The following is a 288,358-nucleotide window of genomic DNA, read 5'->3' on the forward strand; positions in this document are numbered from 1 at the left end:
TATTTCATTCAGAGATATCTAGGATGTGGTATTTTAGTGTTCCATTTATTTTTTTGAGCAGTGTATAAGCCCATATATATCGGGAACTAGAGTATATCAGGTTCTGGGATTTAATTATATTTTTAATAACAACTTCATTCACGATTATTTACTTCATTCATTGTTCATTACATTTTCTTAATAAATTATCATATCTCTTTGTTACACATCCTAATACTGATTTACTTACCGTATTTATATTTCTATATTTTAATGAAAACCTTTTTTATGAGTGTATACACTTCACAACAAACACTTTTCCATATATTTTATTATCCATCACTGTTTTTTAAGCTGCTTTTATCTTTATATTTATGACAAAGTCAGCTTACTCTGAGTCGTTTTCTTTAGAGTGGACCCTCTGGGTCGTGGCACCTAGGGCGAGCTGACCTTGTGAGGAACCACCCCCTATACAGGGAGTGTCAGGGGCAAGACCAAGGGGGTGAGCCACCATGACTGCTGGAACCAGACGGCCGGCTCAAGTAGACACTAAGTGAGAGTGTCTGATGACAAAGGATGTGCAGGAAACAAGGCAAGACATGAATTCAAGGTATCTTAAGGCGAACTCAGGGTAACATCAGGTGCAAAACGTGATAACAGGAAAAACACAGCAAGGTGCGTGCATGGGCACGCCAAGGTCCATGGCATGGTACGTGCCAGGTGGCACGCCTGGGTACAGGCAAGGGCTCGATGGCATCGGACTCCAGACAGCTGGCAACGATCAACAGGATCAGGGCATCAGGCTGCGGACATCATCTCTGGACATCAGGCTGCTGTCGTCAGGCTTACGCTCTCTGGCAGGTACCGGGCATCCGGCAGGCAAAGCAGGGTTCAGGCAAGGAGGCACGACAGAGGTCGAGACAGGGTGCGTGTTAGGGAACACACCAAGGTCCAAGGCAAGGTTCCAGGCAAGGTGTGTGCTAGGGGCACACCAGGGGCAAGGTGCAAGTGTAGGGGACACACCAAGGTACAAAGTTCAAAGTACAAGACACGGTGCGTGTGTAGGGAACACGCCAGGGTTCAAAGTCTGAGATCCTGCATGTGCAGAAGGGCACGCCAGGGTTCAGGCTAAGGCAAGGGACTGCGCGTGCTAGGAGACATGCCAGGGTTCGGGCTAGGGCCTGTGCGTGCAAGAGGGCATGACAGGGTTCACGCTAGGGCCTATACCTGCAAGAGGGCACGACATGGTTCAGGCTAGAGCCTGTACGTGCAAGAGGGCACGATAGGGTACATGTCAAGACCTGTGCGTACTTTTAGAGTAGCACGGGGAGGTATGCCAAGGAGCAGGCTATGGCCTGCGCGTGCTAAGAAGGCACGCAATGCCCAGTGCAGAGACAGCGTGGGTGCAAGGAAGCACAGAGAGCATAGCTGAGGCACTGGCTAGCTGATCGGACTGAGGCACAGACAGCTGGGCAAGACTGAGGCGAACCCGGCAGAGGCATAACAGGCGACACAGCTGTCACTGGCTGACGAGCACGGCTGATGCACAAGCAGGCGGGCACGGCTGAGGCACAGACAGGAGGCTAGAAAGGCCAGGCATGTGCAAAGGGCACTCGAAGAAACAAAGCAAAGCAAGAAGCAAGGCAAGGCACAGAACAAGGAGCGGAACATAGGCAGAAGCACAGAGCCGGTCAGAGAGAGTATAGGACTAGCAGCGGAGCGTAGGCCGAAGCCCAGAGCGGGTCAAGGCAGAGCCTTGAGACTAGCCTGGAAATGTGCAAGAGAGCACCATAGGGCAGAGTAAGGAAAACCAGGCAGAGACAGAGAACGTGGAGGTACTACAAGGCTCAGAATAGCAAAGGCCAGACATGGCGAAACAGGCAAAGGCAGAGAACATACGAAGTACTACATGTCCAAGAATAGCAAGGACAAGACATGGCAAAAAACAGGCAAAAGCAGAGAACATAGGAAGGACTATAAGGCAAAGCATAGCAAGAACAAAACATGACGCAAAAGACAACACTAGACAAGGCATGGGACAAGAGGCAGAGAACAAGCAGAGCGTGTGCAGAGACACACAACAGGGCAGAGTGCAGGGGCACAGAATACAGGGAGCGACCGAGCAGACCATGCAGCCATGTAGGGAAGCAACATGATACTCAGGCCCCGACCATAGGAAGGGGCGGTCTGATATAGCACTTCCGGGTCAGGACCGGGGAGGACTTCCGGTTCAGATCCTCCAGGATCATAAAGAGGATCACATGGTCGAGTCCTCCAAGACCATAGAGAGGACCACATGGTAGAGTCCTCCAGGACCATAGAGAGGATAGCTGGGTCAGACTGTGCTGGACCATAGAGAAGGTCACATGGTCAGAGTCTCCAGGAACAGAGAGGATTGCTGGATCAGACTGTGCTGGACCATAGGAAAGGTCACATGGTCAGGGTCTCCAGGATCACAGAGGACAGCTGCAGGCAGAGCAGAGACTGATGGCCACACAGCAACGACGTGCAGCCACGAGGTAAAGCACACATGCGCACTGGCAATGGCAGGCAGCCATGAGATGAGGCGCGCGTGCACACTGCTCCAGGAATCTTGCAGCACAACAGTCATGAGGTGCGTGTGCACGCTGCTCCAGGGATCTTGCAGCATAAGACATAACGGGCATGATAGTTTGGTGCACGTGCACACTGCTCCAGGAGTCATGCGGCATACCAGACATGGCGGGCATGACAGTTCGGTGCGCGTGCACGACAGTTCGGTGCGTGTGCACACTGCTCCAGGGGTCATGCGGCATAACAGCCATGGCGGGCATGACAATATCTTTACCATATCTTTTTATTCTCTTTTCTTATCTGTTGCACAGTTGCACTTTCACTGGTCACTTGGTGATGTCACATTTGGCACTTTTCACCTGCATTGTTTTGTTTCCGGACTCACCTCACTATCACTTTACCTGATTGATCGCTACCAGATGGCTCTATGCAGCATTATTCATCTTGGACTTACCAACAGGCATTCATCCTGAACCTCCTGCTTCACTGGGGATGCTAAATGCTCTCCATGGCAACGAGTCCATCCAGCATCATTCCGGTCACTCTCCCTCGGTGACTCCATCCAATCGGAGGTGCCTGGAGGCGGAGTTACCCGGGATAGCGTGTAACGCTGTTTCCTGGATCCTGCACATGACACACCACCCGGGGGCGTCACAGATACAATTACCCACGTGGGGTATACTCGCTCCCTGTGACCTCTGATTGGCATTTGCCCCAGGTCGTTCGGTTTACACCAATAAGCCATCAGGGGTATGTCCCCACCACTATTAGGTGTCACGCCAATAACATGAACCTGGACAGGAAATGGCTGGTATAAGCAATAACCACCGATGTGATTGGCTTACACTCACGCCAACGCTCACATGCTGACACACGCTCACACTCACAAGCTGACACTCACTCTCACATACTATCTATTCCTAACACTGGAGTGGCTTCTAAACTTATGAAGTATATAGTTTGAGGTCTGGGATCTGCCAATATGTGGCTAGTTTTCTGTTTCGGATAACATGACACATAATTTTAGTTTTTTTTTGTCTAGTTTCTCTTGAATGTAGATCAATATTAAAGTCTCCTGATGAGTCGCCTTTGGTGAGGACAATGAAACCCTTAAAAATGAGAGGCTTGAAGAGTGGGTGTGTATACATCACCTCACCCTATATACTGAACTGTGGGGTTCATGTTTTTTCTATTAGTCACCTACTGACTAACCTTCAGGGGGAGAATTATAGGTATAGTTTTACATTTGGAATTAATAAAGTTTAGTTTTATCCTTTTGTCAGCAAATGATAAGAGAAAACCCATTTAAGAAAATTCAAATTTGGTTAAAACTATTCCAACATTATGAACATAAAAAAGGCTTCTCCACTATGTGACGTCTCTGATGTTTATTAACAGCTGATTTCCAAGTAAAATATTTCCCATATTAAGAAAATGAAAAAGGCTTCTCCTCTTTGTGACTGCTCTGATGTTTAACAAGAAGCGCTTTCTGGTTAAAACATTTCCCACATTCTGAACATGAAAAAGGCTTCTCCCCTGTGTGAGTTCTTTGGTGTTCATCAAGATTCCATTTCTGGCTGAAACATTTCGCACATTCTGAACAGGAAAATGGCTTCTCCCGTGTGGGTTCTTTGATGGCTATCAAGATCTATTTTCCGTTTAAAACATTTCCCACATTCTGAACATGAATGAATGCAGGGATTGAAGCTTGAGGAAGATAATTTGCATATTCCAGGTGTCTTCTAGGAAAAGCAAAGTCTCCATAAGCAAGAAGATCGATGGGTACAGTCGGGACCAGCTGCTTGGAAAGCATCGCCAAACCAGGGATTGAAGCTTGAGGAAGATAATTTGCATATTCCAGGTGCCTTCTGGGAAAAGTGAAGAGTCTCCCTAAGCAAGAAGATCGTTGGGTACAGTCGGGACCAGCTGCTTGGACAGCATCGCCAAACCAAGGATGGAAGCTTGAGGAAGATAATTTGCATATTCCAGGTGCCTTCTGGGAAAAGCGAAGAGTCTTCCTAAGCAAGAAGATTGTTGGGTACAGTCGGGACCAGCTGCTTGGAAAGCATCGCCAAACCAGGGATTGAAGCTTGAGGAAGATAATTTGCATATTCCAGGTGCCTTCTGGGAAAAGCGAAGAGTCTCCCTAAGCAAGAAGATCGTTGGGTACAGTCGGGACCAGTTGCTTGGAAAGAATCGCCAATTTTTGCCTCTAGGACATTATTGCAAGACAGCTTGGCTGATTGAGTAGATTACACAAGAAGGTTACACACAATAGATTGCACAAGAAGGAAGGCACACAGCAAGTCAGCAGGATCTAGGAGCAACATGGCAGATGTGAAAACCTACATGGTGAACTGCAACATGTGCTACATGTTCACAGATCAACCAGAAGAAGAATCCAACTTCACCTGCCAGAAGTGTAGACTAGTGGCCCTTTTAGAAGAAAAGGTGCGCAGTCTGGAAAAAAGAATTGCAACTTTGAAACTCAAAGAAAATGAAGACTTCCTAGACAGAACAGAAGCATCTCTACGGGTCACAGAAGGTGAAGAAAGTGTCAGAGAACCTCCAAAAGCAGACGAATGGGAGGATGTGATGAAAAGAAGCAAGAAGACCATAGAGACATCACCAACCACTCAACTGACAATCCGATACCAAGGCCTTGTGGAGGACGAAGATGGCACACCTAAGGATGAGGCACCACCAGCAAGCAAAGAAAAGGGCACACAGCAACACCCAGAAGTGACAACAAAAAGTACAGCGAAGAAGAGTGGTAGTGGTGGGAGACTCATTACTGAGAGGCACAGAGGCAGCCATCTGCAGACCGAACATAACTGCAAGAGAAGTATGCTGGCTCCCAGGTGCGAAGATCAAGGATGTGACTGATAGGATACCAAAGCTCATGAGTTCCAGGGGCGTCCACCCATTTCTTCTGATACATGTTGGCACCAATAAATTCATGGACTTCTGTGCGCTGCCAGATAAATTCACCAATCCAGTTTGTGAGAAAGATTAACCGTTTATTTCCCAACGCGTTTCAAAGTGTATAACACTTCTTCTTCAGGGGATGACATATATGATCAGATAGAACTGTCACAGATTATATACAACCAGGATTCAAAAATTGGCGCCAATGATCACGTCATCTAGTACAAATGTCAAAGATGACATGTGATCATTGGCGCCAATTTTTGAATCCTGGTTGTATATAATCTGTGACAGTTCTATCTGATCATATATGTCATCCCCTGAAGAAGTGGTATACACTTTGAAACGCATTGGGAAATAAACGGTTAATCTTTCTCACAAACTGGATTAGTGAATTTATCTGGCAGCGCACAGAAGTCCATGAATTTATTCCATAATCTGAAGCTTTAAGCGGTCGCAGAGCTGACCTTTGGACGTGCAGCAAGCAGACTACTGATCCTACATGCCTGAACCTCTCCTGAAAAGGGTGAGTAAATTCTAATTTTTTCTTCTGGATATAACTCGGATAAGACCCTATTGCGCTATTTTGTTCCTTTAGTTTGATCACAATGTTGGCACCATTGACACGGCAAGGAAGGACCTACCGACAATCTGCAGGGACTTTGAAAAGTTGGGGAAGTAAGTAAAGGAACTGGATGCACAGGTAGTTTTTTCTTCTATCCTTCCAGTAGACTGGCATGGCACCAGATGGAACAGGATCCTTGATGCGAACTGGCTAAGACGATGGTGCAGACAACAAGGATTCGGATTCCTGGACCACGGAGTGAATTACCTGTACGACGGACTCCTCACCAGAGACGGACTACACCTCAACAAACTTGGGAAACACACATTCGCCAGAAGACTCACTACACTCACGTTAAACTAGAAGAAGAGGGGACGGGAAGAAAAACGTTAGACACAAACATGAAGCCAGAAATGATACTGATGAATGATGTGAGGTGCGGCAAAGAAGATCCAAGACAACATACTTGGAAGGAAGGTAAGAAAATTTCTAAAACAATCCACAGGGAGGAGATGGAAGAACTAGAAGTAGAAATATCTACAAGTAACTATGACATAGTGGGAATAACCGAGACATGGTTAGATGAAAGCTATGACCGGGCAGGTACCTTACAGGGTTACAGTCTGTTTAGAAAGGTTCATAAAAATCGGAGAGGAGGAGGAAGGGTTTGTCTTTATGTAAAGTCTAAAGTCGACTTTGAGGGAGGATATTCGCGAAGGGAATGAGGATGTCGAGTCCATATGGGTCGAAATACATGGAGGGAAAAATAGTAACAAAATTCTCATTGGGGTCTGTTACAAACCCCCAAATATAACAGAAATCATGGAAAGTTTACTACTAAGGCAGATAGATGAAGCTGCAACCCATAAAGAGGTCCTTGTTATGGGGGACTTTACCCGGATATTAACTGGGAAACTGAGACCTGCGAAACCCATAAAGGCGACAGGTTTCTGCTAATAGCCAAGAATAATTATCTTTCACAATTGGTTCAGAATCCAACCAGAGGAGCAGCACTTTACACCGAATACTATCTAACAGACCGGACAGAATAATAAATCTGCAGGAAATAGCGACCACAATATTGTACAGTGTCACTTGTCTTTCGCTAGGGGGACATGTCAGGGAGTCACAAAAACACTGAACTTTAGGAAGGCAAAGTCTGACCAGCTTAGAGATGCCCTTAATCTGGTGACTGGGACAATGTCCTCAGAAATAAGAATACACAAAATAAATGGGAAATGTTTAAGAATATCCTAAATAGGCACTGTAAGGCCTTTCACACTTCAGTTATTTGCATCAGTTACAATCCGCCAAAAAGGCGGAAAAGCGGATCCGTTCTCAACTGATGTGAACGGATGGCACAGGATCCGTTTTGAGACGGATCCTGAAAAACGCTGGCTGGGGAGAGAGAGAGAGAGAGAGAATTTTTTTTTTTGTCCGGCACCTAGACAGAATTTCGGGTTAAATAAGTGTCTGGAGGATCCGCTGGGAAAAAAAACGTTACAAGCCCCATTTCGAAATCTTTGAGAATGGAAACGGACAGCAACATTATGGCGGATCCTCACAAAAACGGATGCAACGGACAGCAATCCGTCAGGATCCGCCACTAATGATATTCAATGGGGAAAAAAACGGATCCTCAAAAGAAAATTGCGGATCCGTTTTTTTCAAAACCTGGCGGATTGTGACTGATTGTAAAAAACTGAAGTGTGAAACAGGCCTAAGCGGTTTATACCTTGTGGGAATAAAAGGACAAGAAATAGGAAAAACCCAGTGTGGCTAAACAAAGAAGTAAGAGGGGCAATTACCAGTAAAAAGAAATCATTTAAACTACTAAAGCAGGATGGCACAGTTGAAGCTCTAAAACACTATAGGGAGAAAAATACTTTATCTAAAAAACTAATTAAAGCTGCCAAAAAGGAAACAGAGAAGCACATTGCTAAGGAGAGTAAAACTAATCCCAATCTGTATCAACTACATCAATAGTAAAAAAATCAAAAGTGAAAGTGTAGGCCCATTAAAAAATTGTGAGGAAAGAATGGTTGTAGATGACGAGGAAAAAGGTAATATATTAAACACCTTCTTCTCCACGGTATTCAAGGTGGAAAATGAAATGCTAGGTAAAATGCCAAGAGACAAAGAAAACCCTATATTAAGGGTCACTAATCTAACCCAAGAAGAGGTGCGAAACCGGCTAAATAAGATTAAAATAGGGTCCGGATGGCATACACCCACGAGTACTAAGAGAACTAAGTAATATAATAGATAAACCATTATTTCTTATATTTAAGGACTCTATAGCGACGGGGTTTTTCCACAGGACTGGCGGATAGCAAATGTGGTACCAATATTCAAAAAGGGCTCTAAAAGTGAACCTGGAAATTAAAGGCCAGTGAGTCTAACCTCTATTGTTGGTAAAATATTTGAAGGGTTTCTGAGGGATGTTATTCTGGATTATCTCAATGAGAATAACTGTTTAACTCCATATCAACATGGGTTTATGAGGAATCGCTAATGTCAAACCAATCTAATCAGTTTTTATGAAGAGGTAAGCTATAGGCTGGACGTGGTATATCTTGATTTTCCAAAGCATTTGATACCGTGCCACACAAGAGGTTGGTACACAGAATGAGAATGCCTTAGTGATAGAAAGCAGAGGGGGGTTATAAATGGTATATTCTCTAACTGGGTTGCTGTGACCAGTGGGGTACCGCAGGGGTCGGTTTTGGGACCTATTCCAATCAACATATTTAGCAACGATCTGGTAGGTTTACACAGTAAAATATCGATATTTGCAGATGATACAAAACTATGTAAAGCCGTCAATACAAGAGAAGATAGTATTCTGCTACAGATGGATCTGGATAAGTTGGAAACTTGGGCCGAAAGGTGGCAGATGCGGTTTAACAATGATAAATGTAAGGTTATACACATGGGAAGAAGGAATCAATATCACCATTACACACTGAACGGTAAACCACTGGGTAAATCTGACATGGAGAAGGACTTGGGGATCCTAGTTAACGATAAACTTACCTGGAGCAGCCAGTGCCAGGCAGCGGCTGCCAAGGCAAACAGGATCATGGGGTGCATTAAAAGAGGTCTGGATACACATGATGAGAGCATTATACTGCCTCTGTACAAATCCCTGGTTAGACCGCACATGGAGTACTGTGTACAGTTTTGGGCACCGGTGCTCAGGAAGGATATAATGGAACTAGAGCGAGTACAAAGGAGGGCATCAAAATTAATAAATGGGATGGGGGAACTACAATACCCAGAGAGATTAGCAAAATTAGGATTATTTAGTCTAGAAAAAAGACGACTCAGGGGTGATCTAATAACAATGTATAAATATATAAGGGGACAATACAAATATCTCGCCAAGGATCTGTTTATACCAAGGAAGGTGACAGTCACAAGGGGGCATTCTCTGCGTCTGGAGGAGAGAAGGTTTTTCCACCAACATAGAAGAGGATTCTTTACTGTTAGGGCAGTGAGAATCTGGAATTCCCTGCCTGAGGAGGTAGTGATGGTGAACTCAGTCGAGGGGTTCAAGAGAGGCTTGGATGTCTTCCTGGAGCGTAACAATATTGTATCTTACAGTTATTAGGTTCTTTAGAAGGACGTAGATCTGGGGATTTATTATGACAGAATTCTATAGACTGAACTGGATGGACTAATGTCTTTTTTCGGCCTTACTAACTATGTTACTACGTAATATGGTTTCTCTCCTATGTGAGTTCGCTGGTGGCCAACAAAATGTGATTTACGTGCAAAACATTTCCCACATTCTGAACATGAAAAAGGTTTCTCCCCTGTGTGAGTTCTCTGGTGACTAATAAGATTCCCTTTGTGGTTAAAACATTTCCCACATTCTGAACAGGAAAACGGCTTCTCCCCTGTGTGAGTTCTCTGGTGGTTAACAAAATGTGATTTATATGCAAAATATCTCCCACATTCTGAACAGGAAAATGGCTTCTTTGATTCAGGAGCAGCTTGTTTTTCATTGCCTCTTTTGTGACTTTGATTTTTCTTAGTAGTCGGTAATGAATCAGAAGATGGGACCTGTTTCATAGGATCAGATGAGAGATCTTTGCTGTGAATGGATGATGATATATCTGGAGTAACAGCATTCACTTCAGTTTTATCTTGTAGGATCTTAATATCATCAGATTTAAAAGTTGAAGATGTCAGCTGTCCCTCTGATCTCCTGGTGCAGTCATCTGTTAAGATGAAAAACATTTTTTTTTAATAAAATATCCTTGAGTTTTATATTTTTGAACATTTCTACTTAAACTGTACATAAAAATGGCAAGCTATGTAAAAAAGTCTTTATTTATTTACCAAGACAATAACAGTTCACAGTCTAATAGAAAACCTTGTTGGATGAACCAGTAGTGTGCGGTGTTCAACTGTTGGTTCATTCTGCCTCCCAAATATCGAATAAAAAGAAACCAATCAATGTTATGTAGGCGAAAATAATACCAATTCTCCTCTCACAAAAACCAAGTCCCCACTCAGGTCCATCATCTGTCAATGGAAAAACAGAGGTTCCCACACTATTAGTGGCTCAAAGGCGGCTGAAAAGCAACAGAGTTTCTATACACCAATCCAGCAAAATCCGCTCTCACTTCGGAGTCTTGCAGTGTGCGCAAACAACATTTAGGATCCCTGTATTTAGCAATATTATAGTGAGAAGAATCCACTTAATTTGCGGTGTCTCCTGGAGAACAATCTGGGCACTATGTGCTGGGTAATAAAATGGCAAATGTGTAATTTTCACTCTCCAACATCCACTGCGTGTTAATTTCCGGAAAATGGCTGTGGAGTCAAAATATTCACTCCTCCTACACACATGGTCAATGTTGTTGGTACCCTTCATTTGATGACAGAAAAACCCACAATGGTCACAGAAATAACTTGAATCAGACAAAGTAACAATAAATAAAAAATCTATGAAAATTAACAAATGAAAGTCAGACATTGCTTTTCAGCCAGGCTTCCACAGAATTAAAAAAAAAAAATAAATAAAACTCATGAAATTGCCTTTACAGAAATTATGGTGCCCTTAACTTAACCACTTCATGACTGCCAACGATAGATAAATGTTGGCGCTTGCGCCGTTTGTCTACTGTTGGCAGTTTTATGCTCATCAGGACCCCCACGTATCTTATAACGATTCCGGCTCACATCGCTTCCTGTGACCCCCGCCCTCATCGACATCTGATTGGTTCAGGTCCTTATGACGTCAGCGTCACACCAGCCAATGAGACAAATCACTAGGAAAGTTTGTTGTAGCAGTGAACTTTCCCGGGTGATCTGCCTCATAAAAACGCTGTTTCTCCTCAGATCTCTGGTCAGTGAGAGATTAGAGGAGAAACAGTGTTACAAGTGCTGCTGGGAACAGCTGTGTCAGTCAGCGATTGTGCTATAAAGTAACAATACAGATAAGGCAGGTTAGGGTTAGTGCTATAGTTAGGGTTAGTGTTAGGCTAAAGTTAGGGGTAGGGTAAAGAATTAGGCTTTTCTCAATTGTCTCCCCAATAATTTGGTCACATCAGTCATGTCAGAGTTTTCTATTTCCGGGAAAAAAAATGAAAATGAATAAAATGGCCGGTCACTATTATAGTGCAGAGGAGGCTTATGCACTTTCCTGTTCTGACAGTGAAGAAAGTGCAGTGACAGATGGCGATGTGGATTTCGAGGGATTTAGCAGCAGCGACAGTGATAGCTCAGAAATGAGCAGTGATTCTGGTCCATCCTCACACACAAGGACCAGTACAACAAGAAGGACAAATAGCGCTTCTGGAGAAATGTCTCCAACTCAGGGAACAATGCCCAGTACTAGCGCTGTCCCTAGTGCTCGTGAATTGGCGCACACCAATGTCCAAGGGGCTTTGCCTCTTGATGTAGCATTTCCCAGATGGGAGGCTTCGGATTCGGCTACTCCATTCATCCCTAATTTTAATGCCATTCCTGATATAAATGTGGAGGTGGAAAATTTTGGACTAATTATATTTATTAGTTGTGACAGATACAGTTGTGGCCAAAAGTATTGACACCCCTGCAATTCTGTCAGATAATACTCAGTTTCTTCCTGAAAATGATTGCAAACACAAATTCTTTGGTATTATCATCTTCATTTAATTTGTCTTAAATGAAAAAACACAAAAAGAATTGTCCTAAAGCCAAATTGGATATACTTCCACACCTAACATAAAAAAGAGGGTGGACAAAAGTATTGGCACTGTTCAAAAAATCATGTGATGCTTCTCTAATTTGTGTAATTAACAGCACCTGTAACTTACCTGTGGCACCTAACAGGTGTTGGCAATAACTAAATCACACTTGCAGCCAGTTGACATGGATTAAAGTTGACTCAACCTCTGTCCTGTGTCCTTGTGTGTACCACATTGAGCATGGAGAAAAGAAAGAAGACCAAAGAACTGTCTGAGGACTTGAGAAACCAAATTGTGAGGAAGCATGAGCAATCTCACGGCTACAAGTCCATCTCCATAGACCTGAATGTTCCTGTGTCTACCGTGCGCAGTGTCATCAAGAAGTTTAAAGCCCATGGCACTGTGGCTAACCTCCCTAGATGTGGACGGAAAAGAAAAATTGACAAGAGATTTCAACGCAAGATTGTGCGGATGTTGGATAAAGAACCTCGACTAACATCCAAACAAGTTCAAGCTGCCCTGCAGTCCAAGGGTACAACAGTGTCAACCTGTACTATCCGTCGGCGTCTGAATGAAAAGGGACTGTGTTGTGAGTTCATTTTCCCCTTCACTACTGAGGCCCGATGAACTCCCTCTTCTGGTAAGGAAAGGTAGTGAGCCTGATTATCAGCCACCTGAGCCTAATGATGATGACTGGCTGAGTGGAGTTACGGACTGGATATAAGGCTGCCGACGCCCTTCTGCCCTGCGGGTGATTTCTCTGTGGGATCCTTGGAGACCAGTCTGAATTCCTGCTCTTCTAAAGCTAAGTTTTTCTGCTCTGCTTTTTGCATTTGTGCTTTGACTTTGTTTGCTTTGTTTTTCTGGACTTCTGCCATTCCCTGCTGGGGTGAGCTGAATTCCTTTAGCTCTGTCTTCTGAAAATACCTGAGTGCTCATATAGTTTTTGAAGCCTAGCTGCTTCAGGGTCTTTTTCCATATCAGCTGTTGGCTTATGTCTTTGATAGGATTTTGGCAGATTGCAGACAGCAACCTTCCTTTCCTGTCCTGTTTACTTCAGCTTGGGCCCCATCGTTTGCTCAGCCTATCTTTCTATCTGTGTGAGTGTTTTTTCATCTTGCTTCACCATCATTATATGTTGGGGGCTGCCTTTTACTTTGGGGTCTGCTCTGGGGCAGTTTAGATTTCCTTTTCTGTCTTTAGGCTATTTAGCTCTCCGGCTGTGATAAAGGGGTCTAGGGCACTGTAGGAACCCCCCACGGCTACTGCTAGTTGTGTTGATAGGTTCAGGGGTCTGCAATCTGATAGTTGCCAACTTCTCTGGTTTTCTGGACGTAGCTTCTATTTTTGTGTCTGCTTCCTACGGTGACTCATTCATAACAGGACTGTATGGTAGGAGACCCAGGAAGACCCCACTTCTTACCCCGAGACATAAAAAAGCCAGGCTGGAGTTTGCCAAAACTTACCTGAAAAAGGCTAAAACATTTTGGAAGAATGTTCTCTGGTCAGATGAGACAAAAGTAGAGCTTTTTGGGCAAAGGTATCAACATAGAGTTTACAGGAGAAAAAAGAGGCATTCAAAGAAAAAACACGGTCCCTACAGTCAAACATGACGGAGGTTCCCTGATGTTTTGGGGTTGCTTTGCTGCCTCTGGCACTGGGCTGCTTGACTGTGTGCATGGCATTATGAAGTCTGAAGACTACCAACAAATTTTGCAGCATAATGTAGGGCCCAGTGTGAGAAAGCTGGGTCTCCCTCAGAGGTCATGGGTCTGCCAGCAGGACAATGACCCAAAACACACTTCAAAAAGCACTAGAAAATGGTTTGAGAGAAAGCACTGGAGACTTCTAAGGTGGCCAGCAATGAGTCCAGACCTGAATCCCATAGAACACCCGTGGAGAGATCTAAACATGGCAGTTTGGAGAAGGCACCCTTCAAATATCAGGGACCTGGAGCAGTTTGCCAAAGAAGAATGGTCTAAAATTCCAGCAGAGCATTGTAAGAAACTCATTGATGGTTACCGGAAGCGGTTGGTCGCAGTTATTTGGCTAAAGGTTGTGCAACCAAGTATAATGCTGAGGGTGCCAATACTTTTGTCTGGCCCATTTTTGGAATTGTGTGTGAAATGATCAAAGTTTTGCTTTTTGCTTCATTCTCTTTTGTGTTTTTTCATTTAAGACAAATTAAATGAAGATAATAATACCAAAGAATTTGTGTTTGCAATCATTTTCAGGAAGAAACTGAGTATTATCTGGCAGAATTGCAGGGGTGTCAATACTTTTGGCCACAACTGTAGCTTGCTAGAGCATATTGTCCTACAAACAATTTTATATGCGTCCCAATTCATCAGCCAGAATCCACGATCCTATTATGCTAGGTCAAATTTATGGACACAAACTAATGTCCTAGAAAAGAAACAGCTTTTCACATTTATGAGGGGAAACACAGCCAACTAAACCCACCAGGATGCCCTACTTATCTGGGGACATCGGGAAAAATGGTTTTGAGCCTTTTTTTTTTTTTTTTTTATAAAAAGGCTACAATCTATATGTTGACAACTACTACACCAGCATACCTCTATTTAAAAGTCTGGTTGAACATAACATAGGGGCTTGTGGGACCATTCGCAAAAACCGTCAGGGGTTTCCACAATCATTGGTCAGCAAAAAGTTCCGAAAGGGGCAGTCAGGGGCTTTACACAATGGAGAGCTGCTTGCCCTTAATATTAAGGATAAATAAAATATTTTTATCCTGAGCTCGATCCACACAGATGCCACAAGGGCCACTGCAGACCAACAGGGATCCACTACTCCAAAACCTGTGTCTGTCATTGACTACAACAAATATATGGGGGTGTGGACCTTGCAGATCAGGTTCTACAGTCATACCAGGTGTCAAGAAAATCATATATCTGGTATAAAAAGTTAGTCATGTATTTGTTTCAGGTGGCTACATATAATTCTTTTGTGTTATACAAAAAAGCCAGAAATGCAGATACTTTCCTTGATTATCAGGAAAAGGTCACAGAAAATCTTGTTTTTGACAATGTTGTCTGCCTCCTACGGTGACTCATTCATAACAGAATCACCCGCCACACCGCTGATCCTAGGGTACTCAATAGCAGGAAAGAATTGCAGAAAAAAAAAAAAAAAGTGTGTATATTTTTTCCTCTATATCTCTGAGGCCGTAGGGGGAATTTTCTTTTTCTCTCAATGGAGATAAAGCAATTGTCTGATCGTGTGGAGCAGCTCGCTGCGGAAGTGCGGGGAATTTCCGCCTACCTTGCTCATTCACATGCTGCTGAACCAAAGATTCCTACACCTGATGTATTTTTTGGGGATCGGTCTAAATTTTTGAATTTCAAAAATAATTGTAAATTATTTTTTGCCTTGAAGCCTAACTCGTCAGGGAGCTCCGCGCAGCAGGTTAAAATTGTCATCTCTTTGCTGCGTGGCGATCCCCAGGATTGGGCGTTTTCTTTGAAACCAGATGATCCTATTCTGACTAATGTGAATGCATTTTTTCAAGCCTTGGGGTTGTCGGTGTGCCTTTAGTGAGGCTCCGGTGTTTTCCACCTCTCCTCAGTCGCATGATGTTCCTGATTATTTGGCGGACTTTTATGATGTATTTAGTGACAATGAGTCTGCGTCTCTGCCTCCACATAGGAGTTATGACTGTGCAATTGAACTGAGCCCGGGGGTGTAAATTTCCCAAGGGTCGGCTCTTCAATTTATCTGTACCCGAGCACGAGGCTATGCGATCCTATATTAAGGAGGCATTGGAGAAGGGTCATATTAGACCATCCTCGTCACCCTTAGGTGCCGGGTTTTTTTTTGTAGCCAAAAAGGATGGATCATTAAGACCTTGTATTAATTATCGTGCCCTCAACAAAATTACTGTTAAATATCAGTATCCGTTACCCCTGATTTCGGATCTATTCTCTAGAGTTAAAGGTGATGGTGGTTTACCAAGCTTGACCTCAGGGGGGCATATAATCTTATTCGCATTAAGCATGGGGATGAATGGAAGACGGCGTTTAATACTCCGGAGGGACATTTTGAGTACCTGGTGATGCCTTTTGGGCTCACTAATGCCCCTTCTGTCTTCCAGTGCTTCATGAACGATATTTTCCGAGATTTTGTCGATAAATTTTTGATTATCTATCTGGATGATATTTTGATCTTCTCCAAGGATTGGGATTCTCATGTGGAACATATTCGGACTGTGTTCCGGATCTTGAGGGAGAATTCCCTGTATGTCAAAGGATCTAAATGCCTTTTTGGAGTACAGAGGATTTCTTTTTTGGGATTTATTTTGTCCCCGTCAACTATTGAAATGGACCCGGCCAAGGTACAGGCCATTTACAATTGGGTTCAGCCCACTTCTTTGAAGGCCCTCCAGAAGTTTTTGGGTTTTGCTAATTTTTATCGGAAATTTATAGCAAAATTTTCTAGTATTGCCAAGCCATTGACTGATTTGACTAAGAAGGGTGCTGATGTGTTAAATTGGTCTCCGGAGGCTGTTTCTTCCTTTCAGGAGCTTAAGCGAATATTCACCTCAGCCCCGGTTTTGCGGCAACCTGATGTCTCACTTCCGTTCCAGGTAGAGGTGGATGCTTCTGAGATTGGTGCAGGAGCTGTTTTGTCCCAAAAGGATCCTGTAACATCTAAAATGAATCCCTGTGCTTTCTTTTCCCGAAAGTTCTCTCCATCTGAACGTAACTATGATGTGGAGAATCGGGAACTGTTGGCCATGAAATGGGCATTTGAGGAGTGGAGACATTGGTTGGAGGGAGCTAAGCATCAAGTCGTGGTCCTCACTGACCACAAGAATTTAATTTACCTAGAGTCGGCTAAGCGCTTGAACCCTAGACAGGCTAGGTGGGCCTTGTTTTTTACACGTTTTGATTTTGTGGTTTCTTTTCTTCCTGGAACTAAGAATGTCAAGGCTGACGCCCTCTCTAGGAGCTTCTTTGCTGATTCTCCTGTGGTGACCAAGCCTGCTACCATCTTAGGCGAAGGGGTAGTTCTTTCTGCCATCTCGCCCGATTTGAGACATGCTCTGGAAGAGTTCCAGGAGGACAAACCTGAGCATTGTCCCAGTGGAAAGTTGTATGTTCCTGACCAGTGGAAGAAGAGAGTGATGTCTGAAGTTCATTGCTCTGCTTTGGCTGGTCATCCAGGTATTTTTGGTACTAGAGATCTGGTGAGTCGGTCCTTTTGGTGGCCCTCCTTGTCTCGTGATGTCAGGAATTTTGTGCAGTCCTGTGGGACGTGCTCCCGGTCTAAATCGTGTTCTCGCTCTAGTGGGTTGTTGATGCCTTTGCCTGTCCCCAAGAGGCCATGGACCCATATTTCAGTGGATTTCATCTCTGATATGCCTGTCTCTCAAAGGATGACTGTTATTTGGGTGATTTGTGATAGGTTCTCTAAGATGGTTCATCTTGTACCACTCCCTAAGTTGCCGTCTTCCTCTGAGTTGGTGCCCCTGTTTTTTCAACAGGTGGTTCGCTTGCACGGGATTCCTGAGAACATTGTATCTGACAGAGGAGTTCAGTTTGTGTCTAGATTTTGGAGAACTTTCTGTTCCAAGCTGGGAATTCAGTTGTCCTTCTCCTCTGCTTTTCACCCTCAGACCAATGGGCAGACAGAGAGAACAAACCAGACCTTGGAGTCATATTTGAGATGCTTTATTTCCGCTGATCAGGATGATTGGGTTTCATTTTTGCCCTTGGCCGAATTTGCTTTAAATAATAGAGCTAGTTCTGCCACTTTGATGTCACCTTTTTTTTGTAACTTTGGGTTTCATCCTCGATTCTCTTCAGGGCAGGTGGAGCCCTCTGCCTGCCCAGGTGTTGACACTGTGGTGGAGAGAATGCACCAGATCTGGGACCAAGTGGTAGATAAGTTATCTCTCTCCCAGGAAAAGGCCCAGCGGTTTTCCAACCGACATAGGACCATTGGTCCCCAGTTTAAGGTTGGTGATATGGTGTGGTTATCATCAAAAAATATTGCTATGAAGGTGGCTTCTCCTAAGTTTAAGCCTAGATTTATTGGACCTTACAAGATTTTGGAGATTATTAATCCGGTCTCTTTTTGTTTGGCTCTTCCTGTCACATTTAAAATCCATAATGTGTTTCATAAGTCCTTGTTGAAGAGGTTTGTTCAACCTGTTGTTCCGGGGGTGGCACCTCCAGACCCTGTATTGGTTGAAGGTAACATGGAATATGAGGTAGAGAAAATACTGGATTCCCGTCTGGCTAGACGGAGACTCCAGTATTTGGTTAAGTGGAAGGGTTATGGTCAGGAGGATAATTCCTGGGTCTCTGCCTCTGATATTCATGCCAAAAGATTGGTGCGTGCCTTTCATCGGGCTCACCCTGATCGCCCTGGTGGCGTGGTTGAGGGTTCGGTGACCCCTCCTCAAGGGGGAGGTACTGTTGTGAGTTCATTTTCCCCTTCACTACTGAGGCCCGATGAACTCCCTCTTCTGGTAAGGAAAGGTAGTGAGCCTGATTATCAGCCACCTGAGCCTAATGATGATGACTGGCTGAGTGGAGTTACGGACTGGATATAAGGCTGCCGACGCCCTTCTGCCCTGCGGGTGATTTCTCTGTGGGATCCTTGGAGACCAGTCTGAATTCCTGCTCTTCTAAAGCTAAATTTTTCTGCTCTGCTTTTTGCATTTGTGCTTTGACTTTGTTTGCTTTGTTTTTCTGGACTTCTGCCATTCCCTGCTGGGGTGAGCTGAATTCCTTTAGCTCTGTCTTCTGAAAATACCTGAGTGCTCATATAGTTTTTGAAGCCTAGCTGCTTCAGGGTCTTTTTCCATATCAGCTGTTGGCTTATGTCTTTGATAGGGTTTTGGCAGATTGCAGACAGCAACCTTCCTTTCCTGTCCTGTTTAGTTTAGCTTGGGCCCCATCGTTTGCTCAGCCTATCTTTCTATCTGTGTGAGTGTTTTTTCATCTTGCTTCACCGTAATTATATGTTGGGGGCTGCCTTTTACTTTGGGGTCTGCTCTGGGGCAGTTTAGATTTCCTTTTCTGTCTTTAGGCTATTTAGCTCTCCGGCTGTGATCAAGGGGTCTAGGGCACCGTAGGAACCCCCCACGGCTACTGCTAGTTGTGTTGATAGGTTCAGAGGTCTGCAATCTGATAGTTGCCAACTTCTCTGGTTTTCTGGACGTAGCTTCTATTTTTGTGTCTGCCTCCTACGGTGACTCATTCATAACAGGACTGTATGGTAGGAGACCAAGGAAGACCCCACTTCTTACCCCGAGACATAAAAAAGCCAGGCTGGAGTTTGCCAAAACTTACCCGAAAAAGGCTAAAACATTTTGGAAGAATGTTCTCTGGTCAGATGAGACAAAAGTAGAGCTTTTTGGGCAAAGGTATCAACATAGAGTTTACAGGAGAAAAAAGAGGCATTCAAAGAAAAAAACACGGTCCCTACAGTCAAACATGGCAGAGGTTCCCTGATGTTTTGGGGGTTGCTTTGCTGCCTCTGGCACTGGGCTGCTTGACTGTGTGCATGGCATTATGAAGTCTGAAGACTACCAACAAATTTTGCAGCATAATGTAGGGCCCAGTGTGAGAAAGCTGGGTCTCCCTCAGAAGTCATGGGTCTGCCAGCAGGACAATGACCCAAAACACACTTCAAAAAGCACTAGAAAATGGTTTGAGAGAAAGCACTGGAGACTTCTAAGGTGGCCAGCAATGAGTCCAGACCTGAATCCCATAGAACACCTGTGGAGAGATCTAAAAATGGCAGTTTGGAGAAGGCACCCTTCAAATATCAGGGACCTGGAGCAGTTTGCCAAAGAAGAATGGTCTAAAATTCCAGCAGAGTATTGTAAGAAACTCATTGATGGTTACCGGAAGCGGTTGGTCGCAGTTATTTTGGCTAAAGGTTGTGCAACCAAGTATAATGCTGAGGGTGCCAATACTTTTGTCTGGCCCATTTTTGGAGTTGTGTGTGAAATGATCAAAGTTTTGCTTTTTGCTTCATTCTCTTTTGTGTTTTTTCATTTAAGACAAATTAAATGAAGATAATAATACCAAAGAATTTGTGTTTGCAATCATTTTCAGGAAGAAACTGAGTATTATCTGACAGAATTGCAGGGGTGTCAATACTTTTGGCCACAACTGTAGCTTGCTAGAGCATATTGTCCTACAAACAATTTTATATGCGTCCCAATTTATCAGCCAGAATCCACGATCCTATTATGCTAGGTCAAATTTATGGACACAAACTAATGTCCTAGAAAAGAAACAGCTTTTCACATTTATGAGGGGAAACACAGTCAACTAAACCCACCAGGATGCCCTACTTATCTGGGGACATCGGGAAAAATGGTTTTGAGCCTTTTTTTTTTTTTTACAAAAAGGCAACAATCTGTATGTTGACAACTACTACACCAGCATACCTCTATTTAAAAGTCTGGTTGAACATAACATAGGGGCTTGTGGGACCATTCGCAAAAACCGTCAGGGGTTTCCACAATCATTGGTCAAAGAACATTTCCGAATGGGGCAGTCAGAGGCTTTACACAATGGAGAGCTGCTTGCCCTTAATATTAAGGATAAATAAAATATTTTTATCCTGAGCTCGATCCACACAGATGCCACAAGGGCCACTGCAGACCAACAGGGATCCACTACTCCAAAACCTGTGTCTGTCATTGACTACAACAAATATATGGGGTGTGGACCTTGCAGATCAGGTTCTACAGCCATACCAGGTATCAAGAAAATCATATACCTGGTATAAAAAGTTAGTCATGTATTTGTTTCAGGTGGCCACATATAATTCTTTTGTGTTATACAGAAAAGCCGGAAATGCAGATACTTTCCTTGATTATCAGGAAAAGGTCACTGAAAATCTTGTTTTTGATAATTTTGTCCCCGCCAATCCTTTAGAATGTGAAGATGTGAGAAGACTCACTGAGCGACATTTTATTGCACTCATCCCAGTAACTGAAACAAGAAAGAACCCCCAGAGAAGATGTCGTGTATGTTCCTAGAGAGGAATGAGGCATGATACCGCTATTATTACCCACAATGCCCATCACTGCCAGCCTTATGCCTCCATGACGGCTTTACAATCTTCCACACAGAACCACGTTTTTGAACTGTTTTGACATTCAAGCATTTGGATTATTTAGTGACAGACACATTTGAGTAGAGCTGACGTAACAATTTCCGGGGGTAGGTGGGGGGAGGTCTCCAGAGACACAAGCTGGGCACAATATATTGGGCACTACAATGACATTTTTGCAATTTTTGCTCTGAAACTACAAGTTTCTGGAAATCATCCATGTAGTGAAACTGGTCACTATATCCATAGATGAATTCCCAGAGGGGTGTCACTTCCAAAATGGGGTCACTTCAGGGGGGATTCTGTTGTTCTGGCACTTAGCAGCTCTCCAAAGTGCCACAACAGCAGAATTCCCCCTGAAGTGACCCATTTTGGAAATGACACCCCTCTGCGAATTCATCTATGGGTGTAGTGACCATTTACCTATCTACCTACTTTCCAATGTAAAATCTGGGGTTAAAACAACATTTTAGTCGTAAAAATAAACCATATTTTTCGGACTATAAGACGCACTTTTTCCCAAGAAATTTTGGGGGGAAATGGGGGTGCGTCTTATAGTCGGAATATACTTACAAATGCTGCTGCGGCGGTGGTGCTATGTGGAGGGCTCCGCCAGCATTTTGTCAAAGCCCGGAGACCCCCGCAGTTCCATTGCTGTGATGCAGTGGTCTCCACAAAAATGGCCGCTGTGGGCGGCGCATGCTCAGATTCAGATCTTGGCCACGTGGTGGTGTATAGGAATGCAATATAGCGAATTATAGGGAGAGAATAGCTAATTTCTGGATATAAAGTACTGTACCATTAAATGGCCTTGGCACCCCGAAGTGCGTTTCATGTTTAGCTTTTTCCAAGGGGCTCTCCAAATGTGACATGGCAACCGCTAATTATTCCAGTATATTTTACATTCAAAAAGTCAAATGGCACGCCTTCCTTCCGAACCCTGCCGTGTGCCTAAACAGTATATTTCCCCGACATACGGGGTATCGGCATGCTCAGGAGAAATTGGAAAACAAAATGTATCATCCATTTTCTCCTGTTACGCTTGCAAAAGTAAAAAAAAAAATAGGTGTAAAGGAAAATTTTTATTATAGAAAAGAAAATGTTTATTTTTTCCTTCCACATTCCATTCATTCCTGTGAAGCAACTGAAGGGTTAATAAACTTCTTGAATGTGGTTTTGAGCTCCTTGAGGGGTGCAGTTTTTACAATGGTGTCACTTTTGGGTATTTTCGGTCATATTGACCCCCAAACTCACTTCAAATGTGAGGTGGTCCCTAAAAAAATGGTTTTGTAAATTTCGTTGTAAAAATGAGAAATCGCTGTTTAACTTTTAACCCTTATAACTTCCTAACAAAAAAAATTGATACAGATGCTACTGTGCAGGCGCCGCCATCGCCGATGATATTTTGCTGGATGTAATTTCTTTCTAAGCCTCACAATAGCCACAATATTATAGGCATTATCACCAATAATATCAATGCTATTATATGCATTATGTAATAATGGGGGCAGGTCAGTGAGGGGTCAGCGACCTGTCATAAGCCAATACAGATGAATATGTAATCAGAGCACCACATAAAGCCCCGCCCACAACCCCACCCACAGCCCCGCCCCAGAGCACGAGAATCTCATTAACTGAAAACTACTAATACAGATTACACAACAGTAAACCAGAGTTGCCCTCATTTATGGTGGACCATTGGAGCTACTATGGATCCTGAGCAGAAGATTAGAGAAAATAATATTGCTCCCCATTTCAGGAGAGATTGTGCAGTAATCTGAATTCCTTAGGATCGAAAACAATGTAATTGGTTGTAAGTTCTATAGAAAAGGGCTTTCAATGCCCAAAGTCATTTGAACAGTTTTGGGTGGAGGAGAATGTTGTGGTCTAGAGGCAAAATGGTGATCATGGTAATACGGCCGGACTACACCACCGATAAAGCAGCCACAGCCGGTGTCTGAGAAGAATCTGTGACTTCTCTGCATTCAGTGGTTACTACTCACCTGGGTAGTCATATGTGGGAATCTCCTCTTTACACCAGTCATCACCCCTCACATATGTCTCTGTAGTATTAATATGGGTCAGATCTTCACCCTGAAACAAATATTGTAAAAGTCACCGACAGATGGAGAAGTCCCATCTATGATCAGCTCTAATCCTGCCATATCCACCGTTCTCATTACACAAGTATAAAACATATAATACAGGTGGATAAAACAAGACTGAGCACAAGACCTTCACAGCCGTCTACACATCATAGGGGAGATCTCCTGACACCTTCTCTCCATCTACCTGATGATCCTGAGGAGCACTGGGATCTTCTTGGTTACAGTCCTGTGGAAGAAGAGGACGGGGACATCTCTCTGGTGTTGTCCTCTTACTGGATAGATCTGGAGGAAACACATACAGGGACTGAATTCATTCTCTACATACAGATAATTATAGGCCGTGTGTATTTAGTCCTGTCTATTACCTGGTGATGTGAGGGGCTGGGAAACCTCCATTATGACGTTCTTGTACAGATCTCTGTGTCCTGCTAAATACTCCCACTCCTCCATGGAGAAATAGACAGCGACATCCTGACACCTTATAGGAACCTGACACATACAATGATACCGTCATCCCCCGATCCCTTCATAGTGTTACTGTATAATGTCCCAGCATTCCCAGCAGTGTCACCTCTCCAGTCAGCAGCTCAATCATCTTGTAGATGAGTTCTAGGATCTTCTGGTCATTGATGTCCTCATGGATCAGGGGGTGAGGTGGAGGCCCTGTGATTGGGCTCAGGGGTCTTCCCCATCCCTCAGACACAGGGTCCTGACAGCGATCACTAGAGGTCTTCTTCACCACTGTGTAATCCTGGTTATGGAGAGACACATTAATAAATCTCACTACAGACATTCCCAGAGTCCTCACCTCTCCAGTTCTGTCCATCTGTTATTCCCATAGATAAGAATGATGTAATGTGACGTCATCAGAATCTCTCACCTCTCCAGTGAGACGGAAGAGGATCTCTAGGGTGAGGTGTAACATCCTCTGCGCCATCTTGTCTCTGTCCATATCCATCCTTGATGGGTAAATCAGGAAAATTCTCTGTTGTAGAAGATCTTCACTGAGAGGATCCGATATTGTAGAGACCTGAATGAGAAGATGATGATCCGATGTAACATCATAAGAATCCTGTGTAATAATACAATTACTGGAGACAATAAGGGAAACATATGAGGAGATTTATTATTTTACATATATGTCTCTGTAGTATTAATATGGGTCAGATCGTCACCCTGAAACAAATATTGTAAAAGTCACAGACAGATGGAGAAGTCCCATCTATGATCAGCTCTAATCCTGCCATCTCCACCGTTCTCATTACACAAGTATAAAACACTAGCTGAAGAGCCCGGCGCTGCCCGGACATAGTAACTAAGTACAGTTAGTTATAACAAATTATAACGACTATATCTATCTCTACATATAAAGCTGAGTGTATAGCCCCGCCCACTCCGCATAGCCACATTCACGTTAATATCCCACATCATCCCATAATCCAGAGCCACCGGACTACTATCCCTAATATCCCACATCATCCCATCAGCCAGAGCCACCGGACTACTATCCCTAATATCCCACATCATCCCATCAGCCAGAGCCACCGGACTACTACCCCTAATATCCCACATCATCCTGTCAGCCAGAGCCACCGGACTACTACCCCTAATATCCCACATCATCCCGTCAGCCAGAGCCACCGGACTACTACCCCTAATATCCCACATCATCCCATCAGCCAGAGCCACCGGACTACTACCCCTAATATCCCACATCATCCCGTCAGCCAGAGCCACCGGACTACTACCCCTAATATCCCACATCGTCCCATCAGCCAGAGCCACCGGACTACTACCCCTAATATCCCACATCGTCCCATCAGCCAGAGCCACCGGACTACTACCCCTAATATCCCACATCATCCCGTCAGCCAGAGCCACCGGACTACTACCCCTAATATCCCACATCGTCCCATCAGCCAGAGCCACCGGACTACTACCCCTAATATCCCACATCATCCCGTCAGCCAGAGCCACCGGACTACTACCACTAATATCCCACATCATCCCGTCAGCCATAGCCACCGGACTACTACCCCTAATATCCCACATCATCCCGTCAGCCATAGCCACCGGACTACTACCCCTAATATCCCACATCATCCCATCAGCCAGAGCCACCGGACTACTACCACTAATATCCCACATCATCCCGTCAGCCAGAGCCACCGGACTACTACCCCTAATATCCCACATCATCGCATCACCCAGAGCCACCGGACTACTACCCCTAATATCCCACATCATCCCGTCAGCCAGAGCCACCGGACTACTACCCCTAATATCCCACATCGTCTCATCAGCCAGAGCCACCGGACTACTACCCCTAATATCCCACATCATCCCGTCAGCCAGAGCCACCGGACTACTACCCCAATATCCCACATCATCCCGTCAGCCAGAGCCACCGGACTACTACCCCTAATATCCCACATCGTCTCATCAGCCAGAGCCACCGGACTACTACCCCTAATATCCCACATCGTCCCATCAGCCAGAGCCACCGGACTACTACCCCTAATATCCCACATCATCCCGTCAGCCAGAGCCACCGGACTACTACCCCTAATATCCCACATCATCCCATCAGCCAGAGCCACCGGACTACTACCCCTAATATCGCACATCATACCGTCAGCCAGAGCCACCGGACTACTACCCCTAATATCCCACATCATCCCGTCAGCCAGAGCCACCGGACTACTACCCCTAATATCCCACATCATCCCGTCAGCCAGAGCCACCGGACTACTACCCCTAATATCCCACATCATCCCATCAGCCAGAGCCACCGGACTACTACCCCTAATATCCCACATCATCCCGTCAGCCAGAGCCACCGGACTACTACCCCTAATATCCCACATCATCCCGTCAGCCAGAGCCACCGGACTACTACCCCTAATATCCCACATCATCCCATCAGCCAGAGCCACCGGACTACTACCCCTAATATCCCACATCATCCCGTCAGCCAGAGCCACCGGACTACTACCCCTAATATCCCACATCATCCCATCAGCCAGAGCCACCGGACTACTACCCCTAATATCCCACATCGTCTCATCAGCCAGAGCCACCGGACTACTACCCCTAATATCCCACATCGTCCCATCAGCCAGAGCCACCGGACTACTACCCCTTATATCCCACACCATCCCGTCAGCCAGAGCCACCGGACTACTACCCCTAATATCCCACATCATCCCATCAGCCAGAGCCACCGGACTACTACCCCTAATATCCCACATCATCCCATCAGCCAGAGCCACCGGACTACTACCCCTAATATCCCACATCATCCCATCAGCCAGAGCCACCGGACTACTACCCCTAATATCCCACATCATCCCATCAGCCAGAGCCACCGGACTACTACCCCTTATATCCCACACCATCCCGTCAGCCAGAGCCACCGGACTACTACCCCTAATATCCCACATCGTCCCATCAGCCAGAGCCACCGGACTACTACCCCTAATATCCCACATCATCCCATCAGCCAGAGCCACCGGACTACTACCCCTAATATCCCACATCATCTCGTCAGCCAGAGCCACCGGACTACTCCCCCTAATATCCCACATCATCCCATCAGCCAGAGCCACCGGACTACTACCACTAATATCCCACATCATCCCGTCAGCCAGAGCCACCGGACTACTACCCCTAATATCCCACATCATCCAGTCAGCCAGAGCCACCGGACTACTACCCCTAATATCCCACATCATCCCATCAGCCAGAGCCACCGGACTACTACCACTAATATCCCACATCATCCCGTCAGCCAGAGCCACCGGACTACTACCCCTAATATCCCACATCATCCAGTCAGCCAGAGCCACCGGACTACTACCACTAATATCCCACATCATCCAGTCAGCCAGAGCCACCGGACTACTACCACTAATATCCCACATCATCCCGTCAGCCAGAGCCACCGGACTGCTACCCCTAATATCCCACATCATCCCATCAGCCAGAGCCACCGGACTACTACCACTAATATCCCACATCATCCCGTCAGCCAGAGCCACCGGACTACTACCCCTAATATCCCACATCATCCAGTCAGCCAGAGCCACCGGACTACTACCCTAATATCCCACATCATCCCATCATCCTGGCGTCAGAACCAAAGCGCAGAGTGGATTTTCCCTGACTTCCATACCAATGATCCCTTTAATAGAACCCTGTGTCAGAATGAGAGCGCTGAGGGATTTGCCCTAACTCCCATACAGGAGATCCCTTTAAGAGAAGACTGGGGTCAGAACCAAAGCGCTGCATGGATTTGCCTTGACTTCCATACCGGGGATCCCTTTAAGAGAGGCCTGGGGTCAGTATCAAAGCGCAGAGTGGATTTTCCCTGACTTCCATACCGGGGATCCCTTTAATAGAACCCTGAGGTCACAATCAGAGTGCTGAGGGATTTGCCCTGACTTCCATACAGGAGATCTCTTTAAGAGAGCCTGGGGTCAGTACCAGAGCATTTGAAGGCAATTGCCCTGACGTCCATACCGGAGATCCCTTTAAGAGAGGCCTGGGTTCAAAACTGAAGCGCTGGATGGATTTGCCCTAACTTCCATACCAATGATCCCTTTAAGAGGCAAGGTGTGCCTATGGGACGGAGGATGTGTGATGGGTATATGGGCAGGGAGGGGGGGATTCATTTCTGTCATGCTCTCTGCTCCTTTCTGGGGGGGGCAGACAATGGCTGGGAGCTTATGTTCCCGGGGATGCTAGATTTCTCCCACCATGTCAGTGTCTGCTGAGGTGTTGTCAAGTGGGAAAACTTGCTCATAGCAACCAATCACAGCTCAGCTGCTTTTAACCAGCTCTGGTGAAATGAGAGATGCTTAGTGATTGGTTGCAAGGAAAACTGCTGCTGCTCATAGCAGCCAATCACAGCTCAAATTCTTTTGAACAGCTCTGGTGAAATGAGAGATGCTTAGTGATTGGTTGGTGACACACACACACACATTCAATTTTATATATAGAGATATAATACTGGTGGATAAAACAAGACTGAGCACAAGACCTTCACAGCTGTCTACACATCATAGGGGAGATCTCCTGACACCTTCTCTCCATCTACCTGATGATCCTGAGGAGCACTGGGATCTTCTTGGTTACAGTCCTGTGGAAGAAGAGGACGGGGACATCTCTCTGGTGTTGTCCTCTTACTGGATAGATCTGGAGGAAACACATACAGGGGCTGAATTCATTCTCTACATACAGATAATTATAGGCCGTGTGTATTTAGTCCTGTCTATTACCTGGTGATGTGAGGGGCTGGGGAACCTCCATTATGACGTTCTTGTACAGATCTCTGTGTCCTTCTAAATACTCCCACTCCTCCATGGAGAAATAGACAGCGACATCCTGACACCTTATAGGAACCTGACACATACAATGATACCGTCATCCCCCCGATCCCTTCATAGTGTTACTGTATAATGTCCCAGGATTCCCAGCAGTGTCACCTCTCCAGTCAGCAGCTCAATCATCTTGTAGATGAGTTCTAGGATCTTCTGGTCATTGATGTCCTCATGGATCAGGGGGTGAGGTGGAGGCCCTGTGATTGGGCTCAGGGGTCTTCCCCATCCCTCAGACACAGGGTCCTGACAGCGATCACTAGAGGTCTTCTTCACCACTGTGTAATCCTGGTTATGGAGAGACACAGTAATAAATCTCACTCCAGACATTTCCAGAGTCCTCACCTCTCCAGTTCTGTCCATCTGTTATTCCCATAGATAAGAATGATGTAATGTGACGTCATCAGAATCTCTCACCTCTCCAGTGAGACGGAAGAGGATCTCTAGGGTGAGGTGTAACATCCTCTCCGCCATCTTGTCTCTGTCCATATCCATCCTTGATGGGTAAATCAGGAAAATTCTCTTCTGTAGAAGATCTTCACTGAGAGGATCCGATATTGTAGAGACCTGAATGAGAAGAAGATGATCCGATGTAACATCATAAGAATCCTGTGTAATAATACAATTACTGGAGACAATAAGGGAAACATATGAGGAGATTTATTATCTTACAGGGTTTAGTTTTCTTCCCTGACATCTACTAATAAAACCTATATATTTAGGCCACAGACAACAAGCAGTTTCCTCCTCGGAGTCGGCAGCTGAACACGTTCCTCATAGACTCATCTTCCATAACGCTAATTCTCGTCTCATTACCGACACTGGAATCGGCATTAGCAATACTGCAGGAGATATTCATTACACGCGACATGAGAAATAACTCCTTCATGATGAGGACGACATCTTCATCTTCTACTGCGGCTCTAGAGACAGATCTGGCCAGAGTCGGTCACTGCCTCCATCCCCACCGGCCGTCTATATGAAGGTTTCCCGTCTTCCCCGCACTGGAATCTTCTCTCCCGTTAGATCTCAGCTCTGAGTCACACACAGAAGTTTGAGGCTTTTCTGGAAGAACAGGACAGGAGAGATCTGAGGCCGATGTCTCCATGTACAGGGTTTCCCCTCGGGATAAGAGGCTTCTCTATCCCTTTCCCCCAATTAGAGGGGACACCTGTGGATATCAGGGTCTTTACCGGCTGCAGTCCTGGGGGGATTTACTCGGTAACGTGGACGTTGGACAAACGTCACCATCAATTCCCATCAGAGAGAAGGAACATCGCTCCTCTATTCAGCTCTATGGGTCCAGGATGAAATCCACTGCGGCCCCTGCAAGAAAAGAGCGAAGTCTGGTGAGACCCCCGAGGCCGGAGATTTCTACAGCTGCTCTGTGTAAAGTATGAAAAACCAGAGAGTTTTTTTAATCCTATTACAAGAAAAAAGTCCAAATGACTCTAATCCAAGACAATTTACAGGTGGACATCCATTGTCTTTATTACAGACGGACATAGATGTGAATACACATAGAAGATTAGAGCTTATAATAATAGATATCCACAGGAGCAGGCGGCAGCGGATCACCTGGAGAGCACCGGAGGGGATCAAACATGAGACAAACGAGATCATCTCAATCACTACATAGTAAAGTGCAGATGCTAAAAATGAGGAAAAAGGAGGGGCAGAATGATGGGTTAAATACCCATATTATATGGAATAAATAGCACTAAAAGGGCCACACATCAAGTATAAAATCATGTGACCAGCAAAAATAATAATGGCAGCAATCATGAGCCAAGAGGCCCTGTACTCAAATGACACTTCATAACCTACCCATATCCAGAGCACAGAAGCCCCGAACCTGCAGAGCCGCACTCCACATATATGACTGCTCTGTGCACAGGACCTGTGATGAGGTCACAGGAGGGGAGGAGTCAGGGGTCACATGATCAGGGGCCTCAGTGTGTGCAGGACTCCGCTGTGCAGGTTCAAATAAGGATGAGGAACAGCATCTGGTCTGGGTGAAAAATTGTATCAAAAATGTATTCTGCCAGTACAAAATACAACGTTTCGGCCATATTGTGGCCTTTTTCAAGTATAACATAACAGCACAAATGGTGGCCTTTTATAGTGTGGCACAGCCAATCACCATTTAGGTAACACCCATCATGCGCGGTGCTATGCAAGGGATCAGCCACACGAACCGCCCACCGGGGAGGACCGCGCACGCGCAGAGGCCTAGAGCACGCGATCACATACCGCACTCCCTCACAAACCCGCGCATGCGCTGATTAACAAAAACAAGTGTAATACCACACTTGAATAAATGAGTCCACACAGATAGTCCAAAATGCTCCCAAACAACGCAGCATATAAGAGACATGTGGCTGATCCCTTGCATAGCACCGCGCATGCGCGGTGCTCTGTGACGGAGACGTCACGTGACCGGACCTGCGGGGATGGGCGGCGCGCACCGTGACCTGGTGGTGCGCGTCATTAGACTGCGCTCCTGATACAACCTGGCTCTGGCTGATGTTGTCATATGGGGAGAGGGAACTCTGCCGATATAGGGATTTGTGAGTCCTCATATGATTGGTCCATTGGGGTTGGCGCCACTATTATGTGATTAGGGATTGGCGGTTTATATATGGATATGTATTACTGCAAGTGATTGGTGCGTTATTTCTATGGATACCTTTGATGCATCACGATCATTGGTGGCTGATTTGGGGATCGTTGTTTATATATGAAATGCTTTTGCAATATTTCTAATATGAATATGACCATTATTGTTAACGACTAGATAAACTGTGCTATTGTATATGTATGTGATGGATGTATTTATATGTATTTTATGTATGGATTTTCTGTGGTGGGTGTTACCTAAATGGTGATTGGCTGTGCCACACTATAAAAGGCCACCATTTGTGCTGTTATGTTATACTTGAAAAAGGCCACAATATGGCCGAAACGTTGTATTTTGTACTGGCAGAATAAATTTTTGATACAATTTTTCACCCAGACCGGATGCTGTTCCTCTTCCTTATTTGGACTATTGTTCATTTGGGTCCATGAACCTTTGAACTGGCATCCAATCCTCCGCTGTGCTGTCAGCTGCTCTTTGCTGTCCGCTGTGCTGGTTGTCATGGTGGTGGATGAGGGGAAGTTTATGTGTGGGGTCAGGAGGGGTTTACAGGGTGGATGTAGCAGAGCCGTGTGTGTACAAGGTGTACGGAGCGGAGCCGTGTGTGTACGAGGTGTACGGAGCGGAGCCGTGTGTGTACGAGGTGTACGGAGCGGAGCCCTGTGTGTACGAGGTGTACGGAGCGGAGCCGTGTGTGTACGTGGTGTACGGAGCGGAGCCGCGTGTGTACGTGGTGTACGGAGCGGAGCCGTGTGTGTACGAGGTGTACGGAGCGGAGCCGTGTGTGTACGAGGTGTACGGAGCGGAGCAGTGTGTGTACGAGGTGTACGGAGCGGAGCCGTGTGTATAAGGTGTACAGAGCGGAGCCGTGTGTGTACGAGGTGTACGGAGCGGAGGTGTGTGTACAAGGTGTACAGAGTGGAGCTGTGTGTGTACGAGGCGTGCGGAGCCGTGTGTGTACGAGGTGTACGGAGCAGAGCCATGTGTGTACGAGGTGTACGGAGCGGAGGTGTGTGTACGAGGCGTACGGAGCGGAGCAGTGTGTACGCGGTGTACTGAGCGGAGTCGCATGTGTACAAGGTGTACGGAGCGGAGCCATGTGTGTACGAGGTGTACGGAGCGGAGCAGCGTGTGTACGAGGTGTACAGAGTGGAGCCATGTGTGTGCGAGGTGTACGGAGCGGAGCCGAGTGTGTACGATGTGTATGGTGCGGAGCCGCGTGTGAACAAGGTGTACGGAGCGGAGCCACATTTCTGCCGACCTATCTGTGTACTCTGTATACCCCATCTTCAGTCACAGACCCCTCTGTGTACGCTGTATACACCCGTATACCCCCAGCTTCAGTTGGAGACCCCTCTGGGTATGCTGTATACATCTGTATTACCCCAGCTTCAGTTGCAGACCCCTCTGTGTACACTGTATACATCTGTATTCCCCCAGCTTCAGTTGTAGACCCCTCTGTGTACTCTGTATACACCCGTATACCCCCAGGTTCAGTTGCAGACCCCTCTGTGTATGCTGTATACACCTGTATACCCCCAGGTTCGGTTGCAGACCCCCCTGTGTATGCTGTATACACCCGTATACCCCCAGCTTCGGTCGCAGACCCCTGTGTATGCTGTATACACCTGTATACCCCCAGGTTCGGTTGCAGACCCCTGTGTGTATGCTGTATACCCCCGTACAACCCCAGCTTCAGTCGCAGACCCCTGTGTAGACTGTATACACCCGTATACCCCCAGCTTCGGTTGCAGACCCCTGTGTGTAGGCTATAAACACCCGTATATCCCTAGCTTCAGTCTCAGACTCCTGTGTACACTGTATACACATGTATACCCCCAGCTTTGGTCGCAGAACCCTGTTTACACTCTATACACCCATAACTCCCCAGCTTCGGTCACAGACCCCTCTGTGTACACTGTATACACCTGTATACCCCCAGCTTCGGTCGCAGACCCCTGTTCACACTGTATACACCCGTATACCCCCAACTTCAGTCGCAGACCCTGTGTACGCTATATACACCTGTATACCCCCAGGTTCGGTGTTATAATAATTGTAATAAAGTCCTTTTTTTTATGTGCGTGTATATATATATCCATACGTGAATGTGTGCGAGTATATATATATATATATATATATATACACACACACGATTGTATAAGCCATTTATTTTGCCTAGACTTTGAAACTCTTTTTAGTTTACGTATTGTGAAACATATGGGTGTTACCTTTGGGTGTTACTTTTTGTGAACGTTAGCTGGCTTTCCTTATCTTGCGTGACTTCTCTGGTAATGTAGATAAGGATTGTTAACAGCTACGCTTATTCTAATTGCATGTACTATTTTTCTTGCAAATTTAGTGTTTTCAACGCCTTCTTTTCCTGCTATTTAAACTCTAAGAATATGTATTGAAGTTAGACAGAGGACTGCCCACACCTGGTGTGGCCATCATTCTCTCTCCATGCCCGCATGTCCAAATAAAGAAGCATCTTACTTATTCAGGTCTGGACGATTTCTAATTGGAACATAAAAAAATCCCTGACATTTGGTGCGTTGGCCGGGAATCCAACACCTTTCCCTCACCGGTGAGTACTGTAAACCGTGCACGGGGGAGTCTGGAACTCCTTAAGTAAGTCCTCCGCCTTGCCATTAGGCGTCAACAGGGGCATTATCAGTTATCCCGGACTGAGGGAAAGTGATGGATTTCGTATAATCTAAGGATCTCTGGGAATCGTCTGTATCTGAATACAGGTAAGAACATTTAATAATTTTCATTATATTCGGTAACCTTGTTAATCCAGTATGAATGTTATTCTAGGAATTGAATGGGAACTGTGATTGTAGACTTTTCCAATTGGGGTTTATGAGAGGCTCCTGTAAGTTGGTAGTTTGCATGCAATTGGAGTTATAATAACTCCTGTTGCTCAGCTCCATAGGAATGGGGTTTGGTTGTTCTTGTAAAATATTCCGAAGAATAATAATAATCTTTTTTTTATTTTTGAATGGGATGAATGTTATTTTAGGAATTGAATAGGGAACTTGTGGACTTTTCCAATTGGGGTTTGTGAGAGGCTCCTGTAAGTTGGAGGTTTACATGCAATTGGAGTTATTAAACCTCCTGTAAGTTGCGAAGCTCCATAGTGATTGGGGTTTGTTTGTTCTTTTAAAATATTCCACTGAATAGCAATAATCTTTTTTTTTTATTATTTATTTTTATTTTTGAATGGGTACAAAGCCAGTGTGAGAAGGCTACTGTGCAATAAAAAACTCCGTGTGCACGTTAAATTGATCTAGATGGGAGAATCGAGGGAGATTCTTGTTAGATTAACCCCTTAATGACAGCCAATATGTCTTTTTACTGACCTGAGATTTAAGAGAATATCATCCCCGTGCAGGTGATGATCCAGCAGCTGTCGGCTATCCACTATAGCTGACAACTTGCTGTATCCGGCTATACCACTTTGCAATAATTCCTGAAAATCACCTGAAGGGTTAATAAACTACCTGACAGAAGTTTTCAATATGTCAGGGGGTGCTGTTTTTTAAAAAATGGGCTACTAAGGGGTTAAGGAACCCGGTATAAGATGAATTTTTGCCGGTATTCTGTTTTGTCTTCTGTACTTTGTTGAATGTTGTTTTCTGGTAAGTGTGCTGTTTTGTCTGTCTTTTAAAATTATAGAACTAAAACGCCATAAATATATGTTTTATGTTACTCATGAGACTCCTTGAATGTTATCTTGAGTGAATGTATGAGGATTTAAATATAAAATCCTGAGTGTATAAGGGAGTCCAGTAGGCGTGGTTAACAGTCATCTGTGGACTGGAGACAAATCATAGGTTATTATAGTGATATAAATCACCTAGGTACACGCGACCTGATCCCCATAGAGAATATTCTATGTTGTTATGTTATATGTTTTTCTTTTAATAAGACAGAGTGACTGAACCCTCCTCGTTTAAAAAGTGGACACAAAGTCAGATTAAGATCTTATAATGATCACTGAGGAGAGTCCGCGCCTGTGGTGCTTTGAATACCTGATATTAAGAACGGGAACATCTCTGGATAAAAAGAGACAGTGTCATTAGACTTTATCTCAGCACTTCAGGAATAGGAGTACGAGGGAACTTTACTCTCTTGTCTTATATGTCTCTGTGTATGTGTGTATGTCCAGTCCCTAACTGTGGAAGCTGTTGTACCTTGTGTGTTTGCACTGTGACGTTAGTTAAAAGTCCATGAGAGTGACCATAGCCCTTGGGGACCTTTCTTGTTTGTTACACTGTGTTGTCACACTCACCCCTTACAGGCTTTCCTTGGACGGAGGTGGCAAGATATAGAGATACAAGCTGGTAAATACCTAGGACATAGTGTAATCAGTGAGGATTATTTAGATCCTGGATATTAGTAACAGTAATTGTATTGTTGCTATTTTATCTTCTTGTTGACTTATGAATTTCACTGATATTTGTCAATCTTCTTGCAAGTGGGTAGAAATCCATTGTGCTCCAGGGTTTATATTGTGTATTGTCCTTATTTTGTTTTTTGTCTTTTTGTGTTTAAGAATTTTACGTAACATCCTTATGGGGCTTTATCCCATAGACATATAGATATATATTTTAAGACCTTGTCCTCATTGTAGGGCAGGATTGTTATTGACCATTTCATCTGATGGCTGGAAAGTTATTAAGATTGTACCAAGAAGGTATCCCTGGAATGAAGCAGGATATGGTCCTTTTTCATCGAGTACCCAGAGAGAACAGCCTTCAGATCAAATGTGCAATGTGTCCTTATTGGTAACTTATAGGCCGAACTCTTATATATTATAACAAATAGAGAGTAAAAATTCTATATCGCTGACATTGTCTTTTTAGTCTTGACAATCTAGGAGTAGGCACCACCCAGAGCAAACAGTCCTGAAGTGGGGAGATAAGCTGTTAGCATGAGAATTGTTGTGGAATGTGGTTGTGGTTTTGAGATAAGAAGGGGCCACTAGGAGATCCTGAATGTGTCCCCGGATGGATGGGTTGTATTTTATGATAAACTTAGTTTCATAAAATGTGAAAATTTGGTACAGGAAATGGAAAAGTGTAATGAGAGGAAATATTTAATTTGGCTAAAGTAGAAATACATTTATAAAACACTGTATTTCCAGAAGTAACTGTCCTTGTGGGAAGCCATGAGGTCACTTTTCTTGTTGATTTCTTGTTGATTCAGGAGCACTAGAACCTTAGTACTTCCAGAAGAGATACCGACTATTGGACTGTCTGCTGTCTGCATAGTGGTAAAAGGAGCAAGTGGTAAGACACAGAGAACCATTGTCTACGCCTGTGGAAACACCGGGCCCTCAGCACAGGTAAAAGTGCAATTACACAAATTATAATATCAACTCTGTGGGAGGGATATGATGCAAGCCCTGAGCCTGGGAATAATTCCTACTGCTGCCGGACTATAGGTGAAATCCATGGCTGAGACAATGGTGCTCCAGGGGTATGGGGAATCTAGATACTATTACAGTCTAGATATAATAACTGAAGGACCATCCTCAGTTACTGAGTCCTTAATCAAGGAAGCAATAGATAAAGGTACACAAATGTAGATGTTCACACACCTGAAGAACTACACAGCACCATGTACTACAGGTATTTCAGGGGTCCTGATGTAAAATATGAGAATTTCCATGCTCTAGATTGTTTATTGCACACCATATACTGGAATTATAAAGGGAACTGTGCCGTCAGTTGTAAACTGTCAGAACAAATTAAATTGTTGTTTTTGCTTTTTAGAGGCACCGAGCCACATGTTTCCCTCTCCAGATGTAAAGGTAGATCATGGAAATTCCTTGGTGATTTTGTTGAAGAGTGTAAGGAAAGTAACAATGGGAGGATTTGGGTGATGGCTTATTTTGCAGTGCCAGACTGCAGGCATGTTCACAAGTACAAAAAGTGGAACACCATTTCTAAACCCAGTGTCCACCTGCAGCGAGGCAGGGGAACGAGTGAGAAATGCTGATCCTTTCCTAGAATTAGAAGAATTGACCACATACCCAGAATCTTTGTGGTCCTCATGACCTGCAGATGTGGGATTGATAAAAGGGGTGATTATACCCTGTCCAGCTCACCTTGTAACACAACCTTGTTTCCAGTAGGGAGGGCGCCCCCATCTGTAAACGAGGCTGTGATTCCAAGAGCCCACACAGGGCCAGACCTCCATACTCTGCTGAATGACTGGAGGCCGGAACATAAGGTCTTTACAGTGATGTCTTCAGCATCCTGGTACATCCAGATAGCCAGGTTTGGTTTGTACTCACATATAAGGGGAGCAGGTATACAGTCACCAGAATCCCACAAGGGTACTGTGAATCACCTACTATTGTTTTCCAGGTAAAATCGGCTAACCTAGCTCAATGTGAGTCACCAGAAGGCAGCCAGATGCTCTTATATGTGGATGACATGCTATTGGCATTAAAAAAGAATAAAAACAAATTGGTAACCAAAGGGGTTATCTTTAAAGATGACCTATATGTATAAACTGCCCAGTGACCTCCTAAGATATGTCACAGTATTGAGCCATGGTATAAGCTATGTCTCAACAGGAGGGGTGGTAGAGGTCATATCTTACGTATTTATGATGTATGGCTTTACTAACTATTAAAAATTTTTGTTTAATCTGCATTACTTGTGCAAAAAATAATTCCTAAGGGAATCTGAGACCAAAGAGAGGACAATGTTCTCACCCTGAATACTTATTCCAACACATTTGTATGGATTTTATTGAACAAGTGTGAGGGAAAAAGTCCAGCCTTGTTATTATGGATGCTTTCAGCAGGTGGATTGAAGCTGTCCACCCTGATGCATTAATGGTACCGAAGGCCCTTCTAAAGGAAGTCATACCCAGATTTGGGGTTCCAGAAAATATATAGTAAACTAAGTAATGTTATTATTACCTAAAACATTGTCAATTGAGTTGGGAAACCACTGTGCCTGTCATCCTCAGTCAGCCGGACTGGTTGAAGGACACAGTGGGATCTTGAAAAATAGGTTGACAAAGACCATGCAGGAAACAGGAAAGATTGGTTGCACTGTCTCCTATTGGTTGTACTAAATATGTATGTCACACGGACATCTGTAGTGCTGACAGCCTTTTGAAGTCATATACGGGAGATCTTTTCTGTCACCTCAGCTAAAATCCTTTAAAAGGATAGATGAGGAAGTTGATTGTACATTAGCAGAATATATGGCTAAGATATTAACTCACAAAGAAGTTTCTACTCGTAGTTTTTTTCCAGGAAACTCACTAACAAAACCTGAGATTGTGAAACTTGCAGACTGGGTCCTTGTGAAGGTGATAAAGAAGAAACACCAGCACCATCCTAAGTGGGAAGGTCCTTACCAAGTCCTGTGGACTTCTCCTACTGTGGTCAAGATTCCTGGATCCATCTCTCATACTGTAAACTTGTCAGACAGGTAGGGACAGAGTAAGATCTGACTTGCTTGTCAAAGTCCAGCTACAAAGGGAGGTTTTTCCAGAAGGGAAAGCTTGTCTCAAACTGGTGGTCTCCCATTCATCCCCTTACCCGGACAAGACGGTCAGATCTAGGATGTGTACATCAGGGTTAGTCACATGTATATTCTTCGTGACCATAGTGATGGGAGATTGGAGGGTAATAGACCCAGCAGGAGAGGAAAGTCCAGGGTGGTAGAATGGTTTCAGATTTAAGACTTTAAATCCTACTTTTGAAATCGGGCAGGAGGCCGCCATGTTAGTGGATTTCTGTCTGTTGTATATATGATGTAGAGACAGGGAACAAGCTGTGAAACTAGCAGTCTGATAAGTATGTTTGTGTTATGAGCTCTAATAGCAGAGGTAATGGATGTGTGACTGGAGTAAAGCAGCATGGACAATTGTAGCCCGAGACTATAGGTATAAGCCTTATGGCTACATAGATTTTAAAGCCTGATTCTCCATTAGGAGAAAGGAGATCCCCTTACACAAATAAGAATAATTGTAATCAGCTACTGAGAACTTTTAAAAAACCCTAAGATGAGGGATCGAAGGTTATAGGAGCTGATATGTCAGGAGCAGACCCAATAGGACATTTCTACATAGAAGTTCAGAATAATAGCATTATTAATAGCATTATTAATAATAATACATAGACCCAAGGAAGGTATGCCAGAGAGAACCATAACAGAGTCCATAGGGTTCATAGTTAGATTGTCTAACCTAACTTATGAAGATAAACTAGCTCTAGAGAGAGGCTGTGAGGAGAAGAATGAATGGTTAGAATGGCTTAAATACATTGCAAACAGGTTTAAAAAATTAAGTTATATAGTAAAACTTATGTCTGCTCAGAAAGGGAAGGAAAATGTATATCCCCCACTTGAGAAACCGGATATCCCACCACAGGTGATTGCTAATCCTGGTAACTATACTTGTTCTAGTCTTCCAGGGCATGGACACGACTTCGGAGAGCTCCAAGGCGACTCTTGTAGAGAATGGATCATTGTCTCCCACAGGGCCAAGTACTCAGCCATATGGTCAGACCACACTACCCTGAGAGCGGATATATGGTCGTTATGCGGTGATAAAAGCATAAGAGCCAGACTACCACATGGTTCCCGAGGGGATTGTGTGGTGGTCCAGCTAATAATTCCGTTCCACCTGTTGTCAACAGGGATATGGCCAAAGGTACGTAGAGGAAGAGACAGAAGCGTGAAACTCTGCAAGGATCCTTCCATTCTAGTATCTACAGAGATGACATTGGAGTTCCCACGGGAGTGACCAACGAGTACAAGGCTAGGATCCAGGTAGCAGCCTGGTGGGAATCCATAATTTGGTGGGTGATTATAAATAAAAATGTAGATTGGATAAACTACTTATACTATAACCAGCAGAGATTTGCTAATTATACCCGAGATGCAGTTAAAGGGATAGCTGAGCAATTAGGACCAACTTCTCTCATGGCTTGGTAGAATAGGATGGCATTAGACAAGTTCTTAGCAGAAAAGGGAGGTGAATATAAAATGTTTGGAGGATTTTGTTGCACCCTTTATCCCTAATACAGATCCTGATGGGAGTATCTCCAAAGCTCTTGATGGACTGACTGCCCTGTCTAATGAATTAGCTGAGAACTCTGGATATGACGACATATTCCTAGACTGAAGGATGGTTTGGGAAATGGTCAGGAGTATTCACTTCTGCGTTGACATCTCTTACCATCGTGGCCGGAGTGCTGATTGTTTGTGGATGCTGTGCTATTCTATGCACTAGAGGACTTGTTCAAAGACTGATTGACTCTGCCATAACAAAAACTATGCATCAAGGAATGGAGACCTTGGAAGAATGAAAATGTTGGGACTTAATGATAAATATACTGAACATATTACTCTCCATCTATATTATATGAAGATGTTCTGTGAAACCTGACAAAAAGAAATCTGTCCCCAATGTGTACAGATAGATGATTTTACTACAAGATGAGGGAATGTTATAATAATTGTAATAAAGTTCTTTCTTTTATGTGCATGTGTATGTATGTGTATATATATATATATATATATATATACACACACACAGTATATATATATATATATATACACACACACACACACACGTGTGTATGTGTGAGTATATATATATATATGTGTGTGTGCATCCACAGTATATATGCACACATGATTGCATAAGCCATTTATTTTGCCTAGACTTTGAAACTCTTTTTAGCTTACGTATTGTGAACATATGGGTGTTACCTTTGGGTGTTACTTTTTGTGAACGTTAGCTGGTTTTCCTTATCTTGCATGACTTCTCTGGTAACGTAGATAAGGATTAACAGCTACGCTTATTCTAATTGCATGTACTATTTTTCTTGCAAATGTAGTGTTTTCAACGCCTTCTTTTCCTATTTAAACTCTTAAGAATATGTATTGAGTTAGACAGAGGACGGCCCACACCTAGTGTGGCTGTCATTCTCTCTCTCCGTGCCGGCATGACCAAATAAAGAAACATCTTACTTATTCAGGTCTAGACGATTTCTAATTGGAACATAAAAAATCCCTGACAAAAGGGTCTTGTGGCTCTGGGGGTCTCTGCCAGTCTTTGCACTGGCCTGCAGTGTTCTTGTGGCTCCGGGCTTCTCTGCCAGTCTCAGCACTAAGCTGCAGGGGTCTTGTGGCTCCGGGAGGTCTCTGCCTGTCTCAGCACTGGGCTGCAGTGGTCTTGTGGCTCCGGGGTTCTCCGTCAGTCTCAGCACTGGGCTGCAGTTGTCTTGTGGCTCCAGGGGTCTCTGTCAGTCTCAGCACTGGGCTGCAGTGGTCTTGTGGCTCCGGGGTTCTCCGTCAGTCTCAGCACTGGGCTGCAGTCATCTTGTGGCTCCAGGGGTCTCCGTCAGTCTCAGCACTGGGCTGCAGTGGTCTTGTGGCTCCGGGGTTCTCCGTCAGTCTCAGAACTGGGCTGTAGTGGTCTTGTGGCTCTGTCAGTCAGTGGTTTCAGTCAGTCAGTCTCAGCACTGGGCTGCAGGTGTCTGGTGGCTCTGGGGGTCTCCGTCAGTCTCAGCACTGGGCTGCAGAGGTCTTGTGGCTTCACCTTATATTATAGCTGCAAAGTGAATAATAACCATCAGGGAGCCTGAACCATCGGCAACGGAGCCAGAGGGAATTTAGCAGAGTAGTTTGGGGGACATGTAGGACTTGTTTTTATTCTGCTGTTTGCGAGGTGGGATGTAGAAAAAGATGGCAATTCTGCTGTTTTCTATTTTGTGACTGTACGGCCCCTTCACATGACTTATCATGTTTTTCACAGATGCCACGTGTCCCCTATTTGACCTACGGTGCTCCTCTCATGTCCATGTTTCCCCATCAGCACAGATAGGGGGTGTATACAGCGTACACTGAGGGGTCTGCAACCAAACCTGGAGGTATACAGGTGTATACAGTGTACACAGGGGGTTGTTACCGAAGCTGGGGGTATACGGGTGTATACAGCGCACACTGAGGGGTCTGCGACCGAAGCTGGGGTATACGGGTGTATACAGTGTACACTGAGGGGTCTGCGACCAAAGCTGGGGGTATACAGGTGTATACAGCGTACACAGGGGGTTGTTACCGAAGCTGGGGGTATACGAGTGTATACAGAGTACAGAGGTGTCTGTGACCGAAGCTGGGGGTGTACTGGTGTATACAGTGTACACAGAGGAGTCTGTGACCGAAACTGGGGGTATACGGGTGTATACAGCGTACACAGGGGGCTGTTACCGAAGCTGGGGGTATATGGGTGTAAACAGCATACACAGGGGGCTGCGACCGAAGCTGGGGGGTATACGGGTGTATACAGCTTACACAGGAGTCTGCGACCAAAGCTGGGGATATACGAGTGTGTACAGCCTACACACAGGGGTCTGTGACCAAAGCTGGTGTGATTACAGGTGTATACAGCGTACAGCGAGGTGTCTGACTGAAGCTGGGGGTATACTGGTTCATACAGTGCACACTGAGGGGCCTGTGACCGAAGCTGGGGGCATACGGGTGTATACAGGGGTCTGCGAACGAAGCTGGGGGTAAACATGTGTATACATTGTACACAGGGGTCTGTGACTGAAGCTGGGGGTATACGAGTGTATACAGTGTACACAGAGGTCTGCGACTGAAGCTGGGGGAATACAGGTGTATATAGTGTATACAGGTTTCTGTTCCGTACACCTCGTACACACACGGCTCCGCTCCGTACACCTAGCCAGGGCTGTGGAGTCGGTAAGCCAAACCTGCAACTCCGACTCCTCAATTTCCCTTACACCGGCTCCGACTCCACGACTCCCACACATATTGCTTATATTTAAGTGAAAAATTTATTGTAGTACAATGTGAACATCAGACATTTAATCATTTCTATGATCCAATAATCAAGATATTTAGATAGAACATATCGATTTATAGGAATACAACTTTAGAACACAAAAAACTGTAATAAATTGTAAATATGTAATACGCTGTATAATATCAATTACATGTATACAGTACAGTCATGGCCAAAAGTTTTGAGAATGACACAAATATATTTTCACATGATCTGCTGGCCTCTGGTTTTTATGTGTGTTTGTCAGATGTTTTTATCACATACAGAAATATAATTGCAATCATATTATGAGTAACAAAAGGTTATATTGACAGTTAGAATGAGTTAATGCAGCAAGTCAATATTTGCAGTGTTGACCCTTCTTCAGGACCTCAGCAATTCTCCCTGGCATGCTCTCAATCACCTTCTGGATCAAATCCTGACTGATAGCAGTCCATTCTTGCAAAATCAATGCTTTTATTTTGTCTGAATTTGAAGGTTTTTGTTTGTCCACCCGTCTCTTGATGATTGACCACAAGTTCTCAATGGGATTAAGATCTGGGGAGTTTCCAGGCCATGGTCCCAAAATCTCTATGTTTTGTTCCCTGAGCCATTTAGTTATCACCTTTGCTTTATGGCAAGGTGCTCCATCATGCTGAAAAAGGCATTGTTGATCACCAAACTGCTCTTGGACGGTTGGGAGAAGTTGCTCTTGGAGGACATTCTGGTACCATTCTTTATTCATGGCTGTGTTTTTAGGCAAGACTGAGAGAGAGAGCCCATTCCCTTGGCTGAGAAGCAACCCCACACATGAATGGTTTCAGGATGCTTGACAGTTGGCATGAGACAAGACTGGTGGTAGCGCTCACCTGGTCTTCTCCGAATAAGCCGTTTTCCAGATGTCCCAAACAATCGAAAAGGGGATTCATCAGAGAAAATGACTTTACCCCAGTCCTCAGCAGTCCACTCCCTGTACCTCTTGCAGAATATAAGTCTGTCCGTGATGTTTTTTCTGGAGAGAAGTGGCTTCTTTGCTGCCCTCCTTGAGACCAGGCCTTGCTCCAAGAGTCTCCGCCTCACAGTGCGTGCAGATGCACTCACACCTGCCTGCTGCCATTCCTGAGCAAGCTCTGCACTGCTGGTAGTCCGATCCCACAGCTGAAGCACTTTTAAGAGACGGTCCTGGCGCTTGCTGGTCTTTCTTGGGCGCCCTGGAGCCTTTTTGGCAACAAGGGAACCTCTCTCCTTCAAGTTCTTGATGATGCGATAGATTGTTGACTGAGGTGCATTCTTTCTAGCTGCGATACTCTTCCCTGTTAGGCCATTTTTGTGCAGTGCAATGATGACTGCACGTGTTTCTTTAGAGATAACCATGGTTAACAGAAGAGAAACAATGATGCCAAGCACCAGCCTCCTTTTAAAGTGTCCAGTGGTGTCATTCTTACTTAACCATGACAGATTGATCTCCAGCCCTGTCCTCATCAACACCCACACCTGTGTTAATGGAGCAATCACTGAAATGATGTTAGCTGGTCCTTTTAAGGCAGGGCTGCAATGATGTTGAAATGTGTTTTGGGGGATAAAGTTCATTTTCTTGGCAAATATCGACTTTGCAAGTAATTGCTGTTAAGCTGATCACTCTTTATAACATTCTGGAGTATATGCAAATTGCCATTAGAAAAAATGAAGCAGTAGACTTTGTAAAAATTAATATTTGTGTCATTCTCAAAATTTTTAGCCATGGCTGTACAGACCAAAGTTTGGACACACCTTCTCATTCAAAGAGTTTGCTTTATTTTCATGACTATGAAAATTGTAGATTCACTCTGAAGGCATCAAAGCTATGAATTAACACATGTGGAATTATATAATTAACAAAAAAGTGTGAAACAACTGAAAATGTGTCTTATATTCTAGGTTCTTCAAAGTAGCCACCTTTTGCTTTGATTACTGCTTTGCACACTCTTGGCATTCTATTGATGAGCTTCAAGAGGTAGTCACTGGAAATGGACTTCCAACAGTCTTGAAGGAGTTCCCAGAGATGCTTAGCACTTGTTGGCCCTTTGGCCTTCACTCTGCGGTCCAGCTCACCCCAAACCATCTCGATTGGGTTCAGGTCTGGTGACTGTGGAGGCCAGGTCATCTGGCGTAGCACCCGATCACTCTCCTTCTTGGTCAAATAGCCCTTACACAGCCTGGAGGTGTGTTTGAGGTCATTGTCCTGTTGAAAAATAAATGATGGTCCAGCTAAACACAAACCGGATGGAATAGCATGCCACTGCAACATGCTGTGGTGGCCATGCTGGTTCAGTATGCCTTCAATTTTGAATAAATCCCCAACAGTGTCACCAGCAAAGCACCCCCACACCATCACACCTCCTCATCCATGCTTCACGGTGGGAACCAGGCATGTAGAGTCCTTCCATTCACCTTTTCTGCGTCGCACAAAGACACGGTGGTTGGAACCAAAGATCTCAAATTTGGACTCATCAGACCAAAGCACAGATTTCCACTGGTCTAATGTCCATTCCTTGAGTTCTTTAGCCCAAACAAGTCTCTTTTGCTTGTTGCCTGTCCTTAGCAGTGGTTTCCTAGCAGCTATTTTACCATGAAGGCCTGCTGCACAAAGTCTCCTCTTAACAGTTGTTGTAGAGATGTGTCTGCTGCTAGAACTCTGTGTGGCATTGACCTGGTCTCTAATCTGAGCTGCTGTTAACCTGCGATTTATTTCTGAGGCTGGTGACTCGGATGAACTTATCCTCCGCAGCAGAGGTGACTCTTGGTGTTCCTTTCCTGGGGCGGTCCTCATGTGAGCCAGTTTCTTTGTAGCACTTGATGGTTTTTGCCACTGCACGTGGGGACACTTTCAAAGTTTTCCCAATTTTTCGGACTGACTGACCTTCATTTCTTAAAGTAATGATGGCCACTCATTTTTCTTTACTCAGCTGCTCTTTTCTTGCCATAATACAAATTCTAACAGTCTATTCAGTAGGACTATCAGCTGTGTATCCACCAGACTTATGCACAACTGATGGTCCCAACCCCATTTATAAGGCAAGAAATCTCACTTATTAAACCATAGTCATGAAAATAAAGAAAACGCTTTGATTGAGGCGTGTCCAAACCTTTGGTCTGTACTGTGTGTGTGTGTGTATATATATATATATACACACACACACACACACACACACACACACATACTGTGACTTATCTCGGCTAAGACAAAGCCTAGATCCTCAGGCTACATCCACATCATGGGCGTAGCCAGGATCAAACCTGGGGGGGGCAGAACCTCATACTGCACACCCCTACACTTGAAAATAAAGCCTGCACCTTAAGAAGATGTGGTGGTGAATGCAGTCTATTTATTCCAACTATCAGTTGATGTTACTGAAGACGAGCAATGCCTGTCCTGGGCGTCCTTTTGGGCAGCTATGAGGTGGACCTGACTGGTGCTAAAAAAAAAGGAGTGTTAGTCTGTGTGCTATCCGGCTTTCATTCTTTTTGGTACAGATATGATATGGATAGACAGATATATAAATAAAAGCAGATTAGAAATCTGCTCTGATATTGAAAACATTATCTATGAGCTCAAAAACCTTTCAGGTGATGCAGTTTTTAAAAAGCTGATCTGCTTTTGCAACTGAAAAACGTATCCTCAAAAAACGCAGCAAAAACGCTGTGTGTGAATGTAGCCTTAGATCAGGAATAGAACAGCCATTTATAGGACATTTCATAACTTTCCCAAATTCCTATGAAAAAATATTCAGCACATTCTGCATTGAACTACTGTACCCAATTTATTATATATTTTAGGAGTCGGAATCGGTCCATTTTATACCAACTCCGACTCCACAGCCCTACATACTAAGGTTATGTTTTATCTCCCGTCCACCACACTCCAGCTCCGGCTCCGCCCCCCCAAGCACCAGCCTCTGCTCCCTCCCATGCTCAGCCTCTGCTCCCCCCCCATGCCCAGCCTCTGCTCCCCCCCCCATGCTCAGCCTCTGCTCCCCCCCCCCATGCTCAGCCTCTGCTCCCCCCCCCCCATGCTCAGCCTCTGCTCCCCCCCATGCTCAGCCTCTGCTCCCCCCCATGCTCAGCCTCTGCTCCCCCCCATGCTCAGCCTCTGCTCCCCCCCCCATGCTCAGCCTCTGCTCCCCCCCCCATGCTCAGCCTCTGCTCCCCCCCCATGCTCAGCCTCTGCTCCCCCCCCCCATGCTCAGCCTCTGCTCCCCCCCCCATGCTCAGCCTCTGCTCCCCCCCCCATGCTCAGCCTCTGCTCCCCCCCCCATGCTCAGCCTCTGCTCCCCCCCCCATGCTCAGCCTCTGCTCCCCCCCCCCATGCTCAGCCTCTGCTCCCCCCCCCCCATGCTCAGCCTCTGCTCCCCCCCCCCCCCCATGCTCAGCCTCTGCTCCCCCCCCCCATGCTCAGCCTCTGCTCCCCCCCCCCCCATGCTCAGCCTCTGCTCCCCCCCCATGCTCAGCCTCTGCTCCCCCCCCATGCTCAGCCTCTGCTCCCCCCCATGCTCAGCCTCTGCTCCCCACCATGCCCAGCCTCTGCCCCCCCACACACCGTCTCCCTTCTGTCCTCTGCTCCCCCCATGCTCAGCCTCTGCCCCCCCACACACCGTCTCCCTTCTGTCCTCTGCTCCCCCCCCATGCTCAGCCTCTGCTCCCCCCCCATGCTCAGCCTCTGCTCCCCCCCCATGCTCAGCCTCTGCTCCCCCCCCATGCTCAGCCTCTGCTCCCCCCCCATGCTCAGCCTCTGCTCCCCCCCCATGCTCAGCCTCTGCTCCCCCCCCATGCTCAGCCTCTGCTCCCCCCCCCATGCTCAGCCTCTGCTCCCCCCCCATGCTCAGCCTCTGCTCCCCCCCATGCTCAGCCTCTGCTCCCTCCCATGCTCAGCCTCTGCTCCCCCCCCCATGCTCAGCCTCTGCTCCCCCCCCCATGCTCAGCCTCTGCTCCCCCCCCCATGCTCAGCCTCTGCTCCCCCCCCATGCTCAGCCTCTGCCCCCCCCCCATGCTCAGCCTCTGCCCCCCCCCCCCATGCTCAGCCTCTGCCCCCCCCCCATGCTCAGCCTCTGCCCCCCCCCCCATGCTCAGCCTCTGCTCCCCCCCCCATGCTCAGCCTCTGCTCCCCCCCCCCATGCTCAGCCTCTGCTCCCCCCCCCCCATGCTCAGCCTCTGCTCCCCCCCATGCTCAGCCTCTGCTCCCCCCCATGCTCAGCCTCTGCTCCCCCCCCCATGCTCAGCCTCTGCTCCCCCCCCATGCTCAGCCTCTGCTCCCCCCCCCCATGCTCAGCCTCTGCTCCCCCCCCCATGCTCAGCCTCTGCTCCCCCCCCCATGCTCAGCCTCTGCTCCCCCCCCCATGCTCAGCCTCTGCTCCCCCCCCCATGCTCAGCCTCTGCTCCCCCCCCCCATGCTCAGCCTCTGCTCCCCCCCCCCCCATGCTCAGCCTCTGCTCCCCCCCCCCCCATGCTCAGCCTCTGCTCCCCCCCCCCCATGCTCAGCCTCTGCTCCCCCCCCCCCCATGCTCAGCCTCTGCTCCCCCCCCATGCTCAGCCTCTGCTCCCCCCCCATGCTCAGCCTCTGCTCCCCCCCATGCTCAGCCTCTGCTCCCCACCATGCCCAGCCTCTGCCCCCCCACACACCGTCTCCCTTCTGTCCTCTGCTCCCCCCATGCTCAGCCTCTGCCCCCCCACACACCGTCTCCCTTCTGTCCTCTGCTCCCCCCCCATGCTCAGCCTCTGCTCCCCCCCCATGCTCAGCCTCTGCTCCCCCCCCATGCTCAGCCTCTGCTCCCCCCCCATGCTCAGCCTCTGCTCCCCCCCCATGCTCAGCCTCTGCTCCCCCCCCCATGCTCAGCCTCTGCTCCCCCCCCATGCTCAGCCTCTGCTCCCCCCCATGCTCAGCCTCTGCTCCCTCCCATGCTCAGCCTCTGCTCCCCCCCCCATGCTCAGCCTCTGCTCCCCCCCCCATGCTCAGCCTCTGCTCCCCCCCCATGCTCAGCCTCTGCTCCCCCCCCATGCTCAGCCTCTGCCCCCCCCCCATGCTCAGCCTCTGCCCCCCCCCCCCCCATGCTCAGCCTCTGCCCCCCCCCCCATGCTCAGCCTCTGCCCCCCCCCCCATGCTCAGCCTCTGCCCCCCCCCCCATGCTCAGCCTCTGCTCCCCCCCCATGCTCAGCCTCTGCTCCCCCCCCATGCTCAGCCTCTGCTCCTCCCCATGCTCAGCCTCTGCTCCCCCCCCCTGCTCAGCCTCTGCTCCCCCCCCTGCTCAGCCTCTGCTCCCCCCCCATGCTCAGCCTCTGCTCCCCCCCCATGCTCAGCCTCTGCTCCCCCCCCCATGCTCAGCCTCTGCTCCCCCCCCATGCTCAGCCTCTGCTCCCCCCCATGCTCAGCCTCTGCTCCCTCCCATGCTCAGCCTCTGCTCCCCCCCCCATGCTCAGCCTCTGCTCCCCCCCCCATGCTCAGCCTCTGCTCCCCCCCCATGCTCAGCCTCTGCTCCCCCCCATGCTCAGCCTCTGCCCCCCCCCATGCTCAGCCTCTGCCCCCCCCCCCCATGCTCAGCCTCTGCCCCCCCCCCCCATGCTCAGCCTCTGCCCCCCCCCCATGCTCAGCCTCTGCCCCCCCCCCCATGCTCAGCCTCTGCTCCCCCCCCATGCTCAGCCTCTGCTCCCCCCCCATGCTCAGCCTCTGCTTCTCCCCATGCTCAGCCTCTGCTCCCCCCCCCCTGCTCAGCCTCTGCTCCCCCCCCCTGCTCAGCCTCTGCTCCCCCCCCCTGCTCAGCCTCTGCTCCCCCCCCTGCTCAGCCTCTGCTCCCCCCCCCTGCTCAGCCTCTGCTCCCCCCCCCTGCTCAGCCTCTGCTCCCCCCCCCTGCTCAGCCTCTGCTCCCCCCCCCTGCTCAGCCTCTGCTCCCCCCCCATGCTCAGCCTCTGCCCCCCCACACACCGTCTCCCTTCTGTCCTCTGCGGGGTGTCGCCGCTCCCTCCTCCGGGTTTCTCGGTGTGTTGTGTCGCGCTCTTCCCCGCTGACAGCTCCGCTCCTCTGCTGCGCGCTCTGCACACTGCTCTCCTATGGTGAATGCTGGACAGTGTGGGCGGGGCCACAGCTTCCTCCCGTCTGTTCTATGGAGGAGGCGCCGCCCCTTCTGGTCACATGGCCATGACCTCCCCACAGATCCTGTGTGCACAGAGCAGTCATATATGTGGCAGACAGTGAGGCCCCTGATCATGTGACCCCCTGACTCCTCCCCTCCTGTGACCTCATCACAGGTCCTGTGTGCACAGAGCAGCCATATATGTGGCAGACACTGAGGCCCCTGATCATGTGACCCCTGACTCCTCCCCTCCTGTGACCTCATCACAGGTCCTGTGTGCACAGAGCAGTCATATATGTGGTGGACGCTCCTGGATCTTCTGCTTTCTGGGCCGGTTCCTCCTGTGAGTCCTATTAACCCTTTCGCTCCCTGTGTTCTCCTTTCTGACAGGACAATCTCTGAATTCGGACAGTGTGACAGGAATTTCAGCAATGTGGAAGGAAAAAATGACAATTTTCCTGTTTTCCTCACAGAAATGTGACTTTCCCCCAATGTATCATTGTCCTACAGGTGACAGGAGCGCTGAGGCCGCACAGTGCGCCGTGTCTCCTGAGTGCCGATACCCCACAGGCTCGGGAGGGAAGGGGCGCCATTGTGGCTGGGATAGACGGCGGACGCCGTGTGACGTGTGAAGAGCGCCGACACCAGAACAGCAGAGACCCCACAAGTGGCCCCATGTTACCCCCTCCACCTCTGGGGGCTCATCTAGGGGGCAGGGAGGATTATTAACCCTCAGGGGAGTCGCTTATGTAATACACGACTGCTCCGTTTGGGGGTCACCCAGACAATTTTGTGTTTTCCATGAAAACTCTGACTTTTATTCATCCATTGAGTTGCCAAATGAATTTAACCCCTTAAAAGGAGTCTGTCACCCCATTTTAGCGCTATAAGCTGGGGCCGCCGCCATCAGGGGCTTATCTCCAGCATTCTGTAATGCGTTCTGTAATGCTGTAGATAAGCCCCCGATGTAACCTAAAGATAAGAAAAACACGTGAGATTATACTCACCCCGGCGTCCGGTCCGATGGGTGTCTCCCATCTTCATACGATGATGTCCTCCTCCTAACTTCTCCCTCAGCTCCTGCGCAGGCGTGCTTTATTGGCCCTGTTGAGGGCAGAGCAGAGTACTGCAGTGCGAGGGGCCGGGAAAGGTCAGAGAGGTCCCACGCCTGCGCACTGCAGTACTCTGCGCTGCCTTCTACAGGGCAGATAAAGCACGCCTGCACAGGAGCCGAGGGATAGGAGGAGGACGTCATCGTATGAAGATGGGAGGCCCTAGACCGGACTGCAACACCCCCCGGTGAGTATAATCTCACGTGTTTTTCTTATCTTTCAGGTTACATCGGGGGCTTATCTACAGCATTACAGAATGCATTACAGAATGCTGTAGATAAGCCCCTGATGGCGGTGGCCGCAGCTGATAGGGCTAAAATGGGATAACAGATTCCCTTTAATGAACGGAGCTTTTTTCGTTTTTCGCTCCCCTTATTTCCAGAGCCATAATTTTTTTATTTCTCCGTCAGTATGGCCGTGTGAGGGTTTTTTTTTGCGGGATGAGTTGTGCTTTTGAACGACACCATTGCTTCTACCATGTCTTGTACTCAAAACCGGGAAAAAAATTCCAAGTGCGGTGAAATTGTAAAAAAAGTGCCATCCCACACTTGTTTCTTGCTTGGCCTTTTTGCTAGGTTCACTAAATGATAAAACTGCCCTGCCATCATGATTCTCCGGGTCATTCCGAGTTCATAGACTCCAAGCATGTCTAGGTTCTCTTTTATCTAAGTGGTGAAAAAAAATACAAAATTTGCTAAAAAATAAGCACAATTTTCCAAGCCCCGTAACGTCTCCATTTTTCGTGATCTTGTGCTTGGTGAGGGCTTATTTTTTGCGTATCGGGCTGATGTTTTTAATGATACCATATTTGTGCAGATACATTCTTTTGATCACCCGTTATTGCATTTTAATGCAATGTCACGGTGACCAAAAAAAACGTAATTCTGTCATTTGATTTTTTTTCTCGCTACGCCATTTAGCAGTCGGGTTCATCCTTTTTTTATTGATAGAGCGGGCGATTCTGAATGCGGTGATACCTAATATCTGTAGGTTTGATTTTTTTTATTGTTTTATTTTGATTGGGGCGAAAGAGGGGTGATTTGAATTTTTATGTTTTTTATTTTCTTTAATTTTTAAACACTTATTTTTGGCATGCTTCAATAGCCTCCATGGGAGAGTAGAAGCATGCCATACTTGATCGGCTCTGCTACATATGGGAGATGAGCAGATCGCCCATATGTAGCAGTAATACAGCAATTGCTATGAGCGCCAACCACAGGTTGGCGCTCATAGCAATCTGACGGCAACAACCATAGAGGTCTCTATGAGACCTCTGATTGTCATGGCAACGCTGACACCCGATCACGTGACGGGGGTTGGTGATACGCTCATTTCTGGCTGGACGCCGGAAGTACTAGTTTAATGCCCGCTGTCAGTGTTTGACAGTGAGATTTAACTAGTTAATAGGCGCAGGCAGATCTTGATTCTGCCCGCGCCTATTGCCGGCACATGTCACCTGTTTATAACAGCTGACATGTCGAGGTTTTGAAGTGGGCTCACCGCCGAAGCCCACATCAAAGCAGAGGATACTGACCGCTGATGTACTATCCCGTCAGCGGTCTGTAAGGGGTTAAAATCTCGTCCAGACATTGACAAGGTTCGAAAAAAAGATTTTTATTTGAAATAATAATTTTCTCCTTTAAACTTTGCTTTCGTCAAAGAATGCCCCCTTGGCAGCAATTTCAGCATTGCAGACCTTTGGCATGTGTACCATACGGTCAAGCTGCTCCCACAACTGCTCAATGGGGTTGAGATCTGGTGACTGCGCTGGCCACTCCATTACAGACAGAATACCAGCTGCCGGCTTCTTCCCTAAATAGCTCTTGCATAATTTGGAGGTGTGCTTTGGGTCATTGTCCTGTTGTAGGATGAAATTGGCTACAATCAAGCGCTGTCCACAGGGTATGGCATTGCAAAATGGAGTGATAGCCTTCCTTATTCAAAATCCCTTTTACCTTGTGCAAATCTCCCACTTTACCAGCACCAAAGCAACCCCAGACATCACATTACCTCCACCATGCTTGACAGATGGCGTCAGGCACTCTTCCAGCATCTTTTCAGTTGTTCTGTGTCTCACAAATGTTCTTCTGTGTGATACAAACACCTCAAACTTGGATTCGTCTGTCCATAACACTTTTTTCCAATCTTGTTCTGTCCAATGTCTGTGTTCTTTTGCCCATATTAATGTTTTCTTTCTATTAGCCAGTCTCAGATATGGCTTTTTCTTTGCCACTGTGCCCTGAAGGCCAGCATCCCGGAGTCGCCTCTTCACTGTAGACGTTGACTCTGGCGTTTTGCGTGTACTATTTATTGAAGCTGCCAGTTGAGGACCTGTGAGGCATCGATTTCTCAAACTACAGACTTTAATGTACTTGTTACTCAGTTGTGCAGCGGGGCCTCCTACTTTTCTTTCTACTATGGTTAAAGCCTGTTTTTGCTCTAGGAGTAGTACACACCGTTGTAGGAAATCTTCAGTTTCTTGGCAATTTCTTATATAGAATTAATTTCTAAGAACGAGAATAGACTGTTTTTTTCTGGCCATTTTGAGAGTTTAATGGAACCAACAAATGTAATGCTCCAGATTCTCAACTAGCTCAAAGGAAGGTCAGGTTTATATCTTCTCTAATCAGCCAAACTGTTTTCAGCTGTGCTAACATACTTACTTACATACTTTTCAAGGGTATTCTAACCATTCATTAGCCTTCTTACACAGTTATCAAACACAAAGTACCATAAGAACACTGGAGTGATGGTTGTTGGAAATGGGCCTCTATACACCTATGAAGATATTGCATTACAAACCAGTCGTTTGCAGCTAGAATAGTCATTTACCACATTAACAATGTATAGGGTGTATTTCTGAATCATTTAATGTTAGCTTCATTAGAGAAAACTATTTTCTTTCAAAAATAAGGAAATTTCTAAGTGACCGTAAACTTTTACATGGTAGTGTGCTTTAATATTAGCCGTATTTCCTGTTGGCAGGTATACCTTTTCTTTTAGGATTTGATTAAAAACTTCCACCAGTGGAGAAGAAACCTCTTCTACTAATGTTTTATAGAACTCCCCTGGCAGCCCATCTGGTCCGGGGGCCTTGCTATTTTTCAGGGAGTTAATAGTGTCTAGTATCTCTTCCTTTCTTATTGTAGAGTTGAATCTTTCTCACCTTCTGAGACTGTTGGGAGGGATAGTGTGTCTAGGAATGTCTTCCCCTCTTCTCCATCTACTGGTTCTTGTTCATACACTGTGTTATAGTATTTATGCCAGCTGTCATTTATGATTTTTGGGTCTGTTTGTGGTGAACCTTTGTGGTCATTCAAGCTACCTATAAATATCATAGGTGTTCGACCTTTTGCCAAGCGAGCCAATAATGAACCAGCCTTATTACCGTATCTAAAAATTCAGACGTTTTTTGGTTCCCCCTTATTCTTTCTAGTCTGTCCAGCTAAAGGTCAAATTCTGCTTTAGCTTTGATCCATTTATGCCTATTTTCTAAATTGGGTCAGTTAACCCCTTAACCCCCAAGGGTGGTTTGCACGTTCATGACCAGGCCAATTTTTACAATTTTGACCACTGTCACTTTATGAGGTAATAACTCTGAAACACTTCCATGCATCCCGGTGATTCTGACATTGTTTTCTCGTGACATATTGTACTTCATGTTAGTGGTAAAATTTAATTCAATTAACTTGCGTTTATTTGTGAAAAAAACGGAAATTTGGCGAAAATTTTTAAAATTTCGCAATTTTCCAACTTTGAATTTTTATGCCCTTAAATCACAGAGATACGGCACACAAAAAACTTAATAAGTAACATTTCCCACATGTTTACTTTACATCAGCACAATTTTGGAACCAAAACTTTTTTTTTTAGGAAGTTATAAGGGTTAAAAGTTGACCAGCGATTTCTCATTTTTGCAACACCATTTTATTTTTAGGACCACATCACATTTGAAGCCACTTTGAGGGGTCTATGTGATAGAAAATACCCAAAAGTGACACCACTCTAAAAACTGCACCCCTTAAGGTGCTCAAAACCACATTCAAGGAGTTTATTAACCCTTCAGGTGCATCACAGAAATTTTTTGAATATTTAAAAAAATGAATATTTAACTTTTTTTCACAAAAAAATACTTCAGATTCAATTTTTTTTTATTTTACCAAGGGTAACAGGAGAAATTGGACGCAAAAGGTATTGTGCAGTTTGTACTGAGTACACTGATACCTAATATGTGGGGGGAATCACTGTTTCGGCGCATGACAGAGCTCAGAAGGGAAGGAGCGCCGTTTGACTTTTTCAATGCAAAATTGGCTGGAATTCAGATCGGATGCCATGTCACGTTTGGAGAGACCCTGAATTACCTAAACAGTGGAAACCCCCCACAAGTGACCCATTTTGGAAACTAGACCCCCCAAGGAACTTGTCTAGATATGTGGTGAGAACTTTGAACCCACAAGGGCTTCACAGAAGTTTATAACGTACAGCGGAACAATAAAAAAATCATATTTTTTCCACAAAAATAATCTTTTCACCCCCAATTTTTATTTTCCTAAGGGTAACAAGACCCTAAAAGTTATTGTGCAATTTGTCCTGAGTACGCTGATACCCCATATGTGGGTGTAAACGACTATTTCGGCGCATGGCAGAGCTCAGAAGGTAAGCAGCGCCATTTGACTTTTTTGGCTGGAATTGAGATCGGACACCATGTCGCGATTGGAAAACCCCTGATGTACCAAAACAGTGGAAACCCCCCACAAATGACCCCATTTTGGAAACTAGACCCCCTAAGGAACTTATCTAGATGTGTGGTGAGCACTTTTAAACCCCCAGTGCTTCACAGAAGTTTATAATGACCGGGCGTGAAAATAAAAAAATCGTATTTTTTCCACAAACATGATCTTTTAGTCCCCATTTTTTTTATTTTCCCAAGGGTACAAGGAGAAATTGGACCCTAAAAGTTGTTGTCCAATTTGTCCTGAGTGCGCTGATACCCCATATGTGGGAGAAAACTACTGTATGGGCACACGTCGGGGCTCGGAAGGGAAGTAGTGACGTTTTGGAATGCAGACTTTGATGGAATGCTCTGCAGGTGTCATGTTGCATTTGGAGAGCCCCTAATGTACCTAAACAGTGGAAACCCCCCCACAAATGACCCCATTTTGGAAACTAGACCCCTAAGGAACTTATCTAGATGTGTGGTGAGCACTTTGAACCCCCAAGGGCTTCACAGAAGTTTATAACGCCCGGGCGAGAAAATGAAAAAAATCATAATTTTTCCACAAACCTGATCATTTAGTCACCATTTTTTTATTTTCCCAAGGGTAGCAGGAGAAATTGGACCCCAAAAGTTGTTGTCCAATTTGTTCTGAGTACGCTGATACCTCATATGTGGGAGTAAACTACTGTATGGGCACACGTCGGGGCTCAGGAGGGAAGTAGTGACGTTTTGGAATGCAGACTTTGATGGACTGGTCTGCGGGTGTCGTGCGTTTGGAGAGCCCCTGATGTACCTAAACTATTGAAACTCCCCACAAGTGACCCCATTTTGGAAACTAGACCCCCCACGGAACTTATCTAGATGTGTGGTGAGCACTTTGAACCCCCAAGTGCTTCACAGAAGTTTATAACACCCGGGCGTGAAAATAAAAAAATCATTTTTTTGCACAAAAATGATATTTTTGCCCCCAATTTTTTATTTTCCTAAGGGTAACAGGAGAAATTGGACCCCAAAAGTTGTTTTGCAATTTGTCCTGAGTAGGCTGATACCCTATATGTGGGGGTAAAACACTGTTTGGGTGCATGGCAGAGCTTGGAAGGGAAGGAGCGCCGTTTGACTTTTTCAGCGCAGAATTGGCTGGAATTGAGATCAGACGCCATGTTGCGTTTGGAGAGCACCTGATGTGCCCAAACAGTGGAAACCCCCAATTCCTAACTCCAACCCGAACCCCAACACACCCCTAACCCTAATCTCAGCCCTAACCCTAGCTCTAACCCTAATGGGAAAATGGAAATAAATACATTTTCTTTTAATTTTATTGTTTTTCCCTAACTAAGGGGGTGATAACGGGGGGTTTGATTTACTATTTATGGCGGTTTTTATATTTGGCAGCTGTCGCACGCTAAAAGACGCGTTTCATTATAAAAAGTTTTTGCATCACCACATATTGAGAGCTATAATTTTTCCGTATTTTGACCCACCGAGTCATGTGAGGTCTTATTTTTTGCGGGACGAGTTGACGTTTTTATTGATACCATTTTCGGGAACGTGACATCTTTTGATCGCTTTTTATTCCGATTTTTGTGACGCAGAATGAACAAAAACCAGCGTTTCATGAATTTCTTTTGGGGGGGTGCGTTTACACCTTTCCGCCTGCGGTAAAATTGATAAAGCCCTTTTATTCTTCGGGTCAGTACGGTTACAGCGATACCTCATTTATGTCATTTTTTATGTTTTGGCGCTTTTATGCAATGAAAACAATTTTATATAAAAAATAATTATTTTTGCATTGCTTTATTCTGCGAGCTATAACTTTTTTATTTTTTCACTGATGATGCTGTGTGGTGGCTCGTTTTTTGCGGGACAAGATGACGTTTTCAGCGGTACCATGGATATTTATATGCGTCTTTTTGATCGCGCGTTATTGCACTTTTTGTTTGGCGGTATGATAATAAATCATTATTTTTTGCTTAGTTTTTTATTTTTATTTTTTAAGGGGTTCGCTAAAGGGGTTAACTAATGGGACAGTTTTATAGGGCGGGTCGTTATGGACGCGGCGATACCAAATATGTGTACTTTTAATGTTTTTGTTTTTTTTATTTCCAAAAAATGAATTTATTAGGGAATATATATATATTTTTTTTTAATTTATTTAGCGATATACAGTCATGGCCAAAAGTATTGACACCCCTGCAATTCTGTCAGATAATATTCAGTTTCTTCCTGAAAATGATTGCAAACACAAATTCTTTGGTATTATTATCTTCATTTAATTTGTCTTAAATGAAAAAACACAAAAGAGAATGAAGCAAAAAGCAAAACATTGATCATTTCACACAAAACTTCAAAAATGGGCCGGACAAAAGTATTGGCACCCTCAGCCTAATACTTGGTTGCACACGCTTTAGCCAAAATAACTGCGACCAACTGCTTCCGGTAACCATCAATGAGTTTCTTACAATGCTCTGCTGGAATTTTAGACCATTCTTCTTTGGCAAACTACTCCAGGTCCCTGATATTTGAAGGGTGCCTTCTCCAAACTGCCATTTTTAGATCTCTCCACAGGTGTTCTATGGGATTCAGGTCTGGACTCATTGCTGGCCACCTTAGAAGTCTCCAGTGCTTTCTCTCAAACCATTTTCTAGTGCTTTTTGAAGTGTGTTTTGGGTTATTGTCCTGCTGGAAGACCCATGACCTCTGAGTTAGACCCAGCTTTCTCACACTGGGCCCTATATTATGCTGCAAAATTTGTTGGTAGTCTTCTGACTTCATAATGCCAAGCACACGGTCAAGCAGTCCAGTGCCAGAGGCAGCAAAGCAACCCCAAAACATCAGGGAACCTCCGCCATGTTTGACTGTAGGGACCGTGTACTTTTCTTTGAATGCCTCTTTTTTTCTCCTGTAAACGCTATGTTGATGCTTTTGCCCTAAAAGCTCTACTTTTGTCTCATCTGACCAGAGAACATTCTTCCAAAATGTTTTAGGCTTTTTCAGGTAAGTTTTGGCAAACTCCAGCCTGGGTTTTTTATGTCTCGGGGTAAGAAGTGGAGTCTTCCTGGGTCTCCTACCATACAGTCCCTTTTCATTCAGATGCCGACGGATAGTACGGGTTGACACCGTTGTACCCTTGGACTGCAGGGCAGCTTGAACTTGTTTGGATGTTAGTGGAGGTTCTTTATCCAACATCCGCACAATCTTGCATTGAAATCTGTTGTCAATTTTTCTTTTCCGGCCACATCTAGAGAGGTTAGCCACAGTGCCATGGGCTTTAAACTTCTTGATGACACTGCGCACGGTAGACACAGGAACATTCAGGTCTTTGGAGATGGACTTGTAGCCTTGATATTGCTCATGCTTCCTCACAATTTGGTTTCTCAAGTCCTCAGACAGTTCTTTAGTCTTCTTTCTTTTCTCCATGCTCAATGTGGTACACCCAAGGACACAGGACAGAGGTTGAGTCAACTTTAATACATGTCAACTGGCTGCAAGTGTGATTTAGTTATTGCCAACACCTGTTAGGTGCCACAGGTAAGTTATAGGTGCTGTTAATTACACAAATTAGAGAAGCATCACATGATTTTTCGAACAGTGCCAATACTTTTGTCCACCCTCTTTGTTATGTTTGGTGTGGAATTATATCCAATTTGGCTTTAGGACAATTCTTTTTGTGTTTTTTCATTTAAGACAAATTAAATGAAGATAATAATACCAAAGAATTTGAGTTTGCAATCATTTTCAGGAAGAAACTGAGTATTATCTGACAGAATTGCAGGGGTGTCAATACTTTTGGCCATGACTGTATTTTAAAATTATTTTTACACCTTTTTTTTTTTAACTTTATTTCATTGTCCCAGGGGGGACATCACTGTCCTGTGACAGATTGCTGATCTGTCACATCACAGATCACTGTGACAGATCAGCGATCTGTCACAGGCATTGAAGCAGACTTCCTCATGTCTGCGCTTTGCAGGCACTGAGGAAGCCAGCTCCCTGCAGGCCCCCGAAGGTCCCCGTCGCCATCTTGGATTCGGGGACCTGCAGGGAAGGAGCCCCCCGCAGCAGCGCTGCATATTGCGCTGCTCTGGGGGGCTCAGGGAAGCACGGAGGGAGCCCCCTCCCTGCCGATGCTTCCCTTTAACCCCTTTCTGCCATCCGACGTACTATCCCGTCCACGGTACCCGGGCCCGTATGACCGTGGACGGGATAGTACGTCGGGCCCTTTAATGCGATACCGTGACTAAAGTCGCGGTGATTGCATTAAAATTCCGACGCCATCTCACCTTAGAAAAGATGGCGTCGGCATCCCGGGCTGCGATCCCGCCCCCCGGCATCCAGAGCGCTGTGATTGGCTGTTCAATTCTGAACAGCCAATCGCAGCGTTTCTCATTGTTTCAGCCAATCAGCTTGGCTGAAACAATGATGTCCTAGGCTGGGATCGAGTACCGATGTACTCGATCCTAGAGCCGGTGCCTGGCAATGCCAGGCACCGGCAAAAAGCACCCGGATTGGCGCGATGGCCGATCTGATCGATCGCGCCAATCGCAGTGCACAGCGGCGCTATATCGCCGCTGTGCCCTGCCAGTACCGGCCAGGATCGGTGCTATATTAGCACCGATCGTGCTGGAGCCTGATGCAGGCCCAGCAGGGCCTGCAGGAGTTGGCTGGCGCGATCGATTAGATCGGCGATCGCGCCAACCACAGGGCACAGCTGCGGTCACCATGTGACCGCTCTGTGCCCTGCTGGTGACCTGGGCATGACCTGCCTAGTAATCGGAGCTGTGAGCTCCGATTCTAGGCAGTTGCCATGGTCACCAGGCAGATCAGGGATTGGTGGGATCGATGTAATCATTCGATCCCACCAATGACAGGTCACAGCAGTGATGTGACCGCTCTGTGACCTGCCCCCTGACCTGCCTCTGACCTGTCTGACCTGTCTGCAGGGGTCCTCACTCTAGCTGAGGATTCCTGCAGAGAGGTCGGACGCAGCAAGAGCTCCTGTGCTGGGTATTGTGGTGCCACAGCTTGTAGCATCACAATCCCTGCAGAAGAAAGAAGAAAGAAAACTACAATTGTAAGTGTTAATTGATCCCTGATCCCCTGCCCAATCTATCTTCACCCCCCCAATCTATCTTCATCCCCCCATCCCCCCTCCACCCCTCCTCTTACCCCCCTTCACCCCCCTCCACCCCCCTTTTACCCCCCTCCACCCCACTTTTGCGCCACCTCCGTGCGCAGCCGGCGAGCGTTGATCGGTGACGCAGTTCACCGATCAACACTCGAGCTCGCTTTTTTTTCCTTAGCCCCCTTTGCGCCACTTCCGTTCACACATTCCGCAGCCGCAAAAGTTGGATAGGTGACACACGTCACTTATCCAAGCTTGTGCCTGCCGTTTTTCATTTTTTTCACCCCCCTTTGTGCCACCTAACTACAACCCTAACTGTTGATCCCTGCCCAATCTCTCTTCATCCACCCCAATCCCCCCTTCCCCCTATTTTTACCCCCCTCCACCCCACTTTTGCGCCACCTCCGTGCGCAGCCGCCGAGCGTTGATTGGTGACGCAGTTCACCGATCAACACTTGAGCTCACTTTTTTTTTCCTTAGCCCCTCCGTACACACATCCCGCAGCTGCGAAACTTGCATAAGTGACACAGTTCACTTATCAGAGTTTGCCGTTTTCCTTTTTTTTTTTTTTTCCACCCCCCCCTTGCGCCACCCCTTGCGCACATCCAGCAGCCTAGTTTTGATAAGTGACACTTATCAGCTAGGGCCTGCTGTTTTAGACTTTTTTCCACAGCTTTTTCTTTACAGAAATTTTACACCAATCACTCCCCCCCCCCCCCCTCACGTACACATACAGTTTTCAATAAAGTGTACACCCAAGCACCATATTTACACAAAAATGTCATCAAATTCATCCCAACAGCGCTATTCAGTGGAGGCGGCATATGCTTTACTTGCCTCCGAAAATGATAGCGATTTGGATGACGATCCGACTTTTCTTTATTTTTCGGATTCTTCATCCTCTTCTTCTTCCTCTTCCCCCTCCTCATCTTCCTCCTCGGGTCCTGCGGAAACGCCACGCAGACGCTCCAGGACAGAAGATGAGGCAGCGCCCACCATTCCCGCAGCTGACCCAGTGCTCCCCGTATGGACCTCGCCCCCCGAAAATTACGAGCCACTGATTCCTGATTTTGTGGCAGAATCAGGAATCAAGTTTGACACCACCGGCCTCACAGAAATTGACTTTTTCAAAGTCTTTTTCTCTGAGGATTTTGTTAACCTCATGGTGGAGCAAACTAATTTTTACGCTCTTCAATTTTTGGAGCAAAACCCGCGTTCAACATTTTCAAACTGGTCTCCTGTAGACGCAGTTGAAATGACGCAGTTTTGGGGCCTGGTCCTTCATATGGGGATACTGAAGAAGCCGGAAATTCGGCAATATTGGAGTGTTGATATTTTATACAACACTCCAGTGTTCCGAATGGTCATGGCCCGGACGCGTTTTGAGGCCATCCACAAGTTTCTGCATTATACTGATAATGCAGAGTGTCCCGCACAAGATGACCCCAACTTTGACCGTCTGTTCAAAGTTCGGCCGGTCATCGAACACTTCAACAAAAAGTTTGCTGAAGTGTACGTGCCCCAAAGGAACATCTGCGTGGATGAGTCCTTGGTTCACTTCAAGGGAAGGCTGCGATTCCGTCAATACCTGCCCAGTAAGAGGGCCAGGTACGGAATCAAACTCTATAAATTGTGTGAGAGTACCTCAGGGTACACCCACAAGTTTAGAGTTTACGAAGGGAAGGACACCCGGATTGAACCCCCTGAGTGTCCTCCTTTCCTGGGAGTGAGTGGGAAAATTGTGTGGGATTTGGTGCAACCACTGCTGGATAAAGGTTATCACCTCTACACTGATAACATTTATACCAGCATCCCACTCTACAAATCCCTCTCTGAGCGACGTACTGCAGCCTGCGGTACTGTCCGCAAAAATCAGAGAGGCCTCCCGAAGATGCTACTTGGGCAGATGCTCCGAAAAGGTGAGAGCAGAGCCCAATGTAGCGACCACCTGCTGGTGGTCAAGTACAAGGACAAGAGAGATGTCCATCTCTTGACCACCATACACGGTGATGGCAGTACCCTCTGCACTGTACGGGGTACCTCTACACAGGTCCTCAAACCGACATGTGTAGTGGGGTACAACAAAAAAATGGGGGGAGTTGATCTCTCCGATCAACTCCTCCAACCGTACAATGCATTGAGGAAGGCCAAGGTGTGGTACAAAAAGCTGGCCGTGCACATCGTCCAAATGGCAATGCTCAACGCATTCCTGCTGTCACAATGTGCATGCCCCAGCGATACGTCGTACCTTCATTTCCAGGAGGTAGTGGTTAAGGCCATGATGTTTGGCGCTCAGGAAGGAGCGGGCCCCAGTACTTCAGGAACTGAAGGTGCTCGTATTGTCCCAGGTCAGCATTTTCCGGGGGTGGTCCCGCCAACCCCAAGAAAAGGTAAGCCGCAAAAAAGGTGTCGAGTGTGTTACAAAAAAGGAATACGCAGGGACACCATTTACCAGTGCGACACCTGCCCCGAAAAACCTGGCCTGTGCATGAAGGATTGCTTCAAATTGTACCACACCTCCATGCACTACTAATTTACATTAGATTAGTTGGGGGCACATCTAGATTTGTTCATTGGGGGTCTAGTATCCAAAATGATGTCATATGTGGGTTTTTTCCTGTTTAGGCACATCAGGGACTCTGCAAATGGAACATGACGCCAGCAGACCATCAAAGTCTGCATTCCAAAACAACACTACTTCCCTTTCGAGCCCCAACGTGTGCCTAAACAGTTTTTTCTCACATGTGGGGTACCAGAGTACCCAGGACAAATTGGACAACGACTTTTGGGGTCCAATTTCTCCTGTTACTCTTGGGAAAATTAAAAATTGGGGACTAAATGATCATTTATGTGGGAACAAAACAGGATTTTATACTTTCACGCCTGGGCATTATAATCTTTAGTGAAACACTTGGGGGTTCAAAGTGCTCACCACACATCTAGATAAGTTCCTTAGGGGGTCTAGTTTCCAAAATGGGGTCACTTATGGGGGGGTTTCTACTGTTTAGGAACATCAAGGGCTCTGCAAATAGAACATGACGCCCGCAGACCATTCCATCAAAGTCTGCTTTCCAAAACGTCATTACTTCCCTTTCGAGCCCTGACGTGTGCCCAAACAGTAGTTTTCTCCCACATGTGGGGTATCAGGGTACTCAGGACAAATTGGACAACAACTTTTGGGGTCCAATTTCTCCTGTTACTCTTGGGAAAATTAAAAATTGGGGACTAAATGATCATTTATGTGGGAACAAAACAGGATTTTATATTTTCACGCCTGGGCATTATAATCTTTAATGAAACACTTGGGGGTTCAAAGTGCTCACCACACATCTAGATAAGTTCCTTAGGGGGTCTAGTTTCCAAAATGGGGTCACTTGTGGGGGGTTTCCACTGTTTAGGCACATCAGACGCTCGTCAAACGTGACATGGCGTCCGATCTCAATTCCAGCCAATTTTAGGTTGAAAAAGTCAAACGGGGCTCCTTCCCTTCTGAGCCCTGCCATGTGCCTAAACAGTGGTTCCCTCCCACATATTGGGTATCAGCGTACTCAGGACAAATTTGACAACAACCTTTGGGGTCCAATTTCTCCTGTTACCCTTGGGAAAAAAAAATATTGGGGACTAAATGATCATGTTTGTGGAAAAAATATGATTTTTTATTTTCACGCCCGGGTGTTATAAACTTCTGTGAAGCCCTTGGGGGTTCAAAGTGGTCACCACACATCTAGATAAGTTCCTTAGGGGGTCTAGTTTCCAAAATGGGGTCACTTGTGGGGGGTTTCCACTGTTTAGGCACATCAGACGCTCGTCAAACGTGACATGGCGTCCAATCTCAATTCCAGCCAATTTTAGGTTGAAAAAGTCAAACGGGGCTCCTTCCCTTCTGAGCCCTGCCATGTGCCTAAACAGTGGTTCCCCCCCACATATTGGGTATCAGCGTACTCAAGACAAATTTGACAACAACCTTTGGAGTCCAATTTCTCCTGTTACCCTTGGGAAAACAAAATATTGGGGACTAAATGATCATGTTTGTGGAAAAAATATGATTTTTTTATTTTCACGCCCGGGTGTTATAAACTTCTGTGAAGCCCTTGGGGGTTCAAAGTGGTCACCACACATCTAGATAAGTTCCTTAGGGGGTCTAGTTTCCAAAATGGGGTCACTTGTGGGGGGTTTCCACTGTTTAGGCACATCAGACGCTCGTCAAACGCGACATGGCGTCCAATCTCAATTCCAGCCAATTTTAGGTTGAAAAAGTCAAACGGGGCTCCTTCCCTTCTGAGCCCTGCCATGTGCCCAAACAGTGGTTCCCCCCCACATATTGGGTATCAGCGTACTCAGGACAAATTTGACAAGAACCTTTGGGGTCCAATTTCTCCTGTTACCCTTGGGAAAACAAAATATTGGGGACTAAATTATCATGTTTGTGGAAAAAATATGATTTTTTATTTTCATGCCCGGGTGTTATAAACTTCTGTGAAGCCCTTGGGGGTTCAAAGTGGTCACCACACATCTAGATAAGTTCCTTAGGGGGTCTAGTTTCCAAAATGGGGTCACTTGTGGGGGGTTTCCACTGTTTAGGCACATCAGACGCTCGTCAAACTTGACATGGCGCCCGATCTCAATTCCAGCCAATTTTAGGTTGAAAAAGTCAAACGGGGCTCCTTCCCTTCTGAGCCCTGCCATGTGCCTAAACAGTGGTTCCCCCCCACATATTGGGTATCAGCGTACTCAGGACAAGTTTGACAACAACCATTGGGGTCCAATTTCTTCTGTTACCCTTGGGAAAATAAAAAAATTGTTGCTAAAATATTTTTGTGACTAAAAAGTTAAATGTTCATTTTTTCCTTCCACGTTGCTTCTGCTCCTGTGAAGCACCTGAAGGGTTAATAATCTTCTTGAATGTAGTTTTGAGTAGCTTCAGGGGTGCAGTTTTTAGAATGGTGTCACTTTTGGGTATTTTCTGCCATATAGACCCCTCAAAGTGACTTCAAATGTGAGGTGGTCCCTAAAAAAAATGGTTTTGTAAGTTTTGTTGTAAAAATTAGAAATCGCTTGTCAAATTTTAACCCTTATAACTTCCTAACAAAAAAAAATGTTGTTTCCCAAATTGTGCTGATGTAAAGTAGACATGTGGGAAATGTTATTTAGTAACTATTTTGTGTCACATATTTCTCTGTTTTAAGGGCATACAAATTCAAAGTTTGAAAATTGCAAAATTTTCAAAATTTTTGCTATATTTCTGTTTTTTTCATAAATAAACGCAAGTTATAGCGAAAAATTTTTACCACTAAAGTGAAGTACAATATGTCACGAGAAAACAATCTAAGAAACGCCTAGATCCGTTGAAGCGTTCCAGAGTTATAACCTCATAAAGGGACAGTGGTCAGAATTGTAAAAATTGGCCTGGTCATGAACGTGCAAACCACCCTTGGGGGTGAAGGGGTTAACTCCCGGTACACCGCGATCGTGTTTGATCACGGTGTGCAAGGGGTTAACGTGTCGGGGGCGGTCCGTGACCGCCCCTGACACATTGTGCCGGGTGTCAGCTGTGATAATCAGCTGACACCCGGCCGCGATCAGCGGCGCTCACCACGTGGGCGCCGCTGATCGCTGTGACGTACTATCCCGTCCCTGGGAATAAAGTCCCAGGGCTCATGGACGAGATAGTACGTCACATGGCAGAAAGGGGTTAAACACGGAGGTATGAATAAGGCCTTATTCAGGGACTGGGCAGTAATAGAATAGTAAAATCCATCCAGTGATCCTCCAATGTCTGCTGGACATGGGATGGGGAGAGTTTCTAGTTCTGTTAGAACATAGACACCAGACTTCTTGCTGTTAACCAGTTAATGCTTTCTTGTCCACCGCACTGCAGTGTCCAAAGAGGAAGACGGTGAGACAGGCAGCGACATCGCATCAGAGAGCTCGTGACCTCAGAAGATCCCCAGATCCTGGTATTGTGACATAATATTAAGAACAATATTCATTCATTGATATTACTCTATAGAAGGGAACCTGTTGCCTCGTGTTGCCGCTGTAAGATGCGGCCACCGCCTTTAGGGGCTTATCTACAGCATTCTATAACGCTGCAGATAAACCCCCGATCTAACCTGAAAGATGAGAAAAAGAAGTTTTCTTACACTCACCCGGGGGCGGTCCGGTCCGATGGATGCCGCAGAGATTTTTGCCGGCAGTTTTTCCGCCTCTGCCCCGTAACGGATCACTTATGGCCACACTGCGTTCGGCCTCATTCATTCCCTGTGGGAATTGTGAACATGTGCTGCACTTGCGGTTTTGAACTTGCAGTGAAACAAAAAAATCACAGCTCGCAGCGTTGTTTTCCGTTGCTGCAAGTACAGCATTTGCCGGATCTGCCGCGAATGGCAAAAATGGCCGATGTGACAGTAGCCTAAGTCCCTGACGACAGTGTCTGCATTAGTCATACTCATCAATGGGGGGGCAGCACTAAAAGTGCCCAGGGCAGCACAAACTCTAAATACGGCCCTGAGCGGAGGCTCCTGTTTTGGATAATAAGCCAACATGATCACATCTGCTCCAAATGAAAAGAAAATTAGTTTATTACAATGAGAGTTCGCTCACATAACTATATGATATGGTCGAGAACTATCCGATGTCTTATCAGATGGCGCTAGACCCAATATTATACCATGGGGCAGAGCAGAGCTGTACTCTGTATCTCATACTAATTCAGCATGAGGAAAAAAATCACAGCCACTGGCCACCTCCTGATGGGCACCATGAAGAATGTGACGTGACCAGATAAAGTCCATCAGCACCCTGCACCTTGGTTCAGCCGGACGTGGCTCTTCTTTACCACATGATGCTCACGAAGGAGTCACAAAAGCATTTTTTTACCAGGTAGATATTCTATATCCTGTTCAAATTGTTTTTATTGAAAATGTCCTAATTATTATACAATCCAGGTAATGACGGTCACAGAGGAGCGCCAGCCGTGCCTTCTCTGGGGAGATCAATGCCGCTCCAGCCGGGTGCCTCCAAAGAGGAAGGAGGTTGCGATGCTGGATGAACCCGGTCAGACGGAGCGCAAAGAGAGGGGAATGTAGATTTAAAATCTTCTTATATTAATCACATTGGACTACATTAATAAAAGAAGATTTTAAATCTACATTCCCCTCTCTTTGCGCTCCGTCCGACCGGGTTCATCCAGCATCGCTAATTATTATACAAGATAGAGTTAAACAAAATAAAGGAAAAAAAAGGGGAAACAAGGGAAAATAAAGGAAAATGGGAGAAGGAACTATCGCAAAGCAAGAACAGTTATTCTATCTCTGATACATGTACCAAGACATACTAAGATCAAGGGTAAGACAATGGAGTTATCATTTCTTTCACATTATCTCACCATTGTGATAATGAAACTATCACATATTATGGAAGCTATGTTCCTGATCAGGGCTGCCAAAAGGAATTTCAGGGCCCCATACTGGCAAAATTTTTGGGCTCCCATGAGACTCCGTCCAGGCTCCACCCCAGTTCTGCCTCCACTCAAGCCCCGCCTACACCCCTCAAACTTTCCACAGTCCCACCACCCACTCTTGGAAAAACTCTTCTGCCCCATCCTCACCAATCACACACTAACTGTTCCCATGGAACCGTATCACATACATAACCATCAGCTTTTGTTTTGACCAACGGATTTTTTAAGCCTGCCACCACGACAAGGTAGACTCTTTTGGCAGGGCCCTACTCTACTCTAACCTATTAAACGTTTCTTAAAATATCCAATAATCTTATTAGCAATATTTTCTATTTATTTTTCTTTAAGGGAATGTGTCACATACATTTTTTAAAGTAATTGAGATCCTATTGTTATAATCTTTTGTATAATCTGTATTTCTGATTGCAGATTATTGTATGCTGTTTCCTGAACATTTATGGAAGCTGCTCTCTTGCCTGTTTGGAGATATGGATATTGGACATATACATGTGTATGTATATCATAAGACATTATAGGGGACTCTATTTCCTTGGGAGAGTTTTCTATTCATGTTCTCATGTTTAGTTTCATGCAGATGTCATTGTGCAGGAAGGGGGAAGAGGAGAGCTGTGACATTACCTACTGGGAATGGTGGATTCTGTTATCTCTCATTGTAATCCTGCTTGTTATGATAATGAGGTGACTGCTAATAAGGGATCTCTTCTGGAAGTGCCAGTCTATTAGAAAAGTCGTTTCTGTTTATTATTTTATGATATAAGGGGTTACATACTTTAAACTCAATTCTTGCAAAACTTTTTTAACTATGATTAAAAGGATTGGCCATGTTCTGGTTATTGGTCATGAATGTGTTTGAGATGATAGGGCTCTTACTAATATGGCCTTTCTTGAATTACAGCAACAAATATGAAATATGGGAAATAGAAATATAGGCTATGCTGAATTTCTGCACTAAATGCCTTTTAATCATCTCATATAATTGTAGATCGTGAGCCCTCGCGGGCAGGGTCCTCGCTCCTCCTGTACCAGTCGTGACTTGTATTGTTTAAGATTATTCTACTTGTTTTTATTATGTATACCCCTCCTCACATGTAAAGTGCCATGGAATAAATGGTGCTATAATAATAGTAATAATAATATACTCATTGGTTAATAATAATAACTACCGTAGAGAGTGGACAATGCCCAAAACATAAAAGCTTCATAACACATTCCCACTAAATATTTTGCTAACTAAATCTATTTTCATAAGAGTCATTTAGTTAAATCCTTTGGTCAATTACATAAAGTGCAAAATTACAATGCCAATAACAAAAGAGAAAACAAAGAAAACAGACAAAACAAAAACAACACATATAACAATAACATATAACACAATAAAAATAAGGTCATTTTGTGAGATCAGAGAAACATAATATAAAAACAACAAAGAGTATTGCACACAATCTAAGGAACTGAAGCAGGTCCGACCCCCCTCTTTGCTTCTGCTCACCGGGCACCATACACTAGTACGGGCAGTAATGCCCTGATGGCGGCCCTGTCCCTGCCTACATGAAGTATGTAGCTAGTCTACATAGATCATGGGATGTCAGACATCCATTCCTGGCTACCTACAGTTGCCATTTCATCTAAGTACTCAGTCAATCTATATTAAAAGGAAACCGTCACCCCGCCAAGGTCATATATGACCTACTAATATGGGCACACAGGTATTAGGTACTAGTCCTACCTGTATACCTCTTATTAACGGTCTTGTTGTGGAGAAATGTTATATTCTGTCTTTACGTTAATGATTTCTTCCAGGCTCCGGGGCATTCTCTGCCTGGAAGAAATCCCTGCCCTCTCTCCTCATTACAATACTGCCCTCCTCCCATCAGCGCCAGTAATAGCCCCAGAATCCTGCGCCTGAGCCATGCACCTTGTCGGCGCGCACACCAGAGATTACTGGAGCGGAAGGCGCCGGCACCTCTGCAGAAGATCCCTGAGTGCAGTACCCATAGAAGGGAGGATGAGATATGTATTTCTGGGGGAGTGCAGGGCGCAGGCATGGGATTCCAGGGCCAAAACTGCCGTGCATGAGAGGGGGTTAGTATTACAATGAAGAGAGAAGGCAGGGATTTCTTCCAGGCAATGCAAGCCCCTGGAAGAACTCATAAACTTGAAAAAAGAATATAACATTTCTCAATAACAAGACCATTATTATGAGGCATACAGGTAGGTCTAGCGTAACATTTCTATTACCTGTATGCCCAAATTAATAGGTCATATACATCTCGGGGGGTGACAGATTACCGTTAAAGCATAAACACACATAGATAAGAATTAATATATATAATATGATGACGACAGCCGTCCAGACCTGCATCCCACCACAAGAAACAGTCCAGAGTAATCCCTGGAGAATGCTATCATCCTCAGTGACACAGTGAGGGGCTATGCGCCCCCTTCTGATCTCAGGCTATTTACTCATCTAGGAGTGTCTGCTCAAACTGTTGGGGTGCAGCTGTGGGACCCTATTTTCAGAGATGATGTCCTCCACTCAAGTCTCAAAAAGCTGAAAGGGTCTTCAGGAGAGGTGGGTAGTCGAGCTAGGCTATCAGACGGTCACCTCTGTAGCTGTAGTCATCCTTCCTATGGTACTATTCAGGGGTGGACATGTTATTGGTGCAAATTGTGAAATTGCACACGGGCCAAGAGGTAAGGGGACCCATTTCCACCTCCAAAGCAGATACAATTGTGCATTATGATGAGTTATTGGGCTGATCTTTCGCATAAAGATATAATATATCCACAAGACCATTAATATGAGTCATACAGGTAGGTCTAACGTAACATTTCTATTACCTGTATGCCCATATTAATAGGTCATATACGTCTCAGGGGGTGACAGATTACTTTTAAAGCATAAACACACATATATTAATTCTTATCTATCTAATAGGATGACGACAGCTATCCAGACCTGCATCCCACCACAAGAAACAGTCCAGAGTAATCCCTGGAGAATGCTATCATCCTCAGTGACACAGTGAGGGGCTATGCGCCCCCTTCTGATCTCAGGCTATTTACTCATTTAGGAGTGTCTGCTCAAACTGTTGGGGTGCAGCTGTGGGACCCTATTTTCAGAGATGATGTCCTCCACCCAAGTCTCAAAAAGCTGAAAGGGTCTTCAGGAGAGGTGGGTAGTCGAGCTAGGCTATCAGACGGTCACCTCTGTAGCTGTAGTCATCCTTCCTATGGTACTATTCAGGGGTGGACATGTTATTGGTGCAAATTGTGAAATTGCACACGGGCCAAGAGGTAAGGGGACCCATTTCCACCTCCAAAGCAGATACAATTGTGCATTATGATGAGTTATTGGGCTGATCTTTAGCACAAAGACATAATATATCCACAAGACCATTAATATGAGGCATACAGGTAGGTCTAGCATAACATTTCTATTAACTGTATGGCCATATTAATAGGTCATATACGTCTCAGGGGGTGACAGATTACCTTTAAAGCATAAACACACATATATTAATTCTTATCTATAATAGGATGACGACAGCTGTCCAGACCTGCATCCCACCACAAGAAACAGTCCAGAGTAATCCCTGGAGAATGCTATCATCCTCAGTGACACAGTGAGGGGCTATGCGCCCCCTTCTGATCTCAGGCTATTTACTCATTTAGGAGTGTCTGCTCAAACTGTTGGGGTGCAGCTGTGGGACCCTATTTTCAGAGATGATGTCCTCCACCCAAGTCTCAAAAAGCTGAAAGGGTCTTCAGGAGAGGTGGGTAGTTGAGCTAGGCTATCAGACGGTCACCTCTGTAGCTGTCGTTCCATTCAGGGGTGGACAGTGTTGGACATGTTATTGGTGCAAATTGTGCAACTGCCCACGAGCCAAGAGGTAAGGGGACCCATTTCCACCTCCAAAGCAGATGAAATTGGGCATTATGATGAGTTATTGGGCTGCAAAGGATCCATATATTGTTCATGCACAGTGTCCCTCTTCCGCCTGTGTCTTCCAGTGGCTCCAATATATAATTAATTTCCTGCAGTGAGAATCACATCACATTAATAATTTCCCGGCAATCAAGCTCAACACCATCAATCCTATCACTACCAATACTGTGTGGGCTTTTGAAAAGTTGAGAGTAAATTGTTTAACCCAACTCTGATAGACCCCATCCAGAAAAAGGGATTCCATCCCTCCTTGGATATATCTCCAGCTTTTTGCTGCAGCTCCTTTACTTTATCCATTATTGAATCATGTGCATCTTCTAGGAGCAGCATTGCTCACCTATAACAGCGCAAGTGCCCCCTTCACCTGCTAACAGGCAGTCAAGCGCCATTGTCTTCTGAAGGGCTACTATCCTCAGTGACATCACAAGTAGAAGCTAATGGAGGAGACACCAACAACCAAAACATTTGGTGACATCACAAGTAGTAGCTTATGGGGGCAAAACTAAGCACCAAAACATTCCGTGAAATGACAAATAAGAGCTAATGTGGGCGGAGCCAAGAACCTCACTTCCATTGAAGTGCATTGCCCAATATACTAGAGATCAAACGATATGAATCCTCCAATGTGGGGGAAGATTTGACTAGCTTCACTGCATATGGAGCTAATATGTATATACATCGGTGTTGTACAAGGATTTCCCAATATTGGTTGGATTTATATTTTTGATCTGGACTCTATATTACTATATGTCTCAATAACATCCGACAATTACATAGTTATCTTCATGTTACACGTGTTCCCTTTACAGGATATAACTTTAATCTCCCAGATTTGGATGATTCTCTAACAATACATGGCCTAAAAATCGAGAAGTCGTCATGTTCCAGTTCTGGCTGAGGGGATCCTCTCAATTATAACTAATCTATGGAGCTGATGAGCAAGAAAGTCAGAAGCCAGAATCATGTGATGGATAATCGGTAAATCGCTGTCATTTCTGGGCTTGTAGATAAATCCCGTCACATCCTATATATCTCCCTTTACTATTGGTAGAAGAGCTGTAATGCTTGGACAGCTCCTAATCTGAGGGGTTCACTAATTATTTTGGACCTGCTTGTATTATATAGAATAAAGACTCCAAAATGAATAAAAAATAAATGAGAAATAGATGATAGAAGAGAATGAAGGACACAACAAGAGATGACATAGAGCCGACTTACCGCTCTCTCCACCGTCTGCAACTGTCAGACGGAATGTTGGCTCTGCAGCTCCATACACAATGTGTGTGATGTCATAAGGCAAGGGGGCGGAGCCAGAAACCTCAACATTCCGTGACATCAGCAGCAGGAGCAGCAGTTATTTACAGAGACCAGAGCAGGCCATACAACCCATTCATTACCATATAAATGAAATTGACTCTAATTATCCATCTTGACCTCTTAAAACTTTCAAAAAATGCCACAATGTCATTATTACCATACATTGTAATTCCGGAGTAGTTTCCACTGATGTGAACAGTGATAAATCAACAATAATAACCCATATATCCCAGTATTACAGAAGATTAGATGATATGGATGGTTGGATGTGGAGGTGGACATGCTACTGTAGGATAAATGGCCAGTAAATAGGGGAGGACACTATAGACAATGTTACTATATACCAGGATTGGGCTATTAATTTTCACAAGGGGCTATATGAGAGACCATAACATATTAATTACAATTATTATTTTATATTAATAATAATTGTATAACTTAATATTGAGTAGAATTAAATATGCTGACACCCCCTACATACCATATGAACCCATATACAGCCCCCTTTAAACCTCTATATACTGTAAGAGCTCACACCTAGCTTCCTACATACAGTATGAGCCCTTACATAGCCCCTCCACATACATTGTAAGAACCCACCTAGCCTCTCTATATATAGTCTGAGCCCCCACATATCCTCTCTATATTCAATATCAGCCCTCACATAGCGCTTTGTATATAGTATGAGACCAACGCTAACCAAAAAAGGGTACACTAATGTCAATAATAATCCCAAATAGAGTGCAACACCTAGCCTATAAACTAATGAAGCCAAAAGACACGGAGAAAAAGAAAAGCCAAATAACATGGTATACACCTCCGTATATACAAAAGTGAAAAAACCTTTATTTCATCATGGACATGGTAACTTTAAAAACATTTAAAATACACAACAAACCAATAGCCCAAAACTCCCCAAAAGGCCCATAAGCCTTAAATACAACCCATGTAATGGGTGAATGGCAGCCCCCAGCATATGCAGAAAGAAAATACATGTGTCATACGGTGATAATGATAAATGAACCTATAAATACAAATATAAACAGAATGGGTGATGGTACATGCAGGATGCGACTAATCATCATTTCCCATTGCACAGGTATAAACAGTCAGAAAATAGAGTCTCCCACATATACCAAAGCATGTATGCAAAGAAGTCACCATAAAATAGTTGTAACAATACAGATGACGTCAAAAAATGGGCATAACTGACTGAGAATGCTATAATGAAATAAAAGTATGATCACCCAAAATGAGAAAGCCAGACACAGACATGGGGGCGGCAAGAAGTCCCGAGGGGGACAAGAAGGGAGAGTGGGAAGAGGCCCCACACGTATCGCCGCTTCGTCAGTCAGTTATGACTAAATCCAGTAACTGTTGACTACTAGTGATAGATATGGGTCGCCCTCCCAGGGCTGTGGGGTACTCGGTACCGGGCCGGTGTCGGCGGGATGTGTCACAGCAGCGGGGACCCGGTCCGTGGCCCTGGGAACCCAATTAATAGGGGGAGTTTGCATGGTAGAATGTAGTGAATGGAATAGTTCGTGACGCCACCTGTGGTGTTCGGCAAGTGAGATGTTAAACCGACGCTGCTTGCAGATCCTCTGGGGCTGGTGGTGTGTTGCAGCCAAGATGGTGAAGCTCCCCACAGGTGAAGCTATAGCCCCAGGGCAGTGTAGATGTGGAGTTAGAGGAGAGGCACAGGCAGTGTCGAAGCTGGTACCCAGATGTAGCAGTGCTGGGTGTGTTGACGCAAGAATCAATGGAGGACACCAGGGCTTGTAGTTCCAAAGCTTTACTCACAGTGTGTAGTACACACAGGTGCCTGCCTCCGTACTGTGTCCTCTGGGTCAGAGGCTCAATCAACCTCCAGGTCAGATGGAATGCTCCCTTCCAATGCTCTGCCAACATGTACCTTTCTGAACGTCTCCTCTTATAGCGCCTTTAAGTGTGAAGATCTCCTACTACTGAGTTACACTGGAGTTCCTCCTGACAGATGTTCCCAAGAACTCTACTTGTACGGCAGACAGCTGTAGCCTGCTTTGGGGACTCCTCACTCCTGAGTCCCGGCTCACTATCCAAGTTGCTGTTGTGCCCCCAAGTCTTAGATGGGAGTAGTGCATTTACAGCCCACTACTCCACTGGTGTCTGCTGCAGAACCATTAGTGTCCATACAACCTCGGGGACCGGGCCCCGGCCTTGCGCTTAGAACTTCTAGGCAGGGTTCTTCCTCTAACCCACGTCCTCTCTGTTCCCTTTACTCCTTCGTTCCATTCTAATCTCTCTCTCCTTCTTATGGAAGCTCAGGTTTCAGTTCAATGTCTTTCTCCTTCTTTCCTTTCCCGTGCCAGCAGACCCAGGTCACTGAGGTCTGCTGCAGCACCTCCTTCCTCCATTCCTCTCTCGGGGATCTTCTTTCCTCACTCCTCTCTGACTGGCTTCCTCTCCCAGACTGACCTGTAATCCAAAACCTTCCCACTCTTTTATGTATTCTCAACTCCACCCGCCTCCCAGCACGTTTCGTGTTCCAAGCAGGGAACCACCAAAGGTGCTCTGCTACTCTCTAAGCAAGGAGCCGCAATGTGGCTTTGCTGAACTACTCTGTTGTGTGGAGTGCGAGTGCTGGAGCGTGGTCAGGAGCCTCCAACTTACCTGGGTGGTGGGGCACCACACACCTCAGGAGGAGGTGCAGTACCTCTGTGGCGGCTGAGCGTATCACAGAAGAATATAAAATAATATTCAAGTCACCTTTATTCCATCCAGGTTAAAAATTAGAACATTCATGGTACAAGATTATTTTACGACTAAGGTCTTTAGCCAGAAACGCGTCAGAATGAACATGTTTTTAATCTTGTACCATGGATGATCTAATATTTAATCTGGAAGGAATAAATACTTGAATTCACATTCTGCTCTGCCCTCCAGTTCTTTAGAAGGAACATGAAGCAATTTGAGAGCCTTTTAGGCAGATAGGTCCAAGTTGCCATCTCCTAGTCTGTGGTTAGGCTAGCTCTGCCCCGTAGGCACCACTAGGGACTGCGGTGCCAAGAGATCTATTCTGTACAAGAACCATCAGGGTCAGTTGCAGCTATTTAGTGTATAACCTATTTTCCCAAGTGAGTTACCACACAGGCATAACACCCCGATTTGCCTGAGCTACTTGTGAAGGAACGCCTCGTGTGCGCCCTTTTCCACAAGACAGCTACAGCTGCCGCTGATCTAGTAGTGCTTCAGCAGCTCTTGCAAGTGCCAGTTCACACACTGGTGTGCGACGTGACCATACTCTGGAACCCCACATTACATATGTTGGCAAGTGTTTGTGAGCAGCAGAGGGCAGTAGTTAAATACGAGCTACAACATGCCGGTCAGTATTCCGATCAGTCTCCGCACATAACAACTGACAAGTTGGCATTACCAATTACCATTCATTACCAATATACAACACTACAGAGAGAGGTTGAGCTTTGTCCTGGGTAACTGTATCCCTGTAGAGACTTGTTATTAACACTATTATTTAGTCCTCTATCTCTTAAATCTGTGTAGTTATATCCTGTAAGTGAATGGTCACTGATACATCTAATATATAAAGCTCAAAGTGTGTATGTATGTATGTATGTATGTGTGTATGTCCGGGATAGGCATCCGCACCATCGCAGCTACAGCCACAAAATTTGGCACAGTCGCACGTCTGGACCCCGAGAGCGTCCTAAGCTATGTTGTGAGGTGAAATTTTATCCCCGCGCGTTCCAATTCACCAAACAATTTTGCCCCTATCTACATACTGGGGGGAAAAACTGTGTGCGTGTCAAGCCCCACCCCTCATTATGATGTCATAATGCCCCTATCTGCATACTGGGGAAGCAGTGTGTGCGCATCAAGCCCCGCCCCTCATTATGATGTCACAATGGTTGCCATGGCGACGCTGATGTCATCATAGGTTGCAAGCCCTGTCGCCGCTCATTATGATGTCATAATGGTTGACTATGGGATGGAGGATGTGTGATGGGTATATGGGCACTGGACTATGGGATGGAGGATATGTATGACGGGTATATGGGCACTGGACTATGGGTTGGTGGATATGTATGACGGGTATATGGGCACTGGACTATGGGATGGAGGATATGTATGACGGGTATATGGGCATGGACCTATGGGTTGGTGGATATGTATGACAGGTATATGGGCATTGGACTATGGGATGGAGGATATGTATGATGGGCATATGGGCACGGGACTATGGGATGGAGGATGTGTGATGGGTATATGGGCACTGGACTATTGGATGGAGGATATGTATGACGGGTATATGGGCACGGGACTATGCGATGGACGATATGTAAGACCGGTATATGGGCACGGGACTATGGGATGGAGGATGTGTGATGGGTATATGGGCACTGGACTATGGGATGGTGGATATGTTTGATGGGTATATGGGCACGGGCCTATGGGATGGAGGATATGTATGATGGGTATATGGGCACGGGACTATGGGATGGAGGATATGTATGATGGGTATATGGGCACGGGACTATGGGATGGAGGATGTGTGATGGGTATATGGGCACTGGACTATGGGATGGAGGATATGTATGACGGGTATATGGGCACGGGACTATGGGATGGAGGATATGTATGACGGGTATATAGGCACGGGCCTATGGGATGGAGGATGTGTGATGGGTATATGGGCACTGGACTATGGGATGGAGGATATGTATGACGGGTATATGGGCACTGGACTATGGGATGGAGGATATGTATGACGGGTATATGGGCACGGGCCTATGGGTTGGTGGATATGTATGACGGGTATATGGGCACGGGACTATGGGATGGTGGATATGTATGACGGGTATATGGGCACGGGACTATGGGATGGAGGATGTGTAATGGGTATATGGGCACTGGACTATGGGATGGTGGATATGTATGATGGGTATATGGGCACGGGACTATGGGATGGAGGATATGTATGATGGGTATATGGGCACGGGACTATGGGATGGAGGATGTGTGATGGGTATATGGGCACTGGACTATGGGATGGAGGATATGTATGACGGGTATATGGGCACGGGACTATGGGATGGAGGATATGTATGACGGGTATATGGGCACGGGACTATGGGATGGAGGATATGTATGACGGGTATATGGGCACGGGCCTATGGGTTGGTGGATATGTATGACGGGTATATGGGCACAGGACTATGGGATGGAGGATATGTATGATGGGTATATGGGCATTGGACTATGAGATGAAGGATGTATGATGGGTATATAGGCACGGGACTATGGGATGGAGGATATATATGATGGGTATATGGGCACGGGACTATGGGATGGAGGATAATTATAATTTGCTATAACTATCCACAGTTAGTTACTATGCCCGGGCAGCGCTGGGCTCTTCAGCTAGTTGTCTCTAAATCTGGATAATTGTATCCCATTGGCCAGATAATTACCTTATATTCCAGTACCTGGGAAATTGTATCCCAGTAGTGATAGCTCTACTGATTTATACAGTATACCTATCCTGTTGGCTAATGGTCTGGCTAAATTTATCCCTCTACTATCAGCAACTATTGTATTTCTAATTGCACTTTAATCTTATTATTATATAATTTATCAATAAAGGTTATATTTTAGTAGACTTTAGTTAGGGTTTATTTGCTGTCTCAGACTTTTCCCTCTCCCCATATTGTATACACATACATCCCTTCCTTGCCCCCCAAGCTGTGTATTCAAATCTTCCCCAACCCCATTACAATAAATCGTCAGTTTCTTCAGTTCCATTGGAGCACTTAGCACCGATGCTGTTTGCGCCTCTGAGGCGCCGTCGAATGACGTCAACAGGGTGATCACATGACTTGATCACGTTGCTGACATCGCCATATCCCGGTGGTCAGGACTTCAATTGTGCTCAGTCCGTCTGAAAAATGCAAGTACAATTGATCACTGGGATCCGGCGCACTTCATCTTCTCTGAGCTTGACATCCGTCTCAGAGAACAGCCGACTCATAGTCTGCCTGGCCCATAATGCAACCTCCAGGAAATCACCTCGGACCGCCGGATGAGGCGGCTCAACGGTGTTCCCTTGCCAGCTGAACCGGGGGCAGATACCCCTCCTGCCCTCCCCTAGAACTGCCTCTGGGTTAAGGCTAAATAACAGAAGCAGTTGCTGTTTTCTATAAAATTTATAAAAAGCAGTACATTATAGTAATACCTTGACTAACGAGTGCAACGACTTATGAATTTTGCGAGATGCGAGCCGTCACTCTGTCAGCTTTATGATGTGAGCCGAGATCTGAGTTACAAGCAAGCGAGCTTACACCACTCACCTCGTGGTTACCCTGCCGTGCAAGCACCTCTGTCATTGCTTCATTCTTCAACTATGGGTCCTAAAAAAGTGAGTTGCCCTGTCAGTTCTTTTTATCTTTTCTTTTGATTCAGGACCTTACCATCTTTTGCTGCACACAGGTTTTTAGTATTACCAACGTTGCCATTTTCCTCAGGTGGACTCTATTTTAAGCATTGCATGCTGTGTGTATTTGACATGGGGCTGTTCATAGCATAATGGTTATTTTTTGGTTCATTCTTCTGCTAATTTTGCTGTTAATGAATCTTTTTTAAAAACTCCTAATAAAATAATTGGTGTGGTTTTGGGGGGGCTGGAAGAACGGATTAATTGCATTTCATTTCATTTTAATGGGGACATTAAATTTGATATACAAGCAAATTGAGTTAAGAGCTCGGCCACAGAACGAATTAAACTTGTAAGTCAATCACTGTATATGGTTTTTAGTGATGAGCGAACATGCTCGGATAACATCTGATCCAAGCATGCTCGGGTGTTATCCAATGCCTTCAGTGTCACCAACTCCCTGCCATCCCCTTGTCCGGTTCCAATACGGAAAGGTTCCAGGAAAGACATCTCAGCTACTCCTGCCTCGGTTGTAGACCCCGGATCCTTCTTGAGACAGTCCTTAAGCTGGTGCTCACCTGCACGATCCTCAGCCTGGGACCCCTTCCTGCTGTAGCAGCTCTATCCCCACAGCCGGCAGACTGTCTCTTTCACTGCTCCTTGCACCTTGCCCTAGGCAAGGCTGCCCGGGCTCTGCTGTCTATCCAGGAAGTGTCCTGACTATATCCCTATGCTCTGCCCTGCTCAACTCTGACTCCTCCCTACTGACAAACCTCTATGCTAACTGTACCTAACTAACACTCCTATTCTATTTTAATCTATTCCTTTTCTCTATGATGACCCCTCTATTCTAATCCCCCTACGGTCCTATACTATCTAAGATCCTATCCTGGCCCTAAGCCTATACATCGTACATGACAGATACATCACATTACAGTACATAACAAGTATAATAACGTTAGTGAACAATGAGGTGCCACACGTAACCATGAGAGCAGCGTCCAGGGAAGAGGAGGAATGTGAGGGTCCCTGCCACCTCCTTACACTCCTCCTTCCTAAAATATGGTCATCCCTGAACATGGCGGCACCTGTAAGCTTAAAATTGTTAGAATTTTTTTAAAATATATATACAGTTAGTACAGCCTATGTCCAATGCTGCTTAGGGTCAAACGTGACTCTGTCTCCACTTGGTTAGAGCCCCCCAACAAAAGAACTCAAGTTCCTTTAGTGTGGGTCTGACTGACCTCGGTCTACTGGCTCCTGGGACCCATCTTAAAGGGAACCTGTCACCCCCCTGGGCGTTCTTCAGTTAAAGAGCCACCTTCAGCAGCACTAAGGATGCATTCTGTGAAGGTGGCTCTTCTTTTTCTGACCCCCAGTAATGCCAAAATATTGACTTTTATAATTAGCTCCTCTTACCTGTAATGTGTCCCATAGGTATGATGTGTCCCCCATATCAGCCGCCTACCATCCGTCAATCATGCCTGAGTGGCGCCTCAGTGCCACCCACCATCTGTCCATCATGATGCCCCATGCGTCGCTACCTCCTCTTGATTTGAATCCTGGTGCCTGCGCTGTGACAAGCATTCTCGGGCATGCGTAGTGTGCGCTGCCCTAGAACCGATATCAGGCGCCTACGCGTTGTGGAGGCCCCAGATCCCGCCCTGCAATGTGTTATGACATATTCACACTGCGGGGCTGGGGCCTCCACAATGCGCAGACGCAATAGCCTGATGTCGTTCTCGGGCAGCGCACACTGCGCATGCCCGAGAACACTTGTCACAGCGCAGGCGCCGGGATTCAAATCAAGAGGAGGCAGCGACACACGGGGCATCATGATGGACAGATGGTGGGTGGCGCCGCACAGGCATGATTGACGGATGGTAGGCAGCTGATAGAGGGGGACACATTATACTTGTGGGACACATTACAGGTATGAGGAGCTAATTATAAAAGTCAATATTTTGGCATTACTGGGGATCAGAAAAAGAAGAGCCACCTTCACAGAATGCAGCCTTAGTGCTGCTGAAGGTGGCTCTTTAAGTGAAAAACGCCCCTGGGGGGTGACAGGTTCCCTTTAACAACAACAGTACATATAGTCCTGACCTGACTTGCTCCTCGGGTCCTCCTGTTCAGATTTTCCCCCCTTCTCCTTTAGCAGAGTACGGACCCTTAACAAAACAAGTGGGCTGCTTTTATCAGAGGACAGTACAGGGTTAAAACAGGAAAAGTTCAGGGTTAAAACAGTCCAGTACATAAAGCAGCCATTACAGGCCATTACTGTTTCCAAGGGTGATTAACCCCTTCATGTTTTAGTCCCGTAATCCAGCAGGGGGTGTGCAAACGTGCACAAATACAGTTGTGGTCAAAAGTATTGACACCCCTGCAATTCTGTCAGATAATACTCCGTTTCTTCCTGAAAATGATTGCAAACACAAATTCTTTGTTATTATTATCTTCATGTAATTTGTCTTAAATGAAAAAACACAAAAAGAATTGTCCTAAAGCCAAATTGGATATAATTCCACACCAAACATAAAAAAGAGAGTGGACAAAAGTATTGGCACTGTTCGAAAAATCATGTGATGCTTCTCTAATTTGTGTAATTAACAGCACCTGTAACTTACCTGTGGCACCTAACAGGTGTTGGCAATAACTAAATCACACTTGCAGCCAGTTGACATGGATTAAAGTTGACTCAACCTCTGTCCTGTGTCCTTGTGTGTACCACATTGAGCATGGAGAAAAGAAAGAAGACCAAAGAACTGTCTGAGGACTTGAGAAACCAAATTGTGAGGAAGCATGAGCAATCTCAAGGCTACAAGTCCATCTCCAAAGACCTGAATGTTCCTGTGTCTACCGTGCGCAGTGTCATCAAGTAGTTTAAAGCCCATAGCAATTGTGGCTAACCTCCCTAGATGTGGACGGAAAAGAAAATTTGACAAGAGATTTCAACGCAAGATTGTGCGGATGTTGGATAAAGAACCTCGACTAACATCTAAACAAGTTCAAGCTGCCCTGCAGTCCGAGGGTACAACAGCGTCAACCCGTACTATCCGTCGGCGCCTGAATGAAAAGGGACTGTATGGTAGGAGACCCAGGAAGACCCCACTTCTTACCCCGAGACATAAAAAAGCCAGGCTGGAGTTTGCCAAAACTTACCTGAAAAAGCCTAAAACGTTTTGGAAGAATGTTCTCTGGTCAGATGAGACAAAAGTAGAGCTTTTTGGGCAAAGGCATCAACATAGAGTTTACAGGAGAAAAAAAAAGGCATTCAAAGAAAAAAACACGGTCCCTACAGTCAAACATGGCGGAAGTTCCCTGATGTTTTGGGGTTGCTTTGCTGCCTCTGGCACTGGACTGCTTGACCGTGTGCATGGCATTATGAAGTCTGAAGACTACCAACAAATTTTGCAGCATAATGTAGGACCCAGTGTGAGAAAGCTGGGTCTCCCTCAGAGGTCATGGGTCTTCCAGCAGGACAATGACCCAAAACACACTTCAAAAAGCACTAGAAAATGGTTTGAGAGAAAGCACTGGAGACTTCTAAGGTGGCCAGCAATGAGTCCAGACCTGAATCCCATAGAACACCTGTGGAGAGATCTAAAAATCGCAGTTTGGAGAAGGCACCCCTCAAATATCAGGGACCTGGAGCAGTTTGCCAAAGAAGAATGGTCTAAAATTCCAGCAGAGCATTGTAAGAAACTCATTGATGGTTATCGGAAGCGGTTGGTCGCAGTTATTTTGGCTAAAGGGTGTGCAACCAAGTATTAGGCTGAGGGTGCCAATACTTTTGTCTGGCCCATGTTTGGAGTTTTGTGTGTAGTGATCAATGTTTTGCTTTTTGCTTCATTCTCTTTTGTGTTTTTTCATTTAAGACTAATTAAATGAAGATAATAAAAGCAAAGAATTTGTGTTTGCAATCATTTTCAGGAAGAAACTGAGTATTATCTGACAGAATTGCAGGGGTGTCAATACTTTTGGTCACAACTGTAAACTTGGATAAGGGATAGAAGAAAAACAAACAACAGTCCTTCAACTGTGACCATACTGGCCACCACTGACACCAAGTCCTGGTCCCGTCCAGGGCTCACTACCCTTTCACAGATACGGAACAGTCTCTCCTGCACTTCAATCCATGCAACTAGCACATCCAGTTCATTTTAGGGGGTGCCTTCACTCCTTGCTCTACTTGCAACTGGAATAATGGGCCGCATTCTGGTCCTGAATTATTATAAACGTGTTGCCCGAAGACCCGCTGGAGGGGAGGACTCTCCGCTCTTTCTCCTGCTCCTTTCCTCTGTCAGCGGCTGATTCATGGTACCTGGAACTTCCTGCTCCCGTGACCCGATTGTGGCCACCGCTTCCTTTAAGGGCGCCTCTGACTTTCTGTAGGGACTACGATCATTGCAGACGGCTGCACGCAATACTGCGCTTCCTGTGCCTGTCTCTCTTTGATGCTGGAGACCATTTTCACCGCCACAGCATACTGTCCACGTGGCCCTTGTTCTTTAATAAATGTCACTCGGTCCCATTCCTGAAAAGGACCGTCAAAACTAATGGACCCGGCATTCACATAGACCTTGTCCCCAGTCTCGACCTCATGGATGAATCATACAGCCCCTTATATACTATGATGGTCCAACTGTCAGCACCCTGTACATTATAGTGCGATTGTACCCCAGAGCTCCCAAAAAAAAAAAAAGAATCCCTATACTCACCTAATCGAGATTCCTCATCCTCCGCAGTGTCTGTCTCTTCTTCTATCCATTCTCGCAGTGGATTCTGATGGCATGATGCAGTGACATCTTTGCACTGCCAATGTTCCTTGCTTAGTGCTGGACTCCAGCAGGCCGAAGATAGAAGGGACGCCCACAGCGGGCTGGGGTAAGTGAAGAAGCCAGTGACTATGTGCTCCGTCACAACTGTTAAAAGTATGCGCATCTTGAGGAAGCTGATTCTGTTAGCAACATAGCGGATAAGGCAGCCCACAACCAGACAGGCCCTTCTGCCATTTGCCAGAATTGCAAGATGGCCAGTCCGGCCCTGCAAGGTCCTTAATCCTGCAAATCTTCTAGCGCACTTTGGTTCCGCTTGATTTTGGCTGGCCAGCAGATAGCAGTCTTTCCTCATTAATGGCACATCTTGCACTAATTTTCCAGTGGTCTCATCACTTTGTTACTTTCTTCCCCCCCTTTTTGCTCGCCAGTCCTCGGGTGAGTGAATTCTTTTGAGTTTGAGGTTTCCCCACAGGTAGGCCGATGTCAGCCAACAATTGCGTGCATTCCTGGGTCTTCTGGGATCAAACAAATTCATCCTGAGCATACTTGTTAGAGGTAATCCCGGCATTGGCTCGCTCAGTCCTGAGGAGCTCTTCCTGCAGAGGCGCATTTGGGGTACTTGGAGACTCAAGCACTGGGTGTGGTAAGTCGACTCTGAATTTGTTTTGACCCTGTTAACCATTATTCTTCTTCCTCTAAGACTGCCCATTGTGGACCTCAGCCACTTCAGTTGGGGCCCCTGCCTGGTATGGTCTTCTGCTTCAGAAGAGCAGGGTCACAGCATATTCCTGTGCAACACCTGAGGTCTAACCTCATAGACTGGGTTTTTCAGGTGATTCTTCCTCACCACTCGGTAGAGTACCGCCTCCCAATGATGATGCAGCTTGTTTCCGGGTCATTTGACCGGCATCAACACATGGTCCCCTGGCTGAAGTGGTCCATCTGACATCGATTATCGACTTGAATGTTCCACTTCCTGAAGCTTCTGCTCAACCAGCTTCCTTACCGTCTGAAATCTGTGACTGTTCTCGGATCCTGGCACTAGGACTACTGCCCGAACAGGAATCCTCTGCCTCCAGCTCCAGTTCAGTGGTCTCTCCGCCAAACAGTAGCATGTAAGAGGTGTTACTAGCAGTCGCATGGAAACAATTATTGCAAACCCACAACAACTTAGAGGCAAATTCGAGCCGCTTCATCTTCTTGTCCTCTTCCAGGGTCCGCAACATTTGCAACAGGGTTCGGTTGAAGTGCTCACAATCCCCATTTCCCTGTGGATGATATGGTGTGGTTTGGGATCTGTTGATTCCATGGATGCAGTACAGTTTGTTTGTCACTTGCCCCTGGAAGCAGGACCCTGGGTCGTAGTGAATTCACTTTGGGCATCCATATATGCGAATGAAGTCCTGACAAATGGCTCTGGCTGTAGGTTCAGCTGTCTGATCCTGGGTGGGAGTCACCACTGCAGGGTTGCCATTAGGAATTTCGGGGCCCCATATTGGCAAAATTTTCGGATCCCCCTTGAAACTCTGCCCAGGCTCCACCATAGCCCCACCTCCACCCCTCGGACCTTCCACGGTCCCACCAACCTCTCTTTTAAAAAATCCACTTCTGCACCATATAACCCCCCATTATACATCACCAGATCACATACATAGCCAGCAGCTTTTGTTTTGGCCAAAAGATTTTTTAATCCCCCTCCACGACAAAGTAGTCTCTTCTGGCCAGGCTTTACTCGACTGTAACTTATTAAACAATTGTTAAAATATCCAATACAATTTTAGGTATATTTTTATTTCATTTTTTTAAAATGACCATTAACATCACATACAAGGGAAAAATACCACTGCACCATGACCAGATCACATATTACCACCACATAGTGACCAAATATTACCACATACAGGGAATAAATACCACCACAATATAACTAGACAACATATTACCACCACTGTGACCGAATAATAGCACATATAAGGAACAAATACTGCCACACCATGACCTGACCACATATTACCACCACATAGTGACCAAATAATAGCACATACAAGGAACAAATGCCACCACATCATGACCAGATCACATATTACCACCACATAGTGATTGAATATTACAATATTGATCATTAATAAAATAAAAACACAGTACTAATGCCATTATACACAGGGGATATGTACTTAGTATACAGTGTCCGTGTACAGGTAATACAGTGATCACCTGTGACATTATACACAGGAGCTCTGTATATAGTGTCAGTGTACAGGTAATACTGTGATCACTAGTGACATTATGCACAGGAGCTATGTATATAGTATACAGTATATAGTGTCAGTGTACAGGTAACACACTGACTCACCGGTGACATCTCTAGTTAAAGTCCTTCATCTTCGCTTCTCTTCTTCATCCAGTTCAGACCACGATCACTTCTTCCAGTCAGGACTCGTCTCTGCATAAAATAACACAGTAATCTATAGTACATTCCCGGATTTTTGCCCAACTTCTATACTACGCCAGATGAAAAAAGCGACCATGTCGCCATGCATAGTGACAGGACCTCTCCTCCCCCACACTGAAAACTGTAACCTCAAAAATAATATCCCCTATAGTAATAATATCCCACATTCTGGACCCCACGTGTCCACACATTCTGCCTCATGTCTCTGCATATTGCCCCATAGCATCCCTAATTGTATAATGCATCCCATAGTCATATATAGCAGTATAATGCACCCCCATAGGGGTATAATATAACCCATAGGGGTATTATGCACCCCCATAATGCTCCCCCATAGGGGTATAATGCTCCCCCATAATATAATGCGATAGGTAGAGCTGAGCGAAACGGGTCTGTCAAGTTCATAAGTCGCTGACTTTTGCTAAAGTCGGGTTTCATGAAACAAAATCCAACCATAGCGTGAGGTCGGCCATGAGGTCGGCGACCAGAGCGCCAAAGTCGCATTTCAAATGATGCTTCCAGCACCCTTTTTCACCCAATGATGGAGGACGCACACTGTGGGCAATGCGATGACATGGGCAGCGGTCACCACCATCTTTGAGAAGGGCATGCAAGTGATTGGCTTGCTTTGTGTGGCGTCACAGGGGCTATAAAAGGGCGTGCACGTCAACCGCCATCTTACTTCTGCCGACCTTAGCATAGGGAGGGAGAGGTGGCTGATTCTGAATAAGGGAGAGCGTTAGGCAGGGAAGAAGAACCCAAAAACTGCTTCTGCTGGTAGCGATTTCCAATTACAACACAACACTTTGTGTGCAGTGACAGGGGAGGCTCTATTTTTGTGCATCAGCTCTGTTGGTTATTAGGCTGCCTTATAAGGCTCCCTGATAGCTGCATTGCTGCTTGCACATTGCTGTGCAAACTGCTTTTTTAAAAGCAAAAATACTTTTCTTCCTCTTTTCTGCACAGTTACCAAGCGTTCGTTTTTCCACACTTTTGTGTGCAGCAGTCCTGCTTATTAGGCTGCCTGCGTCCATACTTGGACTGAGAGCATCATTGTCAGCCTCCTAACGTCTCTAGGGAGATTCTCCCCCATACTATATACACCTTGTACTTTGTCATACACCAGCCAATTTCAGCCTGTTAAATTGAGGTGTAATCTATAGTGGGCCTGAGATAATAGTTCAGCCTCCTAAAATCTCTAGGGAGCTTCCAATTCTCCCCAATACTATATACACCTTGTACTTTGTCATACACCAGCCAATTTCAGCCTGTTAAATTGACGTGTAATCTATAGTGGGCCTGAGATAATAGTTCAGCCTCCTAAAATCTGTAGGGAGATTCAAATTCTCCCCAATACTATATACACCTTGTACCTGGTCATACACCTGCATATTTCAGCCTGTTGAATTGAGGTTTAATCTGTAGTGGACCTGAGATAATTGTTCAGCCTCCTAAAATCTCTAGGGGTATTCAAATTCTCTCCAATACTATATACACATTGTACCTTGTTTTACAGTACCATATAGCTGGTGGTATTTTGGGTACATTTTCCCAAAAATGAGGAAGTATGGTGGAAGAGGCCGTGAACGTGGGCGGGGGTTGCCAGCTGGTACTGATGGTGGTGGTGCTGGTGCTGCATCTGCTGGTAGTGGCAAAAGCACAATAGCACCTAAGGCAGGAGGTGTTGAGCCTGCGTCATTGTCTGGCTCCACAAGGCCTCGAAGGCTCCCTTTTCTGGGAGTAGGTAAACCGCTTTTAAAGCCGGAGCTTCAGGAACAAGTTTTGGCTAACATTGCTGACACAGCCTCCAGCTCTATCGCCTCCTCTTCTGAAGTTTCAAAAAATAAAAGCACTGTGTCATCAGTGGAGGCTCCTGGACAGGAACAAACCTTTCCTTGTGTCCTTCACCCCTACCAAAAGTGAAGGATGCGGCAGGCCACACTACAGATTTCTCCATGGAGCTCTTTTCACATACCATGCCTGGGTTATCAAGTCAAATCGTGAATTCCCCAGTCCAAGATGAATCTGACATGCAGTGCACTGATGCACAGCCACTGCTAGATTTTTCTGCTGGTACATTCACTCAGAGCACTACATTGTCCTCGCAGTGTACTGAGCCAGAATCTGACCCTGATGAGACTCAGGTGCCCCTTTCCGCATACTATACCACCTTACACGGTGACACAGAGGAAGGTGCACATGAAATTGAAGAGAAGGTGATGGATGACCCAGTTGTTGACCCAGATTGGCATCCATTGGGGAAAGAGGGTGCCGCTGCCAATAGCTCAGAAGAGGAGGAGGAGGAGGATCCGCAGCAGGCATCGACATCGCAACAGCTGTTATCTGGCAGGCCCGTAGCAGTCCAAAAACGGGTTACAAAAACCAAAAGTGTTGCAGGACAGCTTGGCCAGACGGTCAAATTAGCACAGCGTGCAAGGCTTCAAAATGTTTTCCACAGTAGGAAGTGTGCAGTGTGGCACGTTTTTGAACGAAATCCTAATGATCAGGCAAAGGTTATCTGTAAGAAGTGCGCAAAGACCTTTAGCCGAGGGAAAAATCTGAGAAATTTGAATACCAGTTGCATGCTTAGACACTTAACCACCATGCACTTGCGAGCGTGGACGGACTACCAAACCTCACATACCACATGTGGACCTGCTCCGAATGAAGGTAGTCAGCAACGCTACATCGCTTCCCCCACTGTAAGCCCACCGGTTAGCACACCACCAGCAGCAAATGTTGAGGTGTCGTCGCAAGGCCAAAGCAGTCAGGGAATCACAATATTATTGCTACGAAAGACTGAATCTAGGCCATCAGCAAGACCACCAACACCATCACCAACCCTCTCTCAGTCCGCCATGTCCACCGCTAGTTCCACCATATGCAGCTCTCAAGTCCAGCTCACCCTACCAGAGACTCTGAGTAGGACAAGAAAGTACTCATCCTCTCATCCGCATACACTGTGTTTGAACGCCCACATTGCCAAACTAATCTCGTTAGAGATGATGCCCTACCGGTTGGTTGAAAGTGAAGCTTTCCGTGAGCTCATGGCCTACGCAGTACCACGGTATGACCTACCCAGTCGACATTTCTTTTCTCGAAAAGCCATCCCAGCCCTCCACCTGCATGTGAAAGACCGCATTGTCCATGCACTCAAGCAATCAGTGAGTGGAAAGGTGCACCTCACAACAGATGCATGGTCCAGTAGGCATGGCCAGGGCCATTACGTGTCCATCACTGCGCACTGGGTTAATGTGGTGGATGCAGGGTCCACAGGGGACAGCGGCGGTGGGACAGTGCTGCCTAGCCCACGGTATAGGAAACGTTGGCTGTAGGCGTTCGACCCTCCTCTTCCTGAAGCGAAAGGTCGTCCACAGAGCGCAGTCGCACGAGCACGCCATCCGCAGCTGCCAGTGTTGCACCCAAGGTGTCCCACTATCGAACAGCTAGTGGTAAGCGTCAGCAGACTGCTGAAGATGATGTGTTTGGGTGACAACAGACACACCGCGGAGGTACTGGCCGACTACTTGCAGCGGCAAACTTAGTCATGGCTGGGCAGTCTACATTATGAGGCAGGCAAGGTAGTTAGTGATAACGGCCAGAATTTTGTGGCAGCCATAGCCCTTTCAAAACTCAGACACATACTTTGTCTGGCTCACACCTTGAACCTGGTGGTGCAGTGCTTCCTCAATAATTATCCGGAGTTAACAGCCCTGCTCCATAAGGTGCGAAGACTGTGCTCGCACATCCGCCGGTCGCCCGTACACTCCAGTCGTATGCAAAAGCTGCAGCAATTGCTCCACCTTCCCAAGCACTGCCTAATTATCGACGTTGCAACAAGGTGGAACTCCACCCTGCACATGGTTGAGAGGCTGTGCGAACAGAGGCAGACTGTAATGCATTTGTCGGAGAATACACGGGCAGGCAGTTTGAGGGCAGACATGGAGTTGTCTTATGTGCAGTGGTCGAAGCTGAAAGACCTCTGTAAAGTCCTTCAGTGTTTTGAGGAATGCACATGGATGGTAAGCGCAGACGACGCCATCATAAGCATGAGTATCCCACTTATGCGTCTGCTTATGCAATCTTTGACGCACATTAAGGAGCAGGCGTCTGCAGCCAAGGAGGAAGAGGAGGAGGGAAGCCTTGATGACAGTCAGCCATTGTCTGCTCAGGGAACTCTCCTGGACGAGGTGGAGGAAGAAGAGGAGAAGGAGGAGGATGATGGGGATGATTATTTAGGGGAGGAGGATGCTTCTCTGGGGGCAAGAGAAAATGTTGGCGTGGCAAGGTCAGGTACAGGGTTTGTGCATTACTGGAGGGATGTGGATTTGCCAGACAGTGCTCCTCCACCCAGCACTCGCAGTGCATCATTGACACCTGGAACATTGGCCCACATGTGTGATTATGCCTTGCAGATCCTAAAAAGGGACCCCCGCATTGCCAAAATGATGAACGATGACGACTACTGGTTGGCCAGCATCCTGGATCCACGCTATAAAGACAAATTCCAAAACATCATGCCACAGGAGAACCTAGAGCTAATATTGGCTAACAAACAAGCAACTCTGGTAAACCATTTGTTTGAGGCATTCCCAGCACACAGCAGCGGTGATGGTTCTCACACGAGCTGTAGGGGCCGGGGGCAACTTGGAAGCGGTGTTGGTGGTGCACACATCAGAAGTGGCGTTGGAGACAGGGGTTTCATGACCATGTTGTGGACCGATTATTCAAATACCGCTCACACGACTGATAATACTGCATCGATTGAAAGTGACAGGAGATAGCAGTTGTCATCTATGGTTACAAACTACTTCTCCTCCCATATCGATGTTCTCCCTCACAGGTCATTCCCCTTTGACTATTGGGCCTGTAAACTGGACACCTGGCCTGAATTGGCACAATTTGCCCTACTGGAGCTTGCTTGCCCTGCTGCTAGTGTGCTATCCGAAAGAGTCTTCAGTGCTGCTGGATCAATCCTGACAGAAAAAAGGACCCGTCTGTCGACCTAAAATATTGATGATCTAACCTGCATTAAAATGAACCATGCATGGGTTTCAAAGGATTTTTTTTTTTGTAAATTCTTTATTTTCGAAATTTAAGCATCACCATTAAACACAACACCAGTTCTCAGATACATTTGGCGAAATATTAATTAAGGGTTGGTTTAGGGCGAAGAGGAAGGAAAAAATAAGGGAAAAGTAGGTAGAGGAGAAAAGGGAAAAAGGAAGGGAAGGGGAAAAAGGGTACATAATCATAAACAGTATCAACAACATTAACATTAACATAATGTGGTTGACGGCATGAGCACAAACATTGAATGGGTGCACTTCAGAAAATAACATAGCACATTACATTAGGGCTATCTAATTGGAACAGTGAGGCCAGGAACCCCAGTGCAGAAGCCGTCAGGTCCAGGTAAACTTATGAGACTCTAAAATGCCCTTAAGGAGGATTGTCTTCTAAATATCTATTCCACGGGGCCCAAGTCAACACATAAGATCTATGATTAAAAATTTCCCAGCTAGACAGCTCCTCTAAGCGAGAGATCTGATTTATTTTAGCATGCCATTCTCCCAACGTGGGAGGAGCTACATCTTTCCAATGGGCAACTATTAACTGTCTCGCCGCACTCAACATCAGTGGGAGAAGACCATGTTTTTTTGGTAAAAAGTCCTTCGACGGACATGAAAGAAGAGCCTCCGTGGCTCTAAGATTAACCTTTATTAGTCTTAATTTTTTGAGAACTAGTTCAACTCCATCCCAAAAAACCCTCAGTCTAGGGCAGTCCCAGAATATATGTGAATGGTGTCCTCTAGAATTGAGGCATCGCCAACAATCGTCATTATCTGTGAGACCCATCTGGAATAATTTAGCTGGAGTTAAATGCCACCTAGTTAATATTTTATAAGAGTTCTCCTGCAGGAGTACACACCTGGAAAAACCCCGAGCATTCGACAGCATTTTAGATATTTGGTCCTCTGTAAACGTGGTATTAAGTTCCATTTCCCAAGAGTATATAAACGAGGGTTTAAAATGTATATTCGGAGAGATGAGATGTGAATAAATGCGGGATAGAATTTTTAGCCGTGGGGGTGGAAGTTTAATCATAATATCTAACCAGGACCAATTAGATTTAGACGGGAATCTCCGTCTAAACTGTAAAAGTGTACGTCTGATGTGTTGTTTTTGGAGAAAATTTGTTGGTTGAGTCAACGCACCCGGTGGCCAAAACCCCTCCTGCAAGATTCTATTACCATAAAAACCATTCAACGATTCTCTAGGGAGGTTGGACCATAAATTATATGGGTCTTGAAAATCTAACTCCAACAGATAGGGTATTGAGCCGATCGGTGTCAATGTCGAGGGGAAGGTGTCTTCTGGGAGCTCTCCCATCACCAATCTTTTAATACGCAATGTAGTTGTGGTTACCTCATCCAACCTAAGAGAGGTTGGCGGTTTAGCTTTAGTCCAGAGATACGGTAAACCCTTCAGGCCCAATAGAGCCAAGTCAATACTATCCCCCTCCTCACTCCCAGCACAGGACACCACCTTTAACCATCTACTGAGATGAATAGCCTTATAGTATAAAAGAGGGTCCGGGACCCCCAATCCTCCAGAAGAGATAGGGCAAGAAAGAAACTTATATGGCAACCTAGCCCTTTTTGATTTCCAAATAAATTTTCCAATAAGGGATTTTAACGTTCCAAAAAAGGTCAGGGGAATCTGAATCGGAACCATGTTCATGGTATACATTATAATAGGCATTATATACGCCTTAAACACATTAATGCGACCCATCCAGGATAAAGCGGGTAGGTTATATTTTTGCATCAGGCTTTTGACCTTTTGAATTAAAGGAGTGTAGTTATTTTGAAATAAGTTGGCGGGATCTCTAGTTATCGTTATTCCCAAATATCTAATAGAATTAGTAGCCCAAGAGAATGGAATCTGCGTGCGAATAGTGGAGATCTGAGAGTGGGGGAGAACAACGCTTAACACTTCAGATTTTGTTAAATTAATTTTAAAATTAGAGAGGGGACTAAATTGATGAAAGGCTTGAAGGATAATTGGGAATGCTTGGGATGGGTTGGAAATAAGGAAGAGCAGATCATCTGCGAAAGCTAGTTTTAAATGACCTCCGGCCCACCGACAACCCCTCTATGCGTTGGTCTTTTCTGATGCTTTGTATCAAAGTTTCTATAACTAAAATGAACAAAGATGGCGACAAGGGACAACCTTGTCTAGTCCCGTTATTAATCCCAAAACTATTTGACAGGGTGCCGTTGATCCTGACCCTGGCCGTCGGTTGAGAATAAAGCGAGAGAACTGCTGTTATATAATGAGGGGGAAAGCCAAACCTGATCATTACTTGTTCCATGAGCCTCCAGCTCACTCTGTCGAAAGCCTTCTCGGCATCCGTCGACAAGAGCATCAAGGGAACATCTCGAGTCTTAGGCCTCTTTCACACTTCAGTTTTTTAGCATCAGTTCAAATCCGCCAAAAAGTCAGAGAAGCAGATCCGTTCTGAACTGATGCGAACGGATGGCACAGGATCCGTTTTCAGACGGATCCTGAAAATGAGGAAATATAAAGGAACTGCTGGCCGGGAAGGGGGGAGAGAGAGAGGGAGAGAGAGAATTTTGTCCGGCACCCAGAAAGAATTTCGGGTTAAATCAGTGTCTGGAGGATCCGCCACAGAAAAAAATGTTGCAAGCTCCGTTTTGAAATCTTTGAGGATGGTGACGGACAGCAACTTTTGGCGGATCCTCACAAAAAACGGATGCAACGGACAGCAATCCGTCACAATCCGCCATTAATGCAAGTCAATGGGGAAAAAAACGGATCCTCAAAAGAAAATTGAGGATCCGTTTTTTTCAAAACCTGGCGGATTGTGACTGATTGTAAAAAACGGAAGTGTGAAAGAGGCCTTAGCAAACATTATAGACTGAATGACTTTAGTAGAATTATCCTTCCCTTCCCTGCCTCTCACAAAGCCTGCTTGATCTGTGTGAATTAGCTTAGGTAAGAAATTGCTTATTCTGCCCGCTAATATTTTAGCCCACATTTTAATGTCTGCATTAAGCAGTGATATTGGTCTGTAGCTAGCGCACAAATTGGGGTCTTTACCCTCCTTCGGGAGGACTGTGATGTATGCCTCTAAGGATTGTTTAGGGGGGAGCTGGCCTTCTAAATAGGAATTAAACAAAGACACTAGGTGAGGTAACAATGGTTTTATAAACTTTTTGTAATAGATAATGGGGAGACCATCTGGACCCGGTGCCTTTCCATTCGGAATAGTAGAAAGAGTGTCTAAAATTTCTTTGGGGGTAACTGGGGCAGTCAGCAAGGACTGGCCCTCAAGAGTTACTTTAGGGAGATTTAGTGGGGTCAGGAATTCTTTGATTTTTGCTAAGGCTGTGGCTGGCTCTTGCATGCTATCCGGTATATTTAAATTGTATAAATTTTCATAAAAGGTTCTAAACTCCCTGGCAATATCTGCGGTCTCGAAAATTGAAGAGCCATCTAAAGCTCTGAGTTGTCTAATAAACGTCTTTTCTTTTTGTTTCTTAAGTAGGGATGTCATGAGCTTACTACTTTTATTGCCATGAAGATAGAACTTCTGCTTACTTCTCATGTAGGTTTTCGCTGATTGAATGTTTAAAAGGTTTTTTAGTGAAGTTCTCAGATCTGTCAGTTCAGATAATATCTTGTTTACTTGAGATCTCTTATGTAGTCTCTCGAAGGAACTAATTTGATGTAGAATAGACACAACCTTTTTGTTCTTTCTTTTTTCAAATAGGAGCCTAGGGCTATAAATTCCCCTCTCATTACTGCTTTATGTGACTCCCATACCATAGACAAGGGCGGGCCTGAGTGTAAATTAGTTTGAAAAAAGAAGTCAAGAGTGCTTGTCAGTTTTGCAATGTGGGAATCAGAGTCCAGCAATGTCTCATTAAGTGACCATGACCCAGCCGGCCGTGGTAGAGTTTTTATCTCTATGTCAAGAAAAATGGGAGCGTGGTCTGAGAGAGAGATGATATCTATATTTGCATTTTTAACTAATGGGAGATTAGCTGTTTGTATCAATAGGTAGTCAATTCTGTGATAGCTATTATTTGGATGGGAATAAAAAGTATAATCTCTGCCTGAAGGAAAAAGTGTTCTCCAAGGGTCTATCAAATGCAATTTTTGTAATGAAAGGTGTAATTTTCTCAGTGCCCTTTGAGAAAGAGCCGACCTGCCCGACGAAGTATCTAAGGCTGGGTTCAAAGATACATTAAAATCCCCTCCCACCAACAACAGACCCTCAGTAAAGAGTTCTAGAGTGTTCATTGTTTTGCACAGCCAACCTATCTGATTCCTATTTGGGGCATATAAATTACACAGGGTAATCTTAGTGTTAGCCAAAAAACCCTTAATTATAATGTACCTGCCTTCTGAATCTGATAAACAATCACTCAAAACAAAGGGAACATTTTTTTTTATAGCAATGCTCACTCCACTGGACGCCGAACCGCCCGCACTGTGGTACCAGGTCGGGTAGCGAGATCTAGACATATCTGGGACTCTCCCTTTTTTAAAATGTGTCTCCTGCAGGAAAACTATACTAGACTTCTTTGAATACAAAAGATTCATTACTTGGCTTCTCTTACTCGGGGAACGTAAGCCCTTTACATTATACGAGGCCACTGTCATAGTGGCAAAGTTCACCTTATCACCCATAGTTTGGTAAGGGAAGTAATAATAAAGGTTCCTCTGTCATCAAACCACCGAAATTAAAAAAATACAAAGAAATGAAAAAAAAATACAAAAAACCTAAAAATTACTAAGATAAAACAGCAGAAATATAACAAGAACCAACTACCTGTCTGTAGCAGAGGTAGGGGGTCAAACATACCTCTCATAACAGAGCAGGAAATAACATTTCCGACACACGAGTGGCACAAACTTATACGGCAATTGAATGATATCAACAACACATAAGCAAGTGTCAAACTTAGCAAGCTAAAGTGAGTTAGAACATGTCCGAGTGGACCGAGGGGTCCGGCTCCAGGAGTGGTAAAATGCAACCGAAAGAAACACAAGAAAGCTCAGGGGGGTATCTCCTTCCCCATTCCAGATTTCCCTCTTTTAGGAGTCGAGCGTTTCTTTCCTGAGGCCCAGTCACCTTGCCCTCCAGCATAAGCATAGACAGGGGGAGGCGTGCGATGATCCATGTCCAGAGGTAGCCAGGAAGGAATATCAATAGGGGCAATGTCAAAAGTGTCCCATATTTTGGCTAAATCTTCAGGGGTCCGAACCATTATTTGCCTGCCGTCTCCATGTATAGATATACCAAACGGAAACAGCCATTTATATAAAATTTTACGTGAGCGTAACACCTCCAGGAGGGGCCTTAGGACTCTTCTTTTTGCAAGGGTCGACGGCGCAACGTCCTGATAAAGATGAATAGCAGATCCCTCATAAGAAAGATTTTTAATGTCTCTTGAGGCAGACAAAATAGCATTGGTATTCAAATAGCTCAATAAGCCGCAAATCACATCCCTCGGGGGTTCCGTTGGCTTCGGCTTTGGTCTAAGTGATCTATGCACCCTTTCTATTACAATTCGGTCACATTTTTCTTGTGGGATTAAGAGGGCAAAGATCTCCTTCGTAGATTTTTCTAATATTTCTGTAGAAACACTTTCAGGCAAGCCTTTTATCCGTATATTCTTCCTGCGGCTCCGATTTTCCTGGTCCTCCAAGGCCAGAAAAGAGTTGTTAAGCTGTGCTCTGTGGTAGTCCAGATGCTCTCTCATGGCATTGGAGTGGCTAATGATAGAGGACTGGGATGACTCCAAGGACTCCACTCTATTACCAATATGTAGCAAATCCGCTCTCATACCAGATATCTCATTAACTAATGGTTTTATAGCTTGTGCTAATAATTTTTTAAAAACCGATCTAGAAAGTTTCCCAGAGTCCGATTGAGTAACATCGCTGCCTGAAGCATCATCACTGGAGTCTGAGTCCTCGACATGTTCCTCTTCCACAACCTCTGTAGGGAGCCTTTTAGCATTAGGCCTAGTCGATGCAGATTTATTTTTCAAAAATTTATCCATTTCACCCTGCTTGCCTCGATACGCCTCTGCAGCCAACGGTTTTGCACGCTCTTTATTAGTTTTGACCATTCTGCTTAATTGAAGCGTGCCCTTAATTCACCACTCGTGCGTCAAGAAAAGTCTACTAGTGCATTTTTCTATATGTAAATAACCCCATGTAGCTTGGAGGGTGAGGAGCTAATATACAGTGGGGAAAAAAAGTATTTAGTCAGTCAGCAATAGTGCAAGTTCCACCACTTAAAAAGATGAGAGGCGTCTGTAATTTACATCATAGGTAGACCTCAACTATGGGAGACAAACTGAGAAAAAAAAATCCAGAAAATCACATTGTCTGTTTTTTTTTCATTTTATTTGCATATTATGGTGGAAAATAAGTATTTGGTCAGAAACAAGCAATCAAGATTTCTGGCTCTCACAGACCTGTAACTTCTTCTTTAAGAGTCTCCTCTTTCCTCCACTCATTACCTGTAGTAATGGCACCTGTTTAAACTTGTTATCAGTATAAAAAGACACCTGTGCACACCCTCAAACAGTCTGACTCCAAACTCCACTATGGTGAAGACCAAAGAGCTGTCAAAGGACACCAGAAACAAAATTGTAGCCCTGCACCAGGCTGGGAAGACTGAATCTGCAATAGCCAACCAGCTTGGAGTGAAGAAATCAACTGTGGGAGCAATAATTAGAAAATGGAAGACATACAAGACCACTGATAATCTCCCTCGATCTGGTGCTCCACGCAAAATCCCACCCTGTGGGGTCAGAATGATCACAAGAACGGTGAGCAAAAATCCCAGAACCATGCGGGGGGACCTAGTGAATGAACTGCAGAGAGCTGGGACCAATGTAACAAGGCCTACCATAAGTAACACACTACGCCACCATGGACTCAGATCCTGCAGTGCCAGACGTGTCCCACTGCTTAAGCCTGTACATGTCCGGGCCCGTCTGAAGTTTGCTAGAGAGCATTTGGATGATCCAGAGGAGTTTTGGGAGAATGTCCTATGGTCTGATGAAACCAAACTGGAACTGTTTGGTAGAAACACAACTTGTCGTGTTTGGAGGAAAAAGAATACTGAGTTGCATCCATCAAACACCATACCTACTGTAAAGCATGGTGGTGGAAACATCATGCTTTGGGGCTGTTTCTCTGCAAAGGGGCCAGGACGACTGATCCGGGTACATGAAAGAATGAATGGGGCCATGTATCGTGAGATTTTGAGTGCAAACCTCCTTCCATCAGCAAGGGCATTGAAGATGAAACGTGGCTGGGTCTTTCAACATGATAATGATCCAAAGCACACCGCCAGGGCAACGAAGGAGTGGCTTCGTAAGAAGCATTTCAAGGTCCTGAAGTGGCCTAGCCAGTCTCCAGATCTCAACCCTATAGAAAACCTTTGGAGGGAGTTGAAAGTCCGTGTTGCCAAGCGAAAAGCCAAAAACATCACTGCTCTAGAGGAGATCTGCATGGAGGAATGGGCCAACATACCAACAACAGTGTGTGGCAACCTTGTGAAGACTTACAGAAAACGTTTGACCTCTGTCATTGCCAACAAAGGATATATCACAAAGTATTGAGATGAAATTTTGTTTCTGACCAAATACTTATTTTCCACCATAATATGCAAATAAAATGAAAAAAAAAACAGACAATGTGATTTTCTGGATTTTTTTTTCTCAGTTTGTCTCCCATAGTTGAGGTCTACCTATGATGTAAATTACAGACGCTTCTCATCTTTTTAAGTGGTGGAACTTGCACTATTGCTGACTGACAAAATACTTTTTTTCCCCATTGTATGAAAACATCCGTGGAGATCTGCAGGAGTCGGTAGGGACAGGGCAACGCCAACTCCCCCCGCGGCGCTTCAGAAATGATACAATGTCCTCCTCACCGGTGGCTCAAAGATCTGCAGACAGCAGCACCCCCATGAGGGGAGAGCGATATCCCCCGATCCAAGAGCGTCCCAGTCCCAGGTAAACGTCCCAGCGAGACAGGGGGCCGTCAACAACCCAGCCCCTCGGACACAGAGCCAACGCTCCCTTCCACCGCCAGTAGCAGTAGTATCCCCCGCAGGCCCCACAGACAGCTCACCGGGAGCTCCCCGCACCACGGCCGCCTCTCACCGCCTTCTGCTCCGACGGGCGAGACCGCTCCTTATTCCGCGGTCTCACGCCTCTGTCGAGGGCCTCCTGTGGTCCGGTTTCCAGGCCTTATCCGCGCCGCAGGGGGATGTAAAGATGGCGCCCTTCTCTCGTTGGTGCCGCAGCACTCTCCACGAGGCCGCTCTGCGCTCCGGTGTCCCAGCGGAGAGCAGCAGCCCCTCTCTTCTCTCCACCGCCCCTCACCTTCTTCTCCAAGCCCGGGACGCTCTGAGATTGATTTTTCCACTTTCGTCCGGGTCAAAATAGGCTAATTTTATGGCTGGAAGCGGGAGCTGCTGCAAGGCACGTCCTCCCTGTGTGAGATCCAAGCCACGGGGTTTCAAAGGATTTTGTCCCACCTTCCCCTGCTGACACATAGGTTGCCAGAAAAATGGCTCGCTTTTGTCCTCCTCTTCCTCGGACTTCTCCAATTCCTCCATTTGCAGCTGCTGAATGTCCAACATCAACAAATGCCATTTTTTCCACCTCCCTAACTGGGCTGCCTCCCCCCCAGGGCCGGGGTCACCACCTGTCGCATGCACCCGTGGGAGTGCCGTTGCCCTGGACAGGTGGGTGGGCCCACTCTTGGGCGACGGCACTGGCACAGAGTCCCTCATAGTACAATCAAGTGTCTCTGATGGTGGGGGTGCACACCTGCCGTCAGACACACCGGCATACTATGAGGGGCCCTGTGCCAGTACTGCCGCCCACAAGTGGGCCCCTCCTGCTTGCTCAGGGCCCCAGCACTTGCAATACTTACCTCTCCCTGCTCCACCGCTGTGTAGTCTGGGCTGTTAAATCCTTCACTGGGACTGCCACTACAAATTTGGTGAACTGATAGATGATGGTTAAGACGAAGCTATGCCCTGTCCTGCTGGGCTCTATCTTCAGATGATCAATGGCTTCCATTTTTTATGGATGTCGACTCACAATGAGATGTAGTGGTGGTTTATCATCAGCTTTCACAGTTTTCCTACTCACAGACGTGTGACATTCCTGCCCACAATTTTAAATGTGTCCTCTTATGCCAATCCAATAGAATCGCCTACGGCCTGTGGCTTCTGTCTTTTGCACTACAAAGTGACAGATCATGATAGGAAGTGAGGACCATGTCTACATCTCTCCCTGTGATCACAATTTGATGGAGATAAGTAACGGTGATGGGATCCACGGTACTGCGATACAGCAACCCTTTCTTCACAAAGAACTGTTTTCGCTGTCTCCACAGACAAAATAATTGCAGAAATTTTGGAATTACGACCCTCAATCACTTGACTTTCTGTCTGTACTTGTATTCATCTCGTTTCCTCTTGAGGAGAGTCTGGACTGTCTTACTGAGACTGAAATATATATGAAGATTTAAAAATGCCCCAACAGTGTATACTGGTGTACGCTTCGAATACATTACCCTTTTTCTACTTTTTAGATTCTTGTCTAATCCATACTGAGGCTGTGAGTGTCTTTGTCGGACTCCGGAAATATACACAGAGATTTTTAATGTTTAAACTATGCTATATATACCTGTTATCCAGTGATACTGTACCCTTTCTCAAGTTTCTACAATCTTGTTGAATCCATACTGGGCCTGAGACCGTGTGAGTCTGACTCCTGATTAGAGATGAGCGGTGTTCGAGTCGAACTGTTCGCCAAGTTCAAATTCGAGCTGTTTTGGGCGATGTTCGAGCCGTTCTTCGAGCTCGAACACTTTACTTAAAATTCGGCTGTTCGAGGTTCCGTTCGAGAACGGTTCGTTCACCAAAAGCGTAACTTTATTTCCACATTAATAATGGTTTTCAATGTTAATAGACAGTTTCATGGCATAGTAGCGGTGTCTGATAGCCAGCTGTGTAGTACACCTGTCAGGGAGCTACACCGTGTGTGTTTCTAATAATTTTTTACCGCATCTTGTCCAGAAAATCCTTTTGGGCCTTGTAGCACTGTCTGCTACTCAGCAGAGGAGCCCACCCGTGAACCTAGCTATGCCGCCTGTTTATGAAAGAACCAGTTTTTGACTGCATTTAGCCCAGTTAATACTTTGGGCCTAGTAACTGTGTCTGCTACTCAGCAGAGGAGCCCACCCGTGAACCAAGCTGTGCCACCTGTTTATGTAAGAACCATTTTTTAACTCCATTTAACACTTTGGGCCTAGTACCTGTGTGTACTGCTCAGCAGAGGAGCCCACCCGTGAACCTAGCTATGCCGCCTGTTTATGTAAGCACTGTCTGCTACTCAGCAGAGTTGCCCACCCGTGAACCAAGCTATGCCGCCTATTTATGTAAGAACTGTGTGCTACTCAGCATAGGAGCCCAGCTGTTAAGCAAGCTACAGCACCTGTGGTTTGGACACTTAATTTTTGCACATTCTTTCTGGAATGACGGTTAGGCCTAATTCCGGAATTCCGGTTGACCTGCACTTACTGGGAAATCCTCGTTCACGGGGAAGAATTGGAATCCCAGATCCCCATCACTAACGGGGTTCAGCGGGTTATCCGCACCTGTTAGCGACACACGCTGGTCCTTTCAGTGTAGCATGCGTGCAGCCCCGGACATGTAAGTTCATGACAGACCTGTTATTGCTCGATCTCGCGTGCCAGAGCCTCGCGTGTCCCTCTAGTAAGCTGGACGCGGACCACGGGGGCATGCCAGAGTCTCGTTCATTAACGGAATTAAGCTGACAAATCGCTAGCACAACTAAAAACGGCCATACACCACTACCCACAGAATCGAGAAAGCTTGCAATCTGTCCATCCTTTCCGTGGCTGGCATGGTTGAGGTTGCCCGTGTGGAGTCCAATTAAGCCGCAGGCTCCACTCCTTGTGGTGGTGCCCTTCTGGACATTCCTTGTGGTGGTGCCCTTCTGGACATTCCTTTAAGGTTCAGCTTTGCAACCATACTGCCCCCGTAAACCAAACACTTTGCCTTCATGGACGCTGTTCGGAGGGTCATGGGAATAACGCCGCCCGATCGGCAGTTGGCATAATTTATGGTGGGAAGTCCGACAGTATATGATCGTCTTCAATTTTAGAATTTTAGAATTTTTTTTGTATTTTAGATTTTTATTCCAGCCTTTCTTGACTTTATAAGGGCATGACATGCCTATATCTGTGTCTCTTCCTCCTTTTACTCCTCCACCTCTTTTCTATATGTAGTTGCCCTTTTTCATGTTATTTGTGTCTTCTGAGCATTTTGTCTGCTTTGGGACACCTTTTAAGGTGTTTTGTATGTGTTTGTATGTGTTTGTATTTGCCTGCCATTGTTTTCAATTGGGTTCGACAGTGTTCGTCGAACGTTCGACAAACTTGCCTCCTGTTCGATGAACCGAACTCGAACACTAGCGGGGTGACTCAACACTACTCCTGATATAGATGTACTTTTTTAATGTTTAAACTATGCTATATATACCTGGTATCTGGTGATACTGTACCCTTTGTGCCAGAAAGTCCTCCTCCACCCACCACTCTATGTGTATCATTGACACCTGGAACATTGGCCCACATGTGTGATTATTTCTTGCGGATCTTCTTTTTATATTGTGGTGTGATCCTTCCTGAGCGTGTGAGAGTCTGTGGGTTACTCCTGCAATTTATATGTACATTTAAAAATTACCCCAACACTGTATACAGCTCTACGCGTGTGGTACATTACCCATTTACTGCTTTTTATATTCTGGTCTAATCCAAACTTACCAAGTGAGAGTCTGTTTCTGACTGTGGAAATAAATACTGAGATTGACAATGACCCCCTACACTGTATACAGCTGTGCGCTTCAGATCCATTACCGTTTTACGGCATTTTATATTGTGTTGTAATCCATACTGAGCCTGAGAGCGTCTGTGTCTGCCTCCTGAAATATATACAGAGATTTAGAATGTTTAAACTATACTATATATACCTGCTATCTGATGATACTGTACCCTTTTTCTACTTTTTATATTCTTGTCTAATCCATACTGAGCCTGTGAGCGTCTCTGTGTGACTCATGAAATATATACAGAGATTTACAATTATCCTTTGACTGTATACAGCTATACACTTCTGATTCAGTACCATATATCTGATGTTATTTTGGGTACATTTTCTCCAAAATTTGGAAGAATGGTGGAAGAGGCCGTGGACGTGGGTGTGGGGAGGCCAGCTGGTACTGATGGTGGTGGTGCATCTGGTGGTAGTGGCAAAAGCACAATAGCAGCTAAGACAGGAGGTGTTGAGCCTGCGTCATGGTCTGGCTCCGGAAGGCCTGGAAGGCTACCTTTTCTGGGAGTAGGTTAACCGCTTTTAAAGCCGGAGCATCAGGAACTGGTTTTGACTTACATTGCCGAAACAGACTCCAGCTAATATGCCCTCCTCTTCTGAAGTTTCAAAAAAATGCAAGCACTGAGTCGTTAGTGCAGGCTTCTGGTCAGGAAGAACCCCTTTCCTTGTGTCCTTCACCCCCACCAAAAGTGAATGATGCAGCAGGCCACACTTCACATTAGTCCATGTAGTTCTTTCTCACATACCATGCCTGGGTTATCAAGTCAAATCGCGAATTCCCCAGTCCAAGATGAATCTGACATGGAGTGTGGGTCGCCAGCCAGGGCAGTGGGGTTAATCGGTACCGGGCCGGTGTCTCAGAGGGATGTGTCATGGTGGTGGTGACCCAGTCCGTGGCCCTGGGCGTCCATGCAAAGGGGTGAATAACGTTTATAGGTGAATGATAGGTGACGCCACCTGTGGTTTCTGATCAGATTGACCAGCGTTGCAGTGTCGCTTCTCTGAGACAGATGTTGTGGTGCAGCTAAGATGTAGAAGCCCTGCACAGGTAGGGCCGTAGTCGCAGGGCAGATGAAAGAGTTGGTAGATGGTGTGCAGTGCAGGATGTAGCAGAGCCCTGCACCAGGCGCAGGAGAAAGATGTCAGACACAGTCGTGCAGTTCCTTTACCTGTACTTGGTAAGTGCCGTCCAGGACCCAGAGTACAAATGGAGAAGGAGTTGGTCAACCTGGAAGCAAATTAGGAATTCTCTCTCTGCAGATAGGTAGTGTGGCCTCCGTTCTAGCGCTTATCTGAGTTAGTCGCAGTACTGAGTTCACTGAAGTTCCCCCTGTTGACTCTCTCTTGGAACTTTCTCGTATGGCAGGCAGCCATAGCCTTTTCTGTTGTGAGTTCATTCTCTGGTTCACCAGTTGTGAGTTCTCCTTCCAGACTCCCTCTGGTGGTAACAGGAGGTAGTGAGGCTGATTTGATTGGTGGAGATCTGCCATCTGAGAATGAGGATGACGATTGGACTTCAGGAGTCTCAGATTGGATGTTTGTCAGGTCTTGGTTCTCAGCTCTGTTCCAGTCAGCTCAAGCTAAGTTTCTCTGTTAATGTTCACACTTGATTTTGTTGGTCTATTCAGTTTTTTGTGGTCAGCCAGCCCCGGCTTGGGCTGTGCTGTATTTCCACTCTTATTTATCTGTGTTTGCCAATTTGCTTTTTGTCCCTTATTTGGCATCTTTTTGCTCTGTCTCAGAATATTTCAGAGTGCTGATAGAGTGGGAGAAGTCTAGTGACTTCAGGGTTATTTTTGCTATCAGAAGTGTTGGACATTATTTTTGTAGGGTTTTTTGCAGATTGCAGACAGTGTCTTTCCTTTCCTCTCCTTTCTAGTTAGTTTGGGCCCCATCATTTGCTCAGCCTATTTTCCTACCTGTGTTTGTGCTTTCATCTTGTTTCACCATCAATACATGTGTGGGGGCTGTCTATTCCTTTGGGTTCTGCTCTGGGGCAGTTAGTTTTCCCTTTTCTTGCTTAAGGCTTCTTTAGTCCTCCGGCTGTGACGAGGCGTCTAGGTTCATCGTAGGCACGCTCCACGGCTGCTGCTAGTTGTGTGGTAAGATCAGGGATCTGCAATCTGCATAGTTACCAACCTCTCTGGTTTTTCTGGGCTTAGAGTCAGGAACACCGCACTGTACTTGCTCACTGAGCCAGTGCGCGTGTCCTGAGTGTCAGGATCCTGTCAGCGCTGGCATGCAGCCTCCGCTGAGCAGGGACTCACCCGCACTATAGGGGTACCGGGGTCAGGTACAGCCAGAAAGTACCGATGCACAGGACCTGTGGATGCTGAAGTTTAGCAAGCAGACACGGGACCTACGGTCATGTGACTGCAAGGGGGCGGGGCTTAGCATCCTGCTTAGTGAGATGGAAAGACACTATACAGAATTACTCAGAGTCAGGCAAAACGGGGTTCATACACAGAGATAGCCGTAACGTACCAAGGATGAGACAGAGCGGATAGTCAGGGCCAAGCAGCAGTCAAAACCAAACAGACATAGAAGGTACCAAGCAGAATCCAAAGCAATATCCAGAGAACAGATCAAGTCATACACAGATTATCAAGCAACCAGAACACAGCAAAAACACACTCAGGGGTCACCACACTATGCCAAGGGCAAGAGTATAACTGACAAGGATGGGAGCATCCTGAGGCTATAAGAAGCCTCTCCCAGAACCAGGGAGAGGCCAAAATCATAGCCCCAGGTGTGCAGGTAAGCCTGCACCGGGATCACAACCTTTAACCCCAGAAATGCCAGTCATCAGCACTGGTTCCAGACATTAACCCCACGTGTGCGAGTCAAACCCGCACTGAGATCATGACAGTACCCCCCTCTCAACGAGGGGCCTCTGGACCCCCAGGCTTGCCCATGTACTTAGCATGGAAAGCCCGCACTAGGCAATCAGCATGCATCAACCGGGCCGGTACCCAGGACCTGTCTTCCGGTCCATACCCCTTCCAATGAACCAGGTACTGTACCGACCGCCATACCAACCTGGAATCTACGATATGACCAACCTCATACTCCACCTGCCCCTTGACCAAAACAGGAGAAGCAGCAGACTTGGAGTCTCCACGGACTGCTTCAAAAGGTTTCAGTAGAGATTTGTGGAAGACGTTAGAGATCTTGAAAGAGGTTGGAAGGCACAGCGTATACGCCACTGGATTGATTTTTTCCACAATCTTGTATGGGCCAATGAATTTGGACCCCAACTTGGCTGAAGGAACCTTCAACTTAATGTTTCGAGTGGAGAGCCAAACCTTGTCTCCAACCTGAAACGTGGGCCCTAGTGTTCATATCCTGTCTGCGAAAACTTATACCTGCCCTAAGATCTAGATATACTCCGCTGAACTTCTGCCCACGTATTCTGTAATCGCTGAACAGAGCCCTCAGCCCCGGGACACCCCGAGTCCAGACGAGAAAACTCACCAAAATGAGGACTGAACCCATAATTGATCAAAAAAGGAGTCATACCCGTGGATTGACTCGCCCGACTATTGAAGGCAAATTCAGCCAAAGCAGTGCATCGCACCAGTCATTCTGTCTAGCAGAGGTTAGACACCTGAGGATCTGTTCTAGGGACTGGTTAGTGCGCTCCATCTGACCATTGCTCTCAGGATGGTATGCAGACGAAAAGGACTGAGACATCCCTAATTTTTTGCAGAAAGCACGCCAAAACTTAGCTACAATCTGCACACCACGATCAGACACCACATTCAGGGGTACCCCATGCAACCGGATCACATGCTGCACAAACAACCTGGACAACGTCTCAGCTGACGGTAGTGCGGACAGGGGTACAAAATGAGCCTGCTTAGAAAACCTGTCCACCACTACCTATACCACTGTAATACCCTTAGATGGAGGGTGATTGGTAGCAAAATCCATGGATAAGTGAGTCTATGGTCTTTCGGGCAGTGCCAAGGGCATCATCTCCCCTGCCAGCTGGCTATGAGAGCTTTTAGAACGAGTGCAGACCCCACAACCAGCAATGAATTTTTTTATGTCCGAACCAAGGGTAGGTCACCAAAAGATCCTAGCCACCGCCAGACGTGTGTCTGAAATACCAGGGTGAGCACTCAGCTTGGATTCATGGAACTCCTGCAAGAGTTTCAGTCGAAGTTGATCTGGGACAAACAACTTCCCATCCGACTTGGCCGCCGGGGCCCGCGACTGGGCCCCCTGAATCTCCCGTTCCAATTCAGATGAGGCCTCTGCTATCACAACCCCAGGGTGAAGAATGGAGGACGGTGGCTCAGGGGGTGACACCGGCTGAAAACTGCGCGATAAGGCATCAGCCTTGACATTCTTAGACCCTGGACGAAATGTAATCGTAAACTGAAAACGGGAAAAAAAAAGTGACCAACGGGCCTGTCTGGGCGTTAGTCTTTTAACGGACTCAATGTATGACAAATTTTTGTGATCCGTGATCACCGTAACCGGGTGACTGGCCCCCTCCAAAAAGTGCCTCCATTCTTCAAACGCCAATTTGACCGCAAGAAGCTCTCTATTGCCTACGTCGTAATTTCTTTCCGCAGCAGAGAACTTCTTCGAAAAGAAAACACATGGCCTGAGGTTGGTTAGAGTGGCAGGCCCTTGGGACAGCACCGCCCTCACCCCCACCTCAGAGGCGTCCACTTACACGACGAATGGTTTGGACGGATCTGGCTGTACTAACACAGGAGCAGACATAAAGCTTCTTTTCAGGGTCTTAAAGGCCTCTTTTGCGAGTGAGGACCAGTTTCTCACATCCGCACCTTTACAAGTAAGATCTGTGAGTGGTTTGACCACCTGTGGAAACCCCCGAATAAATTTGCGGTAATAATTGGCGAACCCCAAGAAGCGCTGAAGACCCTTAAGGTCTCGGGGTTGCACCCAATCCGCAATGGCCTGCACCTTCTTGGGGTCCATGCGAAAACCCTCACAGGACACAATCCCAAAAAAGACAATTCTTGAACAAAAAACACATTTCTCCAATTTGGCATACAGATGATTTTCCCTCAGTCTTTGGAGAACGGTTCGTACATGATTCAGATGAGATTGACTGTCATGTGAGTATATCAGAATACCGTCTAAGTAAATGACAACAAAACGACCAATGAGATCCGAGAATACCACGTTGATGAAATTCTGAAATATGTCTCGGGCATTGGTAAGACCAAACGGCATGACTAAATTTTCAAACAGTCCCTCGGTCGTGAGGAACACGGTTTTCCATTCATCCCCCTCCCGGACCCTTATCAAATTATATGCCCCCCGAAGATCCAGTTTGGAGAACCATTTTGCCCCTGAAAGTTGGTTACACAGTGCCTTTGATCATCTAACCATCCCCTGGTGTGCTGGCCCCAGCTGCCAAATTATACCCAACCAGCTCCCACAATCCCTCTCTCCTGACCCTGTAGTGTGGCCTATATATGTAGTAGTTGCTAAGGGGAAGCACGCAGTGTGGGGTACAGCACGCAAGCATCCCATAAGCAAAGCATCACAGAAGATAAGCATCCAGCAAAATGGCAGTTATACATGGCAGTTAGTCAGGGCAGGAGTCAGGTAACCCACACTTTGCCTTCCCCTTTAACCATGTGCTTTATTTTTATCCTCCTGTGTTCCCTTGCCATCCACATTCATCACCCTATCCCCCCTCCATCACGACTCATACACATCAGCCCCTCTATACTTCCTTCTCCCATGTACAGCTCCCACACATTCCTCACCTTCCTGAGAAACCTCAGCCCATCTTGCCCAAACACATCGCAGAAAAAAACTACTTACAATTCCAACAACTATTGGCTCTTTATCTTCCTTCTCCTACTGATTTCAGGGGACATCTCCCCCAACCCTGGTCCACCATCCCCCAACCTCAACCCTTACCCTACCTCATATCGAAACCACAATAATCTGATTAACATTACTTGCACTCCCTCATCTCAATCTTTTAATTGTGCCCTCTGGAATCCACGGTCTGCTTGTAACAAGCTTCCTTTCCTACACAACTACTTTCTGAACAACTCTCTTAATCTGTTGGCCCTCACTGAAACCTGGATTCAGGATTCTGACACTGTCTCTCCTGCTGCCATTTCCTACGGTGGCTTACAATTCTCTCACTCCCCGAGACCCACAAACAGACCTGGTGGTGGAGTTGGCATACTCCTGTCCCCACAATGCACTTTCCAGGTCATTCCCCCAGTCCCATCACTCTTATTCCCTTCTTTTGAGGTCCACACCATCAGACTCTTCCGTCCCCTCTCCCTCAGGGTAGCGGTCATATACCGGCCCCCAGGCTCACCCACCCACTTCCTTGACCACTTTTCAGCCTGGCTGCCACACTTCATGTCCTCAGAACTACCAACCCTCATCCTGGGAGACTTCAACATCCCCATTAACAGCCCTAATTCCACATCTGCATCCCAGCTTCTATCACTAACCACCTCTCTAGGCCTCTCACAGCTTTCAACCTCTGAGACACATAAGGACGGTAACACCCTTGATCTGGTCTTCTGCCGGCTCTGTTCAATCTCCCACCTAAACAACTCACCGCTTCCACTCTCTGACCACAATATTCTCTCCTTCACGCTCACAAATCCTCGCCCACCCCAGCTCATTCCTACCTACCACACAGTCAGAAATCTACAAGCTATTAACCCTCAGACACTTTCAGATTCCCTACACTCATCTCTGTCCCCAATCTCCTCTCTTTCCTGTCCTAATCTGGCTGTTCATCACTACAATGACATTCTTAGAAGCACCCTTGACCAAGTAGCTCCCCTCACCCTCAGAACCTCCAAACACAGAGTAAAACAGCCCTGGCTCACATCGCAAACTCAACTTCTCCAGCGATGCTCCAGGAGTGCTGAACGCCTATGGAGAAAAACCCGCACACCAGAAGACTTCATCCACTTCAAATTTATGTTAAGAACCTATAACGCTGCCCTTCACCTTGCCAAACAGACCTACTTCACCACCCTGATCTCCTCACTAACCAACAACCCCAAGAAACTTTTTGACACTTTTCACTCCCTCCTCAGGCCAAAAGCACAAGCCCCTATCACAGACATTTGTGCTGATGACCTGGCCTCCCACTTTACAGAAAAAATAGATAATATCCGTCAAGAAATCTGCTCCCAACCACCAAGTGCTGTGACTCCCATCCCTTCCTGCATCTCCCCTGGCTCACTCTCCACATTTGATCCCATCACAGAAGAAGTCTCCAGACTCCTCTCTTCTTCTCGTCCGACTACATGCACTACCGACCCCATTCCCTCACATCTCCTCCAGTCTCTCTCTCCAGTCGTCACAACCCACCTAACGACAATCTTTAATCTCTCCCTCTCCTCGGGCATTTTCCCATCCTCCTTCAAACACGCCATCGTTACTCCATTACTAAAGAAACCTGCTCTCGACCCATCCTGCACAAACAACTACAGACCAGTCTCCAATCTCCCCTTCATCTCTAAACTTTTGGAACGCCTAGTTTACTCCCGCCTTACCCGTTACCTCTCCATTCACTCCCTTCTAGACCCTTCACAGTCTGGCTTCCGCCCCCTACATTCGACTGAAACTGCACTCATCAAAGTGACCAATGACCTTCTGACAGCAAAACGTAACGGTGACCACTCTCTGCTCATTCTTCTTGACCTATCTGCAGCTTTCGATACTGTTGACCACCATCTCCTACTCTCTAGGCTCCAGTCACTAGGCATTAAGGACACTGCACTCTCCTGGTTCTCTTCCTATCTCTCTGACCGCTCCTTCAGTGTTTTGTTCTCTGGCTCCACATCATCTCCTCTTCCTCTTGCTGTCGGGGTACCTCAGGGCTCAGTCCTTGGCCTTCTTTTCTCTCTCTACACGGCCCCAATTGGACAGACCATCAGCAGATTTGGCTTTCAGTACCATCTTTATGCTGATGACACACAACTATACACGTCTTCCCCCGACCTTACCCCCGCTGTACTACAGAACGCCAGTGGCTGTCTGTCCGCAGTCTCCAATATCATGTCCGCTCTCTATCTGAAACTCAACCTCTCCAAAACTGAACTTCTTCTGCTCCCGCCGTCTACTACCCTCCCTAAATCTGACATTTCCCTCTCCGTGGGTGGTACCACAATAACACCCCGGCAGCAGGCGCGCTGTCTGGGTGTTATGTTTGACACCAATCTCTCCTTCACATCCCATATACAATCCCTTGCCCGCTCTTGCCGCTTACACCTAAAGAACATCTCTTGAATCCGCCCTTTTCTCACTATGGAAACAACAAAAACCCTCACTGTTGCATTGATCCACTCTCGCCTGGATTACTGCAACGCTCTATTAATTGGCCTCCCCGTCACTCGACTATCCCCTCTCCAGTCCATACTTAATGCAGCGGCCAGGATCGTCCATCTGGGTAATCGGTACTCGGACGCATCCGCTCTTCGCCAGTCCTTACATTGGCTGCCCATTCATTATAGGATCCAATTCAAAGTACTTGTTCTCACCCACAAAGCTCTCCACAGTGTGGCACCCCCTTACATCTCTTCTCTCATTTCTGTCTATCGGCCTAGCCGATCGCTGCGCTCTGCAAACGACTTTCGACTAACCTCTGCACTAATCCGTACCTCCCACTCCCGACTCCAAGACTTCTCCCGTGCTGCTCCTATCCTCTGGAATGCTCTACCCCAAGAAATCAGGACTATCCACAATTTGCATAGTTTTAGGCGCTCCCTCAAAACACACCTGTTCAGAGCGGCCTATCACATTCACTAATCAAAGTCATTCTCTGTGTAAGTGTGCGTGTGTAGCCCATTCACTATCTCCATCCATCCTTCACTCCCGCAAGATGGCTGGACCTTCATTGTAAATACACCATTGTAAATACACACCTGTACTCTGTATCTCCCTCACCTCATTGTAGATTGTAAGCTCTCACGAGTAGGGTCGTCTTATTTCGTCTTATTTTGCTTTAATTATTGTATTGTTAGCGTTGTTACTTATGACTTGTGTTTTGAACTGTTAAACTGTAAAGCGCTGCGGAATATGTTGGCGCTATATAAATAAAGATTATTATTATTATTATACAAATCGGGAATCAACGGAAGGGGGTACGTATTTCGTACAGTAATCTTGTTCAGCTCACGAAAATCGAGGCAGGGACGTAAACCACCATCTTTTTTCTTAACAAAAAAAAACCCTGCCGCCACAGGTGAGACTGAGGGACGTGTGTGTCCTTTGCGAAGACTCTCAGCAATGTAATCTTTCATGGCCAAGCGATCAGGGCCATATAAATTAAACAGACAGGCTTTAGGCAATTTAGCCCCCGGGACTAACTCGATAGCGCAGTCAAAGGGTCTATGTGGCAGCAACGTCTCGGCCTCGCTTTCAGAGAACACATCTTCGAATTCTTTCAGGTACTCCGGAATACCTTCCAGCTCGACAGATGACACAGATACAGATTTAACAGGTTCAACCAATAGTGCAGACTTATCACATAACATCGAATCATTAAACCCCCACTGAACAATCTCCCCCGTTTTCCAGTTAATGACTGGGTTATGGCGTTGTAACCAGGGCATGCCCAACACCAATCCTGCTGGTAGATTGTCCAGAACCAAACAACTTAATTTTTCCACATGGGTAGCGCCCACTTTGAGTGAAAACAAGTCAGACATAAAGAGAATTCCCTCTTTAGTGAGGGGGGAGGAGTCAATGGCCACCACTTTGATTGGAACCTTAAGTCTAACTGTCCCTATCTTACAGCGTGTGACCAATTGGGAGTCAATGAGATTGATGGATGATCCGCAGTCCACGAAAGCTGTAGAGGGAAAACAACAATCGTCCACTAACAGTTCCACATGAAGCAACACCTTAGAAAATGAGGAAAAGGGTACCTGAGGGTCTGAGTAGTCTCCCCGCTGACTACCCAGACCTAGTCGTTTCCCATCGACCGGGTTGAGGATGGACAATCAGGACACTCCCTTTTCCAATGTCCCGTTTTACCACAGTAGAAGCATAACTGCTTTTCTCTCCGGCGTTGTCTCTCTTTTTCCTTCAGGGAGAGAGCCCCTATGTCCATGGTTACAGAAACAGTCTCTTTTCCACTAGGGAACAATGGAGTCTCCACCTGCATCACCCCCCTGGCCCACTGCCTGCGGTCCATTCGGACGGCCTGGGTCATGGCGTCCTCGAGTGAGTTAGGTGGGGGATGTAATGCCAAGGCATCCTGTAACCGCTCGGGCAAGCCTCTGCGAAAGAGTCCTCGGAGTGCGTCGTCGTCCCAAGAGATCGCTGCGGCCAGCGGCGGAATTCAGTACAAAAACACTCAGCCGAGTGTTTCCCCTGACAGACACTCATCACCATGTCCTCTGCCAATCGCACTCGGTCTGGCTCATCATATATGTGCCCGAGGGCCTCAAAAAACGCATTCACAGACACTCTCTCAGGGGCAGTGAGAGGAAGGGAAAAAGCCCAAGCTTGTGGGGACCCTCTTAACAGAGACATAATGACCCCTACCTTCTGACTTTCGTCCCCAGAGGAACGTGGCCTCAAACTAAAGAAGAGTTTGCACCCCTCCATGAAGACCCTGAACTCCTTGTTGTTCCCAGAAAAAAAATCAGGCAGTTTAACAGGTGGTTCTGGGGACACCAAAACAACATCACTCACCCCAGCCCCAGAGACCCAGCAGCTAAAGCCCCCCTGTCTCAGAAACCTGCTGCTGAGAATGAGCCAGAGCTTGCTGCTCCAGAGATAGACCCTGAAACATCTGACTCAGACTTTTCATTTGCTCAGCAAGAGATTGTATGGGATCCATATTTCTCAGCAGAGAAAGAAAAAAAACCAAAAAAATTAATGGTCAGTTATAATGTCAGCAACACCGCACTGTACTTGCTCACTGAGGCAGTGCGCGTGTCCTGAGTGTCAGGATCCTGTCAGCGCCAGCGTGCAGCCTCCGCTGAGCAGGGACTCACCCACACTGTACGGGTACCGGGGTCAGGTACAGCCAGAAAGTACCGATGCACAGGACCTGTGGATGCTGAAGTTTAGCAAGCAGACACGGGACCTACGGTCATGTGACTGCAAGGGGGCGGGGCTTAGCATCCTGCTTAGTGAGATGGAAAGACACTATACAGAATTACTCAGAGTCAGGCAAAACGGAGGTCATACACAGAGATAGCAGTAACGTACCAAGGATGAGACAGAGCGGATAGTCAGGGCCAAGCAGCAGTCAAAACCAAACAGACATAGAAGGTACCAAGCAGAATCCAAATCGATATCCAGAGAACAGACCAAGTCATACACAGAGAATCAAGCAACCAGAACACAGCAAAAACACACTCAGGGGTCACCACACTATGCCAAGGGCAAGAGTATAACTGACGGGGATGGGAGCGTCCTGAGGCTATAAGAAGCCTCCCCAGAACCAGGGAGAGGCCACAATCATAGCCCCAGGTGTGCAGGTAAGCCTGCACTGGGATCACAACCTTTAACCCCAGAAATGCCAGTCATCAGCACTGGTTCCAGACATTAACCCCACGTGTGCGAGTCAAACCCGCACTGAGATCATGACACTTAGCATGTTTAGATTTTTTCCTCCTCGGTGACCCATTCATAACACTTTTACTTCTGGCTCACACACATTGCTGCTGGGGCCTCCGAGCCTTAGTTAGGAACAGAGCATTTACAGCTGCTACTTCCTCTGGTTTCTGCTGCAGGACCGTGAGTGTCCCTACAAACTCGGAGACCGGAATACGGACCATGCGCTCCAGCTAGGAGTGAGCCTTAACTCTGCTCATCCTCCAGCTCCCCTTCTCACGTCCACACACTTCCCCTTCCCTTCACAGACTGCCCTAACTTCCCTCCTCCCGACCACAGAGAGCAGCTCCTCAGCAGTCAGGTTCAGAGCTCTGTGGAGTTTAGGCCACACCCATAGCAGTCACGTGCTTCAGGTCCTGCTGGTCTGAAGCACGCATCTTCACTGCTGCTGCCCGCTCCAGAGATATCTTAGAGCACAGTTTGTTTTACTCAGGACACGCGCACTGGCTCAGTGAGCAAGTGCAGTGCAGTGTTCCTGAAAATTATATTCTATGGGGGGCTACATTATATTCTATGGGGGGCTGTATTAGATTTTATGAGGGAGGATTTGATGGTGCTACATTATATTCTATGGGGAGGTGGGCTGTATTCTATTCTATTCGGGGCTACATTATATTCTATGGGGGGCTGTATTATATGTATTATATTCTATGATTGGTGGTTACATCATACTCTATGAGGGGGGCTGCATTATATTCTATGGGGGTTACGTTATACTCTGTGGGGTGGCTGCATTATACTCTATGGGGTGGCTGCATTATACTATATGTGGGCTGCATTATACTGTATCGAGGACTATGGGGGAATACATTATGCTATATGAAGAACTATGGGGTGCATTATACTATGGGAAGTGAATTGAAATGCATGGATGACTATGGTGTCATCCATTGGGCAGCACGGTGTCTCAGTGGATAGCACTGCAGCCTTGCAGCGCTGAAGTCCTGGGTTTGAATCCCACCAAGGACAACATCTGCAAGAAGTTTGTATGTTCTCCTCGTGTTTGCGTGGGTTTCCTCTGGGTTCTCCGTTTTCCTCCCACATTCCAAAGACATACTGATAGGAAATTTAGATTGTGAGCCCCATTGGGGACAGTGATGATGATGTGTGCAAACTGTAAAGCGCTGTGGAATATGTTAGCGCTATATAAAAATAAAGATTATTATTATAGTGGTGCGTTATACTATATGGAGCACTATGAGGAGTGTATTATTATTTATTATTATTATAGCGCCATTTATTCCATGTGAGGAGGGGTATACATAATATATACAAAAGAGAAAACTGAGCAGAGCTCCAAAAAAGCGACTATAAGTCCAGAGTAAAGTCAAAAAAGTTTTTATTTTAATTAAGACACATCCAGATACAAATGGGGGGGAGTGGGCGATAAAGTGCGAAACCGCACACCGCATGGATAAAAAAGGATTGCTGTACAACCAGAACCTATGCAGTAACAAAGCATACATAAAGTTACTAAATTATCACAGCGTGCATATAGTGCATGGTAATGTATGGCAATTAGGAATAGACCGCCAAACAGTATATATGTAGATATATATCTCTTTATACCAGCTCCATCCATCAAGTAAACAGCTAGATACACAGATCATTATCAGGTAGCAGGTGACCATTCACCATGGTTAGACAGATATATGATGCCTAAGAAGCATAGTAATAAGAGAGGAAGCATAAATTACCTAATGAAATGGCGGGCAGAGGCTCCAGCAGTCAGCAATCCACCCAGCAGTGGATTGAGCCTCTGCCCGCCATTATATATGTCATCCCCTGAGGAAGAAGTGGTATACACTTTGAAACGCGTTGGGAAATAAAACAGTTAATCTTTTCTCATAACCTGAGTTCGTGAATTTGTAAAGCAGCGCACTGAAGTCCATGAATTTATTCCATAAAAATCTGCAGTTTTCTCTTTAGGTAGTTTGCGATTGTCCTTATCGTCCATTTATTTTCTGTCTGCTATTGAATTATTATGCTGATTTCTTGATATTTAAAATGCAGACACTTGTCAAAGGTGTTTTTATTTATTTTTATTTTTATTTATAATACATACAAGTACAGTAATCTTATACAATACAAGTCATGACTGGTCCAGGATGAGAGAGGACCCTGCCCGCGAGGGCTCACAATCTACAAGGGGATGGGTGAGGATACAGTGAGGGTAGAGCTGGTCGTGCAGCGGTTTGGTCGATCGGTGGTTACTGCAGGTTATAGGCTTGTCAGAAGTTGTAGGTCTTTAGGTTCTTTTTGAAGGTTTCCATGGTAGGCGAGAGTCTGAAATGTTGTGGTAGAGAGTTCTAGAGTAGGGGGAATGCGCGGGAGAAATCTTGTATGCGATTGTGGGAAGAGGAGATAAGAGGGGAGTACAGAAGGAGATCTTGTGAGAATCGGAAGTTTCGTGCAGGAAAGTACCGGGAGACGAGGTCACAGATGTATGGAGGACTCAGGTTGTGGATGACACTGGGGTAAAGCAGGGGGTTAGTTGAAAGACATACCAAGTGAATATTAGAAGCAGAGGTAAGAAGTCTGTATGGAAAGCTGGGTGACGTACCTGTAGGGAGAATAGATAGACATGATGGTTAGAGTGCGATGGTGGCAGATGGCAGTATTATGGTGTATTATACTATTGGGAAGACTATAGGGAGTGTATTATACTATATAGAGGACTATGGGGCACATTATATTATATGGAGGACTATGGGGTGTGCATTTTACATTATGGAGGACTGTGGTGCACATTATAAAGTATGGCAGACTATGGGGTGTATTATACTAAACAAGCAAAATGCTGCATATTCATCAAGTGATTGGATTGTTTATGCTGGAAGAAAAATCATTGTTCTCGGCAGCACATCGCCGGTGTAAACTGTAGATGTGCTGCTGATAACATGATCCTGTCTGGGGACAGATTCATCTAATAGTCATTGTTCCGTTCCCATCATTATTCCTCAGCCGGTGGAAAGAGGCCGGGAAACAAGTGTGGAACGATTTCAATATTGTCGATCACGCTTGTTTAGCGTCCTGAACTCAGCGCATGTAACTACAACCGAAATGCTCCTGTGTGATGTGCAATATGTCAGCATTTGGGCCCCATATTAAACTTTGCCTAAAACCGACCCTGTGTGTGAGGTCTATTTCCCTCCAGAGAAATCACACGTTACATTCCACACATAACACTGTGTAGAGAAGGCGGCGCGGGGTAATTGTGCCAGTAGTGAGGGGCGAATAATGGCGGGAATGTCACTGACTGAGGAGAAGGCTCCATGGAGGTCTGCACTCCGGAGATCATGTGACCCCTGACTCCTCCCCTCCTGTGACCTCATCACAGGTCCTGTGCACAGAGCAGCCATATATGTGGAGTGCGGCTCTGCAGGTGGAGGTATGTGGAGATTCCCCCCCATTACTGAGCACATTAATACTAGAAATACTATATATTGCACAGGGGATATCGCAGCCGATTCCCACAAGAAGAAGCCTGGAAACATTGTCTCATCTTCTCATTCAGGTCTCTACAATATCGGATCCTCTCAGTGAAGATCTTCTACAGAAGAGAATTTTCCTGATTTACCCATCAAGGATGGATATGGACAGAGACAAGATGGCGGAGAGGATGTTACACCTCACCCTAGAGATCCTCTTCCGTCTCACTGGAGAGGTGAGAGATTCTGATGACGTCACATTACATCATTCTTATCTATGGGAATAACAGATGGACAGAACTGGAGAGGTGAGGACTCTGGGAATGTCTGTAGTGAGATTTATTAATGTGTCTCTCCATAACCAGGATTACACAGTGGTGAAGAAGACCTCTAGTGATCGCTGTCAGGACCCTGTGTCTGAGCGATGGGGAAGACCCCTGATCCCAATCACGGGGCCTCCACCTCACCCCCTGATCCATGAGGACATCAATGACCAGAAGATCCTAGACCTCATCTACAAGATTATTGAGCTGCTGACTGGAGAGGTGACACTGCTGGGAATGCTGGGACATTATACAGTAACACTATGAAGGGATCGGGGGGATGACGATATCATTGTATGTGTCAGGTTCCTATAAGGTGTCAGGATGTCGCTGTCTATTTCTCCATGGAGGAGTGGGAGTATTTAGTAGGACACAGAGATCTGTACAAGAACGTCATAATGGAGGTTCCCCAGCCCCTCACATCTCCAGGTAATAGACAGGACTAAATACACACGGCCTATAATTATCTGTATGTAGAGAATGAATTCAGTCCCTGTATGTGTTTCCTCCAGATCTATCGAGTAAGAGGACAACACCAGAGAGATGTCCCCGTCCTCTTCTTCCACAGGACTGTAACCAAGAAGATCCCAGTGCTCCTCAGGATCATCAGGTAGATGGAGAGAAGGTGTCAGGAGATCTCCCCTATGATGTGTAGAAGGCTGTGAAGGTCTTGTGCTCAGTCTTGTTTTATCCACCAGTATTATATATTTTATACTTGTGTAATGAGAACGGTGGAGATGGCAGGATTAGAGCTGATCATAGATGGGACTTCTCCATCTGTCTGTGACTATTACAATATTTGTTTCAGGGTGAAGATCTGACCCATATTAATACTACAGAAACATATGTGAGGGGTGATGAGCGGTGTAAAGAGGAGATTCCCACATATGACTACCCAGGTGAGTAGTAACCACTGAATGCAGAGAAGTCACAGATTCCTCTCAGTCACCAGCTGTGGCTGCTTTATCGGTGGTGTAGTCTGGACATATCACAATCGTGTGATCACCATTTTGCCTCTAGACCACAGCATTCTCCTCCACCCAAAACTGTTCTAATGACTTACTGTTAGGAGTGGCAGAAGGCACTAAAAAAAAAAAAATTAAAGTGCCTTCGCCACTCAGGGTCCACCATGCGGTGGATGACAGAACCGCTGCTGAGAGAGGCAGAGCACTAAAGCGGTAATATGCACAGGGTTCTAACTCACCCAGGTGCAAAAAGGCAAGCTCTGTTAAATGACACAGAGCTGCAGGGAAAAATAATACCAAAAGTATCGCTGAGCCTGTTAACAGCACATGATCTCAGCGGCACACGTGCGGTAGCCGGAAACCGGAGTAGTTAAATACAGTCACTACAACCGAGCGGACTTACCATGTACACGTGTGCTTGGCGTTGCAACTGCGCACGCCTGGACAGGCTGCAACCGCAAATATCGCAAGCGCGATGCAGGACGCTAAGCTGCTGGAAAGATGGAGCTTGTGCGCGTTGGCGCAGGTGCTGACAGAATACCACTCACTCACACAGACGTAATAACCGAGGGAAGGGGTTTCATAATTAGTCAGTCACCAATCCAAGCATCCGTCACCAAACACACAGCTGCAGTATAAAAATACTAGCGCATGGCATAACGGCCATGCGCACTTTTTATAGCGTACGGGACCTGCCGGAAATCTCCAGAGCTCTGAGCTAAGCCAATGAAATCAGGAGCAGGACCTGAGCACCTGACTCCTGAACTCCAATGGGAGCTCGTCCCATGGGCATGCTCAGAAGCTGGGAAAAAGGACTTAGGCTCTGGAGACAAATGTGTGAATCTGGATTCCCGCATAGGCATTATTGAACCCAGATTCCTAACACTTACAACCTGGAGGATCCACCTACCCCCTGGTATTAGGAGACGCTGACCGTTACCTGCCCAGATCTGTAACTATAAAGCCAAATGACAGCGTACGTAGAATGTGCTGACAAGATAGAAAATCACTTGAAGAAAAATCTTATGCTGGGCCTGTAAGAGAAAGCGGAGGGTAATGATGCTGTTGGCTTCCTAGATCCCTGAGATCTTATCGGATGAATCTTCTCTCCCTTCTGTGCCGCTGAATGTCTCATGGTCCCTCCAAGACCAGGTCCAGTCTTTCTGGCCAAACTTCCCTTTTATGATTGACAACATTAATTGTACAGTGAGGCCAAGTGTGAATTTCTGTACAATAACAACAGATCTTCCCCTAGCCTGAGTTTTCAATTTCTTTTTTCTGTTTAAAACCAAATAACTTGAAGCAGGATTTTGATAAACTACATAAACCACATTCCACCTGTGCCATGATAGATCTCTACTCTCTGTGTGGTTTATGGCTGTAATATACACGTATAGGGGTTTGTCTACTGTGATGCGGTGTTGTGACACGTGGTGCCCGGCACACAATCAGCACTGGCGTCACTGTCTCCACCTTCGGACAAACTGAACATGAAGAGGAAGACAGAGCTGCAGCTCATCCCGGACTTCCTCTTCATGTTCAGTTTGTCCAAAGATGGAGACAGTGACGCCAGCGCTGAATGGGTGCCGGGCATCACTTGTCATTCCACCACATCGCAGTCCCAATGCAGCGAGTGCCAACACCGCTGGAAGGGAGTCAGATTGGCAGGTGAATATAAGCTTTATTATTTTATCAGGGACGAAGATTTAGTTTAAGAAGTGCTTGTCCTAGTACTGGACAACCTCTTTAAGAAATAATAAAAGAAGAAGCGATGCAGCTGAGTGCTCTGGTGATTTATTGAATGCTGTTCAAACAGAACGTTGTTTACGCGTTTCTGGCTAGACGCCCTTAATCATAATGGTTATGATTAAGGGCGTCTAGCCAGAAACGCGTAAACAACGTTCTGTTGTTTGAACAGCATTCAATAAATCGCCAGAGCACTCAGCTGCATCGCTTCTTCTTTTATTAATGCTGTGCGGCCAGGGCAGGGCCGGATCCGAGTCTGAGGTGCGGTGAGGTCAGACGTGGGTGAGCTGGACTTTTATACAAATCTCTTTAAGAAATACTATAGATATGCGGTAAATACACTAAATGACACTGATATATGCATTACTAAACAGCTATGTGTATGGCTGGGCAAAGTAGTCAGGGGCATCCATACACTTAAGGCGATGATCAAATCGATAATGAAGCCATACTGTGTCTTGGATATATACTGTGTAGGATGATGCCGAGTTAGCAGCGTTCAGGCCGGCTGCGCTGATCCTGCCACCTGCTTGAAAAGGAAAGAGCTGCCGCCCTATGTCTGCGTGATGTCACTACACTGCCGGCTCTCTTCTATTGCAAAACCGAGTGATATTATCCAATGCGTTTCTGAGGCTTCAGTGTCCTTCGTCAGGGATCCTTTCTTTTTTGCAACAGAAGAGAGCCGGCAGTGTAGTGACATCACGCAGACATAGGGCGGCAGCTTTGTCCTTTTCAAGCAGGTGGCAGGATCAGCGCAGCCGGCTGCAACACTGCTGACTCTGCATCATCCAACATAGTACAGATCCAGGACAGAGTACGGCTTCACAATCAATTTGATCACCTCCTTAAGTGTACGTGTGCCCCAGCCTGCTCTACCCAGCCATACATGGAGACGTTCAGTAATTCATAGATCAGGGTCATCTGTGTATGTAGCGCATATCTACTGTATATATTTACTGCATTTCTACACGTTAAGCAAGAGGGCAAGCAGGTGCTGAAGCAGGGAGCAGATAACTTCACCTGGACAGCACCCACACATATATACTGCCAGACTGGACAGTACTACTGGTCCCAGGCACCCTCATCTTAGTGGCTGAACAGTGCCTGTGCCGCCTACAGCTTCTGTTTCTAATGTCGCCTCCATCACCGATGCAGCCTGCAGAGTGAATAAGATGGCACTTGGTGACAGAAGCAGACATCACAGGAGCAGATCCCAGAGAAAATGGGACATACCGTTTGCGGAAGTCTCAATATGACAAAATGTCAGAAATCCAGAACAGTAGAAATCCTCATAAAGTGACTACATTTTGGAAATTATAACCCTCGGTCAATTAATCTATAAGAGTAGTGACTATTTTGACTCCACAGGCACTTTGTGGAAATTAGCACACAGGGGATGTTGGAGAGTGAAGATTAGAAATATGCCATATTATTGCCCAGCACATAATGCCCGGATTGTGCTCCACTAGACACGCACATAGGAAACTAAGTGGGTCCTTCTCATTACAGTGATGCCAAATACAGGGATGGTAAATGTGGTTTAGGTACACTGCAAAGCTCAGAAGCCAGGGGGAGAGTTGACTTGGAAAGAGTGCATTTTGCTGGATTTGTTTATGGAAGCCATGTTGCTTTTCAAGAGTCTTTGAGCCATTAATAATGTGGACATCTGTTTTTTCTATGACAGAAGATGGACCTGAGTGGGAACTTGTTTTTTGTGAGATGAGTAGGAGTTGTTATTGGTGGTATTTTCGCCTACATATCATTGATGGGTTGCTTTTTATTTATTATATTTGGGAGGCAGAATGAACAAACAGTTGAACACCACACTCTACTGGTTCATCCTCTAACTTTATCTATTAGACTGTGAACTGTCATTGACTTAGACAGTCATTCAATATTTTTACATAACTTGCCATTTTCACTGGCGGTTTAAGCAGCCATTTTCAAAAATACAAAATTCAAGGATATTTTATTTAAAATAATTCTTTTTTTCTTTGCAGGTGACTCTACCAGGAGATCAGGACAGCTGATATCTTCAATTTTTAAATCAGATGATCTCGAAATCCCACAGGATACAACTGAAGTGACTGCCATTGCTCCAGATATACCAGCATCCCTTTACAGTAAAGATCTGTCATCTGATCCTGTGAAACAGGTCCCATCTTCTGATTCATTACTGACTACTAAGGAAAATGAAAGTAAGAAAATAAGCATCAAAAAAGAAACTGCTCCTAAAGAAGATAATTCATTTTCACATTCAGAATATAGAAATAGTTTTTCCCTCAAAAAGTCATTTCTTAATCAACAAAAAAATCACACAACGGAGAAGAGATTTTCATGTTCCAAGTGTGGGAAATGCTTTAACTGGAATTCAAACCTTATTAGGCATGAGAGAACTCACACGGGGGAGAAGCCATTTTCATGTTCAGAATGTGAGAAGTGTTTTAACCAGAAATCACATTTGGTTCAGCACCAGAGAACGCACCCAGGGAAGAAGCCTTTTTCCTGTTCAGAATGTGGGAAATGTTTTAACCAAAAATGTAATCTTGTTAGACACCAGAGAACTCACACAGGGGAGAAGCCTTTTTGCTGTTCAGAATGTGGGAAGTATTTTAACGAGAGATCAACTTTGGTTAAGCACCAGAGAATTCACACAGGGGAGAAGCCTTTTTTCTGTTCAGAATGTGGGAAATATTTTATCCAGAAATCAGATTTTGTTAAACACCAGAGAACTCACACAGGGGAGAAACCTTTTTCCTGTTCAGAATGTGGGAAATGTTTTAACCAGAAATCAGCTTTGGTTAAGCACCAGCGAACCCACACAGGGGAGAAGCCTTTTTCCTGTTCAGAATGTGGGAAGTGTTTTAACCAGAAATCAGATTTGGCTAAGCACCAGCGAACCCACACAGGGGAGATGCCTTTTTTCTGTTCAGAATGTGGGAAGTGTTTTTACCAGAAATCAGATTTGGTTAATCACCATAGAACTCACACAGGGGAGAAGCCTTTTTCCTGTTCAGAATGTGGGAAATGGTTTACACATAAATCAAATGTTGTTAGGCACCAGAAAACTCACACAAGGGAGAAGCCTTTTTCCTGTTTATAATAATAATAATAATAATAAAAAACGTTATTTTTATAGCGCCAACATATTCCACAGTGTTGACAGTTTAACAGTTTCAAACACAACAGTCGTAACAACGTTAACAATAATTCAATGAAGCAAAATATAACGACCCTGCTAATGAGAGCTTACAATCTACATGGTGGGCCATTTATATGGATACACCTAAATAAGATGGGAATGGTTGGTGACCAGATCGGCGTCATGAATATGCAGAATGGGCAAAACAAAAATTGGAACAGGACCCTCAGTTTACACAGAACATTATGTTTAGTGATGAGGCAAACTTTTTTGGGTGGCCCATTTATATGGATACACCTAAATAAAATGGGAATGGTGACAGATTTCTTGTGTGGGTTTTTTTGCATTGAAATCTGCTGCAATGACCCGGTACTGCGTTCAACAGACATCAACATAATTTTTATCCGCTCCTCTCATGTTAACTTCTGTGACACGTCAATGGCTGTAAACAAAGAGAAACTTGTAAATAACTCTTGAAAGAATAAAGTTATGTTAAAACCAAGCACACCATTGTTTTTTTGTGAAAATCTCAATACTTTTGTGTCACATGACCCTCTTTCCATTGAAAAAAATAAAGATAGATCCAAAATGGCCGACTTCAAAATGGCCGACTTCAAAATGGCCACCATGGTCACCACCCATCTTGAAAAGATTTTTTCCCCTCCCATATACTAATGTGCCACAAACAAGAAGCTGATATCACCAACCATTCCCATTTTATTAAGGTGTATCCATATAAATGGCACACCCTGTACAATGAGGTGGGGGAGATACAAAGTACAGGTGTGTATTTACAATGATAGTCCAGCCATCTTGAGGAAGGGATGGATGGAGATAGTGAATGGGCTACACATGCACACTTACACATAAAATGACTTTGATTAGGGAATGTGATAGGCTGCTCTGAACAAATGTGTTTTGAGAGAGCGCCTAAAACTATGCAACTTGTGGCTGATCCTAAGTTCTTGTGGTAGAGCATTACAGAGGATAGGAGCGCAACACGGGAGAAGTCTTTGAGTTGGGAGTGGGAAGTATGGATTAGTGAAGAGGTTAGTCAAGTCATTTCCAGAGCGCAGCGATCGGCTAGGCCGATAGACAGAAATGAGGGAGGAGATGTAGGGGGGTGCTGCACTGTGGAGAGCTTTGAGGGTGAGAACAAGTACTTTGAATTGGATCCTATAATGAATGGAAAGCCAGTGTAACAGCTGGCAAAGAGTGGATGCATCCGAGTACCTATTAGCCAGATGGACAACCCTGGCTGCTGCAATAAGGATGGACTGGAGAGGGGATAGTCGAGTGAGGGGGAGGCCAATTAAATAGAGCATTACATTTAAAACATGCAAAAAGAAGGAGTCTATATCCTCATATAAAATCACATGATTATTTTATTGCTAAATAGCTCACAAATATAAGAATCGACAAAATAATGCAATAGTAGTATGGCTGAGTGTCAGAAAGAGACCTAGGTGCAACAAAAGTGCTGAGCTTATGACAGCGGGAGGGAATAGTATGTGTATTGCCAGTGCAAATAGATTCAAGAGGCCCCAAGAATGCAAATTAGCAGAGGTATAATAATCCCCTAGTGAGGTGTGAACATAACAATAGTCCCTCGCTAATCGCTCATCAGGTCATAACCCCATGTTTTCATTCCTTACTCATGGCTGCCAAGAGAACCACATGCTGCGCCCCAACACGCTGACAGGGAATTCTATATGTCCTTTTAATATCAATGTATTTCTGGGGTCTTACATGCATACTCTGTATATGAAAATGCTGTCTCATGATAATGATTACCTATAACCTTATTCTTCATAAGAAAATTGTACGTGATGGATAAACTGTTTACTGCACCCAGTTGGACATTGAAACTACACGTCCACATGTTAGGTAGATACTGGGGCCATGAATACTTAGTAAGACAGGTTAATGAGGCTAATGGAGCTATAACTGTCATGAGGATAGATTAATGAGAATAATATTGGGGTCTTGTGTAATTTACCCAAGACCTATTAAAGCTTTCAGCACGTCTACACAAATACTAATAATTAACAGCCGAGTACCATCTGATTGGTTAACGAATATGAATATGATTGGTTGGAACCATTTATGCTTACTGTTGAATGATCAATTGTCCAATGAAATGTGATGATGTAATGTTACCGCCTACTCAAATGAGCATATAAGCTGCCTAATTAAATCAGGAAATTGGGAACATCCTGCAGATACATATCCTGTCTCTGTGTGTGTTTGTTCTCCGCTACTCGAGTAGGCCTCAGACCAAAATCTGGCAACCTTCCAGCATATCGATCTCCCATTGAGAGATAAACATCAAATCACAAACCCATCAGTTGGCGTCCCTGGGTGGGCTGGTTACAACAGAAGACCCCAGTATCCTGAAATCCGGCACCCGCAGACTGAAGGCCTAGAGGACACACAGATCAAAATCACCGGTGAAGGTAAGAGCCATTGATTCTTACAAATTCTGTGCCTCCCCTCTGCTACATGCTCTGAACCGGCTCTTGGGGTACAGTATAGTCTGTCTTCTTAAATACCAGCGCTAAGAACCGTAGAATATCCTTGTGATACATAATACGTATGCTGGAGGGAGAAACCTAAAAGCTGCTACGTATGATTGCGCATGAATGATTGAACCAACCTTGAGGGTACTAGGAATTCTTTACTGTGCTTTTGCCCCTTGGGAGCGTCTCTCCATGGTAACTGGCTTGCCAGGATTCATGTGAGGACACGTCTCTGGCGGCATACGCATAAAGAAGGCTGCGTACGTCCTCTTGGAGAGTGCTAGAGGTACTATTACGGTGTTAAAACGCCGTTACAGACAGGATAGGTCTATCCACCTTCTATTCTGTCTGATACGCACAAACTGCCCTCTAATGGTGCTAAAGAACTTTGAGGTAGTAGGGATTACATTAGCCTGCATACTAATGATAGCTTTAGTCTTCTGGTTGATAAATAAGATCTCTGAGTATACAAGGCTCAGCAGGTTTAGTTGAGGGAAAAGATTTTTACTGGGCTAATAAGAAAATTTGGGTCATATTAGTCTGCCTACAGTTAATTGGATTTGCTCTCTGGTATATATATAGGTTTATTATAACTGTAGAGAAGTGCCATCTCATACTGAGTACGTAGAGATTTAGTGTTAGGTGACCAGGTGGGTCACGAGGTCTGGCCAGACCACTAAATAGTTAACCTTCTTATCAAGGTTCCCATGGGTTTGATGCCTATCAACTGATCAGTTTCAGTTTAGGACACGCAAGTTCAAACAGTGAGCGGGGACCTCTTATAACAACGGCACGCAGTCTATGTATCGAATTAGCGCAGTGCAGTCGGCATAGATATTGCTAGCGGAGTGATAATGAAGTACACTTGTTGAGACGTGGGCACACAGTAACAGCGTATATTAAGAGAATAAGTGAATAGCAACCAGAGAAAGAGGCAGATAGAGAGATACGGTCTAGGTGCGGCCTGTACATTGAGTTAGCGAAGTGCAGTCAGTACGGGTCCGCAAGCCATAGGCATTTTACATTTTAGGACAAGCCAGGAGAATTTTTAGCCCCAATACGGTCAAGTATCAACCAGAAAACATAGATAGGATTTTTAGCAGAAGCACCAGGAGATAATAAGCTTAAGGAGTTAACAGTTTACTGAATCTGTGTGAAGGAATGTGAATGACCTTTGAGACTCTCTGCTGATAAGTGGAAGCGCATGATCTCATGTGTGAAATTCTGTTTGAATGAGAGGCCACTGTAGGTTCTGTCTGCAGACTGCGATTTTCAAGAGAAAATCTGATGCAAATCATGTCTTGTATGGCAGATGGATATTTGCTGGGACAGTCCCAGGTACGAATGTGAAGAAATTCCATTACATACAGCGAGGAGATGATTGGTGGGTGCTGTTAGCATTAAACACGCATATCCCTTTAAGTAATGCGTTGAAAGGTCACACGTTACGAGACCTGAGGTTTGGTGAACAGTTTATATTGCAAAGCCCAGACGGACAAGTTTTCCACAATAGACGGTTCCGTGTCAGGAATCGAGGAGGCACCTGTTGAGTGGTGTATATTGTGGGTTGTATTGTATAGGAAAAGTTCTGTCTTATAGTCTGAGCTTGCCTTGTGTGTGTGTGTGCCAAATATTCCATGAGAAAATGTCGTGCCCTAATTGCACATTTGGATTAATGTTGATTATATCTCCTGAAGGTTGGAGAATTGTCAAAATTATACCAGGAGGGTATATCCAACAGCTCACTGGTTTTGGATTTCTGTCAGACAGATTTCCAGAGTATAAAGTATTTAGGCTCAATGTGCATGGTATTCCTGCAACTCCCTGGGTCGACGGAATTTCATTAGGTGACATAGAAAATTATAATCTTGTCAGATGTCCATTAAATAATGGAGAACCAGAGACGTACCTGGTAGAAGCGCAGCTTGCAGCTTTGCTCACTGGATTCACATTATAGCATAATACGTATTTGTAGAAGGTGTACAGCTAGTTTTTCTTAATGTCAAGTTTTTTTAGAATGCATGTTGATAAGAAAAAAAGGAGAGGCAGATGGTTCAAGGTACAACGTTGCCTTTGACTTGAAGCGGTGTCAGATATCCATGGAAGGCAATTGTCAGGTAGTAAAGATAAGGAATGCTTTTAGTATGTGTTAGAAAGAAAGGGAAAAAAAAAAAAAAGAGAAAATCCCGTTATATGTGTAATGGAAATCCACCACTCTGCCCCCTATTCGGTATTAGTATGGTGATTTCCAAAGGGGGGGAGGAGAGAGGAGAGTCCGCTATTTTTAATATGCTAATCATAAAGGTATCTCTCATTAATCTGGATTTTGAGTTTTTCTTTCCGGAAGGTCCAAGAACCTGGTTGTATGGCGATCACACAGCATGATATAGTAGAAAGCAGAACCACTCCTCCCTCATAACTCTACAGGGGAGGTGGAGTTGACGGCACTCATTGAGGCGTTTAGGGGGCTTTAAGGTAAGCAAGACACCACATATACAAGTCATTGTTTTCAGGTGAACCCACAACTGCAGCCCCATATGGGGAGGAAAGGTCTTTTCTTACACCAACAGGCCCTGGAAGAGGTTGCCATAGTGGAAGTGAGGGTACATATGAGAAGGAACCCGTGAAGCACGAAGCAAACAAAGTGGCTGGGAATCAGCCAGAAGACCAAGGTACTGGGAGACCCCTGAGGCGCCTCCACTGGTCATGGTGAGCATTAAAGATAACCAGTTAGACTTAAGTATCTTACAGGCTCTGACTCGGTCACCAACCGGGGAAGAGACTGAAGTCTGGTCGGAAGCTGGAGCTCAGAACCGTGGATGGTGGGACAGTGGGTATGTTTGCTAAAACCCTTGCACCATGTGATGGCTCATGACTCAACGCACGTGAGTGAAGACAAAAACTATGTGCTCTGAAGAAAGATGCTGGGTCCACCTGTTTAGCTTTACATTAACATACATTAGATGCGCACAACACAGATAGACTAGAAAGATGCCATAGACATACACGTGCGCCTGGGCCCTCCTATCCGTTTCAATGACTGCAGATTGACTTCATACAGGTTGCCCAAGGTAAGATGTATGAAGTATGTGCTCGTGTGTTGATCTCTTTTCAGGGGACTGGAAGCCTTCCTGATGTCAGAAGCTACCACAACTGAGGTACTCTTTTGTCCACATAGATGTTGTAACTATTTGACAACCCCTGCAGCAGGTCCGGAGTCCAAAAGGGACTCCCATTTGTGTATAAATAAGTTTTTGATTCTATTTAAGTTAATCCAGACATTGGTTGCTGACCAAAAGACACAAAGACCACTGGAGCCACTGGTTGATGGTCCCCGCTAAGCCACATCCGTAGAGTTAAACGGAAGACCGGTCCATACAAGCTACTATGAGGTCCTGGAGCGGAAGAATGAGGGTCCTGTCCCTGATGATGTTGGCAGCTTTACTGCAAGAAGGACAAATGGACGAGACACTTCAGAATAGCACATCAGTAACCTTGTGGTTTGACACCAAGGCAGCAACAGCTACATTTAGGGTGGACTTGTGTCAGATAGTGAAGTGTCAATGGAATCTTAAATTTGGGAAGAAGAGTAGCAACCCCAATTATAAATATCTAACAGGAATTGAAGGGGCGGTGGTATATATCTGTGTAACTAGACCTGGAAATGAGAACTGTAATTCTTGGTCAGATGCAGCTTGGAACACGGGAACTTCATGGGGGTATAAGCCAGAGGAAGCCATGACTCGTGTTAGTTCATCAGGAAAGCCTCTCCTCAAGAGGATGAATATTGCTGTACCCATTCCAAAATGGGGTTGTGATCCAGAGGTTTTGGACTGGAGATTCTCTTGCAATCCTCTCCTTATAACACTGGATGAACCCTCTCTTGGAGATGAAGGTCTCTATGTATTGGGACTGTATACCCCAGGTAGACAGGTTCAGCAGGGAACATTTTGGTTAAAAGCTGTTCCTGCACAGGACAAGGAGCAAGAGGAGGACAAACCCCAAAGGTCAGGAGAAATGTTGGATGTTGATGGAAATAGGGAATTAGGCTATGAGGAGAAGTTAGCCGTTGAAACAGGCTATACAGAGAGGAATGAATGGTTGCTATGGATGAAGTATACTACAGAGCAAAATAACAAAACTGATTGTATTGCATGTGCAACCGCTAGGCCCCATTTAGGGACTATTCCCCTCAGATATTCAGAACAGGATCAAGTAGACTTACAGTGTATTCTAGCTTTGTATAATGCCACATATGACCCTAGTGATAATGTTTTATGTCAATCTCTATCAGTCCGGTATCCAATAGCAAAAATTGATCAGGTACCACCTAGAGTTTATGCATATCCAGGTGACTACACTTGCTTCCTGAGAACAGGACCAGGAAGATGGGTAGGAAATCTAACTTCAGAGTTTTGTCACATCACCATCCCAATAAATACAGATACAGGAGGCTTTAAAGCCAGTTGGTTTCAAAACCAAACTATAGCAAGGAGTGACATATGGTGGTTATGTGGAGATATGAAATTAAGGCCTAGGTTGCCACCAAGTTGGGTTGGCAGCTGTGCTCTAGTTCAAGTGCTCATGCCATTTAAAATAATTTCATCAGAAGAGATTAAAGGAGGTGGAATGAATGTTGAAACCCTGCACAGAAATAGAAGATCAGTACCTGCTGGGTCCTTTGATCCTAGAGTTTATATAGACAATATAGGGGTACCCAGAGGGGTACCGGATGAGTACAAGGCCAGGAACCAGATAGCAGCATGTTTTGAATCAATTTTCTTTTGGTGGGTGACAATTAATAAAAATGTGGATTGGATAAATTATATTTATTATAATCAGCAAAGGTTTATAAATTACACAAGGGATGCAGTAAAAGGGATAGCTGAACAATTAGGCCCAACTTCGGATGGGAGTATCACCAAGGCGTTGGAGGGTCTTACATCCCTGTCCGAAGAATTGGCAGAAAATTCGGGTATCAACAATCCCTTCATGGACTGGTTGGAATCCTGGTTCGGTAGATGGAGTCATCTTGTGTCCAGCCTCCTCATCTCTCTGGCAGTAGTAGCAGCAGTACTTGTGACCTGTGGATGCTGCTGCATACCATGTATCAGAGGACTACTTCAAAGATTGATTGATGCGTCTATTACTAAAACTATGTACATTACATTGAAACCTTATAATGATGATTATGAGCAAATGGTTTGAGGTTGAGAATTAGATATGATCTCCCTTTCCCTATGGGGAATTCGGCAGAAGAAGGGATAGGAAGTCCGACACTGGCATTAGGCCTTTGAATGTACCTATATGTGAATGGTAGAGTCATATCTGTTCTCAAAAGGGGGGACTGACAGGGAATTCTATATGTCCTTTTAGTATCAATGTATTTCTGGGGTCTTACATGCATACTCTGTATATGAAAATGCTGTCTCACAATGATGATTACCTATAACCTTATTCTTCATAAGAAATTGTACATGATGGATAAACTGCTTACTGCACCCAGTTGGACATTGAAACTACACGTCCACATGTTAGGTAGATACTGGGGCCATGAATACTTAGTAAGGCAGGTTAATGAGGCTAATGGAGCTATAACTGTCATGAGGATAGATTAATGAGAATGATATTGGGGTCTTGTGTAATTTACACAAGACCTATTAAAGCTTTCAGCACGTCTGCACAAATACTAATAATTAACAGCCGAGTACAATCTGATTGGTTAACGAATATGAATATGATTGGTTGAAACCATTTATGCTTACTGTTGAATGATCAATTGTCCAATGAAATGTGATGATGTAATGTTACCGCCTACTCAAATGAGCATATAAGCTACCTAATTAAATCAGGAAATGGGGAACATCCTGCAGATACATACCCTGTCTCTGTGTGTGTTTGTTCTCCGCTACTCGAGTAGGCCTCAGACCAAAATCTGGCAACCTTCCAGCATATCGATCTCCCATTGAGAGATAAACATCAAATCATAAACCCATCAGAAACCACAAAGGTTCTTTCATTACAAGAGAAAATGGAATTAGACTTACCGGTAATTCGGTTTCTAGAAACCTTCCACGACAGCATAGGAGGATGTCTCCACGCCCTAATGGGGGACAGGAAGCGCGAGAGGTTAAAAGGTCCCACCCACCTCCCTCTCAACAGTGACTTATAACTGATTACCATAGCACCGGTTGCCTTAAGATTCTCAGAATTTGTCCAAGAATGCAGGGAGGGAAATAGTGGTGTCGTGGAAGGTTTCTAGAAACCAAAATTACCGGTAAGTCTAATTCCATTTTCACTAGCAACCTTCCACGACAGCATAGGAGACATAACAACCTATACTGCACTAGGGGGGGGGGGGGGGGGACAACGGCCTGAAGAACTTTTCGGCCAAAGACTAGATCCCTGTTGGACACAAGGTCCAACCTGTAGTGTTTAGTGAAAGTATGTAAGGAGGACCAGGTTGCTGCCTTACAAATCTGCTCTGAAGATGCACCTGCCCTCTCAGCCCATGAAGTAGAGGTAGATCGTGTTGAATGCGCTTTGATCCCTGCAGAGGGAGTGATGTTTTGCGCCAGGTATGCTTCAGAGATAGCCTTTTTAATCCAATTGGCAATGGTGTTCTTTGCCACCTTCTTTCCTCTGTTTGGACCAGAGGTATGGATAAATAGGTTGTGGTCGATTCTATATGGTTTGGTGTACTCCAAGTAGTGGAGAATTATACGTCTTACATCCAGTGTGTGAAACATCTCCTCTTTGGGGTTTGCTGGGTTTTGGCAGAATGAAGGTAGAATTATATTCTGAGACATATGAAAGTCAGACACAACCTTTGGTAGAAAAGATGGATCAAGAGAGAGAACTATGGAATCGTCTCTAACTGTTAGGTAGGGTTCCTTGACAGAGAGCTTGAAGCTCTCCTACTCGCCTTGCTGAGGTTATTGCTATAAGGAAGGCTACTTTATAGGTGAGGAGCTGAGAAGTACAGGATGACAGAGGCTCAAAGGGTGATTGAGTGAGTCCCATAAGCACCACATTCAAGTCCCATGGCGGAACAGAAACTAGTTATTTTGGATGTAGCCTAGCGGCAGATGTCATGAATCTTCTTATCCACCTGTGGTTAGCCAAGTCACAGTCAAACATAGAGCTTAATGCTGATACCTATACTTTCAGTGTGCTAGGTTTTAGACCTAGTTCCAGCCCCCTCTGTAAGAAATCCAGGATACGGGAAATGTTAGGGTTCTCTGGGTCGGGAAGGTCTGGCAGACACCATGAGGAGAATATTTTCCATATTTTATTATATATGGCAATGGTGACCGGCTTCCGAGATTTCTGGAGGGTTTTAATTACCGCCTCTGATAGCCCCTTGGCCCTCAAGATCTGGGCCTCAGAAACCAGGCCGCTAACCTCATTCCCCGGAGGTTTGGGTGATATAGAGGACCCTGCAAGAGAAGGTCTTCTTCTATGGGTAGGATAAATGGCCCGTCTACCTGTAGTTCTGTGATTAGCCAATACCAGCTCTTTGGCCATAGCGGAGTTACTAGAATGGTTAGGGTCTGATCCTCCCTGATTTTCCTCAGGGTTGCAGCAAGGATTGGAACTGGCAGGAAGGCATATGCCAGATGGAACCTCCACCTGTGGGCGAAGGCGTCCACTCCCGGGGATCTGTCCCTGGGGTTCAGGGAGAAGTAGTCCCTCACTTGAGCATTCTCTCCTGAGGCTAGTAGGTCCACCTCCAGGAGGCCCCACCTGCTGACTAGTGTTTGAAAGATTCTTCCATTCAGGGTCCACTTGCCGGGCTGGATGCGTTTTCTGCTCAGGAACTCTACCTGAAGATTGGCCGTACCCTTCAGGTGGACCGCTGTCAGTGAATGGAGGTGTCTTTCGGCCCAGCAAAATATTCGGCCTGAGAGGCCCTCCAGGTCGCTGGATCTTGTGCCGCCCTGGTGCTTGAGATGTGCCACTGTTGTTATGTTGTCCGAGTAGACTCTGATATGTTGGTCTTGGACCAGGTGTCTTGCTGCCAGGAGAGCTTCCTCCACTGCCTTCAGCTCCCTGAAGTTTGAGGATCTTGCACTCATTTTCTGCCTCCATAACCCTTAGAATGGCTGTCGAGACACTACGGCTCCCCAGACTTATTTTCTGGTGTCTGTCGTTACTGTAACCAAGGGGATCTGGGACCAGTTAATTCCCCTGCACAGGTTTTTGCGGTCCATCCACCATGCTAGCGAAGCCCTCACTATTCCTGGGGTCTGGACTCTTTTGTTCAGGCAGGTATGATCCCTGTTCCAGTTTCTTAAGATATGGGACTGGAGTGTTCTGGAGTGGGCCTGCGCCCAGGGCACCTACTGGATGCAGGAGGTCATTAACTCTAGTATGGACATGGCTGACCTGAGGGTCGGGGACCTCTGACCCCTGAAATCTGAGACTCTTGACATTACTGATCTCTGATGTTCCTCCGGTAGGAAGGACATTTGATTCTTTGAATCTAGTAGGATTCCCAAGAATTGTACCTCCTGAGAGGGTTGAATTTGTGATTTCTTTATATTTGGGATCCACCCCAATGATTGGAGAATGTCCAGAGTCTGGGATACCTGGTCTTCCAGGGTCTGGTAGGAGAACCCTATTATCAGTAGGTCATCCAGGTAAGGTACAATAGATATACCCCGGCTTCTGATGTAGGACACAGCTTCTGTCATAATTTTGGAAAACACTCGAGGGGCAGAGGATATTCCGAAGGGAAGCATATTGTATTGAAAGTGCTTGACTTCCGGACCCTGACGAATCGCAAACCTCAGATACTTCCTGTGGGAAGGATGTATGGGGATGTGGAAATAAGCATCCTTCAGATCTATGGTTGCCATGAAGTACGACGGCCCTATCAGTGGAATGGCGGTCTTTACTGACTCCATCTTGAATTTGAGGTATGCAATGTGTCGGTTGAGGCCTTTCAGATTTACTATTCTTGCCTCCCCTGTGGGCTTTTTTACTAGGAACAATCTGGAATAATGCCCCCTTCCTTGTTCCTCCACAGGGACCCGAGAGATGGCATTTGAGTGTAGAAGCCGAATGTCGGATTTTAGTGCTGGGGTCTCCCGAGGTGGTAGGGAGGTAACTCTTATACCCCGCGGGGGGGGGGGATTCGAGCTCTAGCAGTAGACCCTCTCTGATCACACTGAGGACCCAGGGGCTGTTGGAAATCAACTGCCAAGCAGGAAAAAACCTTGAAAGCCTTCCCCGACCGGGGTCGAGTCATTGTTTTTCTTGTGATTGCTGCTGCTGCTGGGGGACCAGGATGTTCCTGCCTCTCCCTTTAGCGTAGCTCCATCTTCCAGTCTTTCCCTTTCCTCGCGGTTGGGATGACTGACTCTGGGGGGCTCGAAAAAGACGCTTTCTTGTGGTCCTCTGCTCTGGAAGCACCTTCTTTTTATAAGTGGCCTTTTCTAGAATTTCATCTAAGGCCGGGCCGAAGACATGTTCACCTTTGAAGGGTAAAGAGCAGAGTTTAACCTTGGATGTAACGTCCCCGCTCCATGTTTTAAGCCAGAGGGCCTGCCTGGCGGAATTTGACTGGACCATAGCCCTGGCAGAGGCACGGATCATCTCCATTGATGCATCTGCCAGGAAACCCGTAGCTCTCTGCAAGATAGGGAGGGAGTTAAGGAGGTCACTCCTTGAGGTACCACGAGAAATATGGCTCTCTAGCTCCTCAATCCATTGGAAGGGGGACCTAGAGACACAAGTGGATACGATTCCTGATTTTAAAGTAAAGGCAGAGGTTTCCCAGGCTTTTCTTAGGAGGCTTTCTGCTTTACGGTCCATCGGGTCTCTAAGCTGGGATACATCATCAAACGGCAGAACCGTCTTTTTTACCACCCTTGCCACCTGGACATCAACTTTCGGGATGTCCCATTTAAATTCCTTTCCCTCCAGGGGAAATCTATGTCGGACTTCTGAAGGGGCCGAGTAGCGTTTTTCTGGATACTCCCATTCCTGGGAAATCATATTTGCTACGCTCCTGTGAACTGGAAAACATGTTCGTTTAGGCCCCTCATATCCGCCGAACATGCGATCCTGTGCTGTCTGCGTGACGGGTTCGTCCTCTAGGCCCATAGTTGCACGTACTGCACTGACCAGCTCTTCCACATATTCCGTGAAAAGGAGGCACTTCCTAGTGTCGGCTGACCTAGAGGTTACCGGTTGTTCCCAATTCTCGGATCCCGAATTGTATGATCTTTCTGATTCGGACCCGAATCGTCTATTTGAATTTTAGGTTTTTTTTGGGGGTGGTGAGCCCACAATCGGAGGGAGTGGAGGTGGTGGAGGGGGGGGCAGGGCAGCTAAAGAGGTTTGAACCTGATGGGTAACCAAGCTGCGGATTTCGTCGATCAAAGACGGGTGCTCAGCCCTAACCACCTTATCCTTTGTCGATCAATGACAGATGCTCAGCCCTAACCACCTTATCCATGCAAGCTTGACATAGCTTCTCCCAATTTGAGGGAAGTTTTGTGCTGCATATTGCACATTTGGCCGACTTACTGGATGTATTGGTGCTCTTATGGGCAGACTTTTTTCCCTATGGAACAAGGGGGAGAAGTATTTTGAGGACCTAAACCCTGGACTGCACCACTAGGAACCACACCAGGACACTTACTGTGGCAGCGCTGGGCTCTGCAGACGCAGGGCAGGAAGACCCGTCCATGCTAACAGGGGATTCTGCATCTTACCTGTCGGCGTCTTCCGGTGGGTTAATAACAGATTAACCCCGCCCTCAGCGCAGTCATTTGTTTCCCCCTCCTCCTCGACGGGTCCCGAAGCAGGCCCAGCAAGCGCTGGCGAGCTCCACGCGCCGGCAACAGGATAGGGGCCACCATGACAGCGCATCCTCCACATAACCCGGAAGTGACCCTGCACTGCACGCAGGGGGAGGAGGAGAGACCGGAGAGCTACAGGAGGCCTCTGGTCAGGGATCACTGGCCCGCTTTACTCCCCATAGGGGAGCGCGGGAGGGTCAGGAACGGTCCCCAGTTCAGGAGAAGACGGGAGCAGATCGGAGGAGGGAAGGCAGCGCCACCGACCACCACTGCCCGGCTTTTGGATCTTTCAGGTACGCTGCAGCAGCCGGCCACACAGCATACCGACCGCTCCATGCCCCATGGGGGACAGGAAAGTCACTGGTGAGAGGGAGGTGGGAGGGACCTTTTAACCTCTCGTGCTTCCTGTCTCCCATTAGGACGTGGAGAAATCCTCCTATGCTGTTGTGGAAGGTTGCTAGAGAAATAATAGGAAACATGGTGGCAAGAAATATAGGAATGAATATCTGACAAGAGTCTGACTCAAGTGCACAAGAAGAATCCCTCACTTCACCAGGCTATTCAGAAAGGACTTATGCTAATGCAGCAGATTCCGCTCCGGCGCCCCCTTTAGGCGGAGAACGCGCAGAGGGGAGAAGCGAGAGAAGGCGCAGGACGCCAGTGGAAAAGGAAACGTGTGTCATGGAGGCAGAAGCAGCAATAGACTCTTGTGATAACATGGTGAATTTAACTGATCATGCTCTGAATAGCTCACACGTGTCTGTTCTTTCAAAGGGATTGGGTTTTTGTGTTTCAGAAGCGTTTAACTTTGTGGACTTTAAAATAGATCTTTTCAGGGCTATGCGAAAAATTAATTTACACAAATCATTTGCTTCAGGTGTTTCAGAGGAAACAGTATTAGAAGGAGAGAGTCCGTGTCAGGTGGGCCCCTTGGGGTTTCTTGCTGGCACCAATTCACTGGCCGATGTCAGGACGGATGCCCAGGTTTGGTGCGATCTGACTGCTCCAGAATTGGCTCATTCTGTAGTTTCAGACTCCTAAGAACTCTTTACAGGCGGTGTACCGTCCACTTTCATGCCCCAGGTGGCCCCTGGGAATGTTATCGATTTAGTTGAAACGCAGGTGTTGAAGAATGTTGAGTCCATTGTATATCTGACCGCCCCGCCCAATCTGTCGGCCTCTGAAAGACGTGCCCTCTTTGAGATTAGAGAGTGGTTGGATGTGGTCGTGAGGAACGCTGATAAGGGTGGCAATGTAGTCCTATTAAAAAACGAGCAGTACATGATGGAGGCTATGAGACAGTTATCTGACACATCTACTTATTTAAAATTGGCAAAAGATCCGACGATCAAGTATAAAAATGAATTGCCGAGCTTTTTATGGAAAAACGTGGAATTAGGTGTGTTGTCTAAGAGAAAGGCTGAAAGGTTATTACCGGAGTTACCACGCCGCCCCCATTGGTATTATATTCCAAAGGTGCATAAATCCCTTATTGCTCCACCAGGACGCCACATTGTGTCAAGGATCGGATCCCTCACAGAACCATTGTCACAATACATGGATTGGCTGTTGCGCCCCGTATTGCATGATATCCCTTCCTACATCAAAGACACTGATGAATTTTTGGGGGCGCTTAGAGGCATTACATAGCAAACAGGCTTCTCTTTGGTGTCGATTGATGTAGAAAGCCTATACACGAGGATCCAGGTATTGTGGTTTTGACGATTTTGGGGTCTTTGAAGAGAAGTGACAGTTTTGTCAACTTTGTATGCGAAGGGGTTGACTTTGTTTTAAAACATAATGCATTCAAGTTTGAAGACGCATGGTTTTTCCAATGCACTGGGACCGCGATGGGAACTCCGGTCGCTTGCACTTTCGCGAACCTTTTTCTAGCTGTGTTGGAGGAGGACTAGGTGTATAACGTGGGGAATAATTTTCTGAGACATATCAGACTTTTTGTGCGCTATGTGGACGATATATTCATGATATGGGACAGACCCCGTGAATCACTTGATGAATTTGTCTAGTACCTCAATAAGTCCAATGGCATGAATATGTCGTTTACGTCGAGATATGGAGGTCTTAACCTCGATTTTTGGGATGTACAGATTAGTGTTGTAGATGGTGAGTTGCAGACCAAGGTATTTCATAAACCCTCCGCCACAAATACCGTTCTGCGGTTTGATAGCTTCCATCCAAATCATGTAAAACGGTCTCTCCCTTATAGCCAATTATTAGGATTGAAGAGGATTAATAATACCCAGGAAGGTTACAACCAGCAAGCAGAGGAATTATGTGATAGCCCCTACAAGGGAACCTATCCTAATGGTCTTCTCAATGAGGCTAAAGGGGGTTTTACACTAAGCAATATCGCTAGCAATATCGCTAAAACGTCACTGGTTTTGTGACGTTATAGCGATATTGCTAGCGATATCGCTATGTGTGATACTTACCAGCGACCGGCTCCCCCGCTGCTCATCGCTGATCGCGCGAGAATGTCCGGCTCCATTTCTCGTCGTCTGCTTCCTGCTGGGCTTCCTGCTGTGACGTCCAGGGACGCGTGGAGGCGGGCGGGAGGACGCAGGATCGCTGTGTGTGAATGGTAAGTATCGTGCGCTGCGTCGCTGCTGCATCGCTGTGAGATCTTTCTGTATGAAAGCTCACTAGCGATCATTTAGCGATGCACCAGCGATCCTGACCGGGTCGGATCGCTGGTGCATCGCTAAATGTAAAAGGGCCTTAAGGCTAGGGCTGATCAGGCAGGAGGTCGCAATCGTAGTCCTGCCTGTGGATCTGAAAGAGATTTGTTCTTTGTTTCAAATTTGGCCCTATGGATGGGGTTATACGATCTGCCATTCGCAGGAATTGGCCTATTTTGGAGCGTGATAAGGATATCGTAGAGGTGGCAGCAAGGGGTCCCATTATTTCTAATAGACGGGGTACTACCTTGGGTGACACAGTAGTAAAAAAAAACGGATGGTGAAGCAACGAAATCATTGGTTAAGCAAGGGTGTTTCACATGGTAATTATAAGTGTGGCCATTGTCCATTCTGTAATTACCATATTGTAGATAGAACACTGTGCATCGGGGGAGTGTCTCACGTTGTCAAGGATTTTATCACCTGCAAAACAACTCACGCGGTTTATGTTGTTTTATGTTGCTGGAAAGCTTTTTACATCGGTAAGACCATTCGCCCCCTACATGTGAGATTCAGGGAGCATTATAACTCGACTGGATCAGGTAAAGGTGTCCCACGCTTAATATTAAGCATGTCAGGGAATCTCATGGAGGAAATCCAGAGGTACTCTCTTTTGCTGGCCTGGAAAGGGTGTCTCTTCCAGTACAAGGGGGAGATTTACATAAACTTCTATTGAAAAGAGAGGCCATATGGATCATGTGCACTCGGGCACAAGAATCTGCTGGTCTAAATGAGAGATTGGATATGGCTGTTTTCCTATAATAAGCTTTCATGATTGTATAGGTGTTTATTTTTTTCTAAAATCTTTTGTCATTGATAATTGCTGCATATGTGTTGAAGCCGTGGGTGTGAGGTTTGATTAAGAGGTGAGACTTGGCTCACTCCCCTCTGAGACCAGTAGAAGCGCCACTGCAGCGCGAAACAGCTGTCGCCATCTCCACTCCCGCTCCCATCCTCCCTATGCCCATGTTTTAAAGAAACAGAATAAAGAAGATTTTGACCGGTGAGTGCCACCTGTATTTCTCTTTTCTTTTTTGCTGAAGTTGCTCTACTTACTACTTTGGAGTGGCACCCCGGTCCATGGACAACTTCTTATACTGCACGCTTTTCTAGGCGGCAGTTCACACAGGCATGTGCACAATGAATGCAATTTCTTGCAGTGCGGATTGATTTCATGTTGGAGATATTATTTCAGGTGGTATTTAGAATCATAGAATCGTAGAGTTGGAAGGGACCTCCTGGGCCATCTGGTCCAACCCCCTGCTCAAAGCAGGATTCGCTAAATCATCCCAGTCAGATGTCTGTCCAGCCTCTGTTTGAAGACTTCCATTGAAGGAGAACTCACCACTTCTCCTGGCAGCCTGTTCCACTCATTGATCACTCTAACTGTCAAAAAGTTTTTTCTAATATCTAATCTGTGTCTCCTCCCATTCAGTTTCATCCCATTGCTTCTAGTCTTTCCTTGTGCAAATGAGAATAAAGTTGATCCTTCTACAATGTGACAGCCCTTTAGATATTTGTACACAGCAATTAAGTCTCCTCTCAGTCTTCTCTTTTGCAAACTAAACATTCCCAAATCCTGCAACCTTTCCTCATAAGACAGGGTTTGCAGACCGGTCACCATTCTGGTCGCTCTTTTCTGAACTTGCTCCAGTTTGTTGATGTCTTTTTTAAAATGTGGTTTTATGGATTTATCCATTTTTACAGTACATGATGTCACCTCCACTCAAACACTGGAGAAGGGGTCTGGGGTTCTTGGGAATAATACAGTGTTAGAATTTATAACCAATCCCTCAAAAAGCTCAATTACAACGGAAGGGACCCCATTCTCAGGGGATTTGATAGGCGAGAACAGTGGGGATCCAACAGGTGCATTGGAAGAACCCAATGGTCCCACGAGGGATGGGGATTCTAATAATCAGGTTGATCTATCTAATTTGACTATAAATAGCTCTTTATCGATTATGCCATTGGTAAGAGAGACCGCAAGGGTGAGCTCTTATGGGGTACATAATGTGGTGGATACCCCGATAGCATTAGAAGAGATTCTAAAGGATTCCGAAATCACCCAGCTTTTTTGGGTGGCTCCAGGCCGTCACCCCAAGAGAAAAAGGGGAGAAGAGGGTGTAGGGGGAGTGGATGTTCCAGAAAAGGGGGACACTCAAAATCAGGAGACCACACTGAAGCGATCAAAAGCAGCCAGCCCCACAAGGGATTAGATGTAGTAAAAGAGGGTTGTACTGAAAAGGAATTGGGGATTTATAATCTTTCCAAATACACTCTCACACAGGAGGAGAAATCCCTTTTGGGAAAGGGACTCTCTTTTTGCCCCACTGCGAATTTACATACTTTTTCATTATATTTGGATCTCAATGAATTTTTCCGGAAACTCACCATACAAAGGCATTTTATATTAGAAGAGAAAAACTAAAGTAGAACCAATATTCAGAAATTTCCCAGTGTTCAAGAAGAGTCAGAGTCCACTAAGAACATGCTACATGTTGATGTTAGGAATCCCAATGATAAATTCTATCCTCTTCGTCATAAGGGGCCCCATATTGAGACATTCCAGCAACTGGTTGTGAAAGAAGTTAGGGCAATTTCACAACCAAAAAGGAGGTGCAATCTAAGTAGGGCTGAGAGAGAAGCCATTACCTCCATTAGGGTTAATGAAGATATCGTCATACGCAGTGCGACAAGGGGGGGTAGTTATAATGGACAGGGCATGGTATATAGAGGAAGGGAGAAGGATTTTAGAAGAGGGTTTTTTATGAGAAATTAGATGATCCAAATATCAAAATGTTTTTGAATTATAATTCTTTGATTAAGGGAGCCTAGGAGAGGGAAATCATTAACAGAAAAGAACGCAAATTTCTTGATATTACACAATATAAAGTACCATTTCTATATTTTCTACCCAAATTGCACAAGGACCCGAGTAACCCCCCAGGTAAGCCCATCATATCGGGCATCGGGTCCATAACATGTAAGTTATCTCACTACGTAGATTTATTCTTACAGAAATATGTAAAACAGTTAAAATCCTTCGTGTGGGACTCATCGCAACTTATCAGTGAGCTGAGGAATTTACCCCCAATGACGGGATGCATCCTGATAACACTGGATGTCATAGCCCTTTATAACAATATATCGGATGAACTGGGCCTTAAAGTGTTAATGAATGATACTACCATGCCAGCTGAACAAAGGGAACTCATACTGAAAGCCATCTCGTTCATCCTGAGTAACAATGTGTCCTCTTTTGAGGGGGAACTCTACCGCCAGGTGAAGGGCTGCGCAATGGGGACGAGATTCGCACCAAGCTATGCTAATTTATTCATGGGTGCGGTGGAGTCCGTCCTCATTGCGCAGCCCAGTCTTGAAAAAGAAGGGGTGGCCTTTTACCGAAGGTTCATTGATGATTTGTTTATCCTGTGGAGGGGGTCAGTTGAAGAGGCAGAAACATTTGCTAACAATCTCAATATGAATGATCGGGGACTAACCTTTACGGCTACCATTTCCACCGATTCCATCCAGTATTTGGACTTATGGGTGCGGCTTGACGACCTGGGGATGTTGTCCACTGCAACACACTTCAAACCGGTTGATGTCAACAGCTACCTTGGGTTTGACAGTGGGCACCTCCCCGGGTGGGTGAAGAATGTACCCTGTGGCCAACACTGGAGAATTAGGAAAAATTGCTCTTCTGACCAAGACATCCAAACTGAATCTAGAATACTCAGGATGAGGTTTGTGGAGAAAGGATACCCAAAAAATCTTTTAAAAGATGCTTATAAGAGGACATGCAATTTCACACAAGATTTGTCCATAAAAAAATGGAAGATAAAAATAGGACACCTGGGGTGAATTTGGAGAGGAATAAATGGAGTTTGATAACTCCCTTCTGTCATTCGAGATCAATTGTGCGTAAATTGCTGGAGAAACATTGCTTCATCCTACAAGGAGATCCTCTTTTGGCCCCAATGATTCCCGATAAACCAAATATTATTTATAGAAAAAATAGAAGTTTAAAGAACTTGGTAGCACCAAGCAACATAACGCGGAAATATAAAACGTCATATGGAAATGATAATAGCAGCTGGGGCTGTTATGCATGTAAAGTACCCAAATGCTTGTGTTGTGGAGTGATCCAGAATAATGCGAGGGATTTTCATTCTAATACTACCAATGAGACATTCCAGATCAAGCACAAGGTTACTTGTCAGTCCACATATATCATCTATCTATTGGAATGCCCTTGTGGGCTTCAATATGTGGGAAGGACCATCCAAACAGCACATGCAAGATGGAATAAGCACAGACAGAACATCCGCTCGGGTTACCAATTACACAGTGTATCCCGACATTTTACAGGGAGTCACAATAAGGATCCAGGAAAGATAAGATTGACCATCACTGACCATATCAAGGAGCTTGGAGAAGAGAGGCTGAGTAACCTTATTAGAAGAGAAAGCTACTGGATGTTCAAGTTGGGTACGTTATATCCGGAGGGACTGAATCTCACTATAGAGAACGTTTCCAGGTAGGGTTAATAGATCAGTGAATATGATTGATTTCCTTTTTTATATGTGCAATTTGTATTTTTTTTTTTTTTTTTAATTTTCCTTTTTTTCTTTGGGGGGGGTTATTACTTGGATAGGGTTTATCATCAGTTTTTTATGGAATATTGATGAGGCTGAATGTCATAACCTGCAAAATGTATAATGATTGTTTAACAAATGTTTTTTTTTAACAATGTTTTTATTGGGGATGTAAGGGTTAACGCGCAGCACCAGGGGGAGGTCGCATAGGATTGTGGGTTGTTCCAACTAGGGCTACCTACAAAGGCTGCAATAATTGATGCTTCCTTCATTCCACCTGAGGAAGACGGCTGTGACCGTAGAAACGCGTTGTGGGTATTGGAGGAAGGATAAAAGCTGAGATTTTATGCCCTTTTTCTGGTTTCTGCCTCTCCTTTAGCGCTCCTATAGACCGCTTTTTTTGTTGCTTCACATTGAATTTTCCTCTCTGAGGATCAGCGGCAGGAGCAGCTTGGAGGGCAGCTGTTTGTGGGAGAACCTGCGATTGCTGGGCGGTGCTGGGAAGCTCTGGGACCCTTGGTGTTCACTTACGGCTGGGATTGGTCTCAACATCACGTCCGGAAGCCTGTGAGAGATGGACTAACCAGGAGAGCGGAGATTGCTGACACCCACGTGCAGTGCCCTTCTGGGCTGCGAGGACACGCGCCCCAACTACCATTCACGTTCACACCGTGGTTGTGCAAGGGTGGCACCCTGCTGATTCAGTTAGGGAATTTAATTCTAACACAGGTACACTCATTGCGCCTCTCTTTGCATTTTATTTTTCTTGTAGGGACCATGAGACATTCAGCAGCACAGAAGGAAGAGAAGATTCATCCGATAAGATCTCAGGGATCTAGGAAGCCAACAGCATCATTACCCTCCGCTTTCTCTTACAGGCCCAGCATAAGATTTTTCTTCAAGTGATTTTCTATCTTGTCAGCACATTCTACGTACGCTGTCATTTGGCTTTATAGTTACAGATCTGGGCAGGTAACGGTCAGCGTCTTCTAATACCAGGGGGTAGGTGGAGTTTTGTGTGGAGGAGAATGTTGTGGTCTAGAGGCAAAATGGTGATCATGGTAATACGGCCGGACTACACCACCGATAAAGCAGCCACAGCCGGTGACTGAGAGGAATCTGTGACTTCTCTGCATTCAGTGGTTACTACTCACCTGGGTAGTCATATGTGGGAATCTCCTCTTTACACCACTCATCACCCCTCACATATGTCTCTGTAGTATTAATATGGGTCAGATCTTCACCCTGAAACAAATATTGTAACAGTCACAGACAGATGGAGAAGTCCCATCCATGATCAGCTCTAATCCTGCCATCTCCACCGTTCTCATTACACAAGTATAAAACATATAATACTGGTGGATAAAATAATACTGGTGGATAAAACAAGACTGAGCACAAGACCTTCACAGCCGTCTACACATCATAGGGGAGATCTCCTGACACCTTCTCTCCATTTACCTGATGATCCTGAGGAGCACTGGGATCTTCTTGGTTACAGTCCTGTGGAAGAAGAGGACGGGGACATCTCTCTGGTGTTGTCCTCTTACTGGATAGATCTGGAGGAAACACATACAGGGACTGAATTCATTCTCTACATACAGATAATTATAGGCCGTGTGTATTTAGTCCTGTCTATTACCTGGTGATGTGAGGGGCTGGGGAACCTCCATTATGACGTTCTTGTACAGACCTCTGTGTCCTTCTAAATACTCCCACTCCTCCATGGAGAAATAGACAGCGACATCCTGACACCTTATAGGAACCTGACACATACAATGATACCGTCATCCCCCCGATCCCTTCATAGCGTTACTGTATAATGTCCCAGCATTCCCAGCAGTGTCACCTCTCCAGTCAGCAGCTCAATCATCTTGTAGATGAGTTCTAGGATCTTCTGGTCATTGATGTCCTCATGGATCAGGGGGTGAGGTGGAGGCCCCGTGATTGGGCTCAGGGGTCTTCCCCATCCCTCAGACACAGGGTCCTGACAGCGATCACTAGAGGTCTTCTTCACCACTGTGTAATCCTGGTTATGGAGAGACACATTAATAAATCTCACTGCAGACATTTCCAGAGTCCTCACCTCTCCAGTTCTGTCCATCTGTTATTCCCATAGATAAGAATGATGTAATGTGACGTCATCAGAATCTCTCACCTCTCCAGTGAGATGGAAGAGGACCTCTAGGGTGAGGTGTAACATCCTCTCCGCCATCTTGTCTCTGTCCATATCCATCCTTGATGGGTAAATCAGGAAAATTCTCTTCTGTAGAAGATCTTCACTGAGAGGATCCGATATTGTAGAGACCTGAATGAGAAGAAGATGATCCGATGTAACACCATAAGAATCCTGTGTAATAATACAATTACTGGAGATAATAAGGGAAACATATGAGGAGATTTATTATCTTACAGGGTTTAGTTTTCTCCCCTGACATCCACTAATAAAACCTATATATTTAGGCCACAGACAACAAGCAGTTTCCTCCTCGGAGTCGGCAGCTGAACACGTTCCTCATAGACTCATCTTCCATAACGCTAATTCTCGTCTCATTACCGACACTGGAATCAGCATTAGCAATACAGTGAGGCCGTACTGGGGGGCCACAGGCCATAAAAGGGAGGACAGCATGACGGGGTTGAGAGGGACAATAGGGTAGGATATTTGTTAAGAGGGACAGGCTAGTAAGGGTTAAGGAATTTGAACGTGGATATCTGATAGGGCTGAGGGGTAGAAGGCGGGGTTAAGGTGTATACAATAAAAGGGGGTAGGCATTTTATAGGGCAACCATTTTAGGTTCCCGTATCACAGAGAACACAACCTCACACCCACCCGCCCTTGAAAATGGCATCGATATGCAGTTAATTCATAGTAATCTCATCTTTGTTACTACTAATGTTTATGTATAACTTGTCATAGCAGCGTGGTGTGGGGGAGGTGGTCCTCGAGGTTGATGGTGAAGGTAATTGGCGGCTTGGAAGGGGGGATCTCTAAGGTCCTGGACTCCCCCCTTGGTTGGTTTACGTGGAAATATTGGATCACTGGGAATTCATGACGGATAATAGCCGGGGGTCTCTTATTGTCTCTGAGCTGGTGCCTACTGGCTACAGGCAGGACTCAACCTGGAGGCCAAGTTTATTATTATGGGACTGGAACCTGAGGCGATTATAATTTGGGGCCTCGAGGACCGCCCCCTTTTTCAATAACGTTTAAAGGAACTGTTATGTTAAATGTTTTAATAAATGGCTGCTGTGGCCAATTTATCCAAATACGGTGTTGAGTCATTTTTGTGGCGGGTCTATTTTATTCAGATGGGGGGAATTACGGGCTGAGGGTAGTTTTGGGAAAGGGGGGTAAAACCCAACAGGGATCTCGAATACCCAACCGTCGTGCAGGAGATATTCATTACACGTGACATGAGAAATAACTCCTTCATGATGAGGACGACATCTTCATCTTCTACAACGGCTCTAGAGACAGATTTGGCCAGAGTCGGTCACTGCCTCCATCCCCACCGGCCGTCTATATGAAGGTTTCCCGTCTTCCCCGCACTGGAATCTTCTCTCACTTTAGATCTCAGCTCTGAGTCACACACAGAAGTTTGAGGCTTTTAGAAAAGATTTTTTGTTTCGACAAACACAACGGACAGAAATGATCTGATCCCAAAGTCTCCATGTACAGTGATCTATGGGGTTTATTTCTGGCCTTAGGCTTTCCTAATTAGCAAATGATATAATTCCTTATGAAAACATCTACTATATAATCGTCTAATTCTGTCTGTCTGTCTCTCTGCTTGTAACGGAAATCCCGCGTCGCTGATTGGTCGCGCCCGGCTGCGACCAATCACTGACAGGCGCAGTCTGGCCGCAAATTGGCGCAGAATTTGAACGACGCACGCCATCTCTACCGTCGGGAGATCAGCAGCGCTGTGGGTCATCTCCTGCCGCACAGAGGTCAGCGGCGACGAAGCCGGGAGATAACCAGAGCTAGCCTGATTGGTCGCGGCCGGCAGGGCGCGACCAATCAGCGACAGGTGCAGTCCGCCCACGAATTGCCGCGGGATTTGAAACACGCTTTTCTGATTGGTCACCAGGCGCGACCAATCAGCGAAATTGGCGCGAAATTCAACCCTCACTCACAGCGTGACATAGTTCACTCACTCTTTACTATATAGACACAGATGTCCCCAGAAGTTCCATAGGATTCGGGAATGGTGGTGTAACTCACCCTTGTCACACTTGGCTCCTAATGCCATGGTCTCCTCCATCTCGGATACAATCCCTGATGTATATCCCTTCCAGAGTATGAAAGTGATGATATGTGTGGACTTGAGAATATGTGTCTATTATAACCTGACCTGGTACGAGCTCAAAACTCTGATAATGAACCTGTTGGTTAGGAGGAGCAATGCTTTATAGAGCACATTATGGTGAATGCTATGTCTCATTCGTTTTGTTAGTTTACTTTATTATTGAAAGTGTGATATTATATCTATGTCACTGTGGATGGTGATTATACGGATTACTTTGATCTTACACTGCATTGTCATGTTTGTCATCTTATTTCGTGGAATCTTTCAATAAAAAGAGTTTAAAAAAGAAATAATCCGTCACTATATGGAAAGCAGAGTCACTGCACAATGTTAATGAAGTCTCGTCCTTAACAATTTTATTGTACCCTATTATCCTTGTGGTGTGACTGGTAGTCGCGTGGTTAATGGAAGGTATGTGTCACTGGGATGGCAGCTCCCTGTGATGTAGCCCGGAGTGTTTTCTTAAGTAGTTGTTCAAGTTTGGGTCCGGGTTACGGGTAGCTTTGAGAGTTGGAAGGGTCGGGCTACCCATGTACCACACCCTGTGGTGAGGGGGCTCTCTGTACCCCGTTTTGGCTGAAAATATGTATATGGTTGTGAATCTGCAGGACCTGTGATGAGGTCATGAACATGTGACTAGCCATGTGATTGGTAACTGGGAGTGGTTACAGGCTAAGGCAGGTGTGCTGCACATGGGAGTGAGTGTGTTCGAGTCTGTCAGCCCAGGCAGAGCTCCCATGTTCCAGGCTCGGACGTCGCATAACCTAGGGAAGACATGCCGGCAACTCCGAGCCAAAAGGATCGGACGGTCTTGAAAACCGTGTGATACTGACCGGGGTCAGAGAGAAATGTGCACAGGATGCCTCTCCGCTAAGAGGGATTCGGGAACCTGCCTGGCCAACATGTAACGGTTTGAAAACCGTGTGATACTGACCGGGGTCAGAAAGAGACTGGGTGTAAATGATATGCAAATTGCCTCTTCAGAAAGAAAGAGGACTTTTACTCTACAGCGCCACCTATTGGTAGTAGCGATCCTACAAGTCACAATCAACCCTTTAACGAGTCTTGTAGTATGACTTAGGATACAAGCCAAATCAGAATCTCAATTTGCATTTTGCATTGAATTTTGTCTGCAAATTGAGATTCTGATTTGGCTTGTATCCTAAGTCATACTACAAGACTCGTTAAAGGGTTGATTGTGACTTGTAGGATCGCTACTACCAATAGGTGGCGCTGTAGAGTAAAAGTCCTCTTTCTTTCTGAAGAGGCAATTTGCATATTATTTTCCCAGAGGAGCATTGCACGGCGAATAAGTCTCCTTACCTTGACAAGCCACAGCTGGCATGTCACTCTCCGCAAGGAGAAACCTTACTGGGTGTAAATGGACATTTATCGGATGCCTCTGAGGATAAGAGGAATCCGAGAACCTGTGTGGCGATCCAACAGGTAATGGTCTTGTCAACCGTGTGTTATACTGACCGGGGTCAGTGGAAGACTGCGTGAGAATTGGCTATGGGGTGCCTCTGTGGATAAGAGGTACCCGGGAACCTGTACAGCCGACACCAGCAGGTAATGGACAGGTGTCCGTGTTATACTGACCGGGGTCAGTGAGAAGTATTTTCAGTGAGAGACGGTATCTGTATTCATGTGCTAAAGCTGAATGTTTAACAGACAGTGCAAATGGCTGCTGGAACTGTCTTAGTAATAAACCGAATGGCTTCAATTTAAACCCTGAGCGTGCCAGTGTTTACCTCAAAGACCTGCAAAGTGAGTAATCCCCGTCCACTCACATGGTGGAACGTTACATCCTATACACTGGTGTAGATAGAAATCATAGGTCTGACAGCAATAGCTGGAATTGGACCCCTCAACTTAAAGGGAAAAAATATACACATACATACATACATACATATACACACATACACTGCTCAAATAAATAAAGGGAACACAACAGAATATAACTCCAAGTAGATCAAACTTCTGTGAAATCAAACTGTCCACTTAGGAAGCAACACTGATTGACAATCAATTTCACATGCTGTTGTGCAAACGGAAAAGACAACAGATGGAAATTATTACCAATTATCAAGACACCCTCAATAAAGGAGCGGTTCTGCAGGTGGGGACCACAGACCACGTCGCAGTATCAATGCTTTCTGGCTTATGTTTTGGTCACTTTTGAATGTTGTTTGTGCTTTCACACTCGTGGTAACATGAGATGGACTCTACAACCCACACAAGTGGCTCAGGTAGTGCAGCTCATCCAGGATGGCACATCAATGCGAGCTGTGGCAAGAAGGTTTGCTGTGTCTGTCAGCGTAGTGTCCAGAGGCTGGAGGTGCTACCAGGAGACAGGCCAGTACACCAGGAGACATGGAGGGGCCGTAGGAGTGCAACAACCCAGCAGCAGGACTGATACCTCCGCCTCTGTTCAAGGAGGAACAGGAGGATCACTGCCAGAACCCTGTAAAATGACCTCCAGCAGGCCACATACGTGCATGTGACTGCACAAACGGTTAGAAACCGTCTCCATGAGGATGGTCTGAGTGCCCGACGTCCACAGATGGGGGTCCAGGATGCACATATATGGGTGACCAGGATGGATATATGGGGGAGCCAGGAAAAGGGACCAGGAAGGATATATGGTGATCCAGGAAAGATATATGGGGGCAGGATAAGACACATATGAGGGCCATTATGTATAGCTGGGGGTGCAGGATGGATATCTGGGGGCCAGGCTGGACAAGGGGCATAGGGGACCAGGCTGGGGCATATCATAAAATAAAGGAGGCCAGGCTGGAGCATATTATAAAATAAAGGGGGCCAGGCTGGGCAAGATTATTAAATAAAGGGGGCAGGATGAGGGACTAAATTACTGTTGGAGGGCCAGAATGAGGAACACTGTATATTAATTTATGGTGGCAAGTAGGAAACAATTTCTTTACGGTCCAATTAGGGACATTATTACTACCGTAATATAATTTACTTTTTAGGAAACACATTGGGGATCAGCACGATGGAGTCAAGCGCAAGCAAAAGGCAACAGGATTAACCACCTCTAAGATTTCGTAAGGACCAATAAACTTGGGACCCAACTTAGCAGAAGGAACCTTCAACCTTATATTCTTGGTGGATAACCATACCTTATCCCCCACCTGGAATGCCGGCCCCACCGACCGTCTATCCACAAAAAATGTATACTTGGCCTGAGACTCCCCAATGTTCCTCTAGCCTTCCCTCCTGACCTCAGCCTACCACAGAATGGCTGAATGAGCCCCTGAACACCCCAAATCCAGCCAGGAAATTTGACCAAAATAAGGGTGAAAACCATAATTACAGAAGAACGGGGAAGTACCAGTGGACTGATTGACACGATTACTAAATGCAAATTCTGCCATAGGTAATGAAGAGCACCAATCATCCTGTCAAGATGTGGCAACGACACCGTAAAATCTGCTCCAAAGACTGATTGGTCCTTTCAGTCTGACCGTTGGTCTCGGGATGATAGGCTGATGAAAAGGTCAAACTGATACCCAGCCTTTTACAAAAAGCCCTCCAGAACTTAGACACAAACTGCACCCCTCTATCAAATACCACACTCATAGGCACACCATGTAATCACACAACATGCTCAATGAATAGTTTCGATAAAGTCTCAGCATTAGGCAGTCCCGCCAACGGTACAAAGTGCGCCTGTTTACTGAACCTAACCACTACTACCCAGACCACAGTTTTGCCATTGGAAGGAGGGAGATAAGTGATAAAATTCACGGACAGATGAGTCCAAGGTCTATCTGGAGTTGGAAATGGCATTAATTCCCCGGCCAGCCGGTTATGGGAGGTTTTAGCACAGTCACGTTTCACAAAAGGACACAAATACAGTGACATCAGAAGCCAACGCGGACCACCAAAATAGCCTAGCGACAGCTTTACACATGGCCGAGAATCCAGGATGCCCACTAAGAGCCGAGCTGTGGAACTCCAGGAGCACCCTTAACTGATATTGGACCAGCACAAAGAACTTATTATCAGGCACAGATGGAGGAGCAAGAGACTGGGCCTCCCGAATCTCCTGCTCCAACGCTGAGAAAACCCAAGCCACAACTACTGTAGAATGGATGAAGGAGGTTCAGGAGGTGACATTGGATCCAAGCTGCGAGATAAAGCATCAGCCTTCACATTCTTGGGCCCAGGTCTAAAAGTGATAGAAAACTGAAATCGAGAAAAAAAAAAAAAAAGTGACCACCTTGTCTGACTCGGGGTTAAAAGTTTGGCAGACTCAATGTATGACAGGTTCTTGTGGTCTTTAAATGACTGTGGATTCAATGGACAGCCCCCTCCAAAAAATGCCTCCATTCTTCAAAAGCCTATTTAATGGCTAATAACTCCCAGTCAGCCACATCATAATTCCTTTCAGCAGAGGAAATTTATTTTCGAAAAGAAGGCACATGGTCTTAAATTGGTTAACATGGTGGGCCTCTGGGACAACACCGGCCCCACTCCCACCTCCGAGGCATCCACTTTCATGATAAATGGTTCAGATAGATCGCGTTGAATTAGTACAGGGGCAGACATAAGATTATTTTAAAGAAGAAAATGCTGCTAAAGCTGGAACTGACCAGTTTTTAAGATCAGCCCCCTTGCAAGTTAAATCCGTGAGGGGTTTAACCATCTGAGAAAACCCACTTAATGAATTTTCTATAATAATTGGCAAAACCCAGAAAACGCTGAAGACCTTTGAGATCTCTGGGTTGCACACAATCCACAATAGCCTGTACCTTTCTAGGGTCCATGAGAAACCCCTCAGCAGACAAAATGAACCCCAGAAAGGATAATTCTTAAACAAAAAAAATGAAGACCTCCAGTTTAGCAAAGAAGGAGTTCTTCCTAAGCCTCTGGAGGACTGCACGAAGGTGACCCATGTGGTTCTGTTTTATCAGCAGAATATATAAGGTTATCATCCAGATAAACTACCATGACGCGCCCAATAAAATCATAAACATATTTAACAAAATTCTGAAATACTGCTGGCGCGTTAGTGAGGCCAAAAGGCATAACCAAGTTCTCAAACAATCCCTCAGAGGTGAGAAATGCCATTTTCCACTCAAACCCCTCCCGCACACGGATGAGATTATATGCTCCCCTGAGATACAACTTTGAGAACCACCTGGCCCCAGACAATTGATTGTAAAAATCAGGAATGAGGGAGGGGGTAAGTATTCCTTACAGTGATTTTATTTAATTCTCGAAAATCGAGGCATGGGCATAAACCACCATCTTTTTTCTTAACAAAAAAGAACCCCACTGCCACAGGAGAAAGAGAAGGACGAATGAGTCCTTTACAAAGGCTCTCAGAGATATACTCCTTCATAGCAGCCTGCTCAAGGCCAGAGAGATTGCCCAAGGCCCGTTTGTACAATTTGGCACCAGGAACGATTTTAACAGCACAATCGATGGTGTGGTGGTAAGACCTCAGCCTCCTTTTCAGAGAACACATCCTTAAAATCCTTTAGGTGCTCCAGAATACCTTCCAGACTGATGGATGACACAGATACATTAACAATGCACCCCTTCAAACAAATAGGACCCCAATTTAACAATGTACCTGGATTCAATAATCGGGTTATGTACTCGTAACCAGGGAAACCCCAAACCAATCCCGCAGGAAGATTGTCCAAAACATGTAAAATGTTCCTGATGACAGGACCCCACATTGATAAACTCCTCATAGACAAACTTAATAACATTATTAGCAAGAGGTGTTTAATCAATGGCCACGATATTAATGGGACTTCCCAACCTGACTGTCCCTAACTTACATTTGGCAACCAAATCAGAGTCAATCAAGTGCAAAGATGACCCGCAGTCCACAAAAGATGAAGTGGGAGTACAACAGTTCTGGCCATAAAGTTCCACTTCCAGCTATAACCTAAACAATGACGAAAAAGGTACCTAAGAGTCTGGGCAACCTCCTCGATAGTTACCCAGACTTAGGTGTTTCCCGGCACATTGAGAATTGAAGGACAGGAGGGACAGTCCTTTTTCCAGTGTCCCGGACTACCACAGTAGAAGCAGAGTCTCCCTTTCCATCATCGTTTCCTCTCCTTTTCCTTGACGGCGGTGGCCCCCACCTCCATGGGCCCGGAATGTGGTGTAACGTCGAGATTACTCGGAAGTAATGGAACTTCCAGCTGCATAACACCCCTCTCCCGTAGTCTTCGACCGATCCGGATGGCGTGAGTCATAACCTTCTCCAAGGAACTAGGTGGGTGGTGGATGGAGAGCCAGAGCGTCCTTCAGATGATCAGGCATTCCCCTCCAGAACTGGCACCCGAGAGCAGAGTCATTCCAGGACAGCTCGGGGGACTATCATCTAAACTCCGAGCAATACTGCTTGGCTGAGCGCTTTCCCTGAACAAGACCCATGATAGTGCCCTCTGCTAACCTGACATGGTCTGGTTCATCATAGATAAGTCCTAGAGCCTCCAAAAACCTATCCACCGACATCCGTTCAGGGGCATTAGGGAGCAGCGAGAAAGCCCAGGATGGAGAATCCTCCCAGAGGAAGGATATAATAATCCCCACCCACTAACTCTCATCCCCAGAGGATCGAGGTCTAAAAATTTGCAACTCTCCCTGAACGTACGAAACTTATCCTTCTCATCAGAAAAGGTGTCAGGTAGCTTGACCGAGGGTTCGGGAGAGTGCAAGGTGACATCTACAAAATCACCAGTCCTACCAAGAACATGACGGGGGGCACCCTGCAAAGTCTTAACAGTCTCCAACTCTTTCTGCAATTGAGTATGGGACGTGGCCAGGGCCCGGTGTTCCACCCACAATTCCCGCATCATTTGCGTCAAACTGGACACCTGATCCATCAAGTTACGAAGCAGATCCATAACCAGAGAAAAAAATGATAAACCCCTTTAGATATACTGGTCAGTTATAATGTAATGCTGCTGCAGCACAGTAGCGCACAAGCTCCAAAAGGGGGTGCTGGTGAGGGAAGAAAGGTTGCACTCACAGCGTAGCACCACAGTGCAGCAGCGCAGGTGCCACTAGGTGGCAAGAGAGTGGTCGGTGGAGCTGGGTCAGTAACCGCCAGGGAACGCAGTACCAGAGGAAACAGTAATACACATGGTCAGCTGCAAGCCAGAGAAATCAGAGCCAGTCGGGAGCAGAGATGCCAGAGACGTGAGACAGTAAAACAGGTCAGAGAACAAGCCGGGTCAAATACCAAGAGGTCACACACAGCATGGGGAGCAAACACTAAGATGAGCGGGGTAGTAGGAGTGGGGAAGGCACGGGAACTCAGGAAACGGGCAGAGGACAAATCAGAGTGTAACGGGGTGAGCCGGTCAAGCCAGGGGCACGAACTATAACTGACGGTGCCTGCAGGCAGCAGCGGACTGAAATAGTCAAACAAATCCCAAAATGAGGCAGAGAAAGTTAACCCCCGCATGACAAGGCTGGGGAGAGAATAACAAGAAACAAACCATGATCTGGATCATGACATAAGTCCTCCCACCTGCCACTCCATTTTAAAATGGAGATAAGTGTCCTATCAACGATAAAATTTCCTCATTCTTCTGAATGGTGCAGTTTCTATTGGTCGGACCTAAATGATCACCTATCCTGTGGAGCCCAAGGATCAGTGAAAACTTGTTTTAATCAAAGAACCCCATTAATGTAAACTACCGCAATCATACATCCGAGTTATGGGGGTGCGCAGTAGATGTGCAGGAGCCGCCTGTGTTTTACAGTCGATGGTCCACTATAATCAGGACAACGACTGACAGATATTCGCATATAGGTGTAGGGTGGGCCCCTAGGGTCCATTCCCACTGTGGGCCCCAGACACCCCAGTCCGACCCGGTATATACATATATATGTAGAATCATAGAATCATAGATTCTAGATCTATGATTCTATGATTCTACATATATATTTGGAGGAGTCATATCTCCCGTCTCTGCAGATCGCATGCTGGTGTTGTACTTGGCAGGTCCGGACCAGAGGTTATGGAGATGAATGAGGGAGACCAAAAGTTCAATAATAAACTTTCCTTTACTTAACAAGAACCTGATGAGAAGTATACACATCACATTTCAGTTGTCACACTTTATGAATGCTTCTTCTGTATTATGCATTATGCAGTCAGGAACTTTCCGGTTACATGCGGCAGTACATAACCTTTGTTATAAGCCACAATAGTGCAGCAAACCTGAGCTAATGACCTCTTCCTGCTCTGTGTCTCCGCTATGCTCCCTGCCTGGAATACGAATTCTTACTGCCATTATATCTTTGCTTTCCTTCAGAACGTACTATCTGATGTCTCCCTCCTGGCACACAACACCATATCAATTCAGGAGGACGGCAATCAGATAGACCAAAGGCCTGGATTTCTCACTTTCTGACTCATCACAAGGAAATTGTTCTCCTGTGTGGCCATGTAGCTCAGTATGAGGGCTCCCTCACAGTATGGTGGCCTCCACAAACCCCACACAGTATTACGGCCCCCACAGCACCTCACACAGTATTATGGCCAACACACCCTGCTACAGAAAATAAGGACCCCCAGTCAGTATGGAGGAATTTACAGTCCACCACAACCCCTTACTCATAGCTCCCAACCGTCCCGATTCCCGTGGGACAGTCACGTTTTTGACACGCCCCACCCGCGTCCCGCCCAGGACGCTATTTTTCCAGCATTGCACTGAGCCACCACGCCCTCCCCCCCATGCACCGACCCCATCCTCCCTGTCCCAGAGATCCACCATAGCCTGCAATGATGTGGCTGGGCTGTGTGTTCTGTGCACACAGGACCAGTGATGAGGTCACAGGAGGGGAGGAGTCAGGGGTCACATGATCAGGGGCCTCAGTGTGTGCAGGACTCAGTGTGCTGGTTGTCATGGTTGCTGGATGAGGGGAAGTTTATGTGTGGGGTCAGGAGGGGTTTACAGGGGGGATGTAGCAGAGCCGTGTGTGTACAAAGTGTACGGAGCGGAGCTGCATGTGTATGAGGTGTACGGAGCAGAGCCGTGTGTGTACGAGGTGTACGGAGCGGAGCCGCGTGTGTACGAGGTGTATGGAGCAGAGCCGTGTGTGTACAAGGTGTATGGCGCGGAGCCATGTGTACGAGGTGAGCGGAGCGGAGCCCTGTGTTTACGATAAATCAAATAAATATAGTGCCAAAGTAAATGGGTACTTCCAAAAGATACATAAAAAACCCGAAAGAAAAAGGAAGCTTTTTACCATAAAAATAGAATTTATTTTAAACTGTTATTAGCGACAATGCAATTTTTTATATATCACAAAAAATACACAATTAAGTTTAATTAATACATGCAACAATGCGAAAAAAATTTTTAAGAGGGGAAACACCAATACAAAAAAAGTGCTGCAAGAATAATCTTATGGCATAAATAGACTAATTATTTACGTTGCACACATTTTCTATTGCACATATTGATGCAAAAAAGGACCAAATATGGACAGTATTTTAAATATAAGGTGCAAAAACGCCTCCGAAATATCCTATTCAAAGGCCTTAAATAGTAGCAAAAAAACTTTAAGATTATTTATAAGATGCAAATGCATAAATAGAAAAAGATTTCATATAGTGAAGCAGTGTTAGTGCAACAATGAGAGGAACTAACGCCACAGCAAATATGCAAGGAAACAAATGTGCTAAATTGAGAAGTCTGTATTCATACCTGATAGCAGCAAAAAAAAACCTGCTATCACAGTATAATCTTCTCACAGTACCACCATCCCACCACACACAGTATAATCTTCTCACAGTATCACCATCCCACCACACACAGTATAATCTTCTCACAGTACCACCATCCCACCACACACAGTATAATCTTCTCACAGTACCACCATCCCACCACACACAGTATAATCTTCTCACAGTACCACCATCCCACCACACACAGTATAATCTTCTCACAGTACCACCATCCCACCACACACAGTATAATCTTCTCACAGTATCACCATCCCACCACACACAGTATAATCTCACAGTATCACCATCCCACCACACACAGTATAATCTTCTCACAGTGCCACCATCCCACCACACACAGTATAATCTTCTCACAGTACCACCATCCCACCACACACAGTATAATCTTCTCACAGTACCACCATCCCACCACACACAGTATAATCTTCTCACAGTATCACCATCCCCCACACACAGTATAATCTTCTCACAGTATCACCATCCCACCACACACAGTATAATCTTCTCACAGTACCACCATCCCACCACACACAGTATAATCTTCTCACAGTACCACCATCCCACCACACACAGTATAATCTTCTCACAGTATCACCATCCCCCCACACACAGTATAATCTTCTCACAGTATCACCATCCCACCACACACAGTATAATCTTCTCACAGTATCACCATCCCACCACACACAGTATAATCTTCTCACAGTATCACCATCCCACCACACACAGTATAATCTTCTCACAGTATCACCATCCCACCACACACAGTATAATCTTCTCACAGTATCACCATCCCACCACACACAGTATAATCTTCTCACAGTATCACCATCCCACCACACACAGTATAATCTTCTCACAGTATCACCATCCCACCACACACAGTATAATCTTCTCTCACAGTACCACCATCCCACCACACACAGTATAATCTTCTCTCACAGTACCACCATCCCACCACACACAGTATAATCTTCTCACAGTACCACCATCCCACCACACACAGTACAATCTTCTCACAGTATTACTATCCCACCACACACAGCATAATCTTCTCACAGTATCACCATCCCACCACACACAGCATAATCTTCTCACAGTATCACCATCCCACCACACACAGCATAATCTTCTCACAGTATCACCATCCCACCACACAGTATAATCTTCTCACAGTATCACCATCCCACCACACACAGTATAATCTTCTCACAGTATCACCATCCCACCACACACAGTATAATCTTCTCACAGTACCACCATCCAACCACACACAGTATAATCTTCTCACAGTACCACCATCCCACCACACACAGTATAATCTTCTCACAATATCACCATCCCCCCACACACAGTATAATCTTCTCACAGTATCACCATCCCCCCCACACACAGTATAATCTTCTCACAGTACCACCATCCCACCACACACAGTATAATCTTCTCACAGTATCACCATCCCACCACACACAGTATAATCTTCTCACAGTATCACCATCCCACCACACACAGTATAATCTTCTCACAGTATCACCATCCCACCACACACAGTATAATCTTCTCACAGTATCACCATCCCACCACACACAGTATAATCTTCTCACAGTATCACCATCCCACCACACACAGTATAATCTTCTCACAGTATCACCATCCCACCACACACAGTATAATCTTCTCACAGTATCACCATCCCACCACACACAGTATAATCTTCTCACAGTACCACCATCCCACCACACACAGTATAATCTTCTCACAGTACCACCATCCCACCACACACAGTATAATCTTCTCACAGTACCACCATCCCACCACACACAGTATAATCTTCTCACAGTATCACCATCCCACCACACACAGTATAATCTCACAGTATCACCATCCCACCACACACAGTATAATCTTCACAGTGCCACCATCCCACCACACACAGTATAATCTTCTCACAGTACCACCATCCCACCACACAGTATAATCTTCTCACAGTATCACCATCCCCCACACACAGTATAATCTTCTCACAGTATCACCATCCCACCACACACAGTATAATCTTCTCACAGTACCACCATCCCACCACACACAGTATAATCTTCTCACAGTACCACCATCCCACCACACACAGTATAATCTTCTCACAGTATCACCATCCCACCACACACAGTATATTCTTCTCACAGTATCACCATCCCCCCACACACAGTATAATCTTCTCACAGTATCACCATCCCACCACACACAGTATAATCTTCTCACAGTATCACCATCCCACCACACACAGTATAATCTTCTCACAGTATCACCATCCCACCACACACAGTATAATCTTCTCACAGTATCACCATCCCACCACACACAGTATAATCTTCTCACAGTATCACCATCCCACCACACACAGTATAATCTTCTCACAGTATCACCATCCCACCACACACAGTATAATCTTCTCTCACAGTACCACCATCCCACCACACACAGTATAATCTTCTCTCACAGTACCACCATCCCACCACACACAGTATAATCTTCTCACAGTACCACCATCCCACCACACACAGTACAATCTTCTCACAGTATTACTATCCCACCACACACAGCATAATCTTCTCACAGTATCACCATCCCACCACACACAGCATAATCTTCTCACAGTATCACCATCCCACCACACACAGTATAATCTTCTCACAGTATCACCATCCCACCACACAGTATAATCTTCTCACAGTATCACCATCCCACCACACACAGTATAATCTTCTCACAGTATCACCATCCCACCACACACAGTATAATCTTCTCACAGTACCACCATCCCACCACACACAGTATAATCTTCTCACAGTATCACCATCCCACCACACACAGTATAATCTTCTCACAGTATCACCATCCCACCACACACAGTATAATCTTCTCACAGTATCACCATCCCACCACACACAGTATAATCTTCTCACAGTATCACCATCCCACCACACACAGTATAATCTTCTCACAGTATCACCATCCCACCACACACAGTATAATCTTCTCACAGTATCACCATCCCACCACACACAGTATAATCTTCTCACAGTACCACCATCCCCCCACACACAGTATAATCTTCTCACAGTATCACCATCCCACCACACACAGCATAATCTTCTCACAGTACCACCATCCCACCACACACAGTATAATCTTCTCACAGTATCACCATCCCACCACACACAGTATAATCTTCTCACAGTATCACCATACCACCACACACAGTATAATCTTCTCACAGTATCACCATACCACCACACACAGTATAATCTTCTCAGTACCACCATCCCCCCACACACAGTATAATCTTCTCACAGTATCACCATCCCACCACACACAGTATACGGTAATCTTCTCACAGTATCACCATCCCACCACACACAGTATAATCTTCTCACAGTATCACCATCCCACCACACACAGTATAATGTTCTCACAGTATCACCATCCCACCACACACAGTATAATCTTCTCACAGTATCACCATCCCACCACACACAGTATAATCTTCTCACAGTACCGCCATCCCCCCACACACAGTATAATCTTCTCACAGTATCACCATCCCCCCACACACAGTATAATCTTCTCACAGTATCACCATCCCACCACACACAGTATAATCTTCTCACAGTATCACCATCCCACCACAGTATAATCTTCTCACAGTACCACCATCCCACCACACACAGTATAATCTTCTCACAGTACCACCATCCCACCACACACAGTATAATCTTCTCACAGTATCACCATCCCACCACACACAGTATAATCTTCTCACAGTATCACCATCCCACCACACACAGTATAATCTTCTCACAGTATCACCATCCCACCACACACAGTATAATCTTCTCACAGTATCACCATACCCCCACACACAGTATAATCTTCTCACAGTATCACCATCCCACCACACACAGTATAATCTTCTCACAGTATCACCATACCCCCACACACAGTATAATCTTCTCACAGTATCACCATCCCCCACACACAGTATAATCTTCTCACAGTATCACCATCCCACCACACACAGTATAATCTTCTCACAGTATCACCATCCCACCACACAGTATAATCTTCTCACAGTATCACCATCCCACCACACACAGTATAATCTTCTCACAGTATCACCATACCCCCACACAATATAATCTTCTCACAGTATCACCATCCCACCACACACAGTATAATCTTCTCACAGTATCACCATCCCACCACACACAGTATAATGTTCTCACAGTATCACCATCCCACCACACACAGTATAATCTTCTCACAGTATCACCATACCCCCACACAGTATAATCTTCTCACAGTATCACCATCCCACCACACACAGTATAATCTTCTCACAGTATCACCATCCCACCACACACAGTATAATGTTCTCACAGTATCACCATCCCACCACACACAGTATAATCTTCTCACAGTATCACCATCCCACCACACACAGTATAATCTTCTCACAGTACCACCATCCCCCCACACACAGTATAATGTTCTCACAGTATCACCATCCCACCACACACAGTATAATCTTCTCACAGTATCACCATCCCACCACAGACAGTATAATCTTCTCACAGTACCACCATCCCACCACACACAGTATAATCTTCTCACACTTCTCACAGTATCACCATCCCACCACACACAGTATAATCTTCTCACAGTATCACCATACCCCCACACACAGTATAATCTTCTCACAGTATCACCATCCCCCACACAGTATAATCTTCTCACAGTATTACTATCCCACCACACACAGCATAATCTTCTCACAGTATCACCATCCCACCACACACAGCATAATCTTCTCACAGTATCACCATCCCACCACACACAGTATAATCTTCTCACAGTATCACCATCCCACCACACAGTATAATCTTCTCACAGTATCACCATCCCACCACACACAGTATAATCTTCTCACAGTACCACCATCCCACCACACACAGTATAATCTTCTCACACTTCTCACAGTATCATCATCCCACCACACACAGTATAATCTTCTCACAGTATCACCATACCCCCACACACAGTATAATCTTCTCACAGTATCACCATCCCCCACACACAGTATAATCTTCTCACAGTATCACCATCCCACCACACACAGTATAATCTTCTCACAGTACCACCATACCACCACACACAGTATAATGTTCTCACAGTATCACCATCCCACCACACACAGTATAATCTTCTCACAGTATCACCATCCCACCACACACAGTATAATCTTCTCACAGTACCACCATCCCACCACACACAGTATAATCTTCTCACAGTACCACCATCCCACCACACACAGTATAATCTTCTCACAGTATCACCATCCCACCACACACAGTATATTCTTCTCACAGTATCACCATCCCCCCACACACAGTATAATCTTCTCACAGTATCACCATCCCACCACACACAGTATAATCTTCTCACAGTATCACCATCCCACCACACACAGTATAATCTTCTCACAGTATCACCATCCCACCACACACAGTATAATCTTCTCACAGTATCACCATCCCACCACACACAGTATAATCTTCTCACAGTATCACCATCCCACCACACACAGTATAATCTTCTCACAGTATCACCATCCCACCACACACAGTATAATCTTCTCTCACAGTACCACCATCCCACCACACACAGTATAATCTTCTCTCACAGTACCACCATCCCACCACACACAGTATAATCTTCTCACAGTACCACCATCCCACCACACACAGTACAATCTTCTCACAGTATTACTATCCCACCACACACAGCATAATCTTCTCACAGTATCACCATCCCACCACACACAGCATAATCTTCTCACAGTATCACCATCCCACCACACACAGTATAATCTTCTCACAGTATCACCATCCCACCACACAGTATAATCTTCTCACAGTATCACCATCCCACCACACACAGTATAATCTTCTCACAGTATCACCATCCCACCACACACAGTATAATCTTCTCACAGTACCACCATCCAACCACACACAGTATAATCTTCTCACAGTACCACCATCCCACCACACACAGTATAATCTTCTCACAATATCACCATCCCCCCACACACAGTATAATCTTCTCACAGTATCACCATCCCCCCCACACACAGTATAATCTTCTCACAGTACCACCATCCCACCACACACAGTATAATCTTCTCACAGTATCACCATCCCACCACACACAGTATAATCTTCTCACAGTATCACCATCCCACCACACACAGTATAATCTTCTCACAGTATCACCATCCCACCACACACAGTATAATCTTCTCACAGTATCACCATCCCACCACACACAGTATAATCTCACAGTATCACCATCCCACCACACACAGTATAATCTTCTCACAGTATCACCATCCCACCACACACAGTATAATCTTCTCACAGTACCACCATCCCACCACACACAGTATAATCTTCTCACAGTACCACCATCCCACCACACACAGTATAATCTTCTCACAGTACCACCATCCCACCACACACAGTATAATCTTCTCACAGTATCACCATCCCACCACACACAGTATAATCTCACAGTATCACCATCCCACCACACACAGTATAATCTTCACAGTGCCACCATCCCACCACACACAGTATAATCTTCTCACAGTACCACCATCCCACCACACACAGTATAATCTTCTCACAGTATCACCATCCCCCACACACAGTATAATCTTCTCACAGTATCACCATCCCACCACACACAGTATAATCTTCTCACAGTACCACCATCCCACCACACACAGTATAATCTTCTCACAGTACCACCATCCCACCACACACAGTATAATCTTCTCACAGTATCACCATCCCACCACACACAGTATAATCTTCTCACAGTATCACCATCCCACCACACACAGCATAATCTTCTCACAGTACCACCATCCCACCACACACAGTATAATCTTCTCACAGTATCACCATCCCACCACACACAGTATAATCTTCTCACAGTATCACCATACCACCACACACAGTATAATCTTCTCACAGTATCACCATACCCCCACACACAGTATAATCTTCTCACAGTATCACCATCCCCCCACACACAGTATAATCTTCTCACAGTATCACCATCCCACCACACACAGTATAATCTTCTCACAGTATCACCATCCCACCACAGTATAATCTTCTCACAGTACCACCATCCCACCACACACAGTATAATCTTCTCACAGTACCACCATCCCACCACACACAGTATAATCTTCTCACAGTATCACCATCCCACCACACACAGTATAATCTTCTCACAGTATCACCATACCCCCACACACAGTATAATCTTCTCACAGTATCACCATCCCACCACACACAGTATAATCTTCTCACAGTATCACCATCCCACCACACACAGTATAATCTTCTCACAGTATCACCATCCCACCACACACAGTATAATCTTCTCACAGTATCACCATACCCCCACACACAGTATAATCTTCTCACAGTATCACCATCCCCCACACACAGTATAATCTTCTCACAGTATCACCATCCCCCACACACAGTATAATCTTCTCACAGTATCACCATCCCACCACACACAGTATAATCTTCTCACAGTACCACCATACCACCACACACAGTATAATCTTCTCACAGTATCACCATCCCCCCACACACAGTATAATCTTCTCACAGTATCACCATCCCACCACACACAGTATAATCTTCTCACAGTATCACCATCCCACCACAGTATAATCTTCTCACAGTACCACCATCCCACCACACACAGTATAATCTTCTCACAGTACCACCATCCCACCACACACAGTATAATCTTCTCACAGTATCACCATCCCACCACACACAGTATAATCTTCTCACAGTATCACCATCCCACCACACACAGTATAATCTTCTCACAGTATCACCATCCCACCACACACAGTATAATCTTCTCACAGTATCACCATCCCACCACACACAGTATAATCTTCTCACAGTATCACCATACCCCCACACACAGTATAATCTTCTCACAGTATCACCATCCCACCACACACAGTATAATCTTCTCACAGTATCACCATCCCACCACACACAGTATAATCTTCTCACAGTATCACCATACCCCCACACACAGTATAATCTTCTCACAGTATCACCATCCCCCACACACAGTATAATCTTCTCACAGTATCACCATCCCACCACACACAGTATAATCTTCTCACAGTATCACCATCCCACCACACAGTATAATCTTCTCACAGTATCACCATCCCACCACACACAGTATAATCTTCTCACAGTATCACCATACCCCCACACAATATAATCTTCTCACAGTATCACCATCCCACCACACACAGTATAATCTTCTCACAGTATCACCATCCCACCACACACAGTATAATGTTCTCACAGTATCACCATCCCACCACACACAGTATAATCTTCTCACAGTATCACCATACCCCCACACACAGTATAATCTTCTCACAGTATCACCATCCCACCACACACAGTATAATCTTCTCACAGTATCACCATCCCACCACACACAGTATAATCTTCTCACAGTATCACCATACCCCCACACACAGTATAATCTTCTCACAGTATCACCATCCCCCACACACAGTATAATCTTCTCACAGTATCACCATCCCACCACACACAGTATAATCTTCTCACAGTATCACCATCCCACCACACAGTATAATCTTCTCACAGTATCACCATCCCACCACACACAGTATAATCTTCTCACAGTATCACCATACCCCCACACAATATAATCTTCTCACAGTATCACCATCCCACCACACACAGTATAATCTTCTCACAGTATCACCATCCCACCACACACAGTATAATGTTCTCACAGTATCACCATCCCACCACACACAGTATAATCTTCTCACAGTATCACCATACCCCCACACAGTATAATCTTCTCACAGTATCACCATCCCACCACACACAGTATAATCTTCTCACAGTATCACCATCCCACCACACACAGTATAATGTTCTCACAGTATCACCATCCCACCACACACAGTATAATCTTCTCACAGTATCACCATCCCACCACACACAGTATAATCTTCTCACAGTACCACCATCCCCCCACACACAGTATAATGTTCTCACAGTATCACCATCCCACCACACACAGTATAATCTTCTCACAGTATCACCATCCCACCACAGACAGTATAATCTTCTCACAGTACCACCATCCCACCACACACAGTATAATCTCACAGTATCATCATCCCACCACACACAGTATAATCTTCTCACAGTATCACCATACCCCCACACACAGTATAATCTTCTCACAGTATCACCATCCCCCACACACAGTATAATCTTCTCACAGTATCACCATCCCACCACACACAGTATAATCTTCTCACAGTACCACCATACCACCACACACAGTATAATCTTCTCACAGTATCACCATCCCACCACACACAGTATAATCTTCTCACAGTATCACCATACCCCCACACAGTATAATCTTCTCACAGTATCACTATCCCACCACACACAGTATAATCTTCTCACAGTACCACCATTCCCCCGTGCTCAGTAATGGGGAATCTCCACATACCTCCACCTGCAGAGCTGCACTCCACATATATGGCTGCTCTGTGCACAGGACCTGTGATGAGGTCACAGGGGGGAGGAGTCAGGGGTCACATGATCTCCGGAGTGAAGACGCTCCATGGAGACTTCTCCTCAGTCAGTGACATTCCCGCCATTATTCGCCCCTCACTACTGGCACAATTACCCCGCACCGCCTTCTCTACACAGTGTTATGTGTGGAATGTAACGTGTGATTTCTCTGGAGGGAAATAGACCCCACACAGGAGGGAATTATCCCCAGATACCGGCCGTCTACTATATGGCGGCATATGATTGTGCTATCGACTCCACACCAGGAGCGAAAATGCCCAAATCTCGGTTATTTCCTCCCTTCCAGTGTCAGGCTGAGGCTCATATACGGCCATGCTCCTCTCCAGTCACCGGGGGGGGGTTTGGTAGAAGGATGGAGGGTTGTGCCTGTGAGTCACGGTTCACCTTCCCTATCCTTTACCCCTTATACCTGACCTGTTTATCCAATTATCTGGAGCTAAATGGTTTTACAAACTTACCGTGAGAGGGGAATATAACCTTATAAGTGTACGTCAGGGGGACGAGTGGAAGACCGCATTCAATACACCTGAGGGGCAGATATAAAACCTGATGCTGCCATTCGGGGTAACCAATGCTCCGGCAGTCTGTGAAAATGTCAGTAATTATATTTTTCTCTCACCGATGGGTAGATTTGCGGTAGTTTACCTGATGATATATTGAGTTTCTCACGTCCTCTGCAGGAGAATCATGAGCATGTCAGACAGCTGGAATGGGAAAAACATTACCCAGCAATCCCTTTTTGACATTTTGAAGACCTCCATCACTGAAAAATGTCCTGGCACCAAGAAACATAAAAGAGAAGACGGAAGATTTGCTAAAAATCGCCTGTCTCCCGAATAAAATCATTACATGCAATCTGAAAACTTGCCTCTGTTGTGACTCGATCTGTCATGGTCTCTCTGAATTCACCCTTATTTCTACTGGTGAAATTTTCCCGACCAAAAGCCCCATGTCATGTTCCACCAGTTATATGTCCAGGGTCAGTCATTCCACAGACTCGCTCCTCAATACCCGGCACTGCCGCCGGCCCTCGGACCGGAGCACATTGAAATCCATGGAGCTGAACGCTCCGGTCCCGAGTGCCGGCGGCAGTGCCGGGTATTGAGGTGTGCGCCTCGTGCGAGTTTCTCTCATGTCTGACCCCGGCCTATATATGATTATATGCTAATGTCAGAATTTATATGTGGGAAGGACGACCCAACCCGGCGCCGTATTTGGCATTGATGCTGCCCGAGGCGCTGTGAGTGGTCGCTCCCCCTATTGGGAAGTCAGACAACAGCCTCCTGCAGCCGTCAGTGTCACACGGACAAATTCTATCCGGAGTTTTCACACCTACAGGACACCATTATAGCCTATGAGGCCACATGGAGGTGATTTCTCACTGTGCGCCTGGGCAAAACTTACAGAGATTTCTCCGTTTTTTTACAGTGCAACATATGAAAAGTGCTAATACAAGTCTATGGGTCCAGAAAACCCATCACATGGGTAGTATTAGTATACAGCGTGTTCGCCATCCGTGTGCTGCCTGTGATTAACACTGCAAAGTATAACAGAGGCGCCATCATTTATTTATCCAGCTGTGAAAACCACTGACGATAATTGATGGTAAAAAAGGGCACACGGACCGTACACTGATGACACGCGGACTGTACACTGATGACACACGGACCGTGTACTGATGACACGCGGACCGTACACTGATGACACACGGACCGTATACTGATGACACACATACAGACCGTACACTGATGACACACGGACCGTACACTGATGACACACGGACCGTACACTGATGACACACGGACCGTACACTGATGACACACGGACCGTACACTGATGACACACGGACCGTACACTGATGACACACGGACCGTACACTGATGACACACGGACTGTGTCACACACAGGGTGTGTGTGATAGAGGGGAGCAAGAGGGTGCACGGTGTGTGCTGCCCTCTATCACACACACCCTGCACCCTCTTGCTCCCCTCTGTCACACACCCTGGCCTCCTCATGTTCCCGTCATTACCTCTCACAGTACACTGATGACTCGCGGACCGTACACTGGTGATATTGGCACCATCTTACACGTACGTGGTTATACACAGCTGAGTGACAGATGCTGATAAGAGCCGTTCCCATTACAGAGTAGTTACTGTCCCCATACATATGAGACTACGGTCAGCCACACCGGCAGATCTCAGCGCGCTCGGCGACACTCTGACCCTAGATTAGCACATCGTGTGTTACTATCTGAGAGAAGCCACTGACTGTCCTCTCAGGGGTCGTCCACGTTGTTACATTGTTTCCTCCCGTTTTGGGTCACTGAAGAGGCGTCACTTCAGCCAATACAAAACCCTCGGAAGGTCACCGGTTATTCAAGGTCATCACTGAGAAACAAATGCCATCAATTCACTATTACTGAGAGACGCCGGATACATGGGACCGGCCTGTGACCCCAGGTAGGAAATCACATGTGTAAGGGCACGGGGTCGCTGTCTGGTACCAGGGAACCGTCACAGCGTGAATACAGACTTCTAAGTCTGAGCGCCCCTTTATGGTATTGGCGGGATGTTTGGGCTCGCTGTACAATCTGGAGCCAGACGCCTCCTTGGTCATCACATGCCTGAGCTAGGTGTATCCAGCCAAAAATGATGGAGGACAGAGCAGAGGCCGACTCTGCCCCATTATAGTCACTGACCCCATCAGCCACATCACTGACCGCTGCTCTGTGGGGTCAGATCTAAGCCCGACAGCCCCGAATGCACCGAACAGCCTGTCACTCACACACTGCACGAGCAACATGTCCGACCACTGAGCGACAGACAGGATAAGATTGTGTACAGAGGCCACGACTTAACCACTGATGACCGATCCGTATCCTTAGGACGGGTGATCACTGTCTGATCGGTGGGTGCAACACCGCCACTCCCATCACTCACCTGTCACTGGAGGCTGGAACTGCACACACCCTGCACCCCTCCATCTCCCGAACCGTCCATCTCCCGCACCCTGCAGCCCTCCATCTCCCGCACCCTACGCCCCTCTCTCATGTACCCTGCACCCTCCCGCTCCCCTCTATCACACACCCCCAGCGCCCTCCCGCTCCCCTCTATCACACACCCCCAGCGCCCTCCCGCTCCCCTCTATCACACACCCCCAGCGCCCTCCCGCTCCCCTCTATCACACACCCCCAGCGCCCTCCCGCTCCCCTCTATCACACACCCCCAGCGCCCTCCCGCTCCCCTCTATCACACACCCCCAGCGCCCTCCCGCTCCCCTCTATCACACACCCCCTGCGCCGTCTCGCTCCCCTCTATCACACACCCCCTGCGCCGTCTCGCTCCCCTCTATCACACACCCCCTGCGCCCTCCCGCTCCCCTCTATCACACACCCCCTGCGCCCTCCCGCTCCCCTCTATCACACACCCCCTGCGCCCTCCCGCTCCCCTCTATCACACACCCCCTGCGCCCTCCCGCTCCCCTCTATCACACACCCCCTGCGCCCTCTCGCTCCCCTCTATCACACACCCCCTGCGCCCTCTCGCTCCCCTCTATCACACACCCCCTGCGCCCTCTCGCTCCCCTCTATCACACACCCCCTGCGCCCTCTCGCTCCCCTCTATCACACACCCCCTGCGCCCTCTCGCTCCCCTCTATCACACACCCCCTGCGCCCTCTCGCTCCCCTCTATCACACACCCCCTGCGCCCTCTCGCTCCCCTCTATCACACACCCCCTGCGCCCTCCCGCTCCCCTCTATCACACACCCCCTGCGCCCTCCCGCTCCCCTCTATCACACACCCCCTGCGCCCTCCCGCTCCCCTCTATCACACACCCCCTGCGCCCTCTCGCTCCCCTCTATCACACACCCCCTGCGCCCTCTCGCTCCCCTCTATCACACACCCCCTGCGCCCTCTCGCTCCCCTCTATCACACACCCCCTGCGCCCTCTCGCTCCCCTCTATCACACACCCCCTGCGCCCTCTCGCTCCCCTCTATCACACACCCCCTGCGCCCTCTCGCTCCCCTCTATCACACACCCCCTGCGCCCTCTCGCTCCCCTCTATCACACACCCCCTGCGCCCTCCCGCTCCCCTCTATCACACACCCCCTGCGCCCTCCCGCTCCCCTCTATCACACACCCCCTGCGCCCTCTCGCTCCCCTCTATCACACACCCCCTGCGCCCTCTCGCTCCCCTCTATCACACACCCCCTGCGCCCTCTCGCTCCCCTCTATCACACACCCCCTGCGCCCTCTCGCTCCCCTCTATCACACACCCCCTGCGCCCTCTCGCTCCCCTCTATCACACACCCCCTGCGCCCTCCCGCTCCCCTCTATCACACACCCCCTGCGCCCTCTCGCTCCCCTCTATCACACACCCCCTGCGCCCTCTCGCTCCCCTCTATCACACACCCCCTGCGCCCTCTCGCTCCCCTCTATCACACACCCCCTGCGCCCTCTCGCTCCCCTCTATCACACACCCCCTGCGCCCTCCCGCTCCCCTCTATCACACACCCCCTGCGCCCTCCCGCTCCCCTCTATCACACACCCCCTGCGCCCTCTCGCTCCCCTCTATCACACACCCCCAGCGCCCTCTCGCTCCCCTCTATCACACACCCCCTGCGCCCTCTCGCTCCCCTCTATCACACACCCCCTGCGCCCTCTCGCTCCCCTCTATCACACCCCCCAGCGCCCTCTCGCTCCCCTCTATCACACACCCCCTGCGCCCTCTCGCTCCCCTCTATCACACACCCCCTGCGCCCTCCCGCTCCCCTCTATCACACACCCCCTGCACCCTCCCGCTCCCCTCTATCACACACCCCCTGCACCCTCCCGCTCCCCTCTATCACACACCCCCTGCACCCTCCTGCTCCCCTCTATCACACACCCCCTGCACCCTCTCGCTCCCCTCTATCACACACCCCCTGTCCTCCCCATTTTCGCTTTTCCCGCCATTACCTCTCACAAGTTTCCCATATCTTTCAGCTTCCAGCCTGCAAAATCCTCTGGCTCCTCCCCCATTGCGCCACATAGTCGTGACGTCACCGCAGGTCCTGTACCATCCAGTCAGATGTCATGTCTTCCGGCGGGGATGTGGCAGACAGTGAGGCCCCTGATCATGTGACCCCTGACTCCTCCCCTCCTGTGACCTCATCACAGGTCCTGTGTGCACAGAGCAGTCATATATGTGGCGGACACTCCTGGACCTTCTGCTTTCTGGGCTGGTTCCTCCTGTGAGTCCTATTAACCCTTTCGCTCCCTGTCTTCTCCTTTCTGACAGGACAATCTCTGAATTCGGACAGTGTGACAGGAATTTCAGCAATGTGGAAGGAAGAAATGACAATTTTCCTGTTTCCCTCACAGAAATGTGACTTTCCCCCAATGTATCATTGTCCTAAAGGTGACAGGAGCGCTGAGGCCGCACAGTGCGCCGTGTCTCCTGAGTGCCGATACCCCACAGGCTCGGGAGGGAAGGGGCGCCATTGTGGCTGGGATAGACGGCGGACGCCGTGTGACGTGTGAAGAGCGCTGACACCAGAACAGCAGAGACCCCACAAGTGGCCCCATGTTACCCCCTCCACCTCTGGGGGCTCATCTAGGGGGCAGGGAGGATTATTAACCCTCAGGGGTCACAGAATTGTGTAACATTGAGCGGAGGAATGAAATGTTCCCACTAAAATGTCGCTCCGTCCCCAAGTCTGTAATTATCACACGGGAGAAGAGGAGAAAACAGAAACCACTTGTTCCACAATTTCCCCTGAGCGCCGATACCCCATAAGGGGCCGGAAACAGGAGGGAAGGAGCGCCGTCTGACCGGGCAGAGTCTGCTCTTATGGTGTTAGGGGGTCACATTATCAGAGCCCCCGATAAGAGGCGCCATGTTACACCCGCCACCTCTCAATTACTCATCTTTCTCCCAGAATTTTATACCATTGGGCGCCGAAGACAAAATAATTACATTTTACCACAAAAAAACAGTTTTCTCCCCAGAGTTTACCTTTACACAAGGGGAAATAGGTAAGAATGGCCCCAAAATGTGTCCGACAATTCCCGATGACTGTCCGGCGCTTCATGCCCACCCGGCGAGGCTTGGGAGGGAAGACGCTATTGGATTCCTGGAGAACACATTTTCTCAGGATACAGTAGGGAGAATAAGTCTTTGATGTTCTTCCGATTTTCCAAGTTTCCCCCTACAGAGAATGGAGAGGTCGGTAATTGTTATTGTAGGAATACTTCACCTGTGAGAGACAGAATCTAACAATAAATAACAGAAGATCACACCCTATGATTTCTAAGGAATTAATGGGAATTTTATGGCATGAAATAAGTATTTGACACAATAGAAAAACAGGATTTTTGCCCCCCCCCCCCCTCCCCCCCCCCCATACAGATCTTCTCCAGATATTTCAGTTTTCGGGGCTGTCACTTGGTAACATTGAGTTTCCGCTCCTCCAAAGATTTCCTTTTGGTTTCAGGTCTGGAGACCGGCTAGGCCACTCCAGGACCCTGACATTCTTTAGTAGCCGCTCCTTAGTTTCCCTGTCTGTGTGTTCCGGGTCATTGTTCTGCTCGCAGACCAAGCCTCCACCCATCTTCAATGCTGTTACTGAGAGAAGGAGGTTGTTGGCCAAAATCTCCCGATACATGACCCCATCCATCCTTTCTTCAATACGTTGCAGTTGTCCTGTCCCCTTTACAGAAAAGCACCCCCAAAGTATGATGTTTCCCCCACTAGGCTTCACGGTTGGGACTGTGTTCTTGGGGTTGTACTCATCCTTCTTGTTCCTCCTCACATATGTAAGGAGTTGATACCCAAAAATTCTCTTTTGGTCTCATCTGACCACTTGACCTTCTCCCATGCCTCCTCTGGATCATCCAGATGGTCATTGGCGACCTTCAAATTGGCCTGGACATGTGCTGGCGTGAGCAGGGGAACCTTGTGTGCCTTGCAGGATTTTAATCCATGACAGCGTCCTGTATTACTAACTGTAATGTTTGAGACTGTGGTCCCAGCTCTCTTCTAGTCACTGACCAGGTCCTCGTCCCATGTAGTTCTGGCCTGATTCCTGACCTTTCTCAGAATCACCCTTACTCTACGAGGCGAGATCTTGCATGGAGCCCCAGACTGCGGAAGATCAGTCATCTTGTATTTCTTCAATGTTTCTAATAATTGCACCAACAGTTGCCTTCTCACCTAGCTGCTTGCCTATTGTCCTGTAGCTCATCCCAGCCTTGTGCAGGTCTACAATTTTTTCCCTGGTGTCCTTAGACAGCTCTTTGGTCTTGGCCATTGTAGAGAGGTTGGGAGTGTGATTGAGTGTGTGGACAGGTGTCTAGTATACAGGTAATGAGATTAAATAGGTGCAATTAATACAGGTAATGAGTGCAGAGGAGGCTTCATAAAGAAAAACTAACAGGTCTGTGAGAGCCAGAATTCTTGCTAATTGGCAGGTGATCAAATACTACTTTCCTGCAATAAAATGTAATTTAATTATTTAGAAAACATACAATGTGATTTTCTGTTTTTTATTTTTACATTTTGTCTCACAGTTGAAGTGTACCTGCAATAAAAATTACAGACCTCTTCATTCTTTGTAGGTGGGAAAACTTGCAAAATTGCCAGCATAACAGATACTTATTTCCCCCACTGTAGTTTGTGGACTCCATATACAGTATGTGGGCTGTGCTATATACTATGTGGGCTGTGCTATATACTATGTGGGCCATGCTATATACTATGTGGGCTGTGCTATATACTATATGGGCTGTGCTATATGCTATGTGGGTTGTGTTATATGCTATGTGGGCCGTGCGATATACTATGTGGACTGTGCTATATACTATGTGGGCCGTGCGATATACTATGTGGACTGTGCTATATACTATGTGGACTGTGCTATATACTATGTGGCTGTGCTATATACTATGTGACTGTGCTATATACTATGTGGGCTGTGCTGTATACTATGTGGACTGTGTTATATACTACGTGGGCTGTGCTATATACTATGTGGGCCGTGTTATATACTACGTGGGCTGTGCTATATACTATGTGGGCTGTGCTATATACTATGTGGGCTGTGCTATATACTATGTGGGCTGTGCTATATACTATGTGGGCTGTGTTATATACTACGTGGGCTGTGTTATATACTATGTGGGCTGTGTTATATACTATGTGGGCTGTGCTATATACTACGTGGGCTGTGTTATATACTATGTGGGCTGTGCTATATACTATGTGGGCTGTGTTATATACTATGTGGGCTGTGCTATATACTATGTGGGCTGTGCTATATACTATGTGGGCTGTGTTATATACAACGTGGCTGTGCTATACTATGTGGGCTGTGTTATAATATTATTGGGGGGTATATTATATTCTATGGGGGAGGCTGTGTTACATACTATGTGGCTGTGTTATATACTATGGGGAGTACATTATATTCTATGGGGGAGGCTGTGTTATATACTATGGGGGCTACATTATATTCTATATGGAGGACTATAGGGAGTGTATTATACTATATAGAGGACTATGGGGCACGTATTATATGGAGGACTCTGGGGTGTGGATTGTACAATATGGAGGACTGTGGTGCACATTATAATGTATGGCGGACTATGGTGTGAATAATACTAAACAAGCAAAATGCTGCATATTCATCGAGTGATTGGATTGTTTATGCTGCAAGAAAAATCATTGTTCTCAGCAGCACATCGGCGGTGTAAACTGTAGATGTGCTGCTGATAACATGATACTGTATGGGGACAGATTCATCTAATAGTGATTGTTCCGTTCCCATCATTATTCCTCAGCCGGTGTAAAGAGGCCGGGAAACAAGTGTGGAACGATTTCAATATTGTCGATCACGCTTGTTTAGCGTCCTGAACTCAGCGCTTGTAACTACAACCGAAATGCTTCTGTGTGATGTGCAATATGTCTGCATTTGGGCCCCATTTTAAACTTTGCCTAAAATCGGCCCTGCGTGTCACGTTAAGTTTGTAAAACCATTTAGCTCCAGATAATTGTATAAACAGGTCAGGTATAAGGGGTAAAGGATAGGGAAGGGGAACCGTGACTCACAGGCACAGCCCTCCATCCTTCTACCAAACCCCCCACGGTGACCGGAGAGGAGCATGGCCGTATATGAGCCTCAGCCGGACTCTGAAAGGGAGGAAATAAACAAAATTTTGGCATTTTAGTTTCAATAAATTTGTATTTAGAAACTTATTAAACCAAGTCCAAGTTATGATCTCCCATGCAAGGGAGCGTAAACTAACAATTTACCACACATTCAATAAACTTCAAATAATATAAGGGAGACAGGACATAGACAGGGGTAGGGAAAGGCACAAAGGATTTATTTATACGATATCCAATAATCTATAATGGTGTCATCAATAACCAATCCAGGGCGATTAAAGCGGTTATGCAACCCACTATTGTAGGATCATATATGAATCCCGTCCCAGGCCGTGACAAGTTCTCAGTTGGCTACGGAGAGAGCCTCAGAGCCTGATCCAGTCGAGTATCTGAGTGAAGCTCCATCCAGGGATGCCAAACCCTGAAGAAAGAATCCCACCTGTCGGTTCTAGTTTCTTCTATTCTTTCATAAAACATAATGTTGTTCATCTTCTCTTTCACCATAGATATTGGCAGTGAGGGCGACTTCCACTTTGCCGCAATGTGGATTTTAGTGGCCATACATAAGTAGTTTACTATCTTCTGAAAGCTTTTTGGAAGCCGGGAAGGCCTGGTTCCCATTAAAAGGGTAGAAGGTTCCAGATCAACCGGTCCACCATACATCTGTGCTATCAGACGCTTCACCTTCTCCCAAAGCCCAGAAACCACCGTACAAGACCACCAAATATGTCTCATATCACCAGATATTCCACAGCCCCAAAACAGTCTCCCGAGATATTGGGGAAAATGCTGTGAATTTTTTCCGGTACATAATAGACTCTGTGCAATAGTTTTAAGGAGGTCTCCACAAGGGAAGTCTGGTGACTACCTTCTGATAGGGTGTCACAGCTACGATACCATTCATCAATTGACTGTTCAAACCCAAGATCCTCCTCCCACTGTAACATATACTTCAATTTTTTATCATTTTGTGGAGAATTTATAGCATAGTAGATCAATGAGATCGTTCCCCTGCCCAAAGGGTCATTTAGACATTAATTTTCAAAACTGGTTGTCCTGAGAGTAGTACCGCTCGGGAGGATCTGCTTTGCAAAGTGGGAGATCTGGTTCAATCGCTTTACCTCCCTAACTGGAGGTTCAAATATTTGAACAAATTCCTGTCTGTCAAGTAAGGCTGTGTTCACACACAGCGTTTTTTTAGCGGTATTTTTAGCGGTTTTTCCAATAAAACCGCTAAAAATAAGCTTCCCATTCATTTCTATGCATTTTTCACCACGAAAAAAACCGCATCACGGTAAAAAACGCAGCATGCTCAATAATTACGCTGATTTTTCCGCGTTTCTGGCTAGTTATATGCGTTTTGAAAACGCAGAAAAAAAACGCACAAAAAACACGCGCAGAAAAAACCGAGCGGTTTCTGGAAAGGGAGTCAGGTTTTTCAGCAGAAAATTTCTGCTACGTGTGCACTTAGCCTAAGATATTAAATGGGGAACACAAATGTTTAAGGCTATGTGCACACGTAGCAGAAATTTTCTGCTGAAAAACCTGACTCCCTTCCCAGAAACCGCGCGTTTTTTTCTGCGCGTTTTCCGCGTGGTTTTTTTGCGTTTTTTTCCGCGTAGTTTCTAGACACATGGAAAAAGCCAGAAACGCGGAACAAAACGCGAAATTAATGAGCATGCTGCGTTTTTTACCGCGATGCGGTTTTTTTTTTCGCGGTAAAAAACGCATCAATGTGCACAAAAAGTTCAAAATTAATGGGAAGCTTCTTTTTCGCGTTTGCCAAAAAAACCGCGATAAAAACGCTGTGTGTGAACACAGCCTAAGTATATGAATACCTTTCAGCTTCCACCAAGAAAACATTTGTGGCTCAAGGCCTGGCGGGAACATGGGGTTTTGTAATATGGCTGTCAGGGGAGAAGGGATTGATTGTAAGTTATATTTAAACCGGACTTTCCTCCAAAGAAGCAACGAGTGGACTGTAAAAGGAGCCACATTCATGAACCCCCATGGAAGTCGGTCTGTGGTCCACATTAGGCCTGATAAAGAGAATGGTTTGGAGAGAAATGATTCCAGAATAACCCATCTCGGACTATTGGGATATCAACACGCACTTATTAATGGAGCAATCTGTGCCGACTTGTAATAAAGTGTAAAATTAGGGAGGGATAAACCCCCTTCTTTTCTGTGACGGAACATAAGTTTTTGCACAATTCTGGGTTGTTTTCCTAGCCAAAGAAACTTAGACATCATAGAGTGTGAATGAGTGAACGTTCTGGCTGGTACCATAATTGGGAGGGACCTAAATAGATACAGTCATATGTAAAAGTTTGGGCACCCCTATTAATGTTAACCTTTTTTCTTTATAACAAGCTATTTCAGTTTCATATATCTAATAACTGATGGACTCAGTTATATTTCTGGATTTTAATGAGGTTTATTGTATTAACAGAAAATGTGCAATCTGCATTTAAACAAAATTTGACTGGTGCAAAAGTATGGGCACCCTTATCATTTTCTTGATTTGAACACTCCTAACTACTTTTTACTGACTTCCTGAAGCACTAAATTGGTTTTGTAACCTCATTGAGCTTTGAACTTCATAGCCAGGTGTATCCAATCATGAGAAAAGGTATTTAAGGTGGCCACTTGCAAGTAGTTCTCCTATTTGATTCTCCTATGAAGAGTGGCATCATGGGCTCCTCAAAACAACTCTCAAATGATCTGAAAACAAAGATTATTCAACATAGCTTTTCAGGGGAAGGATACAAAAAGTTGTCTCAGAGATTTAACCTGTCAGTTTCCACTGTGAGGAACATAGTAAGGAAATGGAAGAACACAGGCACAGTTCTTGTTAAGCCCAGAAGTGGCAGGCCAAGAAAAATATCAGAAAGGCAGAGAAGAAGAATGGTGAGAACAGTCAAGGACAATCCACAGACCACCTCCAAAGACCTGCAGCCTCATCTTGCTGCAGATGGTGTCACTGTGCATCGGTCAACAATACAGCGCACTTTGCACAAGGAGAAGCTGTATGGGAGAGTGATGCGAAAGAAGCCGTTTCTGCAAGCACACCACAAACAGTCGCCTGAGGTCTGCAAAAGCACATTTGGACAAGCCAGTTACATTTTGGAAGAAGGGCCTGTGGACTGATGAAACAAAGATTGAGTTGTTTGGTCATACAAAAAGGCGTTATGCATGGAGGCTAAAAAACACAGCATTCCAAGAAAAACACTTGCTACCCACAGTAAAATTTGGTGGAGGTTCCATCATGCTTTGGGGCTGTGTGGCCAATGCCGGCACCGGGAATCTTGTTAAAGTTGAGGGTCGCATGGATTCAACTCAGTATCAGCAGATTCTTGACAATTATGTGCAAGAATCAGTGACGAAGTTGAAGTTACGCAGGGGATGGATATTTCAGCAAGACAATGATCCAAAACACCGCTCCAAATCTACTCAGGCATTCATGCAGAGGAACAATTACAATGTTCTGTAATGGCCATCCCAGTCCCCAGACCTGAATATCATTGAACATCTGTGGGATAATTTGAAGTGGGCTGTCCATGCTCGGCGACCATCAAACTTAACTGAACTGGAATTGTTTTGTAAACAGGAATGGTCACAAATACCTTTATCCAGGATCCAGGAACTCATTAATAGCTACAGGAAGCGACTAGAGGCTGTTATTTTTGCAAAATGAGGATCTACGAAATATTAATGTCAATTTTATGTTGCGGTGCCCATACTTTTGCACCGGTCAAATTTTGTTTAAATGCAGATTGCACATTTTCTGTTAGTACAATAAACCTCATTTGAATCCAGAAATATAACTGAGTCCATCAGGTATTAGATATATGAAACTGAAATAGCTGTTGCAAAAACCAAAATTGTTATAAAGAAAAAAGGTTAACATTAATAGGGGTGCCCAAACTTTAACATATGACTGTATAAGAAGCGAGGCAGTGACACCATTTTTAATGCATGTGTTCTGCCGAGCCAGGATAACTTTGAGGAAGCCCATCTATCCAGGTCCCTCTGGAAGTTTTGGATCAGTGGAGTGTAATTCCACCGAAACAGAGGTGACCTGTTGGCTGTTAAGTTGATACCCAGATATGTTAGATACCGTATTTTTCAGACCATAAGACGCACTTTTTTCCCTCAAAATTTTGGGGGAAAGTGGGGGGTGCATCTTATGGTCGCAATATACTAACCTGCGGTGCGGTGGTGGCAGCGGGCGGGGCTCTGCGGTGCGGTGGTGGCAGCGGGCGGGGCTCTGCGGTGCGGTGGTGGCAGCGGGCGGGGCTCTGTGGTGCAGGGTGGCGGCGAGATCTGAACCCGCGCATGCGCCGTCCCCGGACCAGCGGCCATCTTTCCGGCAGCCATGTTCCCGGAGGCCACCGCAACATGGCGGCAGCCAGCAAGGGATGTGCGGGGGACTCCGGGCTGCGAGGAAATGCCGGCGGAGCCGCCGCCCCTGCACCGGAGCACAGCCCGCCACCACCCTCACCCAGCACAGGCCACCTGCCCCTGCCCCAGCACAGCTGCCCCAGCACAGCTGCCCCTGCCCCAGCACAGCTGCCCAGCATAACCAACCTGCCCCAGCACAGAGCCGTCACCGCACGAGCCTGGACCACTGAATGACCCCTGTGAATACTCCTCCACCTGTGCCGGATCCCTTCCCAGGTAAGCTGAATTCGGACTGTAAGACGGACCCCCATTTGACACATTATTATTTTTTTCCCTATTTTCCTTCTGAAAATTGGGGTGCGTTTTATGGTCCGGTGCGTCTTGTAGTCCGAAAAATACAGTAATGTTCTTTGTGTATAAACCCAAAATGGGAGGCTATATTAGTTTGCTCTGTCTTAGGAAAATTTACAAAAAATGCTTTGGATTTATCAATGTTAATCTTTAACCCTGAGATAATCTCAAATTCGTGAAGGAGGGAAAACAAGTGAGGGAGTGTAGTGTGGGGACTTATTAATGTTAGCAGGAGATTATCCGCAAAGAGGCTGACTTTATATTGGTCTCCCATATTCTCAGGGCCCAGGATATTCTGGTCTCTCCTTATTGCTTCCACAATGGGTTCCATTGCAAGTGCAAAAAGATCCGGAGATAGAGGACAGCCCTGCCTGGTACCCTCTGAATATTAATTGGAGTGGGATGTGGTGACGGGAGTTTTACATAAGCGATAGGGCTATCATATAACAATTGGAGGCACTTTATAAGTTTAGGGGAGAATCCGACTTCCGATAGAACCGTAAAAAGATACGTCCAGGACGCCGAATCGGAAGCCCTCTCAATATCTAATGCAGGCAGGAGAAGTCGCTTTCGCTGTACGTTAGTTGTATGAATAATATTTAACGCTCTCCTAATATTATCTGGGGCCTGTCGCGCTGGTATAAAACCAACCTGATCCCGATGGATGAGGTGAGGGAGGATTTTATTGGTCCTGTTAGTCACAATGGATGTAAAGATTTTGAAGTCAATGTATAAGAGGGATATAGGTCTATAATTTGTTGTGAGATGATCTTTCTTAGGATTAGGGATTACGGTTACATGCGCCACGTAGAGCTCAGGGGGCAGCTGTGAGCCATTTAGTAGTGAATTACAGAGGTTTTTATATGTGGTGTCAGCACATCGCTGCATTTTTTATAATATATTGCTGTAAGACCATCCGGCCCCGGGGCCTTTCCTCTTTTTAGTTTTTTGATTGGTGAAACTATTTCCTCCTCAGAGATGTGTAAATGGAGTTGTTGTGCCGCGGACTCAGTCAGGTTAGGTAGATGTAGTGTGTGAAGGAATGACTCCAGTAGTGAGGGGGGTGATTGTGGGGGCGAATACAAACTCTGGGGGTATTCATTATAAGTGCTATACATGACATCGGGGTGGGCTGAGGTCTGACCCTTAGGGTCTTTTATAGAGGAGATTATATGCAGTGACTCTCTCATTCTGAGCTTACGAGCGGCATCTTATTAGGCTTATTGGCATGGTGATAAAACGCGGCTTTACTCCAAGTTAGCGCCTCTCCGTTCTGGTGGTGAGAATGGCGTCTAATTGTCATTTCATATCTTGTATTTGTGTAGATAAGTATAGGGGTGAAGAGCGCTGATTGGCCAATTCTAACTCCTGCAGTTTCTCCTCCAGTCTGGGCTGTAATTCAGACCTTTCTTCTTCCTGTCGGCCGATAACTTATCACAGAACCGGGAATAGATTTTCTGTGCGCGAGTCACATTGCTCCAAGTGAGGCCTCCTCCGCTGTGTGAGTTTAGGGGAAATTTGTTATATCTTCTCTTATAGCGGTTACATTAGAGATTTGGGCATTTTAGCTCCTGGTGTGGAGTCGATAGCACAATCATATGCCGCCATATAGTAGACGGCCGGTAACTGGGGAGAATTCCCTCCTGTGTGGGGTCTATTTCCCTCCAGAGAAATCACACGTTACATTCCACACACAACACTGTGTAGAGAAGGCGGCACGGGGTAATTGTGCCAGTAGTGAGGGGCGAATAATGGCGGGAATGTCACTGACTGAGGAGAAGGCTCCATGGAGGTCTTCTCTCCGGAGATCATGTGACCCCTGACTCCTCCCCTCCTGTGACCTCATCACAGGTCCTGTGCACAGAGCAGCCATATATGTGGAGTGCGGCTCTGCAGGTTAGTGATCGGCAGTCCAGCTCTTCTTTCTCCTTTCCCCACTTTTCTCCCTCCTGTCCCTTCACTATAAAGCCTGAGCCTCATTATACAGCTGTACAGGGGTCTAGTGAAGGCTTTTTAGCCCTTTCCTCAGTCTGTAGCTCCTGGGATCAGGCCCTCACTCCTGTCCCCTCACTATAAAGCCTGGGCCTCATTATACAGCTGTACAGGGGTCTAGTGAAGGCTTTTTAGCCCTTTCCTCAGACTGTAGCTCCTGGGAACAGGCCCTCACTCCTGTCCCTTCACTATAAAGCCTGGGCCTCATTATACAGCTGTACAGGGGTCTAGTGAAGGCTTTTTAGCCCTTTCCTCAGTGTGTAGCTCCTGGGAACAGGCCCTCACTCTTGTCCCTTCACTATAAAGCCTAGGCCTCATTATACAGCTGTACAGGGGTCTAGTGAAGGCTTTTTAGCCCCTTCCTCAGACTGTAGCTCCTGGGAACAGGCCCTCACTCCTGTCCCTTCACTATAAAGCCTGGGCCTCATTATACGGCTGTACAGGGGTCTAGTGAAGGCTTTTTAGCCCTTTCCTCAGACTGTAGCTCCTGGGAACAGGCCCTCACTCTTGTCCCTTCACTATAAAGCCTGGGCCTCATTATACAGCTGTACAGGGGTCTAGTGAAGGCTTTTTAGCCCTTTCCTCAGACTGTAGCTCCTGGGAACAGGCCCGCACTCCTGTCCCTTCACTATAAAGCCTGGACCTCATTATACAGCTGTACAGGGGTCTAGTGAAGGCTTTTTAGCCCTTTCCTCAGACTGTAGCTCCTGGGAACAGGCCCCCACTCCTGTCCCTTCACTATAAAGCCTGGACCTCATTATACAGCTGTACAGGTTTCTAGTGAAGGCTTTTTAGCCCTTTCCTCAGTCTGTAGCTCCTGGGAACAGGACCTCACTCCTGTCCCTTCACTATAAAGCCTGGGCCTCATTATACAGCTGTACAGGGGTCTAGTGAAGGCTTTTTAGCCCTTTCCTCAGACTGTAGCTCCTGGGAACAGACCCTCACTCCTGTCCCGTCACTATAAAGCCTGTGCCTCATTATACAGCTGTACAGGGGTCTAGTGAAGGCTTTTTAGCCCTTTCCTCAGACTGTAGTTCCTGGGATCAGGCTCTCACTCCTGTCCCTTCACTATAAAGCCTGGGCCTCATTATACAGCTGTACAGGGGTCTAGTGAAGGCTTTTTAGTCCTTTCCTCAGACTGTAGCTCCTGGGAACAGGCCCTCACTCCTGTCCCTTCACTATAAAGCCTGGACCTCATTATACTGCTGTACAGGGGTTTAGTGAAGGCTTTTTAGCCCTTTCCTTGGACTGTAGCTCCTGGGATCAGGCCCACACTCCTGTCCCTTCACTATAAAGCCTGGGCCTCATTATACAGCTGTATAGGGGTCTAGTGAAGGCTTTTTAGCCCTTTCCTCAGTCTGTAGCTCCTGGGATCAGGCCCACACTCCTGTCCCTTCACTATAAAGCCTGGGCCTCATTATACAGCTGTACAGGAGTCTAGTGAAGGCTTTTTAGCCCTTTCCTCAGACTGTAGCTCCTGGGAACAGGCCCTTACTCCTGTCCCTTCACTATAAAGCCTGGGCCTCATTATACAGCTGTACAGGGGTCTAGTGAAGGCTTTTTAGCCCTTTCCTCAGTGTGTAGCTCCTGGGAACAGGCCCTCACTCTTGTCCCTTCACTATAAAGCCTAGGCCTCATTATACAGCTGTACAGGGGTCTAGTGAAGGCTTTTTAGCCCTTTCCTCAGACTGTAGCTCCTGGGAACAGGCCCTCACTCCTGACCCTTCACTATAAAGCCTGGGCCTCATTATACAGCTGTACAGGGGTCTAGTGAAGGCTTTTTAGCCCTTTCCTCAGACTGTAGCTCCTGGTCTCCATGTGATCTCACCATAACCCTAACAAGCGAATTAAGGTGTGAAATCTTGATCAAAATTATCTCAGTACACAAATCTCTAAATGTGCCCAAAGTTTTGCATCGCCCCTTTTACTTTTTGCAATTATGAAATTGTCTATATATATATATGTGTTTTATTATTATTTTTGCCTAAAATACAAAGGCCATGTGTCATCTTAGAGGTTCGGCCTTTTAGAGATCATTTCATCTTCATCTTACTACTCACAATAACGGTCATTTTGACCAGGGGCGCCCACACTTTTACATGCCGCTGTCAATGCTTCATCCCGCTGGTGCTCAATATTTAATAGGGTCTTGCTTTTAATCTTAATGAAAATTTCGGTTAATTTCTTTGAGCTGTTATTACTAGAGATGAGCGAATATCGTCGGAGAAGTTGTTATTGGCTAATATCGCTTACCGAATAGCTGCATCGGGACCCCGGTTCCCTGGAGCGCTCCCGATAATCAGCTGCATGTGTCGCCCTTCATGCAGGTGCTGTGACTATCACACAGCGCGACACACGCAGCTGATTATCGGGAGCGCTCCAGCACACTGAGTCCTGCACACACTGAGGCCCCTGATCATGTGACCCCTGACTCCTCCCCTCCTGTGACCTCATCACAGGTCCTGTGCACAGAGCAGTCATATATGTGGCAGACACTCCTGGTCTTATGCTTTCTGGGCCGGTTCCTCCTGTGAGTCCTATTAACCCTTTCGCTCCCTGTATTCTCCTTTCTGACTAGGACAATATCTGAATTCGGACAGTGTGAGAGGAATATAAGCAATGTGGAAGGAAAAAATGACAATTTTACTTTTTTCCTCACAAAAATGTGACTTTAGCCCCAAAATTGGCAGCGTAACAAATCCTTATTCCCCCACTGTAGTTTGTAGACTCCATATACAGATCCCTTAAGTGCGAAAAGAGCTGAATTCCCCACTTAAGTTATTGCATTTTGGAAATTGCCCCCACTGGGAATTTATCTCCAGGTAAAGGCACAATTGTGTCTCCATGGGGGTTGTGCTCGCTGCCCAACATCGTGTGACCCTCCAAAGAAATGCCACCCCGCACCATTACTGACCACTGCCAAACCGGTCATGCTGAAGGATGTTGCAGACAGCAGATCGCTCTCCACGGCGTCTCCAGACTCTGTCACGTCTGTCACATGTGCTCAGTGTGAACCTGCTTTCATCTGTGAAGAGCACAGGGCGCCAGTGGTGAATTTGCCAACCCTGGTGTTCTGTGGCAAATGCCAAGCGTCCTGTACGGTGTTGGGCTGTGAGCACAACCCCCATCTGTGGGCATCGGGCCCTCAGACCATCCTCATGGAGTCAGTTTCTAACCGTTTGTACAGACACATGCACATTTGTGGCCTGCTGAAGATCATTTTGCAGGGCTCTGGCAGTGCTCCTCCTGTTCCTCCTTGCATAAAGGTGGAGGTAGCGGTCCTGCTGCTGGGTTGGTGCCCTCCTACGGCCCCCTCCACATCTCCTGGTGTACTGGCCTATTCCTGGTAGCGCCTCCAGCCTCTGGACACTACGCTGACAGACACAGCAAACCTTCTTGCCACAGCTCGCATTGATGTGCCATCCTGATTGAGCTGCACTACCTGAGCCACTTGTGTGGGTTGTAGAGTCCGTCTCATGCTACCACGAGTGTGAAAGCACAACCAACATTCAAAAGTGACTAAAACATCATCCAGAAGCATTGGTACTGAGATGTGGTCTGTGGTCCCCACCTGCAGAACCACTCCTTTATTGAGGGTGTCTTGATAATTGCCAATAATTTCCATCTGTTGTCTATTCCATTTACACAACAGCATGTGAAATTGATTGTCAATCAGTGTTGCTTCCTAAGTGGACAGTTTGATTTCACAGAAGTTTGATTTACTTGGAGTTATATTCTGTTATTTAAGTGTTCCCTTTATTTTTTTGAACAGTGTATATAGATAGATAGATTTTTTTTTCTTTGCATTGGAGGGTCCAATTCCAGCTATTGCTGTGGGACCTGTGATTTCTATCTACTCCACTGTGTACAGGATAATAGAGAATAATAAAGTAGTTATGGACGAGACGTAACTAACATTGTGCAGTGACTCTGCTTTCCATATAGTGATGGATATTTCTTGTTGATGAAACTGTGATTTTTTTTTTCAACTTCAAACCTTTTTTAAACCCCTCTGATCAGTGCGATCATACAACATACAAGCCTCTGATGGCTCCGGTGATGCCCTGTACTACTGTAGTGCCGTGTATCATCACTGCCTGTCAGTGTAATACTAACGGCCCCATACACATGAGATCAGAGTTGGCTGAACGGTCATTTGGCAGACGGCGATCTCTCCCGACTCCCCCATACACACAAATATTCCAGCTTTCCTGTGGTCTGTATGAGAGAGTCGCCTCCAGACTCCTCTAGAGGAGGATTATCTACAGGAAGAACAAACGGATTATCCTCTGAAATTCAGGATGCCGGATCCTTCTCTGCCCAGACATCATCTGTCGGGAGGCCCCCAAATACATTATATGGTCGGCCAAACCCCCCGAAGTCAGTGCTTTCATGGAACTTTAGTCTAATGTGTATGGGGGCGTTATAAGGTAACTTATTGGACGCTGCCTCTGGCCCGACCTAATAGACCTTCATACATTGCAGCCCAGACCCCGTTATTAGGCATGTAAGTATCGCAGTAACTAGGCCGCCCCATACTATCGAGTACTTGGAGGCGGGGGGCATTCAGCCAAACTCTGTCACACCTTCTTAGATGTCATGTTTGCTTTTCAGGGTTTTTGTTGCAGCCTCATCTGTGCCGTCCCTGCGGTGTACATCTATGTTCTGGGGCCCAAAAAGATTAATTTCTTTTTAATAAATGTTTAACATGTTAAAAACTATAAAATGTGTTTTGCTTTTTACATATTTTTTTCTTCTTACAAGAATTGTTGGAGCCAATTTTCCTTAAAAACATTTAAATTTCGGCTTTTTCTGGAGTTTTTCTTGTAACATAGGAAAGCCTAAGGCCAGAAATAAACCCCATAAATCACTGTACATGGGGACTTTGAGATCAGATCATTTCTGTCCGCGTTGATTGTGGAAACAAAAAATCTTTTCTAAAAGCCTCAAACTTCTGTGTGTGACTCAGAGCTGAGATCTAACGGGATAGAAGATTCCAGTGCGGGGAGACGGGAAACCTTCATATAGACGGCCGGTGGGGATGGAGGCAGTGACCGACTCTGGCCAAATCTGTCTCTAGAGCCGCAGTAGAAGATGAAGATGTCGTCCTCACCATGAAGGAGTTATTTCTCATGTCGCGTGTAATGAATATCTCCTGCAGTATTGCTAATACCGATTTCAGTGTCTGTAATGAGACGAGAATTAGCATTATGGAAGATGAGTCTATGAGGAACGTGTTCAGCTGCCGACTCCGAGGAGGAAACTGCTTGTTGTCTGTGGCCTAAATATATAGGTTTTATTAGTAGATGTCAGGGGAGAAAACTAAACCCTGTAAGATAATAAATCTCCTCATATGTTTCCCTTATTATCTCCAGTAATTGTATTATTACACAGGATTCTTATGATGTTACATCGGATCATCTTCTTCTCATTCAGGTCTCTACAATATCGGATCCTCTCAGTGAAGATCTTCTACAAAAGAGAATTTTCCTGGTTTACCCATCAAGGATGTATATGGACAGAGACAAGATGGCGGAGAGGATATTACACCTCACCCTAGAGATCCTCCTCCGTCTCACTGGAGAGGTGAGAGATTCTGATGATGTCACATTACATCATTCTTATCTATGGGAATAACAGATGGACAGAACTGGAGAGGTGAGGACTCTGGAAATGTCTGTAGTGAGAGTTATTAATGTGTCTCTCCATTACCAGGATTACACAGTGGTGAAGAAGACCTCTAGTGATCGCTGTCAGGACCCTGTGTCTGAGGGATGGGGAAGACCCCTGAGCCAAATCACGGGGCCTCCACCTCACCCCCTGATCCATGAGGACATCAATGACCAGAAGATCCTAGAACTCATCTACAAGATGATTGAGCTGCTAACTGGAGAGGTGACATTGCTGGGAATGCTGGGACATTATTACTATTTATTTATAAAGCACCATTGGTTCCATGGTGCTGTACATGAGAAGGGGTTACATAGAATTACAGATATCACCGACAGTAAACAAACTAACAATGACAGACTGATACAGAGGGGAGAGAGGACCCTGCCCTTTCGGGCTTACATGCTACAGGATGGTGGGGAAGGAGACAGTATGTTGGGGGTTGCAGCAGTTCCGGTGTTGGTTGAGGTGATATCTGCGGTAGTGGTTAAGAGGTAGTGGAGTCATTGCAGGCTGTAGGCTTTTTTGAAGAGGTGGGTTTTCAGGTTCCGTCTGAAGGATCCGAGTGTGGTTGATAGCCGGACGTGTTGGGGCAAAGAATTCCAGCGAATAGGGGCACTTCGGGAGAAGTCTTGGAGGCGGTTGGGTGAGGAGCGAATAAGTGTGGAGGAGAGAAGGAGGTCTTGGGAGGACCAGAGATTACGTGAGGGAAGGTATCAGGAGATTAGTTCAGAGACATATGGGGGAGACAGGTTATAGATGGCCTTGTAGGTCAGTATTAGTAAATTGAATTGGATACGCTGAGGGAATGGGAGCCAGTGAAGAGATTTGCAGAGGGGAGAAGCAGAGGAGTAGCGAGGAGAGAGATGAATTAGTCAGGCGGCAGAGTTAAGGATGGACTGGAGAGATGCAAGGGTGTTAGCAGGGAAGCCACAGAAAAGGATGTTGCAATAGTCGAGGTGGGAGATGATGAGGGCATGCACAAGTAGTTTAGTAGATTGAGAGTTGAGGAAGGGACAGATTCTGGAAATATTTTTGAGCTGGAGGCGGCAGAAGGTGGAGAGAGCTTGGATGTGCGGTTTGAAGGACAGGGCAGAGTCAAGGGTTACTCCCAGGCAGTGGACCTCGGGTAGGGGGGAAAGCGTGATGTCAATTGTTATAGAAATGTCGGGTAAGGAAGATCTGTGAGATGGGGGAAAGATGATGAGTTCAGATTTGTCCACATTGAGTTTGAGGAAGCGAGAGGAGAAGAAAGAGGATATGGCTGATAGACACTCTGGGATTCTGGAGAGCAGAGAGGTGACGTCTGGGCCAGAGAGGTAGATCTGAGTATCATCGGCATAAAAGTGGTACTGGAATCCATGGGACTCCATGTTGCCCCAGGCCAAGTGTATAGATTGGGAAGAGTAGGGGTCCTAGAACAGAGCCTTGGGGGACTCCAACAGAGAGAGGGTGGGATGAGGAGGTAGTGTGGGAGTGGGAGACGCTGAATGTGCGGTTGGAAAGGTATGAGGAAATCCAGGATAGGGCGAGATCTTTGATGCCGAAGGAGGAGAGGATGTGTAGTAGGAGGCAGTGGTCAACTGTGTTGAAAGCAGAGGACAGGTCTAGAAGGAGGAGTATAGAGTGTTGTCCCATAGATTTGGCTGTAAGTAGGTAATTGGTAATTCTGGTCAGGGCTGTCTCAGTGGAATGATGGGGGCGGAAGCCAGATTGTAGATTGTCAAAGAGCAAGTTAGATGAGAGGTGGGAGGAAAGGTGAGCGTGGACATGCTGCTCCAGGAGTTTAGAAGCGAATGGGAGCAGCGATATTGGGCGATAGCTAGATGTGGCTATTGGGTCGAGGGTCGGCTTTTTAAGGATAGGCGTGATTGTGGCATGTTTGAAAGCAGAAGGGAAGGTACCAGAAGTAAATGATAGGTTGAAGAGGTGGTTTAGGGATGGAATAAGAGTGGTGGCGAGGTTGTGGAGGAGGTGAGATGGCATAGGATCAAGTGCACAAGTGGTGAGGTGTGATTTGGAGAGATGAGCAAGCTCCCCTTCAGTGATGTTATATAGGGAGGTTATGGGGTTTGGGCTTTGGTCTGGTGTGTAAAGGGGTTGTGGTGGTTGAGCAATAAAGACATGCCATGTTTGGGCCATCTTGTTTTTGAAGTGTGCGCAAAGTCCTCGGCAGAGATGAGGGAGGTTGGAGGGGGCAGTGGTGGGTGGAGGAGGGAGTTAAAAGTACTGAACAACTGTTTGGGGTTGTGGGATAAGGAAGATACAAGGGATGTAAAGTAGGCCTGTTTAGCAGAGGTGAGGGCAGATTTGAATGCAAGTGTTGCTTGTTTTAGTGCAGTGAAGTCGTCTTGCGAATGCGTTTTCTTCCAGCGCCGTTCTGCAATTCTGAATGCTTGCCGAAGCTTTTTAGTGGTGTTATTGTGCCAGGGTTGTCTATTGATTCGTCGCACTCTGTTATGCATGACAGGGGCGACCGGGTCGATGGCTGATGCAAGAGTGGCATTGTAGAAACTAGTGGCAGTGTCTCTGTCGTGGAGTGAAGATATGGAGGACAGTGGTAGAATAGAGTAAGAGAGTTTGTGAGTGTCTAGATGTGTGAGGTTTCTGCGGGGGTGCGCATGCTGCTGGACATGGGTGACAGGTGAGGAGGACAGGGATGAGAAAGTGCGTAGATGGTGGTCAGATAGAGGGGAGGTGGTGAAGTTAGAAAGACAGCAGAGGCGGGTGAAAACCAGGTCTAATGTATGTCCGTCTGTGTGGGTGGCTGAGGAGGACCACAGAGTAAGTCCAAAGGATGATGTAAGGGACAGGAGTTTGGAGGCTGCTGAATGGTGGTTGTCAATGGGGATGTTGAAGTCACCCATGATGATGGTGGGAATGTCAGCAGAGAGAAAGTGAAGGAACCAGGTGGAGAATTGGTCAATGAAGGCAGTGGTCGGACCTGGAGGTCGGTATAGGACGGCCACTTGGAGGTTGGAGGGAGAGTAGATGCGGACAGAGTGGACTTCAAAAGAGGGGAGGATAAGGGAGGGTAGAGGTTGGATTGGGTTGAAGCTGCAATTGGAAGAAAGGAGAAGGCCCACTCCCCCGTCATGTCTGTTGCCAGGGCGAGGAGTGTAGGTGAAGTGGAGGCCGCCGTAACCTAGCACAGCAGGGGAGGCAGTGTCGGAGGGTGTCAGCCATGTTTCGGTGAGGCCAAGGAAGGAAAAATTACGAGAGGTAAAGAGGTCGTGAATCACATGGAGTTTATTGCAGATGGAGCTGGCATTCCAGAGTGATCATCATAAAAACACACCTTCCCAGTGACGTTGAAAAAATGTCAAAAAATAAACCTAGTATAAGGTGCTGCATAGCCCTACATTAAGGCCTAACTGATACCTTCCTATCCGTGGAGGTTGGCACCCTAATAGTACGATATTGGCGCCCCCACTCAACGAGGACTATTCCTCACTTCCCTAGTGATCCCTAGTATCACAGAGAGGAAAACAATTTCAAGATAGAACAGTAATGAAAAGATCAGAATGCCCTAGGACTTATGCAGACCAAACAGATAATACAACAATAAAACATTACCCACATCATGATATCATGTGACCCACAAAAATAGCAGCTATTCTCACTTGGAGAGATAAACATCCTCAAATACAATCAGCAATAAATGAAAAGGTCACTTATCATGTCTCATGGGGGACCCTCAACGCGTTTCCCCGCCGTAGCGGTTCATCAGGAGGAATAGTCCTATCAAAAATATTGTTGCTGCTTCATGCCTGATACCTTCAATAATATTATTGAAGGTATCAGGCATGAAGCAGCAACAATATTTTTGATAGGACTATTCCTCCTGATGAACCGCTACGGCGGGGAAACGCGTTGAGGGTCCCCCATGAGACATGATAAGTGACCTTTTCATTTATTGCTGATTGTATTTGAGGATGTTTATCTCTCCAAGTGAGAATAGCTGCTATTTTTGTGGGTCACATGATATCATGATGTGGGTAATGTTTTATTGTTGTATTATCTGTTTGGTCTGCATAAGTCCTAGGGCATTCTGATCTTTTCATTACTGTTCTATCTTGAAATTGTTTTCCTCTCTGTGATACTAGGGATCACTAGGGAAGTGAGGGATAGTCCTCGTTGAGTGGGGGCGCCAATATCGTACTATTAGGGTGCCAACCTCCACGGATAGGAAGGTATCAGTTAGGCCTTAATGTAGGGCTATGCAGCACCTTATACTAGGTTTATTTTTTGACATTTTTTCAACGTCACTGGGAAGGTGTGTTTTTATGATCATTAATAAAATTGTGTTTTAAGGGGATTTTTATGTACACTAAGTCTTTTCCAATCTCCATTAATTAATTTTTTCTGATTCCAGAGTGATCCAAAGAGTGGGAGCAGGGTGGTGGGTGTCAAGGGCATGGATTTGAGGTGGGAAAGATTTCTGGTGTTTGTGTTGATTTGGGAACGATAGAAGGGGGTAATAATGGGAGGTATGGGCTGTGGGGGTCCAGGGTTGAGAGATATATCGCCAGCAGTGAGGAGAAGCAGAGAGAGGGAGAGCATGTGGGAGAAGGAGGGTGGGTGGCTTGTTTTGTATTTTATTAGGAGAGCTCTGAGGTCAAGGAGCAGGTCAGCAGAGGAGGTCAGGTGGGGAGGCCAGAGGGAAGAAGAGATTATTATTTGGTTAGCGGGTGATGGGGTTTGCGGATAGCGAAGGAGAGTGAGGAGTAGTGGAGCCAAAACTGTTAGTGCGTATGTCAGCATGGTGAGAGTAATATAAAAGGCAAAAGAAATTTAGTACATCTAAATGCAGCAGTTAGTCATACCTTCTGGTCACTTCAGGCTCATTTCAGATGTTATCCTTAGAAAACATCCTTGCAATGACAGACCAAGGTCAGACAGACCTCTTAGTCTGAATTTATACTAACTTAACAGCACATGAAAGGGCCCAGGTGTGATCAGAAAGGGAGGAGCAGCAGGGAGACTGGATGCAGACACAGGAGACGATTAATTAAAGTCACAAGAGGAAATGCAAAGGGAGATAGTATTGCAGCCAGAACACATACCAGTGATAGCAGACAGATACAGGGGTGATTGGGGTTCAGGAAAGCTGGGTGATGATGGTATTGCAGCCTGAACACATACCAGTGATAGCAGACAGATACAGGGGTGATTGGGGTTCAGGAAAGATGGATGATGATGGTATTGCAGCCGGGATACATACCATTGATAGCAGACAGATACAGGGGTGATGATGGTATTGCAGCCGGGATACATACCATTGATAGCAGACAGATACAGGGGTGATTGTGGTTCAGGAAAGATGGGTGATGATGGTATTGCAGCCAGAACACATACCTGTGGATGAAGCAGATCAATTGTCAGAGTGATAGTAATAGTGAAGCATAGTAATAATAATAATGAAGCATCTAGAGCAAGGGAGTCATTTTCAGGCATATTTCAGATGTTATCCTTAGAACGACATCCTTGGAATGACAGACCGACATTATACAGTAACACTATGAAGAGATCGGGGGGGATTGACGGTATCATTGTATGTGTCAGGTTCCTATAAGGTGTCACGATGTCGCTGTCTATTTCTCCATGGAGGAGTGGGAGTATATAGAAGGACACAGAGATCTATACAAGGACGTCATAATGGAGGTTCCCCAGCCCCTCACATCTCCAGGTAATAGACAGGACTAAATACACACCGCATATAATATATGTAGAGAATGAATTCAGTCCCTGTATGTGTTTCCTCCAGATCTATCCAGTAAGAGGACAACACCAGAGAGATGTCCCCGTCCTCTTCTTCCACAGGACTGTAACCAAGAAGATCCCAGTGCTCCTCAGGATCATCAGGTAGATGGAGAGAAGGTGTCAGGAGATCTCCCCTATGATGTGTAGACGGCTGTGAAGGTCTTGTGCTCAGTCTTGTTTTATCCACCAGTATTATATGTTTTATACTTGTGTAATGAGAACGGTAGAGATGGCAGGATTAGAGCTGACACCAGTGACCGGAGGTAAACTTTTTACCTCCAATCACAGCTGAGCGGTTATGCTGTGTTCTGACAACGTGGGAACCACGGCTCTGTGACCGGCGGGGATGATTTTACCGCCAATCAGAAGCGCTACACCGGTGTTTACCGCACCTTCACACAGCTTGGGAAACACCGGCTTTTGTGCTGTGCATGATCGGCTATATTCTGCTATTAAATCAGCAAAAGTGTTGTGCCTGCCATCTGATGTATATACTTCTCATCAAGTTCTTGTTAAGTGAAGGAAAGTCTATTTTTTAACTTTGGTCTCCCTCATTCATCTCCATACTATCTGGTCTGGGCCTACAACGACAGCATGCAATCTCCGGAGTCGGGAGATATGACTCTGCTATAATGTGTGTGTATATATATATATATATATATATATATATATAATTATACTATACTAGATGGTGGCCCGATTCTAACGCATCGGGTATTCTAGAATATGTATGTAGTTTATTTATGAAGATTTAAGAATAATGCAATGAATGTTCGGGCGGTGTAGAAAATTGCTTTGGAAAGGCTTCTGGAATCGACTTTGGGATTGCCCCTTGCAGACCTGGGGGGCTGGACCCTCATCTGACCTTGTTTTCCCTGGGCACACCGCTGGTGAAGGTTCCCTCTCTGCCTGCTGCACGCGCCATCTTCTTCCTTTGTGGTGACGTCACCGCTACCCGATGTTCGGCCGGTGTGGAGATTTCCTTCTGAACAGTATCTGCGTCCTGCCTTATGCTTGCCCTTTGCCGAACGGGGTTTTTTCGCCCTCCTCTGCTCAAGTTAAGGCAGGGCACATCGTTGGTGAAGTTCCTGTGGAGGACTGCTGCGGCGCCATCTTCCTCCACCTTCAGTGACGTCCCCGGGCGCGACCAATCAGCGACGCGGGATTTCCGTTACAGACAGAATTAGACGAATATATGTATATACTAAATGGTGGCCCAATTCTAACGCATCGGGTATTCTAGAATATGGCCAAATTCGCATGCGTTTTGCCGCAGAAAACATGCGTTTTTCACGCGCGGAATTCAAGCGCATACCAAACGATTTGAAGCATCGCTTGGAATGTGATTGACAGGTTGGTCACACTTGTGAAGCATAGTGTTTTTGACAATTGTGATCAACTTTTTACTATTGATTGAAACCACAATTTTTTGCAAGTATTTAAATAGGCACTCCAACACATGAATCCACACTTGCGGGTAAAAAAGAATATTACTCCTTATCCAAAATGAAGCGAACCACAATTATATTACAAACATGTAACTTTATTAAACAAAATAAAGACATTTAAAATTGGCTACATATTCATTGTTTCCTGATAACCTACCCCAAAAGGGGAAAAAAAAACAGCAGACAATTATCTCTGTTTTGTTTAATAAAGTTACATGTTTTTAATATAATTGTGGTTCGCTTCATTTTGGATAAGAAGGAGTAATATTCTTTTTTGTCCGCAAGTGTGTATTTTTACTATTGATGATGCCTATGCAGCATCAATAGTAAAAGATAGCATGTAAAAAAGAATAAAAAAAAATTAAAAAAAGGTTATTCTCACCTTCCGACGGTCCCCGGACTCTTTCTTTCCTCTCCACGCTCCCGGCATCTTCCGTTCCCAGTTATGCTTAGCGCGAATTACCGGAGATGACGTCACTCTCGAGAGCGCGATGCTTGCGAGATTGTGACGTCATCAGCGGTCTTTCTCGCAAAGCATTACTGGGAACGGAAGATGCCGGCTGCGTGGTTAGAGGCGGGAGAGCTCCGGGGGCCGTCGGAGGGTGAGTATATCACTATTTTTTGCTTTAATTCTATTTTTACAGGTTTATGGTACCCACGGTCCAGAGGAGTCTCCCGACTCCTAGCGCCGCTGATCTCCCGACGGTAGCGGTGGCGTGTGTCCTTCAAATTCCGGACTGCGCCTGCGCACTGCGCCTGTCGCTGATTGGTTGCGGCCTGCCGGCCACGACCAATCAGCGACGCGGGATTTCCGTTACAGACAGACAGAGTTAGACGATTATATAAATAGATATATATATATATATGTTATATATAGCTGACCCGTGGAAGCGCTGATAGGCCGTCATCAGAGTTTACTCACTCCTTTCTTCAGCCTCCCGGCCATGAAGTTTTAAACTTTTGCTACAAATAAACTACGGACTTTCAATATGGATCGGTGAGTGCTGCAGTCCTTACTTTCTTTGATGGTGAAATTATATATATAGATATATTCTGTATATATGTGTGTGTATGTGTATATATATATGTTTGGCAGAGTCATATCTCCCGACTCTGCAGATTGCTGCTCTCATTGTATTATTACACAGGATTCTTATGATGTTACATCAGATCATCTTCTCATTCAGGTCTCTACAATATCGGATCCTCTCAGTGAAGATCTTCTACACAAGAGAATTTTCCTGATTTCCCCATCAAGGATGGATATGGACAGAGACAAGATGGTGGAGAGGATGTTACACATCACCCTAGAGATCCTCTTCCGTCTCACTGGAGAGGTGAGAGATTCTGATGACGTCACATTACATCATTCTTATCTATGGGAATAACAGATGGACAGAACTGGAGAGGTGAGGACTCTGGAAATGTCTGTAGTGAGATTTATTAATGTGTCTCTCCATAACCAGGATTACACAGTGGTGAAGAAGACCTCTAGTGATCGCTGTCAGGACCCTGTGTCTGAGGGATGTGGAAGACCCCTGAGCCCAATCACGGGGCCTCCACCTCACCCCCTGATCCATGAGGACATCAATGACCAGAAGATCCTAGAACTCATCTACAAGATGATTGAGCTGCTGACTGGAGAGGTGACACTGCTGGGAATGCTGGGACATTATACAGTAACACTATGAAGGGATCGGGGGGATGACGGTATTATTGTATGTGTCAGGTTCCTATAAGGTGTCAGGATATCGCTGTCTATTTCTCCATGAAGGAGTGGGAGTATTTAGAAGGACACAGAGATCTGTACAAGGACGTCATAATGGAGGTTCCCCAGCACCTCACATCACCAGGTAATAGACAGGACTAAATACACACGGCCTATAATTATCTGTATGTAGAGAATGAATTCAGTCCCTGTATGTGTTTCCTCCAGATCTATCCAGTAAGAGGACAACACCAGAGAGATGTCCCCGTCCTCTTCTTCCACAGGACTGTAACCAAGAAGATCCCAGTGCTCCTCAGGATCATCAGGTAGATGGAGAGAAGGTGTCAGGAGATCTCCCCTATGATGTGTAGACGGCTGTGAAGGTCTTGTGCTCAGTCTTGTTTTATCCACCAGTATTATATGTTTTATACTTGTGTAATGAGAACGGTGGAGATGGCAGGATTAGAGCTGATCATAGATGGGACTTCTCCATCTGTCGGTGACTTTTACAATATTTGTTTCAGGGTGAAGGTCTGACCCATATTAATACTACAGAGACATATGTGAGAGATGATGAGTGGTGTAAAGAGGAGATTCCCACATACGACTACCCAGGTGAGTAGTAACCACTGAATGCAGAGAAGTCACAGATTCCTCTCAGTCACCGGCTGTGGCTGCTTTATCGGTGGTGTAGTCCGGCCGTATTACCATGATCACCATTTTGCCTCTAGACCACAACATTCTCCTCCACCCAAAACTGTTCAAATGACTTTGGGCAGTGAAAGCCCTTTTCTATAGAACTTAAAACCTGGAGGATCCACCTACCCCCTGGTATTAGTGTGAGGGTGATCCCTTAAAGAGAGATCTATATGATTACTTGTACCTGACCCAATATAGGCCGAGTGCGCGCTTAAAGAGTCACACCGAACACAGAGTTAGATGTCTACTCCTTTCTCAGCAAAGGCTTGCACACAACTGAAGTTTATTCTCAAGACAAAGAGACAGGAAATGGGTGTCACACAATCTTCTGAGTAGCCAGTGTCAGTCTATGATAGGTCCATTTCAGCTTCACTTCCATATATGGTATCCAGTATCTCAGCTTCTGCATTCCAAGGATTCCTTCCAAGGTGTTGTCTGAAGACACAGACGCCATCTTGGTACACCATATCTGAACTGACTTATATAAGGTTAGCTGCGTTGTACAGTACCATGAAAGTGAATGTAAATTGAAAAACGCTGTGCACATGCTGCAGAAAAATCTGCGTGGAAACGCTGCGGGTTCACGTCAATTCTTTGTGCGGATCTGCAGCGTTTCTGCACCCATTGACTTGCATTAAGTCGGGCATATCCGGAGCAAAACCGCAGATCTAAAAAATATCTGCGTTTTTGCTGTGGATGAAGCGCTGCAGATCGGGAGGGGGGGGAAGAGTGGGGGCGGCGTGTCGGCGGAGACTGTCTGCTTGTGTATGTGTGTGGGCGGTGACTGTGTGCGTGTATGGGCCTGTGTGTGCGGGGGTCATCAGGCGGTCTGCCGGGCTGTGCGAAGGTCATTAGGCATATGTCAGGGCTGTGCAGGGGTCATTAGGCATATGTCGGGGCTGTGCGGGGGTCATCGGGCGGTCTGCTGGGCTGTGCGTGGGTCATTAGGCATATGCCGGGGCTGTGCGGGGGTCATCGGTCGGTCTGCCGGGCTGTGCGGGGGTCATTAGGCATATGCCGGGGCTGTGCGGGGGTCATCAGGCGGTCTGCTGGGCTGTGCGTGGGTCATTAGGTATACGCCGTGGCTGTGTGGGGGTCATTGCGCGGTCTGCCGGGCTGTGCGGGGGTCATTAGGCATATGTCGGGGCTGTGCGGGGGTCATTGGGCGGTCTGCCGGGCTGTGCAGGGGTCATTAGGCATATGCCGGGGCTGTGCGGGGGTCATTGGGCGGTCTGCCGGGCTGTGCGGGGGTCATTGGGCGGTCTGCCGGGCTGTGCGGGGGTCATTAGGCAGATGCCGGGCTGTGCGGGGGTCATTAGGCATATGTCGGGGCTGTGCGGGGGTCATTGGGCGGTCTCCTGGGCTGTGCAGGGGTCATTAGGCATATGCTGGGGCTGTGCGGGGGTCATTGGGCGGTCTGCCGGGCTGTGCGGGGGTCATCAGGCGGTCTGCTGGGCTGTGCGGGGGTCATTAGGCATATGCCGGGGCTGTGCGGGGGTCATTAGGCATATGCCGGGCTGTGCGGGGGTCATTAGGCATATGCCGGGGCTGTGCGGGGGTCATCGGGCGGTCTGCTGGGCTGTGCGTGAGTCATTAGGCATACGCCGTGGCTGTGCGGGGGTCATTGGGCGGTCTGCCGGGCTGTGTGGGGGTCATTAGGCATATGTCGGGGCTGTGCGGGGGTCATTGGGCGGTCTGCGGGGCTGTGTGTACTACAAGTCCCATCGGGCTATGCCTGCTACACTGTCAGTGCTTATACACTTAGATTGGAAGGAAGGATCATCCCCGCGCTGCCGCAAGAAGAATTCCAGAAATTGTAGAGGTGTTAACGTTGTTTCTTCTACGTGTTTGGGGGGTTCAGGTGACCCCTTCATCAGGACATACCACAAATATTGTACCAAATCATTCTCAAACACTATCCGAAGCCAGGAAACATCTAGAAAAGATTAAATTACAAAGTAATCTAATTTAAAGATAAAACCACTGCTGCCCCGAAGACACTGAGAGGTAATAATAAATCTGGGACCAAAGGAGCCAACTCTAATTCGGATCTGTCCAGTTCTCTCCCTCTTTCACTTCTTGAGTTATCCATTCATGATACCACTCCAAGCATGTTGGTACCTTCACTAACCACTATCTCATTAGGTCCTGACGACCCTGATACCTCCACTCCACCAGCCCCACCAATGACACTATTGTAGTGGGTCATTCAGATGCCTCTAAATCCGGGACGGTTCCTCTTTTACCCCGGGCAATAAAAAAACTCCCAACTGAACCAATTTTTTGTACCCAAAACCGTAAAAATAAAAAGCACTACAGAGGAACTAGGGGAGGGAGAAAAAGAGGAAAAATACCACCTTAACCCCTCCATCGCTAATGAATTAACTTCTAATATTTGTAATCTTTCTGACTACAAACTCTCTGAAAGTGAGGAATCCCTCCTATCTAGAGGATTGTCCTTCTGTCTCTCCAACAAACCTAAGGATTTTAATTTATTTTTAGATTTACAAATTTTCATAAGGAAATTAAACCTTAAAAGACATTTCTTTATTAAGGAAAATAAATCCAACCCTCCAACCAACACAGAAAATACTGAAGAAACAGATGAATGTTTTCACCTGAACGTACCTGCTAAGTCTAAATTTTATCCTGTTGAGGACAAAAGCCACCATCTATCTATTATCTATCTATCTATCCTTCTATCTATCTATCTATCTATCTATCTATTATCTATCTATCCTATAGCTATCTATCTATTTCTCTATTTATTTATCCTTCTATCTATTTATCCTTCTATCTATTATCTATGTATCTGTGTGTTATGGAGTGTGGGTTGGACAAATGTAAATGAGGAGGTTGGACAGAAATGACATCACAAATCTTTTTTTTTTGTTAAATAAGATATCTTTATTTAGCTTACAAAAACGCATACAAATCCGCCTGAAAAACAGCAGCAAAAAGGCTTCAAAGACGCAACTGAGTTTTCTCCCAAGAACTGTGGATTTTGTGCGGAAAAATCCGCGGCAAAATCTGCAACGTGTGCACGCAGCCTAAATGTTGTTTGCGCACACTGCAAGACTCAGAAGTGAGAGCGGATTTTGCTGGATTGGTTTATGGAAACCTTGTTGCTTTTCAGCAGCCTTTGAGCCACTAATAGTGCGGGAACCTCTGTTTTTCCATTGACAGATGATGGACCTGAGTGAGGACTTGTTTTTTGTGAGATGAGAATTGGTGTTATTTTCGCCTACATAACATTGATTGGTTTCTTTATATTTGATACTAGATGTGTGCCCGATGCTATCGCATCGGGAGGGCAGTAACATCACGATGGGGGCAGCTTTGTGGTGCTGGGGGTGGCGGCCCACCCACTTCCATGCAGTCACAACTGGCAGGAAAGACTTTGTTTTGCGATCTGTGCTGGAGATGGTGTGCGGCGCTTCCAGAGGGTGGCCGCACCCAATCTCCAGCACAGGCCTCAAGTCGCAGTCTTTCCTGGTGACTGTGACTGCATGGAGGTGGGTGGGGAGGCAGCGGTGGGATCCGGCGCATGTAGTCAGACAGTGGGTCCTGGCGGGGGTCTGGCGGTGGCATCCCTCTCATTACTCCCCCCTCATTACACCCTCTCATTATACCCCCTTTATTACACCCCTCTCTTTATACCCCCTCGTTACACCCCTTTAACAGCCTCATGATCGCAGTGATGGCCGGGATCCGAGTAGCGGTCGGGATCCCAGCGCCGGTAGGGATCACAGTGGCAGCCTGGATATAAGCGGCAGCTGGGATCCCAGGGGTATTCGGGATCGCAGCTGCGTCCTGGATCTGAGCGGCATCACTTGGGTGTACCAAAATAGCGGTCGGCGTACTTCCGGTGCGGCGCAGTGGATTGTGGGATTCGGGGACATCCAGATGGAAGTGGATGACAGACAATTTAAGGCAATTATATATATACATTTGGGAGGCAGAATGAACAAACAGTTGAACACCGCACACTACTGGCTCATCCAACAAGGTTTTCAATTAGACTGTGAACTGTCATTGTCTTGGTAAATAAAGTTTTTTACATAGCTTGCTATTTTTTAAGTAGAAGTGTTGAAAAATATAAACCTCAAGGATATTTTATTTAAAAAAATTGTTTATTATGTTAGATGACTGTACCAGGAGATCAGAGGGACAGCTGACATCTTCAATTTTTAAATCTGATGATCTTGATATCCTACAAGATACACCTGAAATGAATGCCGTTACTCCAGACACATCATCATCCATTCACAGCAAAGATCTGTCATCTGAACCTATGAAACAGGTCCCATCTTCTGATTCTTTACTGACTACTAAGGAAAATCAAAGTCACAAAAGAGGCATTAAAAAACAAACTGCTCCTAAAGCAAAGAAGTCATTTTCATGTTCAGAATGTGGTAAATATTTTACACGGAAATCAGATTTTGTTACTCACCAGAGAATTCACACAGGGGAGAAGCCTTTTTCATGTTCAGAATGTGGGAAATGTTTTAATCATAAAGGGAATCTTAATGAACACCATAGAACTCACACAGGGGAGAAGCCTGTTTCATGTTCAGAATGTGGGAAATGTTTTATCAATAAATCAGTTTGTGTTAAGCACCAGAGAATCCACACAGGAGAGAAGCCTTTTTCATGTTTAGAATGTGGGAAATGTTTTGCACATAAATCACATTTTGTTACCCACCAAAGAACTCACACAGGGGAGAAGCCTTTTTCCTGTTCTGAATGTGGGAAATGTTTTGCACATAAATCACATTTTGTTACCCACCAAAGAACTCACACAGGGGAGAAGCCTTTTTCCTGTTCAGAATGTGGGAAATGTTTTAACACTAAATCAGAATGTGTTACGCACCAGAGAACTCACACAGGAGAGAAGCCTTTTTCATGTTTAGAATGTGGGAAATGTTTTAACACTAAATCAGATTGTGTTATGCACCAGAGAACTCACACAGGAGAGAAGCCTTTTTCATGTTCAGAATGTGGGAAATGTTTTATCAATAAATCAGTTTGTGTTAAGCACCAGAGAACTCACACAGGGGAGAAGCCTTTTTCATGTTCAGAATGTGGGAAATGTTTTAACCTTAAAAGGAATCTTGATGAACACCATAGAACTCACACAGGGATGAAGCCTGTTCCATGTTCAGAATGTGGGAAATGTTTTAGCAGTAAATCAGCCTGTGCTAAGCACCATAGAATCCACACAGGAGAGAAGCCTGTTTCATGTTCAGAATGTGGGAAATGTTTTATCAGTAAATCAGCTTGTGCTAAGCACCATAGAATCCACACAGGAGAGAAGCCTTTTTCATGTTCAGAATGTGGGAAATGTTTTAAACTTAAAAGGAATCTTGATGAACACCATAAAACTCACACAGGGGAGAAGCCTGTTTCATGTTCAGAATGTGGGAAATGTTTTATCAGTAAATCAGCTTGTGTTAAGCACCAGAGAACTCACACAGGAGAGAAGCCTTTTTCATGTTTAGAATGTGGGAAATGTTTTAACAGTAAATCAGATTGTGTTAAACACCAGAGAACTCACACAGGAGAGAAGCCTTTTTCATGTTTAGAATGTGGGAAATGTTTTAACCAGAAAGGGAGTCTTGATGAACACCATAGAACTCATACAGGGGAGAAGCCTTTTTCATGTTCAGAATGTGGGAAATGTTTTACAAGGAAATCAAATTGTGTTAAGCACCAGAGAACCCACATACAGGAGAAGCCTTTTTCCTGTTAATGTGGGAAATTTTTTAACCAGGAAGCGCTTCTTGATCGCCATCAGAGCAGTCACACAGAGGAGAAGCCATTTTCATTTTCTTAATGTAGGAAATATTTTACTTGGAAATCAACTGTTAATAAACATCAGAGATATCACATAGGGGAGAAGCCTTTTTTTTATATTCATAATGTTGGAATAGTTTTAACCAAAATTAAATGTTCTTAAATGGGTTGTCTCTTGTCATTCCTCATGTTTGCTGACAAAAGGATAAAACTAAACTTTATTAATTCCAAATATAAAGCTATACCCATAATTCACCCCCTGAAGATTAGTCAGAAGGTGACTAATAGAAAAAACATATACCCCACATCTCAGTATATAGGGTGAGGTGAGGTTTACACACTCACTCTCCAAGCCTCTCATTTCTGCGGGTTTCATCGTCCTCACCAAAGGCGACTCATCAAGAGACTATTTAATATTGACCTATATTCAAGCGAGACTAAGCGAAAAAAAAAACTATAATCATGTATCATGTTATTCAGAACAGTCAGAAAACTAGCCACATATTGGCAGATCCCAGACCTCAAACTATATACTTCGGAAGGTTATAAGCCGCTCCAGTGTCAGGAATAGATAGTATTTGAATTTACCAAATGGCTGCAATGAAACAAAGAGTGAAAAATTTAAAGCGGTCTGAATACTTTCCATACCCACTGTATCAGTAAAAATAACTCCTCTTTATTAGGTAAAGTATAAAAGAATTGCGCCATTTTCCGATATCCGTCGCTTCTCCATTTTTCATGATTTCAAGTTGGGTGAAGGCTTATTTTTCATGTCAAGCTGACTTTTTTAATGGATGCCATTTTGGTGCAGATACGATCTTTTGGTCGTCCTTTACTGAATTTTAATGTTGCGGTGACCAAGAAAAGTAATTCTGGGGTTTTGACATTTTTTCTCGTTACGCCATTTAGCGATCGGGTTAATTCTTTTTTATATTGATAGATCGGGCGATTCTGAATCCGGCTATAACAAATATGTGTATGTTTGATTTTTTATTGTTTTATTTTGAAAGGGGCGAAAGGGGGGTGATTTGAACTTTTATATTTTAGTATTTTTAAAAACATTTTTTTCTACTTTTGGCATTGTGAAGACATACAGCATTGTATCTTAATTAACCAGACGACTATTTTTAGCAAACGAAGAATAATAGAATGTTATCTGTATGTTGGCTTTAAATTTAAGTGCTGATTTCTGGTTGGTCAAGAAAACAGACTTTTGCTTGTGTAAGCCGGTAATATTGACTTTTATTGTGCGCTTATCCTTGATCACTAGTGATGTTTGCTGATATGCTAATTATGCATTGTGTTATGGAGCCAGTTTGCTGACTTCTAAAGCAGAGAGGGAAAAACTATGCAAATAGTTTAAATAATCAAGTAATGCAATAATCTCATCTCCATTCTTACCCTTTATGTAAACACTGAATGAGGGACACTTGTTAAGTCTAAAAATAGGTTACATGCCTCTGTATAAAGAGACTGAGAGAGAGAAACAGCCAGAGAGATTCTGCCAAGACATCTATACATCCAAAGGACAAGAGACAGGACAGCAGCCATATTTTCACAAGGGACATGGACCTATCATTCTATAGGAAACAACCTAGGGGTTTTCAGCCTCGGTTGGAAGAATACAGATCTGCTCCATTGACCATCACTGAACCATGGATACGTTCGGAGAAGCCAGATTGTGGTCTTTGGATCAACTGGCCTTGTACCTTGTATGGACTCAATGGACTGTCATCTTCCTACACTTATTGTTACATCCTCTCTGTGTGCGGGCCACAGGTGGAGTAGTCGACCCTGGAAGATGAAGCCAGGTTGTGATCCTTGGATCAACTGGCCTTGTATGGACTGTCATCTTCCTACACTTGTTGTTACCTCCTCTCTGTGTGCGTGCCACAGGTGGGGTAGCGACCCTGGAAGGTCTGAAGTCACAGCTGCTATTATCCCGGCGGGTTAGTGGAGGGTGAGACTCTGTAATGTCCACCATCTTGGGTACTGTGCTGGGACTGTTCTTTGTGTTATCTGCCTGTTTTGTAGTTCAATAAAGCATTGCCACACTTTTATCCTCACCCTGTGTTGTCTGAGTAGCGTTTTGAACATGTTAAAAGGAGAGCGGGAGTTCAGCAGGACAATGCCTGGTCCATGTGGTTTTGGCTAGCGGGCGGCGCTCATAGCATTCCGGCAGTGCCAAGCATAGAGGTCTGCTGGAGACCTCTGGTTGTCATGCCAGCCCATCGGTGACGAGGTCACCGATGGTGGGATTTCCGGAAATCTTGCTGGAAGTGCCGCTGTCAGAGGCTGTTGGGGGCAAATGGCAGATGTTCAAAACAGCTGACATGTGCCGGAAAAGATGTGGGCTCACCCCCGGAGCCCACATCAAATGGAGGAAGTACATTTACGCCCGATGTCAGAGAGGGGATTGTTTTTACAGAGACAAAAGTAATTAATCATGTACAGTATACATACAATTACAAAAATACACAGCTTCTAATGGTAAATAGTATAGAGTTACGACAAGAAAATATAATTTGTGTAAACCATGTGTAGATATAAAAATTCAGGCAAATGTATATATCACCTGGAGGCTGTGCTGGGCTGCATGCTCTTATCATCTCCCACGTCGACTACTGCAACCTCCTACTCTCTGGCTCCCCTCTAGCACTCTGGCTCCGCTCCAGTCCATCCTACACTCTGCTGCCCGACTAATCCACCTGTCTCCCCGCTATTCCCCAGCCCCCCCCTATGCCAGGCCCTTCACTGGCTTCCTATTGCCCAGAGGCTCCAATTCAAAACCCTACCCATGACATACAAAGCCATCCACAACCTGTCTCCTCCATACATCTGTGACATGGTCTCTAGGTACCTACCCGCATGCAACCTTCCATCATCTCAAGATCTCCTTCTCTACTCCCCCCTTATCTCTTCTTCCCACAACCGCATACAAGACTTCTCCCGTGCTTCCCCCATACTCTGGAACTCTCTGCCTGTAAAAAATGCGTATTCTTGTAAAATACTTAGGACTAGTTACCAGATGAAAATGTAGTGGTTTATGTGAATTCTTCCATCAAAGAAGATTATTACAGAAAAACATAAAAATAGGTGAAAGATTGTTCATTAGTTCATAGCATGTATTCTTTCTCTGGGATCTTACATGGCAAATGGCGTCTGTCTCTCTTAGGCTTCTTACGTAGTAAAGTTGCATCTCAGCTGTCTGTCCATTCAATGCTATGTCCGTGCAGAGATGACATCTTCGCGTCTGTGTCTCATGATGAGGAGGGAGCAACAGCGACCTCTAGAGTAAACCCCCACCTTAAATATACATCTTTCAAAGCATGTGATCTCCACATATGGAGTTGTCTTTAACATGAGCTAAACTTAAATATGTAGTGGAGTTGACATTTAACATGAGCTAAACATGCTAAAATAACACATGCAGTGTCAGCGGAAGGCACTGTTCAGCACAGAACTGAGTGTAATAAGAAATTAACGGATTATTAATATTTAACAATTCCCCCTTTTGAGGGAGACAGACATTAATTGGAACCCTCAAAATATAATGAGATCTTCTTTCTTCTTTTCTTCTTCTTTGATAAAATAGTTTAATATCAATAATAATAATATCAGATTATTGTTATACGTACTCGATGACATAATTGATGTGAATTCATGTTATGGTAAGCCGTGAACAATATTCATATAAAATATGTATAATTATACTTCCCTAAACCTAAATTGAAGCATCTCAGGTTCAGTCATCATCATCTGATGTCATCTGGTCTTCATTTTGATGTCTTCTTGGTTCTTTTAAAAAACACAGTTTTTCTATAGCATATAGATGTTGTAGAAATCGTGTTGTGTCAAGTCAAAGTCCATAAATTCAAATGTTGATAACAAAGTCTATAGATGAAATGCAGCTTTAATATCTGTGCAGTGTCACCTTTAAAAACCTGGGCTTACATTGGCTCGCCTTGGATATTCTGGAATCCTCCATCGGTACTGGTCTTTGAACAGCTGTGATGTCTTTGGTCAGCAAAGCAAGGGTTAAAATGACTCTTCCTTGCTAAACATAGCACCATAACCAGTCCTCAGTCCCAGTGGCGGATCTTAATAGGGGGCCCAGGGAGCAGGGGCGGGCTGGGCCGGGTGGCAGAGAGGCAAATGCCCCCCCCGGGCCACTCCCCCAGCACCTGTACAGGGCCGGCCGTGCCCTGTGCTGTGACGCCGCCGGCAGCAGACAGCCGCCCGCGTCACAGTCTATGGGGCCGGCCGGGTCCGGGAGCTGTGCACGGCCGTCGCAGTCATCTTCGGCTGCTCAGCTCCGGCTCCCTCCGGCTGCACTTCCGGGTCAGATGTCGGGCATGCGCAATGACGTCATCGTGCACGCCCGACATGTCCCGGAGGATGCTGAAAGCAGAGGCGCTGCTGGGGAGCGAGCCGGCTGTGAGGTAAGTATGGGGAACTTTTTTTATTTATAAAATGAATTAAATGGGGGAGGGGGTGAGTGGGGGCTGTACACAATGAAGGGGGGGTGACTGGGGCCTGTATCTGATGAAGGGGGGGTGACTGGGGCCTGTATATGATGAAGGGGGGTGACTGGGGCCTGTATCTGATGAAGGGGGGGTGACTGGGGGCTGTATATGATGAAGGGGGGTGACTGGGGGCTGTATATGATGAAGGGGGGGTGACGGGGCTGTATATGATGAAGGGGGGTCACTGGGGGCTGTATCTGATGAAGGGGGGTGACTGGGGCCTGTATCTGATGAAGGGGGGTGACTGGGGGCTGTATATGATGAAGGGGGGTGACTGGGGGCTGTATATGATGAAGGGGGGTGACTGGCGGCTGTATATGATGAAGGGGGGTGACTGGGGGCTGTATATGATGAAGGGGGTGACTGGGGGCTGTATCTGATGAAGGGGGGTGACTGGGGCCTGTATATGATGAAGGGGAGGTGACTGGGGCTGTATATGATGAAGGGGGGTGACTGGGGGCTGTATATGATGAAGGGGGGTGACTGGGGGCTGTATATGATGAAGGGGGGTGACTGGGGGCTGTATATGATGAAGGGGGGTGACTGGAGCTGTATATGATGAAGGGGGTGACTGGGGGCTGTACGTGATGAAGGGGGTGAGTGGGGCTACACAGGATGAAGGGGGTTGAGGGGCTAGACATGATGAAGGGGGTGAGTGGGGTTGTACATGATGAAGGGGGTGAGTGGGGGCTTCACATGATGAAGGGGGTGAGTGGGGCTGTACAGGATGAAGGGGGGTGACGGGTTGTACGGGATGAAGGGGGTGAATGGGGGCTTCACATGATGAAGGGGGTGAGTGGGGCTTCACAGGATGAAGGGGGGATGAGTGGGGGCTTCACATGATGAAGGGGGGTGAGTGGGGCTGCACATGATGAAGGGGGGGTGAGTGGGGCTGCATATGATGAAGGGGGGTGAGTGGGGCTGAACATGATTAAGTGGGGGATAAGTGGGGCTGCACATGATGAAGTGGGGGATAAGGGGGACTGCACATGATGAATTAAGGAGTAAGTGGGACTGCACATGATGAATTAAGGGGTAAGTGTGACTGCACATGATGAATTAAGGGGTAAGTGGGACTGCACATGATGAATTGGGGGTAAGGGGAACTGCACATGATGAATTAAGGGGTAAGTGGGACTGCACATGATGAATTGGGGGTAAGGGGGACTGCACATGATGAATTGGGGGTAAGGGGCACTGCACATGAAGTGGGGGTAAGGGGGACTGCACATGAAGTGGGGGTAAAATTAGCTGCACATGATGATGGGGGAGTGGGGCTGCACATGAAGTTGGGGGGAAGGGGACTGCACATGATGAAATGGAAGGGGGGATAAGGGGCTGCAAATGATGAAGCGGCACTGCAGATGAAGTGAGTGGGTGATAGGGGACTGCAATGGATGAAGTAAGGGGACTTCAAATTAAAGTGGGGACATTAAAGTGGATCCCCTATGGCCAGGATCACGTTGGGCGATTTTGTGCGTATTGGCCATAGGCCTACAGCTTATGTGCAACGTCTTTTTAGGCCATGTCCACACGTGGTGGAATGGTGGCGGGTTTTCCGTATGGACCCGCAGCAAACCAAGTGCTGCGGTCCGTACGGCTGTCAATTCCCGCACGGGGACCGCAGCGCTCAGGTGGGAAGGGGGGTACAGGGGCCCAGGTTTTATGAACAGCCCCGGGCCCATAGTCCACTTAATCCGCCACTGCTCAGTCCTAATGCACAGGACATATGTCAGGGTTGTAGCTTCCTGACAATTACCTTATTGTTCACCAGCCTTCATTGAAGCTTTTCAGGTGGAACTTGGTAAGAACGTGATAACACCGTTCATCTCAGCATCATAGGATCATCGTCCTCTAGTTGTCAGGTTAGATACTTAATTGTGACTGTCAGTGGTGGATACTGCACTTGTGGCTGTCAGTGGTGGATACTGCACTTGTGACTGTCGGTGGTGGATACTGCACTTGTGGCTGTCGGTGGTGGATACTGCACTTGTGACTGTCGGTGGTGGATACTGCACTTGTGACTGTCGGTGGTGGATACTGCACTTGTGACCGTCGGTGGTGGATACTGCACTTGTGGCCGTCGGTGGTGGATACTGCACTTGTGGCCGTCGGTGGTGGATACTGCACTTGTGGCCGTCGGTGGTGGATACTGCACTTGTGGCCGTCGGTGGTGGATACTGCACTTGTGGCCGTCGGTGGTGGATACTGCACTTGTGGCCGTCGGTGGTGGATACTGCACTTGTGGCCGTCGGTGGTGGATACTGCACTTGTGGCCGTCGGTGGTGGATACTGCACTCGTGGCCGTCGGTGGTGGATACTGCACTCGTGGCCGTCGGTGGTGGATACTGCACTCGTGACCGTCTGTGGTGGATACTGCACTCGTGACCGTCTGTGGTGGATGCTGCACTTGTGGCCATCGGTGGTGGATACTGCACTCGTGACTGTCGGTGGTGGATACTGCACTCGTGACCATCTGTGGTGGATACTGCACTTGTGGCCGTCGGTGGTGGATACTGCACTTGTGGCCGTCGGTGGTGGATACTGCACTTGTGACTGTCGGTGGTGGATACTGCACTTGTGACTGTCAGTGGTGGATACTGCACTTGTAATTGACACAGTCTATTACTCAGAAATCATAGCTTTGTTACCTTCTGGGACTTCTGGATCGCGGTGTTTTTCTTCTTGCTACTGGTAAGAATCAATTGAATTTAGAAATATGAAAAGTCTTTATTAACATAATTTCAGTTCTTGCTTGAAGTCTTCATTCCCTATTCTATACCAAACCTGGTAATTTTCCTAACCTATAATATCACAGCGTACCATAGCAATCAGTAACATCCATATAATTATTATCAGAATTTGTACCATATATGGATTTCAAAAACAATAATAAACCAATAATAAGTGATGATACATTATTATCCATATTCTTCATGTGTTAGAACATTTTTATGTCATAGGTGTAATTACCTTTTTCAACCCATAGGTGTCAATGTGTTTTATGTAACCAGTGTTTTCATCTTTATTATTCAACTTTATTAATAGAATATATTTATTATACTAATAATATGTAGGAATGTATAGCCATGAACCAAAATAAGAATATATAAATGAATGAATGAATAAAAGAATTGTTGCATAGAATTCAGAACTGAAACATTTTCCTTTGTAATAGAACCATATCATCGCTATATTTAATGAAGCAATATTCTATACTAGACATTACTTTATTAAATATTGATGGTTTTTTTCTTGATTGACAGAAAAAATAAAAATTTAGGAATTCAAATAAAAATAGAATAATAAAATTGAAAATGAAAAACAAGAATAAAAATAAGGCCTTTATATTGATACCAAATGCAGAGTAGTTATGTCCTCAGTAACATATACTCTTAATATTTCCATGATCTCGATTATTTCATAATTGTCATAAACTTGTTACCAAAATATCCAAATTATGCAACTTTGCATGTAATACTCTTCTCAGTGTAAATAAATGACTCTTTATAATACTTAATGTTATTATACCCAATACTTATACCATTGTACCTTATTAATATTTCTTTTTTATTAAAATGTGTGAAGAAGAGGTATTAATCTAATGTGATGATGAAGTCAGGATCAAAAACATATTTCCCCCTTAATACCAAAAAATATTTTTTATGAAATAATTCATTTATCAAACCAAAATGAAAAATAATTAATTTATAAATTATGTGAATTTATACTTGCTTATACCATTATTTGTCTGAAGATGTGTAACCATTAAAATTAATTTGAATATCATAAAATTATCCTTTGGAAAAATTAATTTAAATGTAGATTTTCTTAAACCATTTTGATGTGCGATTGCACCTATCCACAATTAACTAAATCAAGAAATAATTACTAAAGAAATCTAGAAATATATGCTGTGTAGATAATATTTCATTATATCTTAATATTCTAAGAATTTAACTGATCTGCATATTTCTCCTAAAGACAAAGTTTTTCCTCATACAGAACCTCGAGGTGTCTCATACATCAAATGTATCACATTACTCCTAAGCAGCTGCTCATACAAGCATCATCTGTCACTCAGACTGTGTCACATATAAGTTCACACCACAGATTTCACATACGAAGGTGTATTTTAACCCAAATTATCCTAATTATCAATGCGCATTGTAAACTATTACATTTAGTATCTTAATATTTCTTGGTAAATTCCCCAAATACACATGACATAAATATATGTTGTATAGCTATACTTGAAACTTTAGGCCTAGGAAAAAAAATTCCTTTGATATGCAAAAGTTGAGACTCCTTAAAAATTCTTTTCCTAAAGAACAAGGACATGGTATACTGGTATACTTATTATTAGAACAAAGTTCAAATTTCACATGCTGTAGTTGTCATTCATGCCATGCAGTAAAGGCATACACACAGAACACATTTTAAATTGTTAGTTATATGAATATTATTTAAGTGTTAAATATATAAAATCATGCAATTATTATAACTTCCTGTGTAAATAAAGGCATAAATCCTTGTAAGAGAATTTTTCGCGATTAAGTCCTGCTTTGAAATGAAAATTCTAAGGAAAAATAAAAGAGAAGGTTAATATATTCATAATTCTAAATATTACTGGAGTAGATTTTAATTTTCACTACAAAATACAGTTCTACAAATTCAAATAAAGAATCTTTTTGTGACGCAATAACACGAGATGCAGGATTTAAAAACCAAAATTTGGTTACAAAAGTCTTTATGAGGGACTGTGTCTTGACATTCTCACTCAGCATTCTATACAGGCGTTCATATATGGACATGAATGTGTAGGTACATTCCTTCCGACCAATCCTTAATTTTTGAAGAATATCAATATCTGGATAATTTTCATTTGATGCACAAAAAAATCAGAATTTTTAATCTGTCTTTATCATTTAAGTTCTCATGTGTTTCACCAGATAACTTTAAAGTCAATCTCCTAGCAAAATTTACAGGGATCCACATTTTGAACAACTGATTCTTCTCTTCGTTAGTTAAATCAAATTTCTCAGCACAGCTTTCAAAAACCTCAGAGTTTCTACAAACATGGATTTTGTTATCACATGCAGGAATGATTTTGCATATTTTTAACACATTTTTCCTTACTTTACTTCAGAGTTGGGCCTCTGAGTGGTCTATTCTTAGTGGTCCGTCTTTCCCTTGTACGTCCTCTACATCAAATCTGAAGTCTCCTCCTACTTCTCCATCTTGTTCCACGTCTGCAAGGTCACCTTGAATGGCTGCTACAGACACTTGATTACAGTCTTGTTCAATCTCCCTAACTTTACAGCCAATCTCGGGAACATCACTATTTTCCTTCACACAGCAATCATCTTTGGATTTCTCTGACACCGACCTATGAAATATACCATTTGTAGAATATTTTTTAATCTCTCTCTTTCTCTATTGAAAAGCTTAGTATCTTTAGATTTTCCACTTCACATTCTGCATATAAGCTGAGCCATAATACTTCTGAATTAGACTCATCTACAGACTTAAATTTCAATTTACTCTGCTTAGAATAACAAGTAATGACATCCATATTTCTTGCCTTGAAATATCTCAGCTTGTCGTTCCTTTGGTGGACAACGCTGGGCTCTTGTCTTCACACGTCTGGCTTCAGCACGTCTGGCACTTGTAGTACTTCTCAATCCATCTGGCAATTCTTAGTCCTCACTTCTAGGTTCTGTCTGATTCTTGTGAGTAGTGGAGTTCCTCATAACTTGCACATATGACTGACGTTAGCAAAGTTCAATCCCCCTTTTGGGCAAGTTGAGGGAAATCCGCAAAAAAAGTACAAAAATTCAGATCCTGGCTGGCTCGCCAATGTAAAAAATGCGTATTCTTGTATAATACTCAGGACTAGTTACCAGATAAAAATGTAGTGGTTTATTTGAATTCTTCCATCAGAGAAATAACTATTACAGAAAAACATAAAAAATAGGTGAAAGAGAGATTGTCCATTAGTTCATAGCAAAGCAACATGTATTCTTCCTCTCTGGGATCTCACATGGCAAATGGCGTCTGTCTCTCTTAGGCTTCTTACGTAGTAAAGTTACATATCAGCTGTCTGTCCATTCAATGCTATGTACGTGCAGAGATGACATCTTCGCGTCTGTGTCTCAAGATGGGGAGGGAGCAACAGCGACCTCTAGAGTAAGCCCCCACCTTAAATATACATCTTTCAAAGCACGTGATCTCCACATATGGAGTTGACCTTTTACCATGAGCTAATCTTACATATGTAGTGGAGTTGACATTTACCATTTGCTAAAATAGCACATGCAGTGTCAGTGGAAGGCAATTGCCAGAACAGAACTGAGTGTGATAAGAAATTAACAACCAAATTATTAATATTTAACATCTCGTCCCATTATTAATAGATAATGTGTCGGATAGAAGGCCGTCTCCCCTAATTATCAGTTTAGGGTCAGTGTATAAGGAGAGAATGATACATAACAAGAAAAGTCCCAACCCAATATGTCATAGAGTGATCTTGAAGAAAGTCCGGGCACTATGTCCAACGCTTCTTCAGTGTCGGCAGAAACAAGGCACATTGGGATCCCCGGGGTTTCCGCATTTGACATTAATAACAATGTTTTCTCACGAGCTTCTCTGTCCTTAATAAAGCCAACCTGATGGTCGGTAACAATTGGGGGCAGGTAGTGGGAGAGCCGGGCTGTAATCACTTTAGAGAATATTTTCACATCTACAGTAATTAGTGATATTGGATGAAAATTAGGGCAGACATTTGGTTCTTCTCCAGGCTTTCAAAAACAATGTTATGTCAGCCTCAAGTAATTAAGGGGCAGAGAGGGAGTCTTCTGAGATATTACTGAACACTTCTCCTAAAATGGTAATAACTGGGGTGCAAACCTCTTATAAAATCTATTATTGCCTCCATCTGGCCCAGGGTTCTTCCCGATAGGGTATGATTTAATGGCCTCTCCGATCTCTTCCTCAGTGACAGCTTTGTCTAGTTCCTCCAGCTCAGGGGTCTGTAAGGAAGGAAGAGCAGCGTCCATAATATATTTGTCAATTTGTCTTTCCAGAATATTAGGTGGCATGTCGTGGTATTATCCATGGATATTATAGAGCGAGCTATAACAGCAACAACATGCCTCAGCTTTATTTTCTTTATTTTGGATACATACGTATGTCCCTTGCATGCATGGATATAACCTCCTTGCCAATGAGAGACCACATTTATCTGTGGATTCGTACGAGTACCTTCTCATGTGATCTTGGTATTTTCTATACGTTTCATCTATTAACAACTTTATCGTCTTTCTTTTTTCAATCAGATAATTTTTATTGAACAAAACAAAGAATTACTAACATTTTGTTTTTCTTATACAAACATTGTGAGAAAAATAATAAAAAAAATAAAAACCAGTAAACAATACAACAACCGGTTACAATGATATAAATCCCAATTTCGCTCTATAGTAGAGGGTGTACAGCAGTGAATAACGCTGTGCATCCCCTGTAGTCCCAGAGCGTCTCTCCCAAACCCCCCTCCAGCCCCCTTCTCTCTTTCTCCCTACAGTCAGGTTAGAAGTTGAGAGTGAGTGGGAAGGGGCCGATTACAGCACAGCAGAGATCAGAGCAGAGCCATGAAGATGCCTGCCACCCTGTGTGTCTGTGTCATCTCCTCCTGAGTACTCATCATGGCTGCTTGTAAAGCACTGTCCTGGGAAAGGATCTGTATAAGTGAAACCACAGAACCTGGTAAGTATACATGCATATGTGTATCTGTGTGTGTACATGTGCAGTATACTGTGTGCCTGTATATGTGTATATAGTATGTGTGTGCATATATACAGGATATAGTATGATTGTGTATATCTGGTGCATGTGAGTTTATATATAATATGTATATACATGTACATACAGTATATAGTATGTGTATGTATATTATATTTGTATACTGCATGTGTGCACTATATTGTGTAAATATATAAACTGTATATGTATGTGAGCATACTGTATATACTGTATATAAACTGAATGTTTCTGTGTGTATATACTGTATATATGTGCTTATATACACAGTATGTGTGTACTGTATATACAGCATATAGTGTATGTCTCTATATTTATAAAGCATAAATAATGTGTGTACATGTATAGTGTGTATCTGTGTATATGTGCTGCATATATCATCCTGTAATTGTAGTGTCGCCATTAGAGTTGAGCGAAACGGGTCGACAAAAATTCAAAAGTCGCCGACTTTCGCCAAAGTCGGGTTTCATCAAGCGAAACCCGACCCCAGCGTGAGGTCGGCCACGCCAAAGTCGCGTTTCACATGATGCTTGAGCGCCCTTTTTGCAGCCAATCAGGAAGAACGGACACTGTGGGCAACGTGATGACATAGGCAGCGGTCACCACCATCTTGGAGAAGGGCATGCAAGTGATTGGCTTGCTTTGTGGGGCGTCACAGGGGGTATAAAAGGGTGGGGACGCCGACCGCCATGTTACTCATGCTGATCTCAGAATAGGGAGAGCTGCTGCTGCTGATTCTGTAGGAAGAGCGTTAGGCAGGGAAGAAGATACCAAAAACTGATTCTGCTGCTAGCGATTTTGCCTGTACAACACACCAATCACTGTGCAGTGCAAGGGGAGGCTATATCTTGGTGCATCAGCTCTGTTGGTTATTAGGCTGCCTTTTAAGGTTCCCTGGTAGCTGCATTGCTGTGTGCACACTGCTGAGCAAACTGCTTTTTTCAAAGCAATCCAGATTTTATTGTTTTGTCCTTGTGAGTTACTGAGCGTTCATTTTTCACACACCGTACAGCGGTGTACGCTCCTCACACTGTACCGTGTAACGGCTGTTGTCACGGTCAACATTGAAGCTAGATACGTGTGTGACTCTGTAAGGAAAAGCCGAGGAGTTTGTCTGTTCTTACAGACCTACACCTTATAGTTTTGTCCGTTTTTCAAACAGTATAGTATATTTGCTGTTTGATTAGATTCAAAACTAGAGAGAGACAGCGTGCGTCAGTCCGTATCCAAAAACACGGAGCTTGACAATTTTACATACACCGTACAGTGGTGTACGTGTACGCTCCTCTCTCAGTACCGTGTAACGACTGTTATCACGACCACCTTTCTAACAGCATAGAGAATCTGCCTTTCACATTGCGGTGTTAAATAAACAGGGCCTGACTGAATCCAACAGTGTCCTGAAGTGTGCAGTCATGGCCAAAAGTTTTGAGAATGACACCAAAATTAAATTTTCACATGATCTGTTGCCCTCTGGTTTTTATTTGTGTTTGTCTGATGTTTACATCACATACAGAAATATAATTGCAATCATATTATGAGTGCCAAAAGGTTATATTGACAGTTAGAATGAGTTAATGCAGCAAGTCAATATTTGCAGTGTTGACCCTTCTTCTTCAGGACCTCTGCAATTCTCCCTGGCATGCTCTTAACCAACTTCTGGACCAAATCCTGACTGATAGCTGTCCATTCTTGCATAAGCAATGCTTGCATTTTGCCAGAATTTGTTGGATTTTATTTGTCCACCCGTCTCTTGATGATTGCCCACAAGTTCTCAATGGGATTAAGATGTGGGGAGTTTCCAGGCCATGGACCCAAAATCTCTATATTGTGTTACATGAGCCATTTAGTGATCACCTTTGCTTTATGGCAAGGTGCTCCATCATGCTGGAAATGGCATTGTTGGGCGCCAAACTGCTCTTGGACGGTTGGGAGAAGTTGCTCTTGGAGGACATTCTGGTACCATTCTTTATTCATGGCTGTGTTTTTAGGCAAGACTGTGAGTGAGCCGATTCCCTTGGCTGAGAAGCAACCCCACACATGAATCGTTTCAGGATGCTTAGCAGTTGGCATGAGACAAGACTGGTGGTAGCGCTCCCCTCTTCTTCTAAGCTGTTTTCCAGATGTCCCAAATATTCGAAAAGGGGATTCATCTGAGAAAATGACTTTACCCCAGGCCTCAGCAGTCCACTCCCTGTACCTTTTGCAGAATATCAGTCGGTCCCTGATGTTTTTTATGGAGAGAAGTGGCTTCTTTGCTGCCCTCCTTGAAACCAGGCCATGCTCAAAGAGTCTCCGCCTCACAGTGCATGCAGAAGCACTCACACCAGCCTGCTGCCATTGCTGAGCTAGCTCGGCACTGCTGGTAGTCCGATCCCGCAGCTGAAACAGTTTTAAGATATGGTCCTGGCATTTGCTGGTCCTTCTTGGGCGCCCAGGAGCCTTTAAGGCAACAATGGAAGCTCTCTCCTTGAAGTTCTTGATGATGCGATAGATTGTTGACTGAGGTGCAATCTTTGTAGCTGCGATACTCTTCCCTGTTAGGCCATTTTTGTGCAGAGCAATGATGGCTGCACGTGTTTCTTTAGAGATAACCATGGTTAACTGAAGAGAAACAATGGTACCAAGCACCAGCCTCCTTTTAAAGTGTCCAGTGGTGTCATTCTTACTTAATCATGACTGATCGCCAGCCCTGTCCTCATCAACACCCACACCTGTGTTAATGGAACAATCACTAAAACAATGTTAGCTTCTCCTTTTAAGGCAGGAATGCAATGATGTTGAAATGTGTTTTGGGGGTTAAAGTTCATTTTCTTAGCCATTATTGACTTTGCAAGTAATTGCTGTAAAGCTGATCACTCTTTGACATTCTGGAGTATATGCAAATTGCCATTAGAAAAACTGAAGCAGTAGACTTTGTAAAAATTAATATTTGTAGCAATCTCAAAACTTTTGGCCATGACTGTAGATAGATTCCAATTCTCCACAGTCCTCCATACACCTTTCTAACAGCATAGAGAATCTGCCTTTCACATTGCGGTGTTAAATAAACAGGGCCTGACTGAATCCAACAGTGTCCTGAAGTGTAGATAGATTCCAATTCTCCACAGTCCTCCATACACCTTTCTAACAGCATAGAGAATCTGCCTTTCACATTGCGGTGTTAAATAAACAGGGCCTGACTGAATCCAACAGTGTCCTGAAGTGTAGATAGATTCCAATTCTCCGCAGTCCTCCATACACCTTTCTAACAGCATAGAGAATCTGCCTTTCACATTGCGGTGTTAAATAAACAGGGCCTGACAGAATCCAACAGTGTCCTGAAGTGTAGATAGATTCCAATTCTCCACAGTCCTCCATACACCTTTCTAACAGCATAGAGAATCTGCCTGTCACATTGTGGTGTTAAAAAAACAGGGCCTGACTGAATCCAACAGTGTCCTGAAGTGTAGATAGAATCCAATTCTCCACAGTCCTCCATACACCTTTCTAACAGCATAGAGAATCTGCCTTTCACATTGTGGTGTTAAATAAACAGAGCCTGACTGAATCCAACAGTGTCCTGAAGTGTAGATAGATTCCAATTCTCCACAGTCCTCCATACACCTTTCTAACAGCATAGAGAATCTGCCTGTCACATTGCGGTGTTAAATAAACAGGGCCTGACTGAATCCAACAGTGTCCTGAAGTGTAGACAGATTCCAATTCTCCACAGTCCTCCATACACCTTTCAAACAGCATAGAGAATCTGCCTTTCACATTGTGGTGTTAAATAAACAAGGCCTTACTGAATCCAACAGTGTCCTGAAGTGTAGAGACATTCCAATTCTCCCCTCTACTATATACACCTTGTACCTTGTTTTACAGTACTAGAGAGTTGGTGGAAATTAGGTAAATTTTTCCAAAAAATGAGGAAGTGTGGTGGAAGAGTCCGTGGAAGTGGGCGGGGGTTGGCAGCTGGTAATGATGGTGGTGGTGGTGGATCTGCTGGTAGTGGCAAAAGCAAAATGGCACTTAATGCAGGAGGTGTTGAGGTTGCGTCATCGTCTGACTCCACAAGGCCTCGAAGGCTCCCTTTTCTGGGAGTAGGTAAACCGCTTCTAAAGCCGGAGCTTCAAGAACAAGTTTTGGCTTACATTGCTGACTCAGCCTCCAGCTCTATTGCCTCCTCTTCTGAAGTTTTAAAAAATAAAAGCAGTGATTCGTCATTGGAGGCTCATGGTCATGAACCACACCTTTCCTTGTGTCCTTCACCCCTACCAAAATTGAAGGATGCGGCAGGCCACACTACAGATTACTCCATGGAGCTGTTTTCACATACCATCCCTGGGTTATCAAGTCAAATCGTGAATTACCCAGGCAAAGATGAATCTGACATGGAGTGCACTGATGCACAGCCACTGATAGATGATTCTGCTGGTACATTCACTCACAGCACTACATTGTCCTCGCTGTGTACTGAGCCAGAATCTGATCCAGATGAAACTCAGGTGCCCCTTCGCGCATACTATACCACCATACACGGTGACACAGAGGAAGGTGCACATGACATTGAAGAGGAGGTGATGGATGACCCAGTTGTTGACCCAGATTGGCATCCATTGGGGTTAGAGTGTGCCGCTGCCAATAGCTCAGAAGAGGAGGATGAGGAGGAGCATCCATAGCAGGCATCAACATTGCAACAGTTGTTATCTGGCAGGCCCGGAGCAGTCCAAAAACGGGTTACAAAAACCCAAAAAATTGCAGGACAGCTTGGCCAGATGGTCAAAAGAGCACAGCGTGCAAGGCCTCAAACTGTCTAATTATCAACGTTACAAGGTGAAACTCCACCCTGCACATGGTTGAGCGGCTGTGCGAACAGAGGCGGGCTGTAATGCATTTGTGGGAGGATACCTGGACAGGCACTTTGAGGGCAGACATGGAGTTGACCGGTGTGCAGTGGTCAAAGCTGAAAGACCTCTGTAAAGTCCTTCAGTGTTTTGAGGAATGCACACGGCTGGTAAGCGCAGACGATGCCATCATAAGCATGAGCATCCCACTTATGCGTCTGCTCATGCAAACTTTGACGCACATTAAGGAGCAGGCGTCTGCAGCCGAGGTTGACAAGGAGGAAGAGGAGGGGGGAATCCTTGCTGACAGTCAGCCATTGTCTGCTCCGGGACCTCTCCTGGATGAGGTGGAGGAGGAAGAGGAGGAGGAGGGTGATGATGGGGATGATTATTTAGGGGAGGAGGATGCTTCTCGTGTGTCCAGAGAAAATGTTGGCGTGGCAAGGGCTGGTACAGGGTTTGTGCGTGACTGGAGGGATGTGGATTTGCCAGAAAGTGCTCCTCCACCATGCAGTCGCACTGCATCATTGACACCAGGAACATTGGCCCACATGTCAGATTATGCCTTGCAGATCCTAAAAAGGGATCCCCATATTGCCAAAATGATGAACGATGATGACTACTGGTTGGCCAGCATCCTCGATCCACGCTATAAAGGCAAATTCCAAAACATCATGCCACAGGAGAACCTTGACCTAATATTGGCTAACAAACAAGCAACTCTGGTAAACAGGTTGGTTGAGGCATTCCCAGCACACAGCAGCGGTGATGTTTGTCACACAAGCCATAGGGGCCGGAGGCAGCTTGGAAGAGGTGTTGGTGGTTCAAACATCAGAAGTGGCATTGGAGAAAGGGGTTTCATGACCATGTTGTGGAGTGATTTTTCAAGTCCCGCTCAAACGACTGGTAATACTGCATCGATGGAAAGTGACAGGAGACAGCACTTGTCAACTATGGTTACAAACTACTTTTCTTCCCAGGTCGATCTTCTCCCACACAGGTCATTCCCCTTTGACTATTGGGCCGCTAAACTGGACACCTGGCCTGAATTGGCACAATACGCGTTACAGGAGCTCGCTTGCCCAGCTGCAAGTGTGCTATCGGAAAGAGTCTTCAGTGCTGCTGGATCAATCCTGACAGAAAAAAGGACCCGTCGGTCAACCCAAAATGTGGATGATCTAACCTTCATTGAAATGAACCATGCATGGGTTTCCAAGGATTTTGTCCCACCTTCCCCTGATGACACATAGGTTGACAGAAAAATGGCTTGCTTTGGTCCTCCTCTTCCTGTGACTTGACCAATTTCGCCTTTTGCATCAGCTGAATGTCCAACATCAGCATATGCCACTTTGTAAACCTCCCTAACTGGGCTGCCCCCCCCCATGGTCGGGTTCACCAGCAAGCGCACGCAACCGTGCGAGTGCCGTTGCCCTTGACAGGTGGGTAGGCCGACTCTTGGGTGCGGGCACTGGCACAGGGTCCCACATAGTGCAATCAAGTGTCTTTGACGGTGGTGGTGCACACCCACCGTCAGACACACCGCCGTACTATGAGGGGCCCAGTGCCAGTACCGACGCCCACGAGTGGGCCACCCGTGCTTGGCCAGGGCCCCAGCATTTGCAATCTTTACCTCTCCCTGCTCCTCCGCTGTGTAGTCTGGGCTGTCAAATCCATACTGGGCCTGACACCGTCTGAGCCAGCCTCCTGATGTATAGACATATATTTTTAATGTGTAAACTATGCAATCCATACATGTTATCCGGTGATACGGTACCCTTTCTCACCTTTGTGCAATCACGTGTAATCCATACTGTGCCTGAGAACGGCTGGCGAGCTGTTATGCAAGCTACAGCAGCTGTGGTTTGCACACATAAGTTTTTCCTTTTTTCAGGAATGACGGTTAGGCCTAATTCCGGAACAGCGGTTGACCTGCACTTACTGGGAAATCATCGTTCGCGGGTAATAATTGTCATCCCAGATCCCCATCACTAACGGTGTTCAGCGGGTTATCTGCACCTGTAAGCGACACACGCTGGCCCTTTCGGTGTAGCGCGCATGCAGCCACGGACATGTAAGGCCTTGACACACCAGTTATTGGCCAATCTCGCGTGCCAGAGCCTCGCGTGTCCCTCTAGTAAGCTGGACGCGGACCGCGTGGGCAGGACGGAGTCTCGTTTGTTAACGGAATTAAGCTTGCAATGCGTGCATCTTTTCGGTTGCTGGATGGTTGAGGTTGCCCGTGTTGAGTCCAATTACGCCGCAGGCTCCACTCCTGGTGGTGCCCTTCTGGACATTCCTTTAAGGTTCAGCTTTGCAACCATACTGGCCACGTCAAACAAAAATGTTGCCTTCATGGACGCTGTTTGGAGGGTCGTGAGTCATGGGAATCATGCCGCCCAGTCAGTTAACCTGCTAGAGAGATCCTTCGTTGCTCCCAAGCATGACATCACACTCCCTAGGAGGAAGGTTATGCCACTGTGGCGACCATACTCCTGGGGGCGCCACAAGTGCACTGATGCCCAGCCACTGCTCAATGATTCTGCTGGTACATTGACCCAGACCACTACATTCCCCTCGCACTCTACACAGCCTGAATCTGACCCTGATGAAACTCAGGTTACACTTCTCATATAATGTTCCACCTTACACGGTGACAAAGAGGAAGCTGCAGATGAAAGTACAGGTTCAGCCCACCTGCCGTCAGAAACACCGCCGTACTATCAGGGGCCCTGTGCCAGTGCCGTCGCCAACGAGTGGGCCCCCCCTGCTTGCTCAGGATCACAGCACTTGCAAGGTTGAAATACTTACCTCTCCCTGCTCCACCGCCATGACGTCTTCCGCGTTTCCTGACACTGATATTCTGATCAGAGAGCGCAATGACATCACGTCTGTATGCCCTCTGCCTAAACAGCCAAGTGCAGTGGGATGGAAGATGGGGACGACAAGGAGTCCTGACTAGTACAGGGATTCCATAGCGAGGAGACTTATTTCATTGTTTTCAATGTTGGGACTGCTATTTTTGGGGAGCACTATACTCTGGAGAATGATAGATGGGGCCCACCATACACTGGAACATTTCAAAGGTGGACATCAGATACTGGAGCAGCATGTACAGGGCCCATTATACACTAGAGCATTAGAAATAGGGTCCATTATGTATGGAGCATTATTTGGGCCCATAAGACAGTGGAGCTTCATCCATGGGGACCAACATATACTGTAGCATTATGTGGAGCTCATCATATACTGTTTCAAACATTATATGGGATCAATGATTCTGTAGGGAGAAATAGATGGGCCTCATTACTCTGTATAGCGCACTATGCGGTGGCCATAATACTGTATGGAGTAATATACTGTCCACTTTTGGAGCTATTGGAGAATTTTAAATGGATATCAGTCATGAGATGTAAGAAGTGAAGTATTTTTCATTGTACTATACCACTATTTCTCTGCCGTATCAGAGCATCATGAGTTGTGGTATGTGTTAAAGGGACGCTCTTTGGCCCAGGGCACATGAAATCCTGGAGCCAGCCCTACCCCCCCCCGCAACTTTAACCAAATAACCCCCATTTTTCAATGCGTAACTTGTATTATGAAGTAAATAAAGGGTGACAAGCTTCATGAATAAGAATTTATGGTTTTGGCATTCAAATGGGCACTGTAGGTGTGTTTCCTGTCTTTTTCTCACTCCCGACTTTTCTTCCCCATTGACTTACATTGGGTTTCGTGTTTCAGTCTGTACGAAACCCGACTTTTTCCGTTAGTCGGCCGATCTCACTCGACCCGACTTTTGAGAAAGTCGGGTTTCGCGAAACCCGACTCGACCCGAAAAAAGGCAAAGTCGCTCATCTCTAGTCGCAATAATAGGTGTAGTGTCGCTGTGGGTGTATGGTGCTGCGGGGGCTCTGCCGACATTTTGTGGAAGGCCAGAGCCCCCGCAGTTTATATATTTATTTTTACTCATTTATATAGCGCTATTAATTCCACAGCGCTTTACAGACATTAGTGGCATTGTCCCCAATGAGGCTCACAATCTACATTCCCTATCTTTAGAGACGGACATGGGGCGCGTCTTTCCACATCACAACATGTCTATTTATCTTTTGGAGATGTGATAAACCTCACCCGTACAATGTATTGGATGCAGTGAATCCGCACGGTTCAGTGATCACATGTGGAGTCACCTATGTTCAATAGCCGGCAGCGGACATGTGCTGCATCCAAAGCGCTGCCAATTCCTGATCGTGTGCACCCGGCCTAAGGAAATAAATCAGTCAATTTCAGAAAAAAAACAAATTCACACAGACACCAGCCAGACACGGACAGCAGCCAGGCATGGACAGCAGCCAGACACGGACAGCAGCCAGGCACGGACAGCAGCCAGGCACGGACAGCAGCCAGGCACGGACAGCAGCCAGGCACGGACAGCAGCCAGGCACGGACAGCAGCCAGGCACGGACAGCAGCCAGGCACGGACAGCAGCCAGACACGGACAGCAGCCAGACACGGACAGCAACCAGACACGGACAGCAGCCAGGCACGGACACCGGCCAGACATGGACAGCGGACAGACACGGACACCGGCCAGATACGTACAGCGGCCAGACACGGACACCGGCCAGACAAGGACACCGGCCAGACATGGACACCGTCACTTTTTTTTTTATAAATCTGTTGCTGTCGTCTTTCAGCATTTCTGCATCATTTTTTTCCCTGTTCAAATGAATGGGACACAAAAATGCAAGTGAAAAGGCTGCAAAAAAGCAGAAAATTTCCTGCCAACACTGTAGATCAATCCACAGCAACAATGGTGAGTGTGAACAGACACAACAGGGGATTTCTGAGAATGTAAAAATAATTAGCATGAACTGATAAATCCCTCACGGCTCCAGCACTGATGCTCCGGGGGTCTCTGCCAGTCTCCGCACTGGGCTGCAGTGGTCTTGTGGCTCCGGGGGTCTCTGCCAGTCTCAGCACTAGGCTCCAGGGGTCTTGTGGCTCCGGGGGTCTCTGCTAGTCTCAGCACTGGGCTGCAGTGGTCTTGTGGCCCCGGGGGTCTCTGGCAGTCTTAGCACTGGGCTGCAGTGGTCTTGTGGCTCGGGCAGTCTCCGTCAGTCTCAGCACTGGGCTGCAGTGGTCTTGTGGCTCCTGGAGTCTCTGTCAGTTTTAGGACTAGGCTGCAGTGGTCTTGTGGCTTTGGCAGTCTCCATCAGTCTTAGCAATAGGCTGCCAGGGTCTTGTGGCTGTGGGGGTCTCCATCAGTCTCAGCACTGAGCTGCAGGGGTCTTGTGGCTTCACCTTATATTATGTGACTGTACGGCCCCTTCACACGACCTATCATGTTTATCACAGATGCCACGTGTCCCCTATTTGACTTATGGTGTCCGTGTTTCCCCAGCAGCACAGATGACAAAGGGCCAATACAAGTCTATGGGTCCGTGTAAACGTGCCATCCGTGTGCTGTACATGTGCCATCCGTGTGCTGTACATGTGCCATCCGTGTGCTGTACATGTGCCATCCGTGTGCTGTACGTGTGCCGTCCGTGTGCCGTACATAAGCCGTCCGTGTGCTGTACATGTGCCGTCTGTGTGCCGTACGTGTGCCGTCCATGTGTTGTACATGTGCTGTCCGTGTGCCATACATGTGCCGCCCGTGTGCCGTAAATGTGCTGTCCGTGTGCTGTACATGAGCCGTCCGTGTGTTGTACATGTGCCGCCCGTGTGCCGTAAATGTGCTGTCCGTGTGCTGTACATGAGCCGTCCGTGTGCTGTCCGTGTGCCGTCCGTGTGCTGTACATGTGCCGTCCGTGTGCTGTACATGTGCCGTCCGTGCTTAACATGGAAAGTCTATGAGAAGCTTTGTAATTCCATTTCCATTGTCCATACGGATGACCAAGATCAGAGTCTCATTATCCTGAGTAGAGAAGCTCCAGGGACAAAGACCCCGTCTGGTCCTAACACGCTGGGGGTCCGGAGTATCCAGCCATGGGGCCCGGATTCCCTCTTTTGTGGCCCCAGCGTTTCTTGTAGAATAAATCCCTTTCTCACACAGTCCTGTAGTAATGACTTTGTTCTCACGTTTTGTAGGAGGGTTCGTCTGACTCCATCTTATGTTATCAGTATAAGTGCGAGAGATGAGAGACCGACGACCGCAGTTTCACTGTGTGTCTGGCATCAGTTCTACAGTGTGTGAGACATGGGGTCTGTGACCAAAGCTGGGGGTATATGGGTATATAGAGCATACACAGGGGTCTGTGACTGAAGCTGGGGTATACAGGTGTATGCAGTGTACACAGAGGGGTCTGTGACCGAAGCTGGGGGTATACGGGTGAATACAGTGTACACAGGCGTCTGCGACCGAAGCTGGGTGTATACAGTGTACACAGGTGTCTGTGACCGAAGCTGGGGTATACGGGTGCATACAGTGTACACTGAGGAGTCTGTGACTGAAGCTGGGGGTATACAGGTGTATGCAGTGTACACAGAGGGGTCTGTGACCAAAGCTGGGGGTATACGGGTGAATACAGTGTACACTGAGGGGTCTGTGACCGAAGCAGGGGGTATACGGGTGTATACAGCATACACAGAGGAGTCTGTGACCAAAGCTGGGGGTATACGGGTGTATACAGCGTACACTGAGGGGTCTGCAACCGAAGATGTGGTATACGGGTGTATACAGTGTACACAGGGGTCTGCGACTGAACCTGGGGGTATACGGGTGTATACAGTGTACACAGGGGTCTGTGACCGAAGCTGGAGGTATACGGGTGTATACAGTGTACACAGAGGGGTCTGTGACTGAAGATGGGGTATATGAGTTTATACAGCGTACACAGAGGGGTCTGTGACCGAACCTGGGGATATACGAGTGTATACAGTGTACACAGGGGTCTGTGACTGAAGATGGGGGTATACGGGTTTATACAGCGTACCCAGAGGGGTCTGTGACTGAAGATGGGGGTATTCGGGTTTATACAGTGCACACACAGGGGTCTGTGACCGAACCTGGGGGTATACGGGTTTATACAGTGTATACAGGGGTCTGCGACCGAAGCTGGGGGTATACGGGTGTATACGGTGTACACAGAGAGGTCTGTGACCGAAGCTGGGGTATACGGGTGTATACAGCGTACACTGAGGGGTCTGCAACCGAAGATGTGGTATACGGGTGTATACAGTGTACACAGGGGTCTGCGACTGAACCTGGGGGTATACGGGTGTATACAGTGTACACGTGTCTGTGACCGAAGCTGGGGGTATACGGGTGTATACAGTGTACACAGAGGGGTCTGTGACTGAAGATGGGGTATACGGGTTTATACAGCGTACACAGAGGGGTCTGTGACTGAAGATGGGGGTATACGGGTTTATACAGCGTACACAGAGGGGTCTGTGACTGAAGATGGGGGTATACGGGTATATACAGCGTACACAGAGGGGTCTGCGACCGAAGCTGGGGCTATACGGGTGTGTACAATGTATACAGGGGTCTGCGACCAAAGCTGGGGGTATACGGGTGTGTACAGTGTATACAGGGGTCTGCGAGTGAACCTGGGGGTATACGGGTGTGTACAGTGTATCCAGGGGTCTGCGATTAAAGCTGGGGGTATGCGGGTGTATAGTGTACACAGGGGTCTGCGACTGAACCTGGGGGTATACGGGTGTATAGTGTACACAGGGGTCTGTGACTGATCTGGGGGTATACGGGTGTATAGTGTACACAGGGGTCTGTGACTGATCTGGGGGTATACGGGTGTATAGTGTACACAGGGGTCTGCGACTGATCTGGGGGTATACGGGTGTATAGTGTACACAGGGGTCTGCGACTGAAGCTGGGGGTATACGGGTGTATAGTGTACACAGGGGTCTGCGACTGAAGCTGGGGGTATACGGGTGTATAGTGTACACAAGAGTCTGTAACTGAAGATGGGGATATACATAGTACAAAGAGGTGTCCGCACAAAGGCGGCTCCGCTCTGTATACCCTGTACACACATGGCTCTGCTCAGTACACCTCGTACACACACGGCTCCACTTTGCACACCTCGTACACACACAGCTCCGCTCTGCACACCTTGTACACATACGGCTCCTCTCCGTACACGTTATAAACACACGGCTCCGCTCCTTACACCTCGTACACACGCGGCTCCTCTCTGTACACGTTATACACACACGGCTCCGCTCCGTACACACGGCTCCGCTCAGTACACCTCGTACACACGCGGCTCCGCTCCATACACCTCGTACACATGCGGCTTTGCTCCGTACACCTCATACACACGCGGCTCCGCTCCGTACACCTCGTACACACAGGGCTCCGCTCTGTACACCTCGTACACACACGGCTCCGCTCCGTACACCTCGTACACACGCGGCTCCGCTCTGTACACCTCGTACACACACGGCTCCGCTCCGTACACCTCGTACACACACGGCTCCGCTCCGTACACCTCGTACACACGCGGCTCCGCTCTGTACACCTCGTACACACAGGGCTCCGCTCCGTACACCTCGTACACACACGGCTCCGCTCCGTACACCTCGTACACACACGGCTCCGCTCCGTACACCTCGTACACACAGGGCTCCGCTCCGTACACCTCGTACACACACGGCTCCGCTCCGTACACCTCGTACACACACGGCTCTGCTCCGTACACCTCGTACACACACGGCTCCGCTCCGCTCCGTACACCTCGTACACACACGGCTCCGCTCCGTACACCTCGTACACACACGGCTTCGCTCCGTACACCTCGTACACACACGGCTCCGCTCCGTACACCTCGTACACACACGGCTCCGCTCCGTACACCTCGTACACACAGGGCTCCGCTCCGTACACCTCGTACACACACGGCTCCGCTCCGTACACCTCGTACACACACGGCTCTGCTCCGTACACCTCGTACACACGCGGCTCCGCTCCGTACACCTCGTACACACACGGCTCCGCTCCGTACACCTCGTACACACGCGGCTCCGCTCTTTACACCTCGTACACACGCGGCTCCGCTCCGTACACCTCGTACACACACGTCTCCGCTCCGTACACCTCGTACACACGGCTCCGCTCCGTACACCTCGTACACACAGGGCTCCGCTCCGTACACCTCGTACACACAGGGCTCCGCTCCGTACACCTCGTACACACGGCTCCGCTCCGTACACCTCGTACACACACGGCTCCGCTCCGTACACCTCGTACACACACGGCTCCGCTCCGTACACCTCGTACACATGTGGTAGGGGGCTGGGCTAGGGGGGTGGACCACTGCTTACCAGACGAGGCAAAGACGAGACGGAGACAGCTTCCACTTCCACTTGTAACAGTTCCGGATTTATTTGTCGTCCTCTGACGACCACCAAACACGCACCGCAGCTTCTTTACACCACTGTATCACCAGGCCCGGGTACCTATTCTTCAGCTCCAGTAATGCACCTCGCGGATCTTTCACTGGGGGCTGTCCTAGACCAATCTACCCCCAGCGCTTCACCTGCCCGAGGTCGTCTTCGAATCGGTACCCCCGGGGCCTCGTCTGTCCTGCGGTCCGTTGAGTCAGGGTCTCCCCCTGACTGTCTCTTCTCCTTGCCTGTCCTGCAGTCCGTCAGGTCAGGGCCACCCCCTGACTGTCTCTCATTTGTCCGTCCCCCTGGCCGAGCTCTTCTCACTTTCTCCGTCTTCTTCTGAGCTCCTCCCGGGACTAGACTCTCCTGGAGCCCCGCCTTCTTCTATTTATCCCCTCTCACAGGGGAATTTCCCACCCCGTCTCCTATCTCCCCGCCCCCCATGACTATGCAGTTTCTATAGCCCTAAGCTGATGTAAAGTCCTGTACTACTCTCCCCTGCCATCTTGTGGTCATTTCACAGTACTGCACTCCCTTTTCTGTCTTTCCCTACTGTTACCTCTCTAACCTGTCAATCTCTGTCCCTAGTGCACAAACCGTCCCCTCCTTCTACCAGTCACATCTGTCCGTAAAGTCACCTTCCCCACACACACGCGGCTCCGCTCCCTACACCTCGTACACACATGGCTCCGCTCCGTACACCTCGTACACACATGGCTCCGCTCCGTACACCTCGTACACACACGGCTTTTCTACATCCACCCTGTAAACCCCTCTTGACCCCACACATAAACTTCAAAGTCCTGCACACACTGAGGCCCCTGATCATGTGACCTGACCCCTGACTCCTCCCCTCCTGTGACCTCATCACAGGTCCTGTGCGCACAGAGCAGCTGTAGAAATCTCCGGCCTCGGGGGTCTCACCAGACTTCGCTCTTTTCTTGCAGGGGCCGCAGTGGATTTCATCCTGGATCCATAGAGCTGAATAGAGGAGCGATGTTCCTTCACTCTGATGGGAATTGATGGTGACGTTTGTCCAACATCCACGTTACCGAGTAAATCCCCCCAGGACTGCAGCCGGTAAAGACCCCGATATCCACAGGTGTCCCCTCTAATTGGGGGAAAGTGATAGGAAAGCCTCTTATCCCGAGGGGAAACCCTGTACATGGACACATCGGCCTCAGATCTCTCCTGTCCTGTTCTTCCAGAAAAGCCTCAAACTTCTGTGTGTGACTCAGAGCTGAGATCTAACGGGAGAGAAGATTCCAGTGCGGGGAAGACGGGAAACCTTCATATAGACGGCCGGTGGGGATGGAGGCAGTGACCGACTCTGGCCACATCTGTCTCTAGAGCCGCAGTAGAAGATGAAGATGTCGTCCTCATCATGAAGGAGTTATTTCTCATGTCGCGTGTAATGAATCTCTCCTGCAGTATTGCTAATGCCGATTCCAGTGTCGGTAATGAGACGAGAATTAGCGTTATGGAAGATGAGTCTATGAGGAACGTGTTCAGCTGCCGACTCCGAGGAGGAAACTGCTTGTTGTCTGTGGCCTAAATATATAGGTTTTATTAGTAGATGTCAGGGGAGAAAACTAAACCCTGTAAGATAATAAATCTCCTCCTATGTTTCCCTTATTATCTCCAGTAATTGTATTATTACACAGGATTCTTATGATGTTACATCGGATCATCTTCTCATTCAGGTCTCTACAATATCGGATCCTCTCAGTGAAGATCTTCTACAAAAGAGAATTTTCCTGATTTACCCATCAAGGATGGATATGGACAGAGACAAGATGGCGGAGAGGATGTTACACCTCACCCTAGAGATCCTCTTCCGTCTCACTGGAGAGGTGAGAGATTCTGATGACGTCACATTACATCATTCTTATCTATGGGAATAACAGATGGACAGAACTGGAGAGGTGAGGACTCTGGGAATGTCTGTAGTGAGATTTATTAATGTGTCTCTCCATAACCAGGATTACACAGTGGTGAAGAAGACCTCTAGTGATCGCTGTCAGGACCCTGTGTCTGAGGGATGGGGAAGACCCCTGAGCCCAATCACGGGGCCTCCACCTCACCCCCTGATCCATGAGGACATCAATGACCAGAAGATCCTAGAACTCATCTACAAGATGATTGAGCTGCTGACTGGAGAGGTGACACTGCTGGGAATGCTGGGACATTATACAGTAACACTATGAAGGGATCGGGGAGATGACGGTATCATTGTATGTGTCAGGTTCCTATAAGGTGTCAGGATGTCGCTGTCTATTTCTCCATGGAGGAGTGGGAGTATTTAGAAGGACACAGAGATCTGTACAAGAACGTCATAATGGAGGTTCCCCAGCCCCTCACATCTCCAGGTAATAGACAGGACTAAATACACACGGCCTATAATTATCTGTATGTAGAGAATGAATTCAGTCCCTGTATGTGTTTCCTCCAGATCTATCCAGTAAGAGGACAACACCAGAGAGATGTCCCCATCCTCTTCTTCCACATGACTGTAACCAAGAAGATCCCAGTGCTCCTCAGGATCATCAGGTAGATGGAGAGAAGGTGTCAGGAGATCTCCCCTATGATGTGTAGACGGCTGTGAAGGTCTTGTGCTCAGTCTTGTTTTATCCACCAGTATTATATGTTTTATACTTGTATAATGAGAACGGTGGAGATGGCAGGATTAGAGCTGATCATAGATGGGACTTCTCCATCTGTCGGTGACTTTTACAATATTTGTTTCAGGGTGAAGATCTGACCCATATTAATACTACAGAGACATATGTGATGGGTGATGAGTGGTGTAAAGAGGAGATTCCCACATATGACTACCCAGGTGAGTAGTAACCACTGAATGCAGAGAAGTCACAGATTCCTCTCAGTCACCGGCTGTGGCTGCTTTATCGGTGGTGTAGTCCGGCCGTTTTACCATGATCACCATTTTGCCTCTAGACCACAACATTCTCCTCCACCCAAAACTGTTCAAATGACTTTGGACATTGAAAGCCCTTTTCTATAGAACTTACGACCTGGAGGAACCACCTACTCCCTGGGATTAGGAGACGCTGACCGTTACCTGCCCAGATATGTAACTATAAAGCCAAATGACAGCGTACGTAGAATGTGCTGACAAGTTAGAAAATCACTTGATGAAAAATATTATGATTGGCCTATAAGAGAAAGCGGAGGGTAATGATGCTGTTGGCTTCATAGAATCCTGAGATCTAATTTCAGGGCTGAAATCTCATATCCTGAGATCTTGTTACCGAGATCTCCATCTGCGCATGTGCCACCCCCCAGCAGCCATATTCACAGAGTCCACCACACAGGAGGAAACCACGGACATGCGGGGGGCTCTGGACTTTCACGAAAAGTCAGCAGAGTCTCCCCGCAGCGGCGGACACCCAGAGCAGCGGCAGCAGCATTGGCGGTGGCCACCCTGGGCAGCATCGCCAGGCACCCCAGCAGCACCAAACACTCGCAGCGGGGCACTGCTCATCGGACACCCCCTCATCCCACCCTGCGGCCTGCAGCATCACTCCCCACTCCTGCCTCCTCCAGCAGTGACCCTGGGACCCGCTTCACCATAGCAGTAAGACGCATGGATTATAAGAAGCGCCACCATGTTATTAAAAAAAAATATTCCTATTTTTCTCCTCAAAATTTGGGGTGTGTCTTATAATCCAGAGTGTCTTGTAATCCAAAAAATACCTCCAACATGTTTTTTTATTCTAGTTCTTTTTGTACAGGTTCATTTTGTATGGTAGTCTGATGATGGTGGGATCGGCCTGCCTCACTTATGTGAGTCTGCAACTACCTGGTAGCCTTTAAAATAAGGTCTCCATTACCTCTGCCAGATGCCTGAGATCTAAATTTAAGACACATCAGCTCTGCACTACTATAAAAAGTTCTCTATGAATGTTTAATCTTTCTTCTTGAAACTCATCTGACAGAAAATATTGTCCCTTACGATAGTTTAGATTGCCAAGAGCCACCGAGCCCCATACTCTAATTACCCAGAGAGTTTTCACCAGGATAATAGGAAACAAATGGACCTTACAAATTATTTCCCAATGTCTCATGAATCCAACAATCCCCTATATATGGTTGTACACTACTTTCTGGGCACATGGTAGGTTAAGAAAGGAAGGAGCGCCATTTAGCTATTTGTACACAGCTCTTGATGGAATAGTTTGCAGACACGATGTATTGGGAGCACTGTTAGTGATCACCCGGCAGATGAAAAGATGGCCACCACAAGAAGGCTTGGCTCTATCTACTCTATTTTCCAGATCCCAGTGATTGCCTTGCTCATCATCCTTTAACCCCTCTTCATGGATCTGGACTTACACAGAGACCCCTAGGCTTGGGCCATGGTGTTACCTGCTATTCTGTGGAGCGAGATGGTAAGAAGAATAGTCAGGTAGTTGGCCATAACCAGGAGGGCAGAGAAAGTACAAAATCAGAAGACACAAGTGTAGTCAGTAAGCGGGCTGGGATTACACCAGGACAAATACACCAGCTGAGCACAGAGGACTGAACCAGAGGAGAACAAGGCTGTATCTGGCAGATTCCGGGAATATGCTTCAAGCTTTAGGAGGGTTTGGTGCTTTCTAATTGGCTTAAGCAGGTAGCAGATTGCTACCAGATTGCTGGACAGCACACAAACCCATACTGCCAGGCTGGATGAAACTACTGGTCTCAGGCTCCCTAATCTTAGCGGCTGGACAGAGCCAGCGCCACCCAGAGCTTCTGGTTTTGACGTCTCTTCTATTACCAGCAACGTCTGCACCATAAATAAGGCGCTGCTTGGTGATGGAACCAAACATCGCAGGAGCAGATTCCAGTGGAGAGGGGACACACCATCTGCAGATGCCCTAATATAACACAATTACAGGAAACTAAAGCAGTAGAAATCCCCATAAAGTGGCTCCATTATGGAAATTATAACCCTCAGTGAATTATTCTATGGGAGTAGTGACACTTTACGGAAATTAGCTCGCACTGGATGTTGCAACATGAAAATTGCACATTTGCCATTTTATTATCCAACACATAATGCCCAGATTGTGCTCCAGGAAACACACACCGTAAATTAAGTGGGTTCTTCTCACTATAGTAATGCCAAATATATGGATGCTAAATATGGTTTGGGTGCACTACAAGGCTCAGAAGAGAGTGGATATTTGACTTTGGGAGAGCGGATATTGCTGGATTGGTTTATGGAAGCCATGTTGCTTTTCAAGAGCTTTTGACCCACAAATATTGTGGAAACCTTTTGGTTTTCCTCTGACAGATGATGGACCTTAGTGGTGTCTTGTGTTTCCGTGAGATGAGTAGAAGTTTTATTGGTATAATTTTTACCTATATAACATTGTTTGTTGGCTTTTTATTCCATGTTTGGGAAGCAGAATGAACAAACCATTGAACACCATGATGCGCTGGTTCATGCTATGAGGCTTTCGATTAGACTGTGAACTGTCATTGTCTTGGAGAATAATTCAGTATTTTTAAAAAGCTTGTATTTTTTATGGACAGCTTAAGTAGAAATGTTCAAAAGTATAAAATGTGAAGATATTTTATTCAAAATTATTAATTGGTTTTATTTTTAGCAGATGACTGTACCAGGAGATCAGAGGGAACGCTGACATCTTCAATTTTTAAATCTGATGATCTTGAGATATCACAGGACCCAATTGAAGTTAATGCCATTACTCCAGATATACCATCATCCCTTCATAGCCAAGATCTGTCATCTAATACTTTGAAACAGGTCCCATCTTTTGGTTCATTACCAACTACTAAGAAAAATCAAAGTCACGATATAAGCATTAAAAAATTAATTGATTCTAAAGGAAAGGAGCTATTTTCATATTCAGAATATGGAAATAGTTTTCTTGAAAAGACTTGTCTTACACATGAAAAAATTCACATAACAGACAATAGATTTTCCTGTTCACAATGTGGGAAATGCTGTACAAAGAAATCACATTTGGATAAGCACCAAAGAACTCACACAGGGAGAAACCTTTTTGCTGTTCAGAATGTGGGAAATTTTTTAACCAGAAATCAGATTTGGTTAGGCACCAAAGAACTCACACAGGGGAGAAGCCTTTTTCCTGTTTAGAGTGTGGGAAATGTTTTGTGAGGAAATCATCTCTTCTTAGTCACCAAAAAACTCACACAGGGGAGAAGCCTTTTTCATGTTCAGAATGTGGGAAATGTTTTAACCAGAAATCTAATTTTGTTACACACCAGAAAACTCACACAGGAGAGAAGCCTTTTTCATGTTCAGAATGTGGGAAATGTTTTAACCATAAAGGGAATCTTGTTACACACCAAATAACTCACACAGGGGAGAAGCCTTTTTCATGTTCAGAATGTGGGAAATGTTTTAACAAGAAATCTAATTTTGTTACACACCAGAAAACTCACACAGTGGAGAAGCTTTTTTCCTGTTCAGAATGTTGGAAATGTTTTAGCCAGAAATCAGATTTGTTTAAGCACCAAAGAACTCACACAGGGGAGAAGCCTTTTTCCTGCTCAGAATGTGGGAAATGTTTTATCCAGAAATCAGATTTGTTTAAGCACCAAAGAACTCACACGGGGGAGAAGCCTTTTTCCTGTTCAGAATGTGGGAAATGTTTTAACAAGAAATCTAATTTTGTTACACACCAGAAAACTCACACAGGGGAGAAGCTTTTTTCCTGTTCAGAATGTTGGAAATGTTTTAGCCAGAAATCAGATTTGTTTAAGCACCAAAGAACTCACACAGGGGAGAAGCCTTTTTCCTGCTCAGAATGTGGGAAATGTTTTATCCAGAAATCAGATTTGTTTAAGCACCAAAGAACTCACACAGGGGAGAAGCCTTTTTCCTGCTCAGAATGTGGGAAATGTTTTATCCAGAAATCAGATTTGTTTAAGCACCAAAGAACTCACACAGGGGAGAAGCCTTTTTCCTGTTCAGAATGAGGGAAATGTTTTGCACATAAATCACATTTTGTTTCTCACCATAAAACTCACACAGGCGAGAAACCTTTTTCCTGTTCAGAATGTGGGAAATGTTTTAACCAGAAATCAGATTTGGTTAGTCACCATAGAACCCACACAGGCGAGAAGCCTTTTTCCTGTTCAGAATGCGGGAAATGTTTTACCCAGAAATCAAATTTGATTAAGCACCAAAGAACTCACACAGGGGAGAAGCCTTTTTCCTGTTCAGAATGTGAGAAGTATTTTAACTGGAAATCAGATTTGTTTAAGCATCAAAGAACTCACACGGGGGAGAATCCTTTCTCCTCTTCAGAATGTGGGAAATGTTTTGTGAGGAAATCATCTCTTCTTAGTCATAGTAACATAGTAACATAGTTTTGAAGGCTGAAGGAAGACCTTATGTCCATCTAGTTCAGCCTATTTTTAGTGCAGCTGTTCTGCATTGTTGATCCTGGGGAAGGCAAAAAACCCACAGAGTAGAAGCCAATTTTCTCCATAGGGAAAAAAATTCCTTCCCCTAAGCTGGGTCAACCATCTACCTATAATATTCTGTTATTCGTAACCTTCTATACTGTTACTCACAAGAAAAGCATCCATTCCTTTCTTAAATTCATTGAGTGAGTTGGCCATCACCACTTCCTCAGGAAGAGAACTCCAGAGCCTCACTGCTCTTACCGTGAAGAACCCTCTTCTATGCTGGTGCAGAAATTGTCTTTCCTCCAAACGAAGAGAATGCCCCCTTGTTCTTGTCACAGTCCTTGGTACAAACAGTTCATTGGAGAGATCTCTGTATTGCCCTCTGATATACTCGAACATATTTATTAGTTCTCCCCTAAGTCTTCTCTTTTCTAGAGTAAATAGACCTAATTTTGATAACCTTTCTGGGTATTGTAGTGAACCAACTCCATTTATCATTTTAGTAGCCCGCCTTTGAACCCTTTCAAGTTCAGTAATGTCTTTCTTGAGCATCGGCGTCCAAAATTACACACAATACTCCTAGTGTGGTCTGACGAGTGATTTGTACAGAGGGAGAATTATGTTTTCATCTCGTGTCCCCAGACCTCTTCTAATGCATACCATGACCCTATTTGCTTTGGTGGCAGCTGCCTGACACTGGGCACTCCAATTTAGCTTCTTATTGACTAAGATGCCTAAGTCTTTTTCCATGCCTGATTTCCCCAGCAGTTTCCCATTTAGTAAGTAATTATAGCATCTGTTTCTCCTTCCCATGTGCATAACCTTACACTTATCTGTGTTAAACCTCATTTGCCATTTTTCAGCCCAATTCTCCAATTTACTCAAATCTGTCTGTAGTTGCAAACTGTCCTTTGTGTTAACTACCTTACATAGTTTTGTATCATCTGCAAATACTGATATTTTACTGTGTAAGCCATCCACTAGATCATTAATAAATATATTAAATAGTAGGGGGCCCAATACAGAACCCTGTGGTACCCCACTAGTAACCCTGGTTGTTGTGAGCTCATTTTCTCGTTCACCTTTGATGTCCGATTAACTCCCTCTGCTGGTGAAAGGAGGTGGTGAAACTGATTTGGATGGGAGAAACCTGTCACCTGAACAGGGGGATTGCGATTGGAAATCCGGAATCTCTGAGTGGATATAAGGCAGCCGACGCCCTGTAGGTTTGCTGGTGATTTCTCTGCTCTGAGCTCTGGCCTCCAGTTCAGTTCCTGTCTTCTAAAGCTAAGTTTTGCTCTGTTATTGTTCCATGAGATTTTGTCTGATTTGCTTAGTTTTGTGTTCTGCCAGCCCCGGCTGGGGCTCTGCTGAATTTCCATTTTTGTCCCTGATTGGTTAAATCTCTTTGCTCTGTTTTCAGAATATACCTGAGTGCTGATATAGGGATTTTGAAGTCTAGTGACTTCAGGGCCGTTTTTTCCTATCAGACGTGTTGGGACATTTTTGGTAGGGTTTTTGCGGATTGCAGCCAGCATCTTTTCTGTCCTTCCTATCTAGTTAGTTGGGCCCCATCGTTTGCTCTGCCAGTCTTTCTGTCTACGTTTGTGTTTTCATCTGTTTTCACCGACAATACATGTTGGGGGCTGTCTATTGCTTTGGTGTCTGCTCTGGGGCAGTTTAGATTTCCCCTTTCTTTAGGCTTATTTAGTTCTCCGGCTGTGAAGAGCCATCTAGGACCACCGTAGGAATGCTCCATGGCTACTGTTAGTTGTTGTGAATAGGATCAGGGGTCTGCAATCCGCTAGCTACCAACCTCTCCTGTTTTCTGGACTTAGCTTGCATTTTTGTTTTTTCCTCCGGTGACTCATTCATAACAGAATCACCAGCCATACCGCAGATTCTAGGGTACTCAATAGCAGGAAAGAATTGTAAAAAAAAAAAAGTGTCAGAATTTTTTTTTTTTTTAATGTATATTTTTTTCCTCTTTTTCTCTGGGGCCGTAGGAGGAATTTTTTCTGATCGTGTGGAGCAGCTCGCTGCTGAAGTGTGGGGAATTTCTGCCTATCTTGCTCATTCACGTGCTGCTGAACCAAAGATCCCTACTCCTGATGTGTTTTTTGGGGATCGGTCTAAATTTTTGAATTTTAAGAATAATTGTAAATTATTTCTTGTCTTGAAACCTAGCTCATTGGGGAGCTCTGCGCAGCAGGTTAAAATTGTCATCTCTTTGCTGCACGGCGATCCCCGTTTTCTTTGACACCTGATGATCCTATTCTAACTAATGTGGACGCATATTTTCAAGCCTTGGGGTTGTTGTATGATGAACTTAATGCTATTGATCGAGCTGAAAAAGCCCTGTTGGCATTGAGCCAGGGTCAGGATTCTGCAGAGTTGTACTGTCAAAAATTCTGAAAGTGGGCGGTCCTTACTACCTGGAATGATGGTGCCTTGGCAGCTCTCTTTCGGAAGGGTTTGTCAGAAACCATAAAAGATACTATGGTGGGATTTCCTGTTCCCTCCGGTCTTGATGATTCTATGTCATTAGCCATTCAGGTTGATCGGCGTTTACGTGAACGTAAAATTACACGAGAAATGTTGCCACCTGTTGAACAAATGTCTGAACCTATGCAGTGTGATAGAGTTTTGTCTAGGGCGCAACGTCAGGAGTTCAGAAGGCATAATAAACTGTGTTTTTTCTGTGGAGATGCCTCTCATAATATTTCTGTCTGCCTTAAACGAGAGAAACATTTTGCACACACATTTGCTGTGGGTGTGCACAACTAAGTTTCTTCTGGCAATTACTCTGATCTGCTCCCTGTCCACATTTTCCGCTAAGACTTTTGTGGATTCAGGAGCGGCTCTGAACCTGATGGACTTGGATTTTGCTAAACTTTGTGGGTTTCCTATGGCACCTCTGCGGACTCCTATCCCTTTGAGGAGTATTGATGCTACTCCTTTGGCGAAGAAAAACCTCAGTTTTGGACCCAGGTGGTAATGCGGGTCGCCCAAGACCATCAAGAAAATTGCAGATTTTTGGTGTGGCATAATTTGCATGATACCATTGTTCTGGGGTTTCCCTGTTTGCAAATCCATAATCCAGTTGTGGATTGGAAATCTGTGTCTGTGGTGAGTTGGGGTTGTCAGTGTGCTCTTAGTGACACTCCTGTTTTCTCCACCTCTCCACAGTCGCATGATGTTCCTGACTATTTGGCTGATTTTTATGATGTATTTAGTGAGAATAAGTCTGCGTCTTTGCCTCCTCATAGGAGTTATGACTGTGCAATTGAGCTGAGCCCTGGGTGTAAATTTCCCAAGGGTCGACTTTTCAATTTATCTGTACCCGAGCATGAGGATATGCGATCTTATATTAAGGAGTCGTTGGAGAAGGGTCATATTAGACCATCCTCTTCTCCCTTTGGTGCTGGTTTTTTTTTCGTGGGCAAGAAAGATGGTTCATTAAGGCCTTGTATTGACTATCGTTCCCTCAACAAAATTACTGTTAAATATCAGTATCCGTTACCCCTGATTTCTGATCTATTCTCCAGAGTTAAAGGTGCTTGCTGGTTTACCAAGCTTGACCTCAGGGGGGCGTATAATCTTATTCGCATTAAGCATGGGGATGAATGGAAGACGGCGTTTAATACTCCGGAGGGATATTTTGAGTACCTGGTGATGCCTTTTGGGCTCACTAATGCCCCTTCTGTCTTCCAGTGCTTCATGAATTATATTTTCCGAGACTTTGTGGATAAATTTTTGATCATCTATCTGGATGATATTTTGATCTTTTCCAAGGATTGGGACTCTCATGTGGAACATGTTCGGACTGTGTTCCGGATTTTGAGGGAGAATTCCCTGTATGTCAAGGGATCGAAATGCCTTTTTGGTGTACAGAGGATTTCATTTTTGGGATTTATTTTGTCTCCGTCAACTATTGAAATGGACCCGGCCAAGGTACAGGCCATTTATGATTGGGTTCAGCCCACTTCTTTGAAGGCTGTCTAGAAGTTTTTGGGTTTTGCTAATTTTTATCATAAATTTATAGCTAATTTTTCTGGTATTGCCAAACCATTGACTGATTTGACTAAGAAGGGTGCTGATGTGCTGAATTGGTCTCCAGAGGCTGTTTCTTCTCTTCAGGAGCTGAAGCGGAGGTTCACTTCTGCTCCAGTTTTGCGGCAACCTGATGTCTCACTCCCGTTTCAGGTAGAGGTGGACGCTTCAGAGATTGGTGCAGGAGCTGTTTTGTCCCAAAAAGATCCGGTAACATCTAAAATGAATCCCTGTGCTTTCTTTTCCCAAAAGTTCTCCCCATCTGAACGCAACTATGATGTGTGTATTCGGGAACTGTTAGCCATGAAATGGGCATTTGAGGAGTGGAGACATTGGTTGGAGGGAGCTAGACATCAAGTCGTGGTCCTCACTGACCACAAGAATTTGATTTACCTTGAGTCGGCCAAACGCTTGAATCCTAGACAGGCTAGGTGGGCCTTGTTTTTCACACGTTTTGATTTTGTGGTCTCTTTTCTTCCGGGCACTAAGAATGTCAAGGCAGACGCCCTCTCTAGGAGTTTCTTTACTGATTCTCCTATTGAGACCAAGTCTGCTACCATCTTAGGTGAGGGGGTAGTTCTTTCTGCCATCTCGCCCGATTTGAGACGTGCTCTGGAAGAGTTTCAGGAGGACAAACCTGAGCGTTGTCCCATTGGAAAATTGTATGTTCCTGACCAGTGGAGGAAGAGAGTAATGTCTGAAGTTCATTGCACCGCATTGGCTGGTCATCCAGGTATTTTTGGTACTAGAGATTTGGTGAGTCGATCTTTTTGGTGGCCCGCCTTATCTCGTGATGTCAGGAATTTTGTGCAGTCCTGTGGGACTTGCTTCCGGTCTAAACCTTGCTCTCGCTTTAGTGGGTTGTTGATGCCTTTGCCCAGGAGGCCATGGACCCATATTTCAATGGGTTTTATTTCTGATCTGCCTGTCTTTCAGAGAATGACTTATCTGGGTGATTTGTGATAGATTCTCTAAGATGGTCCATCTTGTACCACTCCCTAAGTTGCCATCTTCCTCAGAGTTGGTGCCCTTGTTTTTGCAACAGGTGGTTCGCTTGCATGGGATTCCTATGAACATTGTATCTGACAGAGGAGTTCAGTTTGTCTCTAGATTTTGGAGGACTTTTTGTTCCAAGCTGGGAATTCAGTAGTCCTTCTCCTCTGCGTTTCACCCTCAGACCAATGGGCAGACGGAGAGAACAAACCAGACTTTGGAGTCTTATTTGAGATGTTTTATCTCTACTGATCAGGATGATTGGGTCTCATTTTTGCCTTTGGCCGAATTTGCTTTAAATAATAGATCTAGTTCTGCCACTTTGATGTCACCTTTTTTTTGTAACTTTGGGTTTCATCCTCGATTCTCTTCAGGGCAGGTGGAGTCTTCTGCCTGCCCAGGTGTTGACACTGTGGTGGAGAGAATGCACCAGATTTGGGACCAAGTGGTGGATAAGTTGTCTCTCTCCCAGGAAAAGGCCCAGCGGTTTTCCAACCGGCATAGGACGATTGGTCCCCGGTTTAAGGTGGGTGATATGGTTTGGTTGTCATCAAAGAATATCTCTATGAAAGTGGCTTCTCCAAAGTTTAAACCTAGATTTATTGGACCTTACAAGATTTTGGAGATTCTTAATCCGGTCTCTTTTCGATTGGCTCTTCCTGTTTCATTTAAGATCCATAACGTGTTTCATAAGTTTCTGTTGAAGAGGTTTGTTGAACCAGTAGTTCCTGTGGTGGCACCTCCTGACCCTGTATTGGTTGAAGGTATTGTGGAATATGAGGTTGAGAAGATACTGGATTCTCGTCTGGCTAGACGGAGACTCCAGTATCTGGTTAAGTGGAAGGGTTATGGCCAGGAGGATAATTCTTGGGTCTTAGCATCTGATATTCATGCCGAAAGAATGGTTCGTGCTTTTCATCGGGCCCATCCTGATCGGCCTGGTGGCGTGGATGAGGGTTCGGTGACCCCTCCTCAAGGGGGTGGTACTGTTGTGAGCTCATTTTCTCGTTCACCTTTGATGTCCGATGAACTCCCTCTGCTGGTGAAAGGAGGTGGTGAAACTGATTTGGATGGGAGAAACCTGTCACCTGAACAGGGGGATTGCGATTGGACATCCGGAATCTCTGAGTGGATATAAGGCAGCCGACGCCCTGTAGGGTTGCTGGTGATTTCTCTGCTCTGAGCTCTGGCCTCCAGTTCAGTTCCTGTCTTCTAAAGCTAAGTTTTGCTCTGTTATTGTTCCATAAGATTTTGTCTGATTTGCTTAGTTTTGTGTTCTGCCAGCCCCGGCTGGGGCTCTGCTGAATTTCCATTTTTGTCCCTGATCGGTTAAATCTCTTTTGCTCTGTCTTCAGAATATATTGGAGTGCTGATATAGGGATTTTGAAGTCTAGTGACTTCAGGGCCGCTTTTTCCTCTCAGACGTGTTGGGACATTTTTGGCAGGGTTTTTGCGGATTGCAGCCAGCATCTTTTCTGTCCTTTCCTATCTAGTTAGTTGGGCCCCATTGTTTGCTCTGCCTGTCTTTCTGTCTGTGTTTGTGTTTTCATCTGTTTTCACTGACAATACATGTTGGGGACTGTCTATTGCTTTGGGGTCTGCTCTGGGGCAGTTTAGATTTCCCCTTTCTTTCTTTAGGCTTATTTAGTTCTCCGGCTGTGAAGAGGCATCTTGGACCACCATAGGAACGCTCCACGGCTACTGTTAGTTGTTGTGAATAGGATCAGGGGGGTTAGGGACGGTGGAACACGCTAAATAAAAATATAATTAAAGGGTGTTCGCCACCCGGGGTCCACCGTGCGGCAGGTGTAAAAAGTGCTGCTAGAGAGGCAGAGCACAAGGGCGGTAATGTGCACAGGGTTCTAACTGCACCCAGTGCACTAAAGCAAGCTCTGTTAGAGACACAGAGCTGCAAGCTTTAAAGCATGCAAAACCGCTGAGTCTGTTCTAGGTCACAGACTCCAGCGGAGCAGACACGGTATTTAAAAGTCACTGGAGTAGCCTTAGACGTCAGGACTACTCCATCTAGACCTACCGTAAACTGAAAAGCGGAACGTTGCAACTGTGAACGTCCAAGAAACTGCAACCGCAGCGCAGCGATAACTGAGCCGCAGGAAAAGCACCGCTATGCTGCAAGCGCGATGCAGGATGCTAGCTGCTGGCAGAGATGAAGCTTGAGCACGCTGGCACTAATACTGGCTGATGCCCAATCACTCACACAAACGTATTATCAGAGGGAAGGGGTTTCATAATAAGTCAGTCACCAGTCCAAGCATCCATCACTATACACGCAGCAGCAGTATGAAAAATACTAGCGCATGGCGGAACAGTCATGCGCACTTTTTATAGTGACCGGGACCTTCCGGAAATCTCCAGAGCCCTGAGCTGAACCAATGGAATCAGGAGCAGGACCTGAGCACCTGACTCCTGAACTCCAATGGGAGTACATTCCAGGAGCATGCTCTGAAGCTGGCTGAAAGGACTTAGCCTCTGGAGACAAATGTGAGGATCTGGATCTCTGCATAAGTATGGCAGGACACAGATTCCTAACATTACCCCCCCTCCTAAGGCCCCCTCCTCCCCGAGCCCTCCGGAATACCTTGTGCCCTACGGTGGCATAGGGCTCAAACTCGTCTGAGGGCGAGCTTGGTGTCCAGGTAGGGGTTATAGTAACCCGAGACACCTGGAAGGCATCAGAGGAACCGAGGTCACCAGATTTCAAGAGGGACACTTGGGAGATAGTAGGAGCGGGAGTGACAGAGGCACGCTGCCGTGTGTCGGCAGATGTCACCACCCTCTGTCTAGGAGGGTTAGACTGAGCACATAAGGTGCAAGCCTGAATAAATTTTTTTATGTCCCGAACTCTATGGGGCCACCAATACACATCAGCCAACAGTTTTGAGATCTGCATATAGCCCTGATGGTGGTGCGTGTTAGGCGCATGCGCCCAGGTGAGCACCTGAGCCCTGAGATGAGGAGGGACAAAGGTCTCGACAGCCGGTTCAGACTCCAACCTTTGTGGGGAGCTGGCTTCCGGAGAAACCGCACAGACATGGTGACAACCGCAGATGGATTCCTGGTCAGAGTCTGTATTAAAGTTGGTGCGAGACACCTCCATGGGCTCAGGAGGTAGAACCTCCAGCTCGTCTAACTCAAGGGGTGCAAAAAATTTGGAAGCCGAAACGGATTTGTGCTTGGAGTGAGCCCGCTCCATACCGCGTTCCGAAAAATGGAGATCGATACGTGAGGAGACTCAGATTAGCTCTTCCAAGCTAGTGGGAATCTCTCTAGTAGAGAGAGCATCCTTCATATGCTCCGCTAGACCTCGCCAAAAAACGGGGATTAGGGCCTTGTCGGACCATTCCAACTCAGACGCCAGTGTCCGAAAATGGACGGCATACTGGCTAACCGAGAGTGACCCCTGAGTAAGGGCGAGTAACTGCAGGGACGTATCATGCGTGACCCGAGGACCGAGAAAAACTTGCCTGATGGCAGTAAGCAAGTTAGCCGGGGACCGAATCTCGGGGTCACCAAGCTCCCACAGAGGCGTAACCCATTCCAGCGCCTTGCAAGACAGTAGGGAGATAACAAAAGCCACCTTAGCCCGCTCCGTAGGGAATTGCGCAGTCAGCAGCTCCAGGTGTATCGAGCACTGGCTGATAAAACCCCTACAGTAGGCGCCATCCCCAGCATATTTATCGGGCAACGGGAGGCGCTTAACTGTCGGTGCAAGGGCGGACATGGACATACGTCCTACCGCATCTGTGAGTGCCTGTACGGCAGCATCTGTAGCCTGCGCAGCTGCGAGAGACCTCTCCAGGGTAGCAAGACGAGCCTCGAGCTGACGCACAAGCTGTAACAGCTGCTGCTGATCTGCCATCTCTAGCCAGACCCTGGCGCTAGTATTGTGTTAGGGACGGCGGAACACGCTAAATAAAAATATAAATAAAGCGTGTTCGCCGCCCGGGGTCCACCGTGTGGCAGGTGTAAAAACCGATGCTAGAGGGGCAGATCACAAGGGGGGTAATGTGCACAGGGTTTTAACTGCACCCAGTGCACTAAAGCAAGCTCTGTTAGAGACACAGAGCTGCAAGCTTTAAAGCATGCAAAACCACTGAGTCTGTTCTAGGTCACAGACTCCAGCGGAGCAGACACGGTATTTAAAAGTCACAGGAGTAGCCTTAGACGTCAGGACTTTCCATCTAGACCTACCGTAAACTGAAAAGCGGAACGTCGCAACTGCGAACGTCCAACAAACTGCAACCGCAGCGCGGCGATAGCTGAGCCGCAGGAAAAGCATGGCTATGCTGCAAGCGCAATGCACGACGCTAGCTGCTGGCAAAGATGAAGCTTGAGCGCGCTGGCGCTAATAGTGGCTGATGCCCAATCACTCACACAAACGTATTATCAGAGGGAAGGGGTTTCATAATGTCAGTCACCAGTCCAAGCATCCGTCACCATACACACAGCAGCAGTATGAAAAATACTAGCGCATGGCGGAACAGCCATGTGCACTTTTTATAGTGACCGGGACCTTCCGGAAATCTCCAGAGCCCTGAGCTGAACCAATGGAATCAGAAGCAGGACCTGAGCAACTGACTCCTGAACTCCAATGGGAGCATGCACAGAAGCTGGCTGAAAGGACTTAGCCTCTGGAGACAAATGTGAGGATCTGGATCTCTGCATACGTATGGCAGGACACAGATTCCTAACAAGGGGTCTGCAATCCGCTAGCTACCAACCTCTCCTGTTTTCTGGACTTAGCTTGCATTTTTGTTTTTTCCTCCTCCGGTGACTCATTCATAACACCTGGCCCAATCTGAGTATGCACAATTAATAACCACTCTTTGTTTTCTATCACTAAGCCAGCTACCTACCCATCTACACACATTTTCCCCTAGCCCAAGCTTTCTCATCTTACTTACCAATCTTTTATGTGGGACAGTGTCAAATGCTTTAGTGAAGTCGAGAGAAATGACATCCAATGATTCTCCTGGGTCCATTTGAGAGCTTACATCATAGAAGCTGATCAGGTTAGTCTGACAGGAGCGATCCTTCATAAATCCATGTTGATATGGAGTTAAACATTTATTAACATTGAGATATTCCATAACGGTATCCCTTAGAAACCCTTCAAAAATTTTACCCACAACAGATGTTAAGCTTACCGGCCTATAGTTTCCAGGTTCCCTTTTACACCCCTTTTTGAATATTGGTACCACATTTGCTTGCCGCCAATCAAAAGGAACAGACCCTGTTTCTATAGAGTCTTTAAATATAAGGAATAGAGGCCTGTCTATCACATTGCTTAACTCCCATAATACCCGAGGGTGAATGTCATCAGGGATAAAAAACTCAGGGGAGAAACCTTTTTCCTGTTCTTAATGTGGGAAATGTTTTCTACTGAAATCAACTCTTAACCCCTTCACCCCCAAGGGTGGTTTGCACGTTTATGACCGGGCCAATTTTTACAATTCTGACCACTGTCCCTTTATGAGGTCATAACTCTGGAACGCTTCTATGGATCCTGGTGATTCTGACACTGTTTTCTCGTGACATATTGTACTTCATGTTAGTGGTAAAATTTCATTCAAATAACTTGCGTTTATTTGTGAAAAAAACGGAAATTTGGCAAAAATTTTGAAAATTTCGCAATTTTCCAACTTTGAATTCTTATGCCCTTCAATCACAGAGATACGGCACACAAAAAACTTGATAACTAACATTTCCCACATGTTTACTTTACATCAGCACAATTTTGGAACCAAAATTTTTTTTTGTTAGGAAGTTATAAGGGTTAAAAGTTGACCAGCGATTTCTCATTTTTACAACACCATTTTATTTTTAGGACCACATCACATTTGAAGCCACTTTGAGGGGTCTATAGGATAGAAAATACCCAAAAGTGACACCATTCTAAAAACTGCACCCCTTAAGGTGCTCAAAACCACATTCAAGAAGTTTATTAACCCTTTAGGTGCGTCACAGGAATTTTTTTGAATATTTAAAAAAAAATGAACATCTAACTTTTTTTCACAAAAAAATACTTCAGGTTCAATTTTTTTTATTTTACCAAGGGTAACAGGAGAAATTGGACTGCAAAAGTTATTGTGCAATTTGTCCTGAGTACGCTGATACCTGATTTGTGGGGGGGAACGACTGTTTCGGCACATGACAGAGCTCAGAATGGAAGGAGCGCCGTTTGACTTTTTCAATGCAAAATTGGCTGGAATTCAGATCGGACGCCATGTAACATAGTAACATAGTAACATAGTTATTAAGGTTGAAGGGAGACTTTAAGTCCATCTAGTTCAACCCATATCCTATCCTAACTTGCCCTAACATGTTGATCCAGAGGAAGGCAAAAAAAACCCATGTGGCAACAGTAAGCTTCACATTGGGGAAAAAAATTCCTTCCCGACTCCACATACGGCAATCAGACTAGCTCCCTGGATCAACGCAATATTAAGGAGACTAGTGTATATACCCTGTAATATTATACTTTTCATAGTATGTCACGTTTGGAGAGTCCCTGATGTACCTAAACAGTGGAAAACCCCTACAAGTGACCCCATTTTGGAAACTAGACCCCCCCAAGGAACTTATCTAGATATGTGGTGAGAACTTTGAACCCACAAGGGCTTTACAGAAGTTTATAACGTACAGCGGTACAATTAAAAAATCATATTTTTTCCACAAAAATGATCTTTTCACCCCAATTTTTATTTTCCCAAGGGTAACAGGACCCTAAAAGTTATTGTGCAATTTGTCCTGAGTATGCTGATATCCCACATGTGGGGGTAAACCACTATTTGGGCGCATGGCAGAGCTCGGAAGGGAAGCAGCGCCATTTGACGTTTTTGGCTGGAATTGAGATCGGACATCATGTCGCGATTGGAAAACCCCTGATGTACCTAAACAGTGGAAACCCCCCACAAATGACACCATTTTGGAAACTAGACCCCCTAAGGAACTTATCTAGATGTGTGGTGAGAACTTTGAATCCCCAAGGGCTTCACAGAGGTTTATAACATAAAGCCGTACAATTAAAAAATCATATTTTTTCCACAAAAATGATCTTTTCACCCTCAATTCTTATTTTTCCAAGGGTAACATCACCCTAAAAGTTATTGTGCAATTTGTCTTGAGTATGCTGATACCCCACATGTGGGGGTAAACCACTATTTGGGCGCATGGCAGAGCTCGGAAGGGAAGCAGCGCCATTTGACGTTTTTGGCTGGAATTGAGATCGGAGACCATGTTGCGATTGGAAAACCCCTGATGTACCTAAACAGTGGAAACCCCCCACAAATGACACCATTTTGGAAACTAGACCCCCTAAGGAACTTATCTAGATGTGTGGTGAGAACTTTGAACCCCTAAGGGCTTCACAGAAGTTTATAACATAAAGCCGTACAATTAAAAAATCATATTTTTTCCACAAAAATGATCTTTTCACCCTCAATTCTTATTTTTCCAAGGGTAACAGCACCCTAAAAGTTATTGTGCAATTTGTCCTGAGTATGCTGATACCCCACATGTGGGGGTAAACCACTATTTGGGCGCATGGCAGAGCTCGGAAGGGAAGCAGCGCCATTTGACGTTTTTGGCTGGAATTGAGATCGGAGACCATGTTGCGATTGGAAAACCCCTGATGTACCTAAACAGTGGAAACCCCCCACAAATGACACCATTTTGGAAACTAGACCCCCCAAGGAACTTATCTAGATGTGTGGTGAGCACTTTGAACCCCCCAGTGCTTCACAGAAGTTTATAACGCCCGGGCGTGAAAATAAAAAATTCGTATTTTTTCCACAAACATGATCTTTTAGTCACCATTTTTTTATTTTCCCAAGGGTAACAGGAGAAATTGGACCCCAAAAGTTGTTGTCCAATTTGTCCTGAGTATGCTGATACCCCATATGTGGGAGAAAACTACTGTATGGGAACACGTCGGGGATCGGAAGTGAAGTAGTGACGTTTTGGAATGCAGACATTGATGGAATGGTCTGCGGGTGTCATGTTGCCTTTGGAGAGCCCCTAATGTACCTAAACAGTGGAAACCCCCCACAAATGACCCCATTTTGAAAACTAGACCCCCTAAGGAACTTATCTAGATGTGAGGTGAGCACTTTGAACCCCCCAGTGCTTCACAGAAGTTTATAACGCCCGGGCGTGAAAATAAAAAATTCGTATTTTTTCCACAAACATGATCTTTTAGTCACCATTTTTTTATTTTCCCAAGGGTAACAGGAGAAATTGGACCCCAAAAGTTGTTGTCCAATTTGTCCTGAGTATGCTGATACCCCATATGTGGGAGAAAACTACTGTATGGGAACACGTCGGGGATCGGAAGTGAAGTAGTGACGTTTTGGAATGCAGACATTGATGGAATGGTCTGCGGGTGTCATGTTGCCTTTGGAGAGCCCCTAATGTACCTAAACAGTGGAAACCCCCCACAAATGACCCCATTTTGAAAACTAGACCCCCTAAGGAACTTATCTAGATGTGTGGTGAGCACTTTGAACCCCCAAGGGCTTCACAGAAGTTTATAATGCCAGGGCATGAAAATAAAAAAATCGTATTTTTTCCACAAACATGATCAATTATTCCCCAATTTTTTTATTTTCCCAAGGGTAACAGGAGAAATTGAACCCCAAAAGTTGTTGTCCAATTTATCCTGAGTAAGCTGACACCCCATATGTGGGAGAAAACTACTGTATGGACACACGTCAGGGCTCTGAAGGGAAGTAGTGACGTTTTGGAATGCAGACATTGATGGAATGGTCTGCGGGTGTCATGTTGCCTTTGGAGAGCCCCTAATGTACCTAAACAGTGGAAACCCCCCACAAATGACCCCATTTTGAAAACTAGACCCCCTAAGGAACTTATCTAGATGTGAGGTGAGGACTTTGAACCCCCAAGGGCTTCACAGAAGTTTATAATGCCAGGGCATGAAAATAAAAAATTCGTATTTTTTCCACAAACATGATCTTTTAGTCACCATTTTTTTATTTTCCCAAGGGTAACAGGAGAAATTGGACCCCAAAAGTTGTTGTCCAATTTGTCCTGAGTATGCTGATACCCCATATGTGGGAGAAAACTACTGTATGGGAACACGTCGGGGATCGGAAGTGAAGTAGTGACGTTTTGGAATGCAGACTTTGATGGAATGGTCTGCGGGTGTCATGTTGCCTTTGGAGAGCCCCTGATGTACCTAAACAGTGGAAACACCCACAAATGACCCCATTTTGGAAACGAGAACCCCTAAGGAACTTATCTAGATGTGTGGAGAGCACTTTGAACCCCCAAGGGCTTCACAGAAGTTTATAATGCCCGGGCATGAAAATAAAAAAATCGTATTTTTTCCACAAACATGATCAATTAGTCCCCAATTTTTTCATTTTCCCAAGGGTAACAGTAGAAATTGGACCGCAAAAGTTGTTGTCCAATTTGTCCTGAGTACGCTGACACCCCATATGTGGGAGAAAACTACTGTATGGACACACGTCGGGGCTCGGAAGGGAAGCAGTGCCATTTTGGAATGCAGACTTTGATGGAATGGTCTGCGGGAGTCATGTGCGTTTGGAGAGCCCCTGATGTACCTAAACTATTGAAACTCCCAACAGGTGACCCCATTTTGGACACTAGACCCCCCCATGGAACTTATCTAGATGTGTGGTGAGCACTTTGAACCCCCAAGTGCTTCACAGAAGTTTATAACGCTCGGACGTGAAAATAAAAAAAATCATATTTTTGCCCCCAATTTTTTATTTTCCTAAGGGTAACAGGAGAAATTGGACCCCAAAAATTGTTTTGCAATTTGTCCTGAGTAGGCTGATACCCTACATGTGGGGGTCAAACACTGTTTTGGCGCATGGCAGAGCTTGGGAGGGAAGGAGCACCATATGACTTTTTCAACTCAGAATTGGCTGGAATTGAGATCAGACGCAATGTTGCATTTGGAGAGCCCCTGATGTGCCCAAACAGTGGAAACCCCCAATTATAACTCCAACCCGAACCCCAACACACCCCTAACCCTAATCTCAGCCCTAACCCTAACCCTAGCCCTAGCCCTAACCCTAGCCCTATCCCTAACCCTAACCCTAGCCCTAATGGAAAAATGGAAATAAATACATTTTTTAAATTTTATTATTTTTCCCTAACTAAGGGGGTGATAACGGGTGGTTTGATTTACTATTTATGGCGGTTTTTATTTTTGGCAGCTGTCGCACGCTAAAAGACGCTTTTTATTGTAAAAATAGTTTTTGCATCACCACATATTGAGAGCTATAATTTTTCCGTATTTTGACCCACCGAGTCATGTGAGATCTTATTTTTTGCGGGACGAGTTGATGTTTTTATTGGTACCATTTTCGGGCACGTGACATTTTTTGATCGCTTTTTAATCCGATTATTGGGACGCAGAATGAACAAAAACCAGCGTTTCATGAATTTCTTTTGGGGGAGTGCGTTTACACCGTTCCGCGTGCGCTAAAATTGATAAAGCGGTTTTATTCTTCGGGTCAGTACGGTTACAGCGATACCTCATTTAGGTCGTTTTTTTATGTTTTGTCGGTTTTATGCAATGAAAGCTATTTTATATAAAATATAATTATTTTTGCATCACTTTATTCTGCGAGCTATAACTTTTTTATTTTTTTGCTGATGATGCTGTGTTTGGCTCGTTTTTTGCGGGACAAGATGACGTTTTCAGCGGTACCATGGATATTTATTTGCGTCTTTTTGATCGCGCGTTATTGCACTTTTTGTTTGGCGGTATGATAATAAATCATTATTTTTTGCTTCGTTTTTATTTTTATTTTTTAAGGGGTTCACTAAAGGGGTTAACTAATGGGACAGTTTTATAGGGTGGGTCGTTACGGACGTGGTGATACCTAATATGTGTACTTTTATTGTTTTGGGGTTTTTTTATTTTCAAAAAATGAATTTATTGGGGAATATTTTTTTTTTTTTTACTAATTTATTTGGCGATTTTTTTTTTTAAATTATTTTTACACTTTTTTTTAATTTTTTTTTTACTTTATTACATAGTCCCAGGTGGGACATCACTGTCCTGTGACAGATCGCTGATCTGTCACATCACAGATCACTGTGACAGATCAGCAATCTGTCACAGGCAGTGCACAAGGCTTCCTCATGCCTGCGCTTTGCAGGCACTGAGGAAGCCAGCTTCCTCCAGGCCCCCGAAGGCCCCCGTCACCATCTTGGATCCGGGGGCCTGGAGGAAAGGAGTCCCCCGCAGCAGCGCTGCACATTGCGCTGCCATGGGGGGCTCAGGGAAGCATGGAGGGAGCCCCCTCCCTGCCGATGCTTCCCTTTAACTCCCGGTACACCGCGATCATGTTTGATCGCGGTGTGCAAGGGGTTAACGTGTCGGGGGCGGTCCGTGACCGCCCCTGACACATAGTGCCGGGTGTCAGCTGTGATAATCAGCTGACACCCGGCCGCGATCAGCGGCGCTCACCATGTGGGCGCCGCTGATCGCGCTAGACGTACTATCCCGTCCATGGGCATAGGGTCCCGGGTCCCATGGACGGGATAGTACGTCTGATGTCAGGAAGGGGTTAATAAACATCAGCGAAGTCATACGGGGAGAAGCTTTTTTCATGTTCAAAATGTTGGAAATATTTTACCTCAAAATTGTATCTTCTTAAAGGTGTTGACCACTACTAGGACAACAGAAAAATAAGGAAAAGGTAGCGCTGAGCTTGTTAAACACACAGGGACACATCGGCACACGTACGGTAGCTGAACACAGGAGTAGTTAAAGTTGCACTACAACCAAATGGACTTACCGTGAATGAGCGTGTGCACGGCGTCGCAACTGCGAACGCCACAGAAATCTGCAACCGTAATAACACAAGCGCGATGCAGGATGCTTTGCTGCTGAGATGGCTGAAGCTTGAGCGCGCTGGCGCTAGCGCTGCTACTGGCTGACCCAATCACTCACATACTCGTAATAACCGAGGGAAGGGGTTTCATAATAAGTCATACACCAGACCAAGCATCCATCAACAAACATACAGCAGCAAGTATAGAAAATACTAGCGCATGGCATAGCGGCCATGCGCACTTTTTATAGCGTACGGGACCTGCCGGAAATCTCCAGAGCCCCGAGCATAACCAATCAAATCAGGAGCAGGACCTGAGCACCTGACTCCTGAACTCCAGTGAGAGCTCGTCCCGTGAGCATGCTCAGTAGCAGGGAAAAAGGACTTAGCCTCTGGAGACAAATGTGAGAATCTGGGTTGCTGCATAAGCATAGAATTGTTGTGGATTTACTTTTGATTTGGGTAGATTTACCCCTGTGCATACTGTGGCCTGTCCTAATTAGACAGAGTCTTATTGAGCGCTCAAAGAAGGAAAGATGCCAGACGTGGTTGGCAGCAATACCTCCCAGCAAAACTCTGGAAGTTTATTCAATATACTTGGTTTTATCAGTTGTACAGAAAGGCTTTACTTCTTAGCTAATTGGTCAGTTTTAATGCATAAACATATATGGGTGTCGACCTAAGGTGACTTAAGCATCAGATGATATACTGCTCTTTGTCTTACAATGTCAGCAATGTTCTGATATCGGCTGGCACATCTGGCCTAAACTTCCTCTTTCTATGTCTGGGACAAATATCACAAGACAATGCTATCATAAGATACCATCTGCTCCCCAGACTCTCTCATGGGGGGGGCAGTAGGTCATTTCCACCAACTAGTTACAAGGTTCAAACTGTGAATATGCATCTGTGTATATATGAGTATATAAGAATACATGAGTATATAGCAGTATATGGAGTATATAGCCTATAGCAGGCAAGTGAGATCTATATGAAATACATATATATTTCCATAACAGAATGACCCAGATTCCTAACACCCCTTGTCATTCCTCATGTTTGGCCATATTAAAAAGCACTCATTGTACGAGAATGATCAGTAGTAAATATATTGAACAGCCATGTCAGACTGAGCTGCCATCTTAGAAAAACTTTCGCTAACTAACTTTGCAGCTAATGAGATGACCTTATGGGAGCTCTAGCCAGAATGGCGACATAAATGACATCAGAGCCATTAGCAGGTATGGTTGGCATACACAAGGGTTAATAGGAGTAGCTGCAGGGCATTGTGAGAGTAAGTAATGGTGTCACATGGTAGTAAGTAGTGTCTGTGATGAGGACAATACAGTAGTCAATATGTGAAGAGTTATGTGAGTAATGACATTAGATAAAAGGGACATGGAGATTTATGGATTGTAATGGAGTTTAGTGAAATACTCCTAAATATTGTCATTTTGTATTATCACTTTCTTTAGTATTCTAGAATACATGTCTTCCCTGCAGTATGAGGTTATCATGTATACACCTTTTGCTGCTATATGTAGTTCGTTTGTCTAACCATATATATAAAAAGCCCAAATGAGGTCCTCCATATATTCAGTAGTAGAAAACAACAACACAGCCTACAAACGTTACTCCCATAAACAACATTTCAGTATGAAATATATCTGTATTTCAACAAAACACATAAAAAATGTAAAAAGAAGAGATTATGCAGAGAAAAATCATCAGGTATGTATATAAAACGTATCTAAATCTGCCCCAAAGTATAGTTTAGAAAAATCCTTTACATATATATATATAATTGTAAGTGGAAAGTCCATATGGAAGAAGTATAACAATTAAAGTGCTTCGCGAAAGTATTCAGCCCCCTGGAACTTTTCAACCTTTTCCCACATATCATGCTTCAAACATAAAGATACCAAATGTTAATTTTTGGTGAAGAATCAACAACAAGTGGGACACAATTGTGAAGTTGAACGAAATTTATTGGTTATTTTAAATATTTGTGGAAATACAAAAACTGGAAAGTGGGGCGTGCAATATTATTATTATTTGGCCCCTTTACTTTCAGTGCAGCAAACTCACTCCAGAAGTTCATTGTGGATCTCAGAGTGATCCAGTGTTGTCTTAAATGACTAATGATGATAAATATAATCCACCTGTGTGTTATCAAGTCTCTGTATAAATGCACCTGCTCTGTGATAGTCTCAGGGTTCTGTTTGAAGCACAGAGGGCATCATGAAGACCAAGGAACACAACAGGCAGGTCCGTGATACTGTTGTGGAGAAGTTTAAAGCCGGATTTGGATACAAAATTATTTCCAAAACTTTAAACATCCCAAGGAGCACTGTGCAAGCGACCATATTGAAATGGAAGGAGTATCATACCACTGCAAATCTACCAAGACTGGGCCATCCCTCTAAACTTTCATCTTAAACGAGGAGAAGACTGATCAGAGATGCAGCCAAGAGGCCCATGATCACTCTGGATGAACTGCAGAGATCTGCAGCTGAGGTGGGACAGTCTGTCCATAGGACAACAGTCAGTCGTACACTGCGCAAATCTGGCCTCTATGGAAGAGTGGCAAGAAGAAAGTCATTTCTCAAAGATATCCATAAAAAGTGTTGTTTAAAGTTTGCAGCAAGCCACCTGGGAGACACACCAAACATGTGGAAGAAGGTGCTCTGGTCAGATGAAACCAAGATCAAACTTTTTGGCAACACTAACAAACGATATGCTTGGCATAAAGGCAACACAGCTCATCACCCTGAACACCCCATCCCCACTGTCAAACATGGTGGTGGCAGCATCATGATTTGGGCCTGCTTTTCTTCAGCAGGGACAGGGAAGATGGTGAAAATTGATGGGATGATGGATGGAGTCAAATACAAGACCATTCTTGAAGAAAACCTGTTGGGGTCTGCAAAAGACCTGAGACTGGGACAGAGATTTGTCTTCCAACAAGAGAATGATCCCAAACATAAAGCAAAATCTACAATGGAATGGTTCACAAATAAATGTATCCAGGAGTTAGAATGGCCAAGTCACAGTCCAGACCTGAATCCAATCGAGAATCTGTGGAAAGAGCTGAAAACTGCTGTTCACAAACGATCTCCATCCAACCTCACTGAGCTCGAGCTGTTTGCCAAGGAAGAATGGGCAAGAATTTCAGTCTCTCGATGTACAAAACTGATAGACATACCGCAAGCGACTTGCAGCTGTAATCGCAGCAAAAGGGAGCACAAAAAAGTATTAAGTTACAGGGGCCGAATAATATTGCACGCCCCACTTTTCAGTTTTTGCATTTCCGCAAAAATTTAAAATAACCAATAAATTTCGTTCAACGTCACAACTATGTCCCACTTGTTGTTGATTCTTCACCAAAAATTTACATTTGGTATCTTTATGTTTGAAGCACGATATGTGGGAAAAGGTTGAAAAGTTCCAGGGGGCCGAATACTTTCGCAAGGCACTGTATATAGCATATCATCCTATATCGTTACATATCTCAGGTGTAAGGTCTCCGCCGAATGGTCAATAGCAATTCACAATAAACCCAGATACAAAGAATATATAGAACGTGTTTACAATCCACACATGAATAAATATTAAATTGTAGACTCATAAAGTGACAGTGCTCATGGAAACAATCAAAAAATAGTACAAACAATGAATGTAATAAAGCCGATTCCATAGGGCATGTGTGGCATTATGGGCATGACATGGTCACGGCTTCACATAGAGTCTTCATTGCTGGTGCATAAATCCAGAAGCAGCAGAACGGGGCAAACTGCACATTACATGCGTTTCTCTTGTAGAAACCCCTTTTTGAGGAAGCATTACAAGCGAAACGTGCTTAAAAGAGCGCCTCTGGGTAATGTTCCATCTCTATAGATCGGTCTTGTCTGTGTCTGCCTCTTTGGTATGTGGACATTGTGGGGTTCGCCACGTTCTCCTGCTTCTTGATTTGTGCACTAGCGATGAAGACTCTATGTGAAGCAGTGACCGGGTCACAATACTATTTTGTCTTCACACTCACTCCCTGTGATTGTGGATGTGTCTGGCCTAAGAGAGACAATCAGCAAGTGGGTTATAAATTAGGTATAAATATAATATATATGATCAAATATATTGTATTTCCCCCTCTTTGTCTCCCATAAGAAGATTCTTGCCGGTAGAATCAGCGCGGATGAGCTCCTACTGTGCTCTCTCCCTGGCCACAATTCCCCATCTTACTTCCATCCTCACCCTTTCCCCCCCAGCCATCTTTTCCCATCTAGATATATATCTACCATCCGACTATAGTGATAAGCTATCTGCAGATTAATGATATACTATATCGGTCTGTTGTTCCTGGAGGATAGCTTCTGCTCCACTAGATACCATTGATAAGATACATGGTGCCTCACGTCCAGTATTGTGAATAGCATATATTATTATGGGCAGCTGTTCTTTCAGATCGGTAGATTTAACATATGTCAAACTAAAAAGCGGGTCTGTAATATCCCGAAATTTCAAAGGTTCTGGTTACAATCGATAACTTCCTTGACAATTCCTGAACCTGGTGGGAAAATTATATTTCCACCTTATTAAAACCAAGCCAAGTATATATTGAGCCTAATATGAAAAACTTACCCATCAGCATTTTCTCTTGTCTTCTTTTTTCCATAAATACCTTGATATTCCTGATTTCTAGTTTTTTAACAGGACATTGGGGGCCCATATGTCCTGGAACCCATGTTTCTCTCTGTGCCCTAGTACACTGTGCTTCTGGTCTCCCATTCATACTGCTATTACTGAGCAGAACGAATTCCCAAAATATTGAACTCCGTTCACCTCAATTTCGAAAGTGATGCAGCGTTCGGCTCATTCTGGTGATTTACTGCCCTCTGCACCTGCTCCTCACACTGTGAAGTTTGAGTTTATAATTATTTTCATTATAAACAACTAAAATAAAATCTACATAACATTAACATGGTTAAAATATTTATACATTTAAATTGCCACAAAAATACACATCAGTACATAAGAAATGATTCAAACATTTATTCTGGACCTCATAATTTTGAGCCTGATATCTTACCTCTCTGGTAGCCTGTCCATGACCCTGGTATATTACCTCTCTGATTTCCTGTCCATGACCCTGGCATATTACCTCTCTGGTTTCTTGTCCATGACCTTGGTATATTACCTCTCTGGCTTACTGTCCATGACCTTGGTATATTACCTCTCTGGCTTACTGTCCATGACCCTGGTATATTACCTCTCTGATTTCGTGTCCCTAACCCTGGTATATTAACTCTCTGATTTCGTGTCCATGACCCTGGTATATTACCTCTCTGATTTCCTGTCCATGACTCTGGTATATTACCTTTCTGTTTTCCTGTCCATGACCCTGGTATATTACCTTTCTGGTTTCCTGTCCATGACTCTGGTATATTACCTCTCTGGTTTCCTGTCCATGACCCTCGTATATTACCTCTCTGGTTTTCTGTCCATGACCCTTGTTTATTACGTTTCTGGTTTCCTGTCCATGACCCTTGTATATTACCTCTCTGATTTCCTGTCCATGACTCTGGTATATTACCTTTCTGTTTTCCTGTCCATGACCCTGGTATATTACCTTTCTGGTTTCCTGTCCATGACCCTGGTATATTACCTCTCTGGATTCCTGTCCATGACCCTGGTATATTACCTCTCTGGTTTTCTGTCCATGACCCTGGTACATTACCTCTCTGGTTTTCTGTCCATGAATCTGATATATTACCTCTCTTTTTTCTTGTCCATCACTCTGGTATATTACCTTTCTGTTTTCCTGTCCATGACCCTGGTATATTACCTTTCTGGTTTCCTGTCCATGACCCTGGTATATTACCTCTCTGGTTTCCTGTCCATGACCCTGGTATATTACCTCTCTGGTTTTCTGTCCATGACCCTTGTTTATTACGTTTCTGGTTTCCTGTCCATGACCCTGGTATATTACCTCTCTGATTTCCTGTCCATGACTCTGGTATATTACCTTTCTGTTTTCCTGTCCATGACCCTGGTATATTACCTTTCTGGTTTCCTGTCCATGACCCTGGTATATTACCTCTCTGGATTCCTGTCCATGACCCTGGTATATTACCTCTCTGGTTTTCTGTCCATGACCCTGGTACATTATCTCTCTGGTTTTCTGTCCATGACTCTGGTATATTACCTCTCTGGTTTCTTGTCCATGACCCTGGTATATTACCTTTCTGGTTTCCTGTCCATGACCCTAGTATATTATCTCTCTGGTTTTCTGTCCATGATCCTGGTATCTTACCTCTCTGGCTTCTTGTCCATGACCCTGGTTTCCTGTCCATGATCCTGGTATCTTACCTCTCTGGTTTCTTGTCCATGATCCTGGTATCTTACCTCTGGTTTCCTGTCCATGACCCTAGTATATTACCTCTCTGGTTTCCTGTCCATGACCATGGTATCTTACCTCTCTGGTTTCCTGTCCATAACCGTGGTATATTACCTTTCTGGTATCCTGTCCATGATCCTGGTATCTTACCTCTCTGGTTTCCTGTCCATGACCCTGGTATATTTCCTTTCTGGTTTCCTGTCCATGACCCTGGTATCTTACCTCTCTGGTTTCCTGTCCATAACCCTGGTATATTTCCTCTCTGTTTTCCTGTCCATGACCATGGTATCTTACCTCTCTAGTTTCCTGTCCATAACTCTGGAATATTACCTTTCTGGTCTCCTGTCCATGATCCTGGTATCTTACCTTTCTGGTTTCCTGTCCATGACCCTGATATATTACCTTTCTAGTATCCTGTTCATGACCCAGGTACATTACTTCTCTGGTTTCCTGTCCATGACCCTAGAATATTACCTTTCTGGTTTCCTATCCTTGGCCCTTGTATATTACCTCTCTGGTTTCCTGTCCATGACCCTGGTATATTACTTTTCTGGTGTGCTGTCCATGATCCTGTTATATTACCTCTCTGGTCTCCTGTTCATGTCCCTGGTATGTTACCTCTCTGGTTTCCTGTCCATGACCCTGTTATATTACCTCTCTAGTTTCCTGTCCACGGCCCTGGTATATTACCTATCTGGCGTCCTGTTCATGACCCTGGTATATTACCTCTCTGGTTTCTTGTTCATGACCCTGGTATCTTACCTCTCTAGTTTCCTGTCCACGGCCCTGGTATATTACCTATCTGGCTTCCTGTTCATGACCCTGGTATATTACCTCTCTGGTTTCTTGTTCATGACCCTGGTATATTACCTTTCTTGTTTCCTGTCCATGATCCTGATATCTTACCTCTCTGGTTTCCTGTCCACGACCCTGGTATATTACCTCTCTGGTTTCCTGTTCATGCTGTTGTGAGCAGAGTGAAATGTGAGACATTATTGAATTGAGTTGATCTTACTCTTTGAGCTCGGCACTAAGGGGAATTCCTTCCCAGAGCTTCCATCTGATGTGGCGATTGGCTCCTTCTTTTTCTCCGTTCTCGGTGCTTGCTCTTCTGGCAGTGAAGTAGGAGCTCACTATGCTTTTTATTCAAATAGGTATTTTTACTGAATTTTGTTAAATGTTAACTAAAATGAACAGGGATATAAATATTTATAAATGCGCTAAAACACATATCAGGAACTTCCGGTGTGACAAGAGCTCCGTAAATCAGCCTCTGCCAGTGTGATTCCTGGGACCTATTCAACCTTGCGACTGGCTAATTGTCTGTCAGTGAGACTCTCCAGACATCTCCATCGGCGTATGGAGAGATTTCTTAACAGAAGCGGGTCCCGGAAAAGTTTTAATCCCCACACACCACTAGAAGCGTGCAACAAGATGGCGCCGGATGCACCAAAAGCAAAGAAATCTAGTAAGTCCCCGGGCACAGCACCGCATACGATACAGACGGGGGAGGAAGAGGGGGAACTACCAGCAGGACTTAATATACCATATAAAGCTCTGGCTGCAGAGGTGGCTAAAATATTGGCACCAGACATAAAAAAGTCTCGAACAAACAGTTTCTGCATCATTGCAGCAGCCGCAGGCTTCCATCACCCAGCGGTCTGAAAGGCTTGATATAGCTGAGCACAGATTGAGTGCAGCAGAGGATGAACTTCAGAATATACAACTAAAGCTGAGAAAAGCCACAAAATTGAGCCTGCAATTGTCTGAAAAAGGAAATGATCTAGAAAACAGATCGAGGAGAAACAATCTAAGGATAATACGTCTCCCAGAATCTATCCCCCCTACTCATTTAATGAAGATTTGTATGGAGGAACTTCCCAGATCATTGGGGATAGAAAACAGTATGAAAGTAGAAAGAGCCCCCAGAGTGGGTCCACCTCTGCCACAGCAGCACAATTCTCCCTCCTTCTAGTAGACCGAGACCGGTAATTGTGAAATATCTGGACTTTGTGGATAAATCTGCCCTTCTAAAACATGACAGAAAAAAGTCGACTCAAATCAATATTAGAGGCTACAAAGGTTTATTATTCAACGATTATTCCGTAGAAGTCACAAAGAAAAGGAGAGCATTTAGTGATCTGTGTACTGAACTGGTGGGAAAAAAGGTCAGATTCGCGCTGCAATTTCCTGCTACTCTGAAGATATTTCCCCCAGAAGGAGGTAGAGGATGCTTTAATGCACCGGACATGGCCAGAGAATATATAAAGAAGTTGCTTCAGAATAATGGCGGATGAGTCCCTGGATGAGACCCAGATGGAGAGAGACTATAACAATCTGTCGTATTAAGAGGTGATGGCAAAATCTGTTAGAAGATGGCACATTTTTTCTTTTTCTTCTCCTAAGGCACGCATTGCAAAATAATAAATTGTATGATATGTTTGATTTTGGGGGTTAAAATGGAGGAGATGGAGGCTGAGTTCTAAAGGAGGGGGGAAAGTCTAGCTTTGGTGAAAGGCTGGGTTTACAGAGTGCCCACAGATACATGTGCGAATAAAGTGAGGTCAAAAAAAGACTTAATACTCTTTAGGTTTTAAACTGTTTAATTCAACAGACTGTTTTGTTAAAAAATATTTAATTTCTTTTTATACATTTAATATGAAAGTAGTAACATGGAATGTCAAAGGGCTTCAATCCCCACATAAAAGAACGATGGTTTTCAGACACCTTAAGAAACTTAAAGTAGACATTGCGATGCTACAAGAAACGCACATAAAAGAGCAAGATTTCTGCAGGATGGATATAATGTGGGTGGGTTCTGTTTTGGGATCTTCGTCGGTGAATAGGATAGCAGGTGTACTTATTTTAATAAGCAAACAGGCGAAGTGTAAAGTAATATCTTGGGATTCAGATAAATATGGAAGGAAGATAAGAGTATTATTAGGCACCCCGGTGGGCAGGGTTAGATTATATAACATATATGCTCCAAATGGGAACAATAAAGCTTTTTTTAGAGAGCTGGAAACTCAAATATTGGATGACGAGGAGGAAAAGATAATCATTGGTGGTGATTATAACACAGTTGTGAGTAACATTGAAGATAGATCTAGAGTGAAACAGACAGACAGTAGTAGATCAAGTGACAGAGTGGTGGCACCATTCCTAGCACGGGGTTGATAAATATCTGGCGTACATCTCATCCAATAGATCGAGAATTTACTCATTTTTCACAGGTTCACAACTTTTGGTCTAGAATAGATTATTTTCTGATCTCTCAAGACTTGGTGAATAGGCTGAATGATATTAACATTCTAGATCTAATTATTTTGGATAGAGTTGAGCGACTTTGGTCAGATCGGGTTTCGTGAAACCCGAATGAAACAAAATTTGTCGGAAAAAGTCGGAGTTTCGTCCGAAACATTCATTCACTCAATGCCGACTTTTATTCCCCATTGACTTGCATTGAGGTCGGGTTTCGGACGAAACTCCGACTTTTTTTGCCCTAGTCGGACCAGTTTCTTCTGACTCAAATTTTGTTTCATTCGGGTTTCACGAAACCCGATCCGACCAAAGTCGTTCAACTCTAATTTCGGATCATACCCCGGTCTCGTTATCCTTGCAGGACACTTTCCCAAAAGGCTCTGATATCTTATGGAGATTTCCGACGTTCTTGGCACAAGATGAAAATGTTCAAAAAATCATAAAAAATTGGTGGTTAGAGTTTGACTTAGATAATAGAGAACATAGGGGTTCAGTGCATTTATACTGGGATACAGCAAAGGCTGTTGTGAGGGGGAGAATAATTGGAGATGTAAATTCTTTATAAAAGAAAACAAGGATAGCCGATAATGAAGCAAGTCAGAAAACTAGAGTAAGTTACACAGAATATATCAATAATCCGCCAGTTTCCAATAGAGATAGAAGGTTACAATCCAAATCAGAATTTGACCTTTGGTTGGAAAGGTCATAAAAATTAAAGGGGCAAAGAAAATTGGCAGAATTCTTTAAATTTGGGAATAAGGCCGGATCTCTTATGGCAAAAATGGCTAGAGGTAAAAGGCTCATCCCTTATATAATCTAAGAGACTCTGAGGGTATTATACAGGGTGACCCCAAAAAATAACTAAAATTCTTAGCAATTTCTATTCACCCTTATACAAAGAAGGAGACGTGAATATGGCGGAGGGCACTCGCTTTCTTGACTCCTTACAATTGCCTCAGCTTAATGAAACAGACAGAGAGAAGATAAACGGATTAATAAAGAGAGAAGAACTAGTCAAAATGATGACACATGTGAAGAGTAATAAGGCCCCGGCCCGGATGGACTTCCAGGGGAATTCTATAAATTGCTTAAGGATGATATAACTAATACTTTTGTCAAAGTTTTTAATTTCACGTTACAAAACAAAATTTTGCTACACTCAGGAAACGTGGCTTATATTAAAGTTCTCCACAAACAAGGAAAAGATGAGAAAGAGTGTTAGGCGTCGAGTTTCTCCCACTGCACAGGGGGAATCTCAAGCCATGTCCTCTGCGGTCTCCCATTCCTCTGTGGCTGCAGAGATTCCTGCTCAGCAGAGGCGTTGGTCCAGACGTCTTGCCCAGGATAATGCTAGGCATCTGGTTGCTCCTTTAGGCTCTGCTGCAACACCATGCTTGAGTCAGCAGCAAGCAGACGCTCCAGGGACTATGTCCTGTATTTTGCCTACTGAGCATGCCCGTGGGACGACATCTCATTGGAGGTCGGAGGTAACAAGCGCAGGTCCGTTCCTGCTCTGATTGCTCCACTACTGGGCAGGTCCCGGAAGGACCCCGCTATAAAAGAGTCACATGGCCGCTCGACCATGCACTAGTATAGACTCTTATGCTTAAGGTGTGTATGATGATGGATGCATGTATCTGGTGACTGACTCATTGGAAACCCCTACCCTTGGTTGTGCCTGTTGTTAGGGTCTAGTGGTTAGAGTCAGCGCCTGTCAGTGGCTAGGCTTTAGGCCACAGTGCTCCTGGTCAGCATATCACATAGCGCCATATTGTGCCATCCAGCGCAAGACACAAAAGTACCGCATCTACTGTGGCGCCGAGTGCTGGTGAGTCTAAAGGGACTCCGACCCTGTGTCTTGGGGCAGAGTCCTGTGACTTTACACCAGTGCTCACTTCGCCGAGCTCTGTGAGCTTAACGTGCTTCGGCACTTATATTCGGCGGTAGTGCGGCTCTGTGAGGCAACAGAGTCTGCCTTGTACACACTGGGTGACGTTAACCCGCGTGTGTTCGCTTATTATACCGCCATATAGTATCTGCCATTACTTAGCTGCAGTATTCCATCTCTGCACAGTGGACCCCAGGCTGCGGACGCACCTCAATATCATTTTGTGATTTGGTGCATTCCACCAGCCTAACAAAGAGCCAGGGTCATATAGACCGATTTTGCTGATAAACCAGGATATAAAAATTCTGTCAAAAATATTGGCAGATAGACTTGCTGAATTATTCCCAGACTTGATCGGCTCACATCAAGTAGGTTTCATAAAAAACGGGCAGCGGTATTTAATATTAGAACAGTATTAGCGGTCCAAGATCGTCTGTATCGGGAAGGGAAAGGGAAGGAACATTCAGCTCTCTTGGCACTAGATGCTGAGAAAGCTTTTGATAACATACAATGGGGATGGTTATGTAATGTATTGGATAAGTTTGGAATAACAGGGACTTGTAGAAATTATCTTACTGCTTTGTATACTGCACCGCAGGCCAAGATTTACCCCCCAGGTTTTCTATCTGAGACAATTCATCTGCATAAAGGGAACAAGGCAGGGGCGCCACTATCACCGGTATTGTTCACCTTAGCCATAGAACCTCTTGCCCGATTTTTGATTAATTCAGAGTGTTTTGAAGGCATAAAGATGGGGGATGGAGAAGTTATACATGTTTTGCAGACGATATGCTGTTGTTTATGGCAGGCCCGGGGAGACACTTGCAGGGATTACTCGATAAAACTGACATATTTTGGCTCATTTTCAGGATACAAAGTAAATGTAAGTAAATGCCAGCCCTTATATCTGACACAAAAAATAGCTGATCCTGGGATAACTGCTGGAGTCTCAGTAGCACAGAAACATATAACCTACTTAGGGGTGAAAATAGGGAGAGATGTGAGATCTCTATATAGATTACATGATTCTAGTTTAGTTGAAAAATATTGTTAGAATTGGAAAGATGGAGAAATCTAAACCTCTCGTTGTTTGGGAGAATGCACTTGCTAAAAATGGTTAACTTTGTATGACTTTTATACCCAATGCAGACCATTCCATTACTATTAAAGCTCTCTGACACGAAAACCTTACAATTGGCCTTCACTAGGTTTATAAAGGCCAAGGATAGCTTACAGTAAACTGGCTTTGAGATAAGATGATGGGGGATTGCAGGTGCCCTTGATTAGAATCTATGATTTGGCCGCTTTGATGAGACACATTAGAGACTGGCTACAGGACACATCAGATTATTCCAATCTAGTGCTGGAGAAGGGACGAGCCGGTCCTTCGTACCTCAGCACAATCTCACATACAGAATGTGCCCATCTACCGAACTCTGTAAAAGCGAGCAGTTTGCTCAGAGACACATTGGGGGCATGGAAAGCTATTAGGAAACTGGTCACTCTCCCTTTCTGTGTCTCCAAATATTTGATGATTTGGAAAGACCCAAACTTTTCACAAGGAACACAGAAACTTTTTAGATAATGGAAGGAAAAAGGAATCTGGGTTCTGGGGGATATCTTACAACCGGCAGAGGGAAGATTATTGAGTTGGTCGGAATTTTCGGGCAAATTTGGAATACAAAATAATCAATATTTACAATTTATACAAATCACCAAACATTACACAAATTTGGTGAAAGGCCTGGGGAAGGTAGAAAGAATAAACAATTTTGATTCCATGATGGGGCAGAGTGCAGACCTGGAATCGCTTTCCAGCATCTATGACTGTATTCGTGTCCAGATTCAGTCACCATGGTGCTCAAAAAGATTTACAACCTGGTATAAATCTATTCCAGATGAAGACTTAGGTAACAAAATACTGATCGGGTGGAAAAAATAAGAAAGGTAATGATTAATGAGCAGTGGAGAGAGATGCATTACAAACTGATACACCAAGCGATAGACGCTTTTAACCCTAGAACGCATACCGGGGGCCTCGCAGACCTGCTAGGTTAATTGTTTTCTATTTTCTGCAAGATTACTTTAGTTAGAATTCTGAAACTTTAGGTATTCTTCAGGTATATAGTTGTTAGTAATTTCCAGTTATTCATATATTTTTGTTACAGGCATTTCGGTATAACAACTCTTTTTTGGGAATACCCCACATTCACATACCTGGGGCCTTTTAGGCCTGTACCAGGTTTACATGTGATCCTCAGTCTTTTTGTCTTTACTGTTGCTAGGGAAGACTTTTGTCATGATCTCAGTGCAGGTTTTTGAGCTGCACACCTGGGGTTAATGTCTGGAGCTTGGTGCAGGTTTTGACCTGCACACCTGGGGTTAATGATTGTGGCCTCTTTCTGGTTCTGTGAGAGCTTCTTAAACCCCTGGGAAGCTTCAATCCCTGCCAGTTATACTTCTGCCTTTGGCCTAGTGTGCTGACCCCCGTGTGCCTGTATATTGCTATAGCTTGTTTATATGGTTCTGACCCGGTTCTGTTTCCCGTTGTGAGTTTGCCTGTTGATTTTGTACTGCGTTATTATCTCTGTGTATGACTCATTGCCTGTGACCTGACTACTCTCTGCTCGCCCCTCTTGTACCTTTGCAGCTATCTCTGTGTGTGACTCATTGGCTATGTCCTGACTATCCTCCCTGTCTATGCCTCATGGGTAACTTTGTCTCGCAGTTACCCTGCTAGGAGTTCTCTTGCAGCTCCTAGCTCTCTTTAGTTTAGGCCATGCCCCCAGCAGTCACGTGATTCAGGTCCTGCGGCTCTGAAGTGCGCATCTACTGGGCTGCTGCCCGCTCCACAGGTATCTTTGAGCACTGTTCGCTTTACTCAGGAGTCAGGACACGCGCGCTGGCTCAGTGAGCAAGTTCATTGCGGTGTTCTTGACATTATAACTGGCCTACAATTTTTTTTTCTCTCTCCTCACTTCTGCAGCATGGACCCAATGTGTGCTTTATCTGAGCAGGTGAAATGCTTGACTCAGTCGCTGCAGATGCTAAGTTTGGAACACCAAGCTCTGGCCCAGTCCCAACGGCGGGTGGAGGACTCAGTTCAGGGGGTGCTTTCCGCAGGCTTCCAGCAGGTGGGGAATAGAGATGTCATTTTGGTCCCACCCGAATCCCCGGTTAAATTGCCAGATACATTTTCTAGTAACAAGGATGATTTCAGGGCATTTAAGGAGGGCTGTAAGCTCTTTTTCTCTTTGAGACCCCCTCCTCTGGGGATGAGAAACAGAGGGTGTGGGTGGTGATGTCCCTGCTTAGGGGGTCCCCACAAGCCTGGGCATTTTCGCTTTCCTCTTCTGCCCCTGAGAGAATGTCTGTGGATGCGTTTTTTTGAAGCCTTAGGGCTTATTTATGATGAGCCTGATAGAGTGCGGTTGGCTGAGGACAAGGTGATGAGTGTCTGTCAGGGGGAGCACTCGGCCGAATGGTTCTGTACTGAATTCAGACGTTGGGCAGCCGAGATTTCCTGGAGTGATGCCGCCCTTCGGGGGCTGTTCAACAGAGGCCTATGTGAACGTCTGAAGGATGCTTTGGCACTTCATCCTCCGCCTGACTCCCTGGAGGATGCCATGATCCAAGCGGTTCGCATGGATCGCAGGCTGCGGGCTAAAGGCATTATGCAATGAGAAACACCATTTTTCTTCAGTGGAGATGAGACCCGGACTCTTCCTATGGCTATCGAGGTGAGCGCTGTCACCTGTGAGGGAAAGGAAAGAAGATGCCACCGGGTAAAGCAGTTGTGCTTCTATTGTGGGAAATCTGGACATTGGAAGAAGGACTGCCCCTCCTGTCCGTCATCCTCCAAGATGGCGGGAAACGACTAGGTCTGGGTAGTAGTCGAGGAGGCTACCCAGACCTTCAGGTACAATTTTCCTCATGTGCAAAAATGGTGCTGCAGGTGGAACTGAAACTTGGTTATGGTCCTGTTCAGACTACTGCTTTTATTGACTGCGGTTCTGCTGTGAACCTGATTGATACCAAGGTTATGACTCTTAATAAGATAGGCACAGTCAGGCTTCACGATCCTGTTAAACTTGTGGCAATTGACTCATCTCCTCTTACCCAGGGCGGTATCTGTTGCAGGTCTGAACTTTTTTCTCTAAAAATGGGTTCCACTCATGTGAAAAAACTAAGTTGTCTTGTGCTAGATAACTTGCCTGCAGGACTGGTACTGGGGATGCCTTGGCTTCAATGCCATAATCCTACCATTGATTAGGTTACAGGGGAAATCACTCAATGGGGATGCAATAATACATGTGGTAACCTGGGACTTCTTGTTAACGCTTTTAAATCCGTGTCTGTGTAGTCTGTCGGTCTGGAAGGTATTCTGGAGTACATGAAGGATTTCAAAGACGTTTTTTCCAAAAGTGAGGCTGAGGCGCTGCCACCACATAGACCCTACGATTGTGCCATTGATTTAGTACCCGGGAGCCAAGTTACCTAAGGCTCGATTGTTCAATTTGTCTGGGCCTGAGCACCAAGCCATGAAGGAGTACATAGCTGAGAGCCTCCGCAAAGGGCATATCAGGCCTTCTGTGTCACCTGTGGCAGCAGGGTTCTTCTTTGTGAAGAAAAAAGATGGTGGTTTGCGGCCGTGCCTCGACTTTCGGGAACTGAACAAGATAACGGTTAGGAACTCTTCCCCTCTTCCCCTCATCCCAGACTTATGTAACCAGTTAGCTGGGGCCCAATGGTTCTCCAAGTTAGATCTGCGGGGGGCCTACAATCTGATAAGGGTTCGGGAAGGGGAAAACGGCATTCCTCACATCAGAAGGACTCTTTGAGAACCTGGTAATGCCGTTTGGGTTAACTAATGCACCCGCTATTTTCCAAAATTTCATCAATGTTGTGTTTTCTGATCTGATAGGCCGTTTTGTTATTATTTGTTTGGATGACATTTTGGTGTATTCCCCGGACAGGCAATCTCACTTGCAACATCTAAAGACAGTTCTCCAGAGACTCAGGGAGAACCAATTGTTCGCTAAATTGGAAAAATGTTCGTTTTTTGTACAGGAGCTGTCTTTTTTGTGGTTGATTGTGTCCTGTGAGGGGTTTCGTATGGATCCTAAGAAGGTGCTGGAGATCGCTGACTGGGTTCAGCCTCGAGATCTCAAGGCGCTCCAGCGCTTCTTAGGATTTGCGAACTATTACCGGAGATTCATTAAAGGTTTCTCACAAGTGGATAAACCACTCACGGATCTTACCCAGAAGGGTGCTGATGTAAAGAATTGGTCTGTACTCGCTAAGGAATACTTCTCAGCGATTAAGAAATGTTTCATGTCTGCCCCGTTGTTGGTACAACCTGACCCGTCCAAACTATTCATTGTGGAGGTGGATGCTTCTGAAGTGGGGGTGGGGGCTGTGCTGGTCCAGCCACCCTTACCAATCGCAAACCCTGTGCCTTCTCCAAGAAGTTCTCTTCAGCTGAGAAAAACTATGATGTAGGCAATAGGGAACTTCTTGCAGTCAAGCTGGCGTTTGAGGAATGGAGGCACTTTTTGGAAGGGGCGGCTCACCCTATCACAGTTGTCACGGATCACAAAAATTTGGCATACCTTGAATCTGCTAAGAGGCTTACTCCTAGACAAGCCCGTTGGTCACTTTTTTTTCGTGATTTCAGTTCTCCATTACTTTTCAACCGGGGTCCAAAAATGATAAAGTGGATGCCCTGTCCAGAAGTTTTGATCCAGTGTCTCCCCCTGAGCCGCCGTCCTCCATTCTTCCCCCAGGGGTGGTAGTGGCGGGGGTCTCAACTGAGTTGGAACAAGAAATTCTAAGGGCTCAGGTCCTAGCTCCGGCAACCAGGCCAGGGGATAAACTGTTTGTTCCAGATTCATTGCAGCCTAGACTTCTGCAGGAGTTTCATGAGTCTAGGCTGAGTGCTCATCCAGGTATCACGGCCACTAGAGAGGCAGTAGCCAGGGGTTTTTGGTGGCCTTCATTAAGGTCCGATGTCAAGGAATTTGTTTCTGCTTGTGGCATGTGTGCCCATTCCAAAAGCTTGCATAACCGACCGGCTGGGGAACTCATACCTTTACCGGTTCCTGATAGGCCATGGACTCATCTTTCCATGGATTTTATTACGGGCCTTCCACCTTCCACGGGCAATACCGTGATCTGGGTGGTGGTGGATAGGTTTTCTATAAAGGCCCATTTCATTCCCTTGGCAGCATTACCTTCAGCAGAAACATTGTCAAGGTTGTTTGTGCAGCATGTGGTCCGATTGCATGGGGTACCCCTGAATGTTGTGTCTGACAGAGGTGTGCAGTTTGTGGCCAAATTTTGGAGGTCGTTCTGTATGAAATTGGGCATCTCACTCTCCTTCTCGTCGGCATATCACCCGGAGAGTAATGGTCAGACAGAACGCACCAATCAATCCCTGGAACAAATTCTCAGGTGTCTGACCTCCGCCAGACAGGAGGATTGGTGTGATGCGTTATCGTTGGCTGAATTCGCTTTTAACAACCGGGTGAGTCAGTCCATCAACATGTCCCCATTCCTGATTAACTATGGGTTTAATCCGCATTTTGGGGAGTTTTCTCAGGTGGATTTCGGTTGTCCAGGGGCAGAGGGGTCCATTCAACGGTTAAAAAACCTCTGGGCTGAAGTCCGGCGTAATATCTCTCGGGCCCAGGGGACATACAAATATTTTGCTGACAAAAAGAGAGCCTCAGCAGACATGTTTCAGGTGGGAGAGAAGGTCTGGCTCTCCACACGTAACATCAACTTAAAGGTACCATCAGCAAAGTTGGGACCAAAGTTCATTGGTCTGTACGAGATTATGGAGATAGTCAACCCAGTGGCATATAGGTTGCGTCTCCCCGCCTCCTTAAAAATATCTAATGTGTTCCATAAATCTCTGTTGAAACCCGCAGGATCGGTCAAAGAGAACTCTGAGTCTGTTGTTCCTCCAGTGCTGGTGGAGGGTCAATTGGAGTATGAGGTCGGACATATTGTGGACTCTTGGCGGGGGCGCTGGTCATTGCAGTACCTGGTCCACTGGAATTGATATGGACCAGAGGAGCGCTCATGGGTCCCTGCTCGCTCGGTACATGCAGATCACCTGGTTCGGGCTTTCCATGCCAAGTACCCGGGGAAGCCTGGGGGTCCAGAGGCCCCCCGTTGAGAGGGGGGTACTGTCATGATCCCAGTGCAGGTTTTTGAGCTGCACTCCTGGGGTTAATGTCTGGAGCTCGGTGCAGGTTTTGACCTGCACACCTGGGGTTAATGATTGTGGCCTCTTTCTGGTTCTGGGAGAGCTTCTTAAACCCCTGGGAAGCTTCAATCCCTGCCAGTTATACTTTTGCCTTTGGCCTAGTGTGCTGACCCCTGTGTGCCTGTTTGTTGCTATAGCTTGTTTATATGGTTCTGACCCGGTTCTGTTTCCCGTTGTGAGTTTGCCTGTTGATTTTGTACTGCGTTATTATCTCTGTGTATGACTCATTGCCTGTGACCTGACTACTCTCTGCTCGCCCCTCTTGTACCTTTGCAGCTATCTCTGTGTGTGACTCATTGGCTACGTCTTGACTAGTGTTGAGCGATTTTTGTTTTTTTAGGGTCGAGTTTCGTTTCATGAAACCCGACTTTTCCAAAAGTCGGGTCGAGCAAAATCGGCCGACTATAGGGAAAAGTCGGGGTCGTGCCGAAACACGAAACCCAATGTAAGTCAATGGAGAATTAAAGTCGGCAGTGAGAGGAGGACAGGAAACACACCAACAGTGCCCATTTGAATGCCAAAAGCATAAATTCTTGTTACTGAAGCTTGTCAACCTTAATTAACCTCATAATGCTAGTTACGCACTGAAAAATGGGGGTTATTTGGATACAGTTGTGGGGGGGAGGGCTGGCTCCAGGTTTTCATGGGCCCCAGGGCCAAAGAGCGCCCCTTTAACACATACCACAACTCATGATGCTCCAATACGGCAGAGAAATAGCAGTATAGTACAATGAAAAATACTTCACTTCTTACATCTCAAGACTGATATCCATTTTAAATTCTCCAATACCTCCAAAAACGGACAGTATATAACTCCATACAGTATTATGGCCAGCGCTTAGTGCGCTATACAGAGTAATGAGGCCCATATATTTCTCTATACGGAATCATTATTCCCATATAATGTTTCAAACCGTATATGATGAGCTCCACATAATGCTACAGTATATGTTGGTCCCCATGGATGAAGCTCCACTGTCTTATTTGCCCAAATAAGGCTCTATATATAATGGGCCCCATTTCTACTGCTCTAGTGTATAATGGGCCCTGTAAATGCTGCTCCAGTGTCTGATGTCCACCTTTGGAATGCTCCAGTGTATGGTGGGCCCCATATATCATTCACCAGAGTATAGTGCTCCCCAAAAATTGCTGTCCCAACATTGAAAACAATTACATAAGTCTCCTTGCTAGGGAATCCCTGCACTACTCTGAACTCCTTGTCGTCCCCATCTTCCATCTCACTGCGCTTGGCTGTTTAGGCCCTCCCACCGGCAGAGACACTTTTGCGTACTATGCGGTGCCCTGTGCCAGTGCCATCGCCCATGAGTATGCCCCCCCACCTGCTCAAGGAACCTGCACTTTCATCTGCACCTTCCTCTTTGTCACCGTGTAAGGTGATATAGTATGCGGGAAGGGGAACCTGAGTTTCCTCTGGGTCAGATTCTGGCTGTGTAGGGTGCGAGGGGAATGTAGTGGTCTAGGGGAATGTAGTGGTCTGGGTCAGTGTACCAGCAGCATCATCCAGCAGTGGCTGGGCCTCAGTGCACTTGTGGCGTCCCCAAGAGTACGGTCGCCACTGTGGCATTGCTTTCCTCCTAGGGAGTGTGTTGTCAAGCTTGGGAGCAAGGAAGGATCTCTCTAGCAGTGAAACCAACACACAACACATTTCCCACTCCAGGCCAGCAGGGAGACCTCTGAACCTGACTGCTGAGGAGCTGCTCTCTGTGGTCGGGAGGAGGTAAGTTATGGCACTCTGTGCAGGGAAGGGGAAGTGTGTGGACGTGAGAAGGGGAGCTGGAGGATGAGCAGAGTTAAGGCTCACTCCTAGCTGGAGCGCATGGTCCGGATTCCGGTCTCCGAGTTTGTAGAGACACTGACGTTCCTGCAGCAGAAACCGGGGGAAGTAGCAGCTATAAATGCTCTGTAGCCAACTAAGGCTCGGAGGCCCCAGCATCGACGTGTGCGAGGCAGAAGTTAAAGGCTAAAACTGTCTGCCATACAAGTAAAGTCTGAGGAACATCTGTTAGACAGGAGGCGTTTCAGTGAACCACGGTCCTGTGAGTGCTTCCCCCACAAGCGCTAGAAAGGAGACGTTCAGGAAGGTACATGTTGGCGGAGTGTTGGAAGGGAGCTTTTCATTCATTCCCGGAGGTTGGCAGTGGTCCTGACCCGGAGGACACAGCACGGAGGCAGGCATCTGTGTAACCTGCAGACTGTGAGTAAAGCTATGGAACTGCACGCTCTGGTGTCCTACAGTTATTCCAGTACCGCTACATCTGGGTACCAGCACCTACACCACCTGTGCCTTTCCCCCATCACTACATCTACACTTCCCTGGGACTCCAGCTCCACCTGTGGGGAGCTTCACCATCTTTGCTGCACAACACCATCAGTCCCAGAGGATCTGCATGCAGCGTCGGCCTAACAACTATGTTACCAAACACCACAGGTGGCGTCAAACTATCTATATAAACTCTTTACCATTATACCACGCCATTTACATGGGCGCCCAGGGCCACCGTCCGGGTCACCGCTGCTGTGACACATCCCACTGACACCGGCCCGGTACCGAGTACCCCACAGCCATGGGAGGGCGATCCATATGCCGACTGCTGATCGGGTGGCGTTATTCCCACGAACCTCCAAACAGCGTCCCTGAAGGCAAAGTTTTTGGTTTCCGGGGGCAGTATGATTGCAAAGCTGAAGCTTAAAGGAATGTCCAAAAGGGCACCACCAGGAGTGGAGCCTGTGGCTTAATTGGACTGTACCCGGGAAACCACTACCATACAAGCTACAGAAAAGATGGACAGATTGCAAGCTTTGTTGATTCTGTGTGTGGTGTGGTATGTCCGTTTGTAGTTGTGCTAGTGATTGTCTCAGCTTTATTCCGTTAACGACCGAGACTCCGGCATGGCCCCGCGGTACGGGTCAAGCTTACTAGAGGGATACGCGAGGCTGTGGCACGTGAGATCGAGCAATAACAGGTCTAGCATTCCAGTACATGTCTGGGGCTGCATGCACGCTACACTGAAAGGACCAGCTTTTGTCGCTTACAGGTGCAGATAACCTGCTGAACTCCGTTAGTGATGGGGATCTGGGATTCAGATTATTCCCCGCGAACAATGATTTCCCAGTAAGTTCAGGTCAACCGCAATTCCGGAGTTAGGCCTAACCGTCATTCCTGAAAAAATTACGTGTCCAAACCACAGGTGCTGTAGCGTGCTTAACAGCTCGGCAGCCGTTCTCAGGCCCAGTATGGATTCAACAACATTGTAGAAAGTTGATAAAGGGTACAGTTTCACCGGATAACACGTATATATGTAGCCTAGTTTACACATTAAAAATATATGTCTATAGATCAGGAGGCAGACTCAGATGTTCTCAGGCCCAGTATGGATTTGACCAGATTGTACAAAGTTGAGAAAGGGTACTTTATCACTGGATAGCAGGTATATATAGCATAGTTTAAACATGTAAAATATCCGTGTTCTCAGTATCGATTACACAGCAATCTAAAAAGTGGAAAAAAGGAAATGCATTTGAGGCGTACACAACTATATACTTTTGGTGTTATTTTTAAATCTTCATATATATTTCTGTCTCAGTAATACAGTCCAGCCTCTCCGCAATAGGAAATGAGATGCATACAATTAGTGACATAAAGGCTATTGATTGCAGAAATCTAGGAATTATTATTCACGGGAAAAACTTCTGTCACAATTCTCATTGGCGATGCTGACCCTCAATAAATTTGTGTGTTGAGACAGTGAAAACATTTTTTTGTGAATAAAGTCTTGCTGTATCGCACTTCCGTTGATTCCATCACTGTTACTCATCTCAATCCAATTTTTATCACAGGGAGCGATGTAAACATGGTGCTGACTGGCTATCATGATCTGTCACGTATCTTTGGAGTGCAAAAGACAGAAGCCACAGGCCGTAGGCGATTCTATTTGATTGGCATGAGAGGGCACATTTTGAAATGTGCGCCGGAATGTCACACGTTTGTGAGTAGGAAAACTGTGAAAGCTGATGATAAACCACCACTGCATGTAATTGTGAGTCGACGTCCATAAGAAATGGAAGCCACTGATCATCTGGAGCTAGAGCCCGGCCAGCAGGACAGGGCATAGCTACATCTTAACCATCATCGTTCAGTTCAATCAATTTGTAGTGGCAGTCCCAGTGAAGGATTTGACAGCCCAGACTACACAGCGGAGGAGCAGGGAGAGGTAAACATTGCAAATGCTGGGGCCCTGCCCAAGCAAGGGGGGCACACTCGTGGGCGTCGGTACTGGCACTGGGCCCCTCATAGTACGGCGGTGTGTCTGACGGCGGGTGTGCACCACCACTGTCAGAGACACTTGATTGCCCTATGAGGGACCCTATGCCAGTGCCCGCGCCCAAGAGTCGGCCTACCCACCTGTCCAGGGCAACGGCACTCGCACGGTTTTGTGCGCTAGGTGGTGACCCCAGCCATGGGGGGGCACCCACTTAGGGAGGTTTACAAAGTGGCATATGTAGATGTGGGTCATTCAGCTTCTGCAAAAGGCAAAATAGGTCAAGTTCGCGGAATAGGAGGAGGACCAAAGCAAGCCATTTTTCTGGCAACCTATGTGTCATCAAGGGAAGGTGGGACAAAATCCTTGGAAACCCATGCATGGTTCATTTTAATGAAGGTTAGATCATCCACATTTTGGGCTGACAGACGGGTCCTTTTTTCTGTCAGGATTGATCCAGCTGCACTGAAGACTCTTTCCGATAGCACACTTGCAGCTGGACAAGCGAGCTCCTGTAAGGCATATTGTGCCAATTCAGGCCAGGTGTCCAGTTTAGCGGCCCAATAGTCAAAGGGGAATGACCTGTGCGGGAGAACATCGATATGGGAGGAAAAGTAGTTGTTAACCATAGTTGACAACTGCTGTCTCCTCTCACATTCCATCGATGCTGTATTAACAGTTGTGTGAGCGGTCCGTGAAAAATCAGTCCACAACATTGTCATGAAACTGCTGTTTGCACCACGAACACCTCTGCCAAGCTGCCCCTGGCCCGTACGGCTCGTGTGAGAACCATCACCGCTGCTGTGTGCTGGGAATGCCTCAACCAACCGGTTAACCAGAGTTGCTTGTTTAGTAGCCAATATTAGGTCAAGGTTCTCCTGTGGCATGATGTTTTGTAATTTGCCTTTATAGCGTGGATCCAGGATGCTGGCCAACCAGTAGTTGTCATCGTTCATCATTTTGGCAATGCGTGGGTCCTTTTTAGGATCTGCAAGGCATAATCTGACATGTGGGCCAATGTTCCCAGTGTCAATGATGCACTGCGAGTGCTGGGTGGAGGAGCACTTTCTGGCAAATCCATATCCCTCCAGTCACGCACAAACCCTGTACCAGACCTTGCCACGCCAACATTTTCACTTGCCCCACGAGATGCATTCTCCTCCCCTAAGTAATCATCCCCATCATCATCCTCCTCCTCCTCTTCTTCCTCCATCTCATCCAGGAGAGGTCCCTGAGCAGACAATGGCTGAATGTCATCAAGGATTCCCTCCACCTCTTCCTCCTCATCAACATTGGCTGCAGACGCCTGCTCCTTAAGATGCGTCAAAGTTTGGATGAGCAGACGCATAAGTGGAATGCTCATGCTTAGGATGGCATCGTCTGCGCTTACCAGCCATGTGCGTTCCTCAAAACACTGAAGGGCTTTACAGAGGTCTTTCAGCTTCGACCACTGCACACCTGTCAACTCCATGTCTGCTCTCAAAGTGCCTGGCCGTGTATCCTCCCACAAATGCATTATGGCCTGCCTCTGCTCGCACAGCCGCTCAACCATGTGCAGGGTGGAGTTCCACCTTGTTGCAATGTCGATAATGAGGCGGTGGTTGGGAAGGTGGAGCAATCGCTGCAGCTTCTGCATACGAATGGAGTGTACAGGCGACCGGCGGATGTGCGCTCACAGTCTTCGCACCTTCTGGAGCAGGGCTGTTAACTCCGGATAATTATTGAGGAAGCACTGCACCACCAGGTTCAAGGTGTGAGCCAAGCAAGGTATGTGGCTGAGTTTTGAAAGGGCTATGGCTGCCACAAAATTACGGCCGTTATCACTAACTACCTTGCCTGCCTCAAGATGTACACTGCCCAGCCATGACTCAGTTTGTCGCTGGAAGTACTAGGCCAGCACCTCGGCGGTGTGTCTGTCGCCCAAACACATCATCTGCAACACAGCCTGCTGACTCTTTCCACTAGCTGCTCGATAGGGGGGACACCTCATGTGTAACAGTAGCAGCTGCAGATGGAGTGCTCGTACGACTGCGCTCTGTGGACGAGCTTTCGCTTCTGGAGGAGGAGGAGGAGGGTCGAACGCCTACAGCCAACTGTTTCCTATACCGTGGGCTAGGCAGCACTGTCCCACCACCGCTGTCCCCTGTGGGCACTGCATCCACCACATTAACCCAGTGCGCAGTGATGGACACGTAACGGCCCTGGCCATGCCGACTGGACCATGCATCAGTTGTGAGGTGCACCTTTCCACTCACTGACTGCTTGAGTGCATGGACAATGCGGTCTTTCACATGATGGTGGAGGGCTGGGATGGCTTTGCGAGAGAAGAAGTGGCGACTGGGTAGGTCATAGCGTGGTACTGCATAGGCCATGAGTTTGCGGAAAGCTGCGCTTTCCACCAACCGATAGGGCATCATCTCTAACGAGATTAGTTTGGCAATGTGGGCGTTCAAACCCAGTGTACGTGGATGAGAGACTGAGTACTTTCTTGACCTACTCATAGTGTCTGGGAGGGTGAGCTGGACTTGAGAGCTGCATATGGTGGAAGTAGCGGTGGACAGGGTGGACTGAGAGAGGGTTGATGATGGTTATGGAGTTGGTGTTCTTTCTGATGGCCTAGATTCAGTCTTTTGTTGATATAACAGTGGGATTCCCTGACTGCTGTGGCCTTGCAACGACACCTCAACATTTGCTGCTGTGCTAACCGGTGGGCTTACAGTGGGGGAAACAATGTAGCGTTGCTGACTACCTTCTTTGTGATCAGTTGCACATGTGGTACTTGAGGTTTGGTGTTGTGTCCACGCTTGCAAGTGCATGCTGGTTAAATGTCTAAGCATGCAACTGGTATTCAAATTTTTCAGATTTTTCCCTCGGCTAAGGGTCTTTGCGCCCTTCTTACAGATAACCTTGGCCTGATCATGAGGATATTGTTCAAAAAAGTGCCACACTGCACTCTTCCTACTTTGGCAGACATTTTGCGCCCTAGCACGCTGTGATATTTTGACCCTATGGACAAGCTGTCCAGCAACTCTTTTGATTTTTGGAACCTGTCTTTGGAGTGATCTGGGCCTGCCAGATAACAGCTGTTGCGATGTCGATGTCTTCTGTGGATGCTCCTCCTCCTCATCTGAGCTATTGGAAGCAGCACCCTCTTCCCCCAATGGATGCCAATCTGGGTCAACAACTGGGTCATCCATCACCTCCTCTTCAATGTCATGTGCACCTTCCTCTGTGTCACCGTGTATGGTGGTATAGTGTGCGGGAAGGGGCACCTGAGTCTCATCAGGGTCAGAATCTGGCTCTGTACACTGCGAGGACAATGTAGTGCTCTGAGTGAATGTACCAGCAGAATCATCTATCAGTGGCTGTGCACCAGTGCACTCCATGTCAGATTCATCTTGGCCTGGGTAATTCACCATTTCACTTGATAATCCAGGCATGGTATGTGAAAACAGCTCCATGGAGTAATCATTAGTATGGCCTGCGTCATCCTTCAATCTTGGTTGGGGTGAAGGATACAAGGAAAGGTGTGGTTCATGAACATGAGCCTCCAATGACGACTCAGTGCTTTTATTTTTTACAACTTCAGAAGAGGAGGCAATAGAGCTGGAGGCTGAGTCAGCAATGTAAGACAAAACTTTTTCCTAAAGCTCTGGCTTTAAAAGCGGTTTGCCAACTCCTAGAAAACTAAGCCTTCGAGGCCTTGTGGAGCCAGACGATGACGCAGGCTCAACACCTCCTGCATTCGGTCCTATTTTGCTTTTGCCACTACCATCAGATCCACCACCAACACCATCATTACCAGCTGCCAACCCCCGCCCAATTCCACGACCTCTTCCACCAGCCTTCCCCATTTTTGGTAGAAATGTAGATAAAATCCAACAAACTATATAGTAATGTAAAACAAGGTACAAGGTGTCTATAGGACAGGGGAGATTTTGAATTTCTTCACACAACATGTTAGGGCAAGTTAGGATAGGATATGGGTTGAACTAGATGGACTTAAAGTCTCCCTTCAACCTTAATAACTATGTTACTATGTTACTATGTTACTTGTGGACACTGGACACTTTTGGATTGTGTGAGGCCCACTGAATATCACAGCGCTATGTCACAGGCTCGATGTCGCAGGTGTGAAAAATGTCACTAGAGGATAATGGAGATTTTGAATTTCTGCACACACTTGTGGACACTGGACACTTTTGGATTATGGATTGTGTGAGGCCCACTGAATATCACAGCGCTATGTCACAGGCTCGATGTTGCAGGTGTGAAAAATGTCACTAGAGGATAACGGAGATTTTGAATTTCTGCACACACTTGTGGACACTGGACACTTTTGGATTGTGTGAGGCCCACTGAATATCACAGCGCTATGTCACAGGCTCGATGTCGCAGGTGTGAAAAATGTCACTAGAGGATAACGGAGATTTTGAATTTCTGCACACACTTGTGGACACTGGACACTTTTGGATTGTGTGAGGCCCACTGAATATCACAGCGCTATGTCACAGGCTCGATGTCGCAGGTGTGAAAAATGTCACTAGAGGATAGCGGAGATTTTGAATTTCTGCACACACTTGTGGACACTGGACACTTTTGGATTGTGTGAGGCCCACTGAATATCACAGCGCTATGTCACAGGCTCGATGTCGCAGGTGTGAAAAATGTGACTAGAGGATAACGGAGATTTTGAATTTCTGCACACACTTGTGGACACTGGACACTTTTGGATTGTGTGAGTCCCACTGAATATCACAGCGCTATGTCACAGGCTTGATGTCGCAGGTGTGAAAAATGTGACTAGAGGATAACGGAGATTTTGAATTTCAGCACACACTTGTGGACACTGGACACTTTTGGATTGTGTGAGGCCCAGTGAATATCACAGCGCTATGTCACAGGCAGAAATTGGCTAGTGTATGACAAACTGCAAGGTGTATATAGAATTGGGCAGAATAGGAATCTCCCTAGAGTGTAGGTCTGTAAGAACGGAACAAGTCCTCGACTTATCCTTACAGAGCGACACACAGATAGCTTCACTGTGGCCGTGATAACAGCCGTTACACGGTACTGAGAGAGGAGCGTGCACGTACACGGCTGTCCGGTGTACGTAAAATTGTCAAGCTCCGTGTTTTTTAAGCATACGGACTGACACACGCTGTCTCTCTATAGTTTTGAATGTGATCAAACAGCAAATAAATTTTCTGCTTGAAAACTAGACAAAACTAGAAGGTGCAGGTCTGTAAGAATGGAACATGTCCTCGACTTATCCTTACAGAGCGACACACAGATAGCTTCACTGTGGCCGTGATAACAGCCGTTACACGGTACTGAGAGAGGAGCGTGCACGTACACGGCTGTCCGGTGTATGTAAAATTGTCAAGCTCCGTGTTTTTTAAGTATACGGACTGACACATGCTGTCTCTCTATAGTTTTGAATGTGATCAAACAGCAAATATATTTAACTGTTTGAAAACTAGACAAAACTAGAAGGTGCAGGTCTGTAAGAATGGAACATGTCCTCGACTTATCCTTACAGAGCGACACACAGAAAGCTTCACTGTGGCCGTGATAACAGCCGTTACATGGTACTGAGAGAGGAGCGTGCATGTACACGGCTGTCCGGTGTACGTAAAATTGTCAAGCTCCGTGTTTTTTAAGTATACGGACTGACACACGCTGTCTCTCTATAGTTTTGAATGTGATCAAACAGCAAATATATTTAACTGTTTGAAAGCTCGACAAAACTAGAAGGTGCAGGTCTGTAAGAACGGAACATGTCCTCGACTTATCCTTACAGAGTGACACACAGATAGCTTCACTGTGGCTGTGATAACAGCTGTTACATGGTACTGTGTGAGGAGTGTACACCGCTGTATGGTGTGAAAAAATGCACGCTCAGTACCTCACCAGGACAAAAAAAAAATTGGGATTGCTTTTAAAAAAGCAGATAGCAGAGCAGTGGGTAAACAGCAATGCAGCTGTCAGGAAGCCTTAGAAGGCAGCCTAACAACCAACACCGCTGATCCAGCAAAATATAGCCTCCACTTGCACTGCACACACAGTGACTGGTGTGTTGTACAGGCAAAATCGCTAGCAGCAGAAGCAGTTTTTGGTGTCTTCTTCCCTGCCTAACGCTCTGCCTACAAAATCATCATCAGCAGCAGCTCTCCCTATTCTGAGATCAGCATGAGTAACATGGCGGTCGGCGTGCATGCCCTTTTATACCCCCTGTAACACCCACCAAAGCAAGCCAATCACTTGCATGCCCTTCTGAAAGATGGTGGTGACCCCTGCCTATGTCATCACGTTGCCCACAGTGTCCGTGGATCCTGATTGGCTGAAAAAGAGCGCAAAACAAACTTTTGAAACGCGACTTTGGCGCTTAAGTCGCCGACCTCGTGGCCGACCTCATCCTAGGGTCGGGTTTCGTTTCATGTAACCCAACTTTGCCAAAAGTCGGCGACTTTTTAAATTTTTTGACCCATTTCGCTCAACTCTAGTCTTGACTATTCTCCCTGTCTATGCCCCCTGGTAACTTTGTCTCGCAGTTACCCTGCTAGGGGTTATCTTGCAGCTCCTAGCTCTGTGGAGTTTAGGCCACGCCCCTAGCTGTCACGTGCTTCAGGTCCTGCGGCTATGAAGTACACATCTACTTGACTGCTGCCTGCTCCACAGGTATCTTTGAGCACTGTTTGCTTTACTCAGGACATACGCACTGGCTCGTGAGCAAGTTCAGTGCGGTGTTCCTGACAACTTTGTATTTTTTTATAGCTCAGTCTTTATGACTCTGCTGTTGCTGTGAAGAGTGTGTATTCTGCCTGACTACATGGTCATGTGATCTTGGGAAGGAGGCTCCCTCACAACGTCATGTGTCCCCGATGTCATCACAGGTCCTGAACACACAGGAGCAGGAGGACAGACAACATCCTGTTCATTGTGTGCTACTTGCTGAAGAGACTTTGGAGGAAGGCGTCAGCTTTCTTGTTTCAGGAAAAAGAAACTTTCTGAGATACAAAAATCCAGAGGCTTCTACTG

At 45.9% G+C, this 288,358-nt stretch overlaps 1 protein-coding gene and 1 long non-coding RNA gene across 2 annotated transcripts; one reads left to right on the top strand and one right to left on the bottom strand.

Moving 5' to 3' along the window:
* The first annotated feature begins 81,477 nt into the window (after positions 1–81,477).
* Positions 81,478–209,449, top strand: LOC141047216 (uncharacterized). Its single transcript, XM_073542167.1, has 6 exons — positions 81,478–81,579; positions 120,119–120,298; positions 120,382–120,505; positions 120,589–120,686; positions 120,885–120,975; positions 205,733–209,449. The coding sequence occupies exons 1-6, from the start codon at positions 81,478–81,480 to the stop codon at positions 207,337–207,339; spliced, it is 2,202 nt and encodes a 733-aa protein (XP_073398268.1). The 3' UTR covers positions 207,340–209,449.
* An 8,367-nt stretch (positions 209,450–217,816) lies between these two features.
* On the bottom strand, positions 217,817–219,273 carry LOC141047122 (uncharacterized). Its single transcript, XR_012219762.1, has 2 exons — positions 218,819–219,273; positions 217,817–217,860 (listed from the first exon to the last, which is right to left on the bottom strand). It is a non-coding gene; the product is annotated as an uncharacterized lncRNA (long non-coding RNA).
* Between the last annotated feature and the right edge of the window lie 69,085 nt (positions 219,274–288,358).

Source organism: Dendrobates tinctorius, unplaced genomic scaffold (assembly GCF_039654945.1).
Source record: "Dendrobates tinctorius isolate UK_male_01 unplaced genomic scaffold, ASM3965494v1 ptg000126l, whole genome shotgun sequence".
Lineage (NCBI taxonomy): Eukaryota > Metazoa > Chordata > Amphibia > Anura > Dendrobatidae > Dendrobates > Dendrobates tinctorius.

Excerpts from the sequence above, each read along its gene's own strand:
- LOC141047216 (XM_073542167.1), top strand. The coding sequence starts at position 81,478 with ATGAGAGCAGCGTCCAGGGAAGAGGAGGAATGTGAGGGTCCCTGCCAC. Across the intron at positions 81,580-120,118 it reads CCCTGAACATGGCGGCACCT|GATTACACAGTGGTGAAGAA; the intron begins GTAAGCTTAAAA and ends CTCCATAACCAG. Across the intron at positions 120,506-120,588 it reads CCAGCCCCTCACATCTCCAG|ATCTATCGAGTAAGAGGACA; the intron begins GTAATAGACAGG and ends TGTTTCCTCCAG.